Consider the following 288,358-nt stretch of genomic DNA (forward strand, 5'->3'; position numbering starts at 1 on the left):
TCAGGGGAAATCTCTCAATAGCCCATACTTCAGAGCAGAAGCAGAGGATAGTTGCTGGTTTTCATGCATTTGGATGAAAGAGGTGGAGGTGCTATTAAGGGAGAAGTTGGCATGATGTGCCATGGAGCCCAAGAGAGCAAAGACTGAATCCACTGGGTAGATGGGCAAAGATAGCCCGACACCTCTGCAATGGCTTGGAAGGAGGAAGAGCGCCAGGGGAATTTGTGGTATGGCTAAGGAGATTTTTGGCAGAATAGTGTAAGTACCAATTGGCTTCTTTTAAGGTTTTACCAGGGAGTAAATAAGTCAGTGTAATTTAGAGGAATTAAAGAAGGTGCAGGGCAGATACTCTGGCTAAAAAAAAAAAAAAAAATTCAAAGCAAAAAATGTCCTCAAAGCAAAGATAAAATGTAGGCTGCTTGCAGTTAAACATGCTCTCAGGTCAAGCTGCAATCAAGTCTGTAGCTAGAAGACAGTTTACTTGAACAAAAGTACTTCTAAGAACATTAAGTTTTATACCCTAATCCCCTGAATTGGTGTCTAAAGTACAGAGGGGCCGATCTTGAAGAGATTTCTGGGACTGGCTTTTGTATAATATGACCTAATATATATATTAACCACATAAACTTCACAGGTTTTTTTTTTTTCTTTTTGGATAAAAGAAATAGTTTGTGTCAAAGTATAACTAAAGCAGTTCTATCCAGTTGGACTAAGAGAGACAGAAAGAGTTCAAAATTAAAAGAAGCCTCTGGACCTCCAAATTTTAACAGATAGTAAAAGGCTGAAAAACTACTCTGCTGTCACCATGGGCCATTTTTTTTTGTTGAAAATTTGGGAGGGCAGAACCAAAAGCCCAGAAGCCAGAGCTAAGAGCTGTTCATTAGGGGAACTGTTTATTAGGGGACCACTCCTAGGGAGCAGTACTGCATGCAGGTAAGGAAAATCCTCTTTCTCAGAGTGCTGGGAACTAATGGCCCATACCTGCTTGGAATTCAGAATTGCTGTGGGCCAGAGGCTGTGATCTGCTTTCTGGATTCCCCCCGGCCCCTGCTTTTTGAGCATCTATTGTAGTTAGCCTCTGCCTGTCTCATCATTGTATGTTGACATGTGTGGGAAGATAACATATTTTTAGTTTCCAGGTTCCCAGAATAAGAGATGCACATCCAAAGAACCTCATCTATGAGATCCTGCACTTTGCATCTGATTCTGTAATAAGGTGAGATTTTGAGGGGTCTTGAAAGGGAGTGTGGAGAAGGCAATGGCACCCCACTCCAGTGTTCTTGCCTGGAAAATCCCATGGGCAGAGGAGCCTGGTAAGCTGCCTTCTATGGGGTCGCACAGAGTTGGACACGACTGAAGCAACTTAGCAGCAGCAGCAGCAGAGAGGGAGTGAGTGCATTTTACATACAGAAGGGGTGTTAACCACTGTGGCCAGAGGGACGACTGTGTTGAGCTCTCTGCTAAGGTGATTTCTGCCCCAGTATACATGCTCTTTTACATATAAATCCCATCAAACGGCATGCTCCATTTCCCTTTCTCTTTATGACTACCTTTGACTGACAGCAAGTGGCAAAACTGATGCTATGTCAGCCCAGGTCTAGGCCTTAAAAGACCTGGAAGCTTCTGTTTTGCTCTTGTGGGATAGAGCCTCATTTCGGAAAGCTCAGGCAACATGACTAAATGACAAGAAACCAAACGTAAAGGGATAGGTCCAGGAAGGCTCCGGCCCTTCCAGCCATCTCAACTGAGATATCAGAAAGGCTGAAGCCACCTTGGGTGTTTCAGCCTCAGCTGAACTTCCAGTGAAATGCAGGTGCATCCAGGTGATACTCCACAGAGGAGGAGGCCTACCTAGCAGCCAACTCACAGTCACCAGAAAAAATAATCCATCTTTGCTTTAAGTCAGTAAGTTGTGTGGGGTGGGTTGTCTTGTTAGGCATAAATGTCTGGAAGAAAAAAGAAGATATGACGCTGTTAGTTGCCAAGCCAATGGTCATCCACAGCTTCTTCTAGGCTGTAAACACTTTCCCCAGTCTCTCCGGAAGCTACAGCACAGGCATATTGCCCAGTTCTAGTCAATGATATTGACAGGCAGTTTATTGGGTGGGATTTTGGAAAACATTTTCTCCCCTAGTAGAAATAGGACTGCACAAATAGAAACTGCCCTTGCCATTTCTACATTTTGGGGAGATATAATGATGCAGCCATCTTGGAGCCACTAGTGAAGTCCTTATTGATACCTGGGCATAGCAAAATACAAAGTTGAAAAGCCACTGGTTTCTTTTTTGTTGTTGCTTTTTAATTGACAGTAGTTGATTTGTAACATTGTGGTAGTTTCAGGTATACAGTAATCTTTTTCAGATTTTTTTCCATTATAGGTTATTACAAGATACTGAATATAGGTCCCTGTGCTATACAATAAATGTTTGTTGTTTATCTATTTTATATATAGTAGTAAAGTGAAGAGGAACTGAAGAGCCTCTTGATGAAAGTGAAAGAGGAGAGTGAAAAATCTGGCTTAAAACTCAACATTCAAAAAACTAAGATCATGGCATCCAGTCCCATCACCTCATGGCAAATAGATGGGGAAACAATGGAAACAGTGATAGAGTTTGTTTTCTTGGGCTCCAAAATCACTGCAGATGGTGACTGCAACCATGAAATTAAAATACCTCTTGGAAGAAAAGCTATGAAAAACCTAGACAGCATATTCAAAAACAGAGACATTACTTTGCTGACAAAGGTCAGCATAGTCAAAGCTATGGTTCTTCCAGTAGTCATGTGTGGGTGTGAGGGTGGCACTATAAAGAAAGCTGAGCACCAAAGAATTGATGCTTTCAAACTGTGGTGTTGGAGAAGACTCTAGAGTCCCTTGGACTGCAAGGAGATCCAGCCAGTCCATCCTAAAGGAGATCAGTCCTGGGTGTTCATTGGAAGGACTGATGCTGAAGCTGAAACTCCAATAGTTTGGCCACCTGATGCAAAGAACTGACTCGCTGGAAAAGACCCTGATGCTGGGAAAGATTGAAGGCAGGAGAAGGGGACGACAGAAGATGAGATGGTTGGATGGCATCACCCGCTCGATGGACATGAGTTTAAGCAAGCTCCAGGAGTTGGTGATGGACAGGGAAGTCTGGCGTGCTGCAGTCCATGGGGTTGCAAAGAGTCGGACACGACTGAGTGACTGAACTGAACTGATGTAGCTGTTAATCCTATATTCGTATTCCTCATTTAGCCCTCCCATTTCCCCCTGGTAACCATAAGTTTGTGTTCTATGTCTGTGTGTCTGTTTCTGTTTTGTAATAAGTTCATTCATATTCTTTTTAGATTGCATACATAAGTGCTATACTATTTGTCTTTCTCTACCTGACTTTTTGCTTAGTATGATAATCTGTAGGTTCATCATTGCTGCTACAAATGGCATTATTTCATTCTTAAGGCTGAATAATATTCCATTGTGTATATACGCCACATCTTCTTTATCCATTCATCCGTCCACAAACATTTAGGTTGCTTCTGTGTCTTGGCTATTTTTAGGTCATTGGGGTGCATGTATGTTTTCAAATTAGAGTTTTTGCCCTTCCTGGATATATGCCCAGGAGTGGGATTGCAGGATCATATGTCAACTCTATTTTTAGTTTTTAAAGGAACCTCCATACTGTTCTTCCTAATGGCTGCACCAGTTTACATTCCCTCCAACAGTGTAGGAGAGTTCCTTTTCTACATGCCGTCCCAAGTATTTATTATTTGTAGACTTTTTGATGATGGCTATTCTGACCCATGTGAGGTGATACTTCATTGTAGTTTTGATTTGCATTTCTCTGATAATTAGTGATGTTGAGCATCTTTTCATGTGCCTTTTGTTGGGCATCTATGTGTCTTTGAAGAAATGTCTATTTAGGTCTGCCCATTTTTTGATTGGGTTGTTATTATTATTGATTTTGAGTTGTATGAACTATTTGTATATTTTGGAGATTAAGTCCTTATAATGGCATCATTTATAAATATTTTGTCATATTCTATGGGTTGTCTTTTCGTTTTGTTTATGGTTTCCTTTGCTGTGCAAAAGTTTATCAATTTGCCTAGGTCTCACTTGTTAAAAAGCCCTCAATTTCTTTTTCTTTGCTGCTTTATTTTTTAATTAAAGGACAACTGCTTTGCAGAATTTTGGTGTTTTCTGTCAAATATCAACAAGGACACCCATGTCCCCTCCCTCCCAAGCTTCCCTCCCATCTCTCTCCCCATCCCACCCTTCTAGATTGTCACAGAGCCCCTGTTTGAGTTCCCCAAGTCACACAGCAAGTTTCCACTGGCTGTCTATTCTACATATGGTATTGTAAGTTTCCACGTCACTCTCTCCACGCATCTCGCCCTCTCCCTCCTCCCCTCTCACTGTGTCCGTAGTTCTGTTCTCTATGTCTGTTTCTCCGTTGCTGCCGTGCAAATCAATTCATCAGTACCGTTTTTCTAGATTCCATATATATGCGTCACTATATGACATTTATATTTCTCTTCCTGACTTACTTCACTCGGTGTAATAGGCTCTAGGTTCATCCATCTCATTAGAACTGACTCAAATGCATTCATTCCTTTTATGGCTGAGTAGTATTCCACTGTATATATGTATCACAGCTTCTTTATCCATTCATCTGTCGATGGACATCTAAGGTTTCTTCCATGTTCTAGCTATTGTAAACAGTGCTTCAGTGAACAATGGGATACATGTGTCTTTTTCGGTTTTGGTTTCCTCAGGGTAGATGCCTAGGAGTGGGATTGCTGTGTCATATGGTGGTTTTATTCCTAGTTTTTAAAGGAATCTCCATACTGTCTTCCATAGTGGCTGTATCAATTTACATTCCTACCAGCAATGCAAGAGGGTTCCCTTTTCTCCACACTCTCTCTGCTGCTGCTGCTAAGTTGCTTCAGTCGTGTCCAACTCTGTGTGACCCCATAGACGGCTAGCATTTATTTTTTGTAGACTTTTTGATGATGTCCATTCTGACTGGTGTGAGGTGGTATCTCATTGTGGTTTTGATTTGCATTTCTCTAATAATGAGCCACCTTGAGCATCTTTTCATGTGTTTGTTAGCCATCTGTATGTCTTCTTTGGAGAAATGTCTGTTTAGGTCTTTTTTTCACTTTTTGATTGGGTTGTTTTTCTTATATTGAGTTGTATAAGCTGCTTGTATATTTTGGAAATTAATTCTTAGTTGTTTCCTTTGCTATTATTTCCAGCCACTCTGAGGGTTGTTTTTCACATTGTTTGTAGTTTCCTTTGCTGTGCAAAAGCTTTTAAGTTTAATTAGGCCCCACTTATTTATTTTTGTTTTTATTTCCATTACTCTAGGAGGTAGGTAATAGAAGACCTTGCTTTGATTTATGTCATCAAGTGTTCTGCCTATATTTTCCTCTAAGAATTTTATATTTTCTTACATTTAGGTCTTACATTTAGTTCTTTAATCCGTTTTGAGTTTATCTTTCTGTATGGCATTAGGAAGTGTTCTGACTTCATTCTTTTACACATAGCTGTCCAGTTTTTCCCAGCATCATTTATTGAAGTGGCTGTCTTTGCCCCATCATATATTCTTGCCTCCTTTGTCAAAAATAAGGTTCCCATAGGTGTGTGGGTTTATCTCTGAGCTCTCTATCTTGTTCCGTTGGTCTATATTTCTGTTTTTGTGCCAGTACCATACTGTCTTGATGACTGTAGCTTTGTAGTATAGTCTGAAGTCAGGAAGGTTGATTCCTCCAGCTCCATTCTTCTTTCTCAAGACTGAAAAAAGCCCCTGATTTCTTAATGGGCAACCCAGAACAGCTTGACTCTGGACCTTTGTTTATATGATATGTAAGATTGTATTTTGAAAACAATTTTAGCTGGATGTTCCATTACTTGTAAATGATAGACAAATGGACAAACCTTGTGGTAAAAAAGAGCATGAGTGAAGAGCAGGACCAGCAAGAAGGAACTCACTGGTTATCAAAGCATCGTCCATGTGTCAAAAACACACAGAATCACTTGTTGTGTCTGTTTAAAACACATGTTTCTGGGAATAGTTTGGTTACAGATTTAAAAACGTCAGAGCATCAGTAGGGGGTACAGACTGAGAGTTTTCATTTGAAACAAACTGAAGATTGTTACCTTCTTTGGTGGTTCAGTAGTAAAGAACCTACCTGCCAATGAAGGAGACACAGGTTTGGTCCCTGGGCCAGAAAGATTCCCCTGGACCCTGGAGAAGGAAATGGCAACCCTCTCCAGTATTCTTGCCTGGGAAATCCCATGGATAGAGGCGCCTGGCGGGCTCCAGTCCATGGGGTTGCAGAAGAGTCGAACATGACTTAGCAACTAAACAACAAAGATTCTTAAGCATATCCAAATTTGAAAAGAACAAGAGTCTGTGTTCCAAAAGAGTGCTTTTTGAGTTCAAGTATTCAAGATGTTCTACAAGGTTCAAAGTTTGTTCTTAGAATGAGAATGTTTAAGAATGTCCTGGGCAACAGAGGACACCATAGGCTGTTGGGATGAGGCTGTCATGGAAACGTGTTAAAAATGGTGATAGAAAATGGTGTAAAAATCAAAGGCAGTGAACTCAGTACCAAACTCTTTGATACCTATGGGTAAGCAGTCTAAAAGCGGTGGGCTGTTTTCAATAGTGAGAAGGGATGTTGCTGCCTCTGTATCATGCCTTTTTCACAGTTGTAATAGTGTGAGCTCTAGAGAGTGAGGATAGATTTCTGACTTAAATTGTCTGTTTTATTTGTGTATCTGGTTATATCTAATTTAAGATCGATTCTGCTACAGAATTGCTAGCAGTTACTGTGAGAATGTTACAAGTTTTCTATTTGGTGGAAGTCCAAGTGGCCTAGTAGTAAAGAACCCACCTGCCAGTGCAGGACTTAAGAGAAGTAGGTTCAATCCCTGGGTCGGGAAGATCCCCTGGAGAAGGAAATGGCAACTCGCTCCAGTATTGTTTCTTGGAGAACCCCATAGACAGAGGAGCCAGGCGGGCCACACTCCATGGCATCACAAAGAGTTGGATACGACTGAAATGACTTAGCACATTTCAAATTGCTCCAAGTTTATGAATGTTCGAACCTACCTGTTAGTTCAGTCACTCAGTTGTGTCTGACTCTTTGTGACCCTATGGACTGCAGCACACCAGACTTCCCTGTCCATCACCATGTCCATTCAGTCAGTGATGTCATCCAACCATCTCATCCTCTGTCATCCCCTTCTCCCCCTGTCTTCAATCTTTCCCAGCATCAGGGTCTTTTCCAATGAGTCAGTTCTTTGCATCAGGTGGCCAAAGTATCGGAGTTTCAGCTTCAGCATCAGTCCTTCCAATGAATATTCAGGACTGATCTCCTTTAGGATGGACTGGTTGGATCTCCTTGCAGTCCAAGGGACTCTCAAGAGGCTTCTCCAACACCACAGTTCAAAAGCATCAGTTCTTCAGTGCTCAGCTTTGTTGAGGGGCTTTCAAAACTTGAGGGAAAGGGAAAACAGGCCTATTCTTTTTTGTGTTATTTATTGTTTACCAAGAAGCTAGAGATTACACAGTCATTGTCATCCTATAATTGTTTGAGATGGGTTCTAAAACACAGCTGAGCAATTCATTTTAAGCAGAATTTCAATGTGAGTTTTAAAAAACTGGCACATGAAGAAAATGTGATATTCTAACTTGGTGGGATTATACAGGTTTTCCTGTATACTTCTTGCAGGGACATACGGCCCTCTACCTTTTAGGCAGCAGGGGCCCGAGTAGCAGGAACATTCTGACAAAATCTCCATTCAGCATGAGAGGGAAGCAGTCCCCTTGACAGTTTGACAATGTGCTCATTTAGCTCAGAAATGAATGAGAGATGGACACAGCTGAAGCTCACTTCATCCAAAATATATGTTGACTCAAAGAAATGAAATATACCTTAAAGTTTTCTTTATTTTTCTCACCACAGAGGAAACATGGATGAAGTCAAGGATTTTGATGACAGTATTTGCTTGAGATTTGGAACATTTTGGGAGGAACAGGTTTGTGATAGAAACTTATGTTTGGTTTTAGACATTGTAATTCAGATGCTTGTTCAACGGCCAATTAGCAAATATAGGCAGTTGGACATGGCATCTGAAGTTCAGGGGACTTGTTGGGGGTGACCACATCACTCGAGGAGCACTGAACAGTGTGTAAAGCCCTGGTATTGAGGCTGGTGTAGATGGATCCTGTGGACAGAACCCTGGGAGAGAATAGTCCATCAGAGGAAGAGAATGGGCCATAACCAGTTCCTTCATCCTCAAGAAAGGCAAAGCCAGTGTTTTTGGCTGTCTGGCCCAACAGAAGCTTGAAAAATGGCAACTTGCCTCTTGCAAAGGTCCTAAGAAGTAGCCACTGCCTTCAGTGAGCTTTTAAAATGCCAAGGAGTTCTAATTGTGTTGATTTCCTGACAGCTGTGAATATAAGATGCTGACTCCAGAATTGCAACTCACCCTATTGAAGGCACTAGCCTTCCCCACTAATGAGTGCTGAGCTAAGCCACCTGAAGGCTGCATGGGGTTAAGCAGCAGCTGCACTTCTACTCTGAGAAACAGCTCGCTGCCATTAGATCAAACTGAGGCTCTTCCCCGCTTTGCCTGGATGCTTGGGTATTTATTTTCAGAGCATTAAACAGTAAGAGTCTTAGCTTAACTGGCACACAGGAGCTTTGTGTCTGAAAGGGATTTGGCTAGGTCTATGTGCTCCATCCTCTGGTTTTTGAAATCCAAGTTTGAGCAGGGAACTTTGAGAAGCTCCTCCTGCTACCATTAGCTTCTGTCTGACTTTGCTGCCTGCTGAGGCCCAAGGGGAGAATGAGAAGCGACTGCCTTTCAGAAGTCACTGGTCCTAGGCACCAGCACCGTGGAGCTAGATTCGCCACTCAATGAATTTAACTTCCTCTCGCCAGCTTTTCCTCAATACAATTATTCTGATGGTATCTATTTATCTGTGTGTTTCTCTATGTGTCTATACTGGCCTGCTGATTTACTTTCCACTCTGCTCCTCCTGCGGAGAACTCGCTTTCCCCCGTCTCACCACCACAAGTTGTCACTCTCCTATTAATACACTGCTTAAAGTACTAACACTAAGCTCTGACTGAACACAGCAATCATCTGGAGAGCTTTAAAAACTCCTGAAGTCTTGTCCCATCCCCAGAGATTACAATTTCATTGTCTTTGAGTGTAGCCTGGGTATCTGGACTTTAAAAAACTCCCCAGGTAACTCTCATGTGCAGTCATGATTGAGAACCAGGAGCCAGCAGCCTCTGCGCTTTTCAAATTAACAGCAAATTTCATGAATCTCAGTTATCGTGAAATAGTGCCCCCCTCATTTCCAGGTAACGCTGTATTACAGCAGTAGCCTTTAGGAGAACAAGCCCTGATGCTTGTCATCTCTCTTCCGGGAGGATTAGGTCCAGGCAGAGACAAGGCTGCAGAGATATCTTGGGGGAAAGTGGGACCCTTAATACTTACCTTTACAGAGGCATCTTCCTTTAACCTGCAATGTGGGAGACCTGGGTTCGATCCCTGGGTCGGGAAGATCCCCTGGATAAGGAAATGGCAACCCACTCCAGTATTTTTGCCTGGAAAATCCCATGGACTGAGGAGCCTGGTAGGCTACAGTCCATTGGGTCGCAAAGAGTCGGACACGACTGAGCGAGTTCATTTTCTTCCTTTAACATTAAATTTGTTAGAACGAAATTTTGTCTATTTGAACCAGGGATTTATCTTTGGCTTTCTCTCAGGGTTTTGGGGATTGAGTTTTCTGCTGCCAGCTGCATAGAGATCAGCTAACTCCTGAGGGCATGCAAGCGCGGTTATAAAGCACGACCTCCGTATTCCAGGGGAGCCCGCGGGAAACCAGGTGGGAAAACAGAGGGCTATGTCCTTGCAATTCAAAGTGTGTTCCGAGGGTCAGCAGTATCACCTGGGAGCTTCCTAAAAACGGCGTGGGTGACCTAGTCCCAGACCAATTCAGTAAGATTCTGCATTTTAACAAGATGCCCGGGGCGGGGGCCGGGAGTACGCAAGTCCGCGTTTGAGAAGCGCAGGCCTACACTTCGGCGGGTAACTTATGCGCAAAATCTCAAGGAACTATAGGGACCAGGCGGAGGGAGCCACTTATTCCTCTTCCAGGACTGGGGTCCTTCCGTAGAGAGTCGCGGCGGCGGGAGGCTGGCGGGCCCAGCTGCCGGACTAGGTCAGGGCGGCCCCGCCTGCCCGCCCCGCCTCCCTCCCGGGTTTCTGCCCCGCGCGCGGTTGCTGTGGCAGCGCGGGACGCCGCCAGAACCCCGGCGGCCGCGGTCTCCACCTCGTCCCTCGGAGGCCTCCGCGGGACCCCTGCTCGGGCCCAGCCCGCGCTCCGCCATGCCCCGGGCGAGGCGCGGGGGCCGGGTGAGCGCCCTGGAGGGCGGCCGGGAGGAGGAGGCGCCCCCGGCGGCGGGTGCCGTGCAGTCGGCGCGGTGGGCGTCCGGGCGGCAGCCGGAGGCGGCGGCCGAGCTGATTCTGCTCCGGGGCATCTTCGAGATCGGGAGGGACAGCTGCGACGTGGTGCTGAGCGAGCGGGCCCTGAGGTGGCAGCCCATCCGGCCCGAGCGTCTCCCAGGTGCGTGGTCCTGGTCAGAAGGTCCCCGCGCCTTCTCCGCCTCCTCCCGGCCTCACACCCTGCTCCCGGCGCCGTCCCTCCGCCTCCTGCAAGCTCCTCCTCTGTCCCAGCGGGCGACCGCGTCCCCAAGCCGCCACGTCCTCCCTCCAGACCCGGGGAGGCCGAGCCGCCCCCCGGGGCCTCTGCCTGCCCGCTCCTGCCGCCTGGGTTGCCGTCCCGGGACCCACGTCACACTCCGCTCCCCTCCCCTGAGCCCCCCAAAGGGCTGCTGCTGCTGCTGCTGCTGCTGCTGCTGCTGCTGCTGCTGCTGCTGCTGCTAGGTCGCTTCAGTCGTGTCCGACTCTGCGACCCCATGGACGGCAGCCCACCAGGCTCCCCTGCCCCTGGGATTCCCCAGCCAAGAACACTGGAGTGCTGTTTTCCAAATGCGGGAAGGTCACCCACTCCTCCCCTCCACGTCCGAGTTTTGCTCAACTGCTTACGGCGACGCTGCAAGTAAAAGCGTTTCAGAGTATACTTACACGTGGGTTCCGAATCTAACTTTCGTTTTGCTGACCCCTGAAAATGTCACCTGAGCTTTTGGTCCCTCTGGACTTTTCCATCCCTCGCATTCCTTGCCATTGTCTCTAATCAAGTCCAAGTTCTAGAAGCTTTTGTTGTTTAATATGGGCTTTAGAATCATCGTGTTGTTAAGGAGTATTTGCCTTTTGACCGAAAACGATTTAGAAGGTGTTATAATTGTGTACAATATAAGTATTTAAAGACAGTTTGGAGATGATGTAGGGGAAACCTTGGGATGTAGTAAACATTTCTTCTAAATGATAACTTCGGAAATTTAAAAAGATATGCCTTCCCCTTGTTGTTTCCCTTGTTGAAAAACAAGACGCAATGTGCTTTTTACCTTAAAGACTAGAGAAACATCACTATTTTACAGTTTCTTGTACAAAAACCTAGCAAAACGGACTAGTCAGGAACTCAGAGTTCATTCTGATAGGCAGTTTCTGCTGCACTTGAGGTGCTCGCCTCAGTTCAGTCGCTCAGTCATGTCCCACTCTTTGCCACCCCATGGACTGCAGCACACCCCTGTCCATTGCCAACTCCCGGAGTTCACTCAAACTCATGTCCATTGAGTCGGTGAGGCCATCCAACCATCTCATCCCCTGTGGTCCCCTTCTCCGCCTGTCTTCAATCTTTCCCAGCATTAGGGTCCTTTCCTGTGAGTCATTTCTTCGCATCAGGTGGCCAAAGTATTGGAGTTTCAACTTCAGCATCAGTCCTTCCAATGAATATTCAGGACTGATCTCCTTTAGGATGGACTGGTTGGATCTCCTTGCAGTCCAAGGGACTCTCAAGAGTCTTCTCCAACACCACAGTTCAAAAGCATCAATTCTTCGGTGCTCAGCTTTCTTTATAGTCCAACTCTATCATCCATACATGACTACGGAAAAACCATAGCTTTGACTAGTTGGACCTTTGTTGGCAAAGTAATGTCTCTGCTTTTTAATATGCTGTCTAGGTTAGTCATGACTTTTCTTCCAAGGAGCAAGTGTCTTTTAATTTCATGGCTGCAGTCACCATCTGCAGTGATTTTGGAGCCCCCAAAAAGAAAGTCTGCCACTGTTTCCCCATCTATTTACCATGAAGTAATGGGACCAGATGCCATCATCTTACTTACTGAAACTGCCTTTGACTTTAATTTAAAATGTTTTCAGGTGTGTTGAAAAGCAAGGTGGGGTATTTTCTACATCGTTGATTTAAAAACTAGGGATATGGGCATAGAATTCTCTTTAAGTCTGTTTGAATTTGGGGGACATAGAAGTTTCCCATTAGAGCTTAAATTGGCCTACATGAGCCTTTTTAACCTACAATGAAGCTGAAATACTATAGGAATAAAGTGAGACATTGCAAAATGAGGTATTCACATCTATGTTGCAATAGTGGTGCGTGAAAAGTCAAATGATGGTGTGAAGCAGTAAAATGCTCTTTTATATACTGAGTGCTGGTGGAGGAAAAGTAGGCTGAATTAGTATTCCTCGCTGTTTAAAAGACATCCAGACAGTTATAACTCTAAAGGTTGCAAGTGTTGATCTTTAATTTTGACCTAAAACATGTTGGTTTTCTTTGCCTTCATTCAGATGTACCACCTTTTCTTTGTAACTAACACCTAGTATGTAAATATCACTTGGGGCCCCTGAATATTGGAGATCGAAACCTGAGCACCTTAGCACTTATATTTTAGGAGAAACTAATTATTAAACCATTATTTTACTTAGTAAAATAAGAGTGGGAAAAGTAAAATAAGATTAAGAGATATGTTTAAATGTGAGAAATATTCTCTGTCGTGGAATTAGCCTAGTTGGGTGTGGTGGAAGACAAGTGAAATTGATTCAGGTAACAGAGGAAAACTACAGCCATACCTGGAAGGAGGTGGTGTGGAAGGACTTTGGGGGAGATCATGTTCCTTGCTGGCCAGTGCCTGGCTGTTCCAGGAAAGGGTGGGGGTGGGGTTGGATCGCTGCTGGGCATTATCATCATAGGAGATGTTGCAAGACCCTTCAGTTTTTAAAACTCATAGTGCCTTAGTGGTTTTTTTTTTTTTTTTAATAGACTTTATTTTTAGAGCAGTTTTAGGTTCAGGGCAAAATTAAGCAGAAGGTATGTATAACCTCTGCTCCCCACAATGCATAGCCTCCCCGATTATAAGTATTTCCCACCAAGGTCGTACCTTTTCCCACCAAGGTTGTATCTTTGCTAAATCTGATGACCCTACATTGACATCATTATCATCCAGAGTCCATAGTTTACATTAGGGTTCACTCTTAGAGTTCTGCATTCTCTGGGTTTTCCCTTATTTATGACATGTAGTAGGATTCTTCAGAGAATGAGAACCATGAAAAAATACATATCTGTGTATGTGTTTATATGCACACACAGACAATACAATATGTGTGTGTATTTATATTATTTGAGATTTATTATGGGAAAATATGAAATTGATTATGGCTTCCCTGGTGGCTCAGACAGTAAAGAATCCACCTGCAAGACAGGAGACCAGGGTTCAATCCCTGGGTCAGGAAGATCCCCTGGAGAAGGGAATGGCTGCCCACTCCAGTATTCTTGCATGGAGAATTCCATGGATAGAGGAGCCTGGTGGGCTACAGTCCATGGGGTTGCAAAGAATTGAACATGATTGATTGACTCACACACGCATTGTAGGAATTGGAGATTATGGAGGCTGAGATATGCCGTTCTTTGCCATTTGCAAAGTTCAGAACCAGGAAGACTGGTTGTATAATTCAGACCAAATTGGAATCCCTGAGAACCCCGGGGAGCTGATGGTATAGCCCCCAGAGATGAGATCTACCTGGAGAAGAGGAAGGAGTGTTTTGTTTACACTCTGCATTTTGAAGAGTGCCTGACATATGAACATTTGTTCCATGAATGAATTTGTTAACTAGTCTCATGAACTTTAGCTTTGCCCATTGCTTTGTAACCTGATTACTACATTGCTACTTAATAACTTTTCATCACCTGTAGCAATATCCCCCAGCCCTTTTTTTTAAAGCATTAGAACTCTTTTTACAAAAACATTCTTTAGCTAATGTGGGCCCACTTCTCCACTGTGAGCATCATGGTCAGATGCTCAGCTGTAGGATGGAAAAGAAAGCAATCTATGACTAGGGCATGGATTGACCAGGCTGTCACATCTCTAATACAAACTGTATACACAAAAGGGCATCATCTGCGCAGAAAACTTCATCATTGCTTGCAGTGGTGCCTAAATGATCTTTCTATCGGAATCTCTAATAATGGTCATTCTATTTGTGGAATCATGCGTTTATTCATGTTAATTACCAAGTTAGCTGTCTGTGCCCTAGGGTAGTGTGAAATCCTGAAGAAATGGAAGAGGGGTCAGGTGAGGATTTTCAGGTAAAATGAGTAAGGTCAGGCATGTCTGGGTCACAAGACCCTATAGGCGGAGCAGGCTGCCTGGGTGCCTGGGACCAGGCGTAAGGTGTCAAAAATTGACAGCTCAGAAAGGGAATGTGGGCAAATGCCGTGGACCAATATGTGTGTTTTGTCATTTAGTCCTTAGCTTATCTTGTGACTGGATCAGATATTTTCAGAGTTCAGCATTTTCAAAATGATTGCTGATGGCCGGTGGGCATACTTCTACATCTCAATCAGGGACAAACTTCTGGCAATATGTACTTAACAAGTGGTAACCTTCCATTTGAAATGTTAGATGGAAGCAGAAAGTACAAGCATTTTTGTGCATCCTCAATGCAGGATCTGCGTACTGAACTGTAAGATTTGGTTTTGAGGTTTTCACATGAAGGAAAATCTACTCCTAGGGAGAGTTAGCGATTGGTAGGATTAGACTATATGAAGCTCTTTTATCTATATATATAAGTACATATATATGAAGCTCATAAGAAGTACACTTCAGAATGATCAATTTAGGGATCTCTATTGACACATTGGAAAAGACTCTGATGCTGGGAGGGATTGGGGGCAGGAGGAGAACGGGACCACCGAGGATGAGATGGCTGGGTGGCATCACTGACTCGATGGACACGAGTCTGAGTGAGCTCCGGGAGTTGGTGATGGACAGGGAGGCCTGACGTGCTGCGATTCATAGGGTCGCAAAGAGTCCGACACGACTGAGCGACTGAACTGAACTGAACTGATGACCAGAATGCCAAATGGCCACAAGTCTTTCTCTGCACCTTTATCATTTGCTAATGAGTAGCACCTTGAAGTATGAAAAACCCTACAGGATATTCTACAGGCTCTCTACTCCAGCTGTCTGCAGTTTCCCATCTGGTGAAGAAAAGGTTTCAGGAGTGGACACCAAGGGACCTAAGGTCCTGTCTGCACTCAAGGGTGTAACTGACTCAAGGCAAGTCATTTAACCCTTTTAAATGACAGTTTATTCATCTGCAAAATGAAGCATTTGCATTATATGATCTCTAAGAATCGTTAACTCTGAAGTTGCATTTTATAGAAAATATCTGTTTTTATAGGCTTTCGATGTTTGGACATGGTAATAAATCTGAGTAAGATTTCAATGATCAACTTCCTGGCATGTGTGGAGTTGTATTTTACAACAAAGCTTCATAGCCCTAATGAATTTCTAATTGAAATAACTATGTGGAAAATATGGGCCAAGTTTCTTGCTCCCCTTCCCTGGCTTCAAGGCCAGATAATGAGAGGTGGACTGGTACCTCAACACAGATTCTGTCTTTGGAAAGAAAGAAACCATTTTCTGGTAGAAAATCATGGGTCAAGGCTAGTCTTAAGCAGATTTTTCATGATGGACAAAAGGACTAGCTTAGCCTTTCTTCAACTTCATTTCCTGTACCCTCTTACTAAATTCCTGGGCAAGGATCTTACAATATGCTTGATTATTATCATATTATGTTTTAAATATTTTTAAAAATATAATGAAGGTTTCATAATGGTTTACAATTCTCTTGTTAGACTTATTACCTCACATTACATCATTTCATGTTGTGTTTTTTCAAAGGGTTCTTCCTACCATGCCCTTGAGCTCAGCTGAATTAGAGAAATAACCAGAAAATCTGAAAAGGGTGGGCTTCAAAATAAGATCTTGGAAGTGTTTCTTTTTTTGAGGGAGCTAATGATTTTCTCATGCTTTAAGTTTATATAAACATTTATTTGTTAGAAACTTTTCAAGATGACAGGTAATGTGGAAAAATGTGAAAATGAGAAAAACCTAATCAATTTTAAAACAACAAGAGTTAGTGATTACTGGGGCTTAGCAGAGCTGGGTCCATTCTAAGTATTAATCTGCCTAAGCCGTTTGGGAACAGATGTACGTGAAACAGATCCTGGGCTCTGTTGTGTACATCCAAAGTGAGACATCTGTTGGTGAACCGTTGGTCAGGAATAATGGAAGTAGGGGTTAAACCCCAAAATGACCCATTACTCACGTAAATTATTAAAGGACTAATTACTCAGTAAACCACAGTGCTTTGATTCATCAGTCTACAAATGAAAAAGAAAAAAATCTTTAAAAAAATTATTAGTGTGTTCCTAAGCTGTCAAAATTGAAGGAATTTTTAAAAGATGAGTGTGAAAAATCAAGCTTAGCAAGGAACTGCATATACCGTTTATGAAGTTTTTAAATGCTTTGACAGTCCTGTTAACCTATTGTGTAAATACGGTATAAAGCACATGTTGTAAAAATCCTTAGCTTTTTCTTAATGTACATTAGTCCACACAGAAAAACAAAATATAGAATGAATCTCTACGTATGGCTGTTCTGTTAAAATTTCTGTGCCGATAGAAGAAGGCTCTGTATCTACACTGTCCAATACAGTCACCACCAGCCCCTTGTGACTGCTGAGCACTCAAAATATGGCTACTGTGACTGAGAAACTGAATTTTAAATTTTATTTAATTTTAATAAGTTTAATAGCCACATGCAGCTAGTGATGATCAGATTTTAAAACATAGCTCTAACACACAGACATACAATAGTTGAAAACATTTATTACTTTGATTCTCAGGCATGGGTTTTCATCTTTATTTCTCTAGTAAGGTATAGTTTTCAAATAGTTAATCTCAACATAGAACTGAATTACCATCCAATCTGAGCTGCTGATTTAAAGATAGATCTCTGAGTCCAGAGAGTCCCAAGTGGCAGAACCTTTTAACAGATTTTGTGACCCCCCCCAAAACATGCTTTTCTTTGTTATTATGAATTAATTGGCTGATAAAGTTTTGTCTGTAAAAAACCATTGTCTTATTGCTCATGTCACGATTTACTTAAATCAATTGGTTTCTTACTATAAGGATTGTGGGTTTGAAACAGCCATCCTCGCCTGTGTACACTGACCCCATGGAAGTCTGCATCATGGTGTTCCTAAATACACCACAGCCACGTGGCACTATATGAAGACAAGTACTTAAGAGAAACTTCTCTTCTTTCGTGTCCCCTTCCTCTCACCCCTCCTCCATGAAGAGATATTTAGGGTCTCAACTGACACAGAAATATGCTCCTAGAACTGGTACTTGCATTGAAGGTAAGGGATGTGCAAACTGAACATGGGGCTGGACTGGATCAAGGTCAGTAAAGCAGAGAGGCTGCTTCATACGGGATCTGCCAGAGTGGGAGGACCTGAAGTGAATTGCAGGAATATGAACATGAAGGAGCTAAAGAATCAAAGGGTCGTGGCAGTAAATAGTCGGGATCTACAGATAGCTTGGGTACACGGGAAGACACTATTGCCTAGGCTGGGCACTTCTGTGCTCTCTGTAATTTGGGGAGGCGAACCATCTTTGTTCAAAGGGCCAGGAATGTAGAAGACATAATTCACTGTGTTCGAAATACTAGAATACTCATTTTGAATCTTCTCCCTAATCCTGCCTGGTTCATTACTTGACTAGGTTATTTGATTACATTTCAAACATTGACAACTCTATAAGCATCATCAAAGTCCTCAACATAGTCCTTGCCAATTCCTTCCGTGTGACTGTATTCCTGCTGAACTTTGAAAGTACTGTGCCCGTGGTGGGGGTAGTGTGTGCTGGGCAGGTGAGTTCTGGTCATGTGTGTGGTGAGCAAAGGGAAGGCACTCTTGGTAGCCATGGCTGTTTATATGCTCTTGTGCTTTCCAAAGTCAGTATGAATTGAGATAAGAGGGAAAGGGGGGAGGGAAGTGAAGTTTGAGGGAAATTAAACCTTCTGCTGACTTTTAGCCTGTAAACCAGAAGTTGAAGACCCTCAGGGTAATGGGTAACAGAATCCAGAGACAGGGAGGCAAGTGAACAAGTGGACAGGTATGGATATATTAAAACCAGTTGACACAGTGCTACGGACTTATGCTAAGCCTACAGGTAAGTCTTAAATAATGTACCAGCTGACTTTAGGGAGTTCCTATATACATTCCAAGATTTTCATCAGGAACAATGTTCTGGAAACTACCGCTGTTGCTCAGGATCCATGTCCAGTGTTTGATTGAAAATGCGTGCATGCTCAGTCGTGTCTGGCTCTTTGTGACCTATGGACTGTAGCCTGCCAGGCTTCTCTGTCCATGGGTTTCTCCAGGCAAGAATACTGGAATGGGTAGCCATTTCCTCCTCCAGGGGATCTTCCCGACCAAGGGCTCAAACCCACACCTCCTGCATTGCAGGAGGACTCTTTACTGCTGAAAATAGTGAACATTTACTCCTGTGTGAAGTGCACTGTCTTGTTTAATCTTCCCAACAAGACTGCGTAGTTCAGATAGGATTTTTATTTCTGGGACCCAGAGATGACCTTTGTTGCCCAAGGCCATGCTGGTGATGGAGTTGCTGGGATTCCAGGCCAGGCAGCCTGACTCCAGAGTCCACGCTGTACCCAGGAGGTTATGCTGCTTCCTCAGTTCAGTAGGAAAGAGTTCTCCCTAACACCTTCAAGAGTCTATGTGATGTCAGAGTAAGTGGGTAGGATCATGGTTCAAACCAAAACAACAAGCCTTACTACGACAAGAGTGTCTGATTTTTTCAGGCCTTCATGACAGTTCCACCGTAGAGAGCATATTCTGTTGCTCTCACTTATAATTCCTGAGTAAATGACCAAGTGAAAGTTTTTAAACCCAATATTTTTATTATAGAAAACATCAAGCGGTGCCATTAGGTGGTAACATCTGCATATCGGAGCTTGTTGATGTTTCCCCCTTCTGTCTGGACTCCAGCTTCTAACTTATTCAGCCTGGCATTTCTCATGATGTGCTCAGCGTATAGGTTAAACAAACAGGATGCCAGCAGACCGTCCTGTTGTACCCCTTCTCAGTCTTGAACCAATCAGTTGTTCCATACCTGCCTTAGGTAGAAGTGGCCAAATATGTGTGTTCAGTCATAGGCCTGGGGCTGCCTGAGAAGAGTGAAGTTAAGGTGGGTCCTAAAGGTACCAATAGCTGGAGGTTGTTGCAGCAGAAAAGCAAGTTTTTTCTTAAAGGGAAAAATCACAGCAGCCACTGTAACCAATTAGGTTTAATATTATCATTATGAATCAGTTATTTAAATATATTTCAATTCATAACAGTGACTCTTCTTACTAATGCTCAAATTGCCCCGATTCTGTATTTTTGGACCAGTGGGAACCACCTTACACTGATTTCTGAGGCCTTTTGACATTTTCTTAGATGTCTCTGTTCACTCCCTTGCTTTCTGAAATGTCAATATATTCTAGGCCCATCTTGAACATTTCATGCCTGTCATCAAGGATGCCTGATTTCTTAAACTGAGTTATGGTATTTAGAGATCACAATTTGAGCCCCAGGTGTGCTCATTGCTAGTACTTTCCTTATATAGTCTGATTTCCTAGGTTTTCCTGAAAGCAGAGCTACGAAGCATGATTTTTTTTTTTCCCCTAAAGAATAGATGCACTATGGAATTATGCTGGTATCTCCAGTAAAAGTTCAAGACTAAAGGTTTTTATTTCTCTCTTTGTTCCTACCCTTAAAATTCTGTATTCTAACTGCAATAATATCATTACTGCTTTGCAATAATTGTACATCACAGAATAATAATACCAGTGCTACCGTCAACAATTTAATTAATGAGAGCCAGCCATTTAAGATCATTCTGTAATAATTTTCTTTTTGTTGCTTTTAGGGACATACCACTTAGAGTACGTGCTGTACTTAGTCACTCAGTTGTGTCCAACTTTTTGTGACCCCATGGACTGTAGCCCACCAGGCTCCTCTGTCCATGGGGATTCTCTAGGCAAGAATACTGGAATGGGTTGCCATGTCCTCCTCCGGGGGTTCTACCTAACCTGGGGATTGAACCCAGGCCTCCCATATTGCAGGTAGATTCTTTACCATCTGAGCCACCAGGAAAGCCCAAGAATACTGGAGTGGGTAGCCTATCCCTTCTCCAGGGGAGCTCCCTGATCCAGGAATTGAACCAGGGTGTCCTGCATTGTAGGCAGATTTTTACCAGCTGAACTACCAGGGAAGCCCAGAGAATGTGCTATGTGTAGTCAGATTATTATGATTTTTTAAATGGCTCTATATTTTATAATCTTATTTATTTTTGGCTGTGCTGGGGCTTGTTGCTGCATGCAGATTTTCTGTTGTTGCAGCGAATGGGGGCTACTCTCTAATTGCGATGTGCGGGCTTCTCGTTGAAGTGGGTTCTCTTATTGTGGAGCATGGGCGTTAGGGCGCGTGGGCTTCAGTAGTTGCCTCATGATAAGTGGAATTTTCCTAGACCAGGGATTGAAACTGTGTCCCCATTGGCAGGCAGATTTTTAACTACTGGACCATGAGGGAAATCCGCAAATGACCAGGTTCTAAAGACAGTTGGAATCAGTCCTATCTGTGATGTTATACTTCCAACTCAATAGGCAGACTTATTTGTTTCATTTTTGCTTTTATTTTTGGGCATTGCTCTTTTTAATCTGAAATTGTAATTATGTAAAATACATGGTTCCAAAATCAAATCCACTAAGCAAGCTATATTCTGGGAAGTACAGTTTTTGTCTGTGTCCCTTCTACCCTTTTCCTTCCTTCCTATTATTGGTAAGCCTTTTAAATTTTTTGGTTTATTCCTAGATAAGCAAACATGTACATATATTCTTTTACTCACCCTACCCACCTTCTTAAGTGCATAGGAGTGTAGCATATATGCTTTTTTTCCACTTTGATTTCTTTTTGAATGACCAGTATTCCCAATATATCGCTTGATAGAGGTATGTAGAGAGAATCCTCATTTCCTTTTGTATCTGCACAGTAATCTGTTGAGTGCTTTACTTTATCAACCTTCTCTCTGTGAGGGACTTGGGTGGTTTCCAGTCATTTTTGCTATTGTGAATAGTGGTGTAATTAAAAACTTACCATGTCTTTGTTTAAAATGTATTTTTGGAATAGATTCCTACAAGTGGGACTGTTGACTCAAAGAATAAATACCTTATATACTTTTTAAATGTATGTTAAGTCACTTCAGTCATGTCTGACTCTTTGTGATGCTATGGACTCCAGGTTCCTCTGTCCATGGGATCCTCCAGGCAGGAATACTGGAATGGGTTGCCAAGCCCTCCTCCAGGGGATCATCCTCACCCAGGGATTGAACCCATGGGTTTCTTATGTCTCTTGCGTTGGCAAGTGGGTTCTTTACCACTAGCGCCACCTGATAAATCTTTTTTTTTTTTTTTTTTAATAAACTGACTTTCTAGAGCAGTTTTCATTTCACAGCAAAATTAGTGAAATGTACAGAGGTTTTCCATTTGCTTCCTGCCTACATAATTTTGGCAAATATTTCCAAGTCCCCTGAGAAAGACTGTGTTATTTTGCTTTTCTATCATCATCGTAGGAGGACACCTGTTTCTGTGTAGTTTCTTCAAAAGATATATTGTCAGACGTTGTTTTAAAAAAACAATCTGAGATAAGAAATGGTATCCCATCATACTTTTAATTTTTATTTTTCTCATAAAATCATTCAAGTTTTTAGCTTATTTCTCCTAATATTAGGGAGCAACTATCATGTGCTAGGTGTCTAATAGGTATCAGGGATGCTACAATCAATTTGTCACAATTTCTGCTTTAAAGTATTCACAATCTGCAAGGAGGCTTATCAGCAAAATAACTAGGTGATCTGTTTTATGTGCACTTGAAGTATTACTTAAAGGGCACCATAAAGAACCACGGAAGTGTAGCTAAAGGGGAGAATCATTTCGTTTGGGTGGGCAGAGGAGGACGTAGGGGAAAGCTACAGAGAGGTGTGAGGGCCTTGAAACATGGCTAGGAGTTGGCAGTACAAAAGAATAAGCAAACCTTCATAGGAAAATAACATTTTGGAAAAATTTGGCACGAATGCTTTGACCTCCACGGAAAATAAAGCCATAGCCTGTAGGGAGAGTGTATATTCATGGGGGGAGAGGACAGTGCTTTGTGTAAGTCAGTAGTTTGCATAGCACCTTGAGTATCATGCCAGGAAATTGGTGTCTTACCCTCAAGGTTGAGTAAGGGGTGGCAAAGACAAAGTGTCAGAGGATTTCAACTTTTTGTTTTTTAAAGTAGGTGAAATTTGTTTTAGGAAGACAGCCATGGGAGTAGGATGGATTATAAATAGGGGTAGGTTAGATTGAGGAGCCCATTTCAGTGGCTAGTCCACCCGCAGATCCAGGGAGGATGGCGAGGTAAGGTCAGGTGCAAAGGGATATCGGCAAAGATAGAATGTAGAGGATGTGCGGTTTGAGGGGAAAGGAAGGCACAGTGGTGATGCTGAGATTTTTAGCTTGGACAGTGGAATGCATCTAGGACACAGCTAAAGTTGCTTTCTGTTTTGCTGGTCTGAGACTTATCCCACTCGAGATGTCCTCTACCAAGCATCAGATATACTAGGGACTAGCAAAATGTCCAAACAGAAGGGAAACAGAAAGCTTGAACAAAGACATACACTGGAGAAATTGCTCCTGAAGGATTATAGATTGAACTCTGGTAAGTTTATGATCTGTGTTTTCTATGAGCCTCGGGCTCTCTTCTTTTGTGCCATTTCTTATTAGGTTGGGGCTACTTGGAAGAAAATAGTTGAAAGCTATTTTCAGAAAACATTTTCATTAAATATTGGTAAGTAAAGTTATGATCTTTGTACAACTATAATGTTTGGTATTATTGAAATATTTAAAAAATCAGTGAAATAATTTTGTCAATTTTTATATGTATAAAAACTGTTTTTCTATCATTTTAAACTAAAAAAAATCCATTTATATCATGAAATCTTTTGTTTAATACAAATAATATTTGTTCCAAATTAAACTTCTAAGCTTGGTAAATGTTACAGGCACATAATTCAAAGTAGTTTCCAGTGCCCATCTGTGCAGGAAGAATAAGATCAATAAAACTGAACAACTGTTAGCATGTACTGGTTTCCTTATATTTTAGGCATGTTTTTATGTGTTGAAAGTGTAAAGGCAAGGTAGTATATATTTTGTTCCGGTTTTCATTATACAGATGAAAACTTGTTACAGTTAAAATCTTGGTGACTATAATGCCTTTTTGAAATCCCATTCATAGCCCACTTATTTTAGATAATATTTAAATACTTTAGGGTTTCCCAAGTGGCTCAAAAGGTAAAGAATCTGCCTGCAATGCAGGAGACCTGGGTTTGATCCCTGGATTGGAAAGATCCCCTGGAGAAGGGAATGGCAATCTACGCCAGTATTCTTGCCTGGAAACTGACAGAGGTGCCTGGTGGGCTGCAGTCCATGGGGTTGAAAAGAGTTGGACATAATTGAGTGATAACATGCACACACACACACCAAATACTTTAAATAATGTGGATACATTTTTGTCATGAAATTTGATTTATAATATGTTCTTATTTTAAAAGTAGAAATATATTCTTCTTAAAAATCACTATTTCGATTTCTTTGAATTAGCATTTTTCATATTTGGGAAAAAAAATGTCTTGATACCCTAGCTTCTGAAAGGAAGACAAATCTGTCGTTTTCCAAGTTGTTTGTTTTTCGCTGGGAGCAAACCTACTCTTTTAATGAATTTCATGTCATGGAAACATCTTCTGGGGGAACCTGTGCATGTGGGCTAAATCACTTCAGTCCTGTCTGATTCTTTGTGATCCCTTGGATTCCTGCCAGGCTCCTCTGTCCATGGGATACTAAGCAAGTATTACTATTAGCTTCTAAAATAACTATCTTCATTATTTTAGGGTAAACTAAAGAAAACTCATGTTAGAGACTTGTATAAAGACTTTTGTCTTCTTATTTGGTTAATATTCTGTCTTTATGTGAATCTCAACAAAATCAGTTAAATGGAAACTCTGAAAATTCAAGACAATGTGTATCATGTTCAATTTACTGTTAAACGATATTATGCCCTGGAAGTAAACTTATAATTTTATTTTTTCACCTTAATGAAAGCACTGGTCATTATTGCTGCCACTGATGCTCTTTTGTCTGCACATACTGTTGCAACATAATGTGTTGTGCATTTGATACGGATATTACCATATTGCCATAAGGAGCTGCTATTATTTTAGACACCAATTGATTCCATGATAGTGTCAGATTTCTTTAACATATGCTTATGTTTTTGTACAAATGACCCCAAGAAACATCTGCTAGTTTTGTGGTGGTATCTACTGTTTCTTTTCCAGAAGTTGACCTGTCAGTCACTTTCTAATGTGAAATCTCCAGTATTTCATTAGAGTAGGCTCACTTTCTGGTGATGTTAATTAAAAAACATTTGGACTCAGCTTTATGACATAATTCAGAAATAAATTGAACTGCCTGTGTACATTATTTTAAAAGTCTCTTTTCATGACTGTGTCACTGATACTTTAAAGACGTGCCCTTTTAGTGGGTCTTTTAGCATCCAAAATGTGAGGTCCCAAATTGCTTTCTAATGGTTCTGAAATACGTCTTCTAATTTTACAAAAGTGTGTAGCAGTTGTGGTGTATCATTGGCCAATTCATATCCTTTGCTAATTGCTAATCTTCAATGAATGTGTAAGGGCAGACAAAGGCAAAGGAAATGAAGGTTCAATATAGTTGTGAAATCTTTCCTCTAGGAGACTGGAAAAACTTCAGAGATCATAAGCCATTGATTCTTGTACAGGTGGGACCCCTTCTTCTACTTGCCTTGGTATGACCTTGACTAAGAAACAATGGTCACAGATTCTCATTGTCTGGCATTTTCTTTCTTGCTTTCATCTCTGTTTTCTCAAATGTCTTTCTCAAGACATAGCAGCTTATTCAGAGAAAGCAATATGATCATGTATTTATGATAAACTTGGAACACAACAAAAAGAAAAACTAATTGTCTTTGAATAGCAGTATTTGTTCATGTTTGTGGAAAATATACAGATTTTCCCAACTCCATTGTATCAGAGGACGTGATTTATAAAATTTTGTATTACCTACATACTTGATCCCAACTCTAAACCTAATAAAATAAATATACATGAGGTTTAGTCCTTAATCTCACTTAGGTCAAGATAGTAGCACAAGCTTATTTTATTTTCTACTTGTCTGCTTTCTGTGCATCAGCTGTTGGACTCCTTTAGACTCTAAACATGTCATCATTTATATCTCTGTGCTCATTCAGCAGCCCTTGCTGCTCTTCAGTTCTTTCCTTATCCCTTGGGTGACTTACATCATTGGATAACCTTCTGTCCCCTGCATGTCAGCTCTTGGCTGAAACTGAGCTGAGGCCCTCGCCAGGTACCTTTGGTGCTCGACCTGCTGGGATTCAGCTTTGGCCTCAAAGCTGTCTGTGTGCCTTCCACGACAAAACTCAATTCTGTGAGGGGTGACAGGATGACTGAAAGCTTTAGTTTTGGTGATAAAACCTGAATGAGGTTGTATTGAGTGCCTAAACAGCTTTCTCTTAGGTCTGAAATAGGAGAGCTAGGAGCCTCCATGTCCCTTGAGAAAGAAGGATTTCCCTCAGCCTTCTGGGCTCAACACTGAGCCATTTAAGTGGGATTGTGGGCTGGACCCAACGAGGAGTGTAATTTCCTCGAATGGTGGTTTAGTTTTCTTCTGTGTTTGATGGGAGTAGGACCAACTAAGGGAAGTCCCCAGTGACTTTTCTTGCCTCTTGTGGGGCAGCCCATTTACTTTTCATTCATGGCTTCCTACCCTTCTACCCCTCTACCCTACGCAAGGCACTGGAGGAGCCATAGGGATGGGGGAAGGTATTCCTGAAAAGAGTTTTCAGGTACTGGGTATGTCTGGAGTCCTGTTTAAAAGACAAAGACTGTTCAGCAATTGGTGTTTTAGTACTTATCACTGCCTATCCTTTTTGTTGTTAGTACCGAAAATTTTGCGTGTATTGAATTGGTGGAGTGGAGCAGGAAACGAAATCTATTTTCATTAACTTTGCATGGTGCCTGGTGTGATATCATGGACAGGTGGGCTCATAATTGTTTACTTGATGCTCTTTTTAAGAAGTCAATTATGTCATGGGAAATTGAAGAATAGCAAAATTAATTTGTTGAAGCCTTCTATAGGAAATCTTGCATGCATGCATGTTCACTAGAGAAACATGGGGCTTTTCCCATAAAGGACAGGCTTTGTTTTGTTTTTAATAAGACACACTCTTTATAATTAAAACAAAATCCCAGTGTTAAGGGATTACTGTTTTAAATAATTGGATTGCTTTCCTTTGTTTCCCTGATCCCTATATATGAGAATAAATCTAATGGTGTCTTCGGCTAATACATATTTCCAGATTAAATAGTTCTGTTAACTACTGAATTTTAATAATGCCTCAAAGTTTACAGATGATAATATAGAAAACAGTGTAGCATCAAGAACTTATTTTAGATTTGGGAAAGGCAAAGATACAGAAACTAATTAAGAACTACAGAAGCTGGGGAAACTTTTTAAATGATATATTGATATTCACTGTAATGAACAAAAATAAGCTGTTTGCATAATTTTCTATAACCCTGCCCTCAAAATACTATGTTTAGTATCACGTATTGTTCCCTGGTGGCTCAGATGGTAAAAGAATTGCCTGAAATCTGCCAGGAAACCTGGGGTTCTATCCCTGGGTTGGGAAGATGCCCTGGAGGAGGGAATGGCTGCCTACTCCAGTATTCTTGCCTGGAAAATTCCATGGACAGAGGAGCCTGGCCAGCTACAGTCCATGGGGTTGCCAAGAGTCCGACATGACTGAGCGACGAATGCTTCACTTCATTTTTAATCTCAGACAAATGATTTCCTGAAATGGTATTTTAATGCCTGAGGATGTTTTAGCTTAAAAATGTTTACGGTTAAAATGATATAGAAGAAAAGAAAAATCTAAATGTCTAGCTGGTACTTTTAGAAAAATTCCTTGGATAAGCTCTGACGCCTTTCTTTCTCTTCTCTTTTTTGATTGCCACACTCCAGAGCTTTCTTCTGAGACTCTTAAGTCATGTGTGAGTATAGGAGCGGACAAGCATGAGGGTGAGTGCTAAGAAGGGAGGGCGTTTGCCTGAGGCAAAATCTTTCTCCATATGGGACCTTCTTAATACCCTCCCTCCGCCCCTCACATGAGAACTTGAGCTCCCAGGCCAGAGGCTGATTTGGGAGCAGCATTAGCAAGAGACGGGGTGGTAGCGGGGAGGTGAGGAGGTAGATGAAGGGCCCTTTTTCTGGTTGATCACTTCTGGGCTTTGGTGAACCTATTCTTTTCTCTTTATTTTTGGCTGTACCACACAGCATGCAGAACTTCCCAGACCAGGGATCGAACCCATGTCCCCTGTATTAGAAGCACAGAGTCCTAACCAGTGGACCGCCAGAGAAGTCCGGAACCTTTTCAAACTGACCTGTTTCTCTACTTAATCCTGAGTCAGTCTTGACCCTTAGTTTTCCAGGTATAGCCATACTGGGTCCTCCTCAGTTTAGGAGCTCAAGGAAGCAGTGCTTCTAGTTCCAGTACAGAGTTTTAAAGAACCAGTGGGAACAAAAATATGAAGAACTTTTGAGAGGTTTTCTATTTGATCCCACAGGAAGGCAGAAGGCAAAATGAAGCATATTGTAAATGATACTTTCAAGTCTTGCACACGTTTCTCAGTTACCCCCATCTGTCATTTCTGGGTTGGGTTGCATCCCTTGCTTATCCTGATTGTGGTTTAGTTGCTAGGTTGTGTTGGACTCTCTGCGACCCCCAATGACTGTAGCCTGCCAGGCTCTTCTGTCCATGGGATTTTCCAGGCAAGAATACTGGAGTGGGTTGCTATTTCCTTCTCCTTCCCAAGCCACGGATTGAACCTGGGTCTTCTGCATTGTGGGCAGACTCTTTACCAACTGAGCCATCCGTGAAGCTATCCTGATTAATTCCCACCCAAAATAGTTTAGTATCCTCCTAATATAGCTCTCGCTTCCGAGTTAATGACAACCTAAGCAGTTATTTAAAGGGTTTTCTCCCTTGGCATTCAGTATTCTTCAGTGTTCACATTTGGAAATACTGGAACATAGAAGGAAAAAAGGAAAACGATTCATTTCTCTTATTTGCTATATTTTGCTTGATGTTGTGGTGAGATACAAGGTCACACGCTCTAGAAAATTTGGAGACTCTAAAGAAGAAATTAAAACTTAAGTTAAAGAAGGATGATATATTAGTCTGTCAGGGCTGCCATAACACAACACCATAGATGAAGCAGTTTGAACAACAGAAATTGACTTTTTTCTTATGGTTCTGGAGGCTGTAAGTCCAAGATCAAGGTGATGTCAGAGCTGGTTTCTGGTGAGGCCTCACTCCCTTAGCTCTTGGATGGCCACCTTCTCATTGTGCCCTCGCGTAGTCTTTCCTAGATCGCTAATGTTTCTTTTCTTTTATTTTTATAATTAAAATTAAAAAAATTTTAATTGAAGGATGATTAACAATATAGTGTTGGTTTCTGCCATACATCCACATGGATCAGCCACGGGTATATGTGTGTCCCCTCCCTCTTGAGCCTCCTGTCTCCCATCTCATTCCGCCCCGCTTGGTTGTCATGGAGCCCAGTGTGAGTTCCCTGAGTCATACAGCACATTTCCACTGGCCGTCTATTTTACATATGTTAGTGTATATGTTTCCATGCTACGCTTCCCATTCATCCCACCCTCTCCTTCCTACACTGTCCCCCACTGTGTCTATAAGTCTGTTCTCTGTGTCTGCATCTCCGTTGCCACCCTGCAAATAGGTTCATCAGTACCATCTTTCTAAATTCCATATATATGGAATAAAATACGGTATTTTTTCCTCTTTCTGAGTTACTTCACTTTGTATAACAGGCTCTGTGTTCATCCACTTCGTTAGCACTGACTCAGATGTGTTCCATTTTATGACTAATTCTCCAGTGTACACGCAACTTTTTTATCCATTCATCTGTTGATGGACATCTAGGTTGCTTCTTTGTCCTGCTGCTGCTGCTGCTGCTGCTGATATTGTAAATAGTGCTGCGTTGAACATTGTCGTGCCTGTCTTTCTCAGTTATGGCTTTCTTGGGGTATATGCCCAGTATTGCGATTGCTGGGTCACATGGTAGTTTTTTTTCCTAGTTTTTAAGGGAGCTTCATCCTGTCTTACGTAGAAAATATGCAAGCAGCTTATGCAACTCAATAACAGAACAACAACCCAATCAAAAAGTGTGCAAAAGATCTAAACAGACGTTTCTCCAAAGAAGACATACAGATGTCTAATAAATACATGAAAAGAGGCTCAACATCAGTCATTATTAGAGAAATGCAAATCAAAAGTACAATGAGATATCACCTCACACCAGTCAGAATCAGTTCAGTGGCTCAGTCATGTCCAGCTCTTTGTGACCCCATGGACTGCAGCACGCCACATGTCTATCAAGTTGGTGATGCCATTCAATCGTCTCATCCTCTGTCATCCCTTTCTCCTCCTGTCTTCAGTCTTTCCCAGCATCAGGATCTTTTCCAGTGAGTCAGTTCTTTGCATCAAGTGGCCAAAGTATTGGAGCTTCAGCTTCAGCATCAGTCCTTCCAATGAATATTCAGGACTGATGTCCTTTAGGATTGACTGGTTGGATTTTCTTGCAGTCCAGGGGACTCTCAAGAGTCTTCTCCAACACAGCAGTTCAAAAGCATCAATCCTTCATCACTCAGCTTTCTTTATGGTCCAACTCTTACATCCATACATGACTACTAGAAAAATCAGAATGGCCATCATCAAAAAATCCCCAAATAGTTAATGCTGGAGAGGGTGTAGGGAAAAGGGAGCCCTCTTGCACTGTTGGTGGGAATGTAAATCTTCCTTTTCTTTTAAGGACACAAGTCCTATCAGACTAGATACTATTTGTCCTGTGCTCAATTGCTCAATTGTTTCCAACGCTTTGTGACTCAGTGGACTGTAGTCTGCCATGCTTCTCTGTCCATGGAATTTTCCAGGCAAGAATACTGGAATGAGTTACCATTTCCTACTTCAGGGGATCTTCCTGACCCAGGAATTGAACCCATGTCTCTTGTGTCTCAGACTGTTTGCCATTACTGCCATCTGGGAAGCCCCTAGAGAGCACCCTTATGACTTAATTTAAAGTTAATTACTCCTTAAAGCCCCAAATATAGTCACACTGGGGGGTTAGAACTTCTGCATATGAATTTTGGAGAGACAGAATTCAATCCCAAACAAAACTATTTACTATATTACTCCTTTAGCTAAATCTTCTCCAATCCTGAAAGTGGGTTTTACCTCCTCCCCCAAAATTCCTGTTAACGGTGAGGTGAGATTTTTTGGTTTGTTTCTTTTTGATTTTTAATATAATGGTTGGCTACATCAAATGATATATAACACTGAGAAATAAGAATTTTTAGAAGAATGGAGTGAGCTAAAACATATTAAAATGGTTTGGAATGATTTTTTTAAAAATTTAAGTAGGTTTCCTCAACTCTAAATCTGTGTGACTGATATCTCATCAGTCTAAATGAAGCCCAAATAACAACCTTAGTTATATAATAACAAGCTCAGATCTCAAAAATTCTGAAATACATTTGAGTACACTGAGACTCATGAATTTGCTTGTCCTAAAATTTTCTGAAAACACAATGAACTTAGAACTTCAATTTTTTTGTCTATGACTATGAATGGTGAGATATAACTGTGTCTGATTCCTCCCCCCCCCCCCCAACTTCCCATTTATTAGGGCTTATTTCAGGTTTCAGTGCTGAAATCAGTGTTCACTTTGTATCTTTCTGGTAAACCTTGCCAATAAATATTTGCATATTTGGAAGTTCTCAGGACCATCAGACTGTTGGGCAACCTTAAAAGGTCACACAGAGAAGTGATTTGGGTCGGTGGTCCTCTGCTTTATTTAAGTCGGAACAGTTCATCTCTGTGGTGCGACCAGAATCCTGACCTACATTTGAAAGGGCAGTGCTCTTTTATCTGTTATCTAAATCTGCTGTGCTATAAAAGGGTGAAGCACAGAAAAGAGGTCACCATTATTAATTTCTTTGTTGTCCTGGAGTAAAGGGATTTGTTTTTGGTTTTCATTTGTTTCTGGTTAGATAGTCTGCTTCTGAGAGATAACTGAAGTAGAAACTTCACTAGGATTCCTATATGAATTTATAGGAAACATAAATCTCAGGATTATTAAGTGATGATATTTAAAAATGATATAACTTTGGGGCTAACATTTCTCTAAATAAGGGCTAAAATGAGTTAATTTATTTGGAAATATTTAAATTAGAATTAGCTTTTACTTTTGATAAATACTGCTTTAAAAAATTTCTACTGAATCTTTAAGCTTTTAATATTTTAGCCATTCTCCTAAAGTAGGCATAGAAGCGTGTTCGTACCTTGGTTTAGTAAGCCTCTGAACATGCAAAGCAACAGATGTTATACCCAGCGTAATTATATGTATCCTGGAAACACATCTTTATAGAGTGGGATTGGTCCTTGGGAAAACAAAAATTTGGCAAACAAAGGACATTAAACTGCTGATCTCAGCAGTAATTACCTGAGAGAGATTATAATAATCTTGTATAGGTAGCAACTACATACATGTATTGGAAAAATAATGTAATTCTAAAATACATTAAAAGAAAAATGAACTTGTATCAATTTTAGCTCATCTATCCCCTTAAAGAGCAGAAATAGCCCTCATTATTTTTTAGAAAGTTCTTTAAACAACTTTTTGGAAAGTATTTCTAGAATTCCAAACCCTAATATACTAAGGCTTTTGAGAATGTGTCTTTTAAAAATATAATATCCATTGAAAATAGAGCATTTTAAACAAACGAACTTATGCCTGATCTTCAAGTATCCTAGTAACTCTGAATAAATTGCGTGCTATGAGAGTGCAGTTACTTGAACGAGTAGCCATACCAAAGCAGTGGTTTCTGTAATTTTTATCTCTTCATTCCAAGGGCATGTTAAAGCACCAATAGATATGACAAATAGATAAAAGAAATCAGAGCTCATTTAGTTTCTGTCACAGAAGGTCTAGAATCATCTGGAACTCTGAGAAGCACTGTATTAATGATTTCTTAAATAGTTACAAGGTTGTGGAGGTCCTTATAAAAATTTCTGAAGTTGATGGTGTCGGTTTTTGAGGTTTGAAGTTTTAAAATAAGAGTTTGTCAATAGTCATAGTCCAAACAGCAAGTTATCACCAAGATCATCGTTAGTCTTTGTCAAAACCATTGTTTGCCATTGGTGGGGTAGAATTGATGAAGACCTTGCATTGTGAGTGGAGCACGTTATCCCTTTCAGGATGAATACAAATTGAACTTGATAGATTTCCCACAATATTTGGGAAAATATTTGTGCCTACAATTAGAGGAGTAGTGACATGTGAGTCAGCTGCTGGTAATTTTTTCCTGTTACCATTATTTCTTTCTTCTTCCTTTATTTCTTAATTTAAAAGATTTTTAAGTTAAATAATGGGAACAGATCTTATTTTTCAATGGATAAAGCCACAAAAAACAGCATTTCATTTAGGGCCACTGTAGATGCATAATTAGGTAATTAAAAAATGTTCTGTCTTGATTATGTGATGAAAGTCTAGGTAAGTCTTCCTGTTATTTCTAATTTATCTTCCTAATATTGTCTTATGCCCTCAGTTTCTGCTTTTCTCCTAACCTATTCCATAAGATCCTTTGTAACAAGGGAGGTGTTTCCACATCTGCTTTAGGGAAGGCAGTTAGGATGCCCACTGATTTTAGGAGCTACCTTTATAAATTCAAAACAAAGCCAGAGCATTTTTGTATTCTAAGTGAGGGAAGAGGCCTACTGTAATCATTCTTTCCTAGTACCGTTCTGTTGTACATGCTAGTTTCATGGTTTATCTGGTGCAGGTATTATGTGTGGTGACTGCAAGACTGTTGGTGGGAATGCAAACTAGTACAGCCACTTTGGAGAACAGTGTGGAGATTCCTTAAAAAATTGCAAATAGAACTACTTTATGACCCAGCAATCCTACTGCTGGGCATACACACCAAGGAAACCAGAATTGAAAGAGACACATGTACCCCAATGTTCATCGCAGCACTGTTTATAATAGCCAGGACATGGAAACAACCTAGATGTCCATCATCAGATGAATGGATAGGAAAGCTGTGGTACATATACACAATGGAGTATTACTCAGCCGTTAAAAAGAATACATTTGAATCAGTTCTGATGAGATGGATGAAACTGGAGCCGATTATACAGAGTGAAGTAAGCCAGAAAGAAAAACACCAATACAGTATACTAACACATATATATGGAATTTAGAAAGATGGCAATGACAACCCTGTATGCAAGACAGCAAAAAAGACACAGATGTGTATAATGGACTTTTGGACTCAGAGGGAGAGGGAGAGGGTGGGATGATTTGGGAGAATGGCATTGTAACATGTATACTATCATGTAAGAATCAAATCGCCAGTCTATGTCTGACGCAGGATACGGCATGCTTGGGGCTGGTGCACGGTGATGACCCAGAGAGATGTTATGGTGAGAGAGGTGGGAGGGGGGTTCATGTTTGGGATCGCATGTACACCCGTGGTGGATTCATGTCAATGTATGGCAAAACCAATACAGTATTGTAAAGTAAAATAAAGTAAAAATAAAAATTAAAAAAAAAGGTAATAATAATATAATAGTAGTAAACACTTGTATGGCACATCGTATGTACCAGGAACTGTTCCCAGAATTTTACATATTAGCTCATTAACTCTTCACAACAATTCTTAGAGGTAGAGGCTATTCTAATCCCCATTTTCTAGATGAGAAAACTGAAAAGAAAGAATTCAAGTAACTTATCCAAGGTCACACAGGTAGTAAGGGGCAGAGCCTGGATTCCAGCCACTTTGCTAAGAGGCCATAGCTTTTAATTGTTTATCTCTGCTGCTTGTCTTTGGGACCTTTTTCTTAATAGAACCTCAAGTGCTGCTTTTAACTTGGGTTTTCAGAAAGACATCAAAAAATCTGCTGAAGTGTGAACCCATTCTTTGAGAGGAACCATATCTTCTCAAAGCCTAATTATAAAGCATTTAGTAAAACAACTTTAGTAACAAGGTTGTTACTTTGTAAGCCCTTCTGGTCTGTAGAACAGAGGAAAAAGATTGTGAGCTTTAAAGTCCAGTCTTCTGCCCTTGACAACTGTCTTTGATAAGCCCTTCACCTCTCTGAGGGACTGCTTGGTCTTTGTACCAAGGATGCTGTCTCGTTTAACTATCACCATAAGCTGAAGATAACTTAGAATTAGGTGAGATGGTGGAGAAGGCAGTGGCACCCCACTCAAGTACTCTTGCCTGGGAAATCCCATGGACGGAGGAGCCTGGTGGGCTGCAGTCCATGGGGTCGCTAAGAGTAGGACAGGACTGAGCAACTTCACTTTCACTTTTCACTTTCCTGCATTGGAGAAGGAAATGGCAACCCACTCCAGTGTTCTTGGCTGGAGAATCCCAGGGACGGGGGAGCCTGGTGGGCTGCCGTCTATGGGGTCGCACAGAGTCAGACATGGCTGAAGTGACTTAGCAGCAGCAGCGGCAGGTGAGATGGAGTATCTGATTTAGTTCCTAGCTTGGCAGGCATGTCATGTCACTTTTCATTCTCTGTGTTTCTGTACTATACTGCTTTCAGGAAAAACTGGCTGCTTTCTTGCATGGTGGGTGGCATGTTAATGGAATAAATGTGTAGTAAAGTAATTTAGCAAATATGTAAAGAAAAGTTTCACTGCTTAGTATTAGCTTCATACTTGCTGATAGTTGGGAGGGAGCTGAGCTTCTGAATACAATAGTTCCTATCTAGTTAGTTATTCTTAGATGCTTAATAGAAGTTAACGAAGGAAACAGTTGGAATAGAGAACTAATTTCAGGCAAATAAAAATTACAGCTTTAAAATGTTTTTTTTTTTCTGACTATACTTGTAGAAGTTCAGCTAATAAAGAAGAGTTTTTAAAAGAAAATAAAAGCACATTTTTCAGAGGAAAATTTAGTTGTAATCTCACCTTTTAATGCAAGACTGTTTTTTAAAAGATGCCTGTGGAATATGTGAATGGATCTGAATCTATGTTGAGAAGGTGCTCTGGGTAAAAAACCAGAACGACAAAACAGATGGAGTGGTTGTTTCTTAAAATCTCCGATGGGTCCCAATATCCTTTTGTAAAGGAATAATTTGGAAATAAGACTCTGGTGAAGTCCCACAAGATGACTAGCTACCTACAATGCTTCTGTTCCCCAGTGTACTGACCCTCAATGGGGAAAGACCATATCCGTCATCCTTAAATCTGTAACAGTTGGGTCAGAAAGCACCTGGCATATAGTAAGCACTTAGATTTTGGGACTAAAATTTTCTAGTGGGAGATACGTTTCTTGTCTCCACAATTTATAAAGATGATCCCTAAATAATCTTTAGAATACTAGGGGAAAATGCCAGCTATAAGAATTGTTCCTTGAAAATATCCAGTTCTTCTCATATCATCATTCTATGTGGAAAGCTCAGGGCTTCCCAGTGGCGCAGGGGTAAAGAATTGGTCTGCCAGCGCAGGAGACACTGGAGATGCAGGTTTGATCTCTGGGTTGGGAAGATCCCCTGGGGTAGATCTCCCCACTCTAGTATTCTTGCCTGAAAGATCCCATGGACCAAGGAACCTGATAGGCTACAGTCCATAGCGTCATAAAGAGGCGGACACAACTGAGCTACTCAGGCTTGATGTGGAAAGCTTGGGAAGATAAAATAGCTCCCAGCCAGTGAGGGTCCCCGTGTGCCTGGTCCTGGCTGGACACCCCTGATGTGAAGAGTGGAGATGGACGCTAGCTGCCTGCTGAAATTCAGAGGGCAGCCTTGGTAGTAGTATGATCAGGCAGCTCATCTCAGTCTCCTTTGCCCTTCTCAGACCTCTGGTAATGGTTTCACCTCTGAATCCTAAAGAATCCTTTGCTTGTTACCACGGTTATACCAGAAAGTGTGAGCAAGTATCTGGAGCTCCTTTCTGAAGTATTTTACAGACCATATTTATTTCATTAGATTCATTAGAAGTGTTGATTCTCAGTAGCATTGATAAGCCAGCAGTATGTTTGAGAGAATGGGAGAGCCCAGGCCCTTCAGAGGAGCCCTTGTTCACCAGACCAGTCCGTTCTTTACTGAAGCCACGTGGCACCTGCTGGGTCACTGACCTGAGCCAGGCCTCAGGGCTGCCGCTTCGCTCTCCTTCACGTGCCTCTCAAATCTCTTTTTTTGGTCATGTTGCTCTGCTTATTTGGTTTTCTTGATTTTTGTCTTTATATCAGTGTTCATTTCTACTTCTGCAATTTGTCTTTCATTGTTTTTCCTTTTTTCTTTTTCTCTCTAATGCCCTCCTGTTTCCCATTTTGAATAGAGACCCATCAAGAAAAATAAGAGGGAAGAGGTAAACAACAGTAAAATGAGCAGTTACAGTATTAACTTTCTGTGCTATTGAGAGTGATGGAAACATGGGTTTTTGGAGTCATACTGTCTCTTAGAATTTGAGCTTTGTCACTTCCTATATAACTGTGGGGCAAGCTATTTCAGCTCTAAGCTTATTTCTCCTTGCCCCCCACCAGTCTATAAAACAGGATATAGTATAACAACAGTTCCCAGCTTACAGTGCTGTGAGTTTGCGGTGATATAATAAATCTGAACCTCTTTGCACTAGCCTGGAATGGGATTTTTATCTATTATTAATATTTAACAACTGGGGTAGCATTTTAGCGTTGAAAGAAACTTTCAATTGTATTAAACATTTGTCATCTTCCTCTCTACAGGGTAAGTTCCTACATTTTCACCTTTGTTTCTTTCACAACTAGACTTGTGTCCAGCAAATTCGTAATCAGTACATAGTGACTGACTGCATAAGTGAACAAATCTGTTCCAATACCCTTATTTTAGGAATGAGCTATTAAGTTCAAAAGGTACTGCATTTTCCTCAAGATTGGTGACAAAACCAGAGCTAACACAGAGGTCTCCTGACTCCACACCAGGGCCCTTTCTGAGGAGACTTTGTCACTTTCTCAGTATTTATTTTGTATGGTTATTTCCTAGGAAGCTGTATAGTAGTATAAGAGAATGTGCTTTGATAATCAAACAACTGCTTAGATAAAACGCCAGCATTCTTATAAAGATCATTGGCACCTGCATACCTTCTATATCCTCATTTGTAAAGTGAGAAATTTTCTATTTTATAGAACCATCTATAAAGATTAATTGCGATAATCCATGTAGAATGTTTAGTACTATTTCATTGGTGCGCCCCACCACCAACATTTTAGTTTAGTTAGACATGTTATACATTCAGTCTTACCTTGTTTCGCCTTCTTTCTTGAATCTTCTATGATCTTGAATCTTCTGTGATCAGGCTTTTGACTCTTGTCACTCCACAGCTCACTGAGCCCTCATCTGACTTCACCTATGAACAGAGTTTGACCGCTAATCATGCAATGCTCCCTGATACAACTTTCTCTGCTCCGAGGTCACTCTTTGGGTTCCCCGCCTACCCCACTGGCCTGCTCCTTCTCAGACACTTCTCTTGGCTCTTCTCATTTTTCCACCACTATCTTCTGACCTCATTGCCCATTTTCATTCTCTCTGGTTCAGCCTCCTCTAGTTTCTGGTTTCAGATATTATCTAAATCCCCTTGACCTTCAAATGTATATCTCTAGCTTAAACCTCTTCTCAGAATTCTTGATTTATGAACCTAACTGCCTACTTAAATTTCAACTTAGAAGTCTAATAGAGTTCTCAAACTTATCTTGTGCTAAAGCAACCTCCACATTCTTTCCTGCAGCCTCCAACTATGTACCTCCTATAGATCTCAGTACATGAAGATTTCATCCTTCTAATTGTCCATGCCAAATGCTTTGGAATATGCTAGATCCCACTCTCACTCTATATCCTGTCCTTTAGCACATCCTGTTGCCTCTTTCTTTGAAATGTATCTGAAACTGAACAGGATTGCTGCCACCATCTCAGTATGAGATACTGTCATTTCTCACCTGGAGTATTTTTTAAGCCTCCTTAAACAATCTCTCTTCCTTAAACAAGGCTATCTCTAACCATGTCCTCTGTCAGTCTATTCTGTATGTATCAGGTAGAATTTTACTTTTAAAGTATATGTCAGATTACTTCTTTCTTCTGCTCAAAAACTTCCAACGACTTCACATCTTTTTCAGGCTAAAATCCAGAGTTCTTTCTATAGCCTACATACGCCTGCATGGTCTGCCTGCTTCCAACCTTTATATTCTTGTGTTTTACCCTCCCTGTTTTCTTACTAACTCCAGCCACATCTTGCTGTTTCTGGAATATGCCAAGTATGCTCTTGCCACTAGGCCTTTATACTTTTTCCTCTTGCTCAGCAACCCTGGGAACCAGCTATGTGAAAATTCAGCTATTAACCGATTTTAGAAAGCTAAGAAGCAGCATAAGTTTATGTGTATGTAATACTCACAACCAGCCTCAGGTAGCATTGAATATTCAAACATTGATATTTTTGAGTGAAACATTAAGAATATCTATGCCAAGTGGTATAAATAAAGACTTAAAATCTCATTGTCAGTTCAGGTCCAATTTTGGGACAAAATGAGGTCAGTTCGGGTTTTGTTGCCAAATGATTTACAAAAAAATAATCTTCAGAGCTTTGGGGATTTTAGAATTGCAGATGAGAGATTTTGGATCAGTAACAATACATAGCTTGCTCCCTTATTTATTTTTTCAATCTTTATTCAATGATCATTGGGTAGTCTGGGGAGATCTCTATCTAATAGGCTTTTCTCTTTTAGAGCAAGTTTGGCATGTGGAAAGTGTCCAGTTAGAAATTATTGAAAGAAATGAATCTCAAATCATTTTTCACTCAAATATGTATTGTTTAGGAGACAGTGTGACTAGTTTAAGAATAGCTGACCATTATCAAAAACAAAGCACTGTTTGATTAGTGATAGTTAAACACAGATTAGTATTTGAACTATCAGAAATATTTAATGACTGAGTCATCTGCTGACACAAAGCCCATTATCTACGTTAGTGCCTGGCAGCCTAATCAGTTGGACTCTGTTTCATTGACCTGTTATTGACTTGTCATGTAACTTTGTCGGTTTTTAGTATAACTTCATCCTCTTTTGATCATCACCTGTCTTAGAGCATTTTCATGCAACTGATCAAGGATATTGCCACTAATTAAATGTAAATAAAATAAAAATTTTTGATACTCATAATATATTTAAAGTATCATGTATAAAATTAATTGAAAATAAAAGTCCAAAACTTCCATGAAAATCACTTGAAACTCTAACACTCATTTATAACCCTTATATAAATGAAATCACTTCTCTCTGAAGAGAATGTGAGTAGTAAAGCGCTGTAATGGTATTTGTCTTAGTTTTGGTTGAGTATCCACAGAAGAAAGTTAGGTGTTAGTAGGAATTATTGTAGTACCACTTGTCCTAGTGTTTCTCCAACAAGAAGATTTTATGTCCTTTCAGAAATTAATCATTTCTCTCTTCTTTCAAGCTTTGAGACCATAATTGTATTTAAATTGCTAATCTGTTTTGAAGGATACATAATAAATTGCTTAACATTTATATTCAGTCAAATTTGTAATTTGTATAACACTTGCAGAACATTTGGAAAATTGAATATAAGAAAATGGAAGTGTTATTAGAATTGTACTGTATTTTAAAAAGTTGGCTCCCAACCTCCAGACTGAAATCCTTCCTCAGTCATGAATTTTTATTGCTTTTCTCTCATAGACTAGATAGAGCAGATGTGGTTTTATTTTTTAATCCACATTACAGGGAGAGCTTTTTTGTCTGGGTTTTATGAAAAGGATTTTATTTTTTATGGTAGTCATACTTCGGTTGCTTAAGAAAATGCTATTTTAAATAGAAGTAGTGACTTACTTGCATCCTTAAACTTTGCAAACATGCCTTAAGTAGTCGGTGTTTTTGAAGGCCTTTGTATCTGATCACCGTGGCTGATATGCAACAGTGTATTAAACGAAATAAACAGAGATGCCTCTTCTGCCGCAGAGGCACAGGTGGACGTCTTGGTGGCAAGCCGCATGCAGTGTGACACATGGCACAGCCCAACATGGGGGCAGAGAGCATGCAGCTCGGAGCAAGAGTCGCCTCATGCATACTGTGCTGTCGATCTGTGTTTTTCTGTGGAGCAGGCATCATTCAAGATGTTTACATAGTATGGTATTTGTTTTTTATTAAACGTTTCTTATCATTTCTTAAGAATAGTCAAAACCCGATCAGCACAGTCTATTTACAGGCCAGAGTTCCTCCGCCCTGCCCCTTGCTATCTATATAAATGATATTTTTGACTCTGTCCTTTATAACGTTGGCACCCTGTGCATATTGGATGTAATCAGGGCTGAAAGGAAACTTGAATCCATCTGGAAGCAATAAACTTTTCTAAAAGACTGCACAGTGTTATTTAATCCTGTGACTTCTTACTGTGAGTGAAATTAAGGTTCGATGCAGTGGTGTCACTTCGTATTGATATCAAATTTATCTTTCTAAAAAAATTACTGACAGTAGTATCATAGTGCAGTGGGGAAGATGGCTCGCTTTAATCCTACAAGCTATTTTGCTTCAATTACATGTTATATGGTGTAACTAAATATGTACTTGATCAAAAATGTTGTTTTCTCTAAAAGTTTCACATTGTCAAGTCATACATTTTTACCTTTACCTTTGACCTTTTATCATAGTACTACTTGTGGTACCTTTTATCATAGCACTAATCATGTAGTACATAATAAGAATGATTATGATGAAAGGCATGGAGAAGAAACTGTTATTTTAAAGTTCTTTAATTGAGAGCATAGCTGAATAAATACCATATGTGTAGAGTGTATATATAGAACATTAAGGTCAAACATTGAGCTTATTTTCATATCAGACTCTTTGAATCAATTTCAGGCTTTTTCAGGAAAAAAAGCAACTTCTAAGTACTACTCCAAAATAGCTTTAAAAATTTCGTTTCAAATAGGTGGTAGAAGATCATATTTTGTGTGTGTAGGAGCCTATATGGTGTCAACTGTCTAGCATTATTTGTAGTTTTTGTATGTGTGTTTATTAAAACGTAGTTTTGCTTTTTATTTTTACATTTTGCCTAAGTCCAACTGAAAATAAATGTAAAAGGATATTTGACTACATTATATTGGTAACTTCATTTTAGTATTTCTTTTGTGGATCAATTCCCACTGAATATATAGAGTTTTTGAATGCTGAAAATAACGCAGAAACCTAACAATGTTTGTCAAGTATATGCTTTTAATGGTGGAAATGAAATAAACCCCCACATCACCCATGTGCCTAGCCTATTAAAAATAAACATGAACTTTGTCTTGCAAGTTATTAAGTTGGATTTTTAATAAAACTGATCAGCTACATGAAAATATTTCACTTTTCCTTTGTCTCCACTAAGTCTAGGCCTGCAAATATTTTTAGAATATCTCAATGTGTATTTTTTGAGATGTAATTGACATGTAACATATATTAGATTTAGATGTTTAACACAATTCAATATTTGTTTATATTTTGATATGATCACCACAATGTCTAATTAACATCCATAACCAAACATAGTTACAAAATTTTAATTTTTGTGATGAGAACTTTTAAGATCCACCTTTCAAATATGCAATAGAATATTATTAATTATAGTCACCATGCTGAGTGACTGTATCACCATCCCCATGACTTATTTAAAAACTGGACATTTTTACCTTTTGACCTTCCTCACCCATTCTGCCTACCCCTTTCCCATTGCCTCCGGTAACCACCAGTCCATTCTCTGTGAGCTTGTGGGTTTTTTTTTTTTTTTTTTTTTTTAAGATTTTTAAAGATTCCACATACAAGTGAGATCATACAGTATTTGTCTTTCTTTGACATTTCACTTAGCATAATGCCCTCAAGATCCATCCAAGCTATCCCAAAGGCAAGGTTTCTTTTTTAATGGCTGAATAATATCCCACTGTGTTTTATCTGTATGAGAGACATTTTCTGTATCCATTTATACATCAATGGACACTTAGATTGTTTCCATACTTTGTCTATTGTGAATATATTTGTATTTAAGTTTACTTCTGTCTGTTCAATACAAGTAGCTTCTGGCAATTTCTTTTTATTTTCTCCCCTTGTTTCCTTCACACACACAGTGGTTCCTTGACCACAGGTGTGCCATTTCTATCATCCAGAAGGTAGACTAATGGTAAGTTCAAGTGTCCTGGAGGCTGATTAGGTGAATTTCTTCCAGTTCATTTTGGATGATCAGGATGCTAGCGTTCTGTTCCTAGCTGCCTTGGCTCCTCAGATGAACTTTCCTTTCCTGGTACTAAGACCAATCTTTATCAGGTGAAAATTATAACTTTAGTCTCTCACACAGTGGTTCTACTTCCTTGCAGCAATACAAATCTGCATGTGCTAATTTCAGATAGCCTGGATTTAGATTGGTTATTCTGAATGCTTTTTTGGCTTCTTAGGATCAAATAATGATAGTCTTAAAGGTAAAACTGAATGGGAGTGGTATTAAACTGAGCCTTTTAGTGTCTCTCAGTAGTCAAACCCTTTAGATTATTTGGAAGGTTGAGGGGAACTTCACCATGACTACTGTGAGATGATGGGGGATGGGACCTGCATAGGTAGGGCATTGATTGCTACTAATGGTGGAGGTGAAAACCGATGCATTATGACTGTCTTTGAGGTCCTCAGAAGAAAAGAGTATCAGTGAGTCAGCTTGGACTGTGAAATATAAAGGGCATTTACCAGGCAGGAAAACCCATGCACAGGCGTTGTCCTTAGATGCTGGCAATAGAAGCCATTGATGTGACTTAGTCCTGTTGCCACAGTCCAGCAAGTTCCAGGCCAAGAAAGATGAACTCCTTAACCTTTGTTTCTCTTAGGAACAGTTATCCATGGAGATTGCTCTATTAATATTAGCATTTTAATACCCACACAGAAGTGCCTGGAATGTTAGTGTTCAATCATGTTAATGAAATAAACTTTTGAATTTATTCTAAACTATTATAGTCTGATCTTTCTCTAATCCCTCCCCTGTTGTTATTTTTTTAAACCACCATTTAACTTATGTGGGAAACAATATATGTAACTTAAATTCTCAAAAGGCTTTGAAGGACCTTTGTGCCTTCATCTCTGAAGTTAGGAACCTCTGATATATGACTAGACTTCAGCTGAGTAGTACTGGGCAGTAGGAGTTCAGAGGGACTGGAAAATGATGGATGTTTCTTGGAGGAGGGGCTCCATGAGCTCTGACAGATGGTTAATGTTTGAAAAGACTAGAGTCAAGAAGGCCTTCCATTTGTTGGGAAATGAAGGAGCAAAGGTTCAGAGGTTGAAATGCATACACCATCATTAAGATATTATCTGATTGATGGTAAATACAGTCAGTAGCAAACTTTTATAGGACACCTAGCCTTGTTTGACCCCACTCTAGTACTCTTGCTTGGAAAATCCCATGGACGGAGGAGCCTGGTAGGCTACAGTCCATGGGGTCACTAAGAGTGGGCCACAACTGAGCGACTTCACTTTCACTTTTCACTTTCAGGCATTGGAAAAGGAAATGGCAGCCCACTCCAGTGTTCTTGCCTGGAGAATCCCAGCGATGGTGGAGCCTGGTGGGCTGGCATCTATGGCGTTGCACAGAGTCAGACACGACTGACCTGACTTAGCAGCAGCAGCTGCCTTGTTTGAAGCACTGAGCTGGGGTTGGACTCAGAGATTAGAGATGAGGAGGGCGGTGAAGATATTGTTGAAATGAATTACTGAGAACTAGAAAAAGGAAGACTGATCACCATACTTCTGGGGTTCATGGGGAATCTGCCCAAGGATCATTTAGTAGCATATATATGAACTATAATTCTATATGAATTGATATACATAACTGGTAATGCCAAAAAAGACTAGATTATAAGATTAGTTAGTGTTAGCCACTCAGTCATGCCTGACTGCGACCCCATGGACTGCAGCCCACCAGGCTCCTCTGTACATGAGATTTTCCAGGCAAGGATACTGGAGTGGTTTGCTATTTCCTTCTCCAGGGGATCTTCCCACTCCAGAGATCAAACCCAGGTCTCCTCCACTGCAGTCAGATTCTTTACTGACTGAGCTACAAGGGAAGCCCCATTAAGATGAATTAATTTTTTATTATTACTTTTAAAATTTATTTATTTTAATTGGAGGCTAATTACAATATTGTACTGGGTTTTGGCATACATTGACATGAATCAGCCATGGGTGTACATGTGTTTCCCATCCTGAAACCCCTCCCACCTCCCTCCCCATCCCATCCCTCTGGGTCATCCTAGTACACCAGCCCTGAGCACCTTGTCTAATGCATCAAACCTGGACTGGCTATCTGTTTCATATATGATAATATACATTTTTCAATGCTATTCTCTCAGATCATCCCCTGCCCCCCTACCTTCTCCCACAGAATCCAAAAGACTGTTCTATACATCTGTGTCTCTTTTGCTGTCTCACATATAGGGTCATTGTTACCATCTTTCTAAATTCCATATATATGCATTAGTATACTGTATTAGTGTCTTTTGTTGTGACTTACTTCATTCTGTATAATAGGCTCCAGTTTCATCCACCTCATTAGAACTAATTCAAATGTATTCTTTTTGAAGGCTGAGTAATATTCCATTGTATATATGTACCACAGCTTTCTTTTCCATTCATCTGGTGATGGACATCTAGGTTGCTTCCAGGTCCTGGCTATTATAAACAGTGCTGCGATGAACATTGGGGTACATATGTCTCTTTCAATTCTGGTTTCCTCGGTGTGTATGCCCAGCGGTGGGATTGCTGGGTCATATGGCAGTTCTTTCAGAATTTTCCACAGTTTATTGTGATCCACACAGTCAAAGGCTTTGGCATAGTCAATAAAGCAGAAATAGATGTTTTTCTGGAATTCTCTTGCTTTTTCCATGATCCAGCAGATGTTGGCAATTTGATCTCTGGTTCCTCTGCCTTTTCTAAAACCAGTTTGAACATCCGGAAGTTCACAGTTCACATACTGCTGAAGTCTGGCTTGGAGAATTTTAAGCATTATTCTACTAGCATGTGAGATGAGTGCAACTGTGCGGTAGTTTGAGCATTCTTTGGCATTGCCTTTCTTTGGGATTGGAATGAAAACTGACCTTTTCCAGTCCCATGGCTACTGCTGAGTTTTCCAAATGTGCTGGCATATAGAGTGCAGCACTTTCACAGTATCATTTTTCAGGATTTGAAATAGCTCAGCTGGAATTCCATCACCTATATGCAGGTCAGGAAGCAACAGTTAGAACTGGACATGGAACAACAGACTGGTTCCAAATAGGAAAAGGAGTACGTCAAGGCTGTATATTGTCACCCTGCTTATTTAACTTCTATGCAGAGAACATCATGAGAAACACTGGGCTGGAAGAAGCACAAGCTGGAATCAAGTTTGCCGGGAGAAATATCAGTAACCTCAGATATGCAGATGACACCACCCTTATGGCAGAAAGTGAAGAGGAACTAAAGAGCCTCTTGATGAAAGTGAAAGAGGAGAGTGAAAAAGTTGGCTTAAAGCTCAACATTCAGAAAAGGAAGATCATGGCATCCGGTCCCATCACTTCATGGGAAATAGATGGGGAAACAGTGGAAACAGTGGCAGACTTTATTTTTGGGGGCTCCAAAATCACTGCAGATGGTAACTGCAGCCATGAAATTAAAAGACACTTACTCCTTGGAAGGAAAGTTATGACCAACCTAGATAGCATATTGAAAAGCAGAGACATTACTTTGCCAACAAAGGTCCATCCAGTCAAGGCTATGGTTTTTCCTGTGGTCATGTATGGATGTGAGAGTTGGACTGTGAAGAAAGCTGAGCGCTGAAGAATTGATGCTTTTGAACTGTGGTGTTGGAGAAGACTCTTGAGAGTCTCTTGGACTGCAAGGACATACAGCCAGTCCATTCTGAAGGAGATCAGCCCTGGGTTTTCTTTGGAAGGAATGATGCTGAAGCTGAAACTCCAGTACTTTGGCCACCTCATATGAAGAGTTGACTCATTGGAGAAGACTCTGATGCTGGGAGGGATTGGGAGCAGGAGGAGAAGGGGACGACAGAGAATGAGATGGCTGGATGGCATCACCGACTCGATGGACGTGCATCTGGGTGAACTCCAGGAGTGGGTGATGGACAGGGAGGCCTGGCGTGCTGCGATTCATGGGGTCGCAAAGAGTCGGACACGGCTTAGTGACTGAACTGAACTGAACTGATGGCAGTTCTATTTCCAGTTGAAGGAATCTCCACACTGTTCTCCATAGTGGCTGTTCCAGTTTGCATTCCCACCCCCAGTGTAAGAGGGTTCCCTTTTCTCCACACCCTCTCCAGCATTTACTGTTTGTAGCCTTTTTGATAGCAACCATTCTGACTGGCGTGAGATGGTACGTCATTGTGGTTTTGATTTGCATTTCTCTGATAATGCGTGATGTTGAGCATCTTTTCATGTGTCTGTTAGCCATAAGATGAATCAAGCTCATATTTTCTGTTGGTCTCTAGAACAGTATTTATGTTGGTGCAAAAGTAATTGCAGTTTCAGACTCTGAATTTTAAGTCACTATAACTGGGTTCAGACACATCTTTATTAATCAAAATAGGAACCATTACAATCAGCACATTTTTGCCAATGAGAAATAATTTTACACCTGTAGCAAAAAAATCCATGCTTTGGGATTTGATGAAATCTTGGAAAGCATTTTCTGTGTTTTCCTGGTTAATAAAGCATTTTTACTGCAAAAAGTTGTCAAGATGCTTGAAGAAGTGGCAGTCAGTTGGCAAGAGGTCAGGTGAATATGGCAGATAAGCCAACACTTCGTAGCCCGTTCATTCAGCTTTTGAAGCGTTCAGCTTTTGAAGCTTTGGTTGTGTGACGTGCGGTCAGGAGTTGTCACAGAGAAGAACTGGGCCCTTTCTGTTGACCGGTGCTGGCTGCAGGTGTTGTAGTTTTCGGTGCATCTCATCCATTCGGTGAGCATACTTCTCAGATGTAATGGTTTAGCCAGGATTCAGAAAGCTGTGGTGGATGAATTTGGCCACAGACCACCAAACAGTGACCGTGACATTTTTTGGGTGCAAGCTTGGCTTTGGGAAGTGCTTGGGAACTTCTTCTCCGTGCGACCACTGAGCTGACTGTCACTGGTTGTTGTGTAAAATCCACTTTTTGTCACATGTCAAAATCTGATCGAGAAGTGTTTCATTGCTGTTGTGTAGAATAAGAAAAGACGGCACTTCAAAATGATGATATTTTTGATTTTCGCTCAGCTCATGAGGCACCCACTTATCAGACTTTTTCACCTTTCCAGTTTGCTTCCAGTGCCAAACAGCCATAGAATGGTCCAGGTTGAGTTCTTGGGCAACTTCTCATGCAGTTGTAAAAGGACGACTTTCCATGGTGCTCTGTTAGTCATCGTCAACTTCTGATGGGCGGCCACTACACTCCTCATCTTCAAGGCTCTCGTCTCCTTTGCAGAACTTCTTGAACCCTACTGCACTGCACAGTCATTAGCAGTTCCTGGGCCAAGTGTGTTGTTGATATAGCTAGTTGTCTCTGCTGCTTTATGACCCATTTTGAACTCAAATAAGAAAATCACACAAATTTGCTTCTTGTCTAACATCAGTTCATTAGCAAAAGACATAAATCGAGGAATGCACCTTAAAATGATGTATAACGTAACCACATTTATTTAAGAATGTATTCTGATATCAAATGGCAAAGTTCAACAGTGCAAAACTGCAGTTACTTTTAACTAACCTAAATATCATTCTCAGAGACTGCCCATTGATGAATGTTTTCCCTAAGGAGTAGAAATGTAAGTAGATGTGTAAAATGACAGGGGCAAATATATAACTAGATAATACAATCAGGTAATACACAATTCCAAGAGATGCACATGAGTCCTCTTACTGAAGTGAAAATGACAAAACCCAAACAATTGCATGATGAACTCATGCTATAGAATATGAAATTTTGAATTGCTCTTTTAGTTCACTAGGTTTCATATGTAGCAGGGATTTGTTGCACAGACAGTCTAAAAAAATTAGTGATAAAATCTTAATACGAATGCATAAATCATGACATTTTTAGGCTGCATTTTCTTAAGCTTAGGCCTGTCTTCACAATAATATAGATAGGTCCAGAGTTTCTTGAGGTTTTTTAGTCTTGGAAGCCCTTTACACTCTTAAATTGTTTAAAACCAAAAAGAGCCTTTCTGTATATATAATACCTCTGATATTTACCATGTTAGAAGTTAAACATTTAAAATATTCATTAAAAATAACAGTAATAAGTCCATTGCATTTTAACATAAATAATGTTTGGACTAAAAAAAATATTTTCCAAAACAATAGAAAAATCAGTGTCATTTTCTTGACTACAGTTTATAAGTTTTTTTTATAGAAGACACAGTGTTCCTTAATAGAAAGATTTAATAAAAGACAGCTGAGTTTTCAAGATTGCTTCTGCATTAGTTTGTTGTGAATATATTTGTTTTTGTTAAAGTATATAAGAAAAATCCAATTTCACACAGATATTTGTTTAGAACATGAAAAATATTTTAATAATGTTTTCAGGTAATTGTGGATATTCTTTGATACTACAGTACAACTTGGTAAGTGCTAATTTCTTAAATGTTAGTTACAAAGCAGAATCTGTAAACATATCAATTAAACTTCTGTAGTTGGCTATTTGAAAATTTATTGGTCTGTCTTGCACTTTGAATCTTTAATTATGCATAATTTTATAATATCCTGCATTGAATATTTGGAAAAATTGGTCTAATGAATTATGTAAAGCTTCCAAATGTTGACACATTTAATTATATAAATCTTTACACTATCAGATATATTAACATCACTGCCAATCTCAGCATAAGATTCTTTAAATATTGGGAAGATGTCAAGCTCACCGTGACAGATACAGGTTTTACAAAATTCTGATTTTTGCTTGAAAGTTAGAATTTTGTCATTGACAGCATTCTCAGTTGTTTTGCTTGAGTGACTAGCTCACTTTGCTCAATTCCCAGAAAGCATTTACCAAATACTCCTACTTGCGTATAATAGTTTGTTAGTCCCATCTTTCAAGCAAAATTGGTTTTCCGAACAAAATCGAGCTGGTCACAGTGTGAATGGTGTGAGTTCTTTTCCTGAGGAGAACTATCACTTTCATTTGTAGCTGAAATGCTTTTTTGTACAATTCCCATATCACACATAATACGTATAAAAAAGACATTACTAAAGGGTAGAGTTTTTTAAAAATTAAAGTGTTACTGCTTCATCAAGGACAGTTAAGTGATATATATTTTTTAAAACTGAGTTAAAAGTGATGAGGAATGCAACAATTATTAGTGAAATTTAGTGTCACTTCCTCGATTCATGGTAACACCAGATATTTTAACCACTATTTCCTTTTCACCATCCATGCAAATGTCATCACAGTGAAAAAGGCAAATAACATCTTTAGTATTATTATAAAAAGCATTTTGATCCTCTATACCTTCTGAGAAAACATATTGAAGGTATTTAAATGGTTGCCTTAATTTGCCAATTTTACCATTATTTATATAAAACAACATTATAAGTATGAACATTTATTAATGGTATAGATTTAGGGAAAATTTGATTTCTAAGAGTTTGCAATTTGGAACATGAGTTCCAAGAAAAGAGCTTAGATTAGAAATTTGTCAGTGACTGAAAGTTTCAATTATTATATTATACTATAGTATAATATAGTATACTATAATATATATTGTTTTCAATTATACTGTTTTCAAATATACTGATTTTATGTGGTATTTGTGATTAAACATAGACTATGTAATTTAAAATTGTTGTCACTTTGTAGCATAGACATTCAATGTTCTGAATAAAGAATTGTATATTTTTTGTCTATATTTCAAATAATCAAAACAAAGAATAATGTTTAAATTATTTGACTAATCAGTTCATTTTGGACTTTATGCAAAAGTACCTATGTATCTTTGGGTGCTTAAATTCTTGAGAGAAGTCCCTAAGCTATTTATGTGTAATAGAAATAACTAGAAATAAGTGGGAAAAAATTGCAGATGGAAATTGAACATTAATTTTTTTATTTGGTATGACAAAAATGTGACTTTTTGGTATTCTTTTACAAGATAATTCTATTTCTTGTCATTCTTGATAAGTTTATATTTAGGAACTTAAGCTTTTATGCTAACAAATGTTAAGTCAGAATTCTTGAGGATTTGTAATGCACTGTGATAGTTTTTCAGTAAATTACTTACTGGAGCAGTCCTATTTATTTAAACCCTGGTTTAACCTGATTATTAACAATTAAATTGTGTTTTCTTCTTACAATTAAAGTGTATTCAAATTTATTGGTCCCTTGCTTCACAGATTTATCTCAGTATGTGGTGTATTCAAACAGAATTTTGTATTTTTAATTAGGGGATTAGATAAGTAATTCTGAAGAGCCAAAAAAAAAAAAAATTGTTAGACATCACATTGCTTAACCATCTAATATACCATAAGTGTGTCTGCACTCTGTTGTGGGAGCTGTCTATCGGGCAGGCTTGTTTTTCGGGCAGTATTTTAAAGAGTGGACATGTGCAGGAACTGTGAGCACAATTAGCGCCAAGCAGATAAATCCAGCTCTAATCCTGTTTACGGTCTGCATCAGACAGATGTGCCAAGATTGATTTAGACAAGCCCTGGGCTTACAGTAATATTTTTAAAAGTGCCATTCACTGTTCTATTTCTGTTAAACCTTTGCTAAATATTCTTAAGTGTTGTTGGTTTTACTGTTCTTGTTAGCCACCCTAACCTACTTTAAGCAGGTCTTGCTTTGCTCTCATGGTGACAGGGTAACCTGCCAGGAGAGGTTATCTTTATTCCCTGTAATTAAATTGACTTTTCCCCCCAAGAAAATACAACAATAGGAAGTGGGTGCTGAATTAAATAAATAGCATGATATCCAATAGACATATACTTAAATCCCATGCTGGAACAGATGGTCCCCAGCATCTCTGTAAGTAATGTGAGAGGACAGTTAATGTTCTGAAACAACTAGCTATCACCAATATGATCCTAATGAACCAATAGATTTCAAATAATAAACCACATGCCACAAAGAAAAATTGCATATCATCTGTAAGGTTTTAATGCTCCTAAACTGAGGAAAATGTCTATGGATGATTTTCATGTTTTTCTAATGTTATCAAATAATTTATGGATAAAGTTTGACTTCATATTTTTTTACCAATACAGGTATGTTTTAGCATTAAAGTAAATTAGAGTTACATTTAAATTATATCTCCCAAGTATGTTAAAAAAATTTTTTTAGCTCCTCTTTTACATACTTAGGGTGTGCATGGAAATGTGGCTTTTGCATACAATTATGAAAGCATTTGCTTTTATTCATGGCAGAAACTGGTTATCCTGTTAACAGAGGTTGCTGTGTGGTGATGGAAGTGGCTATCTTACAGATGAACGATTAGGCAGAGATAAAAGACCTAAATATGTTTCAGCATTTAAAAATAAAATAGTTTATAAAACAAAAGCAGTATTTTTCTGATTCACATAGAGAATAAGAGTCTGAGTCTTTCTTAAGCTTTTATTTATAAAGAGGTATAGGTAAGCGGTTGATTTTAATAGACCCCAAAATAATGGTCTTCACTCTGAATATGGTTTCTTTTTTTCTCTTCAATCATATTTCTCGTAAATATTTGTATTTTCTAACTGTGTTGCAAAGAGTTAAGTGTTTTGGTGTGGGGGTTGAGGGGAGACAATGATCTTCTTAGATTTTCAGCTTATCCTCTCTAGAACGTTCAGCTCACTGGGGGTTAGCCTGAGGGGTCTCCACCTAGAAACCTGAGGACCCTTTGGCTTTAGCTCTCTTTCAAGTCTTGGAAGCCAGTGTCCTGCCCCACAGAGCCAGCTGGTCCACTTATATCTTAAGAACTTCAAAAACAAAACAAAGACACAGGCAAGCACCATCTAATCTGATAATGGGTAAACAATGTTTAGACAGTTCCAAGCCATTAAATAAAACCATTTTAAATTCAAGTTCACACAATTCTATTGAGTTTTATTCCTAAAGACTATATTCAGAAGAAAACAATTTTCTATGAAACTAGTTATATACACGTCTTCGCACATGTTAGGAAACAATTTTGTTTAAAATCAGGTGTATCCTGTGATTAGAGAGAACTGGGCTGATTTGCTCATGTTGTGTAAATGATTGACGTTGTAGAAATGAATAATAGACCAGAATTTCTACATAGAAAATTGGCACCTGAGAGATTCCTATAGCTGCTGAGGAAAATAGAGTGCTGAAGAACATTTGCCTATTGTTAGAAATTTGTAAAGCAAGCAAAAACTATTTTATTCACTAATCAATTATCTTTATTTTCATTTCAAATGAAAACAAAATGTTTTTGTAATGCTTCCTCTTAGCTTCCTCTTGTCACGCTGGCTAAGAGATCAGGCACATGAAAACCCCAAATGTGAATCTTTGGACAAATGTGGGAAGAGGTTAGAAATCTGAGCAGGGAAAGCAGGAAATACCATTCATAGAGTTACAGGCCTTTTCAGAGTTTTCAATTCTGTCAGCTCCTGGTTGCTACAGTCGAACCTTCCATTTCCTTGATGGTCACCATGAAGTTATGAATGAAGTACAGTTGACACTTGAACAACATATATTTGAACCATGTTTGTCCACATATATGCAAATCTCTATCAGTAGTAAATGGTGCTTGTTTGCGTTCTTGAACATGGAACCACGGATGGAAGGAACTGTGAATATGGAGGGATGGCTATAAATTATATATGGATTTTTGATGATACTGGAGGATGTACCTTTAGGGATCAAGTCTATTACTCAGTTAAGACACATGAGTGGCTTTGCTGTTTTCCTAGGGTCTAGTTAGACACAGAGCAATGGCTTGACTACTGTTTTAAGTTTGACTAGAATAAAAAACAGATCCAGAAGGTCAGATGAGTGTGTGTTTGCTTCAAGAAGGTCGTTACTTCTGTGCAGTGTTGGTAAGGGCCAGTCAAAGTACTTGGATTTAGATCTTGGATCTGGCTCCTACGAGATGTATGACTATGGACAAGTTACTTAAATGCTGTGGCCTGAATTCCTCGTTTCTAGGAAAAAGCATCTGCCTTGGGTAGTATAAGAATTAGATGAGATAATAGATATAGAGTGCTGAGGGCAATGTCTGGCATATAGCACATGCTAATTAAATATTATCTTCCCTTGCATTTTAGAAAAGGGGATTTTAAAAATTAAAATGAATAATATGATCAGGAACTATTTTAGGATGAGCAAGAAAACCATCTTTTTCAGTTGATTACAGAAATATTTCCATTGTAGGAAAATTAGAAATTCATATACGCAAACTAATTCACAATCTCACTCTCCTTCCAAGTTTTCATATGCATCATCATACATATGTGCATATAGAAGTACATTCCACATACATTATGCATTCAATAAATATATACAAAACAGTAATGGAAATATGGTACACTGTTTTAGACACTTTTCTAGTCAGATTGCTACATTTTAATGGCTGAATAGCATTATAGTATATGAATATGCTTCATTCTCCAAAACCAATAGTCTGTTAGGTCACATTTAGGTTATTTCCAAGTTTCACTCAAATAATGCTTGGGTAAGCATTCTTTTAGCTAAATTGTGCATATTATCTATTCCCTTAGGGTAAATTCCTGGAAGTAAATTGCTTGATCAAAAATATGCATATTTTAAAGCATTTTCCCTTTTCTCATTTTAAAAAACTGATAAAATATAATGCTGATTACAGAAAGGAAGGTTTATAAGTAAAAATTAATCTTATACTTCTTTATATCTCTGTTTTCATTGATAACTACTATTTGTTATGTGTTTTCTGTGTAGATTTTTTTCTCCTTTTAATGAAAGTGAGATCAGCCTCTCAGATTATTATCATTCATTTGCTTTTTATTCCACTTACTCATACCTCAACATAGATGTCTTTCCACATCAAAACACAAAGATCTAATTTTCTCATTGTGAGTTGCAGATTATGATTAAGCAGTTCTATTGAAGAACATGAATACTGCTTCAAATAGTTTTGCTATTATAAATACTGCTGCAATTAACATTTTGAAATCTTTTGATAAGTATTCCCAACTTGTTCTCCAGCAGCTCCCATTTTTGCATTCCCACCAGCACTGGGACTGGTTCCCTTTGCCCACACCATCAATGAGCGTTATTTTTGATCTTGTGCCAATCTAAAAGGCAAAAAGTGGTATCTTGTTGTTTTAATTTGCATTTCTTTGATTCCTAATTAGATTGAACTTTCTCATATGTTCATTGGTCAATTTGCATTTCTTCTTTTGTGAAATGCCTGCCTGGGTCTTTAATGTACTCTTCCACTGAAGTGTTTCTTTTCTTGATTAAATAGATTATTTAATTGTCATATGTTGCAAATATTTCTTCCCAGTTGGATTTTGTTTATGACTTTTATTTATGGGTCTTTAGGACTTTATTGGCATTAAATAACCTTTATGTTATGTATCTCAGTCTCTATCTGCCTTTATTGCCATACTATGGCTTTACTAATTTATTGTTATATAAAGTTCTTTGTAATCTAGGAATATTCGTGTATATTATGAAACAGAGATCTAGTTTTTCTTTTCTTTTTTAAAGATGAACCAGTTCTAAGTCATCTTTTATTAAATATTCTTCACTGATTTTGGATACTACCATTATCACATTTGTGACTTTTAAAATATATGCAGATATTTCTTTGGACCATTCATTTATCTATTTCTAGATGTTTTAATTATTATAACTTTACAAGATATGATCTGGCTGGTGTGTACTTCTCCTCATTACTATTAAAACATTTTTCTTCATTATTTATTCCAAGAAAATTTACAAATCATTTGATAAGGTTCCTTGCTCCTTACATCAAAGAAAATACCATTTAGATTTTGACAGGAATTGCATTATAAGTAGTAATTAATAATGAGAATACTAGCATAAAAATAATATAATCTTGGAACTTGATATGCCTTCATTTGTCTCTCACTTTATTTTGTATGGCCTTTTCTACCCAAACAAGTCCAGGATCATTTTGATAAATTTGTTCCTGGATAATAATTTGCATAGGGTCTCTTTATCCCCAATGTTCTTTCTTTCTAGATATTGATATATTTGTAACCAGCTTCCTTATTGGCTATTCCTTATTAGTTCTGATGATTTCAAATAGATTCTTTTGGGTTTTATGAATATATTGTGATACTGTCTATAAATAGCTATAGTTTCATCTCTCCCTCTACCCCTTCCACCATCAGTGTTTTTATTTAATTTTCCTTGTGTATGATAGTGACCAGGATGTTGAGAATAGTAAGAGTAATAATAGGTATTCTTGCCCTGTTTCTATAAATTCTACTAAGTTGGATCTTGGTGGTTGTTTTAGCATCTTTAAATTTGCAATTACAAGAGATTTTAAATAGGAAAAGTCATTGAATTGTTTACTGCCAAAGTAAAGTACACAAGGCAAGGAATTCAGACTATAATATAGGACTTTGAGTGAAAGAATATGTATTTCATCCTTTTCATTTTTTCCCCTCAGTGATCCTTCCCTCCCTTCCTACCCAACCCCTTTGGAGGTCTTATTTGTTATATGTTTGATTACATAAAAATTAAATTAATGTGAGGTACAAGCTTATAATGAATATTATAAGATTGTTCTCAGTTGCTCAGTTGTATCTGACTCTTTGCTACCCCATGGACTATAGCCCACCAGGCTCCTCTGTCCATGGGATTTCCCAGTCAAGAATACTGGAGTGGGTTGCTATACCCTTATCCAGGGGATCTTTCGAACCCAGGGATTGAACCCTTGTCTCCTGCATAGCAGGCAGATTCTTTACCATCTGAGCCATCAGGGAAGCAAGTTTAGGCAATATATATATACCAAAATTGGAATACCGGACCATCTTACCTGCCTCCTGAGAAACGTGTATGCAGGTCTATAAGCAACAGTTAGAACTGAACATGGAACAACAGATCAACATAGACAGCATATTAAAAAGCAGAGATATTACTTTGCCAACAAAGGTCTGTCTCGTCAAAGCTATGGTTTTTCCAGTAGTCATGTATGGACGTAAGAATTGGACCATAAAGAAAGCTGAGTGCCAAAGAATTGATGCTCTTGAACTGTGGTGTTGGAGAAGACTCTTAGCCATTTGGACTGCAAGGAGATCCAGCCAGTCAGTCCTAAAGGAAATCAGTCCTGAATATTCATTGGAAGGATTGATGCTGAAGCTCCAATACTTTGGCAACCTGATGTGAAGAACTGACTCTTGGAAAAGACCCTGATGATGGGAAAGATTGAAGGCGGGAGGAGAAGGGGACGACTTAGGATGAGATGGTTGGATGGCATCACAGACTTGACGCACATGAGTTTGAGCAAGCTCCGGGAATTGGTGATGGACAGGGAAGCCTGGCATGCTGCAGTCCATGGGGTCACAAAGAGTTGGACACAACTGAGTGACTGAACTGAAGCAAAAGATGTAATTTTATATTTTGCCTGTAGGAGGAATGTTAGGCAGTTAATAATTATCCATTCTGCACAAATATACAAATAAATTCTAAATTTACATTTGTGTAATAGTCTAATTTTATGTTAAACTAAATGTAATATTCAATAAGATTTAAATTTTAGGGGAAAAAACTTCTAAACATAATATTTTTCTCTCCAGTACAATTATTAAAAAGGAAAGCACCTTCCTATCATTTCCTCTACCTTAGTTCAAGCCTCGTAGACTGGTTTCTATTCCTCCAATGTCTCACTCATGTTTTCTAATCTTTATCCTGATGACATAATCATCTTTGCTAAACTAAATTGCAGGGTTATCGTGAAAAATGTACACCACCTTGGCATCAATGCACAATGAGCAAACTCCCGAGTGTAGCATGAAGATTTATCATGGACTCAGACTTCCTCTTGTGCACCTTGTTGGGAGTCTTCCCAACTTTGGTTCAGGTGTCCTTAGCCTTTAGAAGAAGGGGGTCCCAACGCATTCCCTGGGAAAGGTCTTGATTAAGAGAGTAAGTGTTCCAGGTGAAGCATGATATTAGGACAGTGAATAACAAAAAGTTTTAATCTTTGTTCATGATTAAAACATGTTGAATCTCTCATATATGCACACCTCTTACTATCCCACTAGATTTGAATAAAGAACCAAATTCAAATTCACTGGCAACCATTCTACAATGATGGAAAGGACCATATTTAAGTTGAAGCCAAGGTTCATGAAAGAAATACCAAAATACAATGGGCACAGCACACACTGACACATGTGCTTGTATGTGCTGCTAACTTACCTGTCGACTCTGACTCTTCCGCTGTACACAGAAATTCATCATTTGCCTTCTCATCACTGACTCGATGGACGTGCATCTGAGTGAACTCTGGGAGCTGGTGATGGACAGGGAGGCCTGGCGTGCTGCAATTCATGGGGTTGCAAAGAGTCGGAGACGACTGAGCGACTGAACTGAACTGAAGTCTGTAAAAGTGTCCAGTTCAAATTCTTTTCTTGGGTTTTCTGATAAAAATTAACATGACCCTCTGAGACACCAGAATTCTTTTATGTATATCCCAATTATATCTACTTTAAATATCTATTTTAATCCCTAATAAATAATGGCCACTCGGGAGCAGGTAGTAGAACTTCTCTCTCTTGCATTCTGCATAGTGTTTAACACAAAGCATTTAACAGAAGTTTCTTGAACTGAATGATATATAGTAATATCCATGTTAAACTGTTTTGGATACTAAATCAATGAAACAAAGTAATTCAGTGTTTTTATCCCACTTTTCATTGACTCCTAATGTGAATTTCAAACTTTTCCTTCTGCTAATCCTTGAAAATCTTCAGGGAAAGAAACACGAGGTCTGAATCATTTCTTTATCTTATAAACCACCTTCAAGGAAGCCAAAAGCCACAAAGATCAAAGATTAATTCCTTCAATATAATTTTGTTTTGATTCAGACAGAAGCTTCATTGCAGTAGATGCCTTTTCGGGTGAATGACCGTCCCACAAAGATTATTGTTATTCTTCTTTAATTTCCTTCTATTCCATTCATCAAGTCATGAGATGTAGGTTTGTAAACAGCAACAATACATAGTGAGATTCAGGTGGATCTTTTTAGATTGGCAGGACTTCATTGTTTTCTACTCACAGTAATCTCACCATTTCCTTTTTGTACATATATCTCTTTACCAAAAATATACATTTTTTTTTTCCCTTTCATGTTGCCTTCAACAGCCTATCTTAAACTCACTTCTGTTAGTGAATCCTTTTCTTTCCATGACTTTACTCTGTCCCTGTAAGGAACAGGAAGCCTCTTGTATGATACTAATTTATTATTACTGAAATGTTGCTTTGTTTTTGTTCCTAGAATTCTTCACACATTGAATATTCTCAGATTCTGAATGTCCTAGGCCTTGTGTGGCAGAGATTCTCTTCCATTTTTTTCTATCTATGGGATAATGGACCTAATTTTTCTTTTTTTCCCCTCCTCATCTCATATAGGACTTGACATAAAGCATAATCAGTAAAATTACAGATGATAAATATTTTTGAGTTTTCACAATTTATTATTCATACATACAAGAATATAAACACAGTGGTTTTGACTGGAAATTTTAATTTCTTTTCAGGTGATTCCAAGTATGATTTTCTACATAGAGAAGAATTTGTTGAACTCAAGGACATATTCTCTGTCAAACTGAAACGGCGTTGTTCAATTAAACAACAGAAAAGTGGTACTTTATTAGGAATCACTCTCTTCATATGTTTGAAAAAGGAACAAAATAAATTAAAGGATTCTACACTTGATCTTATTAATTTAAGTGAAGACCACTGTGACATATGGTTTAGACAGTTCAAGAACATTTTGGCAGGTAAGTACTCCTTATGGAAATTTTTAATGAGTCTAGTTTCCTTGATGTAGGTTATTAATCTAAACATGGTATTATATTTATCAATAACCCTTAATTATATTGAGGTTGTTTGCTTCTATTTCTAGTCTGTTAAATGTTCTTAGCATGAAAGGTGTTGAATTTAGTCACATGCTTTTTCTACATTAATTGAAATAATCATATAACTTTTTTGTTTCATTCTGTTAATATGGTGTTCTACATTGATTTTTAATAGGTTGAACCATCCTTGCATTCCAGCAATAAATCCAAAATAGTCATGGTATATAATTGTTTTAATATTTTACTGAATTTGGCTTGCTAGTATTTTGTTGAGGATTACTCAGCATTACTATTCATTAGAGATATTTGTGTGTAGTTTTTATTTTTCTGCTTTTAGTATCTTTCTGACTTTGTACTGACCTTGTAGAATGACTTAGCAAGTAACCGCTGAATGACTGCTTCCATGAAGAAGCTTTGATAATCTGAAGTAAAACAGTTCTTAAATAATATTGTTCTCTTGGGAGCTGCTTTTAAAAGGATATTTATTTTTCTATTAGTGTTTCTTTTGAGTTTATATTAGAATTTATTTTTCTTGCACCTACACATTGAAAGCAAGTGACTATATATACTGGATGACTTGAGAGTAACAGTTTTTATTAACTGAAATATAATTGATTTACAATATTGTGTTTCAGGTATATAGCAAAGTGATTTGGTTTTATATATATATGTGTGTGTGTGTTTTCCTATTGTTTTCCATTGTTGGTTATTACAGGATCCTGAATATAGTTCCCTGTGAAATATAATAAATTACTGTTTATATATGTTAGTGTGCATCTATTAATCCCGTACTCCTGATTTATCCCTCCCCCTTCCCCTTCGGTACCCATAAGTTTGTTTTCTGTGTCTCTGTGTTTCTATTTTTTAAATAAGTTGATTTGTCCAGTTTTTAGATTTCACATAATAAGTGATATCATATGGTACTTGATTTTCTCTTTCTAACTTCACTTAGTATGACAATCTCTAGGTCTGTTCATGATGCTGCAAGTGGCATTATTTCATTCTTTTTTAATGGCTGAGTAGTATTCCCTTACAAACGTATACATATATAAACATACACACATTTACATATATGTGTCTGTGTATATATGCATACATATATATGTAACTAGTAATAAAGAATCTGCCTGTCAGTGCAGGAAACTTAAGAGACTCAGATTTGATCCCTGGGTTAGGAATATCCCCTGGAGGCAGGCATGGCAACCTACTCCAATATTCTTGCCTGGAGAATCCCATGGACAGAGGAGCCTGGTGTGCTACAGTCCATAGCATCACAAAGAATTGGACATGACTGAAGTTAGGATGCACATGTACACACACACACACACACACACACACAATCCATGTCTTCCTTATTCCTTCATCTGTTAGTGGACCCTGAGGTTGGTTCTGTGTCTTGGCTATTGTGTACAGTGCCACCATGAACACTGGGGTGCATGTACCTTTTTGAATTAGAGCAGTTAGTTTTTCTGGATGTATGCCCAGGAGTAGGATTGCTGGATTAGACAGTAACTCTGTTTTTAGTTTTTCAAATGAACTTCTATACTGTTCTTCATAATGGCTGCACCAATTTACATTCCCACCAACAGTGTAGGAGGGTTTTTGTTTCAGTACACCCTCTCTAGCATATATTTGTAGAGTTTTTGATGATGGCCATTCTGACCTGTGTGAGGCGATACCTTATTATAGTTTTGATTTGTATTTCTCAAATAAGTAATGATATTGAGCATCTTTTCATTTGCCTGTTGGCTATCTGTATGTGTTTTTTGGAGAAATGTCTGTTCAGTTTTCTTGCCTATTTTTTGGAAGTATTGTTTTTTGAAATGGAGTTGTATGGACTGTTTGTACATCTTTTGCAGTTCTCTCCCAGTCTGTAGTTTGTCTTTTTGTTTTGTTTATGGTTTCCTTTGATGTGTGAAATCTCATAAGTTTGAGTAGGTCCCATTGTTTATTTTTGCTTTTATTTATTTTGCCTTGAGAGACTGACTTTAGAAAATATTGGTGTGATTTATGTCACAAAATGTTTTGCCTATGTGCTATTCTAGGAGTTTTGTGGTGTTGTGTCTTATATTTAACTCTTTAAGCCATTTTGAATTAAATTTTTATATATGGTGTAAGGGAGTGTTCTAACTTCACTGATTTATATGTGGCTGTCTAATGAGAATAACAGTTTTTTGAAGATAATTTAAATTGTCTATATTTCAGGGTAGCTTTTCCTAAAGGTAATATCCAGAAAAAGAGAATATTTTCCAGAATATTATGTCCTTATGAATTCAGTGTATCTTAAATTTTTGAGTGATATTTATACTGTACGTATTAAATAAAGTATACATGAATACACATATAAAGTTGGACTATAAGGAAAGCTGAGCACCAAATAATTGATGCTTTTGAACTGTGGTGTTGGAGAAGTGTCTTGAGAGTCCCTTGGACTGCAACACATCCAACCACTCCATCCTAAAGGAGATCAGTCCTGAATATTCATTGGAAGGACTGATGCTGAAACTGAAACTCCAATATTTTGGCCACCTGATGTGAAGAACTGACTCATTGGAAAAGACCCTGATGCTGGGAAAGATTGAAGGCAGGAGGAGAAGGGGACAACAGAGGATAAGATGGTTGAATGGTATTACTGACTCAATAGACATGGATTTAGGTGGATTCTGGGAGTTGGTAACAGGGAGGCATGGCATGCGGTAGTCCATGGAGTCGCAGAGTTGGACACAACTGAGTGACTGAACTGAACTGAACGTACAAAGCACATTAGATTGCTAAAGGTATCTAGTTAGCATATAATCAAACTGAGTTTTAGGATTTTTTTTCTCACAGACTTATAAATCTTGCTTTCTTCTTTTTTTGGCCATTTTTTTCCTGTTTCCCAGGTTGACTAGGGTAGAGGCAGCTGTTGTTGAGGCATAGCTTGGGGTAGAGATGACTCAGGACAGAGCTGGGTGCCAGACAAAGAGCAGGCACATGGTGATGTTAAGTTTTCAGGCCAGAAATCATTGATTGAGAAGACTGAGGACCCAAGTTGGTCAAGGGCAGCCAGCTGATACAGTTGTACGTATAGAAGATGGGTTGAAGTTACCTATTAAAACTATGAGACCTGTTACTAAATGGTCCCTTCAAGTGTAAGGAAACCTGGTTAAAAAAACAGGAAACTACAGAGGCCAAAGTTTGGTCCATTCTCTCTAGAAACATAAAGAATGTATATATACATATCTATTTATATAGAGAAAGACTGAGGGAGGAGATAGATATGTGTGTGTGTGTGTGTGTGTATATATATATATATATATATATACACAACACACATTTAACTAAAAGCATTCCACTTTAACAGTGGGTCTTCTACAACATTATTATTTTAAATTCATTTGAGAAGAGATAAAAAGAAGTTAAAATGAAAATGAAAACGTAATTGAATTAAATTTCCCTTACATGGTCAGGTGTTCATGGGACTTGCATGGTCTATAAAATAGGAATGGGTCATTTGTTCAGGGGAGTCAAAGCTCTTCCTTGCACTGAAGGTCTTGAAATCTTCTCCCTTAGGGCTTGTGAAGGGCTGGCTGAGTGATGTGAGAGACAACTTCCGCAATATATCTCATCCATAAAAACCAGCAGCAAGCAAGCAGGGGGCATCCCAACAAAGCCCAATTTAGTAAAAGCAATTTTATTAAAGAAGAGGAACTTGTCCAAACACACACACCCCACAAAAATACTATCCAAATGTTTGTTCAGCTTAATGAGTAATGTTTTGGTTTGATCCAGGATTAAAATCTAAGCTAATTAGAGAGATGAATAAACTGCATATTTCTTAGGCTATCATCCTTTGAAAATGCTACTTTTTGTATCATTGACTTTGATAACATTTGGAGGTAGTGAAATACATGAGATCATATTCTTTGGCATGGTCCTGGAGGACAGAGCAATTTTGCTGATGAAAAGCAAATAGATTGACTTTTGAAATCAACCAGTGCAAACACAACAGAGTTGAAATCATCCAGTAAAAATGAAGGAACTGAATCAAGGTGGTTTGAATGAATGACTGTTAACCATTTCTGCCCCTGAGCGGTCTCAGTAGGTCCGTTAGGAGAAGTCAGCTACTATCTCCAACCCCAGGAAGACAGTCCTGGGTCAGCTTCGTTGTGCAACAGATGTACTCTTAAGGCTCCAAAGCTCTCTACCAAATGCTGCATGATACTGATACTTCCTTTTTAAGGTTGCAGTCTTAGAACATTTTTCTTGATATTTTCTTCACTTTCAAAGCCAAGTAATCCAGGTGTTCATTGAAGTGCCTATTGCCTGAGAGTCAAATATTTATAACTGGATCAGGACTCTTTCTGTAAGTGGAGGTGGCCTGTGTCTTTCCTGGTCTTTCTGGGTTCAGGGTGATTGTTTACATCTTCCTGGTTCTCCTTGGTTCTGATTTCCCCAGAGTTGGATTTATTTGTGGATTATCTCTCTGTCTTACATCCATTGTCACTATGGTCTACTATGTCAGGTCTGACAGATAGTGGTTGTTGGTTTCCAGAAAAATTAATAAAAGAAAAAAAGTCACCAATCAAGGAACTGTGTTTGAAACGGACCTAACTTAAGTTTGGTGGGTAACAGAACTTTGCATCAAAAAAATATAGATGACTTACACTTGAATTTTATATATCACTATTTTAAGTCCAAAGACTTCTGTGCAAAACAGTGGATTTAAAAAAAACGTATATTTTGTTACTCCCCCCCACCAACCCCAGCTTATTCTTCTACTGAGATAAACACGAAGAAAATATTAAAACCTAAACTGGGTGACTTTTTAGTCTAATAATTATAATTTTTAGGATATTTGGATATCAATTGTTACTTTCAAGTGTGCACATTTATATTTTGAACTGGAGCAATGGATAGGATGTAATGAATTTTTGAAGAAAGAACAAATTGGCAGCACTAAAAAGAGGACAAAACAAACTGTCAATTACTTGAAGTTTTAAGATTTTGACAAAGAATGTCTAGGTTAAAAAGGATTTCTAAATACAAAAAATGTCTTAGAACTCTTTCTATTTTTATTTGAAAGAGTTAAGATCTTTTACATTTTAATTCTTTACACAGTTGAGCACAGTATCATTTTTTATTAATATAGAGAAGTCACCATAACTTTATTGACTACTAATAAATATAAGTTAATTCATCCAACACATGTTTGGGATCAGACACTGTATTCAGTAATGGAAATACAAAAAAGAGTGAGATGTAATCCTGTATAGAACATTCTTGCCCTAGGAGACAAACAGGAAAACTTGTATTGTAATGAACGTGTTAAGGACCACAATGAAGATATGAAAAAATTAATAGGATGATAACCATTGATCATTGATTCAGAGGTTTAAATCTTAAAAACATTAAGGCTGAAATGCAATCATCAATAAATCTAATATGTAGTCATTGTGGTGAAAGTCCTTTAACACGGTCTTTTCTGCTTTATTTATAGCTGTGATGTGAAGATAAACGGGCACATCTAATACAGCATGTGTGTACACTAGATACATCCATTTTTATCCAATTAGGGTGTGATCCAGTCTCTGCATATTTGGGTTTCCTGCTGCTGCTGCTTCTAGAAATGATGAATTGCAAGCTTCTCTAAACTATGAACCAACCTTTCCTCTAGCTACTATAATCTACGCTTTAAAGTGTATTCATAGGCTTTCTGACAGGTTATCATCCCATACACGAAGACAAAACAAAGTGCCCCTCAGGTGATATTTAGGACTCCTTGAAACTGAAAGATTTTCAGCAGTTGCATTGGTTGATCTTCAGTGGAGGACTTAGAATGGTGTGAAAATGAAGAAGAATATTTTTTAAAAATCTAAAGCTTTATGCTCAAGTAAGTTGGGGAATGCTAATATCATAAACAGTGAAATTGGGACACTGGTTGATTTGAGGGAAAGACATTCTGTTTTACACATTTGGCATATATGACATCTGTTGGAAATGTTCAACAGCCTGGCAGTTTGAGAGGGATGCATGAGGAGGTGAAGAAGAGCTGATGTGATGGGAATAGATGAACTATTGTAAAGAAGTAGTATAGAATTTTTTTTAAAAAAGCAGAGGGCTAAATACAGAATGTCGGGCAATACTCGTATATTAAAATAGGCAGAGAAGATAAAAGTCAGAACCACAAAATAAAAGGAATGGTTAAACAATAATGAATAGCTCTTTTATCATAGGACTGTTGAATGTTATTGTTAGACTTTGCTAATTTAGTTGTAATGGTTTTGGTTTGGCTAATTCATCTGTAATGTTTCTCACTCCGACACAGTTGACAAAGGTGATTTTAGCCCACATTTGATTGAGTTAGTTCTAATATATTTTTCCATTTCATTTCTAAATGCTAGTTTCATGAAGTAGGCAAATATGAATGAACCGCTTTGATTAAGTATATTTTGTCCTTGTAATGTAGTCTGCTCTTAGCTTCTATTTCAATAGCATTCCTCAGTTTTTAGGTATGAAAAATGAAGAAAATAGCAAAATTATGTAAATATTTGGCTTTTATTTCTAAGAGCAATTTTTCCCAGTTTCCCAAAGATGTCAGATCTGTTTTCCATGTGATAATAATTTTGATTTTCAGAGGATTCTTTCCTTAATAGTAAAAACTGGGGCTTCTAAACAATAGTTTGTTTAATATTTATTTTGTCTTGTGCAAGAAATTAAGGGTGAAACAAATTTTGGGGTTTAAAAAAAACCCAAACTATATTGTCAATTATATTATCATGAACCAGGTAGAATTTTTGTTATCAGGAGAACAGAATGATGTGACGTTTTATTTGGTTATGCTGCCAAATGATATAAGGAAAAAGAAATTGGAAATTAAGAATATAACAGTTGCCTTGAAATGAGTATTTGTTATATGTCAAAAGTATGAAGTTCAGACATTTCGTTGTGAACTGTTTGAGCTGACAGCATTTGTTTCCTTAGAGACAAATTATTTTCTGCAGACTTTATGTCTGAAGTATGGGTATTTTTCTTTGAAACACCAAAAAAAAAAAAAGATTTAAATTTTGGTTTATGAGCAGTTGAGTTGGACATTAAAATTATGCATGTCACTTAAAAAAGTTTTTTTATTTTTTTGACTTAAAATTTTTTTTGAATATTTTTATTGAAATGTTGATTTACAAAGTTGTCTTAGTTTCAGGTGTACAGCAAAGTGAATTATATATATATATGTATATATTCTTTTTTTTATAGTCTCTTCCATTATATGTTATTACAAGATATTTAGTGTAGTTCCCTTTGCTAGACAGTAGATCCTTGTTGCTTATCTTTTTTGTATATAGTAGTATGTATATTTTAATCCCCTAATCCTAATTTATCCCTATACTCCTTTAGTAAGCATAGATTTGTTCTCTATGTCTTTAAATCTATTTCTGTTTGTAAATACGTTCATTTGTATCTTTTTTTTTTTTTTTTAGATTCCACGTGTAAATGAAATATTGTTGTTTTCTGTCTGGCTTATTCATGTGTATGATAATCTCTAGATCCATCCATGCTGCTGCAGATGCCATTATTTTATTCTTTTTATGTCTGAGTAATATTCCATTCTATATGTATATATACACCACATCTTTATCCATCCATCTGTTGATGTATGTTGAGCTTGCTTTCATGTCTTGGCTATTACAGATAGTGCTGCTATGAACATTGGAGTGTGCATATCTTTTTCAATTATGGTTTTCTCTAGATGTATGTCCAGGAGTAAAGTTTCCGTATCGTATTGCCTATTTTTTTAGTGTTTTTTCAGGAAGCCCATGCTGTTTTTCATAGTGGCTATACCAATTTACATTTCTACCAACAGCGTAGGAGGGTTCCTTTTTCTCCACACTCTACCAGCGTTTGTTATTTGTACACATTTTGAGTTTGGCCATTCTGATCAGTTTGATAATTTTTCTGACGCTTTATTGTAGTTTTTATTTGCATTTCTCTAATAATTAGAGATATTGAGCATAGTTTCATGTGCCTTTTGACCATAGGTATATCTTCTTTGCACAAACGTTTTTTCAGATGTACCCATTTTTTAAAAAATGTATTTATTTTTTATTGAAGGATAATTGCTTTACAGAATTTTGCTGTTTTCTGTCAAAGCTCAACATGAATCAGCCATATCCCCACCCTTTTGAAACTCCCTCTCATATCCCTCCCCATTCTACCCCTCTAGGTTGATCCAGAACACCTGTTTGAGTTACCTGAGCCATACAAAAAATTCCCGTTGGCTATCTATTTTACATAGGGTAATGTAAGTTTCTGTGTTACTCTTTCCATACATCTCACCCTCTCCTTCCCTCTCCCCATGTTCATGAGTCTATTCTCTATGTCTATTTCTCCATCATTGCCCTGTAAATAAATTCTTCAGTACCATTTTCTAGATTCCGTATATATGCATTAGAATACAGTATCTTTCTCTTTCTGACTCGCTTCACTTGTTCATCCATCTCATTAGAATTGACTCAGATGAGATCCTTTATATGGCTAAGTAATATTCCATTGTGTATATTTGTACCACAAGTTCTTTATCCATTCATCTGTCGATGGACATCTAGGTTGCTTCCATGTTCTAGCTGTTGTAAATAGTGCTGCAGTGAACAATGGGATACATGTGTCTCTTTCAATTTTGGTTTCCTCAGGGTATATGCCTAGGAGTGGGATTGCTGGATCATATGGTGGTTTTATTCTTTGTTTTTTAAGGAATCTCCATAACATCTTCCATAGTGGCTGTATCAATTTACATTCCCACCAACAGTGCAAGAGCATTCCCTTTTCTCCACAGCCTCTCCAGCATTTGTTGTTTGTAGACTATTTGATGATGGCCATTCTGACCAGTATGAGATGATATCTCCTTGTAGTTTTGCTTTGCAATTCTCTAATAATGAGCAATTTTGAGCATCTTTTCATGTGTTTGTTAACCATCTGTATGTCTTCTTTGGAGAAATGTCTGTTTAGGTCTTTTTTCCACTTTTTGATTGGATTGTTTTTTTTTTCTAGTATTGAGTTGGATAAGCTGCTTGTATATTTTGGAAATTAATCCTTTGTCAGTTGTTTCATTTGCTATCATTTTCTCTCATTCTGAGGGTTGTCTTTTCACCTTGCTTATAGTTCCCTTTGCTGTGCAAAAGCTTTTAAGTTTAATCAGGTCCCACTTGTTTACTTTTGTTTTTATTTCTGTTACTGTAGGAGGTGGGTCATAGATGATCTTGCTTTGATTTATGTCATCGAGTGTTCTGCCTATGTTTTCCTCTAAGAGTTTGATAGTTTCGGGTCCTACATTTAGGTCTTTAATCCATTTTGAGTTTATCTTTGTGTATGGTGTTAGGAAGTTTTTAAATTTCATTATTTTACATGTAGCTGTCCAGTTTTCCCAGCACCATTTATTGAAGAGGTTGTCTTTGCCCCATTGTATGTTCTTGCCTCCTTTGTCAAAAATAAGGTACCCATATGTGCACGGGTTTATTTCTGGGCTTTTTATCTTGTTCCATTGGTCTATATTTCTGTTTTTGTGCCAGTACCATAATGTCTTGATGACTGTAGTTTTGTAGTATAACCTGAAATCAGGAAGGTTGATTCCTCCAGCTCCATTCTTCTTTCTCAAGATTGCTTTAGCTATTTAGGGTCTTTTATTTTCATATGAATTGTGAAATTTTTTGTTCTAGTTCTGTGAAAAATGCCATTGGTAAATTGATAGGTATTGCACTGAATCTGTAGATTGCATTTGGCAGTATAGTCATTTTCACAATATTGAGTCTTCCTACCCAGGAACATGGAATATCTCTCCATCTGTTTATGTCATCTTTGATTTCTTTCATCAGTGTCTTATAATTTTCTGTGTACAGTTCTTTTGTCTCCTTAGGTAGGTTTACTCCTAGATATTTAATTCTTTTTGTTGCACATGGTGAATGGGATTGATTCCTTAATTTCTCTTTCTAATTTTTCATCATTAGTATATAGACATGCAAGTGATTTCTGTGTGTTGATTTTGTATCCTGCAACTTTGCTGAATTCACTGGTTAGCTCTAGTAATTTTCTGATACTATTTTAGGTTTTTCTATGTACAGTATCATGTCATCTGCAAACTGTGAGAGCTTTACTTCTTTTCCAATTTGGATTCCTTTTATTTATTTTTCTTTTTTGATTGCTGTAGCTAGGACTTGCAGAACTATGTTGAATAATAGTGGCAAAAGTGGACACTGTTGTCTTGTTCCTGATCTTAGGGGGAATGCTTTCAGTTTTTCACCATTGAGCATAATGTTTGCTGTAGGCTTATCATATATGGCCTTTACTATGTTGAGATAGGTTCCTTCTATGCCCGTTTTTTGAAGAATTTTAATCATAAAACAGACTGCCTCCGCTGCAGAAGTTATGGCCCTATCAGTGTCTTTTTTTCGAGCCTCTTGTAACTGGCGATCAGAAGGCCTCTTTGGCCAGTCTTTCTCCATAGCTCCGCCTGTTCAGGCACTTAGAGGGCTCCCTTGCCTGGGGTCCTTCTCTGTTGTGTGGTGCATCAGACACATAGAGGGGCCCCCTGGCTGGGGTCCCACTCTGTAGATCAGTGCATCAGACACTTAAAGGAACACCCTGGGTGGGATCCTTCTATGTAGTTCAGTGCATCAGGCATTTGATGGGCCAGCCTCTCTCTTGTTCAGCTGCTGATGCTGGAGTGTGGGGAGAGAGAGCCTATGGTGATGGCTCCACCCTCAACGTGTGACTCAGCAGTATCACCTTGCTTCCATGGCTTCCTGGCTATCCTCCACTGGCATTTCCCACCACGATCTCCTCCTTTACATCCCCTCAATCAGTCTCTCTGAAGCCAACAGCAGCCCTCGCCCTGGGATTGCTCCACAAACCCTAAACTTCAGCTCCCAGCTGCTGCCCCATCCTGGAGACCAGCGTTCCTGTCCAGGGTATGTTTGGCTGCAGCAAGGACTGTCTGAATCTCAATCCATTTAAGCTGCCACAGATCAGCTGTTTCACTCGCAGGCTTAAATGTTTCTCCTCCTACTCAGACAGTTGCCCCAGTGTGGGGATCGGACCCCTGCTTCAGTTCCCCCACCCGCTGAGGGCAGGTCCAGGCCTACTAACTCTCCTGTTTTTCCCCCTAGTTCCTTTGTCCTACTGAGTTTTGTGTGGTTCTATAAATTCTTTTCCGCTGGTCAGGTCCTCCTGTTCACTCTCAGCTGGTGTGCTACATACATTTCTTTGTCTGAAGGTGTATTCCTGATTTATCTGTGGAGAGAGACGTACTCCACATCCACCTACTCCTCCGCCATCTTGTTCTCTCTTAGATGTACCCATTTTTGATTGGATTATTATTATTTTTTGATACTGAGCTGATTGTAGACTTTGGAGACTAATCCCTTGTTAGTTGCATCAATTGCAAATATTTTCTGCCATCCTGTAGGTTGTCTTTTTTTTTTAATGGTGTCCTTTGCCATGCTAAAGCTTCAAATTTTAATTAGGTCCCATTTGTGGTTTTTTTTTTTTTCATTACTCTTAGAGATAGGCTGAAAAGGATTATTATTGCTATGATTTATGTTAATGTTCTGCCTGTGTTTTCCTCTAGAAGTTTTCTTACATTTAGGCCTTTAATCTATTTTGAGTTTGTTCTTGTGTATGATGTTAGAGAATGTTCTAAAATCATTCCTTTGCATATAGCTGTCCAATTTTCCCAGAACTATTTATTGAAGAGGCTGTGTTGTCTCCATTTTATGTTCTTCCTTCCTTTGTTGTATATAGATTAATTGGCCATATGTGCATGAGTTTATTTCTGGGCTGTCTGTTTTGTTCATAGATTTTCTGTATTTCTGTTTTTGTGCCAGTGCCACACTGTTTTGATTTCTGTAGCTTTGTATTGTAATTTGAAGTCAGGAAACCTGATTCCTCTATCTCTGTTTTTTCTCAAGATTGCTTTGACCATTCACTATCTTCCATGTTTCCATACAAATTTAGTTTTTTGTTCGAGTTCCGTGAATAATGCCTTTGGTAATTTGATAGAAATTGCACTAAATCTGTAGATTGCCTTGGGTCATATGGTCACTTTGACAATATTGATTCTTCCAATCTAAGAATAAAGTATATCTTTCCATTTGTTTTTGTCATCTTCCATTTCTTTCATCAGCATCTTATTGTTTTCTGATTACCAGTCTTTGCTTCCTTAGGTAGGTTTATTCCTAGGTATTTTATTCTTTTTGATGCCATGGTAAATCAAATTATTTCCTTATTTCCCCTTCTGACCTTTTGTTAGTGATAAGAACACAACAGATTTCTATGTATTGATTTAATATCCTCCAAGTTTACCAAATTCATTGAGTTTTAGTATCTCCAGGATTTTCTGTGTATAGTATCATGTAATCTGCAAACAATGACAGTTTTGCTACTTCTTTCCAATTTTATTTCCCTTCATTTCTATTTCTTTTATGGCTGCTTGTATTTGTATTATGTATGGAGTTGCTTCTCTGTTGGGTGCTTATATATTACAGTTATGTCTTCTTGGGTTGATTCTTTGATCATTATATAGTGTCCTTCTTTCTCTCTTGTCACAATCTTTATTTTAAAGTTTACTTTGTCTGACATGAATACTGCTACTCCAGATTTCTTTTGACTTCTACTTGCACGGAATACCTTTTCCCATCCCCTCACTTTTAGTCTGTATGTCTGTCTAGATCTGAAATGGGTCTCTTGTAGACAGCATGTATATGGGTCTAGTTTTTGTATCCATTCAGCCTAAGTATTTTGATTGGAGCATTTAATCTTTTTACATTTAAGGTAATTAGTGATGCTTGTTCTTATTGCCATTTGTTGATTGTTTTGTGTTTGTTTTTGCATTTATTTTCTTCCCTTGCTCTCATTGTTTTGTGTTTTATGACTATCTATAGTATTGTGTTTGGATTCTGTTTTCTTCATGTGTATCTCTACCACAGATTTTTGGTTTGTGGTTACTGTGGAGTTTTTGGTATAGAATTCTCTGTATATGTACATAATTATTTTAAGTTGCTGATCTATTAATATCAAATGCATTTCAAATATCCTGCATTTGTGCTCTCCTCTCACAGATATTAGTTTAAATATCATATTTGTGTGTGAATGATTTCCCACCTTTTTGTATGTTTGCCTTTATTGGTGAGTTTTCCCATTCATATTTTCTTTGTTTCTAGTTGTGGGCTTTTCTGTTCTGCCTAAAGAAATTCTTATAGCGTTCGTTGTAAAGCTGGTTTGGTGGTGCTGAATACTCTGAGCTTTTGCTTATCTGTAAAGCTTTTGATTTCGCCATTGTATCTGAATGAAAGCCTTGCTGGGTAGAGTATTCTTGGTTGTAGGATTTCTGCTTTCATCACTTTGAATATACCCTGCCACTGTCTTCTGGCCTGCAGAATTTATGCTGAAAAACCAGCTAAGAACCTTATGGGGATTCCCTTGTTTGTTTTTTGTTGCTTCATTCTTGTTGCTTTTAATATTTTCTCTTGGTCTTTAATTTTTGTCGTTTTTATTAATATGTGTCTTGGCATGTTTCTCCTTGGGTTTATCCTGTGTGGAACTCTGGGCTTCCTGAACTTGGGTGACTGTTTCCTTTCCCATGTTAGAGACATTTTCAGCTATTATTTCTTCAAATATTTTCTCTGGCCCTTTATCTCTCTTTCTCTTTCTGAGACCCCTATAATGCAAATGTAGTGTCTGATGTTGTCCCAGAGGTCTCAAATTTTGTTGTTTCTTTTTATTCTTTATTCTGTTCCATGTCAGCAGTTATTACCATTCTGTTTTCCAGCTCAGTCATCTGTTTTTCTGCCTCATTTTTTCTGCTATTGACTCCTTCTAGTGTATTTTTCATTTGTTATTGTATTCTTCAACTCTCATTGGTCTTTATTTTTCTAATTCTTTGTTAAAACTTCTTGTAACTTCTCTGTGCATCCATTCTTTTCCTGAGTTCTTGAATCATATTTATAATCATTACTCTGAACTCTTTCTCAAGTAAATTGCCTATCTCCACATCACTGGTTGTTCTGGGGTTTTATCTTATTCCTTCATCTGGAACATATCCTTCTGCTGGCTCATTTTCTAAACTCATGTCTATACTTCTATTTGTATTTTTATGTATGTGCAAGTTTAGGTATGTTTCTAAACCTTGGAGAAGTCTCCCTCTTTAGGGGATGTTCTTTGTGTCGCAAAAATGTGAGGGACCAGCTTTGGTCCCAGGGTAGGTTCTGACCAGTTTGCAGACTCAGTTATGGGACTGTTAGACTATGTTATGTTAGACTGTTAGACTAGTTATGGGGCTACCAACTCTGGGACTTTTATTTCTTACTTCTGGTTTCTGACCCCTGGAGGTTGAGTCTGGTCTAGAGGCTTGTGCAGACTCTCTGTGGGAGGGGTTGGTGACTTCTCACTGTTGGATGGAGTAGGGTCTGGTGGGCAGGGCCATGTCAAGGGGTATGTCTAGAGGTGACTATGGGCTCAGGAAGTCTTTAGGCAGCCTGTCTGATGGGTGCGACTATGTTCTGACCTTGTTTTCTGTTTGTCCTGAGTGGTCCCAGTACTGGAGCCTGCAGGTTATTGGGTGGGGCCAGGTCTTGGTGCTAATGTCCCTAGCAACCCATCAAGCTTCACAAAAGCCCAGTAATGACCGACAGAGAGGCATGCCCAGGTTTTTCTTGTTTCTTTGCTCACTAGCATCAGCTCTGACTCATAGCCATGACTCCTTCAGCTGAAGGCAAGCTTGAATTAGTTCTTTAGAAACTACTGATGCTCTTTATACTTGGGATGAGTGACGAAAGACCATCTTCCCAGGGGCTTCTCACAGGCTTCTGTAACATATGTATCCTAAGGGAGGGATATATTTTGCATATAATGGATAATTATAGTTAAAAACAAGTAGTTAATGTCTTATAGAAGAATATTATATTCCTGCTTCAGTCACTAAAGATTACCTTGAGGAAAGAAATTTGGAAATATATTTATTCTCATTTTTTCTAATATGTTTCTAATTCTTTTGCTATATAATAGTTCTTTTAAGTATGCCCTTTGTGTTAAATTTCTGCTCTGGAAAAAAAAATTGGATATGTTTTATTACATTTTATCATGTGATTATATCAAAGGCTAAATAAGGTCTTCTCTAAATATTTCCAGTAAAATGTTGTTTTCATGCTGTTAAATGAATTAGTTAATATTTCTCCCTTGACTGAATTATAGAGAAGTCATTATTTTAAAAAGTTAAGTCTTAATGATAATAGCTGACATTTATTAAGCATTTACTATGTACCACTTTTGTAAGCAATTTTTATTAATTATCTCATTAAATCCTTATAATAGCATCAAGCTATAAATATTTTCTTGTGAAAAGGGGAATGGGAATGATATCGCTTATTTTATAAGCTTAGTTGTGAGGTTTGAAGGGTTAAAATAATGCATGATTTAGCAAATAGTAGAATTAAGTAAATTATTTTTATTAAAGTACTCATCTTAGTTTATACATGAGAAAACTAAGGCTTAAATAGTTTAACATTTTGCTAGTTTGAAGTTGCGCAGCTAGTATGTGGTGGAGGAGCTGGAAATGAATTTGTATCTGCATGAATCTGGAGAATGAATCCTTAGCTGATATGCTATTTCCTATCAGATCTGTTGTATGCATACTCCACACTCTTAAAGTATGATATATTTATTGTACACGATGAGACTCTTTCCTGTAAAAGGGACTTCAAACACTTGTTAGGAAGGAGCTACATTATCTTATTTGAAAATTATACCTTTCTAGACTTCTTTTCCAAATATGATGATTTGGAACTCTGGATTCTTGGAGTCTGAAGCTTACCCTTAGCACACAGGGTGAACAGTAATATTGTACCACATTTCTGAGTCCTTAAAAAAAAAATCATCCTCATAACTGTCACCATTATTAATTGAGGTCTTCCAGTACCTGGATGGAGAAGGCAATGGCACCCCACTCCAGTACTCTTGCCTGGAAAATCGCATGGACGGAGGAGCCTGGAAGGCTGCAGTCCATGGGGTTGCTGAGGGTTGGACACGACTGAGCAACTTCCCTTTCACTTTTCACTTTCATGCATTGGAGAAGGAAATGGCAACCCACTCCAGTGTTCTTGCCTGGAGAATCCCAGGGATGGGGGAGCTTGGTGGGCTGCTGTCTTTGGGGTTGCACAGAGTCGGATACGACTGAAGCAACAGCAGCAGCAGTAGCAGTAGGGCCTTGGAATGGATTAGAAATGAAGTATGAAAAAGATAACAAACAGTTCTTTTTATTATCCTAAAGGAATTTTAAAAACACATAGAAACACACTGGTTTGTGACTGATTTCCAGGTTTTATGTTATCAAAATTTCCTAAGCAAATCACAAATCTTATAAGCCTATAGGAAATATTAAAAGTTGGATCAGTCCTTCAATGAGAGTATAATGAATTGTCATTTAACAACTTTTTCACTGGAAAGAAATGAAGTAAAATGTAATAAAGCAGCATTCTCACAGTATGCATAACTAGGAAATACATAATATTTCATATGACAAATTATTATTAAGCCCCCTGGTATTCATTAGAATAACCATTAATGGTAATGAAATTGTATGGTGTTTATGTAGATATTATATGTAACTCCAGGAATTTTAATATAATCAAATATGAATATATTTGTTGCTATTTGAGACAGGTACGTGGAGTTTGCAATGGCTACATGCTGAAGCAGTGAGCATTTCAGATCAATGTATTTTATTTATCATTATTAAAGAAAACATCTTCTTAAAAACTTTTATTCTTTGAAAATACATGAAGTGTAAAATTGTGTAACTTGGGGAGGAGCATTTTCTGTTTCTACTAATTATGCACTTTACTTTTTATGAAAAGAGAAGAGATGGGCAAAGATGAAGCTGCTTGTGTGTCTTGGTTCTTGGGCTCTCTGCAGCACCTAAGCTGGGCCTTGTTCTCTCATCCCTCATCTCCTGCCCACTTGCAAATGACAAAGTTAGGAAATGCTAACTGTTTGGACTGCTCCTCATGTCCTATTTGCTCTGAGAAGTCTATTTTGTAATTCAAGGCCTGATGTTACCACCAAACTCTCTGCAAAGCTGACTGGCACAGCAAAATCAGGCTTTTAGGTTTTGTAGCAATTCTCGTGGGCTTCCCTGGTGGCTCAGACAGTACAGATCTGCCTGCAGTGACCTAGATTTGATCCCTGGATCAGGAAGCTACCCTGGAGAAGGGAATGGCTAACCACTCCAGGATTCTTTTCTGGAGAATCCCATGGACAGAGGAGCAATTCTCATACCTCTGATAAAACACACAGTCACTTACATGTTCTAAGTGTTGGCTAATGTAGATGACACTTTATTAGACTGAAAGTTCACTTGAGCTCAGAGATTTCAAAAGCATATAGAATGGAGTTTCATGTATAGTAAGTACTCTATAAATGTTTGTTATTATTATTATTTTTATTTCTAATAGTACCTGGTTCAGTCAATGCTGGTGAACTAAACTGAATATATTGCTTAGCTGGTATGTGTTAGGCATTGTCTTAGCGGTTTTCAACATAAATCAACTCACTGAATTTTTATCACAACACTTTGATTGTGGTCAAGATTTTTTTTAATCCTCACAATTAAATACAAAGAAAAACTATTAAAAGCAGCAAGGGAAAAGCAAAAAGCAACATACAAGGGAATCCCCATAAGGCTATCAGCTGATTTTTCAGTAGAGACTCTGAACAACAGGAAGGAGTGGCAAGATATATTTAAAGTGATGAAAAGGAAAAACCTACAACCAAGATTACTCTACCCAGCAAGAATCTCATTCAGATTCAATGGAGAAATCAAAAGCTTTACAAATAAGCCAAAGCTAAGAGAATTCAGCACCACCAAACCAGCTTTATGATAAATGCTATAGGAGTTTCTCTAGGCAAGAAACACAAGAGAAGAAAAAGAACCACAAAAGCAAACTGGAAACAAGAAAATGGTAATAGGAATATGCATATTGGTAATTACCTTAAATGAAGATGGATTAAATGCCCCAACCAAAAGATACAGACTATCTGGATGGATGCAAAAATAAGACCTGTGTGTATGCTGCCTACAATAGACCCACTTCAGAACTAGGGAAACCTGCAGTCTGGGTAGTCTGATGCAGGACTCAGGAGTTTTACTCCCATGGTTGAGCTTCTGTGATATAATTTTCTTCCAGTTTGTGATTTGCCCACCTGCTATGTATGGGATTTGATTTTACTATAATTGCACCCCTCCTACCATCTTGTGGCTTCTTCTTTGTCTTTGGACACAGGATATAACTTTTAGTAGGTCCCAGCGTTTTTTATCTATAGTTTTCAGTAGTTAGCTGTGATTTGGGGGCTTTTGTAAGAAGAGGTGAACTCAAGTCCTTCTGTGACTCCATCCTGTCATAGTCCCTGTTGCGTCCACTCTCTTCCTGCAGTAGCTGGGGGATGAGCCGGGGAGATGGAGTGCAAGCCAAGGGTGCTGCAGGTTGGTGTGGTGTGGGGCGGGTGGGGAGTGCAGCAAGTGAAGGAACTTGGGGCTCTTTGGGGCTGGGAGTCAGTAGCCGGCCTCGAGGGTGGCAGTGGCACTGTGACAGGTGTTCTAGGGAAAAAAATGGTGTTTTTATCGACAGCATACTGCATTTGTAAATAAACTTAGTTTGTGCATCTAAATTCAGTTTCAGGTAGCTGCTGTAGTGTTCCAAAATGGTAATGCCAAATCCCTCAGAATTGTTAGTGTTCTTAGATTGAAGTGTTACATTTTTGGAAACAAATTATTATTATCATTTATAATGTGGAGCTAATTTTATATAGGTTTCAGTTTCCTGAAACTTTTTCTAGGCCCATCTGTGCAATTTCTCATGAAATCCATTTTTAGCAAGATCCTGCTAACTAAAAGATCCCCACCCTCCATATCTGATCACTCTCAACAACTGATCAGAATTCTTATTCTCTACCATCCTTCTAGTAACATCTGATCACCTTGGCTTGTCGTCAGCAAAGAATCCTGATAGGTGGCTTTAGCCATATTACTCTTTACCTCTGACATTTCTTCTTTAGTAATTTTCTATCCACTGATCCATATCTTACTCCTTGGATATAAACTCCCAGTTTCTCATGCTGTATAGTGAAATAAGACCAGTTTTTTACTTAAGTCTCTTTCCTCCTATTTCAGTAATTCTGAATAAAATCTGTTTATATTACTTCCACTACTGTTCAGCTCAGGTTTTTCTTTGACAGCATATATTAAAGCACATAACTTTTCCAGGGATCTTCATTTTACCAAGGTACCTATGTTCTTAGAATACAGATCTTCCTGAACCAATGATGGGGGTGTATCCCAATAAATCCATCACAAGTTGAAAATATCATTAAGCCAAAAATGTATTTAATACAACTAACCTACTGAACATCATAGCTTAGTCTAGCCTACCTTAAACATGCTCAGAATAGTTACATTAGCCTGAAAAATGGAAGTCATTCAGTTGTGTCTGACTCTTTACGACCCCATAGACTGTAGCCTGCCAGGCTCCTCTGTTCATGGAATTCTCCAGGCCTGAAAACTGGAGTGGGTAGCTGTTCCTTTCTCCAGGGAATCTTCCCAACCCAGGGATTGAACCCAGGTCTCCTGCATTGCAGGCAAATTCTTTACATTAGCCTGCTGCTGTTAAGTCGCTTCAGTCGTGTCCGACTCTGTGTGACCCCATAGACGGCAGCCCACCAGGCTCCCCCGTCCCTGGGATTCTCCAGGCAAGAACATTGGAGTGGGCTGCCATTTCCTTCTCCAATGCATGAAAGTGAAAAGTGAAAGGGAAGTCACTCAGTCATGTCCGACTCTTTGTGACCCCATGGACCATAGCCTACCAGGCTCCTCCATCCATGGGATTTTCCAGGCAAGAGTACTGGAGTGGGGTGCCATCGCCTTCTCCATTGCATTAGCCTAGAGCCAGGCAAGATTATCTAACACAAGGTGTTGAAAGTGAAAGTGCTAGTTGCTCAGTCGTGTCCGACACTTTGCAACCCCATGGACTATAGCTTGTCAGGCTTCTCTGTCCATGGGATTCTCCAGGCAAGAATATAGGAGTGGGTTGTCATGTCCTTCTCTAGGGGATCTTCCCAACCCAGGGATCGAACCCAGGTCCCCTGCATTGTGGACAGATTCTTTTACCATTTGAGCTACCTGGGAAGACCAACACAAGGTGTTAGTGTTGAGTAATTCATGTAATGCATTTAATACTGTGCAGACAGTGAAAAACAGAGTTGTGTGCTTTGATTACCCTTGTAATCCTGTGGCTGCCTGGGAGATGCTACTGCGCAGTGTCATGAGAGAGTATTTTACCACACACTGGTAGCCTTGAAAAAGATAAAAAGTCAAAACTCACAGTGTAAAGAACATGTATCACTTTTGTACCATCATAAAGACAAAAATCATAAGTTGAACCATTGTTAAGTCAAGGACTGTATTAACACTATGTGATTTTTTTGTAGCCCTGAAGATAGCTGAAAACTCTCTTAAAAGTCATACCTATTTACTTATATGTGACCCAGAGATGATGCTTTGAAAAAGCTTTCTAACTGATAAAATCATTGAATTAAAAAATGTTCATGAGGAGGCAGTTCAGGGTAGCAGCCTAAGAAGATCTTGACCTTGCCTCTTCTTCTGAACAAAAGAAAATCTGTACCTGCATGTGGAATAATTTTCTCTGAAAAAGACCTGAAAGCTAGAAGAATAGCAGCTCCATAGCAGAGGGTAAAAGGGGTACATTGAGACAGAAGAGGCAGAGATAGTCTTGCCAAAATATGAACCCAGGTTCAGCAACCCACATTTGGGAGGAATATAAAAACTCTGGAACTTTTCCCCATGGAGTGAGGGGTTTGTGCCCCACATCAGGGTCACAGAGCTGGAGAGACAGGGCACCAAATCCACAGGGGAGTATGTCCAGGAGAACCACAGAGCTGTGGGGAATGGAGAACCTGCTGCATTGCTTGCATGCAGGCTCAGGTCCAGGAGAACCACAGAGCTGTGGGGAGTGGAGAACCTGCTGCATTGCTTGCATGCAGGCTCAGGTCCAGGAGAACCACAGAGCTGTGGGGAGTGGAGAACCTGCTCCATTGCTTGCATGCAGGCTCAGGTCCAGGAGAACCACAGAGCTGTGGGGAGTGGAGAACCTGCTGCATTGCTTGCATGCAGGCTCAGGTCCAGGAGAACCACAGAGTTGTGGGGAGTGGGGAACCTGCTCCATTGCTTGCATGCAGGCTCGGAGACCCCAGTGCAAAAGCATCAATTTGAAAAGTGCTTAAACCACATGTGAATACTAATCTTAAAGCATCTCCTGGAAAGGCAGGAGTCTGCTGGGACTCTCTCCGCTGCACTTGTTGAGTTCATGCAGCCCACACTGAAGATGCCCCTAGACCACCTGGCTTGGTGGCCAGGGGTGTGGGGTTGTACTTCTGGGCCCCAGGGACTATGTTGTACACAAGGTCACTCCTTCAAGGCTGGGAGAAGTAGCTGTTTTGCCTAGTGCATGGAAACAAACACAAAGAGTTAGGCAAAATGAAGAGACAGAGGAATATGTTCCAAGTGAAAGAATAAGACAAAAATCTCAGAAAAAGATCTTAATGAACTGGAGATATCAGGAATCTACCTGATAACAGAGTTCAAAGTAATGACTGAAAAGATACTCACTGAATTCAAGAAGAGAATAGATGGACACACTGAGAACTTCAACAAAGAGGTAGAAAACATTAAGTCCATAAGAACATACCAAACAGAAATGGCAGAATTGAACATAATATTTGAACTGAAAAAAAAAAGAATACACTAGAGAAATTGAACAGCAGACTGGATAAAGCAGAAGAGCCGATCAGCAAACTGAAAGACAAAGAAATGGGACTCATCCAGAAAGAGCATATGTGTGTATACACACACAGACACACATGCACATGCACATACCTTCTGGGGCAACATAAAGCAGAATAACATTTGTAGTATATGGGTCCCTGAAGGAAGAGAAAGAGAGAAAGGAGAAGAAAACTTACTTGAAGAAATATGGCAAAACATTCCAAATCTAGAGAATAAAACAGACATCAAGGTCCAAGAAGCCCAGAGAATTCCAAATAAGATGAACTTAAAGAATTCCAGAGTGAAGTAAGCCAGAAAGAAACACACCAATACAGTATACTAACGCATATGTATGGAATTTAGAAAGATGGTAACGATAACCCTGTATGCGAGACAGCAAAAGAGATACAGATGTGTAGAACAGTCTTTTGGACTCGGTGGGAGAGGGAGAGGGTGGGATGATTTGGGAGAATGGCATTGAAACATGTATAATATCATATATGAAACGAATCACCAGTCCAGGTTCAATGCATGATACAGGATGCTTGGGGCTGGTGCACTTGGGATGACCCAGAGGGATGGTACAGTGAGGGAGGAGGGAGGGGAGTGTATACCTGTGGCAGATACATGTTGATGTATGGCAAAACCAATACAATATTGTAAAGTAATTAACCTCCAATTAAAATAAATTTATATTAAAAAAAGAATTCCACAGTAAGACACAATATAATTAAAATATCAAAAGTTAAGGTGTCTTAAAAGCAGCAAGAAAACAATTTTTAACATACAAGGGAAACCCCATTAAGTCTATCAGCATATTTTCAACAGAAACTTTGCAGCTAGAAGGGTATACTGCAAAGCTATGGTAATTAAAATAGTATAGTGTTGACATCAAAACAGACACATAGATCAGTGGAACAGAATAGAGTCTAGAAGTAAACCCGCTCATAATATGGTCAACTAATTTATGACAAAGGAGGCAAGAACATGCACTGGGGAAGGGGCAGTCTCTTTAATAAATGGTGTTGAGCGACCTGGACAGCTACACACCAAAGAATGAAACTGGATCACTATTTACACCGTATACAAATATTTACTCAGCATGGAGTAAAGAATTGAAAGGAAGGCCTGAAACTATAACTATCCTAGAAGAAAACATATACAGTAAGCTCCTGGACATTGGTCTTAGTGATTTTTTTTTTTGGATCTGACTTCAAAGGCAAGGGCAACAAAAACAAAAATAGATAGGACTGCATGAAAAAATCAAGTTTCTGTACAGCGAAGGAAACCATCAACAAATACAAAGACAGCCTACTGAATGGGAGAAGATATTTGCAAATCATATATTCAATAAGGGGTTAATATCCAAAATATATAAGGAACTCACACTACTTTATAACGACAACAACAACAACAAAAACCACTTTGATTAAAAAATGGGCAGCGTATCTGAATAGACTTTTTTTTTAAAGAAGACATACAGAGGGCCAAAAGACATGTGAAAAGATGCTCAAGATCATTAGTAATCAGGAAAATGCACATCAAAACTGCAATGAGGTATCACTTCATGCCCGCTAGAATGGCTCTTGTCAAAGAACTCTCCTGCAACACTTATCCACTGTCAGTGGGATGTAAATGTTACACCCACTGTGGGCAACAATGTGAAGGTACCTTAAAAATTAAGAATGGAACTGTCACATGAACTAGCAATTCCACTTTTGGATATCTAGCCAAAGAAAACAAAGACAGTAATTTGAAAAGGTGTATGCCCCCTCCCCGTGTTCATTGTGGCATTATTTATAATAGTTAAGTTTGGAAACATCCTAAGTATCCATTCATGAATGTGTGGATAAAGAAGATGTGGGACATATACATGATAGGTTACTACTCCGTCATAAAAACAGAATGAAATCTAGCCATTTGCAAAAACATGGATGGGCCTTGAGGGTATTATGCTGTGTGCTTTACTTATATGTGGAATCTGAAAAGTCAAACAAAACCAAACCTAGACTCATAGATACAAAGAACAGGTTGGTGACATTTTATTAGAGCTCTGTTTACTAAATATGATAACTAAACATATTGCAATTAATATTTTGCAGTATATGCAAATGTTGCATCTCTGTGTTGTATACATGAAACTATAAAATCTCATCCTATAGTTAAATGAAAAAATTTAAGTTTATAAAATCATTTTCTAACATTTTCATATTTTCATGGCTTGTGAAGGATTAAATGTACAATTATTTCATCAAATTGGATTTTCATAGAGTTAGTCATATTTCAGTGCTAATTATTTAAACTAATTCTTGGTCAAGTTTTAAGCAGAACAAGGGAGTAAAAAAACTTTCCTGAAGCCAGTAACATGTACTTCTTTTAGTCTGGGTTTTGTAGTGGGGAAAGTGGTATAGTGACCAGAGTAAATAAAAATTTATTTTATCAGGATTATTATAAAAGTCTAGTAAAAATAAATGGATGATATGTTTTGTTGAATTTTCTTACTCCTCTTCCTGCTTCTTCTGGCTCTTTCTATATAGTCTTAACTCCTTTATTATTTAAGTATGAAATATTGAGGTGGTTACTCCTGGCAGCAGGTGATTCTTTCTGCTAATTGCTGCTCAGTCCATTTCAGTTATTGGAAATAACTGGAAATGTCACACCGGTGGGCTGCATGTGTATTCAGAAGTTATTGAGCTTGTTTGTTACTTTAAGTAGATTATAGGATTTAGATTGTTTTCACTGGTATGTGTAAAGATGCGCATCGGTAAGCTTTGGTTGATAATAAAGTGAAATTGATGCATTTTCATATACATCACCTAATATTATCAACTCTGAGTGCTATTGGGAAGTTGTCAGATCTTATGTGTGAAAGGTTTTTACCGTCACTCTTACATATTAACTGGGCAAAGTTTAATATTAGTAGCTCCTGAGAATTGTGGCTTTATTGCCTGTGTTTGGATTTTGTTTGCCACAATTTGGTTGCTTTTCTGTGTACAGTGATTGTGAATATAGGCAAGACTGTGACAGGGTTCTGGGCTCTTAACTTTGATGAACACGATGACGTTTCCATCGTGCTCCATTCAAAACAGCACAGATGTGAGTCTGGGAGTGGCATCCCCACTGCTCTCATGAGCCTTTGTTTGGAGAACACCCTGATTAACCCCCACCCTTCATGGTTCATTGACTCACTGATAGATCAAGTTTAAACTAGCACATATTAGCACATTTGCTACTAACAGAGGAACAGTTGGCCATTCTGTTTTACACTGCTGGTTCATTGAAAACTGGCATGCTCAAAAGGTCTACTAACTATGAATTGAGAGTTTACCAAAGGATTGAGAACCAAGTCAGTTGCATATTAATTTTGAATCATGTCTATATTTTAATCCTAGATTATCTTTTGCGGGATGCTTATACTATTGTAAAATTATGAATAAATGATTTATCACTTTCAGATTCATTTTTTCAAGGAGTTCAGGGGATTTATGTGTCTCAATACAGCTTTCATAGTAAACAGTTTGTCATAATTGAATGAAAGAAGAACAAGGCTGCGACTGCCTGATGCTTGCCATCATCTCATTCTAAAAATGTCTTCTGTAGAGTTCTTTGCAGCCAATAAGTTACAGAAATTTTTGCAGTGAACTATATTTCTGTACACAGGGCTTCCTAGATGGCTCAGTGGTAAAGAAACTGTCTGCCAGTGCAGGAGACGTGAGTTTGATCCCTGGGGGGGAGCAACCCCCTGGAGAAGGAAATGGAAACCCAGGCCAGTATTCTTGCCTAGAGAATCCCATGGACAGAGGAACCTGGCGGGCTCTTCATGGGGGATGGGTTCATGGGGTTGCAAAGAGCTGGACACCACTGAGCGACTGAGCACAGTAGCACACACATACTGATATTTCTGTATCACATGAAGATGTTTACTGATCTCTTGTTTGGGCAGGAGATCTAGAATGCATGTCTATTTTCTCACAAACACATTTTAAAATGGTCTGCTTTTTCTTTATTTGTTGTTACTGCTGTTATCTATGAATCAATCACATTTCATAAAACAGAGAACTTCTTCCTCTTTCCTACCTTCTTAACCTAGTCTTCAAAACCTCCAATTTCTTTCCTTACTGTTCTTTTTATGGAAGATATATTTTTCAGATCATTTGGCAGTGTCAGCTGGTGGATGCCTTCTTGGCTTCATTGTTAACACACCGGTGCCATCCTTGGGTTCCTGCTTCTTTGCTTTGTCCTTTCTCTTGTGAGATGCTAGAGCACAAGTGCCCTGCTGGTGCTGAGGATGGCACTCCCAGTCTAAGCCTAAGATGGAACAACTGATATTGTTTTCAAAACTGGCTAGTGCCACGGGGACTAAAGGCAGTTTCTTCCTGGCCCGTTTTCTGATTATTTAATAGCTTATGAGTTGTTTTGGAAGGCACACTGATTAATTTTCAGTTCTAAGCAAAAGGGTTAAGTATTTGTTTTCATTGTTGCTATAGATTTAATTTAGAAAAGATTTTACCCAGTTCTTAAATATAATTCTTCTGCTGGGTTTGTTTGTATATAGGAAGTAAATATGAGATAGAGATTGAATTATTTTTTAAAAGCTTAACAGCAATAAGAGGTTGTTAGTTTTTTTATGCTAAATGTTTCTTTCAGAGGATATAAGTGCCTATTGCAAAACCTACTTCTGATAAATCTTTGGTTCTTTGTGAAGTATTTGCCTTAGTCTTTTTGTTTTATTTTAGGAATTAATGTAAGTGGTTACATTGCTGGATGTATTTTATATCACAGCAATTTTAACAGAAAGGCTTTTGCTTGCATGATTGTTTTTTGCAGTGTTGATCTTTTCTTTAATACAATTGGAATTTTTTATTTATTTTTAGCTTTTGGTTTATTTTTTAAAAGAGTACACACACACACACACACACACACACACACACACACACACATAATAGGGCATCTATTGTGTGCCAAATACTATTCCAAGGGCTAGTAATATAGCAAAGCACAGAACCATGAAGTCTTTGAACTCAAGTAGCTTATTATTAACTATTATCAAGTAGTTTATTACATTCTGGGCTTCCCCAGGGGTAAAGAATCTGCCTGCAATACAGGAGATGCAGGAGGCTCGGGTTCACTCCCTGGGTTGGGAAGATCCCTGAAGGAGAAAATGGCAACCCACTCCAATATTCTTGCCTTGAAAATTCCATGGACAGAGAAACCTGGCAAGTTACAGTCCATAGGGTTGCAGTGTCAGACATGGCTAAGCGCCTGAACACACACACAGCTTATATTCTAGTGTTAGTGGAGTCTCTTAGTCTGTTTGGGATGGTATAACAAAGTACCAGAGAGAGGGTGGCTTATAAATAACAGAAATTTACTTCTCACAGTATTGGAGGCTTGAAGTCTGAGCTCAGGGTGCTGGCATGTTCAGGGTCTGATGAGAGGTCTCGTGTCTTCACAGGGCAGAAGGAAAGCTAGAGCCCTCTGGGGTCTCTTTTATAAAAGCACTGATCCCATTCATAAGGGCTCAATCCTTATCACCTAATTACCTCCCAAAGGTCTCACTTCCTAATCCCTCATGTTGGGGATTAGGATATCAACATATAAATTTTGGAGGGACACAAATATGTCATTCCTAAGAAGAGGGAATTGGAAAAATCAAATAAGTGTATTTCTGTGATGTCAAATGGGATGAAAGATTTGCTGTTGCACACAGGTGCTTAAGGGAGACTTCATGGGCTATGAAGTTTTGGAGGAAAGCTGAAAGTCATGGGAGCCATTTGGACATAGAAGTAATTCTAAGCAGAGGAAGTAGTAAGGGCAAAATGCTGGGCAAGAATGTCATTTGCAGAGTAGAGCCAGGGAGCAGAGTAATTGGAAATGAAGTCACAGAGGTGGCTGGAGGTAATGCATGAAGGACCTTGTAAGGTTTGTATGGTTTTGACTTTTCTCCTTAGAAAAATTTAAGCAGAGGAATGACATGATCTGACTTACTTTCAAAATATATATTTTGGCTGCCAAGTAGATAGTAGATTGTGTGAGCGGATGAAAGGACTGCTGCAGGAGACCAGTTAAGTAAGAATTGGTATAATCCAGGCAAGAGATGATGGCTTAAATCAGGTTAGGGGTGGGAGAGGTAGTTTGAAGTGGTCAGCCTTTTGATTTATTTTTGAAGATAGAGCTGGCTGGAGTTACTGACTTGGTGGATATTGAAAAAAGTTGAAGATGATGCTAAGATCTATTTTTTACTCTTATGAAAAAATGTCTAACATATAGGTGCCCATTATGTTTTTATATTTTCTATATTTTTGTTACCTAGATTCTGTACTTAACATTTTTCTATAGTGGCTTCAAACATTTTACTGTCAGTTTTTTAAAATTTTTATTTTATATTGGAGCATAGTATTTTTTTTTTAATTGGTGTGTAGTTGCTCTACCATGTTGTATTAGTTTCTGCTGTATGGCAGAGTGAATCAGTTATATATATATACATACATCTGCTCCTTTTTGGATTTTCTTTCTATTTAGGTCACCACAGAGCATTGAGTAGAGTGCCCTGTGCTAAACAGTAGGTTCTCATTAGTTATCTATTTAATACATAGTAGTGTATATATGGAGAAGGCAATGGCACCCCACTCCAGTACTCTTGCCTGGAAAATCCCATGGACGGGGGAGCCTGGTAGGCTGCCGTCTGTGGGGTCACAGAGTCGGACACGACTGAAGCAACTTAGCAGCAGCAGCAGCAGTGTATATATGTCAGTCCCAATCTCTCTGTCCATTCCCCTCTCTCACTTCCCCACCTTGGTATCCATTCATTTATTTTCTACGACTGTCTGTGTTTTAAAGTAAATGATAAATATCATGGGTAATTTTGATTGCTGTTGTTCATTTGCCAAGTCGTGTCTGACTGGGTTTTCCTAATTTGCTGACATATTGAATGCAGGACTTTAATAGCATCGCCTTTTAGGACTTTAAATAGCCCTGCTGGAATTCCATCACCTCCACTGGCTTTATTGGCTGCAGTGCTTCATAAGGTCCATTTGATATCACGCTCCAGAATGTCTGACTTGGAATGGGAGATGACACCATCATGGTTATCCAGCTCACTGAGATCTTTTTTGTACAGTTCTTCCATGGTAATTACACGGGGGGTATTTTCCCCAGAAATAGTTCAGTAAGCATCTCTAATAAAAATTCTAGAAATAGCAAAATATCATTATCCTACCAAATGAATGAGCAATAGTTGTGTTTATTATCATCTAATATCATATAAGCCTCATTGGAAAAGACCCTGATGCTGGGAAAGATTGAGGGCAGGAGGAGAAGGGGACGACAGAGGATGAGATGGCTGGATGGCATCATCGACTCGATGGACATGGGTTTGGGTGGACTCCGGGAGTTGGTGATGGACGGGGAGGCCTGGTTTGCTGCAGTTCATGGAGTCCCAAAGAGTTGGACATGACTGAGCGACTGAACTGAACTGAATACCTGGTCCACATTGAAATTTCTTCCACTTTCCAAAATGTCTTTTATAGCTGATTTGTACCAATCAGTGTCCAATCTAAATACATTTAAACTGTAACGCTACAACATGCCCCTCCTCATCTTTTTTATTCTCTGAGAAACTCTTAGCCCATTAAAATACAGATGATTGGTCCTTATTTTCAGAAATTTTGATTCAGTGGTTCTGGTGTGGGCCTTTCTAATGAGCTGTTGGGGGATGCCGGGCTGTCATTTTGGAGATCACAGGCTTTGAGTAGTACTGCTAGGCCCCATCTGATTGTTCTTGGGGGCATCATTTAACTTGTTCTTTTATTCCCTGTATTTACTATAGGCTGGATTTTCAATCTAAAGACTTACCTAGATTTATGTTGTAAATTTGGGGCAAGAATACTTCATAAATGATATGTGTTCATATTTTATCATCTTGGGTGGTACATAATGTCTAACTTCCCACTATTAATAAGGCCAAGGTGACTTCCCGAGGCTAAGATTGATCCCTGAATCAAGGAGGTGAAAGCTTGATCCCTCTGTCATAATGTCTCTATTTGAAACTAGTAGATAATTTGTTGAGTGATACTCAGGGACCAAGGGAATGTGTAGTCTTCAGGAAATATTTCATCTAATGATTTTAACATGTGCTGATTATCCTTGCCTGAACTGATTATTTAACTAGGAGTATATCATAGAGATTTTCTAATTCAATCATTCTTCCTGAATGAGTGCTATTCTTTTTTAAAAATGATGTTGCTTCTCCCAACTGGTATGATTTGGTTAAAGGCAAGTATAGTGCGTATTGGACTTCCCAGGTTGCTCAACTGGTGAGTAAACTGCCTGAAATTCAGGAGACCCCAGTGTGATTCCTGGATTGGGAAGTTCTCCTGGAGAAGGGATAGGCTACCCACTCTAGTATTCTTGGGCTTCCCTGGTAGCTCAGATGGTAAAGAATCCGCCTGGAATGCAGGAGACCTGGGTTGGGAAAATCCACTGGAGGAGAACATGGCCACCCACTCCAGGATTCTTTCCTGGAGAATCCCCATGGACACAGGAGCCTGGCGGGCCACAGTTCATGGGGCCGCACAGAGTGGGACACCACTGAGCGACTAAGCACGACACAGCACAGCACGTAGTGCATGTTAGAAAGGTGGGAGAAATCCTTAAGTAGTTATTCAGAGTAAAGTGAAGTTTCTGACTGGAGCAAGTGGAAGGATGAAGTTGTCATTTAATCAGAAGGGGAAGATGGTGGGCGGAAAGGTCAGGTTTGAAGGGAAAAAGCAGAATTTTAGTTTTGAAAGCGTTAAACTTGAGATGTCTAGTAAACATTTGTATTGATCAAAGTTTGGTTGACTCAAAACAAAAATACTCTAGCTATTTTAAATAGAAAGCTGTTTTGTACAGATAATGTTATTAAAAGGCTAGAGGAGAAGGTTCTAGTGCATCGACTATGCTGGTGGCCTACAGCTGTTGCTGCTTTGCTTTCCTCATTCCTCCCCCACCCCACATATTTGGCCTCGTGAGATGTCTTCTCTGACCAGTTGACTAAGGGAGATAAATGTTCAGAGACAGTTCAGAGACAGCTCTGCATGGTATGATAGAAGTGACCTCCTGAAGTGTTACAACCCCACCTGAAAGTGTTCTTAAAAGATAGTAGGGAAGAGAGATCCTTCTGGTGGTCAGAACTTTGGTTGATATAAGTTGTTATGGAGTGATGGCCAGAGAGATTAATGTCTCAATGCATGATCAGTGGTTAAGAGCTTGGCCAAATAGTTGGAAGTAAAAATTTGCAAGGTTGGTGACAGGTGTAATAAAATAAAGTATATGAATGACTTTCACAGAATAAGAACAGATGTGAGATTTATGTTTTATGTAAATGCTTACCAAGGAAAATTTATTCTAGAAGAGGAAATAACCAGATCGGCAAGATGCTCCATTCTATAGATGTTTGTCAGCATCTTTTCAGAGCACATGTAGGCTTACACAATGAACATATAAACAAAGTGGCCTTAAGACAGGAAGGGGAAAAATATAGGGATTTAGCAATAAGCACGTATATCCACTAAGGCTGAGTTGATTACCACCATTTTATTGAGTACTTTGCTTGCAAACAGATCAGCCTTGAGCCCTGGACATCCCAGAGCAACCAGTCAATCACTTGATGGGAGATTGATACATTGAATCCTCTCTTTTGTGAAAGGTCAGTGTCTTGGCCTCTTTGCTACCAGTGCTTACATTTGGTATGGATTTGGATTTATTGTCCACCGTGTTTCTGCCAGGACTACCATTGATGACTCTCTTAAATACCTTGTTCAGTGAATTTACACCTTATACAATACTGCTTTTGATCACGAGACTCATTCGCATCAAGAAAAGTAAATCAATTGGCTGAACAGTATGGAATTCACTGGTCTTACCACGTTTCCTATTTTATTATATTGTCTTCCACTTGGGAGGCTAAATCTTGTGATAGTAAAGCAGTTTTTCGTTCCATAAACAGAATACATAGGTCTGTGGACCAGTGAGTGAGTGAAGGTAAGTGTCATCTCTCTTCTCCACCTGTTTCCCAGTGATAGTATTTTTTGCTTCCGGTCTCTAGGACTTTGAACTCTGCTGATTTAGAGTTTTTAGTTTAGAAGAATACTTCCATATGGGAAAATGATAATGGTTCAACTGAACTGGACATTGAAACTACCTGGTCACATTATTGAACCATATGACTGAACCAGCAAATGAAAAAATAATAATAATGCAGTTGCTTTGCTGGCAAAGGTGATCAGTTCTGATTATCAGGGGAAATAGTGTTATTTCTGCTACTCAATAGGAGGACCACATCTGGAAACTGGCAGGCAACCTGGACTGCCACTTAGGAGCAGGATGAAATGAATAAACACATAGTCCAGGAAAGTAAAAATGGCCAAACTGACTCCAGGAGGTAGAGGAAATGTAAACAGATGAATTACAACCAAAGAAGTAGAAATTTTTTGTTACTTCTAAAAAAAAAAACCCAAAACAAAAAAACCCCACCAACTCTGACATTTTCAGATGAATATGCCCATACCTTTAAGGAATAAGAAACTTCAATATTATTTAAACTATTCTGGAGCAAAGGAAAAAAATGAAAACTCCCAGATTTTATTATAGAGCTTGCATGGAATTAATACCAACATCTGACAATGAAGTCCAAAAGAAGAAAAATATAGATTGCTTTTACTTATGAGTGTCAAGAAACCCTTAATAAAATAAGGAGAGATGGCTATGTTATGAGCATGAGAAATATGTGTGCTTTGTTCCTCAGTCGTGTCCGACTCTTTGCAACCCCATGGGCTGTAGCTTTCCAGACTCCTCTGTCCATGGGGATTCTCCAGGCAAGAATACTGGAGTGGGTTTCCATGCCCTCCTCCAGGGGATCCTCCTAACCCAGGGATCAAACCCAGCTCTCCCTCATTACAGGTGGCTTCTTTACCATCTGAGCCATATACATCTCATTTTATTTTAAATTAATTTATTTTAATTGAAGGATAATTACTTTACAATATCTTGATGATTTTCGCCATGCACCAACATGAATCAGCTATAGCTATACATGTGTCCCATCCATCCTGAGCCCTGTCCTACCTCCCTCCCCCTCTTATCCCTCCAGGTTATCACAGAACACTGGCTTTGCGTGCCTTGCATCATACTCACATTGGTTATCTATTTTACATATGGTAATGTATATGTTCCAATGCTATTCACTCAAATCATCCCACCCTCTCCTTCTCCCACTGAGTCCAAAAGTCTGTTCTTTACATCTGTGTCTCCTTTGCTGCCCTGCATGTAGGATCAGTTACCATCTTTCCAAATTCTATGTATATGCGTTAATATACAGTATTTGTCTTTCTGGCTTACTTCACTCTGTATAATAGGCTCCAGTTTCAGCCACCTCATTAGAACTGATTCAAATGTATTCTTTTTAATGGCCGAGTAATACTCCATTGTGTATATATACCACTGCTTTCTTATCCGTTCGTCTGCCAACGGACATCTAGGATGCATCCATGTCCTGGCTATTGTAAACAGTGCTGCAATGAACATTGAGACACATGTGTCTCTTTAATTCTGGTTTCCTTGGTGTGTATGCCCAGCAGTGGAATTGCTGGGTCATATGGCAGTTCTAATCCCAGTTTTTAAAGGAATCTCCACACTGTTCTCCATAGTGGCTATACCAGTTTGCATTCCCACCAACATTGTAAGAGGGTTCCCTTTTTTCCACACCCTCTCCAGCATTTATTGTTTGTAGGCTTTTTGATGACAGCTCTTCTGACTGGCATGAGATAATACCTCATTGTGGTTTTGATTTGCATTTCTCTGATAATGAGTGTACATCTCATTTTAAAGCCAACATGAAGAAATATGTGAAGGAGTCCCACTGAGCTCTGGAACTAACAAGAGTATTCTTCATCAGCACTGTTAGTCACATTCTTCTGGTGAAACCAACCAATGCAAGAAGAGTAGAGAAAAAATGAATGTGTTTGCCAGTTGGAAAGGGAAAAGTGAAATTACCATCATTTGAATGTGAAATAACTATTAGCTTGAAAAATCAAAGAGAATAAAAGGAAATCTATGATGAACAATGATAAAATTAAGTGCTAGGTGTAAAAATAAATAGTTTTGATATTTGCTGTTAATATTCGGTAAAGAGATGGGAGTTGGAAACATATTGATGGCAGTAACCAAAAAGATGAAAAACGTATACTTGTTCAGCATTCATCTGACAAACATTTAACATGGCACTGAGGGACACAGAAAACTTAAAATGGAAAAGCGTACCTTGTTTCTGTAAAGAAAGACTGGATCTCAAAAAGTGTTATTGTCCTTAAGATAATTTATATTTAATATAATCTCAATAAAATGCCAGTAGAATTTTTCATACTAGACAAACTGATTTTAAAGATCATGTGTAAAAATAGACATAGAAATTCTTAAAAATAGTAAAGAGAGACCAGCTGTACCAGCTATTAAGTCGTGTTATGAAACTATGATATTTAAAATGTTATGATACTGACATGAATCAGTATCATAACACTTAGACACTTAGATTACATTCAAACACATCCAGAAACCTAATATATAAAAAAGTGGCATTTGAAATCTGAGGGAGAAAGATGGATTATGTCATGAATGATGTTGGGAATAGATAGATAGCAATCTGGGAAAAAGTTACTGTCAGCTTTCATAAAATATGAAATTGAGACCATCAACTTATTAGAAAAATACAGGTTTTTTTTTTTTTTTGTCACAAAGGGAGTTTTTAAATATGGCACAAAACCCAGAAGCTATAAAAGAAGTGATATATTCAAATACAGGCACATAAAAATGAAAACTTTTAACAAAGAAAACAGCATAAATAAAATGAAAATCACTAAATGACACACTGGGGAAAATGTTTGTAATCCATCAACAAAAGGTTGATTTTTCTTACTGTATGGAGCACTACTATAATTAACATCTCAAAGAATACAAAGATTCTTTTTAAAGATTGGCTAATGATATAAACTGATAGCTCATGCAAAAATAAAAGCGGCTGTTAAACATTTTCAGTATTTCTCACCCTCCCCCCCCTTATAAGAGAAATGTAAATTGAAATTAGAGTGATATGCAGTTTTTTATCCTTCAGATTATCAAAGATCAAAAAAATTGAAAATACGCAAGGTTTACAAGGGTGTAAGAAAACAGACTCTCTAAGTTCCTGGTGGTGTAAATTGGTAGTAAAAATAATAGGTAAACTGAGTACTGTGTGTCATGCACTTTCCTAAGTACTTTATATTCACTTATTTAATCATCACATGTACCTTTTATGAATGGTACTCTTATTAGCCCCTATTACAGATGAGGAAACTGAAGAACAGAGAAGTTAGACAATAACCCAAAGTCACACAGTTTGGCAAATGGAGGAGCCAAGGATCAATTACTTTTACTCTAGCATTTACTTTTTTTTGGTCACAACTCTGAATTGTTTCTATGGCAAGTAATTTGGCAGTATACACTCTCAAGGGTCCATATTCTTTGATCTAGTGATTCTCCTTCTAGAGTTTTGCTCTGCAGTTTTCCGTAAACAGATGCAAAATGACCTTTATTGCAGCATTATTTGCAGTAAAGGAAGATTGGAAACAACCTGAATACCTATCCCCAGGGAACTAGTTAATTCAATTAGGTTCATACGAAGAAAACTAAGCAGCTCTAGATAAACTAAGATGCCACTCTATAGTGGTATGGAATCATCTCCAAAATATTGTAAAAGGAAAAGCAAGGCACAGAATAATAGGTGGGGATGCTGCCATCTATGTAAAAAGTCACTGAACATATACATACATTTTCATATGTGCACAGAATAGATTTTCAGTGGTGCCAGTAGTTGTCTCTCAGGAAGGGAACTGGGTAACTAATGAAATTTTGAATTCTCAGAGTACAGTGTGTGTATTTTAATCTGTACAGAAAACTACTGTGTGTGTGGTTCTCAAATACAGAGACATTTGTATTGAGGTCACTTGGTGAAGAGTGTAACCAAGTGCCTTAGACCTGGATTCAGACTCCAACACTGGATGGTTAACTCAGCAGGAAAGAGGCTTTGGAACACCTGTAGTGACTTTACTTCTTCCCTGACTTTGACTTTGACTGGAGGAAGGACAAAATCCGTAGAGCTCTATATGCTTGGGGTAAGATTCCTCCCAACACCACTGTGCTCTCCAGTCTTAACTGCTGCGCACAGCTTTTATCTTTCACACACGGTATTGCTGCCTGAAGTCCTTCATCAACCAGACTTTCATCCCTCTAAGGCCCTCTCTGTGTACCCACTAGCCTGACACCATCCCCCACTCTCTTCAACTCCAGACACCATTTTATTTTGCCCTGTGGAATGATTCTTCATGAGCAAAATCTTGGAGACAAACCAAGAGAGTTTCCAGTCTAATATGGAAGATTAACTAATAAATAGATGTAAAGTTACAATGGTATATAATAATCAAGATTGGGAAGTACATTCATTTGTGAGAATAAATGATAAGGGTGAAGTGACCTAGCTGAAGTCACCAAGCCAAGGAGGTCATGATAGGCTTTCCTGCTTTCCCCAGAAAGTGATAACTGAGGCAAGATCAAAACAAAAGAAGAGGTTAACTGAGCGAAGTGGCTATGGTGGCAGATGGTGCAGGTGGGCAGCTCGTGGGGAGAGCAGGTGCAAGGGCACTGTGGCAGAAGGCACATAGGAATTCAAGAAAATGAATGGAATAGGAGGAGGCTTGAGGAAGGAGCGTGGATGGAGAGATGGTTGGGACCTTTGCAGTTATATCTCTTAAGGACATTAAAAAGTCCTACTTTATTGGGTAGAAATCTCCATTCTGATTTCTAAATTTTGATATCAAATTGTTACCTAATTCATGTATACTTAGACTTTAGCTTCATAGACATCATATTAAGTTCATCTGAAAGAAAAAGAGAAATGAGAAAACGAATACATGATCTGGTTAAAAAAAAAATCTGCTTTGTTGACATGTATTTAAAAACCCCTTGATTGACCAGCATGCCTAAGGACATTTCTGATTAATTTAGTTTTCATTACTATTATTAACTGAGGCTTTAAATAAACTTACTTTGCTTAAATCCTTTTAGAAAGTCTTTAAAAAAAATTTAGCCCCTTTCCTGCCTTAGGTTTGTGTCACAAAGATTGGATGGACTGTAGAGCATGTACTTTTATATATTTACATTTGAAGTCTAGAAGCCTTGAGCTAGAATGTGCTTATCCTCAAGCCGAAATGACTGTTTTTCATTTCCATGAATGTTTATTCCTTCACAGTCATGATATAGGAAGAGGGAGGGGGGAAGAAAAGTGGGTTTGTATGACAGCATTTGGGCACTCCCATCTGGTGATTAGACACCTTTCTTACTGGGTCTGTTACTGCTGGAGACATGAGAGTATTCTAACAAAAATACCAGGTAAGGGGAAATTTAACTAGATCTTAGTCTGGACTGTCTGGAGGTGAGAACAAGTTTCTAGTCCTTGTCATGTTTTAATAAAAGTGAGCCTTAGATTGATCTGCTTAGCCTTTCCTCATTAAAGGACACGAATACTGCCCATGGCAGTTTTGTTTTGACCCTGATCCAGAATCACATACCTCGTTTTGTTGTTGTCTCTTCAGACTCCTTTAATCTGGAACAGTTCCCCAGCTTTTGTCTTTCATAGTCTTGGCAGCATTGAGAAGCCTAAGGCAGGTATTTTGAGAATACCCTTCCACTTGGGTTTGAGTGTTTCATCATATCAGGTCCATATTATGCACTCGAGGCAGAAGTCCCACACAGGTTGCATGTCTTGGTGCTGTGCCTGGCATACATGAGACACGTGTGTCTGTGTGTATCACTCAGAGTGTTGTTAACTTTGCTTGCTTGACTGAGGATGTGTCTGCCAGTTTTCCTCTTTATCTTCTGTAAATAGAAGGATAGGGAGGGACAGAGTTTAAGAATAAGTAAATATATCGTTCCACAACTGACTGTCATTACTGATGGTTTTAGCATCCATTGCTGATTCTTGCTTAGATCCATCATTATTATAATGGTCAAAAATATTGATTTTTTAACTCTTTAATTTTTCTATATTTATTGTTTTTTCTTCTATAAGACAGTTTTTCCTTCTTCTTTCTTTGTGTGTTTATTTAGTGTTGTTGTTTTTAAAGAAACCTGGCTCCTGGGGTTTTTTAAATTTAAATTTATTTTTTTAATTGAAGGATAATTGCTTTTAAGAATTCTGTTGTTTTCTTTCAGACCTCAGCATGAATCAGCTATAGGCATACATATATCCTCTCCCACTTGACCCTCCTTCCTGTCTTCCTCCCCACCCCACCTCTCTAGGTTAATACAGAGCCCCTGTTTGAGTTTCCTGAGAGATACAGCAAATTCCTGTTGGCTATCTATTTTACATATGGTAATATGAGTTTCCATGTTTCCCTCTCTATACATCTCATCCTCTCCCCGTGTCCATAAGTCTGTTCTCTTATGTCTGTTTCTCCATTGAAAGTGAAAGAAAGTGAAAGTGAAGTCGCTCAGTAGTGTCCAACTCTTTGCGACCCCGTGGACTGTAGCCCACCAGGTTCCTCCGTCCATGGGATTCTCCAGGCAAGAATACTGGAGTGGGCTGCCATTTGCTTCTCCAGGGGAATCTTCCCAACCCAGGGATCAAACCCAGGTCTCCCACATTGCAGGCAGACGCTTTAACCTCTGAGCCACCAGGGAAGCCCCATTGCTGCCCTGCAAATAAATTCTTCAGTACCATCTTTCTAGATTCTGTATATATGTGTTTTTCTCTTTCTCTTTCTGACTTTCCTCACTGTATAATAGGCTCTAGGTTCATCCACCTCATTAGAACTGACTCAAATGTGTTCCTTTTCATGGCTGAGTAATATTCTATTGTGTATATGTACCACAACTTCTTTATCCATTCATCTGTCATTGGACATCCAGGTTGCTTCCATGTTCTAGCTGTTGTAAATTGTGCCCCATAGTATGTATGGTATGTTACTGTCTTTATTCCATTTTATGTTGCCCCAGGTTTGGCCAGTGGGAATCCTGAGACACTGAGTCTTTTATCTGAGATTTTTGTACAAATGATATAAAAAATAGATAACAGACGGACAGAGGATAGATAACCTAGGAGTAGGAAGCCTGAGAGGTGAATCTGTTGGTGATCAGGAGAGGCTTCAGTGAAGAAGTGGTGTTTGAAGTGAGCTATGAAAAAGTGGTCGCCTTTTCACAGGGTTGGGGATGAGGCGGAGTGGAAAGGGAGCCTGAATGGAGGGAGACTGGACAGACCTGTGTTCAGCAAGTAATCCAGTGGGTCGAGATCATGAAGGGGAAGCTGGACTGAAACAGAAAACCCTCTGTGCTCAGTTTGCTTCTAGCATTTTCTGTGCAGGTCTCACACTTTGTATATTTTCTTCCTGGCCCTCCTTTAGCTGTTTGGGGGAAGGGAGAGGATGAGGTGTGAGGCAGGAGGGAATTGCAAGTGGTGGGAAACAGCAGCGTGAGCCCAGAGCCTTACTCAGATGCTACCTTCTCCAGAAGCCCTTTTACAGATCTTTAATAAGACCCTCCTCTCTGCACTCCCAGGGCACTTTGTGCCTCTGTGTTAACAGATCTGTTCTGTCCTGTACTGTTTCTGTTTGTGGATTCGTCTTCCCCCTTTGAAGCATGAGCCACATATGAATCACCTCCCCTCTTCCCTGTACTCAGTACAAATGCTCAATAAGTATTTCTTGAATCTGTGTGAAAGGAAGGAGAGAGGATAGGTTGGAGCTGGTTGGGGAAGGTTCTGGATGTCATTTTCAGGGGTTCAGGCTTGCTCCTCAGGCAGAGATAGGCCCTGGAGCTTTGAACCAGTGCAGGGCTGCTGGGAGCTAGAAGGTCTGAGGATACAATGGAAGGGGGATGCTGCAAGACGCCTGTGAGTAGCCGGAGAGAGACGGCCAGGAAGGGCAGAGGCATGGAAGCAAACAGTTATCACCACGCAAATCGCAAATCGGGGCACTCATTTGAATGTAGGAATTGATTGAAAGGGGGGGGGGAAGGAGTTTGAGGTTTCAAGACTGTATAGTTAGCAGATTGGCAGAGACCTCTCAGCAAAACAGGAGCCCAGAGCCAATTACAGAAAAACAAGGAGTTCAGCATCGTCCTGTCCGGTCCTCAGCCAAGACTCTCCCTGAATTCAAACAGTGTGATTCGTTGAACATTTTTTATTATATCAATTATGGTAAGAAAATATTGTCTCTGCTGGAGGCCCCAAAACTGACATGAGTGTAATGGGCATTTTTCTTTTGGCTTTTGTAACAGTTTCATTAAAAATGGATGCTAGTAACTGCTTTTCTAACCTTGAAGCATGGCCCAGTGAGAGCAGCTTACCACGAAAGAAATAGTCGTCAGCTTTCCTCTGGCTCCTCTGTCCCCTCCTGCCCCTTCCTAACAACAGAAAATTTGCTTTGCACCTGCTCCAACAGGGCTCTAAGTGATAAGCATCTTGCAAGCCCAGAAAATTGTAGTATCAAATCTCAGCTCCAACTGTGAGGCAGCACCATATCCCCGGATCCCGCTGAGAGACGTTGCTTTTCCAGTTCCCCAGGGAAGAGTTCTTTCCCTCCAGCCCTCTTTCAGGTTTGAACTCTGACCTAAGCCCTCTTTTTAGCTCCCAGTATGCATTGCTCTGGAGCTGGCCCTGACCTAGCCCCGAATCCTCCACCCTGAGCTCACCAGCAGGTCAGCCCTGGGGTCACTGGAATACCCAGTTCCAGTAATGAGCATATTTATCCAAGGAGAGGAAGTGGGCTTTCCTATTTGTTACAGTGTATTGCTTCCCCCGCCCCCTCCACCCAGAAACAGATGCTTAAGAAACATTGGATATATTCACTATTATTGGTGATTTGGTAAGTATACATAAAAATCATCTAATATTCACAAGGTTGTTTTCATTCACACCTTCCTTCATAGGTTAAAAATGCTTTGTTATAACTCAGGACTTAACTTTAAGAGAGATATTCCTATTTCATTGCTAGGGAATGTGAAATGTTTGAAAATAATGCTGTATTCAGGAAAGCTCTTGCCAGGATTTCAAATAAAAATAGCAAATACTAATTAAATAGGTGTATCACATTCTAACTGGCTTTAGTGTGTGGTTTAAAGGGAAAGAAAAAAGTGCTGACAGAGAGTTTATAATTTCTGTCTTCATATTTTCCTCTTAGGATTTTCAAACAGACCAAAGTCATTAAAAATACTCCTTAACCCCCAAAGCCACAAAAAGGAAGCTACTCAGGTTTATTATGAAAAGGTTGAACCACTGTTGAAGATTGCAGGAATAAAGACTGATGTAACAAGTAAGTATTTTCAGAGCATAATTTCGCCTTTAAAAAAAAAATCGTACTTGAGGAAGCAAGATAACCTTGAGTTTGTTCTTGAGTCAAATTTAGGAAACTACTTGTAATATCTAAAGCTTGTTTATGTGCTTTGATAATTTACTGCAGCCAGCTACAGGATTATAATTCAATTATTTTGTTTCAATTGTATTATTTTTTTATTAGAGTATCACTATTGTCTCTTTAGACCTTTTTCAGACTTTAAAAGTTATTAGATATCATATTTAAGGGCGCTGCACATGTTTTAGTATTTCATTGAGATGCTGGCTATTTGCACATTATCTCTGCAGTTCAGCAGTGATTGATTTTTGCTCACTTAAATGTTAGATATCTTCCATGAGATCCTTCATTAAGTGGTTTTTGTTCTGACTCTGACCCCTGCTGGTTGGGTCAAAACTCAGCACTTAACAGCTGATTTAGATGAATTTGGAGAAGCCAGCAGCTTAAAATCATTGTCTAAACAAGAGAGGAACTTAGGTTTGTTTGCAGGAAAACAGAAATTTAATAATGCTGAAGTTCATAGACAGAAGATAGTAAAATTCTTTCAGCTGTTAAAATTTGATGACCAAATTCCTTTATTGCTTGGCGGTGGTAGTTTAGTCACTAAGTTGTGTCCAGCTCTTGTGATCCCATGGACTGTAGCCTGCTAGGCTCCTCATCCATGGGATTCTCCAGGCGAGAATACTGGAGTGGGTTGCCATTTCCTTCTCCAGAGGATCTTCCCAACCCAGGAATCTAACCTGGGTCTCCTGCATTGCAGGCAGATTCTTTACCAACTATGAGCTATGAGGGAAGCCCAAAGATTTCCGTAACCAGAAATTGAACCCCAGCTGCGGCGGTGAAAGCACTGAATCCTAGCCACTAGACCACCAGGGAGCTGCTTTGATTTCTTAGAGACTCTTATTTTTCCCAAGGGGATGAGGTCAGGAGGGATGATGCTGTTGTTAATCATACCCTCAGTTTTGCTGGTTTTTCTTTTAGGTAGCCCACTCCCGTGTTCTTGCCTGGAGAATCCCAGGGACGGGGGAGCCTGGTGGGCTGCCGTCTATGGGGTCGCACAGAGTTGGACACGACTGAAGTGACTTAGCAGCAGCAGCAGCAGTTTCTATTTACACTAAACAGATAATATAAATGTGTGGTGAATTTTAATTGATGAAGAGTGTTGCATAAGCCTACTCAGGATGCAAGACTAGAATGCACTTGGAATCTCCTAGTCCCAGTTATAAGTTCCTGAGGAAGGTGCCCAGAGTGACCTGGCTTTGCTCAGCTACAACCAAGGGAGATGAGTCTCACAATGTAAATAAGGTTTAAAACCTACATCTCGTGATTTGATGGATGGGTATGCCTGTGTGCACTGTGTCCATAGTATTTTGGTATTTCTTTCATTAACCTTGGCTTCATCTTAAATATGGTCCTTTCCATCACTGTAAAATGGTTGCCAGTGAATTTGGTTCTTCTTCATTGAAACCTAGTGGGATGGGAAGAGGTGTGCATATGTGAGAGATTCAACATGTTTTAATCCTGAATGAGGATTAAAATTTTTTCTTATTAATTTGACTGTCCTAATGTATTATGTATGCTGCACCGGGAGCACTTTCTTAGGCAGCAAGACCCTTCCTAGGAGATGCAGTGGGACCCCCTTCTCCTAAAGGCTGAGGGCACCTGAAATGAAGTTGGGAAGGCTCCCAACAAGGCGCACAAGAGGAAGTCTGAGTCCAGAGTAAGGATAAATCTTTAGTGCTACAATTGGGAGTTTACTGTTTGTGCATTGATCCCGCGGTGCTGCACATTTTTTATCATGGTGTTGTAATTTAGTTTAGCAAAGATGATTACGTCATCAGGATAAAGATCAGAAAACATGAGGGAGACATTGGAGGAAAGAAAACCAGCCTACGAGGCTTGAACTAAGGTAGAGGAAATGGTAAGAATGTGCTTTCCTTTTTAATAATCGTATTGGAGAGAAAAATATTGTGTCTAGAAGCTTTTTCCCCTAGAATTTAAATGTTATCAAATATTATATTTAGTTTAACATAAAATTAGAATATTATATAAATGCAAATTTAGAATTTATTTATGTATTTGTGCAGAACGGCTAATTATTAGCTGCCTAACACACCTGCTGCAGGCAAAATTATAAAATTACATCTTTTGCTTATGAAACCATTTGGGTATGTATATTGGCTTAATATTTATATTTTTAAAATGTTTCCTATTTTATGTGAAAGACACAATAAACATGAGGCTATCTGAAAAATTTTATCCTGCCTATCACACTGTATAATTTTTTAGTTTGAATAAGGTTGTGTATTTAAAACTACCTTGTATATTGTAAAGTGCTATAGAAACATGGTCATAATGTGGCATATTTTAATTTCATAAATTATGTAATAATAAGATTCAACTCACACTTTTAAAAAGTATCTTTTTTGAAAGAGTAAAACAGTACAAATTTTCTGCATGTCCAGTGTGACCACTGTTTTAATATATGTTCTGTGCACCACTGACTCCAAATGGACTATGAATTCTGTGATAAATTCTATATGATGATGAATTCATTAAGAGAGTGCTGTATAATGAGGCATGATGTAAAACTTGTAACAAGATGTATTCATCGTAAGGGCTTCCGAGGTGGCTCAGTGGTGAAGAATCCACCTGCCAATGTGGAAGGTGCAGGTTCAGTCCCTGGGTTGGGAAGATCCCCTGGAGGAGGAAATGGCAACCAGCTCCAGTATTCTTGCCTGAAAAATTCCGTGGACAGAGGAGCCTGGTGGGCTACAGTCCATAGGGTCACAAAGAGTCAGACATGACTGCACACACACACATGGACCATATGCTCCAGCAATTCCACACTTCTGGGTATTTAGCCAAAGGAAGCAAAAACACTGACTCAAAAGATATCTGTACTCCCATATGCATTACAGCACTATTTCTTTAAAAAAATTTTATTGGAGTGTAATTGCTTTACAATGTTGTGTTAGCTTCTGCTGTACAGCAAGGTGAATCAGCTACATGGGTACATATAACCCCTCTTTTATGGATTTTCTTCTCATTTAGGTCACCGCAGAGCACTGAATAGAGTTCCCTGTGCTCCACAGTGGGTTCTCATTAGTATTTGTTTTATACATAGAAGTGGATATATGTCAGTCTCCCAGTGTATCCCACTCCCCTTCCTCCCTTGGTGTCCGTACGTTTGTTCTCGATATTGTGTGTCTGTTCATGTTTTACAAGAAGGTTCGTCTGTACCATTTTTGTATATCCCACATATAAGCATTAACATACGATATTTATTCTTCTCTTTCTGACTTTCTTCACCCTGTGTGATAGTCTCGAGGCCCATCCACATCTCTTCACATGGCACAATTTTGTTCTTTTTTATGGATAAATAATATTCCATTGTATATATGCACAACATCTTTATCCATTCCTCTGTTGATGGACACTTAGGTCACTTCCATGTTCTGGCTATTGTAAGTAGTGCTGCAGTGACCGCTGGGGCACATGTATCTTTCTGGGTATATGCCCAGGAGTGGGATTGCTGGGTCATATGGTAGTTTTATTGTTAGTTTTCTAAGGAACCTTTGTACTGTTCTCCATAGTGGCTGTATCAATTTACATTCCTACCCACAATGTGCGAGGGTTCCCTTTTCTCCACACTCTCTCCAGCATTTATTGTTTGTAGATATTTTTATGATGACCAGTGTGAGGTGACACCTCACTATAGTTTTGATGCACATGGATGGAGGAGCCTGGTGGGCTACAGTCCATGGGGTCGCAAAGAGTTGGACATGACTGAGCGACTTCACTTTCACTTTCTGTAATTAGTGATGCTGAATATCTTTTTATGTGCCTGTTGGCCATCTGTATGTCTTCTTGGAGAAATGTCTGTTTAGGTCTTTTGCCCATTTTTTGACCAAGTTTTTTGTTTTCTGGTATTAAGCTGCATGAGCTGTTTGTTATTTTGGAAATTAATCCCTTGTCACTTGCTTCATTTGCAAATATTTTGTCTCATTCTGATGGTTGTCTTTTCATCTTGTTTATAGTTCTCTTTGCTATGAAAAAGCTTTTAGGTTTAATTAGGTTCCCATTTGTATATATTTGCTTTTATTTTTCATTACATTTTATTTTCATTACAATAGCCAAGACATGTAATCAGCCTAAGTGTTCATTAATTGATGAATGGATACAGAAAATGTGTGTATATGTGTATGTGTGCGTGTGTGTGTGTGTATACACACATACACACGTACATGCCATACCGCAGAATACTTTTCAGCCATAGAGAAGAAGGAAATCTTGCCATTTGGGGAAATATAAAAGGACCCTAAGGATACTGTGGTAAGTGAAATAAGTCAAAAGCCATATGATCTCACTTATATGTGGAATATTTTTAAAAGTTCCCCCAAGCAAATAAATCAGAACATGTAGATACAGAGAACAGATTTCCAGAGGTTTGGTGGTGGGGGAGAAAGGGTTGAAGGGTGTCAAAAGGTACAGACTTCCTGTTTAAAAAAAAAAAGATTCTCACCACATTAATGATAGTATATGCATTTCATTTTGGTTAGTGCTGAAAGTCCAACTCCTTCTAAATATAGATCGGCATCTTTTGAAATAGTTGAGCTAAAGGAGCATCTCCCCTCTGCTGCTACTTTCAATGCGGTATCTTATCTAATAATCCTATCAGAAGAACTGGAAGAACCTTAAAAAAGAGTTATTTATTCCTAATAACTTGATACATGAATCAAAAAGCAAGAGTGGAAAGCCGGTCTGGCATATGATACCATTTCTTTCTCTTCCTCTCAAAGCAGAGCAGACTAAGAATTACACTGTTAAAGGAGTGAGAGGAATTCTGGACATCAGAGGATAACTCATAGAACGATGAGATTTAAAAAGTCAAGGCAGCTGAGAAATTAACCTGGGAAGAACTGTGGAGGCCATCTAGTTCAATTTCTCTCCTATGGTGGAGTACAGGAGTGTGGCATTCCTAGCAGAAGAAGTGTCACTCCTGGGGCACTCCACAGCCTGGGCCTGGGCATCATGTGGTGGAGTCAGTGCGTGCTGCTGCTGGGCTATACTGATGGGCATTCTCATCTGGAGTTCAGAGTCGCTGTGCCCCTGCACATATTAGAAAAAGGCACCTCCTTTGTCCTCACTTACTGACAGGTGCTCTTTCTTCTGGGCTGATGTAGTCCAAAGTCGCCTAGCACGTTGAATAAGAGTATTAGCTGGATTGCAAACCTGCTTGACCTTTTGCCAAATGTCTGTGGGAAATGTAAACTGCAAGAAGAACTTGTGAGCTAATGTTTGCCTCCTTGTGACTTTCCTTGCTGATGTTTATCTCTTGTGCCTGCTAACTTGCTTCAGTTCTGTCCAACTCTTTGCAACCCTGTGGATGTAGCCTGCCAGGCTCCTCTGTCCATGGGGATTCTCTAGGCAAGAATACTGCAGTGGGTTGCCATGCTCTCCTTCAGGGGAATCTTCCCGACCCAAGGATCAAACCCGTGTCTCTTATGTCTCCTGTATTGGCAGGCGGGTTCTTTACCACTAGCGCCACCGTACAAAATAAATGAAATAAGTGTGTCCCATCTTGTGTGTACAGTCTTTGAGGTATTTGAAAACAGATACCATGTACTCCCTTGATCTCATTCATTCAAGACAGGCAGTTCCATTTTCTTCAGTCAATCTTTATGGTCACACAGCTCCTAGACCTTCTTATGCTCATCGTCATTATCGTGGTCAAAGACACTTCTCTGAATGTAGCTTTGATCTCTGCCAGCTCAGGGCCCATGGGAGTGCTTTGTCACCAGATAATTTTATCTCCTGTCTGACCCTGCGCAGAGCTGTCAAGAATGTAGGGTTTATTGTCACTTTTTTCCCTCCTTCTGGGATCATGTGTTTAACTTTTGACACTTTTACCAAATTTCTTTGGATTCTTTCCCTTTGGCTCTTGATATCTCTATTTGAAGCCTTCCCTTCCATGGAGATACCTCCTATTTCTCCTGATTTCACCCAGCAGAAAGCTAGGTGATCTGATAAAACTGTTAAAAAGATGCTAGTCAGCTGAGGCATTACTCCCTCCCTATTATACCTACATGTTAACAAAAATCTGTATCGTACATGTTCACAAATCAGATCCAGCTAGAGAGAGAGAATTATGGGCGAAAAGTTCTTTTTATTATCCCTTGAATAATGATGGATATACATGACCAATCCATTTCCAATACTAGGATATCACTTAGGGAGTTGGAATTTATCCCTGCAGACAATGAATAGTCATCAGTGGAGTTTATGTAGGGAAGAGGTGTGATCAAACATATGCTTAAGAAATATCATTCTGGCTAGAGTGGGTAAATTGAGGGAGACTGGAAGGAAGGCTGATGTAGTTTGCACATTAGAAATTGTGGTGACTGGGTCTAGGGCATCGGCTTGAGGAATGTTGGAATGCAGCAGCATAATTAAAAGGCAGGAACAACTGGCTTTGGGCATAGAGTGGTTGCAGAGAGTGAAAGAAAGGGATACTCTAGAGAGAAGACATTTCCTGTCTTGGGTAGTGAGGAATGGACGATGGAACACTAGAAAGAATGATGTAATGGAGAGGCAGTGTATTTGAAGGTGAGAATGATGGCTGCTACTTTAACTTACTAAGTTTGAAGTGCCTACGAGACAGAAAAGAAAATGGCATTTCAGTATCTTACCCCATTACAGACTTTTCTCACCAAACCAAGAAACGTTTCTTTTATGTTAGAATCAAAGCTCATCTGATTTAACTTTAGCCTGTTTCCTTACCACCAATCAATATCAACCTCAGGACATGACTTTTCTCCAATATTGTCTTTCTGAAGAAGTGATATTTCAACTGAAGGTTGAGGTGTATAGGGATCCCAGCAGTGGGAACTGTGTGTTCAAAGAGTTGTAAACAATGAAAACTCCAAATTTCCTATATAAGTGAGGTGTCAGTCAGATTGTCAAAGGAATGTAGTTGAAAGAAGAGGCTAGTCGCTTTCTTGTGATACTGCAGCTGCCTGGCAGCCCATGTTGTTGTTTATTTGGAGTGATTTGAATCTGGCTCTTTCTGCTTCCAGAGCCCATAATATCCTGTATAAATACACGTTTTGATTCCTTCTACTCCTGCATGGGGCTTCCCAGGTGGTTCCATAGTAAAGAATCTGCCTGCCATTTCAGGAGACATGTGTTCGATTCCTGGGTTGGAAAGATCCCCTGGAGGAGGGCATGGCAACCCACTCCAATATCCTTGCCTGGAGAATCCCATGGACAAAGGAACCTGGTGGGCGGCAGTTTGTAAGGTCGAATAGAGTCAGACACGACTGAAGCAACTTAGCATGTGCACACATACACATTTCCCCTGCAAGATGAAAGGAAGAAATAGACTATTATTTCAGATTTTTTGGTAAGTAGAAATATCATTTAACCAGAAGATATTTTTAAGGCTAATTTTATTTTAAATGTGGAAAGCTTTACCAAAGCAATCTTTGGATTAAAACTGAGACTTGATAAACTGACTCTTAGCATAAATATTTCTTCCCTAATACCCTTAATTATTCTTAATGTGTGTTTGTAAGATACTTTATTATTTTGCTTTTAAGGTTGCAGATACTTACTGAAGTTACAGATGAATGATCAGCACACAGTCATGGATGATAACCTGTTTATTAATGTTGATATTTTATATTGTGTTTTCTTGTCACTTTCTGTTAAATAGAATTTAATAGAGAAGTTTTATTCCTGTGAATGTTAACAGCATTTGAATAAGCTGTGGGAAAATTACAATGTAATGCTGCTGGGTACAGAATGATTCTTTTAGACACCAAGACTAACAATTTTTAACAATATCTAAAAACATTGTAGGAAAAGCTTGAACCATGCTGGCACCAGGGACAGACAGGCATGAAAGATTAATGTAATCTCGCATATAATGATGCACATTCTTACACAAAAAATCCATCTGCAGTGTCATCTCAGTCAGCAGAAATCTTTGATGGGTGGATACAGCTGGGCTGTCTCTTCTGGCAGAGCTGCCCCAGAAAATGCTAAATGCGGTTGGACCGCGTGGTGCCATCTGCAGTGTGCCAGTTTATCCTGTCTTCACTGGCATTTGCAATACTGTACAGGGCATCATGACTGTAGAGACAGCGATAGGGAGTGACAGATTCATTTCCTCGGAGAATCTGGGCTCTGGTGGGCCTGCGCGCCACCCTCCTTGGCGTTGGGTCTGTTATCATTGGCGTTGGCTTGGCTTCACATTTTCACATCCAACTCCTCCTCTTTTTAGTCTAGCAGTTCCAGACACACATTCTTCTAGTATGTAAATCTTGCACTAACCTTTCAAGTAATTTATTCATGTAAGGTTGCCAAAGCGATTTAACATTGACTATCTGATGCCAGCTAATATGCCTTATTTTCAAAATACTGCTGCTCCTAGGCTTCTGATTTAAAGGAAATGTGTCTTATTTAGGGAACACTAAACTGACAGGCACCAAGATAAATTATCTAATGGGATATCCCCAAATGACTTATGTAGTTGGAATAAATATATGACCCTCTTTTACATAAAACTATAAAACACATTGGGCAAGTAACACTTAATCCTCCTTGCCATGATTAAAATGTAAATATTCAAGAATAAATCTTGCTTTACGACCTGACCATATGTTTAGCATATTATTTTGCCAAACCAAGTTAAAAAGTGTAGATCATTCATTTAAAACTTTTATGTTTTTTTTTTCTCTCTCTTCTAATATAGTAACAGAATATGAAGGGCATGCCCTGTCACTACTCAAAGAATGCGAACTACAGGGATTTGATGGGTAGGTTGTATTCTTCATCTACATATACCATAGAGCTTATGTTATTAAATAGTTTCATTAGTTTTTAGTCACATATTTGGAGCTTACAGTTTTTAACTATTTGTGATGCATGTGATTGGGCTGTATTTCATTCATATATGTGTAGTAACAGCTAATGATGGTAATGTAATATGGCACAGTCATCTACCTCAGTGGACTGTGCATAGAAACACCGAAGGAGGGGTGTGAATATAAGTATTGGGAAGTTACCGTGTGCTACCTCATACTTACTTTATGAACATATATTTGTGTCTAGAGTTCTTAATTTTTGGCTTTAACCCTGTATCTAGAAAAGCATTGATGGAAGATAATATATTGGTCATATGGCATAACTATACTATGATCCTCTTTTTCAAATTTATTGATAGTGTTAGTAGCTACCCCTGGGTTAATTTGGCTATGATTGAGTGTAAATATTTTATAAAAACAAATGCATTATTTTTAGGATGAAAAGAATGTGCTGATTTTACTTATCTTCTATAATTTAGTTGCTACCAAATAAGTGTGTTATTCATAGTAGGCATTAGAAAGTGTTGTTTGCAATACATTGCTGGCATGTGTAGAAATTTTTCACTGGCATGCAAACATTAGAAACAAGGCAAGTGACATATATTTCAATTGACATTTTAAAAATGTAGGTGAATCAATTTGCTAAAGTGCTGGATTGATGTACAAGACTAAAAGCTTATTCTTTTAGGGAAGATTTTTTGCAAGGGTGGATGTTTCAGAGTTTTAAAAGGTGGCAGGCATGTGAATTATTCGGTCACATGGTGATGTCAGTGGCGGTGGGCAGCAATAGACTCACAGTATCAGGAAGGGCATTTGGGTCTTTCAACTGTAATGGAAGGCTTTACTCCTCCTGAAAAATTATTAGAATGTGTTAGAGAGGAAAGTGATGCAATCAGATTGGAGCATTACCAAGGTCAGTTTTCAGAAAAACTTAATATTTTGGGGTGAGGAAAAATATTGGATGAAGAAGAAAGTTTGGTAAGTAAGACATAATTTTTCAAAAAGGAATTTAATCGAAGAGAGTGAATCTAGATGGCAATGGTCTATAAATATTGAGCATGAAGAATATGAGGTAGGAGGCTGCTGCAGAGCCTTATACTTAGTGCTCGACAGATTGATTAATAGGCTACATTTAGGAAATTACCTTGCAAATATACAATTTAAGAGAAGTAATTGGGGGAATCATGCCTACCAGCTACCTACCTTAATTTGCTACATGGTCCTGAACACACAGCTTGTGAATGTATAAGAGATGTTGCATTGCAAATAAGTTCTTACTTTAAAACATGGCTATGTAATAAGAATAACAGATATTGTAGGTATTACACCTTGTCTTTCCTATTAACATTATGAAGTGTTCCGGGAAATGTGTTATCTATAAATAAGGTCCATTGGTAATTAACTGTGCAAGGATCAAGAAGAATTTTGCAGAATGATGAAAAACTATAGCTTAAGTGCAACAGAATAATGTTTTCTCTTTACATGAACATACTTCTTCTTTATTCCACATGGTAGGTGGTGGTATTTTGCAGTATGGCACTACAAGATCTGTAGAACCTTTAGTTATTACCTATATTTTTTTTCACCAAATAGTTTACCTAGCCATTATGTTAATTGAGCTCCAGTGATTTCACTTTATAGCATGCCAATTAATTTAGTATTTATAATAATTTAAGATTTCTTTTGGACGTCTTCTGTTTCTAAGATCCTTTAAATAGTTCATTTGGTTTTTTGAGTCCAGTTATTTCTGCAGGAGCTAAAATGGTGGTTGGGATACCTATCTTAATAAAATGGTCATTTTAAGCCATTCTACTTAGAATTACATAGAAAGGCATATATATGAGGAGAACAGTAGAAACAGTTTCTGTAGGCACTTCCAGAGAACAATTCTCTAACAAGTAGAATTGTTTGAAAGTGGAACACACTACATTCATGAGCACCCTGTTCCTGAATCTGTTTGAGTAGTTGTAGGAGTACTTTTTGAGAAATTGATATAAAAGACTCAAGGACAGGATGAGGTAACCCCAGGATTCTTTGGTATTTTGATGGAAGAGGGGCTCAACTTGAGCCTGAGGCATCTCTGGCTGTCTCTACTGGAGCTATTGATAGGGAGTGAGAAGGAAATCACTTTAGGGATTTTAGACATAGACCAGAGATTAAGATCCTAGAGAAATTCTATGATATTCTTCAAAAGCAAAATGATTCAGTAAATAATGTTTAAGAAGATTATTAAGATTTTGAAGTTGTTTTTAATGAGTTGCATATGTTTTTATGAAGACATATCGTGACATATTCCTACTGCCAGCACAAACAGTGTATCAGTCCTCATGACAGCTGGTATGCAACTCCAGTGTGTTCCAGCAAACACTCTCAGATCCGCTGCTGGAGTCTGCAGGAGCGTCCATTTCCATGTATTCTGTGTTTTCAGTTCTGTCCGATTCTTTGCTACCCCGTGGACTGTAGCCTGCCAGGCTCCTCTGTCTGTGGAATTTTCCAGGCAAGAACACTGGAGTGGGTAGCCATTCACTTCTCCAGAGGATCTTCCTGACCCAGGGATTGAACCTAGGTGTCCTGCATGGCAGGCAGATTCTTTATCATCTGAGCCACCGAAGAAACCCTGTCAGTTTCCATATTGCCTCCTCTATACTGGGCATGAACAGGAAGTTTTGTAAAGGCAAAGAAAAGAGTAATATCGGATGCATAGACTTGAAGCAGAAACAGTTGTGTTTGTATGTGTGAAAAGGGTTAAGCTAATCTGTAACTCTTATGCAAATACACATATACTGTGTGTGCTGTCTCTTAGTCATGTCTCTTTGTGACTGCGGCCTGCCAGGCTCTTCTGTCCATGGAATTTTCCAGACAAGATGCATATACTAATATTTTATTATATGATTTCACAGCATTTTAAAACTTTAATTTGTTGAATTAGTTTTTTCCTTCATTTGAATTTATGAGAATCTAGGTATTATTTGGCTTACAATGACATTCTATCACCACTGTGATATCTGTATTAGTAAGTAAGGTTAAAAAGTATCTCTTCTCAAGAAAAAATGTAAGTGGAAAATCCAATAATAAACATTTTAATAATGATATGGGTTGACAGACAAATATACAGACACCCATTTATATTTTTTTATCACTTTTAATAAAGAGAAATGAGATATTAGCTCCCAATTGTGCTTTTCTAGATAGCAAAGCTTTACTTTTGGTCAGGCATGAAAGAGTTTATTCTGAAAACACAAGGTGTACTGCTTCCAAAGGGTTATGTTTTAGGGTAACTCTTAAGTGTGATTAAATGAACCCATTTTAAAAGTTTTTTTTTTTTTTTTTTTGCCTTTTCTTTTAATAGCTAGACTCTTTTATGTTTATATTGAGTATATTCCCTAGGTTGGGTAACTATATCTCAAGAGGATCTTAATGATCCAGTATTTGTCAACATAAGTTATTTTCTCTTATTTAATTGCACAGTGATTCTGCTGTTAAACTGATTTCCAAAATAAAAAAACTCTCCTAAGGCTATTTTCATTGGGTCTTCTATGTAAGAAAGGAGTCTAACATATCAAATAGTAGTGTAGTTTCTGAGACCAACTTGTCTTATTTCAAAATCTCATTCTATAACTTACCATGTTATGACCTTGGAACAGTTGCTTAATCTTTTTATGTCTTATTTTCCAAATCTGTGAATTGGGAGTAAAAGTGTATACTGTGTGTAGTTATTGTTCAAATTAAATAAATTAATACATGGACAGTGCTGACAATGTCTGATACATAGTAATTATTCACTGTTACTTTATTACTGTAATTATCATTTGTTTTAGTTTCAAAATATCTAACACAGAATGCCTTAAGACAACATTTCAAAGGTTTTTGTAGTAGAGCATATTCCTATACGTGCTTCTCTGGTGTCTCAGACAGTTAAGAATCTGCCTATAATGCAGGAGACCTGGATTTGATCCCTGTTTCAGAAGGATCCCCTGGAGAAGGGAATGGCAACCCACTTCAGTATTCTTGTCTGGAGAATTCCATGGACAGAGGAGTCTGGCAGGCTACAGTCCATGGAGTCACAAAGAGTTGGACACGACTGAGCAACTCACATGTGTGTCCTGAGAAAGCCTCATTTCTACTAACTCTAGCAGTTAGAGTTAAAATGTACACGGCGCTTTAACTGCATGCAGGATTCCAGGGGTCAAATGTTACCATATGATATGGAAGAGGCAAGTTGTTTGTGCTCAGTTAGATATGTTGGATGACTTTACATGAGCTTTTTAGGCCACACACTCTTGGTTGGTAGACAGGCATAAAACCAGGAGTTAAGTCCACAAAATGTTTGAAAAGGTAGAGGTCTTTAAAATCATACAGATAAGATTCAAATCAAACCTTGGCTTCCCCATATATGAAGATGAGGCTAAAGCCTATTTTACAGATTTTTAAGAATTTAATAGAATAGAGCCAATATGTTATATGACGTGAAGTTGGTGCTCAGTGGGTGTAATCACTTTTCTCTGAATCAGTGGCTGTACTGATGGCTGCTGGAATCAGTTCATACATAAAATAATATCCCCAGCCAAACATGACCTGGGTCATATCCCATATCATAGAATTTCTTCTAGTTAGGATGGACCTTGGATTGCCCAGGCTATGTGCAGCCTTAGCCCTGAACCCCACCTCGGTGCTGGGGCTGAAAGACTGAGAACACGGTGGAGGCAGCTGATGGAGACAGTGTTCTCAGCCTCAGGATCCACCAGCTTCTGGAGCTTCCTGAACTTAGGGAACCAGGAACCTCTGCTGATTATGCCTTGTAGGCTGTTCTGTTTGGCAAAAAGAATTTTTAAATATATCGAATGCTGGTTGTTAATGTTTATAAGTTAGGAGACTTATCCCCAAAGCAGGTCCTGTGGCTTCCCTAGAAAAGTCAGAAGATGTGGTCCTCTAAGCCTGCCTCCTGGATGATGCAGTGGACTGGAGCTAAGAGACTATGTCTCCTTTAGACGAGCAGACTCTTCTGCTGCAGGGCCTGGGAGGTCCTGGGGCATGGCCCCCACTCTCAATAACACAAACGCTTTCCCTTTGGGTCAGTTGATGTGATTTTGGTATTTAATGTTATTATTTTTAAATGTTTGGCTATGCTGGGTTTTTGTTCCTGCGTGCGGGCTTTTCTCTAGTTGTGGCGAGTCAGGGCTGCTCTCTAATTGCCGTGTGCAGGCTTTTCTTTGCGGTGGCTTCCCTTTTTGCAGAGCAAGGGCTCTAGGGCACAAGGGCTCAGAAACTGGGGCTCCCCGGCTTTAGAGCACAGGCTCAGTAGTTGGGGCTCACCAACTTAGTTGCTCCGTGGTGTGTGGTATCTCCCTGGGTCAGGGGTCAAACCTATGTCTCCTGCAGGTGGACTCTTCATCACTGAGCTGTCAGGGAAGCCCGTTATTTTACATCTTTTAAATACAAATGACTCTGACAAAACCTCTGACATTCTATATGACTTTCATGGATTCCCACCTCACTCCTCCTATAGCGTGCTTATGGTGAGGTCCTAAAAAAATTTTAGTACTGAGTAGAGTCAAAGGCTAGTAGCACTCATTTTAAAAGTGCAGTATCGCAGTAATATCCAAGAGGTGAAAACCAGTTCAGGTTTGCAATTGACATTTATAACTAATGATAATTAGTAGTTCCTTAAATTAAAGCTTTATATTTTACATGATTTTTATTGCTTTTCAGAGCCTTTACTGTCTTTTCAGAGCTATATTGAAAATTAGCAGGGTTTTATGCTTTGGCTTGTGTTAGTTAAATGAATTTCAATGACTTATTAACATAAAATAAAAATAATATGTTTTGGGATATTAACAAAGCAAAATTCAGGTCAGATGTGAATTAACATGTTCGAGTGTTTTAATGCCTCTTGAAAGTGAAAAGTGGAGGTGTTAGTTGCTTAATCGTGTCTGACTCTTTGTAACCTTATGCACTGTAGCCCACCAGGCTCCTCTGTCCTTGGAATTCTCCAGACAAGAATACTGGAGTGGGTAGCCATTCCCTACTCCAGGGGATCTTCCTGACCCAGGGATTGAACCTGGGTCACTTGCATTGCAGGCAGATTCTTTACCATGTGAGCCACTCAGCTGACTTTTAGACTGTATGTTTGAATATTTTTTGAGTTGAACCATAATAAAGTTCAGCTAATGTCTTCTTGTAAACTTTATCAGTGCAGTGCTAGTGTCTTCTTATCCATTGACATACATTGAGATAGTTGAAGCTATGAGTAATTATGCAAATATAATATGTAAGATTAATATTTTAAAGTCTACATTTCACAAATTATTGCCAGTTATTCTGATGTCATTCATTCTTTGACTTAATTTCTTTTCCAGTGTGGTATGTGTTGGTGGAGATGGATCTGCCAGTGAAGTAGCCCATGCTTTGCTTCTTAGAGCCCAGAAGAATGCAGGGTTGGAAACAGACAGCATCCTGACTCCTGTGGGAGCCCAGCTTCCGCTTGGTGTGATACCAGCAGGCAAGGGAGGGCCCCTGGATTTGCCAAGTGAACCCTCTCCCCCATCTCTTCCTGTATTACTCTCTAACCTAGACAGCATCATACAGAGTTAAATGCACAGACTTTGAGTATGAAAGACCCATGCTTGGCATCCAAATTATTTAATTTCTTTGAGCCTTATCTCTCTAAATAAGAGAGAGATAACACACATGATGCCCCCTTCATTATGAGGTTATTATGGTATTAAATTAGAAGTATATTTGCAGAGTTTAATGTAGTTAAGCAAACAACAAATGGGACTATTATTCTACCTTCCCATATAAAAGTTTAATGATCACACAGTTCCAGATATGAAATTTCAAAATAGGGCCACTCCAGTCAAACTGCTTATAATTCCATATGGGATAAAATGTAGTAACTCAGTTCCCATAATTGAAGTATAAATAGATAAGTTTGAGAATACCAAAAGGATTCATCCTGACTGCTGTATCTCCAGCAGCTAGAACAGAATGTGACACCATGAACACTTAATAAGGTTTACGTGAATAAATGTAAAGAAATTATAGAGCAACTGGCACTTGAACGGGACCTAAAAATAGGTAGGATCTGGCCTGAAAGATAAGAATAAGTTATTTTCTTGGCTGCAAAAATAACAAGTGGCAAGGCAAAATCCAGGAATGCGAAAGAAAAGACCACAGGGCATTTGTTGGGTGGTACTGGTGTCAAAATGGGTCTAAACTTTGGTGGTTTCTGGATGCCACAGGAAAGGGTCTGAATTGCTGTTAGGGAACAATGGGAGGTTTAGACAAGGGAGCAACCTTCTGGGAACCTGCTCTAGGAATAAGCCTGATTAGAGGAAAAGAAAGTGGACGTGAGTCAGAGAGAACAGCCAGAGCAACACCGGCATCTGGAACAGGCAACAGCATCTTTGGCAGGTTTGTTCTATTAATCAAGTCCTTCCTCCCAAATTATTATTGAAACATACAATAGTGAAAAAGGTGATATATATATTTTTAAAACATCACATATTGTCATCTCTATAAGAAGAGTGGAAACAATTACAGTTGACCCTTGATCAGTATACAGTTGGCCCTTCTTTTCTCTGCATTCTCAAATTTAAACCACTGGGAACAGTGAAGTACTCTAGTATTCACTATATAGGGCTTCCCTCGTAGCTCAGTTGGTAAAAGAATCTGCCTGCAAGGGAGGAGACTCGGGGTCGATTCCCGGATTGGGAAGATTCTCTGGAGAAGAGAATGGCAACCCACTCCATTAGTCTTGCCTGCAGAATCCAATGGACAGAGGAGCCTGGCAGGCTACAGTTCATGGAGTCAAAAGAGTCAGACATGACTTAGCGACTAAACCACCACCACCATAGTGTTTACTGGGCTTCCCTGGTGGCTCAGCAGTAAAGAATTCTCCTGCAGTGTGGGAACTGCAGGAGATGTGAGTTCCATCCTTGGGTCAGGAGGATCCCCTGGAGGAAGGCACAGCAACTCACTCCAGTATTCTTGCTTGCAGAATCCCATGAACAGAGGCGCCTGGCAGGCTATAGTCCATAAGGTCACAAAGAGTCAGGCACAGCTGAAGTGACTTAGCACAGCATGGCATAGTATTCACAACTGAAAAATATCCACATCTAAGTGAATCTTCTCACTTCAAACCCATGTTGTTCAAGGGTCAGTTGTATTGTTTCCTATGAAAATGGAAAACAATGCATATGGTTGAAAAAGAAATCAACTTTCTATCCATTGAATAATCAGAGGCATTTAGTATGGATTTTAGTATACTTGTATTATCAATCGACAAAGAACAGGGAGACATACCAGTGCTCTTTTAGAGTAAAAAGTCCTTCATAAAAACAAAATTTAAATGCAGAGGGTTATAAGGATATATCCTTATGATCATAAAACCTGTTAAGAAAAATCTGTGAAAATAAACCTTTTAGGTAGACAGTAACAAAATGCATCAATTCGAAAAGATGCTTTGGAAGCACACTTTGACCTTTCTGTGTCATTTTAGGAGTATGTCTATAATGGTGGAACTTTCCCAACCTTTTCCCTTCGGGCAGAGTGGATATGCTTAGCTCACTGTTTCTTTTCCATAGTACTTAAACCTCTGAGGTCACTCATTCAGTGCTATGCATCAAAGTGGAAGGATAGGTGTCCCCACAGGTATGCATTTGACATCAAGTGAATAGCGAGCTAGAAACAATTGTGGTTATGCTTACTTTTAAAAATACAGCTCAGATTTTATAGAGGAATAGCATTGAATTTTATTATCATCATACTTTTTAAACATATTTCTGATTTTGAGAGCATTTTCCAGATACAGTGGATATGTATTGATAGAAATGGCATTTGAATATTTTTTATTTAGAAGATCCAGCCTGTTGCCAAAACTTTGGTGGTTGTATAGAAGTTCCAGCTTATGGATTGCATCTAATAGGAGGAAATCATGTGCAGGATGTAATTAATATGAGGACTCTATGTCTGGTCAGGGCTTTGTAGAGACTGGTAACAAGAGCTAGGCAGGAAGTTTCTAAGCTGAATGCAGAAGACAGTCTGCCTTTGAACCCATTTGCCTCCTGGAGAGAGACACTCAGAGGGAGAGTGTTTAGTAAATTACTCCACTGAGCCAACAGACTAAACCGCTGAATTATGGTCAGACTCAAATGGATCAGATGTGGGGAAGCCTGTATTTGAACTACTGGCCATTAGCAGTGGTGTTTGTTGCTATGGGAACTGGTGCTAAGGAACTATACAGAGAGATTCCGATTAAAGGGATGAGGGGGAGGATAGAGAAAAAAGCCAAAGAGGACATAAAAATAAAAAAGAAATCCAGTTGATGTAAAACAAGGCTTAATCCACATACTGATGACTGGGAACCATATATTCCTATAGAATTCATAAATAAATTCATGCATTCCAATTAATTTAAGGAGAATAAAATATTGCCAAGGGACTGTTAATTTCTATGATATTTTAGGCAAAGAACCGAAGTGTAGGTGCAGTTTTCATGAGAATTTTAGATATGCTTGACTAGGAAGTCATTACATCACATTTATCTGTTTGGATGTGGGAGACATTAATGGCTTTATGAATATTCATGATGTCTGGTTAATTAAGTTAATTGTTCTGCAGAAGTGCTTGCACTTCCAAGGACAGTTTTTTTTTTCTTTTTGCCTCCGTAGCGTCTGCCTGGTTCTTGCATCACTCATGCGTTACATGATCTGCGGCTTCTGTCCTTACTCGTTGGGTGTGGCACATTTTAGCAGATTTGGGGAGGTGGCAGTGAGTAAAGTTGCTGGTAGTGTTAAGAAAAACAACTTTTCAGGCTAATTAAAATGTTTACCTCGAGGCAGAACATTTATAGCTTTTGTGAGAATGCTAAAATTACATAGTTTTTATTTATGTGAGCAGCATGTTCTTTTGGCATGTAGATATCTTTCTGGATGGATCACATTTTGTTTCAGGAAATTGTACTCTTTTAGATTATTCAAACAAAAATATGAAGCAATCTACAGCTTTATAATTTTACATCTACTTTCTTCTTCATGAACTTTCCTCTTAAATTCAGAGTGTTAAAAAAAAAGTTCTTCAGGATTAAGGTACAGAATAAGCAGAATAGAAGATGACTGAAATGGTTTTCTGACTTTTGGTCATGTCTGTTATCACTGCCAGGTTCAATGGAATGAAAGGAAAGTGGCAAAGTTGCAAAGTCTGAGAAGACATAAAAATAAAAAGCAATCTCTATCTTTCTAAGAGGATTTGTGTTTGGGCAAACTCAAGGGAATAAATGGTCTTTATTTTTCTTGAGTCATGATATGTGTCATTCTCTACTGCACACAACAACATTATGTTTTTAAATAGTCTTCCTAGAGGAATGCTCTAATGGTCTGTTCCTCCTTAACCATGGTAATGGAGGAAGTGTGTTTCATGGAGTACTGTAATCCATTGATAATCTTAAATATCTCACTCTAATTATGTAGCCTCCTCCAAAACCTTCAACATAAATCTGGTTGGGAAGTAAAATAGATTGGCTTGTTTTTGCTTCCCCCTCCCCTCACCTAGTCCAGATTAATTAGCAATTAGATGTCCAAAGGCAGCCTATAGAGGGTCAAAGGATAATTGGAAAGGCCTAGGGATGGGGGAGCCTGATGGGCTGCTGTCTATGGGGTCACACAGAGTTGGACACGACTGAAGTGACTTAGCAGCAGCAGCAGCAGCAGGTGACTGACAGCTGGCGCTGGGATTTCTTTGGAAGGAATGATGCTAAAGCTGAAGCTCCAATACTTTGGCCACCTCATGCGAAGAGTTGACTCATTGGAAAAGACTTTGATGCTGGGAGGGATTGGGGGTAGGAGGAGAAGGGGACAACAGAGGATGAGATGGCTGGATGGCATCACTGACTCGATGGATGTGAATCTGAGTGAACTCCGCGAGGTGATGGACAGGGAGGCCTGGCGTGCTGTGATTCATGGGGTCACAAAGAGTTGGACACGACTGAGTGACTGAACTGAACTGAGCTGAACTTAAAGATCCACTGAGGAACAGATTTCTGGACCGCTTTTCTCAGACCTTAGGGTGCATACAAGTCACCTGGAAAACTTGCTAAAACATGGACGTCTGGGCCCCACTCCCAGCTACTCCCTTTCCATAGGTTGGAGGTGAAACCCAGAAATTTCCCTTTTTAACAAGCTCTAGCAGGTAATGTCGGAAAAGGCAATGGCACACCACTCCAGTACTCTTGCCTGGAAAATCCTATGGACAGAGGAGCCTGGTAGGCTGCAGTCCATGGGGTTGCTAAGAGTTGGATACGACTGAGTGACTTCACTTTCACTTTTCACTTTCATGCATTGGAGAAGGAAATGGCAACCCACTCCAGTGTTATTGCCTGGAGAATCCCAGGGACGGGGGAACCTGGTGGGCTTCAGACACTACTGAAGTGACTTAGCAGCAGCAGTAGCAGCAGGTAATGTTGATACAAGTGATCCTTGAACCATAAATCCTGGAGAAGGACCTCTCCATATATTATACATAACCTGAAGATCTTATAAAATGCAGACTATGACTTGTTAGGCATGGAGTGGGGCCTCACAATCAACACTGTAATAAACACGGAGATGTGGCCATTGCTGTTTGATTATGGGACATATTTTGAGTAACAAGGGTCAGAACATAAACTACCTTTTGATGAATCAGTTAAAACCAGTTTACTAGTTGGTCAAGGTGGACATTTCTTTGCATTGGTATCATTAGAGGTCTGAAAATCTAAATGCTTAGGTAGGTACCTCAGGATTATTATTGTATTGTTTGATAATGGCTGCACTGCCTCAAGGAGAAGGCAATGGCACCCCACTCCAGTACTCTTGCCTAGAAAATCCCATGGATGGAAGAGCCTGGTAGGCTGCAGTCCATGGGGTCGTGAAGAGTCAGACATGACTGAACGACTTCCCTTTCACTTTTCACTTTAATGCATTGGAGAAGAAAATGGCAACCCACTCCAGTGTTCTTGCCTGGAGAATCCCAGGGACGGGGGAGCCTGGTGGGCTGCCGTCTATGGGGTCGCGCAGAGTCAGACACGACTGAAGTGACTTAGCAGCAGCAGCAGCAGCACTGCCTCAACTTCTTCAACTGAGAACCCAAGCATATATCCATTCAAAGTGACAAATCAAAGGGATTACATATGACCATGCAAGAAAGTTCCTGATTAGCAAAGCCAGGGGACTAGTCTTTGCCTTGATAGCTATAGTGTGTGTGCTTAATCACTTAGTCGTGTCCGACTGTTTGTGACCTGATGGACCATAGTCCGCCAGGCTCCTCTGTCCATGGGGATTCTCCAGGCAAGAATACTGGAGTGGGTTGCCGTGCTCTCCTCCAGGGGATCTTCCCAACCCAGGGATTGAACCCAGGTCTCCCACATTGCAGGTAGATTCTTTGCTGTGTGAGCCACCAGGAAAGCCTGATAGCTGTAGTACACAACACATCCATGCTAGCACAGCTCTTGGCAGTTACTGGACTTAAGTCAAGAAAAATTATAACTTCTTAATTTTAAATCCTTTTTACTCCCTGGGAATGTGCTAGCTGGTATTTTTCCCTTTGAAAGCAGACCTTTACCCCAAGATCTCAGACACATAAGTATTAAAGGGGTGTGACTTGAGAGAGCTCTTTTTCGGTGTAGGCTGGTGGGGAAAATTCATGTGGATCTTAAATTATCCTAGCAATATAGAGAAATCTGTGTCTCAATACAGATTCTCATACTGTGGCAGATACCATGGAAAGAAGTGTTTTCTTCACCTATGATGCAATATCTCAGATAATAGAAGAGCCCCCCAACTTGGTTAAGAGCTTTGTTGTTTTTCAGTTGCTAAGTTATGTCTGACTCTTTGCGACTCCACGAACTGCAGCACTCCAGGCTTCCCTGTCCTTCACCATCTCCCAGACTTTGCTCAACTCATGTCCATTGAGTTGGTGATGCCATCCAACCATCTCATCCTCTGTCACCCCTTTCTCCTCCTGCCCTCAATCTTTCCCAGCATCAGGGTCTTTTCCAATGAGTTGGTTTTTTGCATCAGGTGTTCAGAGTATTGAAGCTTCAGCATCAGTCCTTCCAATGATTACTCAGGACTGATTTCTTTTAGGATTGACTGGTTTGATCTCCTTGCTGTTCAAGGGACTCTCAAGAATCTTCTCCAGTATCACAATTTGAAAGCATCAATTCTTTGGCTCTCAGCCTTCTTTATGGTCCAGCTGTTACATCCATGCATGACTAACTGGAAAAACCATAGCTTTAACTATACTGACTTTTGTCTACAAAGTGATGTCTCTGCTTTTTAATACACTGCTTAGGTTTATCGTAGCTTTTCTTCCAAGGAGTAAGCATGGTTTAATTTCATGGCTGCAGTCACCATCTGTAGTGATTTTTGACTCAAGAAAATGAAATTTGTCACTGTTTCCACTTTTTATTTGCCATGATATGGTGGGACCAGATGCCATGATCTTAATTTTTGGAAGTCTGAATTTTAAGTCAGCTTTTTCAATCTCTTTATCCTCATTAAGGGGCTCTTCCTCGTTGCTTACTGCCTTTGAGTGGTATCCTCTGTATATCTGAAGTTGTTGATGTTTTCCCCAGCAATCTTGATTCCAGCTTGTGATTCATCCAACCCAGCATTTCGCATGATGTACTGTGCATAGAAGTTAAATAAGCACGGTGACAATACACAGCCTTGGTGTACTCCTTTCCCAATTTTGAACCAGTTCATCATTCCATGTCTGGTTCTAACTGTGGCTTCTTGACCTGCATACAGGTTTTTCAGGAGACAGATAAGGTGGTCTGGTATTCCCATCTCTTGAAGAATTTTCCACAGTTTATTGTGATCCATGCAGTCAAAGGCTTTAACATAGTCAATGAAGCAGAAGTAGGTGTTGTTTTTGGAATGCCCTTGTTTTTCCTGTGATCCAACGAATGTTGGCAATTTGATCTCTGGTTCCTCTGCCTTTTCTAAATCCAGCTGGAATTTCTCAGTTCATGTACTGCTGAAGCCTGGTTTGAAGGATTTTGAGCATTGCTTTGCACAAAGAGCTTTAGAAAGAATTTAAAGCCTATCTCTTGTACTTTACAGTGATTTTATATTTTTCCTTAGTTATTATTTAGCTTTTTTTGTGTGTTTATGTGTTTGTCTCTGCTTTCCAGAGCCATCCTTCTACTGTTGGTGCCCTTTTCGGTAAAGAAGTTAGAAGCCTGTTTATTAAAGTTGAATGGGGCAGATTTTGATATAGCTAATGCTCTTGCAGGTAGAAAATATACATTCACAATGGAAGAAGCTGTGAGCAAGTAAATACTATAAATTGTTTTCTAATTTTTAAGTTATTTAAAGATTAATAATTCAGTAGCCATCAGTGTGCATCTATGATATGAACAAAAATTTACAAACTTCCATGTAATTTTTCATTTAAACATTACATAGAGACATCTCTATAAAGTAAGAGCAAATGGTTAGTTTAAAATGTTTGCAAGAAATAGATAATTTGGACAGACTGATAATTAGAAGTGAAATAGAATCTGTAATTTAAAAAAAAACTTCCTACAAACAAAAGTCTGGGACCAGATGGCTTCACAGGCAAATTCTATCAGACATTCAAGGATAACTTACACCAATTCTTCTCAGACTCTTAAAACAAATTGAAAAGGAAGGAACACTCTTAAAGACATTCTATGAAGCCATCATCACCCTCATACCAAAACCAGACAATGACACTCCTTAAAAAAGATTCCAGGCCATTATCTTTGAATTTAGATGTAAAAATTCCCCACAAAATAGCAAATGGAACTCAACAAGACATAAAAAAGATCATATACCGCGTCCAAGTGGGATTCTGCCCAGGTTCACAAGGATGGTTCATCATACCAAATAAATCAATGTAACATGCCACATTAAGTAAGACAAATAAAAAACCACACAAAATGTTTGCTACGCTGATCATCCACATTTTACATTTGATTTGGCAGGATCTACTAATGTATTGGCACATTCTCTCCATGGAGTTTCTCATGTGATAACTGCAACTTTGCACATTATAATGGGTAAGAATTCTTCCAAAGAAGTTCATGTTTTCTGAGGAAGGTTATTTTATTTCCTCCAGACTTGCCAAGACAGCTTCTTTATCTCTCAAAGCAGAAAAATGTTTGAATAAAAACTGAAAGTGAGTTAGTCAAAGTTTCACTATTTTGACTGATGATTTTTCACAATACAGGTACTATAAAGAGTAGAAAATATAGTTTTACTGTAATCTGGATAGGAAAAAATACAATGATATTCAAGATCCCAACTTTATAACCAGGTCAAGAAAATCCATGCACAATATTAGGAATTGTTGTTTGACTATCAGAACTCTGGGACTGGTTATTAAAAGAAAAAAAAAAAGCACAAGAAAAAAAATCTCCAGCCTGTGTCCTTCCACTAGACCTTTTATTATCTCTACTGATATAAAGCATATAAGCACTAGTATATGCAAATCTGCTAAATCTGAGTTTACTTTTCATATGTAGTTCAACTTTACTTCCTTAGCAATGTTTCGTTTAAAATAGCAGTAAACTGCAAAATTTACTGCTTTCTTTTTCTTCGTTTAGGACCTGAAAAAGCTATAAATGGCAGTTGCAGCCATTGTAGGTAAAAAGAGTGGAAGAGAAAGCAGCATGTTTATTACAGTATAAAGTAGCCTGAGACTTTCTTCTTGCATGAGTAAATAAATATGCTCTTCTGTGTTTGCCATTTTGCCTGTATTTACTGACACTAATATCCGGCATAACATTCAAGGGCATATACAACCAGTCGATGTCTGTACCTTCAGCACCATGGGCAAGTTTCTTCGCTTTGGGTTCTCAGCCATGTTTGGCTTTGGTGGAAGAGCTTTGGCTGTGGCAGAAAATCATCGATGGATGTCCCCTAACCAGCGGATGGATTTTGCTATCATGAAGGCACTGGCAAAACTAAAGTAAGTCTTTTTTTCTTAAACCTCAAATTTCATATCCCAGAGTCAAAGACTGCTAAAAACAGATTTCATTACGTTGTAGGCCAGAAGAATGTGAAATATCATTTTTACCATTTAACAGCTCTCAGGATTTAGAAGAAAGGTAAGTTAAAAGCTTCACTCAAAGTAATACCAGAATCTTTATCTATTTTTAAAGCATAAAATAGTTTGATATAAACGGTATATTAGACTTGGGATATTTGGTTGTTATTCTATCATATTAGTGAAGAATATAGAATCATGGAGTGCTACAGATACTATTAGACCATGTAACTTGGCATTTGCCTTCAGAAGCAACTGTTCACTCCATCCCTCCATCTACCCATCCATTTATCCATCCATCTTCCCATTCAACAGCTATTTATTGATTATCTGATATATGCCAGACCCTTTGGACACAATGAGCCAATGAACAAGCAAACAAAATGCATAGTTTCTGCCCTCATGAGAATTTCTAGTGCAGCCTAAAAACATTTTTTGAAGTCACACAAAGGAAGTGCTATAGTCTTTAAAAAAAAGCAAAACAAAACAAAATGAAATCATTGTTACTGATAAATCAGTGAATCAAATAATGCAGTAATGGAATTGTTCACATATTTTTACGTCCTGTCTAATAGCTGTAACGTTGAGTTCTACAACCATCTCATGTTTAATAGATGCCATTTTTTGTGTGTGATGTGTTTTTGTCTCTTTTGTTTTCTTTTAGGAGGGCACAAGGATATCCCAAATCTGGTGAGTCTGAAATTACCTTCCTGAGAACTGAGCCAGGCTCTATTGACATTTTGCTGTGGTGAGGGAAAATAACTGATCCCTTCCATTACCTTTAGATTGTAATGATCAGTGGCAAATGATCCAGGGTCAGTTCTTGAATGTCAGCATTATGGCAATTCCGTGCCAGTGTGCAGTGGCACCTAGAGGCTTGGCACCTAATACCAGGTTAGTAAGCATTTTTATTGAATTGTTGATACTTTTCTATAAACTGCATTTATCTGTCAGAATAGTCAGCTAAACTCTTGGCTAGCTAGAATATGATCAAGAGGAAGTCATCTTTGACTGTACAGTATTAGAGATTCTAAGGCATTTGTCGTCAGAGTAGGCTGAGAACAACTGTTATACTGGAAAAATAATTACTCTGATGTTTTAATATCACTGAAGCTAAAATAATATTCTCTGGGTTTTACTGACATGATCTTATTGTGTTATGTATGCCCACTTCGCTCTTTTATTTGTGTTATTCACCATCCTTGAGAACATTATGTTTAATTCTGATACTTATTATGGCTGTCCCTGACTTTGAATTTAGTGCAGATGTAAACATCCTAAGCAAGAATGGCATGTATGTGTGTATGTATGATACTTTGAGTCAAAGGAAATATTTTAGTTGTATTTAGTATGAATAGTGATGCATCTGAATATACTGCCCACATTTTCATGAGACATTTTATTTATCATTTTATCCACAAGCGATAGTTATTCCATCTCGTGTACATCCTTTTCATGTAGTTGTCCATCATTGGTCTGAAAATATTTCTCTTACATTCCTGTAGAGCATAGAAGAAAGGGTGATGACTTGTGTAATATCATCACATCTGAATTTTTCCCTAAAGTGGAATAAAAGAATGACTTATGTACGTACTTTGGCAATTCATAACATCATTTTAATGATTAGTTTCAACTTCCCTGCAAAATATTTAACCTGGAGGATTAACAATTGGCAAAGGGATGATTTAGAGTGTTTTCCTTGACTAATGATAGGGAGGTGAGAAACAGGGAAACATCTAAAGTTAGAAAAGACGAGAAACTACTTAAAAACCACATGTCAGGGCCCTCATTAATTATCTGTAGTGCTGAAGCTTGCCAGGAGTGTTTTGAAGCTTGTATGGTTTAGAAATCGCGCCTGATTGTTTCCTCCCCCTACCCTCAGAAACCTTAGATAGCTGACGCCTCCCTAAGGAAGCGTCCTACGAGAAGTGAGGTCCTGGCCGGCTGACCCAAGCTGTGCTCTCTAGGCCATGACATGGTGCTGCTCTGACCCTGCCCCATCTCCATGCTCACGTCTGCTCAAGGACCTTTGGGGAGGTAGTCTCGCTCTCTGGGAAGGAGTAGGTTCATGCCTCCTTCCAGCTGCTCCAGATATTCTCCGGCTGGCCTGAAAGTCCATGGCTTACTCTCCAGGTTCAGTCAGCACTGAATGACTTTTTCAGAGAAGGGTGACTGGTTAGAGATGTCTTCTGTGGATTGTAGTCAAACATGCCATTTTTGCAAGGGCCTTTATGTAGAAGCTTTGGCTGACCAAGATACTCAAAGTTTATCTTCTGAATGATTCAGGGAAATTGAGTTTCAACTTTCAGCTTCATTTTTTCACAAGAAAGTATAATTTACTTTAAGATACATCAGCGCAAGTTGCTGATAGGAACTAATATTTTTGTATTCGAATTTTGCTAAGATTAAATGCAGTAATATATGGAAATATTGAGAAGGGTGCTAGGCACATAACATGTGTTTCCACTATTAATAAGTATTGAAAGGTAGACACATGAAAACTAAAGAATTAAAATCAAGAACACACAAAACACTCATGTTTTGGTATCATTGAATATTTATTTCCAGTTGGGAAGGGGTGACATGATGGGTAAAAGAAATACTAGACCCTGAATGAAGGGCTCTGGTTCCAGTGATCATTTTCGTTTTTCTGTCTTTGAACCAATCATTTAAAGTTGGGGACATCTTTTCATTCGACGTAAGTTGAGTGAATGGCTGGATAATCTCCAGGGTCCTTTACAGCTCTAACCTGAGGTTCCATAAGATTTAAAGAGCTCTTTTTAATGTTGTTGTTGTTATTCTTGGACTAACTTTATATTTTCACTGAAATTCAGCCTAGGAGTCATTTGCACATATTTCTGCAAACTGCCTTCTAAAGCTAGATGAGTCTGTGAGTAGCTTTTTGGCACTAAATCACACCTCTAAATTTGCAGCCTCTTATATTGAACCAAAGAGTTATGCAAGATTAAAATGTGCAGTCATTTAACTGAACATGTATGGTAGCATTTTGTTCACTCCACTTCATCCATCCAAGGGCCGCTTTGATTTATCTGGTTTCCTGTCACTTAGACCTGCCCTTAAATAAATGTTTAAATCAAACGTTAGATTTTTAAAGCTGTTGAACTAGTTGTTACACCATTTGTACTGATTAACTATTTTACAACACATCTTTAAAAAACAAAACAAAACATGGTTTTACATTCACTCCCTAAGTAAGTACATTTCAAATTGTCTTGATATGTGAATAGGATGCATGATGATTCAGTTTTTTTAAAAGCCCTTAATGTCAGTGCTTGGTGAGAAGGAAGTCGGTTGTCTAATAAAACTAATCTGAAAGGCTGTTTCATTTTAAGGAGAATGCAACAAAATATGGTTTAAGAATTTTAGGTAAATAGAATGCTGTTTATCTGACTTGCCTACAACTTCTAGTAAAGATTATTTGTTAGAAAGAATGATACAGAGTAATTTCTGATGTAATCTCTTAATAAACATTTTGATGTCAAATACAAATATTTAATTTCAGATTAAATAATGGAAGCATGGCTCTTATAACTGCACGAAACACTTCACGACCGGAATTTATAAAACACCTGAAAAGATATGCGAGTATTAAAAACCAGGTACAGTAAAGCATTTGGATTACTTATGTGCAAAGCAATTAATCATGGGGAGTGAGATGCTGTCATAATTGACACCAAGTCCTGCCTTGTAAGAAGGCTTTATTTTCTTCTGAATACATTAATTTTTTTTTTTCAGTTTGTGCATTCTTCAAATTTTGAAAAGTACCCACCAGTATTAATACAGATTGGCCTTTTTTGAGTTGTGGGTCGGTGGTTATATATATTTTATGTGTGTGTGTGCACAAAGAGAAAGTAGAAAATGTAGTGTGAAACCCAAGTAAAGTGGTAGGTGTTGCAAGAAGGCATCAGAGGTCAGACACACTGAAACCATACTCACAGAAATCTAGTCAATCTAGTCACACTAGGACCAAAGCCTCGTCTAACTCAATGAAACTAAGCCATGCCCGTGGGGCAACCCAAGACAGGCGGGTCATGGTGGAGAGGTCTGACAGAATGTGGTTCACTGGAGAAGGGAATGGCAAACCACTTCAGTATTCTTGCCTTGAGAACCCCACAAACAGTAGGAAAAGGCAAAATGATAGGATACTGAAAGAGGAACTCCCCAGGTCAGTAGGTGCCCAATATGCTACTGGAGGTCAGTGGAGAAATAACTCCAGAAAGAATGAAGGGATGGAGCCAGAACAAAAACAATACCCAGCTATGGATGTGACTAGTGATAGAAGCAAGGTTCGATGCTGTAAAGAGCAATGTTGCATAGGAACCTGGAATGTCAAGTCTATGAATCAAGGCAAATTGGAAGTGGTCAAACAGGAGATGGCAAGAGTGAACGTCGACATTCTAGGAATCAGTGAACTAAAATGGACTGGAATGGGTGAATTTAACTCAGATGACCATTACATCTACTACTGCAGGCAGGAATCCCTCAGAAGAAATGGAGTAGCCATCATGGTCAACAGAAGAGTCCGAAATGCAGTACTTGGATGCAATCTCAAAAATGACAGAATGATCTCTGTTTGTTTCCAAGGCAAACCATTCAATAGCACAGTTATCCAAGTCTAGGCCCCAACCAGTAAAACTGAAGAAGCTGAAGTTGAACGGTTCTATGAAGACCTACAAGACCTTTTAGAACTAATACCCCAAAAGATGTCCTTTTCATTATAGGGGACTGGAATGCAAAAGTAGGAAGTCAAGAAACACCTGGAGTAACAGGCAAATTTGGCCTTGGAATGCAGAATGAAGCAGGGCAAAGACTAATAGAGTTTTGCCAAGAAAATGCACTGGTCATAGGAAACACCCTCTTCCAACAACACAAGAGAAGACTCTACACATGGACATCACCAGATGGTCAACACCGAAATCAGATTGATTATATTCTCTGCAGCCAAAGATGGAGAAGCTCTATACAGTCAACAAAAACAAGACCAAGATCTGACTGTGGCTCAGATCATGAACTCCCTATTACCAAATTCAGACTTAAATTGAAGAAAGCAGGGAAAACCGTTAGACCATTCAGGTATGACTTAGATCAAATCCCTTATGATTATAGAGTGGAAGTGAGAAATAGATTTAAGGGTCTAGATCTGATAGATAGAGTACCTGATGAACTATGGAATGAGGTTCGTGACATAGTACAGGAGACAGGGATCAAGACCATCCCCGTGGAAAAGAAATGCAAAAAAGCTAAATGGCTGTCTGGGGAGGCCTTACAAATAGCTGTGAAAAGAAGAGAAGTGAAAAGCAAAGGAGAAAAGGAAAGATATAAGCATCTAAATGCAGAGTTCCAAAGAATAGCAAGAAGAGATAAGAAAGCCTTCTTCAGCAATCAGTGCAAAGAAATAGAGGAAAACAACAGAATGGGAAAGACTAGAGATCTCTTCAAGAAAATTAGAGATACCAAGGGAATATTTCATGCAAAGATGGGCTCAATAAAGGACAGAAACGGTATGGACCTAACAGAAGCAGAAGATATTAAGAAGAGATGGCAAGAATACACAGAAGAACTATACAAAAAGGATCTTCATGACGCGGATAATCACGATGGTGTGATCACTCATCTAGAGCCAGACATCTTGGAATGTGAAGTCAAGTGGGCCTTAGAAAGCATCACTATGAACAAAGCTAGTGGAGGTGATGGAATTCCAGTAGAGAGATTTCAAATCCTGAAAGATGATGCTGTGAAAGTGCTGCACTGAATATGCCAGCAAATTTGTAAAACTCATCAGTGGCCACAGGACTGGAAAAGGTCAGTTTTCATTCCAATCCCAAAGAAAGGCAATGCCAAAGAATGCTCAAACTACCACACAATTGCACTCATCTCACACGCTAGTAAAGTAATGCTCAAAATTCTCAAAGTAAGGCTAAAAATGCTCAAAGCCAGGCTTCAGCAATACATGAACCGTGAAATTCCTGATGTTCAAGCTGGTTTTAGAAAAGGCAGAGGAACCAGAGATCAAATTGCCAACATCCGCTGGATCATGAAAAAAGCAAAAGAGTTCCAGAAAAACATCTATTTCTGCTTTCTTGACTATGCCAAAGCCTTTGACTGTGTGGATCCCAATAAACTGTGGAAAATTCTGAGAGAGATGGGAATACCAGACCACCTAACCTGCCTCTTGAGAAATCTGTATGCAGGCCAGGAAGCAACAGTTAGAACTGGACATGGAACAACAGACTGGTTCCAAATAGGAAAAGGAGTACGTCAAGGCTGTATATTGTCACCCTGCTTATTTAACTTCTATGCAGAGTACATCATGAGAAACGCTGGACTTGAAGAAACACAAGCTGGAATCAAGATTGCTGGGAGAAATATCAATAACCTCAGATATGCAGATGACACCACCCTTATGGCAGAAAGTGAAGAGGAACTAAAAAGCCTCTCGATGAAAGTAAAAGAGGAGAGTGAAAAAGTTGGCTTAAAGCTCAACATTCAGAAAATGAAGATCATGGCATCCAGTCCCATCACTCCATAGGAAACAGATGGGGAAACAGTGGAAACAGTGTCAGACTTTTTTTTTGGGCTCCAAAATCACTGCAGATGGTAACTGCAGCCATGAAATTAAAAGACACTTACTCCTTGCAAGAAAAGTTATGACCAACCTAGATAGCATATTCAAAAGCAGAGACATTACTTTGCCGACTAAGGTCCGTCTAGTCAAGGCTATGGTTTTTCCACTAGTCATGTATGGATGTGAGTGTTGAACTGTGAAGAAGGCTGAGTGCCAAATAACTGATGCTTTTGCACTGTGGTGTTGGAGAAGACTCTTGAGAGTCCCTTGGACTGCAAGGAGATCCAACCAGTCCATTCTGAAGGAGATCAGCCCTGGGATTTCTTTGGAACGAATGATGCTAGAGCTGAAACTTCAGTACTTTGGCCACCTCATGTGAAGAGTTGACTCATTGGAAAAGACTCTGATGCTGGGAGGGATTGGGGGCAGGAGGAGAAGGGGATGACAGAGGATGAGATGGCTGGATGGCATCACGGACTCGATGAACGTGAGTCTGAGTGAACTCCAGGAGTTGGTGATGGACAGGGAGGCCTGGTGTGCTGTGATTCATGGGGTCACAAAGAGTCGGACACGACTGAGCGACTGAACTGAACTGAACTGAACTGAACTGAACTGAGTGTTATATTGAAATGTGGAGTAAATTAAGGATAAAATTATATTCAGCTGTTCTTCAGAATGAAGAGAAGTGAAACCTGAGATTTTTAATCTTCTTGATTTTATGACATCAGACTCCCTCTAAAGTTATGACCTTTGGATTTTCCTTTCATTTGTTCAAGATCTGCCTACTTACATTGATTGAAATACATTTGCAGAAATATACTTTAGAATACACCGCTTTTATATAGCTGTTATTCTAAACGTAGGTGTGTGTGGTATTTGTAGAGATAGGGAAAATTATTATATTTCCACTTAAGAGATTCATTTTAAAAAGAAGCAATACCTATTGTAAGCCATATTCCTTTGGCAGTTACTTTAAGTCAGTTATTAGGAAACTGATCCATAAATATACGAATTTCTGAAATTATGAATCTTGAAGTACATAGTAGGCGTGTAAAACCATATGGTCTCACACCTTCTTATTGGTATGAAATTGTGCCTGGCTGTAGTTGGGTGAGAACAGGTGGGAGGAGGAGAGTAGATTTAGCTGGTGACCAGCACTAAATCTTGCTTACATAGGTAGTCACTGCAAGGCTCCCATTTTTGCTTCTTTATAGTTTTAAACTTTCTCGGGGAGGCCTCAGGAAGTTTTGGTTCTCTTCTGCCTACCACATTATTCGATCAATGTTTGTTGAGCAACCAACTGAATGAAATGTTTAGGAAATTATAACAATTAGATATAGTCCTATTTTCCTTAAATATAAATCTCTAAGGAAGACAAAGTGGTCAAAAGCAGATATAATGTACGTTGTGAGACTAACTAATAACTTTATGGATGTATTTGGGAAATAGTGATTTCTTGATTTTTAAAGGAATGTATTCCTTTTCAAATGTTGCTAATTTTGTTTGCAACTTTATTATTTTTCTTAATCCCAAAGCAATACATTTCCATTGCTTTTTTCCTAAATCAGAAAATAGAAGCAAAATAGCAATATAAAAAGCACTCAAAATTCTATATTCCAAGAGATAATGAATGTCATTACCTTGGTATAAACTTTTTCTATTAAATAATTCTGAGAATTTAAAGGAGTAATGACCTTAAGATACTTTCCTTGAGAAACTGGTATTTCTTTAGGGATGCATGATTGCACAAACTACTTATGGAAGTTCTCTTTTGGAATGGCTACTGGGCAAATGTCTTAGGTAATTTTTCTTTAATCCTTTTTTTCAATATGAAAGTAGCTTTCTTCTGACTTTAAAAGTAACAGATGCTTACTATAAAAATATGAACATAGTAGTAAATATAATTCTATATCTATAGGAAAATAACTTTTTCAAAAGGAGACCATGTGATGCAAATATAACATTTTTTCTCATGTACTTGACCAGTCATATCTTGCTTGTGATACAAGAAACTATTGCCTGTGTGTGTGTTTCATTAGATTTAACTCGTTGGCTTAGCTCTTTCCAAAAATTCAAGTCCATGCTATTGTTCTGTAATGTTTTTCAAAGAAATTCTAAAATGTCTTGTTTAATGATATAGAGTAAGAATAATGTGATTGATTCTCAAGGTGACTGCTTTCATTTGTTAAAAAATTGTAGATGTACATATATACATATACATGTGTATATAGTCTCTTCATGCTGATATGTTCAAAACTGTAAGTCTCTTCATGCTGATATGTTCAAAAGTGTAAGTCTATATAAATTATGTAAGATTATAAAGACAAGATAAATATAAAATGGTATTATCTACTGTCTGGTAGCAGTTCTGGTATCCAGGAAGGGAAATGCAGCACTTGAGCCCAGAGAGAGCAACAGTCTAGGTCTCTGAACCATCTTCACCAGGTTGGACTGAATGTCCATGTATGCCAACAGTTATAGAACGTATTGAAAACTGTTATTTGTAGGTGACACATCTTGCCTTTCCCATCTCTGGGTAAAATAGATAGAAGGTAAAAATTACTCAAGTTCTTTCAGCTCCATCCTGTAGCTGACCTCTGTTCATACAATTCTGCATTCACTTTGACCCTCATTTTTGGTAGCGAGTTTAAAACCCTTAAGAGCTGGTGCTTCCCCAGGGATTTGTTTGTAGCATTATCTTTTCATGATACCTTTTCCTGGGTGACCTCATTGCCTTCCATTGCTTGAACCACTCTCTGAACTTTGCACACTACCAAGGGTTCTGTCCTCCCTTGTGATCTGCAGGATCACTGTGCCTTTCAGTGTGCTGAGGTTATAGAACTCCCAGGCATCTTGAATCGAGCACATCCACTGCTTACCTTATTGCCCTCTCCCCTGATGGTGTTCCATGTTTCCCTACACAGGGCAATGGCACCACTCTCTGCCCATCCTGGAGTTACTCTGGACCCCTCTCCCTCATTTCTTACAACCAGTCCACCAATTAATCCCTTCTTGCTTACAATAGCCTCCTCCTGGTCTTTCTTTTCTCTGGTCTTATCTTCCACACTTCCTTCTAGACAGATTTTTCTAAAATACAGATATGATTTATCCCTTTTCTAATTCTTCAATCTTACTGTCATCAAGATGACACTGAACGTTCTCATTGAAGAACACGTGGTCCCTTGTATTCTAGCCCTTCCCTGTGTCTCAGCCTCACCTATTGCCATCCTCCACCAGATTTCCCATGTTTTGGGCATTGTGTTAGTTTTCTAGGGCTGCCGTTAACAGATACCACAGGGAGTATCGGTGTGGTTTCTCCCAAGGCCTGTCTCTGTGGACAGTCACTGACTTTTCCCTCTTGTATATGCCTGCCTCCTTTGCCAAACATTAACTGTCTATAGGTGTGTGGGCTTATTTCTGGGTGCTCTATTCAGTTCCATTGATCTCTGTGTCTATTTTGGTGCCAATACCACCGCACAGTTTTAATTCTTGCAGCTTTGTAGTATTGTCTGAAGTCTAGAGGGTTAGGCCTCCTGCTTTGTTGCTTTTCTTCAAGATTGCTTTGGCAATCCTGAGTCTTTGATGGTTCCATATACATTTTAGGTTCATTTGCTCAAGTTCTGTGAAAAGTGTCGTGTGTAATTTGATAGGGATCACATTAAATTTATAGATTGCTTTGGGTAGTATGGCTAAGAAAGAATGAAATAGGAAGCTGATGTCTCATCATTCAAGAGTGGTCAGAAAGCAACCCTAATTATCTTGCAACTTGTGTCTATCCTTAAAGTGAGGGTGAGGCAGGCAAACACTGGCAAAAATAACACAGGATAGACTTACTTTCTCTTTTCACCTTCATAAGTTAAACTTTTCGTAATAAAATCCCAAATGTGAAACTTATTCTAGATTTTGTTTACATCAGCTAAACTAGCTGACAATAATTAATTCAGTGGATTATATAAATCCTCTATAAAAATAGACTAGTATTAAATATTTACTCTTTAATTAGAAATTACTGTATACAGTTTCCTAGACATGTACTATTTGTAAGAAAATAATTTTGCCAGCTGCTAGATCTAAATGAACTTGCAAAGCTTCAGAAAAGGCTTCATCCAAAGAAACTGATACTGATAGATTTCAAAGCTATAAAAACATCAGCATGAACACTGATGTTTAGTTGCAAGTGAGAGTGCAGTGAACTTTACTAATTTGCATTACAGTTAGGTATAAAGGAAGTACCAAGGTTATTTGCGTTAATTTTTTTTTAGTTCAATTTTCCATTTGTTGATACTTACACTGTTGAAGAAGTAAAAGTTTGCCCAAGGAATAACAGCAGTGGACACAATCCAGAGGAAGATCATGGACCACGTGAAACTGCTTCAGGAAACTGTTTCCCTTGGAATGTAGATGGTGACTTAATGCAAGTTGCATCAGAGGTCCATGTTAGGTAAGTAAGTATTCACCATCTTATATGTCTGTCAGACATGGAACTGATAGTTATAAGAAGGAAGTTTCCATTTATACCATTGAAGCAGGCAGCTGGCTAGATAGTAAATCAGGAACAGGTAAAAAGACACATGTGCAATTTTAATAAAAAGTATAACTTTTTATTTATTCACCAGTTGTTATGTACAACCATTTTCTTTGGTTATGAGTCTCTATGTTGGTGTTCCAAATTACCATTCTTCATAAACTATACAGATAATGTATGTCTGAAAATTCCACTTTGAATTTTTAAAAATAGATTAAGATCTTATACCTGATGAAGTCACTTGAATAGCAGATGGTTACAATTTTAAATTTCCTTTTACCCACAACAAATACTTGTGTTCAGCAGTTTGCTTTTATCATCTTTCCAAAGCATACTTTACATAAGAACAATTTTACATATTATTTATTAGCAAGAGCAGCTGGTTATAAACAGGCAAACTCATTTTCCATAAGTACTATGACTCTGTGAGTGGAAGTGTGCAGGGCTCCCTGAGCGGCCTGCTAGATGTGAGCTTTCTACAGCCACAATTTACTGGGCTTTACAGGAATTAGTGCTACTGATTTATCAGGCCCTGCATGTTTTCTAGATGGCAGCTCTGCCATGAATATGTGTTTGTTGGTTATCATTAGATTTGAATTTGGTAGTATGCACTGCATTCAATAGGTGTTATGTATGAAAAATAACAGAATGATAGGTTAATGAAATAATCAGTCATGTTTATTATATTCTTTACAGAGTACACCCAAGACTTATCAATCTTTATGGAAGAAGCATGGAAGAAATGAATGATTCCAAAGTAACATGTAGTTGTTTATAAGAGGAATGTGGAAACTAGAATTTTAATATGAAAATATATATTATATTTTAATTAATCAGATATTTTAATAAGGAAAAATATCTATTTTGAAAAGGAATTAAAATTGCTATTTTTGAGGTTACTAAAATTAGCTTCTAAACTTAAAAAAATAAGACATGAAATATATACAAAACAACTGAAATTTTGGTTTTTGGAGAGTATTTATTGGAATGGAAAATAAACATCTCTGGTATTTGAAATTTAAACAAGATATATCAATATTTAACATAGGTTAATTCCAAAGTGAAATAATTTGGATTCTTTCTTCCTGGATTTGAGTCCATCAATTCTGATGTTAAATTTCGATAGCCTGGTACCAACAGATCAGAGTTCATGTAAGAATGTTCTGATATCCTGATGAGGTAAGTATTCCAGCAAGATTATATTTCAAAATTACACATTTAGGAAATCATATAACCAGAAATAGTACTATTTTTTTTCCCTCAAAATCTCTAATATGTAGACTACTTGGCAAAAACAAAAAAGATGGATTAAAGTTATAGCACCAATTTTATGACGGTCTCTGAAAACTGAAAACTCAAAGTGATTGGAGTTTGAAGTCCATTATACACAAAGTATATAAAATATATAAGTATGCAAAATATATAAGGAGTCATAACCTGGCCCCATAGGGAGCTGTGTTCCTCTTGCTCCTGAAAGCCCTGCTGTCTGACGATTCTAGCATGTTGTTTGCACTGTACTCAGTGCTACCTGAAATGCTGTTATTTCTAGTAGGAAAGAAGCAGATTTAAATTTCCTCAGGGATCATCCTTGAGAAAGCAGCTTTAAATTTGGATTTGATTTTCTATCAATGAGCCTAGATATTTTCTTGAAAGAACTACTTTAAAAATTTTAACTTCTATTGGTTACACACCAAGTTAAGAAGGTTTCATGTTCACTGGGTCTTGCTGCTGAAATGCCTTCACCGACTGCTGTGCATTTCTCCTTTTCCAGCCACCAATATGTGAACAGATAGCAGAAATGAAGCAGTCTGAAGAAGACAGCTGTTGGCAGGGACCTCATATGAAGAAATCCTTTTCCATAACAGTAAAGACTGGCCCCTAACTTATCATGTCCCATGACAGATTTTGAAAATTTGGCCACAACCTTCATATCAAGTTATATGTAGGAATAAATCAGATGAAATTATGTTCTGCAGTTATCAGCATTTAGTTCATAAGTAAGAATAAATATTACAAAAAAAGACTATTTGAAAATAAAGAGACATTTAAAGATAAATTATTTTAGACCCAGAAAGAAACTACTTCATTATAAAAGTATGTAAGATCAACAAAAAACTTAAAATATTTCACTTATCACTAAAACATGGAAATTTTCATGTCATATTTTTATCCAAGCTAAATCTACATTTTTCAATTTACAGTTAAATTTGTGAATTTTGTTTTCTAGTTCCATGCAGAAGAGAATGCCCTTATAGTACTGGTGAAAGTACATTTCATACTTACACTTGAGAAAAGAATAACATCCAAACAAGAATTTATCTAATTTGCTGAATTTTGACAGTCTGCATTTTAAACAGTATCTAATTTATATGAAATATTTGTCCCCAATATCATCTTTGGAAGGCTCTGATTTTTAAAAAATTAGTGAGGTACAGTTTTCATATTTTACATATATCAGTGTATGTATATTTCAAATATCAGCTAAAGTGCAACATTCAATCTGTTTTAGAATATAAATTAGAATTCTAAGTATTGTTTTTATAAACAAAAAAATTTGACTAAAGATGGATTTTTAAAATTTACTCTTCAGTACCTTTACCTTGATAAAATTGGGTTATAGAAAGACTTATTGGATTTACACCTATATAAATATATGTTCTTTTAGAAACTTATTATGTATATATATGTACAAAAAGAAAAAAATACATGGCTGTATAAACAATAATTATCCAGAAATCACCCCTTTAAGCTCAAACCAGTGTATAAGTTCAGTCTGAAGTTTGCTCATCAGGCCATAATATTCATAGACTGGTTGCTGATCAAAGCTCATAGGAAATAGATTACAAATCAGTGTCTTTAAAGATATCTGCTTTAAAATGATAGTGGTTCTTTTCTATTCATTAGAAAATTTGGTGACAGCGTGTTGAAAAATTCTGCTAAATATTTCTAGAGAACATATTCCAAACAATTCTCAAAGAGCTATTAGGAATGAGTCATTGCCTACTGGGTGGAATTAATTTTACCAAAGCAAACACATATGGTGAATAGTATTTCTTTCAAAGGAATAATACTACAAGTCTAAGTCTTCTCCAGATGAGTTGTTTACTTCCTCCACATAATTTTAATTCTAATGCACTTTCAAGATATCTTCCAGGGATTACTTCTCTTGAGTAAGTTGATGCTTTAGTGTTTTTATATCCATTTTAGAGCTGCAAGATTATCGTCTGAGAGAAAATAACTCCAAAGTTAATACTGTAATATATCCAAAGATAATGCAGTTGAAAAGTCCAAGCAATGATGAAGACATAATATGTCACGTGGTCATTATTAAAAGAAGTACATGAAGTCTGAGCAGAATTCATGGTTTCTTGTAAACAATATCTAAAATTTTTGTTTAATATATTGTAACCTGAGTTGTTCTGTTAACTTGAAATAAGTCTTCACTCATCTTTATCACTTTTACTGTTAATGTAACTCCAACTATCTCTTCTGTTTTCTTCTTGTAGGATAGATTTGTACTGTCTTTTGAAGAAGCCAGCCTGAAAATAACATTGTATAATCACTGCTGTATAGTTATGAACATATTAAATGTCTAAACAGTCAATGACAATGGTAGTCAGTAAAAATTAGTTTGGGAGATACAGCCTTGTTTTGTTGTTACTATAGGGTTTCTCGGTGCTGCTTGCACACGCTCCAAAATTGAAATTCAGCATATAAATGTGCAGTGCTTTCCAAATGCTTTTTCAGAAAGTCTTTCAAAACTTCTGTTATATTGAATATTCATTGAAAATCAGTTATCTTTAAGAAAGCATATTTTTCTAGAAAGACTTTGGTACTGAAGTTAAGAGACACATGTGATCAGTACTATTAAATATCAGTCCACTTAGGAATTTAAAACTAACATTAAAAATACTGAAATACTTAAATCTAGTAATGTGGGAGTCACAAGTTGGCTTTGAGAAAACTCAAGAATAGAATTTTGAGTGGTTCAACATTGGTAATTATTAAAGGCTTACCTTCCACATAACATAAGAAATGAGGAAAAGTAAAATAAGTCCCAGGAGCAAGCTACTTGAAATAATCATTATAGTGAAATGGCGTCTGGGTCTTTGATGATGTAGTCCTTCGAGGAGAACCTACATAAATTAACCAAAAGAAGGAACCACCATTTTAAAAACTTGCCTCTATTTCCTTTGAAGCCCCTCTATTTTCCCCAACAGTATTTAGAATATTCCTTCCCATTCTCTTTCTGTTCTAACACAACCATAGGAAACATGGGTAAATGTTTGAGAAACAGGAAGTGTAATGTGCCGTGTCTGTGGTTCTCCCTCCAATTCATTCCACCAAAATCACCTGAAAGAGCTGTGTCATTCCTTCCTGCCAGCTGTAGAAAATGCCACTCCCCAATAAAGTATTTTAGGCTCTCTGTGGTTTTCCTGACCAAACACCCTAGCAATATTTTTTCCCCATAATCCTTATGTTTCAGTTAAAAAGGTAATCTTACATGTGCAACATTCTCATCCTTCTTTAATTCAATAACTTTGGGATTTGGCTCCGGAAAAGCTGTTGCTCTTATTTCAAACTTCAGCGCTCTAGTCTCATCCTGTTTAAAGAAAAGAGACATAGTTTTATTTCATGAAAACATATACCAGGTAATGGTCATGAGAAACTAAAAGTTTTCACAAGTTATCTTCTCCAACTTATTTCACCATTTGTATTTAATTGCAATGCAATGCTTCCTTTAGTTCCAAAGGCATGTCCTTTGTATTAATTAATATTTAAATATTATTTGATAGTTATTAGTATATTTTTTCCTTAGGGAAGACTTTGTTTGATAAACATTTCCTCAAATTAATTTTCTTTGGGCTTTTCTTACAGTATTTGGTATACTATCTGTATTTGATCAGGTGTGATCAAATACAGATAGCAAACCAAATGCTATAATGAAAAAATCTGGTACAAATATTTATAGCATTCAAAAATAAAATCACTGGATGAACTCAGTTTTACTATCTAACAGAGAGAGGGACTTCATAACCAAGAATTCAGGGCTTAGACGTCTGTAAATGGGCTTCACAAACTCTAAGGCCCTTTGAAGTTTTATTCAAAATTGAGATTTGTGTGTGTGTGTGTGTGTTCATTAGGGTAGATGAGAATATATTCTTTGATCAAATTCTTATAGAAGTCTATGACCTGCAAAAGTTAAAACTACGGTGTAAAGGTTATTTAACATTTTGGAGAGAACATGTAGAATTTTAGAGCTAAAAATAAATTATGTACTTTATCTGGAGCAGTGCTTTTCAACAGGGATGATTCTGTACCCTGGAGGATGGTCATTTACATCTGGGGACATTTCCGGCCAGCAGGCATGGGGACGGGGCGCTGCTAGCATTTAGTGGGTGGAAGCCAGCTATTCTGATAAGTATCCTACTAGCACAGGACAGCCCCTGACAACAAAGAAATATTTTGTCCAGAATGCCACTGGGGCCCGCTGGTGAGAAAACTGGACCCTGCGAGTATGAAGGCAGACTGCAGAAGTCTAAATGACTCACAACTGAAGTGGAGAGCTCATGTTTCCCTGTCTGATGTGTCTTCCTCCTAACCACCTTGTGGTAATTTCAACTTCTCCTCTTAACAGAACATGATACCTGTCATTTCCTTTGGCTTATTATGTGCTATGTACTAAATTCTTTATAAAGATCATCTAATCTGAACAACTCTGAGAAAGATCTATTACTCATATTGATCAGATAAGAAAATTTTATCTCAAAGTACTTCTCATACACACTCCTTTCCAGGAAGAAGTCTAACATGTATTTAGTTAATTTTTAATTCAAGCCTTCAAAGTTCACGTCCTTAAAAGTGTGTTTCTGTTCTTGTATGTTTGTGTTTTGTTAAATTTTGATGTTTTAGATTTTATGGAAGTCTTAATTTTTAGTAAATGTATACTATATACAATAGTAGGTCTTTAAGCATAATTTGTAAATAACTCTAAGGATATATGAAATGTTAAGGCAGCTAACTAACTTGAGTGACAGTCATAGTTGGACATGCTTTGTAAAATCTCTTAATTATAGTCTATTTTATAGCCCACGTTATCTGTTTAGTTACTAAAACCATGTCATTTAGACAGTGTATTTTGAAGTGATAAATAGGAACAGTTTTAGAATTTCATTCCAGATTTTACAGTCATTCATACCTTCTTAATTTGTTGAATGCCTCCTTACCATCCTACCTGCATAAGATGGTTGTGTTTGTAAGATCTGTCTGAAATCTTATCCACAAAATTGTCACTGTATCACAGACTTACCATTTCTAAAATGGATGGCCGACCTTCCAACTGAATGTGAACACTGGCTTCTTTTCCACTGTCCATTTTCCCAAAATGGCATGAGATATCTAAGCAATACGGATCAGCTTTCATGCAGTACTTAAAAAGAATACAAAAGAGCCATGTTAAAATTTAAACATTTTTTAAAAGATGGCTAAAATATTTTACATGGAATTCAAGATCTGCTCCCATTACTGGCATTTGCAAAAATTTATCTTGCTATAAACATGGAATTAAGGATATGCTTTCATTAGTGGCACTTAAAAATTATCTTGCTTCAAAGAAAACAAATATTTATAATAAATTATAACAAAACAAGTATTTGAACTGTATCATGTTTCATTATTTTTATGAAAATATTCTGGGATAGAAAAAGACATGAGAGTATTTGCTTAGCTACATTTTCTATGATCAAACTTGGATCATTTGGAGGCTTTCCTTGTCCCCCCTTCCCCCCACATATATTCACTAAAATGAAAAAAAGTGGAAATTTCATGCAACCAGAGGTTGTTCAGCTGAGGACAACATCTTGACCAACCCCCTAAAGGATCTGGTACAATGTCTGGTTGGCATGAATTGAGCACTTAAATAAATAATGACTAGTATGGTATCAGTTCAGTTCAGTTCAGTTCAGTTGCTCAGTCATGTCTGACTCTTTGCGACCCCAGGAATCGCAACACGCCAGGCCTCCCTGTCCATCACCAACTCCCAGAGTTCACTCACAGTTGCGTCCATCGAGTCAGTGATGCCATCCAACCATCTCATCCTCAGTCGTCCCCTTCTCCTCCTGCCCCCAATCCCTCCCATCATCAAAGTCTTCTCCAATGAGTCAACTCTTCGCATGAGGTGGCCAAAGTACTGGAGTTTCAGCTTTAGCATCATTCCTTCCAAAGAAATCCCCGGGTTGATCTCCTTTAGAATGGACTGGTTGGATCTCCTTGCAGTCCCAGGGACTCTCAAGAATCTTCTCCAACACCACAGTTCAAAAGCATCAATTCTTCGGCGCTCAGCCTTCTTCACAGTCCAACTCTCACATCCATACATGACCACAGGAAAAACCATAGCCTTGACTAGACGGAGGGAGAAGGCAATGGCAACCCACTCCAGTACTTTTGCCTGGAAAATCCCATGGATGGAGGAGCCTGGCAGGCTGCAGTCAATGGGGTCGCACAGAGTCGGACACGACTGAGTGACTTCACTTTCACCTTTCACTTTCATGCACTGGAGAAGGAAATGGCAACCCACTCCAGTGTTCTTGCCTGCAGAATCCCAGGGACGGCAGACCCTGGTGGGCTGGCATTTATGGGGTTGCACAGAGTAGGACACGACTGAAGCGACTTAGCAGCAGCAGTATATAGTATATATTTAATCCTGGGTGTATCTCAACTCTCCAATCATGCCTGCTCCTCACACACAAGAACATTACCTGACTTGGCTTCTCTCCTATACTCAACTGACACTTCAAACCTCTTGGTCCATGATTTTAAGTGTTTCAGTCCTGGACGTTGAAAAGCAAAACACTGAAACTTACCAGAAGCCTCTTATCAGTCTTTGACAGAAATCTGAATATATCTTTAAGGGTCTCCATTGTGCCTTTTTGCTGGTCTAATGCACACTTTCTTTGATAATTCTTAAAATGGCATTCTCCAGCAGTAGTCTACAAAGAGAGAGAGCAAGAAAACTCATCCAGTATTGGAAAGGACAATAGCTACATGGCTTTTAAAACTTACCTTTCAAAGCTTACCTTTTAAGAAATATATCAAATACTTCTAAAATTATGTGAAAATATTTTTTGACAGATTTGGGAGAGGTTAAATCTTTGTGGTTAAAAAAATGCAACAAAACTTAGAAAAATTTTAGAGGCTTGATTGATCAAAGGGCCTTAACCTTAAAAAAATTAGGGCAGTATGAAAACTGAACATTAGCATAAAACTGAACATTTCTTTGGCTTCAGACACACAGTAAAGTGTTACAGCAGCCTGCCCTACCATCTCAATCTGGAATTCAGGTAGGATTTTTAAGGATTACCTCTCAAATCTATTGAGTGGATTTATTTGCTGATTGCTTGTCTTAAAACTGGGAAGGTGAAAATAATTCAGATAGAATCAACATAAGAATATTGATTCTTAGTAGTTATTTGATAATAAGAGGCTGAAGTACTGATTTTTCAACATTGGTCTCAAGCTTTATGGAGAATCCGATCAAAGAAAATCTACCAAAAGATAGAGCATAATTTTGTTATCGTCACATGTAGAGATTCCACTGTAATCACACAGTTCTAATGCAATAATCAAAGTGTACACAATAAATGCATGGTGAATTCATAGCTGAAACCAAATGTGACTGAAGTAAGGTAACAAAGCTCCATTTTAGCAATATGACTTAGAATAAAGGAAGGAACTGCATTTTTACCTGGACATCCAAAACGTTGAACAGCTTATCGGTTCGGGGACTAAAAGAATTTGGTATCATTATTTCCACACTAATATTTGGAGCCATGCTTTGGCCGGTGTTGATGACCTGATAAGCAAAAAGTTTTAAACACTCAAAAAACACATTTTATAAAAGTACAGATACCAATGAGCTTCTCAGGTGAACCTGTGTATTTCATGCAACATTTATAAGGGTGGAGGTTTATAGAATATCCACTATCAGAACTTTAAAATGTTTGCTAATAATACAACTAGTTAGTATTCCTAGCCCTTTCCTTTTGGTGATTAGAACAAAATGTTTGCACTGATGGTTTATTGCAGAAATAGTCTGAAGAAAAAGACATCAATAATATACAGTTCAGGGGGTTAGGGTCACTGACCCTCAGTGCAGTTGAAACTCCAAGTACAACTTATAGTCAGCCCTCTGTATACCTGATTTCTCTGTAGTCACAGATTCAACCAACCAATGGTTGGTTCTAAACTACAGAATTTACTATTGAAAAAAATCCACATCTAAGTGGACCAGTGCAGTTCAAACCTCTGTTGTTCAAAACTGTACCTGGCACATTACTGACCTAAAAAAACGTGATCAATTGTCCTTATAACTACTCCATGAGGTGGGCTAACATTTTATTATTCACCGACTCAGGAAGATGCTAAGAGGGATTAATGTGGTATCCAAGATCACAGTCAAAAAATGGTAAGAAGTGGGACTGAAACCTAGGTATTCTAATTCTAAATAATATGTTGTTTTCATAAAGTCATTCTGTGCTGAGAGAATAATCATCAGCAATGAGTAAAAATATATTTAAGTTCAGGGTAATTATAATGTGGAAGAACTCAGAAAATTAGAAAAGGGTAGGTTATTAGGTTTTAGAAAAAATAAAACAGGTTTTTAATATGCATAAAGGGAAGATAGTTCTTAATAAATGATAAATATCTTGATTCCTAATCATGTTAAATATAAATATATATATTTTAGTTTGATAATATTTGATACCATAAATATCATATAAATACAGATATCAAATTCTTGATAAATGATAAAACAATTTATCATTGTCATTGATAAATCTGGGGATTGAAGAAAATTGAGCCAAAATACTCAGTGATCAATGCAAAGAAATAGAAGAAAATAATAGAATGGGAAAGATTAGAGATCTCTTTAAGAAAATTAGAGACAACATGGGAACATTTCATGCAAAAATGGGCCCAATAAAGGACAGAAACAGTATGGAACTAACAGAAGCAGAAGATATTAAGAAGAGGTGGCAAGAATACACAGAAGAACTATACAAAAAAGATCTTCATGACCCAGATAACCATGATGGTGTGATCATTCACCTAGAGCCAGACATCCTGGCAAAGTCAAGTGGGCCTTAGAAAGCATCACTGTGAACAAAGCTAGTGGAGGTGATGGAATTCCAGTTGAACTATATCAAGACCTAAAAGATGATGCTGTGAAAGTGCTGCCCTCAATATGCCAGCAAATCGGAAAACTCAGCAGTGGCCACAGGACTGGAAAAGGCCAGTTTTCATTCTAATCCCAAAGAAAGGCAATACCAAAGAATGTTCAAACTACCACACAATTGCACTCATCTCACATGCTAGCAAAGTAATTCCCAAAATTCTCCAAGCCAGGCTTCAACAGTATGTGAACCATGAACTTCCAGATGTTTAAGCTGGATTTAGAAAAGGCAGAGGAACCAGAGATCAAATTTCCAACATCCATTGGATCAAAAAGCAAGAGAGTTCCAGAAAAACATCTGCTTTATTGACTATGACATGGAACAACAGACTGATTCCAAATAGGAAAAGGAGTAAGTCAAGGCTGTATATTGTCACCCTGCTTATTTAACTTATATGCAAAGTACATCATGAGAAACGCTGGGCTGGAGGAAGTACAAGCTGGAATCAAGACTGCTGGGAGAAACATCAATAACCTCAGATATGCAGATGACACCACCCTTAAGGCAGAAAGTGAAGAGCTAATGAGCCTCTTGATGAAAGTGAAAGAGGAGAGTGAAAAAGTTGGCTTAAAGCTCAACATTCAGAAAACTAAGATCATGGCATCCAGTCCCATCACTTCACTTCCCCAAATAGATGGGGAAACAGTGGCTGACTTTATTTTGGGGGTGCTCCAAAAATCACTGCAGATGGTGATTGCAGCCATGAAATTAAAAGACACTTACTCCTTGGAAGGAAAGTTATGACCAATCTAGACAGCATATTAAAAAGCAGAGACATTACTTTATCAACAAAGGTCCAACTAGTCAGGCTATGCTTTTTCCAGTGGTCATGTATGGATGTGAGAGTTGGACTATAAAGAAAACTGAGCGCAGAAGAATTGATGCTTTTGAACTGTGGTATTGGAGAAGACTCTTGAGAGTCCCTTGGACTGGAGATCCAACCAGTCAGTCCTAAAGGAGATCAGTCCTATGTGTTCATTGGAAGGACTGATGTTAAAGCTGAAACTCCAATATTTTGGCCACCTGATGCAAAGAGCTGACTCATTTGAAAAGACCTTGATGTTGGGAAAGATTGAAGGCAGGAGGAGAAGGGGATGACTGAGGATGAGATGGTTGTGTGGCATCACTGACTCAATGGATATGAGTTTGGGTAAACTCCAGGAGTTGGTGATGGACAGGGATGCCTGGTGTGCTGCAGTTCATAGGGTCGCAGAGTCAGACATGACTGAGTGACTAAACTGAACTGAAAGCCTTTGACTGTGTGGATCACAATAAACTGTGGAAAATTCTTCAAGAGATGGTAGTACCAGACCACCTGACCTACCTCCTGAGAAATCTGTATGCAGGTCAAGAAGCAACAGTTAGAATTGGACATGGAACAACAGACTGGTTCCAAATCGGGAAAGGAGTACATCAAGACTGTATATTGTCACCCTGCTTATTTAACTTATATGCAGAGTACATCAGGTGAAATGCCAGGCTGGATGAAGCACAAACAGGAATCAAGATTGCTAGGAGAAATATCAATAAGCTCATATAAGCAGATGATACCACCCTTATGGCAAAAAGCAAAAAACTAAAGAGCCTCCTGAGGAAAGTGAAACAAGAGAGTGAAAAGTTGGCTTAAACTCAGTGAGAGACTTTATTTTCTTGGGCTCCAAAATCACTGCAGATGGTGATTGCAGCCATGAAATTAAAAGACGCTTGCTCCTTGGAAGAAAAGCTATGACCAACCTAGACAGCATACTAAAAAGCAGAGACATTACTTTGACAGCAAAGGTCCATCTAGTCAAGGCTATGGTTTTTCCAGTAGTTATGTATGGATGTGAGAGTTGGACTATAAAGAAAGCTGAGCACCAAAGAATGGATGCTTTTAAACTGTGGTGTTGGAGAAGACTCTTGAGAATCCCTTGGACTGCAAGGAGATCAAACCAGTCAATCCTAAAGGAAATCAGTCCTGAATAGTCATTGGAAAGACTGATGTCACTGAAGCTGAAACTCCAATACTCTGGCCACCTGATGTGAAGAACTGACTCATTGGAAATGACACCGATGCTGGGAAAGATTGAAGGCAGGAGGAGAAGGGGATGACAGAGGATGAGATGGTTCTATGGCATCACCAACTCGGTGATGGATTTGAGTAAGCTCCAACAGTTGGTGATGGACAGGGAAGCCTGGTGTGCTACAGTCTGTGGGGTCACAAAGAGTCCAACACGACTGAGCAACTGAACTGAACTGCCTCCTGAAAACTATAAAACCAACACAGTAAGTTAGGAAAGAGATGTGCTATAATATCTAAATGAAACACCATGGCTCAGAGTCTTGCAATGATATTCTGAATGCAGACACGTAGATTAAGCGGGAGTATGCCTGGCTTTGGGACAGGTGGTAACTGCCAGTCTTGGAAGTACAGGGCGGCTGTAAAAGGCAGTGTCAGCCATGGGGCCCAGCACTACCCAGACCTTTAGACAAGGTCTTCCTGATGCCAGCAAATCACCAAGCTCTCCTGAAGTATACTTTATTTGTGTTCATCTAATAACATTTAGACTTCTGAGAACACCTTCATGCTTGAACAATTCATCAAGCCTAGAGACTGAAAGCATCTCTAGGCCCAGTCCCTCCATTGTAATTTAACTAGAAAATACTTTTTAACTATTATTTGTAAATAAATAGGCCTTCTAGAGTCCAACTCAATTTCTGTTTATCAGAACACAGACCCCCATTGGACTGTGACAGGAGCATTCTTGGGGACTTAAAAGTAGAAGACTACATTTTCCCAATACTAGTGTATTCTAGTATAACAATACAATAACTTGAGTACAGACTCAAGAGCATTCTGAGGTCACCCTTCTTCCACAGATTTGGGGCAGAGGCCCAGGAGTTTGTGTTTTGGATAAACATCTCAAGTGATTCTGATACACATTTTAAAAAGCACTGCCTTACAATTATCATAATGTGCCTAATCCAGGACTCACTCACATTCTATAGATTGTTATATAGCTCTGAGAATGTCTGAGTAGTACTTTTGATTGAAAAAATATTTTTTTGGATATTGTCTCCAATTATTTGCTCACTATCAACATCCATGCTGTAACAAAAATTTCAGTTTGACAGTAAAAAAATTGTTAATGAATTTATAGCTTATATATTAGTATGTTAATACTTATGGATGATGATCATATTTTCTACTTTTAAAAAGATTTACTAAATGATACATCACTTGTCACAGAGGCATATGCCAATGGCCTGTAAGGCTGACCAAGTGGACATTGAGTGGAGATGCGGAGGTAAAATCTTCGCTTGGTAATGTTAGGATTTGTATAAAGCTTGGACCAGGTTTCACTGATTGGCGCCAAAAGATGCCTTCCTCTTGACCTATTTTGATTTCTGCATGTATCTCAAGCATATTCAGCTCCTCCCATAACTTTGCCTATTTCAAGCATCACCTCTGTTCCCACTTGGACTATAAGGAGCGTGGGCTCAGTAACAGGGACAGGACGAATGGGAGAGAAGGGGCCCATGAAGCGAGGGCATGAGCCTTGAGGCAGCTCTCTCCCCGCCCCCAGCCATCTGTGGCCTCCCAGACCTGAGGGACATCACACGCATATGACGTCCTCTGGAGCAGTGCCTCAGTAACAGTTCGTTCACAACATGAATACAAAATATGAACACAGTCATCTTACGTGGAAAGTAAAGTTCATTTTCTCTGTCATGCACATTTCAAACTCATCTTCCTCCTTGGATCCATACATAAATGAAGCTGGACTTACAAACCTGGCAGAAAAGAATTCAGATTTAATTCAACTGTCTTATTTGATGAGGTACTTGAAAAACCTTTCTCTATAGTCTGAATATACCATATCTCTTAAATATGACATAATTCAGAGTACAGACTCTTCTAAGTACCAAGGAGTACTTTTGATAAAGGTAAGAACACTTTCTTGTTAAGATAAGAATTTTTGTGAAAATGTAATGAATTTCCCAGGTGACACTACTGGAAAGCTGTGGGCTCTAGTTTGGGTGAAAATTTCTCTTCCCACCAATATCCTCTACTTCATTCCCAACACTGCCAGCTCACTCTAGTGACCGTTCCATCTCTCTCAGCCCTCAAATGATTCATGCAAACTTGAAAAATATGAGATAAATTATTAGCTTTGCCCTCAGGCTCCAATATCCACTTATACTTCAATGTATCTGACAGATTTTTGAATTACTTCTCACCATCCACCAATTCCTGCTGGCTATTTGTAATGAACCCCAAGTGTAGGGAACAATTCAAACACCAATAAGTAGGGCAAGTTTTTGTTAAAATACAAGGTTGTCACTCTTTTACCTGAGATAAGAAATATGCATGGTTGTAATGAAGTTCAAGGAATTTTTCTAGGGAAATGCCGATTCCCCAGGTTGTGAATATTTGGCAGTGCAATGACACCCCACTCCAGTACTCTTGCCTGGAAAATCCCATGGACGGAGGAGCCTGGTAGGCTGCAGTCCATGGGGTCGCGAAGAGTCGGACACGAGTGAGCGACTTCACTTTGACTTTTCACTTTCATGCATTGGAGAAGGAAATGGCAACCCACTCCAGTATTCTTGCCTAGAGAATCTCAGGGATGGGGGAGCCTGGTGAGCTGCCGTCTATGGGGTTGCACAGAGTCGGACACGACTGAAGCGGCTTAGCAGCAGCGTGAGGTAATATGGGCTTCTTGGTGGCTCAGCAGTAAAGAATCTGCTTGCAGCACAGGAGCTGTAGGAGACGTGGGTTCGAACCCTGGGTCGGGAAGGTCCCCTGGAGGAGGGCATGACAACCCACTCCAGTGTTCTTGCCTGGAGAATCCCATGGACAGAGGAGCCTGGCAGGTTACAGTCCATGGGGTCGCAAAGAGTTGGACATGATACAAGCGACTTAGCGGACATGATACAAGCGACTTAGCACACACGCATGAGGTAATATGTTAGAGGCTCTTTTTTACAGCAGAGAGAGATATCCAAATGCTGCAGATTTAGGCAGCTTCATAGCTGCAGAGCGTTCGTTGTTCAAAATAACAAGATGTGTTTAATTGAAAACCAGGACGACACACTCATCGTAACAAAATCAAGGAGGCGAAATACACATTCGAATCCGAGAAAGAGGGCATCGGCTTCTCTCTGCTCCTCAGTCCCGCCTTCAAAGGGCTTCCTTTTCCCCCTGCTCGTTTTATCTAACTGGAGACCCAGTTCCATGGCTTTATTGTTATATACCTGTGTGCCAGCATTATGGCTGGTTAAAAATGACTGGAGGTGATTTACATTTAGAGCAACTAGAAAAGCCCGTCTCTTCATTCTGCATCTTGTATCATCTATTGCTTTAAGAATGTTGCTTTAAACTAAGATTAACCGGCTTAATAATTTCCAGTAAAATCATGAAAGATTTTCTCAATGCTATTTTAAAAATTCTTTCTCCTCACATCTCCTTCCTGAATCAGAGAAGGGTCCACTCCAAGGATTACTAAGGTTGTGAGGAGTCAGTGAATGCTGGCCCTGGGGCTGTAGGGGAGGAACTCTGTAACTCACAGCTGTAGAGAGTGGACAAGGGAGCCAGCTCTCCTGTATCAGTTCAGCTGCCACACAGGTAGGTGCAGGGCTGGGACAAGAGTGACGTGGCCAAGCTTTCACTGCTCTAAACCTCACACTTGCCGTGGCCACTGGGCATAGCCATACAAAGTGCACGCCAGCACTCTGGGGCCCTGGCCTGTGCAGTGTATAGCTGAAAAGGCCGAATGTGGCCTGCTAGAGGTTTGGTGGACTCTTCCAGGAAGAAGTCTCCTCCCCCAGGACATTAATATAAGGTGGTCTCAGTGATGACTACAGAGTGAGTTAAAATCACAAACAGCTAAGCAATGGGCTGCAACACCAAGGGTAACTGTTAAGAGAAACAGCACATGCTCTTTTCATAAGAAACCTTAAACCTGTTTTTGACCAATAATTTAAGAAGCAACAGAACTCAAAATCGGCTCAGAATTGTACGGGAGGCTTTCATGTCTACTCACCCATGAACTGTTAGCATGACTTCATACTTAAGAGGTATTGTCACAGTCACCTTATTACGCTTGACATCGCCGGTTTCCCCTTCATTTTCACTACAGAAGCAAACAGAAGAGACTCTTAGAATCCAGTCAGCACAAAAATTCTCATCAGAGAGAACTAATTACACCCATGTATACCTAATGTACTTGGAGGCTGGTTTAAAATATGCTCTTTGAAGAGTCAGAATAAAAGTAGATGTAACAGTAAAAAAAATTTATGCCACAGCTGGCAGAAACTCGCTGTCATTGTCTACACTGCTATTTTGCTATTTATCTCTATGCTATAAAGCTTTAGGTTAGAAGGTTTTTTTGTTTTAACTGATCACATAAGAGAAGTTTGCTCCTGCAGATAATGGAACATAATCCATGGTTCCCTAAAGTGACCCCCATTTCTCTCCCCCAAAGTGAGGGGTTCATCTAACACAGTTGTTTTTTCCTAGTGAAAAGTACCAGGCGGCATGTACTGTGATGTTGAGATCCTCTTCTGCTCTGCTGAGTGAGCTGGCATCCAGAAGAAAACTAACATCTGTCTGAAAAACACAGACAGGGAACGCCCATTTTAAAAATAATAAAAAACATTTTTTTTTTTACAATCTGAATTTTAGTTTTTCTTATTGTTTAAAAAATGTGAAATGCATTTGAGATGCTGTTCTAGAAGCACAGGCTAGCCCTCGAGACAGCTGCGGGGAAGCTGTGGGGTCTGTAGCAATGTTAAAGCGGCAGCATTCCCTCAAGTGACGCGCACAGACAAAGCCTCCTCTGAATGTAAAGAGCAGCAGGTCCAGAACGACAAAAACTCGAGATAGATGCTTTAACAACTTGTGTGTGGACTCTTGCCAGAAACACCTTTTTGTGTAGCAGAGGTAACATGCCTGGCAGATAGAATCACCTGGGGTGGGCTAGGGGGGAGTGTTGGGAAAGTGTGAGACTGGGGAGCAGAATTCTGATTGAACATTCACATGCCCATCCTGACATAAACAGGTGCCCTCCCTTTAAAAATTTTTTTTAAACAGTGAACATTGCCAAGAATATAAAAATCTCAAAGATCTCAAACCCAGTTAGTTTTGGTTTGACTTCACTTAACTACTTACTTAGTAAATAATAACAACAAATTATTTGCATGCAGCACAGATACAGAAAACAGAAAATACTTTATATTCATGTGAGTAGCAAAAACTATAAGGGCTCACCTTTGACAGATGATCTACATATATATAACCAACCCTGCAGTCAAGTCTCACTATGCCGGAGCCGTCTGTCACTTCACAGTTTATTTGTTTCTCTTCCTGAAAGGAAAAACGATACAACTGGTTTAGGTAGAAGGGGGCAAGAAGTCTGTCACATATGTTTAAGGATGGTTTTTGAAAAGAAAATCATCCTCAGAGAATGTACTTTCTTGGAAGACCATTTTCTATTTAATTTTGGAATAAATCAGGAGGAATTAAATTACATAAACGTGTGTATAAGAATATAGTTAGTCTAAATTCACATAATAATTCCTGGACTTACAGCTTTCAGCCGTGTTTCTTTGTTCACTATTTAACTCAGGGTTCCTTGAAAAATTATTAAGCAAGGAATTCATAAGGTCTGCATTTCATTGGCCCTCTTCTGTCTGGGATGTGAGAATGTGATAAAGGTATTTACTTACAAACACTGTAATCACGATGATACATATATTCAAATGTTTGGGGAAATACACACTTATGTACACTCATAGGTTCATGTTTCCCTCAGTAGCTGAGTTTTGCTCTCACTACTGCAGGTAGGCCCCCAAGGCTCTAGTGGAGGTGGGCAGTAGATATCTGTGAGAGGTCAGAAGACTTTCTAAATGCCATTAGTGTGAAGAAAGTCTCTGGATGAGAGATGGGTAAATTTTCTAAGAGACAGAGAACTATCCAAGAAGAAAGTGATTGAAACATTGCTCTTTCAAATTCAACATTACTAATACCTCATTGATGGGTTTAAGCACTCGTGACTAAGGCACAATGGTAAAAAGGAAAAAGAAAATCTTTCCAGATGCTCCAAACTCCTTCAGGAAAAGAGAAACTTGCATGCAACTGGATGACACGGGGATTTTGGAATCTGACACTGGTCCTAGCATTTTGGAAGTTCTGTGGGACTGAGACAGTGTATGTGAACCTAAAAGGCAGAGCAGTATCTCCAGGAGCCCAGCATGGAAGGCCAGTATTGTCCATGTCCAGACCCCAACCATGAGGAGCAGCATCATAGCCCCAGGTGAGGATGTACCAGGGAGGAGAGCAATGGCACCTGGCAGCTTGCTTGCATAACTGGACAGTATCTTCTGCCCCATAGTAGCATTTGGAAGCAGGAAGCTGACTCTCCTGCTCTCAGTCATATCCCAAGAAACTTGCCATTTTGTTTAGGGGCACAGAGAAAGTAACAACACTGGAAACCTGAGTGCTAAGTGTGAATATTAAGACTCAAACCTCAAATATTTATACCTCAAAGTGATAGTCATTCATACCATTTAAATTCTTTAAAAAATGAAGTAAAAGATGTAGCATCATGCTATTATAGCTTTTGATACTTGTTGTTGTTCAGTCACTCAGTAATGTCTGACTCTTTGCAGCCCCATGGACTGCAGCATATCAGGCCTCCCCACCCCTCACCATCTCCCAAAGTTTGCCCAAGTTCATGTCCATTGCATCGGTGATGCCATCCAGCCACCTCAGCCTCTGACGCCCTTTCCTTCTTCTCCCCTCAGTCTTTCCTAGCATCAGGGACTTTTCCAATGAGTCATCTGTTTGCATCAGATGACCAAAAATATGTTTGATATTTACCAGATCTAAAATCTTAATGAAGTAAAGACCGGTGGGGAGCTTGATATGCAGAGTTGTCTCATACGCATCATCTCCAGCATTAAATAAAGACACGTTCAACATCAATGTCTTCATACTTCCAACAGCAAGATAGGTTTTATTTTCATGTGGTCTAAAAATGAAGTAATGTTATTTAGTTTTTGTTTGGGAACTAAAAATCCATCTCTTCATTTATTTATCCTGAACATAAAATATTAACTTGGAAATACAACCATAGGAGATGACCCCATGCAAGCAGATGTAAATCTATGTTAAAAAGAACTCAATTTCCCAGTTTCAGATGAATTTAATTAGTTATTACACAAGAAAAGTTTTAAAATTTAGTTATAATTAAACTAGACTGCTTTTTGTTTTTCTGTTTAATTTCCTGCTTCTATCATCTTACATATTTTCCACATTATTTCAAAATATTTTCCTAAAAGATTTTTTTTTCATTTTCTTTCTTGATCCTTAAATAGACACTGAATTAGCTGTTTCCCAAGCCACAGGCAGACATGGGGAAAACTGAGGAAGAAGAACAGACTATTTCCACCAAAATAGAGGCTGCTCTGGTGGATGTGAGCACAACACTGGGAAGGGGCTGCTGTGGCCAGCAAACGGGTCCCACTAACATCTGTCGGATTAGAATTAATTTCTTAAGGCAGACTGGTCACCTCTACTAATAAATGGGCCAAATTTAAAAAAAAAAAAAAACTGCAAAAATGCTTCAGCATCCTGTGAATCGGAACAAGAACACTGCCGCACATCCAAATGGACAGGTGAGTGCCGGTTCTGGCTTGAGTGTCAATGTTGAGAGTTCTCAGAAGTTCTTCCAGTTGATCGTCATTGCTAAGCCCCTTCACCCAGCATTGCATCCTCCTAATGAAAGTGGTTTCTCCCTCTCCAACTATCCCGCACACTTGGCAACCCTATAAACCGGGATGTTCACACTGTCTGGTTTTGCTCACAACTAGAATAAGTTCTCTTGGAGAAACGTTCTGGGTCATGATTATCACTATTTTCTCCAAGGCTAGCAACACAATTAGTGTTCAGAGTATATGTGTGGCACATAAGTGCAGTAACCTTAAAAACGGTTGAGTAACACTAAAGAAAGTTCGGAAAGTGAGGAAGTATTGGGTAACTGACTGTTAAAATTTCATAACTGTATACATTCTATGACATTACAGCCATGCTTATCTGCTTTGTGATGGAATACAAACTCCAAATGTTTCATTAAGATAAAGTAAACATCTAATACTTCCACGTTCATGTGCTCTGTGCCCCACCCACACAACCTCATGTTTTAGCGACAACACAGCTATTGAGCTGGCCAATAAATTGATGGCAACATTGATACTGGAAAGAGTACAGTTTTTAAGAAGCAAAATATTATTAACCTCAGGATGTACAAACAAAATTATAATTTTTGGACACATCTCCCTACTTTTATACCTCTAGTAATATATCTTTAAGAAATCAGACATTTCACCTAATTCCTAAAAGTTCTTCCCCTCTTATCCTAATTGTTTTAAATTTTCTTATCAAGGTAGAACATACATAAGGAAAAATGCACACAACCTAAATGGAGCACTCAGTACATTTTTATGAACTGAATACATGTGTGAAAGCATCACCTAGATTGAGAAAAACGTATTGCCAACATCAAAGAAACACCTTTGTGCCCCCTTCCAATGACTGCCACCACCCACTATCTTGCTTTTAATAGTTTAGACTGGCTTTGCTCAGTTTTATACTTCATATAAACAGAGTCACTATGTAATCTTTCAGTATCTGACATTTCTGTATTCAAAATTTTGTTCTTAAGATTAATCTATATTGATGCATAGAGTTGTAAAGTGTTTCTTCTAACTAGTGTGCATATTAATGTTTATAAATATGCTATATTTTATTTATCTTTTCAACTATCATTGGGAATTTGACAATTCCAGTTTGGAGCCTCTATAGTTTTCCAGTAAACATATATATGTAATTTATGCGGCGTCCATCAGTCTGTCTATCTATGAGCAGACCCCTAACCCAGGACTAATTCCTGAAAAAAAAAATCTCTAAATCAGGCTGACAACCAGTTGAAATTTTACTAACAAGTTACATTTAGAAAATACACCAGTCCAGGTTCGATGCATGAAACAGGATGCTTGGGGCTAGTGCTCTGGGATGACCCAGAGGGATGGGATGGGGAGGGCAGTGGGAGAGGGGTTCAGGACGGGGAACACATGTACACCCGTGGTGGATTCATGTCAATGTATGGCAAAAACCACTACAATATTGTATAGTAATTAGCCTCCAAAAAAAATAAATAAAGTGGGGAAAAAAAGAAAATATAGTATAAATAACTATGTTTAAATAATAAAAAATTAAAATGTCCTACAGGATTCTCATATAAAAAGCAAGCATACCATAGAGTAGGGGTTCAAAAACTGCTGCCTGAAGGCCAAATTTGGACTGCTGCCCAGTCATGCAAATAAAGGTTTATTGGAACATAGCCATGCCCACTCATCTGTAGCCACTTTTGCACTCTGACAGCAGAGTTGAGCAGTTGATACAGATCTCTGTCCCACAAAGCCTAAAATATTTACTGTCTGTCCCTTCATGTAAAAAGTTTGCTGGCTCTGTCATTGAGCAGCCTGACTGAGGAGCATAATTATTTCAAAATAAGCATACCACATATTACTGTATTTAAAATCTGTATTATTTTGCCAGTAACAGAAGCTTCATTATTTCAGATGGCACTGGATGCTGTCTTAGAGGAAATGACCCCCTAGACCTCATAATTCCTTGTCTGATAGTAATGACATTGAGGAGAAAGGAATTAAAATGTTCCTAGGCAGCATTTCTAGCTCTGACCCCTGGGTCTGAGAAGTTGCATATTTCTGGGAGGATGAATGATAACTAATAAGGCAGTAACTCTTCTAAACCCCAGGCACATTTCAGGGTAGAAGAATCTGACTCAGTGACAGTGTGCTCTTTCTCCCAACATGTGAGGGGATGGCTGTGACTTGCTCATTCTTGTGCTGTAAACCTTTGTGTTACATTAGCACTCATGGCTTGTGCACAAACACCGCTGTCCCACAACCCCTCTACTTCTCCAGAACCAAAGTACAACTAAAGGAACCGAAGAGGTTCCAAAAGTAAACTTCAGCTTGACATTAAAGTTTAATTAAGACTTGTAGAAGAGCTGCCTAGAAATAGACATTTATAAAATATTCTGGCTTGTAACCAAAGCGTTAGTCACTGAACACCTTTGGGAAAGAAGTTGGCACTTAGACAAGCAACAGAAGGTGAAAGCACTGCATAAACAGCTAGGTTCCAAGACAACAGCAAATTAAAGAGAAACACACACTGTTCACATTTCAGCAGCGAGGCTCCTGGTCTATTTCCCTTTTTTAAGCTATTTTGCTGCAGTATCATGGTTACAATTCTACTCTTGTGTATATGTGTGTACATATATATACGTGTATATATATACATGTACACACACATATGTATGCATATATCTTACTGTACCTCGAATCATTAACAAGGGGCCGGCAGAAGGAGGCCCACCAGCTTTTTATGTGAGACGAAATAAAGGGCCAGGTGCACATCTGGAAGCGCGACAAGGCTGAACCAGAGCTTTTCCTGGGAATCGTAGTCCATTCTTCATTAAAACATGCGTAATGCAGACTTGAAATTTACAAAGAAGCCTAGAATCCTCGTAATTTAAGCAGATCAAGATGCTGTACACATACAGAATCATAACTTAATAAGGGGAAAATAGAAAAATGATGTATTTCAGCACCAGGCTCTATGTTTTTCCTGAATGAATGCTTCCTAAGTCTTAATATAATGAATGCACTTTGCCTCTATAAGATGAATGACTGCTTCATAGCTAACATGTTTTTAATCAAGATGCTAGAACAAAATATAACATGAATTAATATGTACCCATGTCAATGTACATGAGTCATTTATTTGACAAAACCTAACCTGCAGAAAGTGGCCTACAGGGCCAAGTAAATATGTCTCCTCTTTTGTCTTTATTACTGACTTTGGGAAAAAATTAAGCACTGGAAAATTTTCATCTACTGGGAAATATCAGTTACCTGACATTTAAGAAGATTTTACTGAATAAAGACAAACTCATTGAGAGCCCAAGGCAGCTAGCAGAGGAATATGACTGGAAGACCGAACTAGTAATTAGAATGTTTAGTGTATAAAGCATACAATTCCTCTTCCCCAAACTCGGCGACATCAGTGAGGCATATATTCCTAATATCAGCATTGTAAAAATGGACAGTGTTGTTAGACTTACTCTTTTGGGGCTAAAAGAACAGTGCAGTTACACACTGTTCACTGTCTGGCTTCCCTGGAGGCTCAGCAGTAAAGAAGCCACCTGGAATGCAGGAGACTCAGGAGACTTGGGTTTGATCCCTGGGTCGAGAAGATCCCCTGAAGAAGGAAATGTCAAGCTGCTCCAATATTCTTGCCTGGAAAATCCCATGGACAGAGGAGCCTGGCAGCCTACAGGCTTGTGTGGAAGATCCCCTGAAGAAGGAGATGCCAAGCTGCTCCAATATTCTTGCCTGGAGAATCCCATGGACAGAGGAGCCTGGCAGGCTATAGTCTTGTGTCACAAAGAGTTGGACATGACTGAACAATTGAGTGCACATGTGTGTGTGTGCGTGTGCACACACACAGTCTATCCAACAGTGATCTCCATTCTTATCTGCTAACAGAACCCTGGATTATTCAAGCAATAGGGAGTGTCCCCTTGATACTGCAGAAGCTAAGGTCCTTGTTTGGTGTCAGGGAGTGAATTTTGACTAATCTAAGATCATGATGCCTCTGTCCTCCTTCAGCCAGGAGAGATTCAGTGGGAAGCATGTGACACAGTCTGGTTCATCAGGATAACAAGTCTGCTCAGACACTTCCCTTCCTCGAAAGCCAGCCTCAAGAGGACACGGAACTTTGCTTCCTCCCCTTTCTGTTTATTGGGAAGCTTGATGCTGTGACAGCCATCTGATAACCACAAGGGAAAAGCCAAGAGAACTGGAAAGATAGACATGAACCATGAATGTCCAGATTTTGGTAGTTTTGCACTGAACCTATCCACCTTCTCCAGACTGCTGATTCTGCAAAATTATTAAACGCCTCTATGCATTAAGTTCAGGAGAAGGCAATGGCAACCCACTCCAGTACTCTTGCCTGGAAAATCCCATGGACGGAGGAGCCTGGTGGGCTGCAGTCCATGGGGTCGCACAGAGTCGGACACGACTGAAGCGACTTAGCAGCAGAATGAGCATGCATTAAGTTAGTGTTAGTCTAATATTCTGTTACAGTTAAAAGCATTCCTAACCAAAAGTGGGGACTTCTGGTCAGGAAACACCTCCAGCTCTTACCCTGGAAGCATGATGGAGGCACAGAAGAGAGGTAGTGTCAGATCAGCCATCTCTATGAAAGACTCGATTTTCAGCTGCTGGTGTGATGGCTGATACCTGCTACTCTGTTTGTAAATTCTACTTGGAATGTTGATAAAGATATTTGGTCATCTTCATTTCTCAGTGTAAGTCCATTTGAATGGGATTTACTGACCTGAGAGTTTAGAGATTCAGGAGGAAACCTCAACTTCATGGAAACATGAAATGGAGTGCATCAGCACTATTGAGCTTGCTGCTGACAGTCAGTTATTGCAGTCGTCAGGAACTCATGTCTTTGATGGAGTAAATACATTCACCTGAAGCAGGTTTGTACCTCTGAGACACAGACATGCCATCAGGGCCAATGGAGTTATAGTTGGGAGAAGGCATAGAACATATGATTGCAATTTGCCTACCATGACTGAGAAGGCAGGTAGGACTCATGTGTGAAAGGCAGATTTCTGTCTCATAGAGTACAATTTATTAAAATGCAACCACTGATAGCCTTCTTAATAATGAATATCTCTGGCCTGGTCCCCATGGATACTGATTTGGATGGTCAGGGCCTAGGAGCCTGCATTTATATCAAGCATCCCAGCTGATTCTCATGAAGGTGACTCTAAGACCACATCTTGAGAAACAGTGTCTTACCATACAATCATAAGGGACTTCATATTTTGACTATAATAAGAAACATTATTATTTCAAGTTAAAATACAAAGTAGGCAAAGTAACTTCTTATTATGAGAAATATGTTATGAAGAAAAACCGATAATTAAATTAATGATTTAATATCTTAATTCAGGAAGATATATTTTAATGCTTCAGGAAATTAGCCTTCTTCACAAGTTCCTATAAATTTCAACTTTTTTTTTCATGGGCCTGAGGAATTGCAATGAAAGATGATGAGGTGACAGTGGGGGTGTCTGATTTAAAGAGATGAAAACACCACTTAATTATATCTTAGATAATCTCTCCCACACAAAATTATTCTTCTTATCAAAGGCTCATGACAGAGAGCAAAAGTACCAGAAGACTAAGCATTTTAGGAAGAAAATAAATACATGAATGGGAAGGTTATAAATTATTCATCTAACATTTCAACAAAGGCACCACAATTACATGCTGAATTATGAAGCAGTTAGTGGTTGCTGTTTTAGGACTATCTAAGCAGCCAATCTGGATAATTTAAGTATAGAGTTCAATTATCAATCAAATAGGTTAGGGCTTCTTGGCCCTCAACTGTGGATGCTCAAGGCTATCCTGGCATTGCCTAAGTGAAAAGAATTAATTTATTCTCTGCCATATGTCATCCCACCCCAGCAGGGTACTCAACACTGTTTGTCAACCTTTTTACTCATTCCTGGTTGACTCTCCATCCCGTTTATTACAGTTATTTTGAATCTTTTCCCGTTCCCTTCACAAGGTCCCAAACCCATCCTCAAAGCCCTCACTTTGCATTTATAAACTCAGTTTTTATTCTGGCCATCCATGAGTTCTCTGTACTTGCCCTCCTACCACATTAAAATTTCTTAATGTCAGCATCTGTTCACAGTTTCTTAGCTCAAGATAAAGAAAAATCTTAACTGCCTTCTAAGCCTAACCCTTCTACCTGCATCTGATCCCCATGCTCTTTCCTTTAGGACCTTGCTGCATTCTCAGCAAACGTCCATTTGTCACCTAGAGCATTCCAGGCACTGTATTTCGCATTAGGGACACAAAGATGAAAATATAGACCCTTGAAGCAGCCTATAGGATAGTGTGGAGATGGACAATAATAGTGGTGAGTGCAGGTGCAATGGGGGCAGGACCACAGGAGGACTCAGGTTTTTGTAGCCAGAGACAAAGGGGGAGGGTGCTTTACCTAGGAAACAGCTGAGATTCATAAGATAAATAAGGGCTAACCACATAGGTAGGTCGAAGTGAAAGGATACAGAGGCTCAGGAGAGGATGCTATGGCCAAGGAACCATAAATATTCTGCAATCAGTGGGAAAAAGTTCAGTGGAATTGCTAAGAAAGAGCACTAACGACTTCAGATTTTAAGATGATAATGAACTACTAAAGCCCTGCTATCACAAGGGTAAGTGAGAAAACTCACTCTGGAAACATCTTGGTAGAGGAATTCGAATAGTGCAAAGTCAGACACCAGTATCCCAGAAAGCGGTTAAGCCCATTGATTCAGGCAGGATATCGAGTGCCTGGTTCAAAGCAATAGTCGTAGAGATAGAGTAGTATGATGGATAAAAAGTATATCTGGTGGCAGTATTATAAGGCTGGGTAATTTATTTGATGTCAGGGATAAGAAAGAGAGAAGGGTGCAGGCTGAACTCCAGGTTGTTGGCCTCGGTAACTAACGGTTGTGTCATTGGTGGATAGTGACTAGACACCCAGCAGTTCATGTGTGATAGGCATTGCATGAGTGGGCGTGTAGCTCAGAGGCATGGATCTGGCATAAGCAGTAGAGGCAGGCCAGGGGAGGTCATAGTTGTGAGTAAGATTATCCAGGGAAAATATGGGAGCGTGAGAAAGAGCCAGCAAAGCCAAAATCAGTGATCCTCCAGCACAACTGAAAAGGCAGGGCCAGAGAAGTAGCAAGACAGAATGGGAGTAGGATGGCATCATGGAAATGAAAGCAAAAAACATTGATAAAAGAATGTGAACAGTTGCCAAACCCTTCACAGGAGAATTCAAGTAGGATCTGAAAGTGTCCCCTGGATTTAAGTAGACTCTCTGTTCAATTTATTATTTTCCCTGCCTTTGATCCTCACATTTGCTTATATCATCCCATGATTAAATAAATAACCTTGGATAAATACATAAATATTCCCTTAATCACTGATGCTATCATTATACTACAACTGCTCAGACATTTCTATGTTAAAATTTGCTGGTGACTTTCTATTTTTCCCCCACCAGTCACATTTTAAGTGCCAACTTCCATGACCTTTCCTCATTCATTATGGTTTCCGATCTCTATAAAATTACAGTATTAAGTCTCTCTTTTTACATTTTCCATTGGCTAGCGCACCATGAACTTGATTTTCCTCTTGGTTCTATGAAGTTACTTTTACAGTCTCCTGGAGTAACTCCTTATTTTTTTTAAGCTTTTTAAATGAAATTTATCCCCCCTTGCCAAGATTTGATCCTTAGTTCTCTTCTCTGTGAAACTTCCATTTTGACCCCAGGCATTTTCCCAGGTCACTAATGTATAGAGGACCCCCAAACACAATCCTGAACTACATTTTCCAGTGGAGAGCTACATATAGAAATCTCACCAAACTCAGAATACCCCAGTTTAAACCTGGTTCCTTTATATCCCTACCTCCCCAAAAGAGTCTCCCATTTTCCTGCCCTGTCAGTGACACCTCCTTGCCTCTCTCACTTTTCATATACAACTAGCTCTTAACCTGAAGTATAGATCTCCGATCTTCATTTTTACATTTTCCCTTCCACATGCAGAATAATGTCAATAGAAAGGACATAATATGATGTAAAATTACAATGGTTTCTTTTGCAAACATTTATCCAGTTTGCACTATGTACACTATTCTAAGCATGTTATATGTATTTTCTTTTTTTCTGTTTCCCTTCTATGAATTTAGAAAAGCAAAATGGTTTATTTCCTTTCAAATGTGTCACATAAATTCGAGATTTTGTGCATCAGTCTGAACTTGTGCATCAGACTTCTCTGGTGGCTCAGATAGTAAAGAATCCGCCTACAATGCAAGAGACGTGGGTTCAAACTCTGGGTCAGAAAGATCCCCTGGAGAAGGGAATGGCTACCCACTCCAATAATCTTGCCTGGAGACTTTCACAGAGAGGAGCCTTGTGGGCTACAGTCAATGGGGTTGCAGAGTCAGACATGACTGAGCAACAAACACTTTCACTTCTCTGAACTATGTAAACAGTTTTTGGATGATAAAATGCTAAGCATTATGTAATAAAGGTTAGCTCATTTTGCCACTAAAATTCTATTAACAGGCACTTTAAAATGTCTGAAAAATAAATACAATTATATTAATGATAATCTAAAACACACTTAAATCCTGAAATACCTGAGTTATCAATAAAAAGATTAAAATTATGCCTGAGAAAACCATAGTGCTCACACATTCTTTCAATAAGTGGTCACCTTTGAACATATGCTTATATGACTGCTATATAGATCACGTAGCCTCTTTCAGCATAATGCTTCTCTTTTCCAGCTCTTTAAATGTTGTTAACCCCCAATGATCAGTTCTTAGTCCTTTATTCTTTAGAACCCACATGCACATATAAAGTACCCCATCCTGATGAATAACAGAGAGCAAAGTACACTTACTTCAAAAATCCAATTTTTGCAGAAACCTGTAAATCAGCAGTACAGTTTTCATGGGCACAAAATCTGGCAAAGTTTATCTGGAAATAAAATGACAATATTTTTTATTTTATTTAAAATCAGTAGGCCAATTTCCACGTTTTTTAAAGAATAACTTATCCATAATACATGAGAAAAAATTAATATAGCAAATTGATAACTTTCAAAGTGTTCAATTTGAGAATTAGAAGGTTCAGATAACAATTTCAGGGCTAAAGGAATCAAGTTCTTTCAACTGTGTTAAGTAAAAAAAATATCTCTTTCATAGTATTGTATAAAAAGAAGTTTAATCAAACTGTGATAGTAATCTCTATAAGAGTTTAAAACTTATACTGCCAAGACTTTTTCACTGAATTCCTCTTGATTTTCTGGTGCTGCCATGGGATCCTGCTTATTATGCATAAGCATGACACAGTTTTCACAGGTGGTAGAACAGTGGCTTTATATTTGTTGAAAATAATAAAATGTAGAAATTTTACTGTGAAGATACAGTGAATGAAAACAAATGATATAGCTTATCAAAAGATTCCAGAATTTATTTAATTCCGAGCATTTTAATAGGACCCAGAGATACTGTAAGGTACACAGGAAGCCCTTAGGTATAAGCTGGACAAAGAAATACAGACATAAAAGATATAAAAAGAAAGAAAGCAGAGAGGGGCAGGTGAAAGGGGGAGAGAGACAGAAAAGAGAGAAGTCTAGAGAGTCAGAGGAGGGGCCAGGCCCATGAAATGGAAAGAGAGTGGGGCACTGTCAAATGGCACGTCAGCACAGAGACTGCCTGGACCAGGAGAGCGGAGGGAGGTATACAGGGAAAACCGTTCTCTAGATGACTTAAATATAACTCTTTTCTACTACTCCTATTTGTAAAGCAGGTTGTTCAAAGAATCAAAATGTAGCTCATTTTAATATAACTACAAGTTGCTAAGAGTTGAGCTTATGTACTTTAACTATTGAGATGTTCATTATTAAAGGCATTTAAAGGTAGTTGATATTGAAAGCTAAAGTTCAACAAAAGAGTGAAAAAAATGACTTCTATAAATATTTTCATACAAGGGTATAGAGAAAATTTGCTCTTAAGTTATCATCTTTATTTGATTTAGCACAGAGAGCAGACAGTGCTGATTCTAAGCTCAAATATCTTAAAGTGACTTAGGGGCAATTTTGCCTGGACAGGATATGACCTAGACCTTTAAATGTCCTTTTCATCTTTTGCATTCTGTGTGCTCTAAGTGAATGTTTTAATGAGTACTTCTACCACAGCCCCAAACATCCTTTGACTCTGTCTTTTCGTTGTTGGATAGTAAAAGTCTGAACTGGATTCCTGGGAATAAACTGTCAGTGAAACTGATATATTTTGGCATACATTTTAAAAAGCAGTTCACTGGTTAGAGTGCAGGATCAATCTCAAAATGCATTTAGATCCTGAGATGTGGTTGAAAAGCAGATAGTTAAGTTAAAAAGAGAAACTGTTGTGTAATTAAATACACATGTTTATGAATGAGTAAAATCTGACTAATAAGACGTGAGGGAATCTGTGGGCAAGGTGAGCGAGAGGGAGACAAAATGAAAAAGGAGACAGAAAATGAGAAAGGTAAGCTGAGCATACATGAAGACCTGAATAACTTGTGAATGCTCTTCACTTCCATTAGAAGTCCTTGCTAGAAATATACTTTCTTCACTGACAAGGTATGGAGGACAGAAAATTAACATTTTATGTATATATGGGAAATCACTGCTATGATTAAATGCATAGTTAAAAGTATTCAATTCAATATCCTAAAGGGAAAATAAAAAAGAATGGAAAACAAGACATACCATAAATCTTTTTTATAAAAAAATAAAAATTTAAAAAGAATTCATATAGTTCACTTCTGCATAACTATATAATATTAAAAAATTTCTTTAGTTGTATGTCACGTAATGTTTCAAATAAAGAAAAATATTCCTACTGTTTTCTCAATGATGTCTTTTTCTTTCTTCTGCTGAAGAATTGGCTGAAGTGGAGGGAATTCCTCTATACTTCGTTTACTGACGACATGATGTCCCAGGTGGTAAGTGGCTTCAATCTGAATTGGGGTGAGGATGTCCCGTACATCCTTCTAAAGAAATTGAAAACCATATGAATTAATAATAAAAATAAGCCTGTAAACTAAAAAACATATATAAGCCCCTCCTTTCCTACACAAGGTCAAACACATGTGGAAGTGAAAAAAAAAATCCTTTCTTTTTAAGCTATATTGTTAAAAAATTGAACTGTACATTTTCACTCATATCAAAGGCATTCATGTTTATTAGGAAAAAGATGAAGTTATTAAAAAGAAAAACCAGAACTATCTAATAGTTATAGAGGTGTGCATTTCAGCATATTTTCTTCCATGCTATTTTCTATGCATACAATTTTCTTATTAGTAGTTGTTACAGTATTTCTATATTTATTGTCCTTTCACATTTCACAAAGAAAGAGTTCTTGGATTTATCAATTATACAGGAATTGTAATCCAACCCATTTGGAATCCATTTTCCTCTGTATGACAGTTTAATACCTGACTAATTTTTATACAACATTTATCATTCTTAATCTTACTTATATGTGATCAAAAAGTCTGAGTGATTAGAATTTTAAATGGTACTGTCTTCTGCCCCCAAAGAAACAACTTGTGAGTTTATTCCCCTGATTGTCAATTCATATATTTTAATCTTTATTTCTACATGCAGGGATTATTTTTCTCTCTTTTAAAAACACTTTCCCATGAACTTAAAATTTATATCATCTTTTCCATTCCCCTCTGTTAAATGGGAATACACTACATTACTATCAAAATTATCTGCTGACATACACACACACATTAAAATAACTTGAAATAAATAAAATAATTAAATAAGAAAGTAAGTTCAAAAGCATTTGTCATTCAATTAAGGAAATGCTTCCCTAAATAGTAAAGATGTTCAAGAATCCCAGGTCTGTGAAAAAAAAATATGGAAGTCAGGTAAGATTAAAAAAAAAAAATGGCATTCCTTAGAAAGCAATTCTCTGAGCCCTGCCTAGATGGATATAAAAATTTCAATATATACTGAACAAAGCAGACTCATTTATTTTTCTTCCTGTCTTGCTATGAAAAACCTAGATAGCGTATTAAAAAGCAGGGATGACATTTTGTTGACAAAGGTCTATACAGTCAAAGTGAAAAGTGAAAGTCGCTCAGCCATGTCCAACACTTTGTGACGCTATGGACTATACAGCCTGTGGAATCCTCCAGGCCAGAATACTGGAGTGGGTAGCCTGTCCCTTCTCCAGGGCATCTTCCCAACCCAGGGATCAAACCCAGGTCTCCCACATTGCAGGAGGATTCTTTACCAGCTGAGCCACCAGGGCAGCCCCTATGTAGTCAAAGCTATGGTTCTTCCAGTAGCCATGTATGATTGTGAGAGTTGGACCATAAAGGAGGCTGAGCGCCGAAGAATTGATGCTTTCAAACTATGGTGCTGAAGAAGACTTTTGAGAGTTCCTTGGACTGCAAGGAGATCCAACCAGTCCATCCTAAAGGAAATCAACCCTGAAGATTCATTGGAAGGACTGATGCTGAAGCTGAAGCTCTAATACTTTGGCCACCTGATGCAAACAGCCAACTCATTGGAAAAGACCTTGATGCTGGAAAAGACTGAGGGCAGGATAACAAGGGGTCAATAGAGGATAAGATGTTTGGATGGCATCGACGACTCAATGGACATGAATCTAAGGAAATTCCGGGAGATAGTGAAGCACAAAGAAGCCTGGTGTGTTGCAATCCATGGGGTCGCTAATAGTCAGACATGACTTAGTGACTGAACAGTAACAAGAAGCATGGACAAATAAGAGTCCACTATAAAGTAATCGATGAGAATTTATACCAGAATTCAGTTGACCATTTAAACTACAAGAAATAAGAAATGTCGATGGCAAATCTATAGAAAAAGTATCTGATGCACAAAAGAATTAAAAATAGATATAATCTCAGGGTTTGAGAAGGAAGCTCACAATCAGACGGTGCTGTCCACCCACATAGGAACTGGGCTTCCCAGGTGGTGCTAGTGGTAAAGAGCCTGCCTGCCAATGCAGAAGACATAAGAGAAGCAGGTTCAATCCCTGGGTCAGGATCCCCTGGAGGAGGGCATGGCAGTCCACTCCAGTATCCTTGCCTGGAGAATCCCACGGACAGAGGGGCCTGGTGGGCTACAGTCCACAGGGTTGCAAAGAGTTGGAGACGACTGAAGTGACTCAGCATGCACATCGGAGCTATGCAGTTTTTCTTTTCTTTTCTTTTGGTATTATAATTGGTACTATACTCAGAAAAAATCACACTCATTGTCTTTCACACTAAAAACTTAAATGTAAAGCTTGGCTTGACTTTAGTTTTCATATACCCATTTCAATCTATCACTTCAGTTCAGTCGCTCAGTCGTGTCCGACTCTTTGCGACCCCATGAACCACCACACGCCAGGCCTCCCTGTCCATCACCAACTCCCGGAGTCTACCCAAACTCATGTCCATTGAGTCAGTGATACCATCCAACCATCTCATCCTCTGTCATCCCCTTCTCTTCCCGCCTTCAATCTTTCCCAACTATAGTTCTTGTTAAAAAAATAGATTCAGCAAAGTCCCTCTTGACCATTAAAAGAACTCAAGTGTTTTCACTAGGACTAGACATATTAATTTTAACTATAATTGAGTTATATTTATGAGGTTTATATTTACACTTAGTTCCTTAGTAGATCCATGACATTGTAACTGACAAATATCCTAGTGAATAATGTCAGTGGATTTCTATTTATTTACAGACAATTCAGAGTTGCAGTATAGCTTAAACATTTCTGTCTAAACGCTGATTTCCAAAGCTCATAAATTAATAACCCCTAATGAATAGAAAAAATACCTATCATAAAGATTATAGCTATGCTGCTTACATCTGTATTAATTTTTGATATAAGTTAGCTAATAAATATGACACATCACATAAAATTCTACACCTATTCTATGTCTTTATGTAATTAAAAAAGGGTGTAATTGTTTCTTCTCATCATTAACAACATACATATATATATACGGATAAAATCAAGTGGTCTGAAGGTAGAGTACTAGGGTTCAAACCTCAGGTCCCTCACTTGTTATCTATGTAACCTTAGACAGATTATGTAATCTATGGATCAATTACCTCATCTGAAAATGGTTGGTAATAATGGTGATTATGACACCTACACTTTATTGCTGTGAGGATTCAGTGGCATAATGTATGTTAAACACTTAGCTCAATGCTTGGTATGTATTAGATCTCAAAAGATGTTAAATATGATTATTATGTGCATATATTACTTCAAAATGTAGCCATATAAGCCAACCAAGGAATTACAGAACGTTAGTTTCTTATAATAAATTCTGGTGACTATTTGGAAGGAGTGAGAAAAAATAAAATCTGTCTATTGCCAACTAATGAACACTAAATAGAAAATGAGCTACATTTTCTACTAATACAAGTATTGCTTAGTTGATAAGTCATAGACAACATTTTTGCGACCCCATGGGCTGTAGCTGGAGAAGGCAATGGCACCCCACTCCAGTACTCTTGCCTGGAAAATCCCATGGATGGAGGAGCCTGGTAGGCTGCAGTCCATGGGTCGCTAAGAGTCGGACATAACTGAGCAACTTCACTTTCACTTTTCACTTTCATGCATTGGAGAAGGAAATGGCAACCCACTCCAGTGTTCTTGCCTGGAGAATCCCAGGGATGGGGGAGCCTGGTGGGCTGCCGTCTATGGGGTCGCACAGAGTCGGACACGACTGAAGCGACTTAGCAGCAGCAGCAGCAGCAGCAGCATGGGCTGTAGCCCACCAGGCTCCTCTATCCTTAGGATTTCCCAGGCAAGAATACTGGAATGGCTTGCCATTTCCTTCTCCCAGGTATCTTCCCGACCCATGGATCAAACCATGTCTCCTGCACTGGCAGGTGGATTCTTTACTGCTGAGCCACTAGGGAGGCAATTAGACTTGTACTAATAAAGTGGTACCTGGAAGAGGTGCAGCATGATTCAAAGCACTCAAGACCCTCACGGCTTTCCCATTCTCACACACGGAGATGTTTTTATTAGATTACTCGGTAAGTGATCATCTCAACCTGAAACCTTGACCATACAGGAATGCTGCAAATCAAGGTCCAAATCCCAAGTTACTGACTTGTGAAAATGGAACAGCTTGAAGCCCTGAGTACTACAATAGCAAACTTGATTAAATTATTCCCTAGGTGTAGGAGCTAGACAGCCACTGATTGTCCCTCCACATGTCCACTGTTTTAATTCTTCTCAACAAGCTTGCTTTGACCACATCACATGTTATCTAATTCATACTAATTTTCCACAAGGTCTTCTCTACATCTGGTGTATATTACTTTCATTATCCTAATTAGCTATTAATTATGCTTTGCTCACAATATATAAAATGTACGTGCGCTCTTACAAGAACTGTATTTGACAGATATTCACACTTACTTAACTTTAACAGCTCCACCTAAGGACAGAAGCTATAATATCAAGAATGTCTTAAAGTGACTAATTAATATATAAGAGGGAAAAAGTAGATTTGCTTGAAATTTTTAATTTAGATGGGCATGTGCTATCTATATTAAAAATAATGAAGATTCCATGCCACATTTTTATGGACAATTACATAAAAATAGGACACTCACAAGCATGCAAATTAGCACATGCCAGAAATTACACAAAGTCTGCCTTATTGTCTGGTTTCACAGAAGTTTGTAGTATGGCCAACTTGAGAATGGAGCTATAGGTTCATGTCCTCCTACTGTGTTTATGCAGTGAAGGAATTTATTTAAGGGGTGGAGCCAGAAATATTTACAAAATATTACTGAATGAAAAATGATGTTGAGGTATAAATAAACATGTGAAGATATCTATTCATGGTTCTACTCTGTAGAAGGCAGGATCTAGGGCCCCAAACTGAAAGTCAGTGTCTATGGCACAGTTTATAACCCATAAGTCTACACATGTGGTGGGGGGATGAACATTCTGATACACACAGACACAAGTGCAAAACAGGGAGAGACACTAATCTACGCTTGAAAGGGCATGGGAAAATGCTCACATAGAAGAACTTTACATAAGGAATGCGATCAGATGTGTGTTTTTGAAATGCTGCTCTGGTGCCAATGTGGGGAATGAGTTGGTCTGGGAGAAGGGAACACTAGGGCACAGATTGGAATCAGAGCCAGGAAGGCCATGTGTAATTATAACCATTTCATCTGCTAAGTATGTTTCAGAGGGTGAACTGTCAAATACCTGGGACTAAACCTTCCAGAGAAAAGATAACATCCCCAAGACGGGTACTCTAACCGTTATACCTGTAGACTATTCTCAGATTTGTTTCCTCACAGAAGTATTTAAAAAGCACGGAGAATGTGTCATCAATAAATTTCTTAAATATTATTCAATTAAGGGCCTTGTGTAATGAGCTGTGCTAACTCTAAGAATACAAACATGGCAAGGATAATATCTTCAAAGACCTTGAATTTAACAAAGAATTAATATATGTTGGAATAATCAACCTACGTCTAGGATACCATAATATCAGTATAGTTATATAGTTTGCTTGCACTTAGATTTTCAGCAGAAAGTCCATGGTGTGTTGAGGTTAAAATATAACTACTTTGGAGCAAATGGTACTTCATTAAACTATATATAACTTTGTATAGCTTAAAAATATAAGCAAACAAAGTACAAATAAATATATTTACTAAGCAAATGCACATTCATTTTTTTGAAGTTATTACTCAAAATGATGGGTTTTAGAAGTCACCCAAAGACTCATGTAACAAAATAAAATTCCTTTATTTCAGAAACCTAGGATTCAGAGAAAGCAAAGAAAGAATAAACTATAGTCTACTAAATACACTGCTGCTGCTGCTGCTAAGTCGCTTCAGTCGTGTCCAACTCTGTGCGACCCCATAGACGGCAGCCCACCAGGCTCCCCCGTCCCTGGGATTCTCCAGGCATGAACACTGGAGTGGGTTGCCATTTCCTTCTCCAATGCATGAAAGTGAAAGTGAAAGTGAAGTCGCTCAGTGGTGTCTGACCCTTAGAGACCCCATGGACTGGAGCCTACCAGGCCCCTCAATCCATGGGATTTTCTAGGCAAGAGTACTGGAGTGGGGTGCCATTGCCTTCTCCAAACTAAATACACAGGCAGGTTGATTCCATGCTTGTTATAGAACCTGTTAAGGCCACTAAGCTCATTGGATCATTTGTTCTCTTTCCAAACATCAGTGAGTGTTTTGATGCAGAGATTCCATCAAGATCAATTAAGAAATATCATCTCTAAGAACCTTAAGGTAAGTCTCACTAGCATGGCTGCTCCAACATTTCTAAAAAATTGTTGGCAATTATTGATTAGATTTTGTTAAATCAAAATAGCCTCCAAATTATCCCCTGTCCTAAGCTCTTTTCCTAAGAACTCACTAAGACCAAATCAAGTTGTATTTATGAAGGCAACAAAGACAAAGATTAATTTTCATATGCTTACGTGAATGAGGGAACATTTTCATAAAGGGAAAAGTGATATCTAATATAATTCTGATAGATAAAACACTGTAAGTCATAAAAATTAACCATTCTTTTCTATCATAGCAACCTTTGATTAACTCCCAACTCTAAATTGTAGTTTCTTCTTTCATAACATCTAATAATTTTAAGGCTCTAATAGCAAAAATTAAAGCTTGGCATAATTATGAGTGCAGTCGCTCAGTCGTGTCCGACTCTTTGCGACCCCATGGACTGTAGCCTACCAAGCTCCTCTGTCCATGGGATTTTCCAGGCAATAGTACTGGAGTGGATTGCCATTTCCAACTAAAAAAGGGAGTTCTATAAGGAAAAAATAATAATTTCTACCTTCCTATTTTCTGAAGAACACATTTTGACCATTCACATAAAACAATCTTATGTAATACCTGTTTTAATTATGAGTAGATTAAGTAGACTTGAGAAATCTGATGTGCTTACCAACCAGATAAAAAACCATATAGTCTCAGAAAAATAACATACCAACAAATTTATATTCCAGTGATGTGATAATTATTAATTGTTAAAAATGTCTACCACATTCCAAGAAGATCTAATACATGAAACTAAAATGTTTGATTGAAAGAGAAGGATGTAATAAAAGTGAAGATTTTTGAGAAGATTTGGAATTTTTAAAATAGCCAAATTTTCTACCATCAAAGACTGTAACGAGTTTTTAAAATATAAGTAGGGTTAAAAACTTTCATTTACGTGAGATCACCAATGGATTGTGTGAAAGAATAAGAACAAAATTCAATCATTTCCTCACCCTCAGATCCCAGTGCCTCTTACATGTTGTAAAACTGGTGGGATCTTTCTGGCTCACTGTCTTTAATACTCAAGTCCAGCAATTTGCTGATCCCACTGGGACCTCCAATTCAGCTTTCTCCCCCTGTTCCTTACCCAGCCTCTTAATGTCCTGCCTCCTCTCCTTACCTTGCTTTATCTTCATGGACAACGATATAACCCCTCACTTGCTTACTCGTCAACTCTCTCTTTTCTCCTTTGTGTCACTCTTTTAGCAGACCACAACCACGGTTGACTCTCATCTACTCCCACCTATCAGGCTGAATGTGGCTGGAAAGAACCACAGCCCTACTGACTCATCTCACTTTCTGGTGCAAGAGAGAGCCTAATGCCATCTCAGGACCCTACTACTCCCTCTCACTCTCTCACACTCTGAGAAGACTATTTCACATCTTCTTCCCGAACTCGAAACACCAGCTCTTCCATTCTAACTGAAGCTAATGACTTTGCTTCTTACTTCATTGAGAAGATTAAAGCAATCAGAAGAGAACCTCCAGTCCTCCCACACACACGTGCCCAACATCTACACAGAAACAAAGGAGCTATGCCTGTGCCTCCCTAGAATCAATCCTTCATTTGTACAATCAAATCCCACTGCTTTTGCCTTGAGAACTTTGGTCCGACTATTCTTTCATCTATTTCCTAAATGTGTCACTCTGGTAGAACATACCCATCAGCATAAAAACATGCTATCCCTCTTATCTTAAAAGAAAAAAAAAAGTCACTCTACTTCTGTCGGCTACTGACTCCCAGCCCCTTTTCTTCAGTCCCCTTTGGAGCAAGAATCTGTGAAAGAATAAACTACTCTCTGTCTCCTCCCCCTACTGTTCCTCTGAAACGCTGTTGTTGTGATCACAAACAGCTTGTACATTGCCAAACCCAATGGTGAGTTCTTAGTCTTCATCTTATCTGACTAAGCGAAAGCACTGAAAACACCATCAAGCCCTCCTCTTTACCCTGCTTTATTCACTTCACTTCCAGGACGCCAGGAGCTCTTGATTTCTTTCCTTACGGATTGGTCCTTCTCACCGCCATTGTAAGCCTTCTCTCTCAGTCTCTCCATGTTGTAGTGCCCAGAGGACAGACCTTGCCTCTTCTCTCTTCTTGTCATGATCTCAACCACCTCATATGACTTTAAACCTCATTTGTATGCCAAAGAGGCATTGTATTTCCGGTTCCAGAGCATTCTCCAACTCCAGATGAGTATATTTAAATGCTGAATTGCTCTATACACTTAAAAGTAAAACTGCTCCAGCTCAGCAGGTCCACAACTGAACGTCAACATGTTCCACCTGAGAGTTGTTTTCCCTGCCATGTTGATGAAAACAGTATTCTTCTAGTGGCTTCGGCTAACAACCTTGGAATCATTTTGGAGCCTTTCTTTCTCGAATGTTAGACATCCAATCTTTCAGTAAATTGTGCAGGCTCTGTCGTCCCCTGTTTCTCACCATATCCACTACCGCCATCTTCACTGGAGCCATCATCTCTCAGCTGACTTACTGAAGTATCCTCTCTTCCTGTGTCAATCTGTGGCTGCCTAGGCTCGACATAGCAATTAGGAAGCAGTTCGAGTATTCCTTATTATCACTCAGTTATATCATGTCGCCTCTCTTGCTCCAAACTCTACAATAGATCTCATTGTATTTGGAGAAAGAAAATCACAGGTCTTATGTGATCTGACCTTTTTTTCTACTACTCTCCCCCTTGCTCTCTTTTCCAAAGCCATCCTTGCCTCCCCATGATTCTCTAAAACAACCAGGCATGTTCTTGTCTTGAGGTTTTTGTTTTTACCTAATTCTTCTTTCTGTACTATTCTCCTCCTGGATGGGGGATTCTCAAAGCATAGTTTCCAAGCTGGCAGCATCACCATCACCTGCACCCTTTATAGAAATGGAAACTCTCAGGCCTCACTGGAGATTTACTGAATCAAGAACTCTAGGTGGGGCACAGCAATCTGTGGTGTTAACCAGCTTCCCAGGTGATGCTGTTGGAAGCCAAAGTTGAGGACCATTGCCCCAGGTATCTACATTGCCCCTGGTAACTTCCTTGCTTCCTTCAAGTCTTTGCTCAAATGTCACTTTCTGAATGAAACTCACTCTGAGCACCTTATTTAAAACTGCACCCTTACTCCTTCCCCAGCACTCTGTTATCTCCTGTGCTCTGTCTGTCTTCCTTTCTTTTTTCCATTACCCATATGGTGGCTCAGATGGTAAAGAATCTGCCAGCAATGCAGGAGACCCTGGGTCAGGAAAATCCCCTGGAGAGACGAACGGTTACTCCAGTATTCTTGCCTACAGAATTCCATGGACAGAGGAGCCTGGTGGGCTAGCGTCCATGGGGTGGCAAAGAGTTGGAAGAGACTGTGCAACTAACACTCTTATCTTCCTCTAAAATACTATAAAATTTACAAAAAATTTACATTTTGTTACCCTGTTGTTTATCTCACCACACTACACTATAAGCTCTATAAAGGTAGTAACCTTTTTTATGTTTCAGTCATTGACATATATAAAAGTCTCAAACAGAACCTGACACCACATAGGTACTCAATATCTATTAAATTAATTGGAAGGAGAAGTAGAGCTTAATTGGTTTAGCCAACAGAACCTATACAAAGGAAGCATGCCCAACTTGCAGGCGGGTCGTCCTCTGAGAGGTGGGGGCTGTGGGCCTGAGAACATAATTAACAAGTATCACCTTATTTAACTGTATCGGGTGCTGAGGTAGAGTGCATATGTATAACACACCCCTGACACTGGACACGTTTTACAGAACAAAGGAGCAGTTCAGTTAATGTTTCTGAAAGCCTTGGATACCATGCTGGTGAGGGTAGGAAATGCACACATTAAATCTTCATCTCTTCCCAAATTAACAGCTAGAAGTCCTTGACAAAACTCAAGGTTAGGACAGCTGCTTCTGTAGTTTTTACACCTACCCTTTGGATTTGTTGCAAGGGAGGGTGTTGGAGTAGCCTTCTGACTTTCTATGTAATAGGTTTAAAACATCCCAAACAAAAGCAAGGTAAGTTAGAAAGGAAAAACAACATCGGAAGAAGCAATCAGTTTTTAATAGACAGTCCCACTATGTACCAATCCCAGAGCTAAATGCTACTTTTGACGGTCATTATGGCCCAAAGTCAGGGCTGTAACCTGCTGTTGTCGCTACCGTGGTAACACAACAAGTATAGATGCAACTAACACAGAAACCTCTGCTCAATTGTCATTTTGGGTACAAGCTTATTCTGAGGAATGTGCACAGTTTTGATGGACCCTCAGTCATAGGAACAATACCAAGAAATAGGACCAATAAATCAGATCAATTTACTGGCATTCATACAAGTTCAACACAATATATTTATCAATGTCTAATTCTGGTCCTTTTATTATCTTTAAAATGGCCTCAATGTTCGTCTCTAAAATTGGTTAACTGGAATAAAATTAACTGTGTAGAATTTTTTAAAAAACCTTTCTAATCCCCACCATATCAGTTATGGTTACTCTAATATCATCCTATATTTTTGACTCTCGACCATTTAATAGCTTTACCCTAGTACAATAATAAAAATTGTTAAGGGAAATGAGGAAAGAGCATAAGGATTATTGCTCTTAACATTTAATAGTCCTGTTGCTTGTTTGCATTTGCTTGCAATAAGTATCTAAGGGAAAATTAAGGGCTAAGCTGAGGCTACTATTTGAAAGCCCAGAAAGGGCTCCCGGGAATAGTTTGGCTTTTTTGTGACAATAGATTTTCTGATGAAGCACACCATTCCCTAATGAAAAAGGCCTGGCACTGCTTCGTACGATAAAATGTGACCAATGCAAGGAACGTGATGATCAGTTTGGGAATGAGTGTTTTAATAAAAGAAACATGAAATCGGCTATGCTTTGGCAGAATACACACCAAACGATCACGAGAGCCATCATCCTGGCCCACAGATGATCCCCACCATGCGACAACCGTGTGAGCTCCCACTGACATCACCAACAGCGCTGGCCCAGAGACAAAGGCACAATCCAAAAGCAGCCACATTTGATTCTGCTTCTTAAAGTCACATGAAAAGCAAACCAACTTCCAAAGCCTCCCCCTAGCCCCCAATATCTACCAGGCATAGGTTTGGGGCTCAGCAGAGCTACTCGATATTTACATTTTTAGGCAAGCATGTAAACAGAGATGGGGCAGTAACAAGTGAGGATAGGAAAAGGCAAATCTGTAAAAACAGAGATGCACTAAATGTGATAAGTATGAAGCAAAGAGGCAGCAGTAAGTAAGAGTTTGAATTGTCCAGGTCACAGGAGTGTCTAACATCTAGACTACAGAGGAGTAGATTAGGTAGTTCAGGAGGCATTAACACTTTTCACTATGTTTTATAAAACATACCAATGCAATAAGAATTAAATGTATTGATAATACTGAAGGCTACATGGCTGTTAATGAAAACAAGTTTACGTTACCCGCATAAATGCTCGATGTGTTTTGCAGCTAGTTGCTTTGCTCTGTACTTTCATGCTTCTTGTAATCACATCATAAGTTCCATTGGAAGAAAAGTAAAATCTCGATGGAGACTCTGCCTTTCGGTTCACATCCAGGCTCATGTTATAAAGCAAAACTGCAGAAATGTAGAGAGAATCGCAATGAATATAATTATATACAGGTATTTATTTTCTTTTTCTTTGAAGTGATAATAGTCGCAGTTATATAGGATACTGGGAACATATTAAATTGTCTTTACTAAAGAACTTTCTAAAAACTAACCTGAAATATGAAAGAGGAAACAATTTTAAATGTATATTCAAAAATTATTTATACAAATTAAAAAAAAAGAATTATAAACTTTGAAAATTAACATCTTTGGTTATTTGCTTAATCCTCCCATATATAAACTGGAGAAGGAAATGGCAACCCACTCCAGTATTCTTGCCTGAAAAATGCTATGGACAGAGGACCCTGGAGGGTTATAGCCCATGAGGCTCTCCAAGGGTCAGACACGACTTAGCAATTAAACCAATACCACCACCATATATCAACATTTGAAAACTACAATACCAAAGTTGTTACTAATAATAAAAGTTCTGAGTGAAGTTTCAGCCTTGTTTGAGTCCTCTTGTCATTAGAACATCTGACTGAGGAAGAACAGGCAAGAGTACTGCAGGCAGATGTCACCTGGAGTCATTTTATCTTGTGCGGCTACAGAACTAATTTCATGTATGATTTGCGGCTGCTGCTGCTTTGTCGCTCAATTGTGTCTGACTCTTTGTGATCCCATGAACTGTAGCTGCCAGGCTCCTCTGTCCATGGAATTTCCCAAGCAGGGATACTGGAGTGGGTTGCCATTTCCTTCTCCAGGGGATCTTATGACCCCCAGGAGTCCAACCTGGTCTCCTGCTTGGCAGGTGGATTCTTTACTACTGAGCTACCAGAGAAGCCCTTCAAGTATGGTTTAGGTTCATTTATTTTCATTTGTTTCCAACTTGAGGGGTTTCTATCTTTCTTGTCTTTTTTTAATATAGAGTGAACAGATGATGTAAGAGTCAAACCTATATAACAGTTGACTCTGACATCTCCTTGCCAGTCCTAGACCCTGAGTATTTCTCTTCCTTATCTTTATTGGTTTCTGGCTTGATTTTCCAGTGTTGATTTGGGCAAAAACAAATGTAGTCAGACATTCTCTCGATAAATATTCTGGCAGTTTGATAAGAATTTGTTTCAAATCTGACACGTAAATGATCATCTGCTAAAGAAGATCGCCAATAAACAAAAAGAAAAATTTATAACAACCATAAAATTCTAAGACTGATCTTATTAGGAAAGAAAGATCTATTTCTTAGTTTTAAAGGGTTCTTTGTCAGAGTGGTAGCTGTCAGAGGTGAGGGGTGCAGGATGGGAAATACAGGTGAAGAAGATCAAAAGATAACAAAGTTCCACATAAGTCCTGGGGATGTAATGTATGGCATGGTGAAAGTAAAAGTCGCTCAGTCATGTCCCGACTCTCTGCGACCCCATGGACTCTACTGTTCATGGAATTCTCTAGGCCAGAATACTCGAGTGGGTAGTCTTTCCCTTCTCCAGGGGAATCTTCCCAACCCAGGGATCAAACCCAGGTCTCCCACATTGCAGGTGGATTCCTTACCAGCTGCGCCACAAGGGAAGCCCAAGAACACTGGAGTGGGTAGCCTATCCCTTCTCCAGTGGGTCTTCCTGACCCAGGAATTGAACCAGAGTCTCCTGCATTGCAGGTGGATTCTTTACCAACTGAGCTATCAGGGAGCTGCAGTTAATTATACTGTATTGCACATTTGAAAGATGCTAAGAGACTAGACCTTAAAATTTCTCATCACAAGAAAAATATTTACAATTATGTATGATGAGGGATGATTGTTTTGGTGACTCTTTCACAATATACACAAATATTGAATCATCATGTTGTATACCTGAAACTAATATAATGTATGCCAATTATACCTCAATGTAAAAAATTGAAAAATAAAAAAGTTTCCTTGCAAAACAAGCTACATGTAATAGTCTTCTGGGATGTTATTCATTAAACAGGAGCAATAATTCATAAGTGATATTTGAAATAATTTATATAATTCCTCAAGCATTCATTTATACTTTAGGAGTAACTTATTCTTCTGGAAGGATTTTATCTACTTACTTCAAGGGAACATAAATATAAAATCTACATCACTCCTACAGACTTCAAATGAATCTCTCATCATTCTTTTTATTTAGAAAATAAAGTTCATCTTCAGAACTACAATAACCAAGATTCAGTGCCTTAGAGACAGAGTTGCAATTGAAATTGCCATCTACAAATTCATCACCCTGAGCTCAGACAAGAAGTACATGAAAGAAGGGAAATAAAAATCCACTTGCAGTAAGGGCAAAATGTCCTGGTTTTACTGAATATGTTTACCGTGTGAATTATTTCTCCCAAGGAGTCATTTTACAACAACTATAAAGTGTGCTTCTGCAACAATGCTGTGATTATTTATGATTTTCATATATTTGTTTTCAACCATTTAAAGAAGTATTTGGTCACAATGGAATTGGTAGTACAACAAACACTGATTTTCCATAAAGGAAAATATATTTAACGTGTATCTCTCAGATAATCCATCAGCTTGCCTGCGTCACTGTGTCACTAGGGTCGTGTTCTCAAATGGCTACTTCATCAATCAATAATCAGATGGAGGTTCTTTTCACTGTCCTATCACTGAATCTTTAATGAAGACTTTTGCAGAGCATTATTAAACATGAATCTGATCTATATCTGTAAGAAAAGAATCTAAGAAAGAATGAATGTATGTATAACTGAATCACTTTGCCGTACCCCTAAAACTAAAAACATTGCAAATCAACTATACTTGAATAAAATTAAAGTTAAAAAAATGAATCTGATCTAAAGTAGAAAATATCAGGCTCATCCTATACTTCTTATTACAGGCTAATGCAGACTGAGGCCTCTGTCACATATCTAAAGCTTGGTTCAGTATTTGCTTCCGTTCATGATGTTCAGAGGACAGCGTGCAGTGTCAAGGGTATGAACAACTCTTGATAGATCTTGTGGGGTACAGGAAATTTATGAATTTTTAACATCAAAATGGTAAACTCTTTTATGTTTCTCTCCTACCATGGGCCAGTTTCATTAGTAGTTATCCTAACATTAGCTTAAATATAATATAATCAGGAACATTAACTTGCTAGGAAAAAAATAATGCTTATGAAGTGACATATATAAGATTTGAGATTAACCACAATGTTGGATGAACCATATCAAAGCTAGTTTTTCAGGACTTCCCTGGTGGTATAGTGGATAAGAATCTGCCTGCCAAAATACTCTTTGACATAAATCACAGCAAAATCCTCTATGACCCACCTCCTAGTGTAATGAAAATAAAAACAAAAATAAACAAATGGAACCTAATTAAGCTTGAAAGCTTTTGCATAAGAAAGGAAACTATAAGCAAGGTAAAAAGACAACCCTCAGAATGGGAGAAAATAATAGAAATGAAACAGTTGACAAAGGATTAATTTCTAAAATATACAAACAGCTCATGTAGCTCAATACCAGAAAAATAAACAATGCAGTCAAAAAAATGGCAGAAGACTAACCAGATATTTCTTCAAAGAAGACATACCAATGGCTAATAAACGCATGAAAAGATGCTCAGCATTGCCCATTATTAGAGAAATGCATATCAAAATTACAATGAGATATCATCTCACAACAGTCAGAATGATCATCATCAAAAAGTCCACAGGCAATAAATGCTGGAGAAGGTGTGGAGAAAAGGGAACCCTCTTGTACTGTTGGGAATACAAACTGATACAGCCACTATGGAGAACAGTGTGGAGAGTCCTTAAGAAACTAGGAATAAAACTACCATGTGACTCAGCAATCCCACTACTGGGACTATACCCTGAGGAAGTCTTAACTGAAAAAGACACATGTACCCCAATGTTTATTGCAGCGCTATTTACAATAGCCAGGAGATGGAACCAACCTAGATGTTCATCAAAAGATGAGTGGATAAAGAAGTTGTGGTACATAGACAAAAGGAATATTACTCAGCAATAAAAAGGAATGCATTTAAGTCAGTTCTAATGAGGTGGATGAACCTAAAGCCTATTATACAGAGAGAAGTAAATCAGAAAGAGAAAGGTAAATATCATATAATAACACATATATATGGGATCTAGAGAGATGGTACTGATGATCCTATTTACACGGCAGCAAAAGGAGATGCAGATATAAAGGACAGACTTTTGGACACAACAGGAGAAGGAGAGGGTGGGATGATTTGAGAGAATAGCACTGAAACATATACATTTCCATATGTAAAATAGCTAGCCAGTGGGAATTTGCTGTATGATGCAGGGAGCCCAAAGCCGGTGCTCTGTGACAACCTAGAGAGGTGGGATGAGGGGAGAGGTGGGAGGGAGGTACAGAGGGCGGGGACATATGTAAACCTATGGCTGATTCATGCTGACCTATGGCAGAAGTCATCACAATATTGTAAAGTAATCATCCTCCAATTAAAAAAAAAAAGAATCTGCTTGCCAGTGTAAGGGACATAGGTTCAATCCCTGGTCTAGGAAGATTCCAGAGAAGGCAATGGCAATCCGTTCCAGTACTCTTGCCTGGAAAATCCCATGGATGGAGGAGCCTGGTGGGCTGCAGTCCATGGGGTCGTGAAGAGTTGGACATGACTGAGTGACTTCACTTTCACTTTTCACTTTCATGCATTGGAGAAGGAAATGGCAACCCACTCCAGTGTTCTTACCTGGGGAACCCCAGGGGCTGCTGTCTCTGGGGTCACACAGAGTCAGACACGACTGAAGCGACTTGGCAGCAGCAGGAAGATTCTACATGCAAATAAGCCCTCGAGCCACAACTCCCGAGCCCACGTGCTGCAACTGCCAAGCCTGTGTTATGTGGGGCCCACAAGCCACAACTGCCAAGCCTGTGTACCGCAAGTCCTGAAGCCCTAGAACCTGTGCTCCACAACAAGAGGAGTCACTGCAACGAGAAGCCCATGCACTGAAACGAAGAGTGGCCCCCACTCTGCAAGTAGAGAAAGCCTGCACAAAGCAACAACGACCCAGCACAGTCAAAAATCAATAAAATTATATATATAAGCTACTTTCTCCAGAGCGGATAACTGAGAGCTGTCTATGTACAGGCATGTGGGCGTGGTCTTAGGAACCAATCGTCATAGTAAATCCTGAAGAGATGTGTGTTATTTATCAAAATTAGAACCAGGATTCAGGCTTTCAGATAAGCTTCTTCAATTACCCAAACAGGGTAGAATAAGAGGAAAAGAAAATTCTTCCTCTCAGTCCTTCCAACTTAAGCCAGCTCAAGACTTGAGTAAGCCTAGTAAAACAGGAGGAGCTATGGTGATGCTTTTTTTCTTTTAAAGAGATCTTACAGATTAAGCTCAGTTAGTTCACCTTAAATAATACAGCAAGTAATATTTTTGTTCTACTTCTTGCCACAATATTTAAACAACTTATCCAACTCATTGGCTGGAACAAAGCAAGAATCTGAAAGGTGATGAAGAAAGGCTGCTCTCTCCTGCCCTAAAAACCACTCCATGGTGAAATATGGAAAAGCCTCAAAAGATGATCATGAGATTTATGAGGGAAGTGCACATTCTGCCAGGCATTAATTCTGTAAGGGCGCCCTTACCAATATAACCCGGAACCTCTTTGCCCTTATATGAGAAACAGAGTGTCAGATCCATGCACACAGAGGGCAATCCATTTTCAATACAGTCAAAATTTGTTCTATTTACTGACTCGGGATGGTTCAAAGAAGCTTCAACAATCACTACAGGTCTTGTCCTAAGAAGGAAATAAAATTAGCAATATTAATTGCACAATTATTTTTCATTAAGGTGAAAAATACATTTGCATTGTCAGTTTCCACTGATCAAGTAATTTCATGAAACTGCTTAATAGCATATATATATATATTCACACTCAATTATACTTTCATGTATGAATCAAAATAAATTTTTATTAAAATCTCTAAAAATACTGACTTAGATGATTTAAGTATATATCCAGGTAAGATGGGAAAAGTATCCTAAAGTTCAATAATTAAATTTCAGAGTACCAAAAAGAGTGTTATGAGGTCACCATCGTGCTGATTTTAAAAACTGCCTCCCATCATTTACAATTAAGCCCAATTGTCATTAAGCGGTGAAATCTATCAACCTTACCTTAGCAACACAGCAGAATCAGACCGAAAAGCACCAACTGCTACATCTGGAGGAAGAAAAAAATAGCACAGATTAATGATCATCATTAGTCAAAGAGAATTACTTTCAGCCATTAATACTTAACTACATATCACCTTGTGACTATATCAAAATACTATTTACAGAAAATTAATTAGAAAAGATACGCTTACATCTTAAGTTTCATTTCACATGTGTCTGAATCTGCTCATTTACAATGACATTCATCCCTTTATCATATAATATAAACATAAACATTATGATATAAACATATGATATAAAGACAGCCTTACTAAGGGAAAATTCAATTTTTGGACTACAAACACTTGCTGAGATATCTTCTTTCAAATTATATACTAAAAAATTCTCTTCTTTTCATCATATGTTTGATTTATTCTCCTGAATGCTTTTAACTTTTTTGAAAACAAGGAATAAAATATTAAGTAACTAACAGTGCATAAGCTTAGTAATTATTTGATTATTTCTGACCTGTGTGTGAATTCAAAAGAGTACTAAAAATGAAGGAAAAAACTCACTAGTAAATCAACCCTTTTTTCTACCAGTTGTACGTACTTCACCGTAAAGCAGCACCCACATAAATTTTATACTTACCTAGATATCCATTGTTATCTGCATCAATTTGTCCAGATATAGACTGTCCAAACATACTTAATGATTTACTGATTTGACGTCCTTCAATTCTCTGAAAAAAATAGTAAAATTGACTGGGAATCAGGGTTTAAACATCTAATATCCCAGAGAAACAATGATTTAGTTAAATAATGAGCCCTGACACATTATTAACAAATGCATTGTAGTTAAGGCAAATACATGTGTCTGGGAGAAAGAGTAGTCTCTAGCTTGAAGTGGAGAACTGACATCTATTTTGTGACATGAAAACACCTGCTTCCTTTACCTTGTGAGCGAAGGGAAAATTATGTAGGAAAGATCTCCTAAAATACTCCTGACACTCTCTCCTCAGGCTTTTTTCAGACTCTGTGCTTATTTCCCTGAGCAACATGAGGAATCAAACTGATAATAAGAAAATAAGACATTTATGATCACTTAGTGGAGCCTACTTCTTAGATTTATAATAACCATCTTGTTCAGACAGGTTGGTTTCTAGTATTTAACAAGGACAACTCAAGCCAGATATGTGCTTGCTATCCCACGTGTCTAATCTCCTGTCAAGACGTTGATTAACAAGTATCAGAGTTGTTCAAGAGAATTAGTATTCTTTAATAGACAAGTATATCTCTCTCATGTTATATAGAGGATCATTTACCCACTTTGCCTAATAAAAAATAACAGTATTAGCTAAAGTTTCCATACGAGTATCTTTGGAAAAATTTCTCTTCTCTGCATGTGCGTGTAGTTTTTTTTCTATGCAATGAAATGTCCTGATTTTTCAAAATATGAAATTAAAGTCAGAGTTAGGTCAGGAAACCTTAATAAAGTGCTCTCATCTTACTACTTTGCACTGAAAGGAACACAGAGTTTCATTTGAGTCTGTGCTCTTCTTGTACAACCTCTATGGAAGATGGGGCTTTAAGCCATGAAGCGAGATAGTTAACCAAATCCACATGGGCTTACTTGGAAGAGTAAGGGTATTACCTCAGAACATAAATCTGACGACATGCAGAGAGAAATCTGGAATAGGTTAAAGCAAAAGTAGAATGGAAGTGAACCAGAACTCTTGTTTATGGAAATAAAATTATTTTGTAGAGTTATTAATGACCTTAAAAATGAGACCATCTACTGTTATTATAAGAAAATGGTGAAACAGTATTAAGTATTTGAAAGGGCAAGTTAAGAAAAATAAGTGCACGTTAAGACTGGAAGTTTTAAGAAGGATTTTATTACCAATGTTTCTTTTGAAAATAGAATAGTATTATCCCACCTGTGAGAAGGTTGTTGAGATCCCATCTACTCGGCCATTGTAAATATAAATTGCACCTTGCAAGTCATCTTCCTGTGGGGCTCCAATAGCAACATCTATTCAAGAATTTAAATGGCAGAAAATAAACTCTTAATGCAAAGAATGAGACTCTGAAAACTAGCCTTCATGCTCTTTACTTAATATCACATAGGAAAACTCCTCATCAAAAAACAATATTTTCACTGGACAGAAAAAAATATATACAACTCTATCACTGTCATAACAATGTACAGGATTGTACAGTCAAGTCTGTGTCAGGAAATTAGAGTCTTATGGTCTTAGAGGAGGCTAAGAGAATGGTTAAGGACATGGGTCCTACAGCCAGACCATCAGGGCCTGACCCCAGCACTATCCAGTGCCCAGCTGTGCTTGATGCTTGTTCAGTCGCTGACCCCATGGGCTGCAGCACTCCAGGCTTCCCTGTCCTTCACTGGGCCCGATTCTTTTTTCCCTTTGGCCATGCTGTATGGCATGTGGGATCTCAGCCCCCTGACCAGGGATCAAACCTGCACCCTCTGTGTTGGAAGGCAGATTCTTAATCGCTGGACTGCCAGGGAAGTTCCTGGGCCCATTTCTTAACCTCTCTGTATGTTAGTTTTCTCACTTCAGCACAGGATCATGAGAGAACTCACCTTGGTGCAGAAGGATGTAACTCATGTGAAGTGCTTGGAGCAGTGTGTAGCATATAATCAGTTATTATCATCTCTAAATAATATAAACCACAAGAACCTTTATTTTGAGTTCTAGGTTTTACTTATTTGCAAAGTGACTTCTAAATTAATTCCTGTTCCAGTGAAGGAGTTATGTTTTCATATAAGACCAAGAGAAAATGGAAACCGAGTAACATGGTTGCTTAAGTACTATAAATACAAAGTACACAGGAGGAAAAAAAAAGTTTGTAAGAACATTTCATTGTCTTTACCAAATATTATGCCAATTTATTTGGGTATATTCATCTATTTTTAGAGTGATTTTTTTCTCATTACTTTCATAGAAACTAAAATATAGAAAGTTTGCTTTCATGATATTATTTATCACTATTTATCAGATCTAAAAGTTTTTCAACAACTACAGTTGTAATATTGCACTGCTTTTTCAATAGGAATAAAACTCTGTGCCACATGCTGCCCAATTTTAAAAATACAAAAGCTTTTCTATTTTAATCTAAAATTAAATAGTAGACACACCTTAAGCCTGTTTTGCTTAGACATACCAAGGCTAGCCTCTTTTAACTTGTGCAAAGTATTTCAAATTTTTAGGTACAAAATATATCCATTCATTTATTCATTCAGTGGAAAACTACTGAGCGCCTACTGCACACCAGATATTTGTCAGACTATCTACAGGACCCCACTGGTCAGTATCACAGAAAGGAACTGATAGTCTAGTGGGCAAGCTGCTGCTGCTGCTGCTAAGTCACTTCAGTCATGTCCGACTCTGTGCGACCCCATAGTCGGCAGCTTCCCCGTCCCTGGGATTCTCCAGGCAAGAACACCGGAGTGGGTTGCCATTTCCTTCTCCAATGCATGAAAGTGAAAAGTGAAAGCGAAGCCGCTCAGTCGTGTCCGACTCTTCACGACCCCATGGACTGCAGCCTACCAGGCTCCTCCATCCATGGGATTTTCCAGGCAAGAGTACTGGAGTGGGGTGCCATTGCCTTCTCCCTAGCAAGGAAGAACAGCAAGTAAAAAGAATAACATGGCATGCAGGGAAAAGGTGGTGAAAATCAGGGAAGACTTCTCATATGAACATGATGATCAAAGTGAGATTATAGTAGGTTAGAGCCAGGTGAAAAAAGGCAATGTTTGGACAGAGGACACAGCCTGTGCCATCGCAGGGGAGCGAGAGGCAGCATGGCACATGGGAGATTGACAGTCTGGAATAGCTGGAGCCATTTCTGTGCAGACTGAATAAATCAAGCAACGTAACAGGGAGGGAGAGGAAGAAGGAGAGAGAGAGAGGGAGACAAAGGTGAGTGAGGAAAGAGTGAGGGAGGAAGCATCCTGTAGCCACTGCATGCGATCCCACTTAGCAATGTCATTCATGGAGGGGGGCAGGTTATACTTCAACCATGTGGCTACTCCTGAGTATCTATTAACAGAATTTTGTACTTTGATTCTTGATGATAGTATAGGAAAAGATAGCAAGTTGGGTTACGAAGCTGATACTACAAGAATTCTGTTTATCAGTTACTAGCACAAGTGATCTATATTAATAAAAATACCTTAAAACAATACAAATGAACCTTTTCAGCTGAACTATTAAGCCAGCCCAGATCAATTTAATGCCAAGCAGAAGATATTTAAGTATATTCAGATGCTGGCTTATATATAGATCCAAACTCTTCCTTCCTAAGATGAAACTTGGATCTCTTATATAATGTCCTAAAGTTCTATCTATCATTATAGAAATAAGGAGAATACATTATTAATAATAAAATGTTTTGCCATGCCTGTGCAACTCAGCTGGGACATAACCTAGAGAATAAACATGGAGATATTTGACAACTTCTTTTACTTCTCATTTGAACATTTATTACACTGTTAGTATAAACCATAACAATTATCATTAGTATGACCATAATAATCTTAACATCAGCTAGCAATTATGTGCTGTTTACAAGGCCGCTTTATGTGCTACAGGCTTACCATACAAAATTCATGTTATTCTCACATAACCCACTATAACTCGTGTATCTTTCTCAATAGCACTGTCAAATACTTTTTGATCCTCACTTTTTACAGATAAAGAAATTGAGGTACAGAATAAAACTCGCTAAAGGTTACAGAGCCAGGATGTGGTAGTGTATGAAAGTGTTGGTCACTCAGCTGTGTCTGACTCTTGGTATCCCCATGGACTATAGCCTGCTGGGCTCCTCTTGTTCATGGAATTCTCCAGGAAAGAATACCGGAGTGGGTTGTCATTCCCTTCTTCAGGGAATCTTCCTGATCCAGATCAAACTCAGGTCTCCTGCATTGCAGGCAGATTCTCTACCTATGTAAACCATCAGGGAAGCCTGGATGTGATAGGATGCGGTGAAGCGGGATTTAAATCCTGCAGTATGGCTCCAGAACCTGTACTCTCCATCACCACGCTCTATAAAATCATTAACATAGAGTTATGACCAACACCCTCCCCTCCGAGCACTTGTCCCTCTACTGTGTGAAAGAAATGTTCAATATATGACTTGACAATATATAAGAATTTCAGGACCACATAAATTGATACAGCATATAGTTCACAGTTGTAGAACTTTATTATGGTTCAGCTCAAAAAACATATTCAAAGATACAGTCTAAAAGTCAGATGAGCTGCTCAGGTGCTAAAGAATCTGCCTGCAACGCAGGAGACTCGGGGTCAATCCCTGGGTCGGGAAGATCCCCTGGAGGAGAGAATGGCAATCCACTCCAGTATTCTTGCCTGGAGAATCCCATAGGCAGAGGAGGCTGGCAGGCTACAGCCCATGGGATCACAAAGAGTGGGACACAACTGCGTAACACTTTCACTTTCCAGGCTCAACTTGGAAAACATACACTGGAAATAAGTGGTCCTGCCAGAACCATTTTATGGCTAAAATGCTATCTGTCTGTCTGTCTGATCATATTGGTTGAATAGGTTTGTCTATTACCTATTCTGTGAAAGGATTATGCTGGACTCTTGCCAAATTGATCGATTATCATCTGAGAAAATAGCTTGTTTTGCTTTTCTAAGGACACAGGAAATATATTCTAATATATTCTAATTTTTTCCTTTTGAAGAAAAAAAAAGTGATGCCGTGAATGCCAAAATAACTGAGGTTGACTATGTAAAGCATTACAAAGCTGTGCACAGTAAAAGGACATGAAGTTTATCTGCATCTAAGACTGGAGGTGGAAGGAAAACAAACAGGTAGAGTTTTCCTCTCTTTTCTACACAATCCCACATACTCTGCCGTGAACATGAAGTGACTTCACTCATATCCCAGAAAAATAAACTAAGTTAGAAGATGGGGAAAAAGAATAGGGAATCACATAATGAAAAAATAAAAGACAGATGCCTTGCTGGCTCACCCAGGCAGATGTGGTAGGATGGAATTAAAGACCTCAGTGAAGAGCTAGAACACAATAAGCCTACTTCCAAGCCAACATGGTCTTGGCTAGCATCTAAAATGCGGAAAACACATGCCCATGGGCAAAACAGAAATGCTCTCCAGTCATAAAAAAGAAGGAAATTCCGTCATTTGTAACAACATGGATGGGCCTTGAGGGCATTATGCTAAGTAACTCAGACAGACAAAGACAAATTCTGTGTAATCTCACTTACATGTGGAATTAGGGGGAAAAAAAACCACATAGAAACAGAGGTCAGATTGTTGTTCGTCAGAGAGTGGGATAACTGGGTAAAGGCGGTCAAAAAATACAAACTGCCAATTAGAAGATCAGTTAAGGCAATGGCAACCCACTCCAGTACTCTTGCCTGGAAAATCTCATGAACAGAGGAGCCTGGTAGGCTGCAGTCCCTGGGGTCGCTGCGAGTCGGACACGACTGAGCGACTTCCCTTTCACTTTTCACTTTCATGCACTGGAGAAGGAAATGGCAACCCACTCCAGTGTTCTTGCCTGGAGAATCCCAGGGACGGGGGAGCCTGATGGGTTGCCATCTATGGGGTCGCACAGAGTTGGACACGACTGAAGCGACTCAGCAGCAGCAGTAAGTCTTGGGTATATACAGCATGGTGACTGTAGCTGAAAATATTGTATATTTGGGAGGTGCTAAGAGAGTTGATCTTCAAAGTTCTCATCACAAGGAAAAAAACTTGCAACTATGTGAGGTGATGCTGCTGCTAAGTTGCTTCAGTCATGTCCGACTCTGTGCAACCCCATAGATAGCAGGCCACCAGGCTCCTCCGTCCCTGGGATTCTCTAGGCAAGAATACTGAAGCCAGTTGCCATTGCCTTCTCCAATGCATGCATGCATGCTAAGTTGCTTCAGTCGTGTCCGACTCTATGCGACCCCATAGATAGCAGCTCACCAGGCTCCTCTGTCCACAGGATTCTCTAGGCAAGAATACTGGAGTGGGTTGCCATTTCCTTCTCCAATGTGAGGTGATAGATGGTAACTAAACACTGTGGTAAGAATTTTGCAATACACATATATCAAATCATTATGTTGTATACATTAAGCTTATTCAATGTTACATGCAATTATAACTCAATAAAACTCAAAGAAAAAACTGAATTAGTAAAAGATATATGATATTATAAACATGCACTAAAATGAATCAGAATTAATGTGGCCACTGGATGTAAATATGTTGTGAACTATATATGAAATCATAAATAGCACAAAATATGCTGGAATACTGAAAACATTCAGTTGAATAACAGTCTTCTGCATACAGATATTACCTTTAGAAGATGTGCGCTGAGGACTCCAAGACACAAAGTGCTGTATGAAACCCAGGGTTCTCATATTCACTCAAATACTGCATCGTGCCCTGAAGATTTCCTCTAAATTTCCCCTTTCTAAGTCTCCTGGACATCACATTTTCTGCCTGTCCTTCACATAACTAGAAAATTGTCTTGGATTTTCCCAAGTACTGGAGTGACTTTGATAAGGGAACCTGCCTACTATCCATCCTATTTTTATAACTCAATCTGTTTATAAGAATAATTCAAGTTCATCACTGACATTTAGATACTACAAAAAAAATCATTCCTCATGTGCACATACACAAATATGTTCAATCAAAATAGTGAATATTCTTCTTCAGATCTGTCAATTAAAACAGGATGTGGAAGGAATTTTTTCATGTCTTAATCTGATATTCCATTTGAATGTAAAACTAAACAAAGTGTGCCACTATTTCCTTCATTTACATTCATTATGGCATATACTCTATGCTGGCATGATACACTGACAAAAAAATAAGTCCTCAATAGATAACACAGAACTGATGATTAATTGTAAAATGTAATATCCATCTTAATATTTTATAGATATTTTAATGTAAAATTTTATGTGTAATCATAACTACAAAGATATATACACATACTTTTATCTCCTTTTGTTTTAAAAATAGTAAAATCCAGAAATGGCATCTGTAGGCCAAATTATACTATTTCACATTCAAGAGGGCTCATTGGAAGCATATTTTCAATAACCAACCAGCATTCTCCTTGTAGAATACCATATTTTAAATATTTAAAGTAGAATGAAGCATTTAGGCAAAACAAGGTACAGAGTAAGCCTTTACAGCACTTCCTCAATTATGTCCAGTATACAAGGAAGTTTTGACCTACTTCTACCAGATACCAATTGCCAAAAACCATTTTCAGAAGATAATTCTGAGCCTTGAATATATCAAATACTTATTTGCTGAACTCTAGAAATTATACACTCTCCTTTGAAACCCATTCATTATTTTAGGCACAGTTTTAATGGACTTAGTTAACCACTCAGAACTAGATTGAAGTCAGCACATTTTCAGAGAGAAGGCTGGGAGAGACAGCTCCTTCGGCAGCAGGACTGATACTTCGAGAACAGCCACATTGCTGAAAAGGCCACTCAGCCCATTGCTGAAATGCATCTCTATCAGGTGGCAAATAGCCCCTGTCTTCAAGTCTGCCAGTTTCTCCCTTCCAAACACTCAGGATTCTCTCCTGGGATCCCCAACCCCCCACCATCAGCCCCCCTATCCCCACAACAGGACAACCAGAACAAGGAAAGCCTGGCTCAGTAAGGGGCTTTCAGAGCCAGGCTAAAGCTCTGCAGCCAGCCTCTGCTGGGTTTTTATCAGTGTCTTACTACACTGATAGTTAAATATATGATCCAATGAGTCTATGATACACATTTTCTTCCACATTTTCACATTTCTAAAATCAGCATTCTTCTTAAAATAGAAAAATAGTGAGTCTCAGTTTAAGAGGCACCATTTTTTAGGGGCACATAAAATAATGACTTAAAACAACTTATAATCAATGGTGCCTTGTGCTGTGTGCTAGGTTGCTTCTGTCATGTCCGACTCTTTGAGACCCTATGGACTGTAGCCCTCCAGACTCCTCTGTCCATGGGACTCTCCAGGCAAGAATAGTGGAGTGGGTTTCCTCTTCCTTCTCCAGGGGATCTTCCCAACCCAGGGACTGAACCTGTATCTCTTAACATCTCCTGCACTGGCAGGTGGGTTCTTTACCACTAGCACCAATGGTGCCTTAGAATCAATGAAATGAGGTATGTTCAATATCACTCTTTGTTGAAGGGATAGTTTTCAACTGAGAATAAATCGGGTATAACATTAAAGAAAAAAAAAAAACTTAGCATACCAGTCTGCCTCCATTTTCTATAGAAAGGCAAACAACTCCAATTATATTCTCTCCCATGTCCCATTTTTAAAAGTGGAAATCAAGTACCAAATTAAATAATTTTAATTACCTTCAAAGCCATCATTATCAATGTCGCCAAGATTGACTATAGATTCCCCGAATCTTGCAGCGTATTTGTCACTTCCAATGAGCTCTGTCTCCATTTCGTTCATTACTGCTCCCTAGATAGAAACAGGGAGAAAGGTGTCATTATAACACTCCCTGACAACTTGACACATGATTTACTATTGTAATTGGATATGGATTTTTTTTCTTAATGCTTCAAACAGGTTGGACAAACTAGTCTGAGCTTTAGTATACACATCTCAGTTCAATTCAATAAATATTTATCAAGTATGTCAACACATATAATATAATGATTAGAGCTCAGAGGACAGAAAAAAAATGTCAAACTCATGATCCCTAGCTTTGAAAATCCAATAAATTATTTTGATAATTCAATTGAGCAAATATTTAGTGAGTTCCTAATAAAGGCAATACACTGTACAAAGGATGACTGAGTGAAGAGGACAGGGCAATGAGTGTGTAAGACACTCCCTTCCCTGAAGAAGCCCCCAGTCAGGGGAAGGCGTAGCACAAGCATGTAAATGACTAAGAGGTACTGCTTTGCAACATCAGCAAGCAAGGAGAGCGTCCTAACCGTGAGAGCCAGCAGAGGTTTCATGAAGGAGGTGGTGGTCAAGGCGGCACTAAAGAATGGGCAAAGTTTTGATACTTAGGGAAACTGACCAGCAAAATACAAATTGCAAAGAACTTGGTTACCTTGGCTTAGTTGGCTAATAAGCAATATGTGCAAATGAATAAGACAAAAGAGTAAGACTGGAGTTTTACAGGGTGGGACTTTGAATGCCAGGAGAAATTTACTCTCAAGTTAGCAAACTAGACAGAGGTACTGAAAGTTTCTGAGTTGAGGAGTGACGTGACTGACTGGCCTTGGGAATATTTTTCCAGCAGCATTGTAGTAGAAGTTGGTCAACTGCTGTCTCTGATTTTGGAAAGTGAGTTATTAGACACGAAATAATGTTTCAGTAGATTTCCCTGGTGGCTCAGTAGGTAAAGAATCTGCCTGCTAAATGCAGGGGACACAAAAGACCTGGGTTTGATCCCTGGATCAGGAAGATTTATTGGAGAAGGAAATGGCAACCCACGTCAATATTTTTGCCTGGGAATCCCATAGACAGAGGAGCATGTAGGGCTATAGTTCATGGGGTTGCAAGAGTCAGACATGGCTTAATGACTAAACCACCACCACCACAATGTTTTAGGAGGAGTTGTTGCAATAACAGCTGCCAGATCTCTTTCCAAACTCTGATCATGTCACTCCCTTGTATTAAAAACAAACAACAACAACAACAACAACAACAACAACAAAAACCCACGCACAACTCATCATAGATCTTTTAACTTCTCAAACAATTCTGCTCATCATTTCCATAGCACACACATATTCTTCCCTTGTGAAGTGCCCTTCACCTTTTATTTTCCTGCTAAAAAAATTTGATTCTTGTTCTGCTCATATAAAAATGCCTAATTTAAAGAGCAGAAGGCATTAGAGACTCCAGAGAGGATGAGGAGATAAGACAACACAAGGGCACTGAGTTTCAGGGGGAGAGTTTAAAGAAGTGGTGATCACTCTTCTTCAAGTATTCTCCAGTCACAGAACGGTCACCAAGAGTTCACTCAGGACCCCTGAGAGCTCTTTCAGCAGAAGTAGAAGCCAGCATTCATTCAAGTATCATTCTTTCTTCAGTTCACTCAAAAACAATTACTGAGCACCTAACTTGTCCAGGATTCTTTCAAGCCCCGAGGAAATAGTAAATAAAACAGACGATCCCTCTGCACACAGTGTCTACACTCCAGTAAAAGAACAGACAGACAATAGTAAAGTGAAAGTGAAGTCGCTCAGTCATGTCCGACTCTTTGCAACTTCATGGTCTGTAGCCCACCAGGTTCCTCCGTCCATGGGATTTTCCAGGCAAGAATACTGGAGTGGGGTGCCATTTCCTTCTCCAGGAGATCTTCCCAGCCCAGGGACTGCACCCAGGTCTCCTGCATTGTAGGCAGACGCTTTACAATCTGAGCCACCAGGGAAGTCCAGACAATAGTAAACCACACCAATAAACAGCAATAACCTCAGATATGCACATGACACCACCCTTATGGCAGAAAGTGAAGAGGAACTAAAGAGTCTCTTCATGAGAGTGAAAGAGGAGAGTGAAAAAGCTGGCTTAAAACTCAACATTCAAAAAACGAAGATCAAGACATCCAGTTCCATCACTTCATGGCAAATAGATGGGGAAATAATGCAAATAGTGACAGACTTTATTTTCTTGGGCTTGAAAATCATTGCAGATGGTAAATTTAGCCATGAAATTAAAAGACTATTGCTCCTTGGGAGAAAAGCTATGACAAACCCAGACAGCATATTAAAAAGCAGAGATGTTACTTTGCTGACAAAGGTCCATCTAGTCAAAGCTACGGTTTTTCCAGTAGTCATGTATGGAAGTGAAAGTTAGAGCATAAAGAAAGCTGAGTGCTGAAGAACTGATGTTTTTGAGCTGCGGTGTTGGAGAAGACTCTTGAGAGTCCCTTGGACTGCAAGGAGATCCAAACCAGTCAATCCTAAAGGAGATCAGTCCTAAATATTCATTGGAAGGACTGATGCTGAAGCTGAAACTCCAATACTTTGGCCATCTGATGTGGAGAACTGACTCATTAGAAAAGACCCTGATGCTGAGAAAGACTGAAGACAGGAGGAGAAGGGAGGAGCAGAGGATGAGATGGTTGAACGGCATCACCGACTTGATGGACATGAGTTTTGAGCAAGTTCCAGGAGTTGATGATGGACAGGGAAGCCTGGTGTGCTGCATTCCATGGAGTTGCAAAGAGTCAGACATGACTGAGCAACTGAACTGAACCACACTGAATGTCAAGTAGTAGTTATTGTCTTTTCACAGTTAGGAACAAGAAGTTGGAAGGCAACAAAGGAAGAATAACTTATAGCAGAGGTCTTAAAAGTGGAAATCCATGATGAAATTAAGCGCAGTGTTCAATACCTCTATTGATTGGTGTAGAAGTGAGGAGTGAACAAGAGGGTAGTCTAATGGAAGAATTCCTCCCTTGCCCTCTAAACAAAGGCACTTCACTTTTATCTGGTTTTCATATTGGAATTGCTGAAGATTTCAATGGGAAAAACGGTTCTTTATTGCCTTATATTAGGTATCTATACCACTGTTTAAACTGTTCTCAAAAACTTTAGTTGTAAAAAGAAATAAAAGTATGTAAAATGAGGATGAGGCTTCTATTATTAGGGAGACCATTCACTGATAGGAGAATGTGAAATATCTATATAAGAAAAAGTAACTCCTGATTTCACTACTAATGAGATGACAAATGATCACTTCACAGATGATGCTGTTTTACTATTAAATTTAGGTTTATGCCAGTGCATAAATGATTTTCCTGCTCTATATTTGGAATTTTAAGGATCTCTCAGCTTTATAAGACTATTTTCTCTCTTAAAGTGCAGGGAGTTTAGTATAGTGCTTAATATGTATGCTTATTAAATGCTCTGAAATGACTGATTAAACAAAATACCTTCCAGAAACAGATTTTATCCTGTTAAATCCCAAATAAAAATACCGTGACTTAAGAAATGAACCAATTTTCTCACAAACCTGTTATTGCTCTTAAATCAAAGATATAGGCCAAGAAGACCCCATTAAGGCCCTATCAATTCTTTCTTTTGATTTGATGCCAAGAAGACAGACTGGCAAGATAAGGTCAGTAGAGTGCCCTAAATTGAATTGTCAAGTGGTAAAATTCTACTCCAAAATACCCCTAGAATTGAAAACTCAATCATAAGCAAGTAAACACTTATTTCTACAACTACTACATCTGCTTTGGAATAAACTACATCTGTTTTACATTCTTACCAGGAATATAATCTATATGAATTGTGCGAATTAATATCTTATCAGAACACATCTTGCTTTCAACTGTTTTCAAATCAAGAAATTAAAAACAGTCCATACTTTATCTTCTATGTCTAGTAGTGCTTTATAATTACCAAATTATATGGGGACATTCCCCATCAAACTAATAGGACATCCACATTTTTAGGGCCATATAAAATCATTCTTTCAAATTAGAGTTGCACAATGCAACTGGAAGAAACTGCAACTCCCTGGGTGAACACATACAAGCTGTGTACAGAGAAACTCCAGATAATTGATCTCATACTTTCAAGATATCAAAATGGGGCAACAGCCCATTCATCATGACATCCCATTTCATTTTTAAAGCATCAGTGTAATATCACAATTTTTACTTTTATCAGTAGAGTAAGCCTAAAAAAATTTATAGTCTCTTTTTTTGGACTCAGAGGGAGAGGGAGAGGGTGGGATGATTTTGGAGAATGGCATTCTATCATGTATACTATCATGTAAGAATTGAATCGCCAGTCCATGTCTGGCGCAGGACACAGCATGCTTGGCGTTGGTGCATGGGGATGACCCACTGAGATGTTATGGGGAGGGAGGTGGGAGGGGGTTCATGTTTGGGAACACATGTAAGAATTAAAGATTTTAAAATTAAAAAAATAAATAAATAAATCTAAAAAAATTAAAAAAAATTTATAGTCTCAGAACTTTGGAGTAAGTAGAGCAACAGTTATGATCAAAATCCCATAAACAGCTTCCAATCTGCATGCAGCCAGACTTACAGAACCAGAGTTGATGTACACAAACACTCTTCCTTCTTCCCTGATGGTGCTCTGCATGGGAGCTCCCACGAGTAGGTCTGAGAAGCCATCTGCGTTGAGGTCCACGGCACAGATAGATGCTCCAAAATAAGACCCAAGCTGCTCCAAGGCAAACCAGATCCAGTCATTGAGAAAAAAGCAAGAGTTACTCACCAAAGCCCTCAGTGATACCAAAGTTAGAGACATATTACCTTTTTACCTTTCATTTCATGTAAGATATTTAGTTCTTTTGCATCAATGCTGAATATGTAAGCCTGCAATGGGAAAAAGAATTAGGAAAGATTAGATGTTTCTCACATTAAAAACATTTCATTCAAAACATTAATTTTCATAACTTGTAATTGCTCAAATATATTTTTAAAAATTTCATTTCAGAGTGATACAAAAGGTTTAGGGAACCAAGCTCTCAGGAACAATCCTACTGTTCCTTCAGAGAGAACACAGAAAATGTTGTTTGTCTCAATTTTCAAAGTAAGGTTCATGTAATAATGTAACAAAAACTAGAATGCGAAGGAACGTTTTGTTCTTTCTAGTCTTACCACAACTGTACCAGGAATGTAGCTGCCTCAATTTCTCTTCAGCTATAAACTTGTTAACCATAAATGTATTCCTTGGAATCTTGAGAAAATTCTATCTCAGAAACAGTTACTCATAAGAAAGAGCCTTGTTTAACTTGTGTAATCTTCCTGAAAGCTTTTCTGCTCAATTTTATCTAAAAGCCACATGACTTTCACCAATCTTACCACTAAATGTACAGTGCTCATCATTTCCAGCTTCACTGCTGAGAAATTTTGCAGTTTGTCTTTTAACTTCTTATTCTCTCATGCAATCTATTTGAACCATTTTGAAGGAATAAATTTTAAAAATGTAATTCTTACTTTACCAATCTGTTCGTGTTGAGGGGCTCCTCCAACGACCTCAGTACTGTGCTGACTGAGAAAATGACCAGCTCCAACTGAATAGCCTTCAAGAAAATGGATGGAGGTGTGAGAATCATCATTCGGAATGGGTGAAATTCATTGTCATAAATCTACTTACAGAATTAATCATAAATCCATTTGGAATTAAATTTTAAGACTGAATTCAAAATGACTACACTAAATAGAGTCAGACACAACTTAGCAACTAAACTACCACCAATATGGCTTATATTTTTACATCTTAGAAACTGAAGCTAGCACCTTTAAATATGCTTTGTGAGTTTCTGCAGTAGCAGGACATGCTAGTTTCTAAGATTACAGCAGAAACTTTAGTGTAAAATATACTATTTTGAACTTCATGTAAAAAAATCTTCCTAAACTTCAACTTTTCTTGCCCTGAAACCTTTCTATTATGATAAAATTGTATGACTATAGAAAAGGTAAAATATTCTTATTTTATTATGTGATAAAAGACATAAACTGTTAAATTTTTCATAATGCTTCAGCATATCCTTCACCCTTCAACAAGTAAATGCTGAATTGTAAATGAACTTCCTCTGTTTTAAAATAAATTCTTTCTGCTTGAAGAGGGGGAAAATCTTGGTTTTTCTTATTATAATTATTTCTGAGTATAGGCTGTTTACATTTAAGGCAGGTTTAAACAAATCTGTATATCCTAAGAAGCTATAGGAAAAGCATTCCTTTTATTATGACAAGGGAATTAATGACAGAAAAAGATCTTAACTTTCTATAAAAATAAGGACTATAGATCATTCTACTGCTGACTTATTAAATAATAATAAGAAGAAGGATAAAAATAGTTATGCTCTGGGGAATATTCTAAGAGCTTCTAAGGCCAAGGTCAATGAGCTGTTTTTGGACGCATACTCTTCACAGTACTACCCATCTGTCCACAATGCTCTCAGTCGCATTGACTTTCAGCTGGTCCTTAAGGAAACTATATTTACTCACCCACATGATTAAATGAGTTATTCATGTAGAATATTTACAAAAGCTCCCAGGAGATGGCAGGCATTCAATAGATGCTACCTTTATAATAACAAGTTGACTGCATAAAAATATAAGCTTACAAGTGATTTACTGCAAGAGAATAAATTAAACCAGGAGTTCCAACCTAAGAATTATATATGGATGATAATAGTTACATATGTAAAATATTAAGTTAACTAAAGTTTCATAGATTATAGCCTTAAAGAGGCAGTTTCTGAAATGGCTTTTTAGTTACTACTGGCCATTTTGGTCTTTTGAGGATATAATTTCCCTTATTTATAATTACTAGTATCTGTAAGGTAGAGATCATTCAAGTCTGTCGATTTTTACAGTACCTAAATAACTTCCAAATTTTACTTGGTTGTGTTTGTCTAAGAAAGCCTTGTATTTATTTGTAGTCATATTGTATACAAAAAGAGAGCCAGTCCAATAGAATGATCCTGGAGCTCCCATCACAATTAAATCCTGTAAGAAAAAGAAAATATATCATCATTTAAAAGTTTAATCTCGCCACCCGAAACCTCCTCCAGATATACACGTTAAATAGTGACAAAAATAATTTTCATAAATTTCTGAAATATAAGCATTTAATGGGTTTAAAAGCATACCCCCAAAAGCCAGAGAAGCTAGTTAGTGAATTTTCATCTAAAATGAGAATCTCAGAGAAGAAATGCTGAAACTCTCACTTCACACTCATTACCGGACTTTACAATCAAAGGCAGAATCATTGAACACTAGAGTAAGCTGTGGGGAAAAAGGCAATATGGTTTCTATTAAAGTAAATCATATCTGAGTAATTCATTAGCGCTCATTACAGAGATAATCATGTGCTGCCAAAGAGTAAAAAATGGACTTAATTTATTTCAATTTGCAAAAAGTCAATGACTAAGTTCCTTAATAATGTTAGCTGGGAAAAATATAACTCAAAAGAAACTGGGACATATTTGATGATAATCGTAGGAATTTAGAAAAAGGAAACAGAGGAAAGATTGGAATGAGTAGACATATTTGTCTGGTGAAATATGAAAACTTTCAGCAATTAAATCTATTTGACATTTCTGAATTTCCTAAATGATCCAAACTTTGAAAAAAGAGGTCAATTTAAACATAAAGCAAGGAAGAAAGCATTATTTTTCCATACTAGGCAAAATTTATGGAAATTATTAACCTAAAATTTGATACAGCCTTGCTACATAGATTTAGAAAGCATTCGTAACTTCATAAGGGGTTACTCAGAGAAAGTGGGAGGTTTAGGAGTTGAGTAAAACTGTATATGTGATAGTGTTAGAAAGAAAATAATAGTTTGGGAACATATCTTATTTAAGAGGATATTATCAAGTTCTTAAATCTCCCAATTCTCATACTTCTAATGAAAAAGATTAACGTATATGCTCTGCCCCAATTAGTAACTAAAAATAATATACTTAGATATTTTCAGTGCTTAAATTAACAAATGACTATGGCTATTTTTTGATTTCTGTTAAATTCTTAATGAAAGTAACTTTCTTTAGTGTAGACTTTTAATTGGTCTTGGGTGACACAGCCATCTAAATATTACTATTTTATCAATACATGTGCTGAATATCAAGTGGTAAAAATTAAGTTGTAATATACTCATATTTAAGAGATATATTATCTGACTATTATTCAATCTTTATTTCAAAACATAATATCAGTCTTCTAAGTCTTCAGAAGAATTAAAATTCTATATGTAAACATCTATAGCAACTATTTTTGGACTATTACCTCTGTGTAAAAACTAGATATTCCAGCTTGACATGACGCAAAAGTCTCTCCAAATTGTTTCACAAAATCTAAAATAAAATAGAAAAACAACTAAGATTTCATTTTAAAATAAAGACAAAATCTGCATAATTTTGTTTATATATAAATCCTTATAAGTATGCCTTTAAGATCTCTTTTACAATAGTATTATTTTAAAAATTAGTAAGTAGTAAAATTTAATGTCACAAATCTCTTCCATGTTGATCTTCAAAATATCCCTATGAAATAGCAATAGAGATATCTATGCAGTCTCTTTCTCAGGGGAAGAAAAGCAACATACAAAAAGTTGTCAGGGGAGCATCTAAGAGGTAGGATTTATGGCTTCCAGTTCAGGCTTCCATTTAAAATAAGCCTCCTAGATCTTGCCCAGCTGAAAATAACAAAGTCAAGGTTTGCATGGAGATGGAGGGTCTCTTCTCACAAATCCCCCATGAATGTGTGCTTTGTGAAACTTACTATGGGCACAAAGCTTGCTTTTCCTGAAGAACTGACATAAGTAAACAGAGGACCACATCTTTGTTTCGCTTTTGCTAACCAGAAATGCTGAATAAATTGCTAAGTCATTTATAATTACCACTCCTTGTCATGCTTTTTAATTCCTTTTTCTATTTTCCCTGCTCCTATATATTTTTTAAGTTTAATTTTTAGTTGTCTTAGGTTTCTGCCATCATGTTTTTTTTCCCCCCCCATAGGATGTGGCTAAGTGTGTGTGTATGTATATATATATATAAGTATATATATATATTTGTAGAAGTGCACATTGTCATCCATGGACATCATCAACCCTTGCATAAAGTTACCCAGAAAACACATGAAAAAATGTACTGGACCAAAATCGACACCAAAGGAGGCACCAGCCATTTAATGAAGGAACCAGCCAGTGGCAGGACAAGACCTGCAGCACCTGAAGCATTCAAGTGCATCATCTCACACGGTTAGAACAGTCAGAAGTGGTTGCTGGGTCAGTTAAAAGCGCCAGACATGGGGCCAGCTAGATGGGGACGGATGCTGCAGTTGAAGGGTATCTTTAGCTTGCACCTGTACTAGATTGTCAAAATAGATTTTTTCAGCCTATACAGCTAATTCCTATCATCGTACTTTTGTGCACTTGATTTTGAAGGAAACTGAGATCAGCAAGGGGAAAGGCCTCATCTGGACTGGAGCTTATGACTCAGGCTGGCCAGTATGCATTATAGAGAGACTGAAGACCTCAAATGACCATGAGGGCCTCCACACTCAATCAGAGAGAAATGTCCCAACTGTGAAATATTTTAAAATGTTAACCATAAACTATTATGAAACATGGGACAATAGCTAGAGGAAGTTTTACTGCAACTAAGAAATTAAAATCCACCTTTTATCTTCTTGGCATTCAAAGACAAATTAGGAACACAGATGATATGACCTCTGCTATGATGTCAAATTCCAGGCATGAAAGAGGCCAGTATTAATAGAATCAATGCAATTTGGCTACACGCTCCAAATTTTGTCAAGTTAATAGAAATTTCCTTTGGACACTGAGGTAATCATTTTGGTTAAAAAAAAACTGGAAACTGCCATTCACGTATATTCTTTCTAAAGACACATTTTCAGAATTTTAGTTCTGTTGCAGGTATCATTTCTTCAGTGTTCTGTTGACATTCAACTCCAACTGCTTGTCTCAGTTTATGTCCTGGCTCTGTATGCACTAATGCTACCTATGACCTAAAATTTTTATGGGAAAGACCTTTCAAACTTACATTAGCAATTTCTTGCAGTTTCAAAGAAAATAAGTGAATTCAAGGGGTGGGGTGGGGGGGAGACATAGTGAGTGGAAAAGATCTGCCCACATTTATATTTAAAATTTTTCTAAATCTTGTTGGAAGTTAAAGATAAAGCAAGAAACAATTTTCTTCCTTCTAATCAGATTTTTCAATCTATTTCATAATTTTCCTGAGTTGAAAATATATTTAATGTTAAAATGGAAAATTATCAACTAGATGCTAGAACTATTCAAATGAATAGTTTGCAGAATTCCTGGCTCCAAAAAACCACAGTTGCTGTTCAGTCGCTCAGTCGTGTCTGACTCTTTGTGACACCCATGGACTGTAGCACACCAGGCTTCCCTGTCATTTACTATCTCACAGTTCATTTTTGAAAATTGAAACTGCAATTGGATTAGCAAAAAAAGAAAAAAGGAAATAATAATATGAGACATTAAAGAGAACATAGCTATTTTCAAAGATCCTCCCACCGCTAACCAAGCATCCAAAATTGAAAAAAAAAAATTTAAAGGCATTCACATATTTATCTTGATCCAGTTAATATCAAAACCATGCCTTACCTTGATAGCATGGAGCTATTCTTTTACTCAGTTCTGTTCGTAAATCAGAAGGCATTCCATAGCAAACACCCGTGGGGAGCTTAGACTCAGTCCTTATGTAAAATATATTTTTCCATCTATGCCCACAAGTCTGAATAAAACATAAAAGTAGACCAAATGATGTGAAAGTCTCACCCAGGGTATCTGGTTTCACGATGTGATCAGGGAACTATCCCAACAACCTACCACAATGGAGCCGTTTTCTCCAGGCTGTCTGGAAAGCGTGACCCCCAGCCATTGATTATCTCTTTCTTCCAAGCAAGTCTTTCCACAAGGATCTCCAAAAGGGCTACCTACAGCATTGGAAAATAATTTTATCAGCAGTTATCTTGAAAACAATGTTATTCTGCAAGAACAGAGAAAACAAGCATGCATGCTTATCCCCAGTGTTTTTTCCTCCAGCTTCTGTGGAATACCGTCTTTCCCTGCTTCCCTGTCATCATATATTTGGTGCACATTGTGGGGGTAACCATGAGTTACTCTGTGCTAACATAATTGCTCTCTCACTGTGATTTTTGTTTGTAGAAAAGACCTCTGATTGGTAATACCAAGAAGAGATGGCCTTGATATAGGAGATAGCTTACCAGCATGACGAAGAGAGGGGAAGCCAGTTTAAACCAACATGGGCTGTGCAAGTTTAACTGCGTTATGTAATGCTTGGCAAAGAATGTGCACCTTTGTTTTGATCATTTATCTAGCAACGCAGGCAACATTACCAGAGCACTTTCTAAAATGTTTCATGTATTGAGACACTAAGAATAGAAGGACCACAATATGCTCCTCAACATTTAAGTCACAGTTTGTTGAAGCTGGAAGATGGTGACTGTGGGAAGCGGCTGTATATAATTAACATACTAATAATGCCTACCATTTTAAACAAACTGCCCTATGGTTTACAGTTAGTGGAACTGCGATGTTTTCAACAAAGAAAAAAGACTTTGAAAAACTGGATTATCTTAGTATAGAAAAAAACTTCAGAAGGCACTTTGACAAAGACATGAATAGCCAGAAAGCCAAAAATAAAATATTACACATAAGCAATACTTCTAAAACGTACAAAAAAAAAAAAAAAGTGATATTCCCAGTGACTTTTTCCTTATTTTGTTAAAATGACTTCTTTGCTTTATGGCTGGGATCCCATATTAACTGTGATTTCAAGTAAGTGGTTTTGGGGGAGAATAAGATGCGGCATATTAAGATTCCTTTTGCTGCGTATTTCCACACACTTCACATGCAACGTGATAGGTCCATTCCACTTGAACTTACTTCTAAAGGCAGATAAATACATTTGCATCAATTTGACTGGATAAAGACATGGAACTTGAGTTTTTAAACTTAATTTTAGTACCAAATTTCATTCATTGATAGGTGCCATACTCTAAATCATTAGGCACCTATCACCTTAACCCCTAGATAAAGCTTCCTGGGCAAACTCAGAATACTTACACAGATAATGTAGTATTGGAAAGTGAAATTATTTGCAGTAAGTCTCCTGGGTAAGAGAGAATTTAAGGGGTGTAGAAAGATATTTGTGTATACATTGTATACATTTGTTCATTCTCTACCATGAAGTTCAGGACAAACCAACCCTCTGACATAGCTTAACTGAAAAAGATTCTTAGCCCCTTCTCTGGAGATTGATTTCATAGGTCTAAGGGAGGCCCTGACTACCCAGGTGTTTTTCATGATCTGGAACACCATTACTGTGCTATGTGGATCATCTTTTTTTGGCCGAGTTTCTTGCAGAATAGTAATGGCAACTCCCACCTCCTGGTAGTGCCTGCCAACAGCGTGAGACAGAAGACGACGACTAAAGATAGGTCTGGAAAAACAAGGCTGGGCTTCATTAGCAATGGCTACTTGGAATGGGCTTCCCAGGGGGCTCAGTAACAGAGAGTCTCCCAGCCAATGCAGGAGACATGGGTTCAACCCCTGGGTCAGGAAGATCTCCTGGAGGAGGAAATGGCAACCCACTCCATTATTCTTGCCTGGGAAATTCCCTGGTCAGAGGAGCCTGGTGGGCTACAGTCCATAGGGTTGCAAAAGAGTCAGAGGTGACTTAGGAACTAAACAACAACTTGAAATGGAAAGGAGCCTAAACCTTGATCAAGGATGGAAGCATACGGTTTCTCTATTCAAGTTAATAAAGAAAAGAAGGGACAGGGGGAGGGAAGGAGAGAAAGACAATTATATTGTAGCATCGAGTGGGTCAAGTCTAACAAAGAAAGTTGTTACTACGGCTACATTATGTCCATGTAATTGAAAGGAAGTGAAAGAAAAACAAACAAGACATTTTAATCTTCATTATGATACAAATGTTTGACTTTTTACTAAAACTTCTATTTTTTTAAATTAATGTCAAAAATAGATGATAAATGGTGGATTCATCTACTAGAAGCTGTGGTGGCAAGCACACAGAACTGTACAAAAAAGTTCCTAATGACCTGGATAACCATGATGATGTGAAAACTCACCTAGAGCCAGACATTCTGGAGTATGAAGTCAAGCGGGCCTTAGGAAGCATTACTATAAACAAAGCTAGTGGAGGTGGTGGAATTCCAGCTGAGCTATTTCAAATTCTGAAACATGACACTGTTGAATTGCTGCACTTATGCCAGCAAATTTAGAAAACTCAGCAGTGGCCACAGGACTGGAAAAAGTCTGTTTTCACCCCAATCCCAAAGACGAACAAAACCAAAGAAAGCTCAAACTGCCACACAATTGTGCTCATTTCAGCAAGGAAATGCTCAAAATTCTTCAAATTAGACTTCAACAGTACATGAACCAAGAACTTCCAGATGTACCAGCTGGATTTAGAAAAGTCAGAGGAACCAGAAATCAAATTGCCAACATCTGTTGGATCAAAGAAAAAGCAAGAGAATTCCAAAAAAACATCTCCATCTACTTCATTGACAACAGCGAAAGCTTTTGACTGTGTGGATCACAACAAACTGTGGAAGATTCTTAAAGAGATGGAAATACTAGACCACCTTACCTGCCTCCTGAGAAACCTGTATGCAGGTCAAGGAGCAACAGTTAGAACTCTACATGGAAAAATGGACTGATTCCAAATTGGGAAAGGAGTATGTCAAGACTATATATTGTCACCCTGCTTATTTAACTTACATGCAGAGTACATCATGCAAAATTCTGGGCTGGATGAAGCCCAAGCTAGACTCAAGATTTCTGGGAGAAATATCAATAACTTCAGATATGCAGATGACACCCTAATGGCAGAAAGCAAAGAGGAAATAAAGAGCCTCTTGATGAAGTTGAAAGAGGAGAGTGAAAAAGCTGGGTTAAAACTTAACATTCAAAGAACTAAGATCATAGCATCCAGTCCCATCACTTCATGGCAAACACATGGGGAAAAAATGGAAACAGTGACAGACTTTATTTTCTTGGGCTCCAAAATCACTGCAGATGGTGAATGCAGTCATGAATTTAAAAGACGCTTGTTCCTTGGGAGAAAAGCTATGACAAAACTAGACAGCATATTAAAAAGCAGGGACATCACTTTTCCAACAAAGTTCCATACAGTCAAAGCTATGGTTTTCCAGTAGTCATGTATGGATGATAGAGTTGGACTATAAAGAAAGCTGAGCACCAAAGAATTGATGCTTTTGAGCTGCAGTGTTAGAGAAGACTCTTGAGAGTCCTTTGGACTGCAAGGAGATCCAACCAGTCCATCCTAAAGGAGATCAGTTCTGGGTGTTCATTGGAAGGACTGATGCTGAAGCTGAAACTCCAATACTTTGGCTACCTGATGCGAAGAGCTGACTCATTTGTAAAGACCCTGATGCTGGGAAAGATTGAAGGTGGGAGGAGAAGGGGATAACAGAATGAGATGGTTGAATGGCATCACCGACTCAATGGAGATGAGTTTGGATAAACTCTGGGAGTTGTTGAGGGACAGGGAAGCCTGGTGTGCTGTGTTTCATGGGGTTGCAAAGAGTTGGACACGACTGAGTGACTGAACTGAACTGAACTTTGAGACCCTACGGACTGCAGCATGCCAGGCTTCCCTGTCCATCACCAACTCCTGGAGCTTGATCAAAATCCTGTCCATCAAGTTGATGAGGCCATCCAACCATCTGATCCTCTGTTGTCCCCTTCTCCTCCTGCCTTCAATCTTTCCCAGCATCAGGGTCTTTACAAATGAGTCAGCTCTTCGCATCAGGTAGCCAAAGTATTGGAGTTTCAGCTTCAGCATCAGTCCTTCCAATGAACACCCAGGACTGATCTTTAGGATGGACTGGTTGGATCTCCTTGCAGTCCAAGGGACTCTCAAGAGTCTTCTCCAACACCACAGTTCAAAGGCATCAATTCTTCGGTGCTCAGCTTTTTTTATGGTCCAACTCTCACATCCATACATGACCACTGGAAAAAACATAGCCTTGACTAGATGGACCTTTGTGGACCAAGTAATGTCTCTGCTTTTTAATATGTTGTCTAGGTTGGTCATAACTTTCCTTCCAAGGAGCAAGTGTCTTTTAATTTCATGGCTGCAATCACCATCTGCTGTGATTTTGGAGCCCCCCAAAATAAAGTCTGACAGTTTCCACTGTTTCTCCATCTATTTGCCATGAAGTGATGGGACCAGATGCCATGATCTTAGTTTTCTGAATGTTGAGCTTTAAGCCAACTTTTTCACTCTCCTCTTTCACTTTCATCAAGAGGCTCTTTAGTTCTTCTTCGCTTTCTGCCATAAGGGTGGTGTCATCTGCATATCTGAGGTTATTGATATTTCTCCCGGCAATCTTGACTCCAGCTTGTGCTTCTTCCAGCCCGGTGTTTCTCATGATGTACTCTGCATATAAGGTAAATAAGCAGAGTGACAATATACAGCCTTGACGTACTCCTTTCCTGATTTGGAACCAGTCTGTTGCATGTCCAGTTCTAACTGTTGCTTCCTGACCTGCAACAGTTTTCTCAAGAGGCAGGTCAGGTGGTATGGTATTCCCATCTCTTTCAGAATTGTCCACAGTTTATTGTGATCCACACAGTCAAAGGCTTTGGCATAGTCAATAAAGCAGAAATAGATGTTTTTCTGGAACTCTTTTGCTTTTTCAATGATCCAGTAAAGAGGTGGACACAAATGACTGACTGAACTGATGTACTGATGTGAAAGCTGGACCATAAAGAAAGCTGGGCATTGTAGAACTGAGGTTTTTGAACTGTGGTTCTGGAGAAGACTCTTGAGATTCCCTTGAATAGTAAAGAGACCAAACCAGTCAATCCTAAAGGAAATCAACCTTGACTATTCATTGGAGGGACTGGTGTTGAGGGCTTCCCTTGTGGCTCAGATGGTAAAGAATCTGCCTGCAATGTGGGAGAGCCGGGTTTGATCCCTGGGTTGAGAAGATCTCCTGGAGAAGGTAATAGCAACCCACTCCAATATTCTTGCCTGGAGAATTCCAGGGACAGCGGAGCCTGGTAAGCTACAGTCCATGGGGTGGCAAAGAGTCAGACACCACTGAGCGACTAACACACACACACACAAACACACTCCAATATTTTGGCAACCTGATGCAAACAGCTGACTCATTGGAAAATACCTTGATGCTGGGAAAGACTGAGGGCAGGAGTCGAGGGGAATAACAGAGGATGAAATTGTTGGATGGTATCATGGACTCCATAGACATGAATCTGAGCAAACTCCAGGAGATAATGAAGGACAGGGAAGCCTGGCGTGCTTCAGTCCATGGAGTTGCAAAGAGTCGGACATAATTGGGCAACTGAACAACAACATCCCAAAAGACACTCCAATGAAGTATCTTCTCTGAAAATACCAAAGTCTTTCTAAAATTAGTCAACATTCAGTTTATGTGCAGGAGGAAATTAGAGAACAGAGGTCACAAACAATATATTATCTCTTTATAATATATTGATGCTATAATATATTTATACTACTTTAAAATGCAGTATGTTTAATGAACACTTTCATTAAGATTACGGCCAATATTTAGACACAAGTTTCCCGTTCTAGAGATGCCACCACAAAGTTTACAAACATATAGTAATATGTATGCAATAAACATAGAATAGTTTAGAACCACGAAATGCCATGTAAATAGCATGAAAATGGCCCCAGAGTTTTTTTGATTAATATATTCAATTGGAGGACCATCACTTCACCAGTGTGGTGGCCCCTGCCACACACCCACACGCATCAACCATGGGCACACATGTATTCCCCATCCTGAACCCCTCTCCCAACTCCTTCCCTGTCCCATCCTTTTGGGTTGTCCCCGGGCACTGGGTTTGAGTGCCCGGCTTCATGCATCGAACTTACACTGGAAAAGACCCCAAAGTTTTTATACAGGAAACTAGTGAATCATCATCTGTTTCTCAGCTGAGTTCTCTTCCTTGTTGATTTTAAAATAGAGACTAGAGAAACTCCTATCTCAGTAACTGTTTTCCAGGTCCACAGATTACTCCCCTTTGCATCCTTTCTGCTTTAGTTTTAGCGCTCAGGTGACATCACAGTGTCATCACTGCAAGGACTCTCATTCTTATGAGTCACACACTTAGATAATTCTAGAAGATGAACAAACACACAGACTCCTGCTTACATAAGTTTCTTCCCTCTACTTCCTAACACTGCTTCTGTCACAGGCAGCACCCAACAGCAACAATAATCTTGAGCTGCTTTCAGCACTGGTAACAAGGCAAAATCAGCTGGAAGAACAGCTTATAAATCTCCACCACTGAGCTGGGTCTCTTCTTAATTTTGAGCAACTTTCCCCCTCTGCTTCTGCAGTGCTTGCAGAATCTTGGCAGAGGGGTCAGACCACATCGCCAGCCTATGCTCTGCGTCTCTCCAGAGCTTTCCCTTCACCTCTGTGCTCTGGAGGCCACGCCTTTTCACGTGGTTCTCAGCTCCGATTGGACATCAAGATCAGCTGGGGGAGTTTTGAGCAGATACTGACACCTGGTCCAGATTTGATGCGCCCAGTTTGAGATCCAGAATTTTGCACACAGTTCCCCAGGTAACGGCAGCATGCAGCTGGACTTATGAGCAACTGCTCTGCAAAACGCATGCTTTGCCATTTCCTCTGTTAGGCAATATTTGAAAAGGAGCTACTCCGTTTAGAAAATGATAATAATATCTTCTTGCCCTCCTTGGTTTCAACAAAACATTGAAATAGCATATCAAATGTTAAGCCAACTCTTTTCATGTGGAAATACAGTATTTATAATTTGATCAGAAATGGTGATGGTGAGAAAGTTAATTCTCAGGAATTTCCCTGACAGAACAACATAGATAAATGCAGGTGATCTTTATATTTTATCCAAATGTCATGCTGAAATGACTTATAATCTGGTTTTCAATTCAGCTCATACAGTACTGATCTAAACTCTTAGTAAATCGAATCAGCTTCATAATTAAAAAAATGTACTTTACATGGTTTAACATAAATGAGGTTGGTAGAAATTAATATGTGATAATTTTTCATGCTTTTATACAAGTAGAATGACTAATTCTGAGCACAGTTGAATGCATTTTCCCAGTAGACATTAAAAAAAAAACCACATGAAAACCATACACCTTATTCTAAAAATTAAGTCCATCTTTCTCTTTTGTATTTTTCCTCTTTCAATTTGTATTTGGGAAAGCAAATATGAAGATGTATGCTTACTATTTGGTTTTCATTTCCACTTACTGATTTTGTTTTAGTATGTACATGAGTGTATAAATATGAATAAGTAGTGATTTTGATAGATGGATACAAAGGATATCAGTACAAAGCCAATTAGGAACATTTTTTGCCATTCCCTCCACTTTTTTTTTTCTTCTGTTTCTCATGTCATCTATTTTAGTGCCATTGTTTCAAGTGACAAAATATGACAGAGACTATGGGAGACTAGATATTAGCTCTTGAGTGTCACTTGATGGGGGAAGATTGACTATTTCATTGACTGGCATTTCCACAGCACAGAACAGGGCCTTACATGCAGTAGGCAGGAACGGAATGTTTGCTGAGGGAGGGAATTCTAATACCCACTTTTTCCACCACAAAATGTTCCACTAGAGGGTACTAGAGGTTGGACTCTTGAGAGACCCTTGGACAGCAATGAGATCAAATCAGTCAATCCTAAAGGAAATCAACCCTGAATATTCACTGGAAGGACTGAGGCTGAAGCTCTAATACTTTGGCCACCTGATTTGAAGAGCCAACTCATTAGAAAAGACCCTGATGCTGGGAAAAGACTGAAAGCAGGAGAAGGGAGCAGCAGAAGATGAGATGGTTAGATAGCATCACTGACTCAATGGACATGGATCTGAGCAAACTCCGGGAGATAGTAAACGACAAGGGAGCCTGGCGTGCTGCAGTCCATGGGGTCACAAAGAGCCAGACACAACTTAGCAACTGAAGAACAACAGAGGATACAACTGGAAAATTTTCACCATTCAAGGATCTAAACTTTGGAGAGGTCTTCTTTCTTCCTACTATTCTCCCCTACTTCTCTTCCAAAACACTAGTCCCGTAAGTTTTAAGATAGTAACAGATGGTCTGAAGGAAAACAATGTTTGCAGGTTTGAAGATCTTTACAAAGTGCGATATGTGAATAGGATGGTTTAGGACTGAGAATTAGGTGGGCCTCCAGAGATGGCTGTCTCAGAGGGATTCTGCAAGGGCTGTGGGCAGTAAATGAGGGGTATGTGAAGGGCTTGGGCCAGAGCCCGGCAGAGAAAGCAGGCAAACATGAGTTGATATTGACATTATTATTTTAAGGATTAAGCTAAAGATATGTTAAGGTACACATATGTCATGGCATATACCCTTCTCCATAACATATTTGTGGCATATCACTGTCAGCGACCAACCTAGACAGCATATGAAAAAGCAGAGACTTTACTTTGCCAACAAAGGTCTGTCTAGTCAAGGCTATCGTTTTTCCAGTGGTCATGTATGGATGTGAGAGTTGGACTATAAAGAAAGCTGAGTGACAAAGAATTGATGCTTTTGAACTGTGGTGCTGGAAAAGACTCTTGAGAGTCCCTTGGACTGCAAGGAGATCCAACCAGTCCATCCTAAAGGAGATCAGTCCTGGGTGTTCATTGGAAGGACTGATGTTGAAGCTGAAACTCCAATACTTTGGCCACCTGATGCAAAGAGCTGACTCACTGGAAAAGACCCTGATGCTGAGAAAGATTGAGGGCGGGAGGAGATGGGGACAACAGAGGATGAGATGGTTGGATGGCATCACCGACTCAATGGACAGGGGTTTGGGTGAACTCTGGGAGTTGGTGATGGACAGGGAGGCCTGGCGTGCTGCGGTTCATGGGGTCGCAAAGAGTCGGACACGACTGAGCGACTGAACTGAACTGTCAGGGAGCGCTTACCATACACATTCAATTCATTTAATTCTCACAGCAGCAACGGAGGACTGTGCTAACAATCTCATTTCACATGTAGAGAAATAGAATCTTAAAGAAGTAAAGATATCTGCCCAAATTCATGTGGTTAGTAAATGGAAAAGATCAGAATCAAGTATAAGAAATTTTAGAATGAAAGACTGCCATTGGCAGCAACATGGATGGATCTCGAGATTATCATATCAAGGGAAGTAAATCAGACAAAAATATATCAAGTATATGGAGAATCTAAAATATGATATTAATGAATGTATTTACAAAACAAAAATAGACTTACAGACATAGAAAACAAACTCATAGTTACCCAAGAGAAAAAGGTGGAGAAGGGTAAATTAAGAGATTGGGATCAGCAGATCCAGATACAAACTACTATACATGAAAGAGACCAACAATAAGGTCCTACGGTACAGCACAAGATATTATATTCGATATCTTGCACTAAAACATAATGGAAAAGAATTTTAAAAAACTTTTAGTAATTGAAGACCTCAAAGTAGTTACTTTCCACGAATCTGGAGTATATACAATAGAACTGTACAATTATTTCAAATGTATGAATTATCTGAATAGATTTCACTTTCTAATCTTTTCTGCCAGCTGAAAATGTGTAAAGTTTCTAGCCAACTTTCTAGGGCTCATGGAAAATGTCACTTTCTTGGTCCCTATCTTACCCTGATCTTTTCCTCAGTTTAGATCAATTCTCAATACTTTGGCATTTCCACTGAGGAATGAGCAAGAGGTAAGACCAGACTCAAAGGTCTTCCTGTAGCCTTTTGACAGCTTGAGTGACACATTGTGGGTAGGGCAGCTTGGGACTTTTGGATGCAATGACAAGTGTTTATCTGCCTGTGTCACTGGCTTAATCAGTTCAGACGTTCGATGGGGGCTCTCAGTCTGGTCTTCTGGATACTAAGACAACACACATATTGGTCTGATCTTTCAAAACATGACATAATTTTCAAGTTTTAGAAAAATAGTGAAAGACCTTACTTCCATCAATTACCTTTTTTAACATGAAGTTCTAGTCTATTGAAAGATTAGTCCTATATATTTCAAACTCTTCCACCCTAAATTTTTCTCAGATAATCCTGACAAACAAATGACTCTTCTTCTACGTTCTATAAAGCGTCATTCATTCAATATTTCTGTATTTGTAGAAGCAACAATTACTGAGTGAAACAGAATACAGAAAAGACATATGGGATTAAAAGCAAACATTCCAATTCAAATATGACCAGAATACAAGGCCTACCATTGGAGGGCTATAAAAATTACAGAAATTGTATGCTGTGCATACAAGACTTTCTGGCACCTAGTAGGTGTTCAATAAATGAGTGGTAAAGGCTTCCACTCCCTAGTGTACCCACATTGCATTGATGTGGACACACCAGCAGAGGGAGCTCATGGTGCTGTGAGGTTGGATCAGCAGCATTCCTTAAGCTCCGTAAGCCAAAGGGCCCCTTGTTTTTATTTCTTACTGCTAAGTCGCTTCAGTCGTGTCCGACTCTGTGCGTCCCCATAGACGGCAGCCTACCAGGCTCCCCCTTCCCTGGGATTCTCCAGGCAAGAACACTGGAGTGGGTTGCCATTTCCTTCTCCAATGCATGAAAGTGAAAAGTGAAAGTGAAGTCACTCTGTCGTGCCCCACTCTTAGCGACCCCATGGACTGCAGCCTACTAGGCTCCTCCATCCATGGGATTTTCCAGGCAAGAGTACTGGAGTGGGGAGTCATTGCCTTCTCCGTTTTATTTCTTATCAAACACTAATTATTACTAAACCCACTAGATTATGATTATTATATTAAACTGTGTATTTTCCCACACATCTAACAAAATGTGGTGGTGATGTTTTTAAAAGGTAACAGTGATGTTCATGAATTTAACAGCTAAAACAATAATTGAGTAATGGAAAGTAAACCACTCCAGTTCTAGAGGAGATGTGGGACATGAAAGTACTAAACTTCCAAGATCATTTCCACCAATGCATCTAGTGGCACTCAAGGATCGAAACATCAAATTAATATCAAAATTAGAAACAATTCTTGATGTATCTTTAAGTGTCATGCTCTTAGACTTTGTAATACAAATCTGATAATTATGGATAATCATGCTCAGTTTATATAAGAACAGTTCTTATAATCAGAGGCCTGAAAAAACCAGCTATTCCAGTCTTCTCGTCATTTTATTTTAATTATAGTTTTTATTTTATAATTTTATTTATTTTACTTTGTTGTATTTAGGAAGAGTTCCACACAGAGGTGAATGCATTCAGGCAGCAGAGTCAAGCCTGATGGTTGCAATGGTATAAATCTGGGTTGATCCTGAGTCATCACTAGACTTCTGAACCCTAGAAAACCATTCTGCTTGTGAGCCTGAATCTAAGATAAGGGTTTCCCTTCAAGTGCCTTGGGTCCAAACTTCTTCACATTCCTATAGAAAACCTATACAAGTCTTTTTACTAAGTAGAACAGAAAAATGTACGGCAACTGATATATCCTTCGAGCATAATATAAAGAAGGAATGTTGTCTTATAATAACTATTAAAATAACACTTATTAAATGTTTCCCATGTAATAGGCACACTTTTAACATATGTGAACATATATATTTAGTCATTTAATTTTTCTTATATCCCTTAAAGGTGGGTATTATTATCATTATCCCAATTTAATAGATGGAGAAGCTGAAAGAAAGGGAGAATAAGCACCTTGCCCAAAGTCACTAAACCTATAAGTGGAGAAGGAAAGAGTCAAGCCCACACTGTCATCCACTACCCGATACTACTTTACAGTGATTTGCTATGAGTACTTCACCATTAATCCACGAATGAATCCAAGTTTTGGCACTATTAATAATCCTATTCTAATTCTATTTCATTATAACTTATATTTTAACATCCAACGTTAGCAAATAAGGAAAAACAACTCTCTGTTTCCATGGTTTTCAGTTAATCTCTTAGACTTAAGGAGTCATTTGAAAGAGCATCACTAATATGCAAGTACCATTTCATTTGAAAAAGTATCACTAATATTATAGATACTGTTGGTCTTTGAAACAAAAACAGTATAAAAATGTGAACAGAAAAGCACTCCAGGGAAAGCTGCCCTCACTTAATGCTCACTGGTCAATACTGACGTTCTGAGCTTGGTTTTGGAATTCACAGGGTAGGATGGAGGAGGAGGTCAGGATGATAATAAAGCTCAAAAATACGAGAAAAGTAAAAATCAGTCAGGGAGTCCATGGCATCATTCTGTACCAGTCAGTGTAGGATCAGACCGAGATGAGGGTTCCTGACAACAGAGGACAACTTTTCATTCAAAGTTTAAAGGGGGGGGATAAGATGTTGCAGAGACAATGCAACAATGATTTTCAGACAAAATAATGATGTTCTAATAAATACTAAAAAATGGTCCCAAGAGAACAGAGAATAGCACTGAGGTTAGGTAGACCTAGAATGATTTCACAGAGGGTAGATACTGACAAGAGACTTCTACCTAGAATATAATTTGAAAAGGACACGTCTAATCCACTTCACGAAATATTTCCAGCAAAAGAGATTTGACAACTATGTCTATACTCTTACTATATCTGAAAAATTCATTGTGAATTACAGTATTTCATAGAAATTATATGAAAGAGATGACTAATTATTTGTTTAAAATCCTTAGGGATAAACTGAGGACATCAGAACCAACACACGGCATTACTGAACCCAGTCTTGTCCCCTGCAAGTCCACTTCCATGTTCTAATTTGATATTGCCAACTACTCCTAATATTAAAATTCCACCAATTTTAAAGACAGTCCATTCTAGACTTCCTATCTCAGGAGTGTGTATTCTTTAGACTGTCCAGCGTAAGTGGGCAGAGTCTGGAATGCAAGGCTGGCCTAGACCTCTGGGAACAATGCTGAGCTAAGTCACTTCAGTTGTGTCCGACTCTGTGCGACCCCATAGACGGCAGCCCACCAGGCTCCCCATCCCTGGGATTGCTGAAACACACAGCAAATCCCAGAAGACCCCACCCAAATCTGAGAAGTGTACCCATCTATTTCACATTCATTGAGACTCTACTATGTGCTCATCAAAACTGGCCAGAACTGACTCAATTACTCATGTCTGTTGTTCCAAAATACTTTCATTATCCAGCTTCTTCTCCCTATTGTACATATCTATCATTACGCTTGCGACGTTTCTCATAAGTGCTTATCTGTTTACCTGTTATTCCTGTAACTGAGTTCTTTGAAGGCGTTAGCCATGTTGGCCAACTTTCTACTCCAAGTACCAACATAAGTAATGGATAACATTTATTTAATAAATGAAGGAAGAACCCAAGGAAGAACTCTTCCTTTAATAAAGGAAGAGTTGATATCTGGCACCAATATTTTCTCACTCCTCACCCCTCTGAAGTCTGGCATTACCACTAAAACAGGTCTTTCCAAGGTTGTTAACAAACCAATTCTTTCTAAATCCAAAGAATCCTCCTAGGCTCTTACCTAGCTTGACCTCTTGACCTCTTTTGATATGCCAACCACTCATCTCTTCTCAAAATCTCCTATTCTTCAACTTCCATAATGCCATATTGACCTGATTCCCTGGCTACCCCTTCGGCTTTTCCTCCTCAGTCTTATTTTTCTGGCTCTTTTTCTTTATCCAATGGTTCTTAACCATGGATGAACACTGGAGTTATCTGGGGGCCTCTGGAAACTCCCAATGCCCTACTAAGGATTCTTCACACAACTCCAATGTGTGTGGGTGAAGCTTTTCCACACCACCACCAGCAAATTCTCTGATACTAGGCGAGGGTCCTGAAATCCAACTTGTAATTATAATATTATCTACTTGGAGATAATGTCAGATCCCACCAATTAAGGGTTCAGTTCTGCAAGCTCCTTGAAAAGGTCTGAGTATTAATTTTTTAAATTTAACTCCAGAAGCAAAAGAAACAAAAGCAAAAATAAATGAGACTACATCATACTACAAAGTTTCTGCACAGTAAAGGAAACCATCAACAAAATGAAAAAGCAACCTACTGAATGAGAGAAAATATGGAGCAGAACGATATAAAAACATGCCCAGCATCGCTGATCATCAGGGAAATGCAAATCAAAATCACAAGGAGCTATCACCTCACACCCGTTAGAATGGCTATTATCAAAAAGACAAGAGATAACCAATGTTAGTGAGGGTGTGGAGAAAAAGGCCGCGCATTGTTGGTGGGAATGTAAATTGGGGCAGCCACTATGGAAACAGCATGGAGGTTCCTCAAAAAATTAAAAATAGAACTACCATAGTTCTAACAATTCCGACAATGCTTTTGAGTACATATCCAAAGAAAAGGAAAACACAACTAAAAATAGCATAATGTACCCCCCCCATATTTACTGTAGTATTATCTGTAATAGCCAAGATGGGAAATAACCTAAGTGTTCAATGAAGAGTGAGCGGATGAAGAACTGCAGTATATATATATATATATATATATGCAATGTGCAATGGGGTATTATTCAACCATAGAAAAGAATGTAATCTTGTCTGCAACAACATGACTGAACCCTGATGACATGCTAAGTGAACTAAGTCAGAGAAAGATAAATGCTCTATGATTTCGCTTATATGTGGAATCCAAAAAAAAAAAATGCTCAGAGAGAGAACAGATATGTGGCTGCCAGAGGTGGAGTCAGGGAGGGAGAAATGGGTGAAGGAAACCAAAGGGTTAAAAAAAAGAAAAAAGTAAATACAGTACATTACTGAACAACACTAAAAAATACCTTACTATCACCCAGCAATTTGTGATTATCTTCTATAGGACTCAGACGGTAAAGCGTCTGTCTACAATGCGGGAGACCCAGATTCGAGCCCTGGGTTGGGAAGATCCCCTGGAGAAGGAAATGGCAATCCACTCCAGTACTATTGCGTAGAAAATCCCATGGACAGAGAAGCCTGGTAGGCCCCAGTCTATGGGGTCGCAAAGAGTCGGACACAACTGAGCCACTTCACTTCACTTCACTTCACTTCACTTCACTTCACTTCTATAGGACTAGGAAATTTAGGCACCTTTAATAAATTCACATAAAACTTCCTCAATGGGTAATGGAACTTTTAGAAGAAACCTGAAAGGTAAAAATGCACTGGGAGTATGTTTAATAGTTGATTTCACAATACATAAAATATTTTTAAAAGACTACTTTCTTTCCATATCACCCCCCAGCACACGTTTCAGATGTCAGTCTCAAGTGCACTGGCTATTGAAGTTTCCATCAATGTTTTCCTTTGGTTTGATTAATTTGCAAGTGTGGTTCACAGAACTCAAGAGAACCATTTTACTCACTAGATTATCAGTTTATGATAAAAGCAGTAACTGAGGAACAGCTGGATGGAAGAGACACACAGGGCAAGACATGGGAAACACGAAGGGAGCTCCCAGGCCCTCTCCGAATGCACCACTAGTCCTAAAGCCCCATATGTTCACAAGTCCTGTCCTTTTGGGCTTTTATAGAGGTTTCATTGAATAGCCATGAGTGATTAAATCATTGGCCATTGGCAACTGGTTCAGCCTCCAGCCCCTCTTCTCCTGCTGGTGTCAGGGGGATAGGTATGAAAGTTCCAATCCTCTGATTATACAGTGTGCTCTACTGGCAACTAGTCACATCCTTTGGTCCTAAAGTCACCTCATTAACCTAACAAAAGACATATCTATCACTCTAGAAAACTCCAAGGGTTCTAGGATCAGTTCGGTTCAATCGCTCAGTCATGTCCTATTCTTTGCGACCCCATGAATCGCAGCATGCCAGGCCTTTCTCTCCATCACCATCTCCCAGAGTTCACTCAGACTCACGTCCATCGAGTCAGTGATGCCACCCAGCCATCTCATCCTCGGTCGTCCCCTTCTCCTCCTGCCCCCAATCCCTCCCAGCATCAAAGTCTTTTCCAATGAGTCAACTCTTCGCATGAGGTAGCCAAAGTACTGGAGTTTCAGCTTTAGCATCATTCCTTCCAAAGAAATCCTAGGGCTAATCTCCTTCAGAATGGACTGGTTGGATCTCCTTGCAGTCCAAGGGACTCTCAAGAGTCTTCTCCAACACCACAGTTCAAAAGCATCAATTCTTCGGCGATCAGCCTTCTTCACAGTCCAACTCTCACATCCATACATGACTACTGGAAAAACCATAGCCTTGACTAGACGGACCTTAGTCGGCAAACTAATGTCTCTGCTTTCGAATATGCTATCTAGGATGGTCATAACTTTTCTTGCAAGGAGTAAGCGTCTTTTGATTTCATGGCTGCAGTCACCATCTGCAGTGATTTTGGAGCCCGAAAAAATAAAATCTGACACTGTTTCCACTGTTTCCCCATCTATTTCCCATGAAGTGATGGGACCAGATGCCATGATCTTCGTTTTCTGAATGTTGAGCTTTAAGCCAACTTTTTCAGTCTCCTCTTTCACTTTCATCAAGAGGCTTTTTAGTTCCTCTTCACTTTCTGCCATAAGGGTGGTGTCATCTGCATATCTGAGGTTATTGATATTTCTTCCGGCAATCTTGATTCCAGCTTGTGTTTCTTCCAGCCCAGCATTTCTCATGATGTACTCTGCATATAAGTTAAATAAGCAGGGTGACAATATACAGCCTTGACGTACTCCTTTTCTTATTTGAAACCAGTCTGTTGTTCCATGTCAGTTCTAACTGTTGCTTCCTGACCTGCACACAGATTTCTCAAGAGGTAGGTCAGGTGGTCTGGTATTCCCACCTCTTTCAGAATTTTCCACAGTTTATTGTGATCCACACAGTCAAAGGCTTTGGCATAGTCAATAAAGCAGAAAGAGATGTTTTTCTGGAACTCTCTTGCTTTTTCGATGATCCAGCGGATGTTAGCAATTTGATCTCTGGCTCCTCCGCCTTTTCTAAAACCAGCTTGAACATCAGGAATTTCACAGTTCATGTATTGCTGAAGCCTGGCTTTGAGCATTTTGAGCATTACTTTACTAGCGTGTGAGATGAGTGCAATTGTTCAGTAGTTTGAGCATTCTTTGGCATTGCCTTTCTTTGGAATTGGAATGAAAACTGACCTTTTCCAGTCCTGTGGCCACTGCTGAGTTTTCCAAATTTGCTGGCATATTGAGTGCAGCACTTTCACAGCATCATCTTTCAGGATTTGAAACAGCTCAACTGGAATTCCATCACCTCCACTTTCTTTGTTCCCAGTGATGCTTCTAAGGCCCACTTGACTTCACATTCCAGGATGTCTGGCTCTATATGAGTGATCACACCATCATGATTATCTGGGTCATGAAGATTTTTCTGTACAGTTCTTCTGTGTATTCTTGCCACCTCTTCTTAATATCTTCTACTCTGTTAGGTCCATACCATTTCTGTCCTTTATCGAGCCCATCTTTGCATGAAATGTTCCCTTGGTATCTCTAATTTTCTTGAAGATATCTCTAGTCTTTCCCATTCTGTTCTTTTCCTCTATTTCTTTGCATTGATCGCCTAGGAAGGCTTTCTTATCTCTTCTTGCTATTCTCTGGAACTCTGCATTCAGATGCTTATATCTTTCCTTTTCTCCTTTGCTTTTTGCTTATTTTCTTTTCACAGCTATTTGTAAGGCCTCCCCAGACAGCCATTTTGCTTTTTTGCATTTCTTTTCCATGGCAATGGTCATTAACCTAACAAAAGACATATTTATCACTCTAGAAAACTCCAAGGGTTCTAGGATCACTGTGCCAGAAATGGGGTTGAAGACCAAATATATATTCTTACTTTAAATCACAATATCTAACCTAGCTAGACCCACTCCCAGAGAGTTTATTAGTTTAGGAGAAGGCCACCGGCACTGGGCTTCTTAAAGCTTGGCAGAAGAAGCTAGGTTGCAGCTAGAGTTGACCAATATTGTTCAAGCTGCTTCTCAAATGGCAGGAGTCCTATGGGATCTCTTCTGGGTCCAGTGATCCATTTAACCTAGAATGTTCCTAGGTTAAACTCATTAACTTCCATGGCTTTGATTGCCATTTCTATGCCAATTACCTTCAACTCTGAACTGCCTATATAGACCTCTCCTGCCCGCCAGGCCCATACATCCAACTGATTACCAGGTATCTATTTTTACATCTCACGGGACATAGCACCATCATCTGCCCAACAGCCCAAGTCAGAACCTTGGGTAACATCTTTGAAATCTTCTTCCTGTTCATCTCTCTCATTTACTAATTACAAAGTCCAGGTCACAGAGACCCGCTCTGCAGACAAACAGCAGATTTCACCACTGACTAAATCAACGGCCAGGACAGACATGGTGGACCTCCTGCAGATCTTGCCAGCTCTTGTCCCACACGTATTAGTGTTCACTGATACCTGGGTTCTGCCATACTCCCTTTTCCCTGTCCTTGAGGAGCCCAGGAACCAGCCTAACAGCCAGCCCAGGCCTCTGTGGCTACCCTGGTGTGAGAGGCTAGCCAACTGAGCTCCTCCTTGTACCCACCAAAGCCAAAGTACATGACGCCTGCCTCCACCCCAGCGGCTGATGTCACCCTCAGCCCACGCTCAAGGTTTGGCCATGCAGCTGTGAGCCTGCAGGTCACCAGCCTGCTGCCCATCATCCCGCTTCACTGCTGTGCACACATCCGGGAAGAGCACACTAACAGCCGGGGCCCCTGTAGTTTCCTGTGGGTCTGCATCAGACCCTGCCTCTGTCACTGCTCAGCACTACCATGCCTGCTGGAGCCAACACCTCCCTCTGTGCATCTGTGCCCCCCAGCCCAACACCCAGCCCCAGCCTCCACTGCACTGTGCACACGCGGAGGAAGAGTGTGTGACCGCAAAAGAGCATGCTGACAGCCAGTGCTTCTGCAGCTGCCGGAGAATTCACCAAGCTGTAACACAATAATCCCTGCTCGCCTCTCTAATCTACACCGCTTCACATGCCACAGTTCAACTGCATGCTCTTTTCTTTCCATCCAAAGATATCGCCCTCTCAAAGACCTCAGGGTGCTCAAACACACTTTGGTCTGTCCAGCACCCTTTCCCATAACCTCTTCCTCTGAGATAACTGATTTTTTCCCTCAGTTTTCCACTAGAATTCCTTAGGAAGACATCACCTTATTCTCTTAACTAGATTAGATTGTTTCACCATACTTTCCTATAATAACCCAACCTATAGACTGCTTCCCTGGTGGCTCAGAGGTTAAAGCATCTGCCTGGAATGCAGGAGACCTGGGTTCGATCCCTGGGTTGGGAAGATACCCTGGAGAAGGAAATGGCACCCCACTCCAGTACTCTTGCCTGGAAAATCCCATGGACGGAGGAGCCTGGTAGGCTGCAGTCCATGGGGTCGCAAAGAGTCGGACACGACTGAGCGACTAAACTATAGACTGCAAACCGCTTGAGGCAAGGGCCGTGTTTCTTTTGTGAGCCCAGGTTCCAGCACTTAGGCATCCCTCAGGAAATGACCAAATGAACCAATGACCCACACGCACAATGGATCACCATACTTGGCCCAAGAACTGTGACCAAGGGGAGATATTTTTTAGCCATTAGAAATATTACCCAGTGGTCAAGTAAACTTTTGGCAATAAATGAAATGCATTTTAGAAAACCTCATCTCTCAAACCAGGTGAAAACCATTCTTTTCGAGGTGGAGTCTGGGAAATTATTGGAAATCAGGAAACTTAATTCTTTTAATATGATAGTTTATGAATCTCTCTGTCTTAATGTTTTGCATAATTAGCATAACAAACCTCTGTTCAATGATGATTTTTCAAAATGACCAGTCTGTGTCAACATCAGCTCCATAAGCTACAATTTAAAGAGTATTGCAAATAAGAAAGAAAAGTTATCAAGAACATATTTGATGTTTCAACAGTGAGTGGTTTGTCTTTTAATGTTAAGCTAATAATTCCTACAAATCAGGCAGAAGTGAGAATGAAGTAATCATTAGTCAAATGACACAGATGCTAATTAACTTAACCTCTTCCAAAGAGGTTATATAATTTCCAGAAAGAAATCTGAAGGGAAATAATGATGACTAACTTGTAATAAACCATTGTTCTCTCTAGTAAGAAAAAGAGGGACAAGAAGGGAGCTTCAAGGTCTGGTAATTATACAACACTGATCTAGAAAAGTGAAAATCCTATTTATTTTACATATAGACATTGGGAAAGCACTTGCTAAAAAGTCAGTGTTATTTTACATAGGGAAGTTATGTTTTTCTAAAACAGTGCTCTCCAATAGAAACATAATGTAAGTTACATATGAAATAATTTTTACACTAGTCACATTAAAAAGTAACAAGGAATAAGCAAACTTAATGTTAATATTTCCTTTAACCTAATGCATCTAAAATATTCTCATTTAAATATTAATTGATATTAACTTCAAACTATTTATTTCAACATATGGTCAATACCTAAAAAATCAAGAGATTTTATATATATATATATATATACATGTATGAATTTTTTGGTACTAAGTCTTCAATACCCAGATGTAATCTGTATTATAGGACCTCTCACTACAAATTAGCCACATTTCATGTACTCAATAGCCATGTGTAGCTTGTGGCTACTATATTAGACAATAATTATATAATTTTATGTATTTTATATACATTTCATGTATATTATACGACAAAATTATAACCTTTATTATCCAGACAAGTGTGCATTTGTTCAAGTCTGTATGTGCATATAAACACACATGTATAATGCTATTAGTAGCTATCAGTATAAAGCTATTGGCAGCCAAGTTATAAGTAATGAAAGATCTAGAGAGTATGTCTTTTGAAAGATGAAATAAAGGCAATCTTTTTAATACAATTTTACAGTCATTTATATATTTTATTATCTTCTCCCTTCAAATATTGGTGACCATGAATGGACTATCATTAAATACATAAACAAAGTCATTACTTGTAATGCCTTAATTTAGCAACCGTGTTCAAAGTTTCCTTTTAAAAAAACCTAGCCAGGATGCAGAGCACCTGGGTAGAAAACCAGCTGAAACTGGATATCACTATGGCCTCCCCAGACACAGAGTCTTCACGGACAAGTTTTGATTCAGACCTCCTATAGGCAGACTACCTTTCTCTGGTTCACAGAGGGCAGTACCAAGGAAGTGAGCAGGAAAATACCTCTTAGGTAGGCAGGGAGGTGGAAGGAGCCTGTCTGCACGCAGGAAGAGATACGTCTCTTCTACAGTCAATTCACTTCACTAAAAGGGGTACCTGACTCTCAACATTTCATCCCCTGAACATTCAAGATAAACAGGCATTTGCTACTCACTTCTGATTACGACTACACTGAACATGCCACAATATGGGACAATATTATGGACAACAGAGAAGGGGGGTTAGGAGGTAGGGAGAAGGGTATTGACATCCTCTTTTGAAGGAAGGAATCTATCTGAATGAAACTTTGAAAATCTTAGACCTGAAGACTAGTCCATGTATACAGCACTTTGAATTGTATAGCAGATGAGCATTATTTTAAGGGATCTTTCAACTTCATCTCCTTGATAGCAAATCAGGACATGAATGAAAGAAAACATCCTATGACATGGATATCATAGCTCAATATTTAGTTATTATAAGATATTTTTGGTTGAGCCAACAAAAAAATGTTTTTTCACTGTGTTTCAACTGTTATCTTTTCATTTATATATTTAACTTTTGGTTTCATCTATTAATTGTATTTATAACCTAACCATGCCTATAACAGATAACATGCAGATATAGATTTAAGTAGAAAACAAAGATAATAAACTAATATATTTTTAATATAAATTTATTTATTTTAATTGGAGGCTAATTACTTTACAATATTCTTACACTGTTGGTGGGAATGCAAACTAGTACAGCCACTATGGAGAACAGTGTGGAGATTCCTTACAAAACTAGAAATAGAACTGCCTTATGACCCAGCAATCCCACTGCTGGGCATACACACCAAAGAAACCAGAATTGAAAGAGACACATGTACCGCAATGTTCATCGCAGCACTGCTTATAATAAACTAATATTTTTTGAATATCAGTTAAATGTAAGATAGTGAGCTAAGCATTGTCCATATTTTTGAGACAGGACAACTAAAACCATCTTATACAGATGATTGTGTGTGTGTATTTTTTCCTTGACAATTCTTCATAAAGAGTAATACGTAATCTACAAACCTGAGAATTTTAAAAAGCCTTTAGTTACCAATTTATTGTTTCTAGTGTTCACTTTCTAGACATTATCCTCAATCCCTTATTTTACAGCTTCAAGTTACTTCTGAGATTGCTCTGAATTGAAACATATAATTTCTTCATATAAGGAAGATGCATTGTTTAAAATGTTATATGAGAAGTAATTTCAGTCAACTCTTTTGCAAATGTTCAAAGATGTGCAAATGTTCTAATACTATAGCCATCTGTGTTTCCACCAGTTGACTGACTAGAAATCTTGTCGTCTGCCTTTCACCTCCGTAAATACCTTTTTTATTGATCAAAAATCTTACAGTTGAAAATATCCCTTTGACTTATCATTTCTAGTTAATTCTCTTATTCACCAATCAGGTTGGTAACAATCAAGCTTTCACTTTGCTTTATTCATTTATCCACCCAATAAATCTTTATTTAATGCATGCTTGCTGGACATCTACCAGGCACACATTTCTCCATGGATATTTCTGTAGTCACTTCCTATGTTCCATGTGTCCAGAGAATTTAGGCTTTCCTACAATTTTGACAGATTATTTTTTATTATCCTAAATTTTAATACAATATTGTGACCAGATCTTTCCAGTTAAATACAGACATCTAGAAATAGATCCGGTGCCATTCCAGACAGGAAGTAGGGGATAAATACCAGTGGTTGTAATGTCATGAATCAGGAAACTATGACAGGACAGCAAAATAAAACATTTCCCTCCCGAGACCTTGTCAAGATCCTCTGGCAGATCAAAGCTGTCTGCTCTGCTCCCTAATTCTTCATCCCTCAAGTCTCTTAGGAAAAGACAATTATGCTTTGCAGAGTTATTCCAAATGCATAGGTCTGTGAATGTGTTATGCTTTCCTAGTCTGCCTTTTGGAATGGAAGATGCTTAATAAGAGAGTGGGACTTACTCTATGCAGTGCAGACCACTCCTAAACTCTTATAAATGCTCTCTGAGTCAAAAATAAAATTCCATTATGTGCATATTGTATTTGAATTTACTGTCAATGAAGGGAAGAAGTATTCCAGTTTGAGAAAAAGCAAAGACTACTATGTAAAAAAAGGGGAGAGGGTATTAAAGATGCAGTGATTAACTTATCCCCAAAACCCATGGATAATAAAGATAAATAGAAAAAAGATACTAAGTATAACCATTTATTCACCATTCACAGGTAACTCACCAGCTCAGCAGACACTATGTCGGACTCTTCAGTGAATTTTATTTGCATTGAAGATGTATACGTGACTGGAAATGGCTTGGACTTCGGACCCAAGCAGGCCTTTTCCAGTAGTCATGTATGGATGTGAGAGTTGGAGTATAAAGAAAGCTGAGCACGGAAGAATTGATGCTTTTGAACTGTGGTGTTGGAGAAGACTCTTGAGAGTCCCTTGGACAGCAAGAAGATCAAACCAGTGAATCCTAAAGGAAATCAGTTCTGAATATTCTTTGGAAGGACTGATGCTGAAGCTGAAACTCCAATACTTTGGCCACCTGATGTGAAGAACTGACTCACTGGAAAAGACCCTGATCCTGGGAAAGATTGTAGGCTGGAGGAAAAGGGGACAACAGAGGATGAAATGGTTGGATGGCCTCACCAACTGGATGGACATGAGTGTGAGCAAGCTCCAGGAGTTGGTAATAGACAGGGAAGCCTGGTGCGCTGCAGTCCATGGGATCACAAAGAGTTGGACACGACTGAGTGACTGAACTGAACTGAGGCCTGACTTTGACTTGCAGTCCCATCTTCCACTCACTAGCTGAGTAACTTTAGAAAATGTCCTTGCAACACTCTGAACCACATGTAAAGAGTCCTCACATGTAAAGCAAGAACAATGCCACCAATGGCCCAGTGTTGTTTTCTGGAAAAGAAGCAACATATAGGGCAGTTCCTAACAATGTTTGAAGCAATATAGGGTCTGAATTAATATTAGTTCCCCTTTCTTCCCCCATGTGTCTGTGCAAAGCAAATTTGCTGTTGACTTTGAAACATGAATTTTCTTCAGAATGCATTTTTCAAATTGTCACAAATCTAAGAAGAGACATTAAGAAATCAAGAGTCTTTGAAGAGAAAAATTAATAATTATACATTAAACCTCATTTTATTAATACTTCTATTAACAGTGGAGATGCCAATTTTTTCTTGTGCTCTCCTTTTATATTTCATATCTTAAGTAAAACTAGATTATTTTCTTTTTAAGTCCTTAGGCTAAATGACAGGGTATGGGATCAATCCCAGCTGCTATTCCTGATCTGCCCCTTAGCCTGTTCTTTAACAAGGTTGATAGGTCAAAGATGGAAATAAAATTCTCAAGTCTTGGCTTCGCTGGATCCCGTCATTAATGTGCTGAGAGATTTTAAGATGTGTTTTAAGATGGAAATAAAATTCTCAAGTCTTGGCTTCACTGGATCCTGTCATTAATGTGCTGAGAGATTTTAAGATGTGTTTTACACATAGGGGTGGGGACAGGAGGAGGGAGAGAGAGAGAGGTGAAGAGAAGGCCTAAGGAGGTGTAAGAAATTTTCCTTCTACGTAGTTTTGTCAGAATACTACAATCACTGTCATAAGCAAAAGGGAGAAAAACACTGACAGAAAGGAGACCTCTTTTATGTTAAGAAGGGAACGTGGTGTTGAGTTAACAGTGAAAATCATCCCCTTTAAATGAGAATAGGCAATACGAGTTTTTTCCAGGACTTGTCCGCAGTGGAGTCCACAGGAGTGGGGTGAGGGCTTACTAGCTCCCGTCCCCAGATCCCACTCACCTAGCTGGAGCTGTTCACAGGTCCTGGCTGGATTCTTCCCAATCTTGCATCTGTAAATAGCCCCAGGTTTGACCACTGAAGTGTTGGAGAGCCAGTTGGCAGTGGGCGCCCCGACTACGAGCCTAAGAAGAGAAACGCGCACGTGGGTGCGGATGTTAGCCTCGCTGCCCACTAAACCCCGGGTCTCCCCAGAGGCAGCCGGGCCGCTCCCGCCGCCTCTTCCTCCGCCCACCACCCCAGCACTCAACCCGCCACCCCAAACTTCAGGGCCTGGCGCCAGAACGCACCCCGGCTGCTGCCACCCCAAGATGAGTTCGTTTCCCAAGCGCTTCTCCAGCGAGCTGGGTTCCCGCCTGCCTTCTCTAGAGGGAGGAAAGTTTGAATCAGGCAGGGAATCCCTGAGGCGCTTTTTGCTAGCTGCTCGGAGATGCCAAAGGCTCCCGCGTCCGATCCTACTCACCATCGGTTCTCCCCGTGGCTGTGCAGCACCACCGAGTAGCCAAACAGGGTGTTGGGGGGTCCCTTGTAGAGCAGCGCACTCTCCGTGTCCACGTTGTAGGAGCGCCCGGTCGGGACTCCCGAGCACAACAGAAACATCACCGCCTCCCAGACGGCGGCCCCTCGGGGGCCCGGCCCTCGCCTCGCTTCCACAGCCATGAGCTCTCGGAGCGGAACATTCAACACTCAACCGCCTCTCCGTCCCAAAGCTGCGCGGGACGCGACGGCTGGCCGAGGGGAAGGGCGCCCCGAGAGAAGAGGCTCAGCGTGTCCGGCGCCGGCGGGCGGGAGGGAAGAAGAGAGGGAGGAGGGCAGGGACCAAGAGAGGGAGGGGAAGTCGGGCTGCGGCGGGCGGGGCAATCCGAGGTGGCAAGGGATGCGACGCGCGCGCCGATCCCCACGCCGGTTTCTGCGGCCCGGAGGTGCGGTGATCGTGAGCCCCGGGGCGCGGGCCTCTGGGTGGGGTGCCGGGCGTGGTGCGGAGTCGCAGGACCCAGCGCTGACCCACGCGTGACTGTAGGGGGCGCTAGGGGACCTTGGCTGCGCAGCGCGCGCCCAGGCCGGGCCTCCCGGCACTGCAGGAGTTGAGCTGGACGGGGCCAGGGCTTCGCCTTAACCGCGGTTGGGGCCTCAATCCTACCGACCGCGCGCGCCCACTATGAGCGTTGAGGCTCCTGCACGGTGTGGCCCAGAGGCCAGCCACAAACCTGGGCACCGCATGGACTGCGAAGGAACTGCCCTGAACCTTCGTTGCTAATTCAGCACTACACCTGGTTTGGGGGGTGGGGGGTTAATAAGCAACCACTAGAAAAACTAACCAGGGAGCCACACACACACGCAGAACACTCCCTGAAGGCGCCCAAGATACCTTTTGGTGAAAAAGACGTTATGGTATTTAAGACTTCCACTTCCTTCCTCCCTTTACTTCCTCTTTAGTCCGGGCTGCTTGCTTGGAGCAGCGGCTCTAGCTGAAAGGCAGGGAGGGGCAGAAGGTTTAGGCTGTGGCTCTGTTCAAGGGCCAGGTTGGGGTAAGGAAACACTCACTTGCCTCATTTCGACTGAATCTGATGCTTCCCCTCCTTTCCACACATCCGATCAGTTCCACCGGATACACGAGCCATCGGGGCTTAGGTCAAGACAGACACCATGATGAATCTCAGAAAATGTGCTGGGGAACCGCAGCACACCACACTAAACTGGGCTTGACTCGTTCTGAAACCTCAGGTGTACCTCAGGTTTCTTTCTAGTGCAGCTGGATAGCCATAGATGATTAGGGTGGTATTTGCAGGAGATGCAGGTCAAGATATTATTTGGGTTTCCCTGGTGGCTCAGATGGTAAATAGTTAGCCCTGCAATGCAGGAGACCAGGGGTTGATCCCTGGGTCGGGAAGATCCCCTAGAGAGGGGAATGGAAAGTAAAAACAAAAGAAGAAAAAGCTTTCTTTATATAGTATGTGTGTGTGCGCATTAAAACCGTATTGAAATAGTACCTCTCAAGTTGTAAAAGTAGACACATGATTAAAATACTTGTTCATTTATTTAGCATATTAATTGAGCAGGCATTTTGCCAGGCCCACAGGATGCCATAGGGAACAAGGCAGGGCAAGTTTTCAGGAAAAATTTCGGCTAGGTGGTGGTAGACAGACAAATGTTTATTGACTGGAGAAAGTTCTGGATGTTTTAGGGACACTTAGAGTAGAAGGAGAAGCACAGTAGTTAGGCTAACCACTCTGAGAGAAAAGATGAAGGGCAGCAGGGCCAGGTAGAAGAATGGGAAGAGATGGCCTTTGCTGGAGTGGTTAGCGGCCCCCACACAGGATAGTGTCATATGAGGCTGACTAGGGAGGTGGGGATACACTGTGAACCTCCAAAACCAGTTTAAGAATTTATAAATCTGTGCTGGAGCTAGTGGGCAGCTGTTGGAGGACTGGTCTTGGTCAGCTGTGAGTTTCAGAAGTGTGAAGAAAATGCTGAAGACAGAAAGCCTAACTTTGCAGGCTTCTGCAGTAGTGAGTGGTGAGATAAGAGTGGCCTGAACTAGGAAGAAACAGAAAAGAGAGTTTCAAGAGATAGCTGAGGATAGAACCCAACAGAATTTGGTGACTGGGGCTTCCCTAATGCTCAGTGGTAAAGAACCCACCTGCCAATGCAGGAGACAAGGGTTTGGGTTCAATTCCTGGATCTGGAAGATTCCCTAGAGAAAGGAATAGCTATCCACTCCAGTATTCTTGCCTGGGAAATCCCATGGACAGAGGAGCTTGGCAGGCTATCTGTAGTCCATGGGGTTGCAAAGCGTCGGACACAATTTAGCAACTAAATAACAACAGAAATAGGTGACAGTATTGGTAAATATGAATGTGGGGCTGAGACGAAGGAGTCAGGATGCCCAAGTTTCAAGTTTGGGATCTGGGAATATGATGCTAATTCACAGAGAAAAACACTGGGGGAATAAGGTTATGCATGTGTGTGTGTGTGTGTGTGTGTGTGTGTGTGAGAGAGAGAGAGAGAGAGAGAGAGAGAGAGAGAGAGAGAGAGAGAGAGAGAGAGAGAGAGAGACTGTATAGCTGGGGGGCAATGGTAGATTAAATTTTAGACAGGTGGAGTTTGAGATATTGTGGAGTGTTAGTATATTCTAGCCAAACCCAACCCAATTATTTTTACTCTTCTGTCAACAGATAAAACAAGGGGACTAGTAATCCTCTCTTATTATTTTCAATAAGGTAATTAAAAGGCAAATAATGGTGAGTGATAAATCTATTGTAAGCATGAAATGAAATGGCTTCCAGCAAAGTAGCTTTAAGGGCCCATGGTAAATGGTCCTGCTGTTTTTCCACTCAGGGCATATTTGTTTCTGGGTAGACTGACATGCCAATTTCAACCCAGTTCTACAATTAGCTCATCATTCTGAAATAAGCAATACCTCTAGCTTGCTGCCACAGAATTTCTAGTTGAGACCTAAAGAAGTGTTAGCTGCTCAGTCATGTCTGACTCTTTGCGACCCCATGGACTGTGTAACCCCCCAGGCTCCTCTGTCCATAAGATTTTCCAGGCAAGAATACTGGAGTGGGTTGCCATGCCCTCTTCCAGAGGATCTTCTGACTCAGGGATCAAACCAAGGTCTCCGGCATTGCAGGCAGATTCACAAAGTTTCTTGTTGGACTGGGAAGCAGGTATATCAAAGGTCCTTCTACTCATATCCTCCTGGCGCCAGGAGCATTGGAGCCACTGATATGAACTCTGACCTCTTTCTTTCCCTTCTTTCACCAAAATCTTATGCAGTGAAATTCACTCAACACAATTGTTTCACAGGGTAATTAAGAGTAGTGGCCAGTAGAGCATTTGATGGGACAGGAACTTATTTCTATGATGGTGATTATGGTTATGATTTCATGACATTTTCAGAAACAGCCATATATGACCTTGTCCACTATGGTAGCCCCAAGTTTTTTTCCTACAAGGCTTGGAGAACAGTTTACTTTTCCTAAATCAGGAGGAATAAAGGGTATTTAGCACTGCTGTGACAGAGTCTGAAGATACTGCTATCTCCCCAGTCAGCAGTTTTGCTGGCAAGTGAGAGAATCAGGTGAGGGGTGGGGAGCGTGCAGGCAGGATAAGAGAAGGACTTTTTTTAAACTGCTCATGCCTATCCCACACTCTCAAATGAACTGAAATACTCAGTCATCCAATCAATGTGTTATTGATTAATATGCTTCAAGTGCCCACTGTGTGCTAAAAGATGTGTTAAGGTCTCAAATAAGCGTAAAAGATAAAATACAAGTGATTTTTACCCCTGGTAAGAAATCCTCCCCAGTAGAGAAGATTCCTATATGGGCTCACCCAGTTTCTCAGCTGTTACCAAGAGTAAGTATTTCTCCTTCTTGAAAGACTCTCTTCTCACGACACTTTTTCGAGCTCTTTCCCTCCTTCTCTCTGACCACTTTTGAGTTTCCTTTGCTGGCTTTTTTCTCTCTGCCCTACGTGTTGCGAAGCCCCTGGGCTCCATTCTGAGCCCTCTTTCCCTCCTTCTTCTTTAAGAGCTCTATCCCATTTCCTATATCTTTAAATACCAGCTAAATAATCCCACTAAATACCATCAAGATTCCCAAATTCATGTCTCCAGCCTAGACCTCTCTCTCAGCTCCAGACTCGTATGTCTTACTGCCTACTTGACGGCTCTGCTTGGATGTCTAATGGGCACGGTACATGTAACTATTTAACACTGAACTGTAAACCATATTTCAACTATTTCTCTACCCGGTCTTTCATGAAAACAGTATCTGCGCAGCAGTTCAGACCAGAAACACGGAAAGGAATTCTTGAATCCTCCTTCTCTTCTTCTATTCCCTACATTTAATCCATCAGTAATTAAGTCCTATTATCAACCTTCAGAAAGTATCTCCAGCTCATCTGTTTGATGAGCTTCTTCTGTCCTGCTTTTACCCTCTTCCAAGTATGGTAATCTCATCTGAGCTGTTCTATAACCATAGACCTGATCTCCCTATTTGCCCCTCCCCAACATCATCAATTTTCTACACAGAAACTAAAGTGAAAATTTAATCTAAATCAAAGCATGCATGCTACTCCCTTGCTTAGTGAAAGTGAAGTCACTCAGTCGTGTCCAACTCTTTGTGACCCCATGGACTGTAGCCTATCAGGCTCTTCCGTCCATGGGATTTTCGAGGTAAGAGTGCTGGAGTGGATTGCCATTTCCTTCTCCAGGGGATCTTCCCGACCCAGGATTCGAACCCAGGTCTCCCGCATTGCAGGCAGACGCTTTACCATTTGAGCCACCAGGGAAGCTAGTTTCCCACCCTCTTCTAGTACAAACCACATTTAACAAGGCCTCCAAGGACTGGCTGCAGATCTAATCTCTGACTCCACTGCCAGCTCACTGGGTCACAGGCCCCAGGTTCACTTTCTTCACCCACATGAGTAGGTGAAGAAATCCTTAATTTCCTTAAGTGCATTAAGGTTCTTTTTTTTTTTTCCACCCTCTGGGCCTTTACCCATATCATTCCCTCTGCCTGGACACACAACCTCTGACTTTTCATATGCTTCCTTTCTTTCTTCAATCTCAGCTAAAAGGTCTCCTTCTCACAGGCAATTTTCCTGCTCACCCACTTAAAATAGGTTACCACATGGCAGACCATGCTGTTAGTTCTCTTCAGAGCTCTTTAGTTTATAATCACAGATGCCTTTCTGTTTTCACTTTGTCTTTCTCTCTAGAGCACAAAAGCAGAACATGCGTGTTGTGTTGTGACGCAGTTCACCTGACCTGCTGCCTAACAAACAGCAGGTGTACAATCAGAATTGTTTTGAATGGCTCTTAATATGATTTGGACTTCTTACATCCTTATGGTAATAAACAGAGACATCTCATATCCAGATTTCTCTCATCTCATATCCAGATGAGATAAATCTGGATATTCACAAGTTTTTGTTCATGAATTATTTTACACAAAATGGTGTCATTTGGCAGACTCAAAGATCACTATAAAACATGGGCCCTGCTCTCAATCAAATGATAATTTATTAGGAGAGAGATGCTACAATTTAGAACCAGAGGATAGAGTCCAATGTGAATGTCGTATATCTGGGGGAAAGAAGGGAGAGCTGGTGGGTAACAAATGATGTAGATATAAAGAGCAGCATTGGGACCTTAGTTTGGGTAGCGTGTAGGACAGGCAAAATGAAAGAACTGATAGACTGGGAAAAAATTGACACAAAATGTTAGGTGCAGTTCATATGAGGAAGTAAAATCTGATGCATGTTTTTAGGCCAGAAAATGGTAGCATCAAGAAAAAATAAACGAAAGAAAAAGAGCAACCAGAAAAAGAATTGAAACAGGGAAGGAGAGGAGAATGTGTTCAGATAATGCTGGCTGGGTTCTAGAGATAGGTCTGAGGGACATGTCTGACAAGTAATTTTTTAAAAACTTTTTCTTTAATAGGTATTTTTAAATCAATAAAGTAAAGCTTGTAACATGTAAAACAATTAGTGATGCATGAAGAAAATGTTTGCCATCTCTTCCTGCCTCCCTCTAACCCAGTCTTCTAAAGTGCTACCTTTCTCCCAATACAATGACTGCCCCCAAGTGCTTATCTCAAGGTCTGCTCCTGGAGGATCTGAACTAAGACATAGGAGATTTTTTTCCCACAGTAATAAGGGTCCCAACATGAAACAAGAAGCTCTTTTGTCCTGATATGTAATAATAGTCCAAATATCCTGATGCTTAAATATAAATATCAGTGATCAGATTGTTTAAAAAAAAATGGAATAATGTTCTCTTCATTATACAGGTCCTGAAGTCTGTTGAGAAACTGTGGAAAACATACCTCAGAATCCCCACCCTGGAATGTTTATCCAAGGACTCACCCTCCACTGGTGGAGGGCTAACCTCGCCATATTTACGGGTTGCACCTGTTTGCAGATAAGCACACTTCCAGGTGCCAAAGGAGTCCTCAGGAGGAGGTGAAGGACACAGGCGTCAGCAGGGACGCTGCCAGCCTTCTGAAATTGCAGTGTGTTGGGGGATGCTCTGGGAGCTCAGCTGGCCCAATGGGCGGGGCTTCAATGATGTTGGCCACAACTGCCAATCAAAACCTTATATGATCTGTTGGTGTTACTCAAACTTGGTTTTTAATCTCTTAAGCTTTCTCTGGTTGGTTGGAGAAAACAAGTGAATGTGAGTGAAGCACTTTAATATAGTATTTAACACATAATCAATACAAAAAAATATATAGCCTTTTCTCCATCCTTCTCTTTTAACATCATCATTAATGATGCAATCTATATAGAAATAAATTGTCATTGTTCAGTCACTCAGTCATGTCTGATTCTTTGCTACCCCATGGACTGTAGCATGCTAGGCTTCCCTGTCCTTCACTGTCTCCTAGAGATGGCTCAAACTTATGTCCATTGAGTGGACGATGCCATCCAAACATCTCATCTTCTGTCACCCCCACTTCTCCTTCTGCCCTCAGTATTTCAACGACCAATAGAAATAAATTCAATTACCAATAGAAATTAACTATGTATAGAAATCTGAGTTCAGTGTCAATGACTCATGTGGAAGCTTGTCTAAGTGAATAAGTGGCATTTTCTATCTCTACTTGCTTCTGTTTCTTCACTCATCCAACAAATATTTATTGAACACCTATTATGTGTAACTAAGAGATGCTTGGACTGCAAGGAGAGCCAACCAGGCCATTCTGAAGGAGATCAGCCCTGGGATTTCTTTGGAAGGAATGCTGCTAAAGCTGAAACTCCAGTACTTTGGCTACCTCATGCAAAGAGTTGACTCACTGGAAGAGACTCTGATGCTGGGAGGGATTGGGGGCAGGAGGAGAAGGGGACGACCGAGGATGAGATGGCTGGATGGCATCACGGACTCGATGGACATGAGTCTGAGTGAACTCCGGGAGTTGGTGATGGACAGGGAGGCCTGGCATGCTGCAATTCATGGGGTCGTAAAGAGTCGGACACGACTGAGCGACTGAACTGAACGGAACTGAAGAGATGCTATGCATACCACGGCAGACAGATTTGGGATCTTTATCCCGTTGATACTTTTATCCCCTTGACACCTTTCAATACATCAACATACATAAGCAGATATATATATATTTTTCTATAGCTATGAATATGTAATTTCGCTCTTAGTGACCCCTAATGGCTCCTCCCCCAACTCAACTCAATTAAATTAGAATTTCTTGCCTGGGGCTTAATATATTCCATGTTTGGTCTCAAAATAACTTTCTTCTAGCCCATCCCAAACATAGCCTATTTTTCCTTCCCTCTGGGAATGTCTCATATCCCCTTTAGGAAATTAACAGATCAAGAAATAACCACTTGAGCCAATAGGTACCAAATGCCGCACAAAGTGGTGTCTAACAGAGAAATCCAACAGACAAGCTTCTTCTGACTGGATTGTTTGGGGCAAATTTTCTGAAGTAGAGGGACAATTTTGAGAAATTTTCATTTATACCAAGTCTTTTTACAACTCCTGAAACTATTGATACTTTATAACTTCTTAAACTAGGTCTATTTCATGCTTCAGTTCAGAAGAAGAAACAATTGCTTCTCTTGTTACAGGGTATAAAGGACCTGGTATAAAACCATTCTCCCCTCAGAGCACATAGTTATTATGTGACAACATTTTATCTCATGAGAAATCTGATCTGGAAGATTGGATTTGTGCAGTGGAATGATTTAACAACTGATCCATGAAAGATATCAAAGGTTCACAAGACACACAGATAGTTTACAGCATCACTCTCTTCTATTGTCAGAGGTCAGAGTCCATGTAAATTCGCTCTACAGCCGGGTCTTATCCAAAGCCTTTCATACGCATGACCTCATCTTGAAAAGCCGAGTTCCTAAGCATTTTAGAAAGAGCCATGGTGAATAAACAGTGTAAAATTGGTTAATCATGGGTAACGTTTTATCACACAACAAACATTTATGTACACATGTCCCAAGTACTCACTCTGCAGACACTAAAGAAGTAGAAGTTGAAGATGTGCTCTTATTCTTGAACAGCTGACAATCTATTTAAGCAGACAGCCTGCACAAACTTCAAACCAGAAAACAATTTCAAAGCAATGTACAAAATATGCTGTGAATATAGCAAAAGTTATATAATGCAATAGTGGTGCTTTCAGGAGAGCAAAATGTTTGGCTGTATGACTAAGGGAAATAAACTTTGTTTAATCTTACATTTATCTTTCTTTTGCCTTTTTTTTTTTTAAATCAGAGCAAACTAGAAGGAGACAGATTAGTCTTGGTAGACTAGATAAAAGAGGAAAGAGAACATTAGACACTAAAATATCATCAGTAAATAGGAGGCATGTAAACAGTGGAAAGAGGCTACACGGCTTTGTAAGGACAATGGTACAAAATAAGAGAAATAATTTAATGCAGCAAAGTTTCCTGAATTGTTTAAAATCCCAGAGAAACATTGGGAGAGTAATTCTAATTTGAATTAGTAAAATACAATGAATAACACTAGAGATACAAAATTTCAGTTTTATCTCATATCTATGCATTGGAAGTCCAGAAGGCAGCTTGGATATCCTATTTTGGGTACATACTGAAAAGCTTTGTTTATAACAGTTGTACAGTATATTGACCCAGTAAAGTAAATTTCCTCTGTTTATAGAAACTTGAAAAACTATTTTGGTTTTAAAACCACATGTTGTTCATAAGGAACTCGTTAGAACTGTGGATGAAAGTGAAAAAAAAATCAATTTTAGACTCATCTTTTTTATTACTGTCCAAAATATTGGTAGTGCTAATTTAACACAAAAATAATTTCAGCTCTATCTCATATCTATGTATCTCAAGTATATATATACACACATATGCACACATATGTACACACACACATATATATATATATATATTTGGTGGATCATAGAGCTATTTCTTACCCTTTTCATTGCTTCACATAAAAATCAGCAGACTTTTTAAAAACCAGCTTTAGAAACCATACAGGGATTTATGAGACAGGAAACTGTTCATGGAACTGCCCTTGTATATTTTACAGCTTCTTTGTTATTGAAATGAAAGGGTCCAATTAAATTGTCACTAAAGTTATTTCCACTCCCCAAATGTTATTGTCTTAAGTTACCATATACAACCAGAGAATCCTGTTCTTTCGGAGCCTGCAGTAGGAATCAAAAAGCCACACACAGACAGATAAACAGATAAAGGGCATTCAGTTCAGTTGCTAACTCTATTCAAGAAGGTGAAATAAGTAAGCACAAGGAGAAAAATATGCATCTTGAATAAATGCCAACATTTGCCTCTCTATATCAATAATTGTGTATCTTATCTATCATTTATATTATCATTTGCTGGCTTAATTAGGCATATGCAAATAGAAAATTTTAACTCCTATATATGTGTCTTTTGATAAATGGCCAAAAAGTAAATTGTACTTGTGTGTGTCTTTACAAATTTACAAAGTACATTTTCCCAGTGACACTAAAGTAAAGTAGATATCAGTAAAGCTTGTATGGTGCAAAAGGAAATAATACAGAATGCAACATGGTAGCTAAGACTATATAAATATATATATATATATATATATATATATATATATATATATATATATATATATAAATTTAAAAAGTATAAACACCATGGAGATATGATTTTTATCAGAGGCCTTATCTGGAATTTCTTCTTAGCAAGTAAGATCACTATGGCAAAACTCAGAGACAAAATGTCAAAAGATATCCAGGCAGATCACAGACAGACCTCAGGGACAGGGAGAGCCGCAAAGACCGAACATTCCTAGAATAGTACAAATCTGGTTAAAATAATTTTGCAGAGTAACTGAAGAACACTGGGACCTTTGTTAATGGAGACTGAGGTTTGAGTGAAAAACTGAGAAGCCTCTGTATTTAGAATAAATTGTCTTAATTAAAGGAAGTGCCAGCCCAGGTCCCCTTAAAGTGATACAAGTACTAACTAGGGCATGGAAGAAAAGGGTGTGCAGGAACCAGGTCAAGAGAATAGATAAGAAACAGTACTGACCGCACTGGCAATGATTTTCTTGCCTACAAGTGGGTAAAGATGATCACTGATTCTTCAGGGGGGACAGAATGAAAATTACTACCCAAAGTCTAACCAAGCTGAACTTTAAAAACTCAGTAGCACTGTCAGTTACTTGTAGCCCACATTACTCTATAAGTTTAGTCAATCCCAGTTGATGTATTATTACTAGCACAAAGTACTGAGATATCAGCTTTAATTATATCTAAATCATCCTGACTTAAAATAGCAGCCCAAACTCAGTTACCCAGAGTACGTACTAGTTAGTTAGGAGGTAATGCTATTTCCCCAAGGTTTAGTCCTAGCTACTGAAGTACTTTATACTATAGGTTTACATACTCTAAGTTTATTGATCCTCAGAAGAAAATACTGTTAGGTAGGATGATTTATTTCATTTAGAGATGAGGCAATGCTTTCCAAAGTGTTAAGCACTTGCTCAAGGTGAGTGACTACAGCCCTGATTCTTTCATATCCCCTTATAAGGAGACTGGACTGGCTTATCTAGAAAGACAGCTATCAGAGTGGGTGCCAGGGCTTGGGTCTCTGGAAACAGAACTTAAAGCTCAAGTTCTAGAAAGCAAGTGAGTGCATTCAAACAAAGCACAGAAGTGGGGAAAGAAAACAAAGCTAAGGTCCAGGCAGCAGGCAGGCTCTCAGAAGAAGAGCAGATCCTCATCGTCCTGGGCAATCTCTGTGCACAGAACAGTGGCATCCGTGGCTTGTCTAGACCGCCTTCAATGTCACAAAGACATAGAGCTTGCCTGGGAAGAGTGTTACAGTACCAAGTAACTGAAATAGGTGGCGCTAGTTATAAAGAACACACCAGCCAGTTCAGGAGACATAAGAGACACAGGTTCGATCCCTGGGTCAGGAAGATCCCCTGGCGAAGGGCATGGCAACCCACTCCAGTATTCTTGCCTGGAGAATCCCATGGACGGAGGAGCCTGGTGAGCTACAATCCATGGGGCTGTAAAGAGTTGGACATGACTGAGCATGCACACATAATAGGGGGGTAATAATTACTGCCAATGATTAGGAGGGGGCTATATTAACATTTAACTGAATGTCAGTGAGTTAACAGGATCAAGACTGCACTCCAAGGCCATTCATTAGGGGCAGCGGACATGGGTGAGTGGCAGAGCTGTGGGCCCTGAAGTAGACACAGAAAGGTATGGGTGGAAAAGATCCAAATCTAATCACACTGCTCTTTTATAGCTGTCACTTCTACAGACTTCACGCTTTATTCAGACATGGAAAAAGTTACTACATGGCTTTCAGCCGTTAAGTGATTTTCAAAGTGTTCATAAACCTTTATGAAAACCAATTCAGTTTCCAACTGGTAACAGTTTAGGAAATGGGCAAAAACACTTTCATAGCTCCACTGAAAAAAAATTTTCAATGAGTCAAATGAAATTTTAGTGGCTTGACTGAAATGAATCCTTGTTTTGGGATCAGTGTCCATATTGACAGCACTTGCCATCAAAGCATTTTTAAGCAACTTTGAGTCTCTCAGTTTATAGAGTAAAAACCTTAGAGCAGAATGAGGGTGAGGCAGGATAAACCTTTTCCACTGCCCTCCTGACAGACTCTTGCCTTAAACCACACTACCATCAGACTATTTTTTTATTTTAAGTCAGGTTAACTGTCTTTAAAAAGCCCTGGATTTCATAACTTCATTAGATAATTTTTTACAAATACAACTTCTAAATGGCTTTTCAATTCTATTTGGGGGAACTCCTTGTTTTTCATAGTAGAGAACTCAGCTAAATGAGGTAAGCAATGTACACAGGCTAGGGATATTTTTTGAAGTGAGATGATAGTATGACTTGTAAACAACATTAGAAGGTCTCCCACGTGGGAACTGAAGTGAAAAGAGAAATATTTGTCGGAGGGTTGTTGTTGTTCAGTCAGTAAGCCATGTCTGACTCTGCGACCTCATGGACTGCAGCACACCAGGCTTCCCTGTCCTTCATCATCTGCCTGTGTTTGCTCAAACTCATGCCTATTGAGTCAGTGATGCCAATCTCATTCTTTGTCGCCCCCTTCTCCTGCCTTCAATCTTTCCCAGTATCAGGGTTTTTTCCAATGAGTCGGTTCTTTGCATCAAGTAGCCAAAGTATTGGAGCTTCAGCTTCGATATCAGTTCTTCCAATGAATATTCAGGGTTGATTTCCTGTAGGACTGACTGGTTTGATCTTGCTGTTGAAGGGACTCTCAAGAATCTTCTCCAGCACCACAATTTGAAAGCATAAATTCTTTGGTGTTCAACCTTTACGGTTCAACTTTCACATCCATACATGACTACTGGAAAAACCATAGCTTTGTCTATATGGACCTTTGTCAGCAAAGTGATGTGTCTGCTTTTTCATACACTGTCTGGATTTGTCATAGCTTTCCTTCCAGGGAGCAAGCGTCTTTTAATTTCATGGTCGCAGTCACCATCTGCCGTGATTTTAGAGCCCAAGAAAATAAAGTCTGTCACTGTTTCCACTGTTTCCTTTTCTATTGCCCCATGAAGTGATGGGACTGGATGCCATGATCTTAGTTTTTTGAATATTGAGTTTTAAGCCAGTGTTTTCCCTCTCTTCTTTCACCGTCATCAAGAGGCTCTTTAGTTCCTCTTTGCTTTCTGCCATTAGAGTGGTAAAGAAAGAAAGAAAGTGAAGTCACTCAGTCAAGTCCCACTCTTTGCGATGCCAGGGACTATAGTCTGCCTGGCTCCTCCATCCATAGGATCTCCCAGGCAAGAATACTGGAGTGGGTTGCCATTTCCTTCTCCAAGGGACCTTCCCCCACCCAGGGATCGATTCAGTGTCTCCCGCATGGAGGGCAAACTCTTTACCCTATGAGTGACCAGGGCAGCCCAAAGACAAAATCCTTCATTGCTTGTGTGCTGTGTGTGCTTAGCCACACAAATCTTAGTTTTCTGAATGTTGAGTTTTAAGCCAGTGTTTTCAGTTTCTTCTTTCACCTTCATCAAGAGGCTCTTTAGTTCCTCTTTGCTTTCTGTCATTAGAGTGGTATCACCTGCATATCTGAGGTTGTTATTTCTCCTGGCAATCTTAATTCCAGCTTGTGATTCATCTGGCCCAGCATTTCTCATGATGTACTCTGCATATGAGTTAAACAAGCAGGGTGACAATAAACAACCTTGAGATAGTCCTTTCCCAATTTGGAATCAGTCCATTGTCCATGTCTGGTTCTAACTGTTGCTTCTAGACATGCATACAGGTTTCTCAGGAGACAGGTAAGTGAAGTCGCTCAGTCGTGCCCGACTCTTTGTGATCCCGTGGATAGTAGCCTGCATCAAGCTCTTCCATCCATGGGATTTTCAAGGCAAGAGTACTGGAGTGGATTGCCATTTCCTTCTCCAGGGAATCTTCCCACCCAGGTCTCTCACATTGTAGACAGACGTTTTACCATCTGAGCCACCAGGGAGACAGGTAAGGTAGTCGGTATTCCCATCTCTTGAAGAATTTTCCGCAGTTTGTTCTGATCCACACAGTCAAAGGCTTTAGCTAGTTAATGAAACAAAAGTAGATGTTTTTCTGGAATTTCCTTGCTTCCTCTATGACCCAGTGAATGTTGCCAATTTGATCTCTGGTTCTTCTGCCTCTTTGAAACCCACCTTGTACATCTGGAAGTTCTTGGTTCACGTACTGCTGAGGCATAGCTTGAAGGATTTTGAGCATTACCTTGCTAGCATGTGAAATGAGTGCAACTATAGGGTAATTTGAACATTCTTTGGCATTGACATTCTTTGGGATTGGGATGAAAACTGACCTTTTCCAGTTTGACAGCACCATCTTTTAGGATTTGAAATAGCTCAGCTGGAATTCCATCACCTCTGCTAGAGTTGTTCACAGTAATGCTTCCTAAGGCCCACTTGGCTTCACATTCCAGGATGTCTGGCTTTAGGTGAGTGATCACACCATCGTGATTATCTGGGTCATGAAGATATCTTTTGTGCAGTTCTTCTCTGTATTCTTGCACCTCTTCCTAATCTCTTCTGCTTCTGATAGGTCCTTATGTTTTCTGTCCTTTATCATGCTCATCCTTGCATGAAATTTTCCCTTTATATCTCTGTCTGAGGGTAAGCCTCCTTATTTTTTTATGTCCCTTCACATTTGTAACTCAGATGTCTGTTCACAGAAAAATTTTGCCCTCTTCTCTTGGAACCTCCCTGACCAGTCGTCATTGTCCATTTTTTTAGGAGATCTGCTTCCTCACAGATTTCCCCCAGCACAAGAATGATGTTAATATCCTTCCTTCACTCCACATGCCCAATGCTGTCCTGTCTATTGGAGGTGTCTCATGACCTGGAGTGGTCATGATAAACTTTAGGCATCCACAAGTAAACAATAGACAATTCCCTGTTTTCCTTGAGTCCATTCCATGCCTACATATTCATATTTTCTCTCAGTAAATATTTATTGACACCTGCTCTATGCCAGCACTGTGCTTAGAGCTACAAATATTAATGCAAACATAAATTAAGATAGGGTCCCACAGAAATAGAGATGCAGACAAAGAGAGTGGGCTTGTGGAGAGGGTGGGACAGATCCAGAGAGTAGCATTGACATGTGGCTCAGATGGCAAAGAATCCACCTGCAATGCAGACCTGGATTCGATCCCTAGGTTGGAAAAATCCCCTGGAGGAGGGCAAGGCAACGCACTCCAGTATCCTTGCCTGGAGAATCCCCATGGACAGAGAGCCCGGTGGGCTACAGTCCATGGGGTCACAAAGAATCAGACACGACTGAGCAACTAGCATTGACATCTATATACTACCGTGTGTGAAACAGACAGCTAGTGGGAAGCTGATGTATAACAAAGGCAGCTCAGTTCAGTGCTCTGAGATGACCTAGAGGGGTGGGGTGGAAGGGTGCGAGGGAGGGAGGCTCACGATGGAGGGGACATGTTGTTGTTCAGTAACCCAGTCGTGTCTGACTCTTTGCGACTTCCTGGACAGCAGCACGCCAGGCTTCCCTGTCCCTCACCATCTCCCAGAGTTTGCCCAAGTCCATGTTCATTGCATCAGTGATGCCATCCAGCCATCTCATCCTCTGATGCCCTCTTCTTCGTCTGCCCTCAATCTTTCCCAGCATCAGGGACTTTTCCAATGAGTCAGCTATTTGCATCAGATAACCAAATTACTAGAGCTTTAGCATCAGTACTCTTCCAGTGAATATTCAGGATTCATCTCCCTTAAGATTGACTGGTTTGATCTCCTTGCCATCCAAGGGATTGTCAGGAGTCTTGTCCAGCACCATAGTTGGAAGGCATCAGTTCTTTGGCATTCTGCCTTCTTTACGGTCCAGATATCACAAGCGCACATGACCACTGGGAAGACCATAGCCTTGATTATATGGACCTTTGTCAGCAGAGTGATGTCTCTGCTTTTCAACACACTGTCTAGGTTTGTCATTGCTTTCCTGCCAAGAAGTAATCGTCTTCTGATTTCGTGGCTGCAGTCACCATCCACAGTGATTTTGGAGCCCAAGAAGAGGAAATCTGTCACTGCTTCCACATTTTCCCCTCTATTTGATGCAGTGATGGGACCAGATGCCATGATCTTAGTTTTTTTAATATTCAGTCTTAAGCTGGCTCTTTCCCTCCCCTCCTTCACCCTCATCAAGCAGCTCTTTAGCTCCTCTTGGCGCTTAAATTCCTCTCCCCTACCCCAAAGGGGAGGGGACATATGAATACTTAAAGCTGATTCATATTGTTGTACAGCAGAAATTAATACAACATTGTAAAGCAATTATTCTCCAATTAAAAAAATTACTTAAAAAGAAGACAGATCCCACACTGCAGGAAATTACAATATACATATGCGATTCAGATGAAATGAAAAAAGAACTATACTTTTTAAAGCACAATATTCCTTGTAGGAACAAAGATAGCTTTATCATCTGAAGGGGGGCATCTACACTGACTCTTTCAATATGACTAGCTGCTTACTGGATAGGCTGGTGGAGGGAGCATTAGGACTGCCGTCAATCACATTTTAAGGAAACATTAGGAAACAAAATCCAAAAACTTTTCATTTAGGAAAAGTTAGGCATGTGGCACACACCAGGGAATGGTAGGAAGACATGAAGAAGAGGTAGGCAGCGTTTAGACACAGGAAACTCTTGGGCCATGCTAAGGAGTATGAGTTTTTAACCACATTCAGAAAAATAGTTTATGCAACATCCTTACATGCCTAGGGATACTGGAGTCACAGGAAATCAGACTCAGACAGTTTAGTGAAATGACAGATGCATTAACATAGGAGAGAAATGCCGAGTCTGAATTAAATCTTAACAGGCTAAAGAGGAAGAGATGTAATGAGGGCAAGGGAAACACTGAGTATATCACAGTTCTGGGGTGACTGGGTGTCACCACGCACTGTGACAGAGTGTGAAGGAGGGAGCCTTTTGGATGGGAAGATAATCACAGCAGGGTGTTGTGCTGAATTTGGCTTTTCTGAGAGACATCCAAGTGACTATATTCCAGAGACAATTAGTGAGGCAATTTTGGGACTCAAGAGAGATGCCTATTCTAAAGATATTATTTTGGTAGGATCATTAACATACGGGGGCTTCCCAGGTGGTTCAGTGCTAAAGAATTTGACTGTCAACGCAGAAGACATGGGTTCGATCCCTGGGTCAGGAAGATCCTCTGGAGCAGGGCATGGCAACCCATTCCAGTATTCTTGCCTGGAGAATCCCATGGACAGAGGAGCCTGGTGGGCTACAGTCATGTAGGGGTGGCAAAGAGTTGGACACAACTGAGTGACTGAACATACCCACATGTTGACACAGAGATGTATGATGGAGAGAACTGTAAAGAGAATAAAATGGAGCTTTGAGAAAACCTTGAAGGATACAAAGTTCAGGGTCACACAGATGAAAAGCAAGCTTCAACAGGTCTATGAAGGAATCATCTGAGAGGCAAGAGAAACAGGGAAATGTCACGTCCGTCAGATGACCAACAGGACAGCTCTCTCTGATGTTGCTTTTTCCACATGCTGGTTTCTTCATTTCCTACCCACTTTTTCTGCCATGTTCTATCTCCCCTGTTACTACCAGATAGCAAGCCCTTTCTCAGGCCTGAAGCTTATCAGCCTTAGTCCTAACTTTTATTTCCATATCTGTTCCTCTAAGGGTGGCAGCTAAAGATGACCACTGCCCACAAACAACTTCACTGACCCAAATTCCAGTTACCTCAGTCTCTTCAAATTTAGAAGGAGATGGCTCTTTGAAGGAGATGATGGACATACACGTCTTAGTGCCTGCAAACCTCCCTTGGAAAACACAGCTGTACTGGAACAGAAGGGGAAGCAAAAGAGACTAAGCAGGAAAGCTGAGTCCTGGACTCAGCAGGGGAGGAATGAAGCAGCTAGGGCCGTGGCTGTTCTTCAGTATGAGGAGGGCACGGCAACCCACTCCAGTATTCTTGCCTGGAGAATTCCACAGACAGAAAACCTGGTGGGCTACAGTCCATGGGGTCGTAAATAGTCAGAAATGACTGAGTGACTAACAGCAGTTCTTTAGTACAACACACCAGGCCCTGTTGTCAGATGCCAAATCTTCCTAGTAGCACTGTGGAATGGTCCCAAGCTGAGGGGTTAGTGTGGAATTGCATTGTTGGATTTTAAGGGTCAGGCTCTGAGAAGATCAGGGGTCCCTGACATTTTAAGTGAGCTCACGGGACTCAGGTAGTTTGGTGAAGTGTTTGAGAGTGGGCTGAGGTCTGAATAAACTTGGGGATTCTAGGGAAACATGGTTCAGAAATTTGGTTCAGAATCTAGGGTGGAAGGATTTCAGTGAGGCCATATACTTCCAATAAAGTGGGGGTTTTATTCTGGGAAACTCAGTGGTTAAAAATGTGGCTGTTTGAATTTTTGCTAATGGATGAACTTGGAGCCCAATTTCTTTCTCTGTTTTTTTTTTCCATTTTCTCTCTCTCTCTCTCTCTCTCTCTCTCTCTCTCACACACACACACACACACACACACAGCTTGTAAGCTTATGTCCCACTAAAGTAAGACTAGATGGATGTGAATTAGCTCTATTCAACATTTGTATGTAAGACATGCACAAAATGTGGCATGTCGATTGTACTCTAAACATCGTCCTCAGTCTGTTGTCATGTACGCATTTTAAGTGGCTGCATAGGGAAGGGGCTGGGCGGTACTCCCAGTGTTAGGTTGTCTGGGAACCTACTGATCAATCCAGGTGGTGGCAGAACAATCCTCAACGACCGTAGAACACCTGGAGAATGTCTTCTAAGACAGAGCTTCTTAAACTTGAATGCTATGCATCATCACTCAGAAATCTTGTTAAAATGCAAATTCTGATTGAAAGCTGGTCTGGGGTAGGGCCTAAGATTCTGCGTTTCTCACAGGTTCCCAGGTGATGCCATAACTGCTAGCCTATAGATGACACTTTGAGTAGTAAGGTTTTAAGAGAATATTCTTGGTTGAGTTTTATTACACAGTTATGCCAGCAGAGTATAAAATCTGTCAGTATTGCCAGCTCAGAAAATTAGAACCAAGCAGCTAAGTGTAAATCGCTCTTCTCTGTCAACATCTTGTGGTTGAAAAATTAAATTAGACTATGTAATGAAAATCTATTTTGACATTTAGTTAGAAGCTATATTAATCCTCTTTTATGATGAGATAAAGTTCTGAAGGCTGCTATCTTTTACTAACAGATTCAGTGAATTATAGTTAGAAATCCCATCTCTCTCTATAACTGTCTGTAAATTATCATGGTGAAATTCCTAGTGTAGTTCAGATTCTTTATTTAAATTAAATGCTTTTTTCAAACTAACAGAATGATTTGTAAAGAAATCTTTTAGCTATTTCCTGTCTTCCTTCCTCCCCTCTTACCCTTTCTCCTATCACATCTTTCTTCCTTCCTTCCTTCCCTCTCTGAAAGGAAAATACCAGGTTCCATAATAGCTTAAGTTCATAATGAGTCTATTTAATAAGGACAGGGAACCCAGAAAGCAATTTTCTGACTATATTCTTATTGAAATTTTAATTTGGATGAGCCTTCTAATTCTTAAGAATGAATATGATTTCTGAGAATCTAAACCTTAACATCAAACATCTACACTGATAGATTCTCCTAAACAGTTGATATATTTTTATCTCAAAAGACTTCAACAGTTAAATCTTCAGGTGTTTTCAGCCTGCTGTGGGCTGGGCACATCAATGATGTACTATGATTATGAAGAATATTTAAATTCTAAAAATTCACCCCTTAGTCTGACATTACCATAATGATGTTCTGAAGAAGACTAATTCTGTGAACCAGATTATTATTCCCCATAGGGGAATTCTGTGGTTACACGAACTTTGTAAAATGTGCATTCTTCAACTTTTACTTAGACACCTACAAAGCACATAAATATTTGAAAAATACTGAGAATCAACCTATTGTACTCTATTACAATGTTTCTCAAATTTATTTGTTCATGGAGTACACTTTGAGAAATGTTTCCCCTTTCCATTTTTAATCTTTTTCCAGATTTTTGGAAATTTTTGGCTTGAAGAAGACATGGATAGAATGCCATTCCTTACCTCATCCATTAAAAAAGAAGCCTTCACAGAGAGTTAGCTGAGTTTCTCTGAAGCCTTTTTGGAAAACCAGGACCTTCTGGGCTGTGTCAGGCAAGGGGATGTCTACCAAGAGGGGAAGGAATGGTGGGGATATGGGTAGAGCAGTCATGATCCATCACCTGGCTGGCACACCGAATGAATGTCAGAATGCTGTCAGCAAGGAATGAAAGTGAGGATGGCTTCTGGGAAGAAAACTAGCATAGCCTAGGGAAGATTTTGTGTTTTTTTAATGTGTTTACCACCTCTGCTCTCTTCATACTGGTTTAAGCCACCATCTTTTCTCATTTCTCTAAAAGCCTTTTTACTGGCGCCTCTGTGCTTGTCCCCTTTACCATCAATTCTTCACATAACTGTCAGAGTGATCATTTAAAAACGTAAATCAAGTCATGTGACTTCCCTGCTCAAGCCCTTCCAAGGGGTTTCCATTTCATTTAGCCCAGTGAAATCAGCTCCTTGGTCACAGCAAAAAGGCCTTGTGGATTTCTGCAACCTCACCTCATGCTTTATTCAGTTCATTCCAGCCCTGGCCTTTTTTCTGTTCCACCAAAATGCTACACTATTTTTAAATGTTGTGGCCTTGGTACTTTCTATCTTCTGGCCATACATTTCTTTCTTCAGATATTCACATGACTTGTTCCCTTATTCCTTGCCATGTTACCTCCTCAGGGAGACCCTCCCTGATCAGGCTAAGACATCTGCTTTATTTTTCTGATAAACTTTTTTTTGTCCCGTACTGTTTCACTTATCTCTTTTCTGCTGCCTCCACTTGAGCTGCTTGTGTCTATCTCTGTATGCTCAGCACTTGAAACAGTACATCACATATTGTACTGAAAATCTTTCTGAAGTGCAACAGTAAAGTCCATAAAGTTCAATGAGAAAATCATCATAATCAGTTAAAAGAGAAAGCAGTGGACTTCAGGACTTCCCTGGTGGTTCAGTGGTAAAGAATCCACCTGCCAATGCAGAGGTAAAAGATGTCAACAAGGACTTTGCTATTCAGAGTTTTCACTGTGATCTTCAAATGCTTTCTATTACTCTGTACTGTTCTTTACAAACAACCCACTGCTTTCTCTCTTTTTACATATATTTATTTATTTATTTGGCTGTGCCGGGTCTTCGTTGCTGCACGGGTGTTTTCTCTAGTTGCGGCAAGCAGGGCTTCTTATTGAGGTGGCTTCTCTTGTTATGGAGCATGGGCTCTAATGCGTGTGGGCTTCAGTAGTTACAGAACATGGGCTCAACAGCTGTGGCTTCTGGGCTCTCGAGCACTGGCTCAATAGTAGTGACACATTGGCTTAGCTGCTTCACGGCAGGTGAGATCTTCCCAGACCAGGGATCGAAACTGGGTCTCCTGCATTGGCAGGTGGATTTAAGATTAGCACTGTTTCTTAGAGACTATCATAGACTGAAATGGACAAATGCAAACAAACAAAAAACCACCTCTGAATTAGGCAAAATCTAAGCTGTCTTCTACGTATTAGGTTTTAAATTCTAGTTTTCCACTTAGCCAAAATTGACCCTTCCCTTATATTAAAATTGTGTTTCAAAGACCCTTCCTTGAAAGAAAAACCAAAAGCCATCTTCTGGGAGACTTCTCTGGTGGTCCAGTGGTGGACAGTCTACCCACTGATGCAAGGGACAAGGGTTTGATCCCTGGTCTGGGAAAATTCCACATTCCTCTGAGTAACTAAGTCTGTGTGCAACAATGGCTGAGCCCATGAACCCTAGAGCCTGTGACTGGCAAGAGGAGCCACCACAATGAGATGCCCACGCAGAGCAGCTAGAGAAGTAGACTCCATTCTGCACAACCAGAGAAAGCTCGTGCACAGCAACAAAAACTGCTGCTGCTAAGTCGCTTCAGTCATGTCCGACTCTGTGCGACCCCATAGACGGCAGCCCACCAGGCTCCCCCGTTCCCCTGGGATTCTCCAGGCAAGAACACTGGAATGGGTTGCCATTTCCTTCTCCAATGCATGAAAGTGAAAAGTGAAAGTGAAGTCGCTCAGTCGTGTCCAACCCTCAGCGACCCCACAGACTACAGCCTACCAGACTCCTCCGTCCATGGGGTTTTCCAGGCAAGAGTACTGGAGTGGAGTGCCATTGCCTTCTCCGAACAAAAACCTAGGGCAACCAAAAAAAAATCTTCTAAGACATTAAAATTCAAGTCTAGATTATTCATAAATGTAACAGATAATTTTATCTGGGCAATGCATTGATTCACACACACAGAAACCAAATTAATTTTCCTTATATGCAAGAGCATTTTGAGTATAGATAGCTGATGTTTGTCAGACCTTAATGTGTTCAAACCAGTATTTTTAAAGCTTATGACTTATCTATTGTATCTTGTTTCTTACAGTATATATTAAATTTCAGGAGCAAAATTTATATTAGAAGTTAGATTGAAAATCTGGAACTGATTAAAGACATTCACTTTTAACTTTATGGCCTTAGTCCCAGAAATTTTATATTAGCAGTGTAAAGCAATCCAAGCTAATAGAAAAATTGGATTAAAATTAATATAAGGTTATTTTTCAAAAGGCTTTATAGTTATGTCAATGACCTGATGATAAATGTTCAAGTAAAATTTGCACCATGAAGACTGCTTTATACAGAGTGACAGCATTCTGGATGCACCAGAGACTGCATTTGAACAGCAGTGAGAGACGTACCGTCAGCCGGGGCTGACTGTAAGGAGGCTATGGCAGGGACTGCAAGCTGATCATCAAACTTCACTCTCCCCAAAGTATTATGGCTAAGTTGGACATCTGGCCACCAAGCCAGGGACTATCATTTCTGGCATTTCCACCCCTCCCCAAATCCTTACCGCTAAACACGACTCTGACTTTGTTCTCACCAGGGGAAAGTCAGTGGAAGCTCTGCATGCCTCTTCCAGTCCCAGGACTTAAAGCAGTGTGCAAATTATCCTTTGGGCATTTTCTCACTCAAAAAACTAGAACAAATTCTATTTAAAGGAACTGTCTTTAGAAAGCATTCCTTGTAAGGTAGGGGAAACACCCTAGATGATAGTGGAGAAAGGAGATGGAAGAAGCCTGGATCTCTGAAGTGCAGAGCACAGAAGCCTGCCTACTTGGCCCAGACTGATACGTGAGCAGGACATGAAAATCATTTTTGAATTCTTCTATTGTTAAAACTCCCTGGGATAACATTAGAACAGCTTAGCCTTTCAGTTCAGTCGCTCAGTCATGTCCGAATCTTTGCGACCCCGTGGACCACAGCACCAGGCTTCCTATCACCAACTCCCAGAGGATACTGAAACTCATGTCCATCAAGTTGGTGATGCCATCCAACCATCTCATCCTCTGTCATTCCCTTCTCCTCCTGCCTTCAATCTTTCCCAGCATCATGGTCTTTTCAAATCAGGAGTTTCAGCTTCAGTGACATCAGTCCTTCCAATGAATATTCAGGACTGATTTCCTTTAGGATAGACTGGTTGGATTTCCTTGCAGTTCAAGGGACTCTCAAGAGTATTCTCCAACACCACAGTTCAAAAGCATCAATTCTTCAGTGCTCAGCTTTCTTTATGGTTCAACTCTCATATCCGTACATGACTATTGGAAAAACCATAGCTTTGACTAGACAGACCTTTGCTGGCAAAGTAATGTTTCTGCTTTGTAATATGCTGTCTAGGTTGCTCATAGCTTTTCTTCCAAGGAGGAAGTGTCTTTTAATTTCATGGCTGCACTCACCATCTACAGTGATTTTGGAGCCCCCCCTCAAAATAAAATCTGTCACTCTTTCCATTGTTTCCCCCTCTATTTGCCATGAAGTGATGGGACTGGATGCCATGATCTTCGTTTTCTGACTATTGAGTTTTAAGCCAGTGTATTCACTCTCCTTTTTCACTTTCATCAAGAGGTTCTTTAGTTCTTCACTTTCTGCTATAAGGGTGATGTCATCTGCGTATGTGAGGTCATTGATATTTCTCCCAGCAATCTTGGTTCCAGCTTGTGCTTCATCCAGCCCGGCACTTCACATGACGTACTCTGCATATAAGTTAAATAAGCAGGGTGACAATATACAGCCATGATTTAATCCTTTAAAAATTTAGAACTAGTCTCTTTTTCCATGTCCAGTTCTAACTGTTGCTTCTTGACCTGCATACAGATCTCAGGAGGCAGTTCAGGTGGTCTGGTATTCCCATTGTTTTTAAGAGTTTTCCACAGCTTGTTGTGATCCACACAGTAAAAGGCTTTGGCGTAGTCAATAAAGCAGAAGTAGATGTTTTTCTGGAACTCTCTTGCTTTTTCAATGATCCAACAGATGTTGGCAATTTGATCTCTGGTTCCTCTGCCTTTTCTAAATCCAGCTTGAACATCTGGAAGTTCTCAGTTCACATACTGCTGAAGCCTGGCTTGGAGAATTTTGAGCATTAGTTTGCTAGCATGTGAGATAAGAGCAACTGTGCATTAGTTCGAACATTCTTTGCCATTGCCTTTCTTTGGGATTGGAATGAAAATTGACCTTTTGCTGTCCTGTGGCCAGTGATGAGTTTTCCAAATTTGCTGGCATACTGAGTGCAGCACTTTCACAACATCATCTTTTAGGACTTGAAATAGCTCAACTGGAATTCCATCACCTGCACTACTGTTGCTACTAGTGATTGCTTCTTAAGGCCCGCTTGACTTCACATTGCAGGATGTCTGGCTCTCGGTGAGTGATCACACCATCGTGGTTATCTGGATCATGAAGATCTTTTTTGTATAGTTCTTCTGTGTATTCTTGGCACCTCTTCTTAATATCTTCTGCTTCTGTTAGGTTCATACTATTTCTGTCCTTTATCGAGCCCATCTTTGTATGAAATGTTCCCTTGGTATCTCTGATTTTCTTGAAGGTATCTCTAGTCTTTCCCATTCCGTTGTTTTCCTCTATTTCTTTGCACTGATCACTGAGGAAGCCTTTCTTATCTCTCCTTGCTATTCTTTGGAACTCTGCATTCAAATTTAAAAAGCCATCCTTGGTGCCTATTCCCTTTCAGGTTCTGCTTTGTCCTCATGTTGTCCTGTCATTCACCCAGACCCCAGAGGCTGCCTGTATCTGTGTTCTATTCTAGGTTCTTTCCTTCATGTTCTCAACTTGTTCGGACTCTAAGAAGTCATGTTACATTTGTTTTTAGCCCCATCTGATGCTTGCAAATAATTCAGATTCACTCAGTCAATTTTTGGAAGCCTACAGGCCATTACTTCTCTGAAAGGTTCTTATTTTTCTTGAGAGTTGTGGCTTAATCAAAATTAAAGGATTTTTTTTTCCTTGGCAGAGGTTCAACCAGAAGCCTACAGGGTATTTCAATATCTGTCCAGTTAATTTGTATAATGCTAGATCTCCCCTCTTGTATGAAAAGTAAAGAACCTTTGCCTCAGATTCTCAGGCTAGAGTCAGGTTCAGCCTGCTCTCTCAAGACAGGAAGAGAGCTGAACAGGAGGCCAGGCCCATTCTCTCATCTCTTTTTCACCATTTCTCTAGGAAGCTATAAGTAAGAGATCATCCCAGTTGTTAATCTGAGAAACAGGCTTAATTAATAAATTATATCACAATGTTATGAACTGCATAAGCATCAATGACTACCTGCTATTTCTAAGCAGACTTAACCAATGAGATTGTGTGGCTCAAATTATATTTTAGAGGTTTCCATTTTCTCATCTCAATGAATCAGACATTCAAAGTTTCCAAGTACTGCTTTAGATCCTCCAACTTCATCAGTCTTTGTGAGGCTAAACGTGAAAGAATGTGTAGACAGCATTGATCAAAGGAAGTCCACCTTCCCTTGGGCACCTTTACTGGAACTTGGAGAATAACAGGTACTCATTTACCTGTCAGTCTTTACAGTGCTTTTCAAAAGCTGAGTGCTACTCTTCAGTGAGATATGACATAAGTTATTGGGTCAAAATCAGTATACAATTTTATTTATCCTTTCAAAGAACCAGGTTTTGGCTTTGTTGATTTTTGCTATGGTCTCTTTTGTTTCTTTTGCATATATTTCTGCCCTAATTTTTAAGATTTTTTTTTTCCTGCTACTAACCTGGGGGTTCTCCATTTCTTCCTTTTCTAGTTGCTTTAGGTGTAGAGTTAGGTTATTTATTTGACTTTTTTCTTGTTTTTTGAGGTATGCCTGTATTGCTATGAACTTTCCCCTTAGCACTGCTGCTAAGTTGCTTCAGTTGTGTCCGACTCTGTGTGACCCCATAGACAGCAGCCCACCAGGCTGCCCCATCCCTGGGGTTCTCCAGACAAGAACACTGGAGTGGGTCGCCATTTCCTTCTCCAATGCATGAAAGTGAAAAGTGAAAGTGAAGTCGCTCAGTCGTGTCCTACCCTCAGCGACCCCATGGACTGCAGCCTACCAGGCTCCTCCATCCATGGGATTTTCCAGGCAAGAGTACTGGAGTGGGGTGCCATTGCCTTCTCCAGAACTTTCCCTTAGCACTGCTTTTATAGTGTCCCACAGGTTTTGGGTTGTTGTGTTTTCATTTTCATTCATTTTTATGCATATTTTGATTTCTTTTTTGATTTCTTCTGTGATTTGTTGGTTATTCTGAAACTTGTTGTTCAGCCTCCATATGTTGCCATTTTTAATACTTTTTCTCCTGTAATTGAGATCTAATCTTACTGCATTATGGTCAGAAAAGATGATTGGAATGATTTCAATTTTTTTGAATTTATCAAGGCTAGATTTATGGCCCAGGATGTGATCTATCCTGGAGAAGGTTCTGTGAACACTTGAGAAAAGGGTGAAATTCATTGTTTTGGGGTGAAATGTCCTATAGATATCAACTAGGTCTAACTGGTCTATTGTATCATTTAAAGTTTGTGTTTCTTTGTTAATTTTCTGTTTAGTTGATCTATCCATAGGTGTGAGTGGGGTATTAAAGTCTCCCACTATTATTGTGTTATTGTTAATTTCCCCTTTCATACTTGCTAGCATTTGTCTTACAAATTGCGGTGCTCCTATGTTGGGTACATGTATATTTATAATTGTTTTATCTTCTTGGATTTATCCTTTGGTCATTATGTAGTGTCCTTCTTTGTCTCTTTTCACAGCCTTTGTTTTAAAGTCTATTTTATCTGATATGAGTATTGCTACTCCTGCTTTCTTTTGGTCACTATTTGCATGGAATTTAGCCAGACTCATCAAGAAACAAAGGGAGAAAAATCAAATCAATAAAATTAGAAATGAAAATGGAGCAATCACAACAGACAACACAGAAATACAAAGGATCATAAGAGACTATTATCAGCAATTATATACCAACAAAATGGACAACATGGAAGAAATGGACAAATTCTTAGAAAAGTACAACTTTCCAAAACTGAACCAGGAAGAAATAGAAAATCTTAACAGACCCATCACAAGCATGGAAATTGAAACCATAATCAGAAATCTTCCAGGAAACAAAAGCCCACGTCCAGACGGTTTCACAGCTGAATTTTACCAAAAATTTAGAGAAGAGCTAACACCTATCCTACTCAAACTCTTCCAGAAAATTGCAGAGGAAGGTAAACTTCCAAACTCATTCTATGAGGGCATCATCACCCTAATACCAAAACCTGACAAAGATGTCACAAAAAGAAAACTACAGGCCAATATCACTGATGAACATAGATACAGAAATCCTTAACAAAATCCTAGCAATCAGAATCCAACAACACATTTAAAAGATCATACATCATGACCAAGTGGGCTTTATCCCAGGGATATAAGGATTCTTCAATATCCACAAATCAATCAATGTAATTTACCACATTAACAAATTGAAAAATAAAAGCCATATGATTATCTCAATAGATGCAGAGAAAGCCTTTGACAAAATTCAACATCCATTTATGATAAAAACTCTCCAGAAAGCAGGAATAGAAGGAACATACCTCAACATAATAAAAGCTATATATGACAAACCCACAGCAAACATTATCCTCAATGGTGAAAAACTGAAAGCATTTCCCCAAAGTCAGGAACAAGACAAGGGTGCCCACTTTCACTGCTACTATTCAACATAGTTCTGAAAGTTTTAGCCACAGCAATCAGAGCAGAAAAAGAAATAAAAGGAATCCAAATTAGGAAAGAAGAAGTAAAACTCTCACTGTTTGCAGATGACATGATCCTCTACATAGAAAATCCTAAAGACTCCACCAGAAAATTACTAGAGCTAATCAATGAATATAGTAAAGTTGCAGGATATAAAATCAACACACAGAAATCCCTTGCATTCCCATACACGAATAATGAGAAAGTAGAAAAAGAAATTAAGGAAACAATTCCATTCACTATTGCAATGAAAAGAATAAAATACTTAGGAATATATCTACCTAAAGAAACTAAAGACCTATATATAGAAAACTATAAAACACTGGTGAAAGAAATCAAAGAGGACACTAATAGATGGAGAAATATACCATGTTCATGGATTGGAAGAATCAATATCATGAAAATAAGTATACTACCCAAAGCAATCTACAGATTCAATGCAATCCCTATCAAGCTACCAATGGTATTTTTCACAGAGCTAGAACAAATAATTTCACAATTTGTATGGAAATTAAAAAAAAAAAACCTCGAATAGCCAAAGCAATCTTGAGAAAGAAGAATGGAACTGAAGGAATCAACCGGCCTGACTTCAGGCTCTACTACAAAGCCACAGTCATCAGGACAGTATGGTACTGGCACAAAGACAGAAATATAGATCAATGAAACAAAATAGAAAGTCCAGAGATAAATCCACACACCTATGGACACCTTACCTTCAACAAAGGAGGCAACAATATACAATGGATTAAAAACAATCTCTTTAACAAGTAGTGCTGGGAAAACTGGTCAACCACTTGTAAAAGAATGAAACTAGAACACTTTCTAACACCATATAGAAAAATAAACTCAAAATGGATTAAAGATCTAAATGTAAGACCAGAAACTATAAAACTCCTAGAGGAGAACATAGGCAAAACACTCTCTGACATAAATCATAGCAGGATCCTCTATGACCCACCTCCCAGAATACTGGAAATAAAAGCAAAAATAAACAAATGGGATCTAATTAAACTTAAAAGCTTCTGCACAACAAAGGAAACTATAAGCAAGGTGAAAAGACAGCCTTTGGAATGGGAGAAAATAATAGTAAATGAAGCAACTGACAAACAACTAATCTCAAAAATATACAAGCAACTCCTGCAGCTCAATTCCAGAAAAATAAACGACCCAATCAAAAAATGGGCCACCCGTGGTGGATTCATGTCAATGTATAACAAAACCAATAAAGTATTGTAAAGTAAAATAAAGTAAAAATAAAAATTAAAAAAAAAAGGGGCCAAAGAACTAAATAGACATTTCTCCAAAGAAGACATACAGATGGCTAACAAACACATGAAATTATGCTCAACATCACTTATTATCAGAGAAATGCAAATCAAGACCACAATGAGGTACCATTTCACACCAGTCAGAATGGCTGTGATCCAAAAGTCTACAAGCAATAAATGCTGGAGAGGGTGTGAAGAATAGGAAACCCTCGTACACTGTTGGCGGGAATGCAAACTAGTACAGCCACTATGGAGAACAGTGTGGAGATTCCTTAAAAAACTGGAAATAGAACTGCCTCGTGACCCAGCAATCCCACTGCTGGGCATACACACCGAGGAAACCAGAATTGAAATGTTCATTGCAGCTCTGTTTATAATAGCCAGGACATGGAAGCAACCTAGATGTCCATCAGCAGATGAATGGATGAGAAAGCAGTGGTACATATACACAATGGAGTATTACTCAGCCATTAAAAAGAATACATTTGAATCAGTTCTAATGAGGTGGATGAAACTGGAGCCTATTATACAGAGTGAAGTAAGCCAGAAAGAAAAACACCAATACAGCATACTAACACATATATATGGAATTTAGAAAGATGGTAACGATAACCCTGTATGCAAGACAGCAAAAGAGACATAAATGTATAGAACAGAGTTTTGGACTCTGCGGGAGAGGGAGAGGGTGGGATGATTTGGGAGAATGGCATTGAAACATGTATAATACCATGTAAGAAATGAATCGCCAGTCTAGGTTTGATGCAGGATACAGGATGCTTGGGGCTGGTGCACTGGGATGACCCAGAGAGATGGTATGGGGAGGGAGGTGGGTGGGGGGTTCAGGATTGGGAACTCATGTACACCCATGGCAGATTCATGTTGATGTATGGCAAAACCAATACAGTATTGTAAAGTAAAATAAAGGTAAAAAAAAATCAATATATTAAAAAATGATGAATAGAATATTAAAATATTCCTTTTGCTATAGTTCCCATAAGTATTGTTTTGTGAAATTTAGTTTCAATTGTATATAAATAGGAAGATGTACGTATGTGCATGTTCACTAGTGTGTACTGTGTTGTGATGCAAAACTGTGTTTCTTACACTCATTAACAGAGTTTTGAAAAGGCCTAATGCAGCCTGTTATTTCATTTTGGAAACAGGATGGCTCCCCTTCATGGGTGCCTGCCTATGGCATGAGTGTTGTTGAATGGAGTCTCCTGACTTGATGCTTGATGCTGAAAGTGCTTCCATACCACAAAACTGTAAACTACACATCTCTGCACCAGGCGGTCAGCTCCAGGGCTATCCCTTTGCAAAACTATTTAATTCTCTCTGATTCTGGAAGAATCAATTTCCAAATCCCAACAATGCCCTGGTTTACTAAAGAATAATGTCAGAAAAGAAAAGTAAATGACCTCACAATATCTATATATCTATAAATACATGGAATAAATTTCTGGCCTCTAATCTTAAACTCCCTTAATCATGGACAATATTATGTTGTACCTCCTCAATGGACCATGCAGTTCTTTACCAAGAAGCTCTGATATACAGTTGAACAATGAAGATGATGAATTATTTACTGCAATTTAAAAAAAAGAGAGATTGTGAAAAAAGAAAAAGAATCCCCTGGCAGCCCAGTGGTTAGGATTCCACACTTTCACTGAAGAGGGCCCAGGTTTGATCCCTGGTCATGGAACTAGGATTCCAAAAGCCACAGAGCACAGCCAAAAGTAAAATTAAGAATAAATTTAAAAAATAAAAGGAATTTAGGCAATGAATTAATCTGTAGATTCTGCTATAGATTTCCTTTTGAGGAAACAATGTTAGGGAAACATTTTTATTATAATTGTAAAAAAGTACTATTTAGTACTAAGAACTCAAATATCTTAAAGTAAATTGAATACCACATTTAAATTTTTGATTTTTATGTATATAATTATATTTCAGATGAAATTACTTAGAGCTAGATGCATTTGTTTAATTACTGTACATATTTAAAAGTATAAAATATTTGCCAAAACACTCAAAAACATAAATCATGGGAAAGGAGAAATTTCTGACTGATTGTCTTAGTTAGAAATACTGACACACTAGTTTATCTTATGAATGATCACATCCAGTAGCTTAACTAATAACGTGCACCATTGTCTCTTATATAGTGAAAAGAAAATCTGAGTACAAAACCTGTCTGAGCAATGAAAGATGAAAATGTTAATACTGTTATGAAAAATGGCTTGACTTTTTAACTCTAAAATATTCTGTTTTTCAGAAATCAACCTTCTAAAAATAATCTTTAAACACACTAATTTGCTCAAAAGTACCAATTTAAAAAATGAAAAAAGATAAAATATCAAAACTCTTGTCTTAAGAATAGCTTATAATAATTTTATTCCAATGTGATGCTCTTTCTGCTTCAATCAAGAACTCACTATTGTATATTTGAAAGCTTTATGAAACTGTTTTACTTTTTACCTATATAATACTAATGAAAAGTGGTATTAAAATAATTTATAGGCTTATGTATCTATGGAAACTTCACTATAAAATAAATTATTTGGGGTTGACACACAGTTTCTGTGAGCAGAGAAATATATTTGAAAATATGCAAAACAATTAGAAGGGCTAAGAAAATAAAGAGTATTTTTCAGGGTTCTCTAATATATAACATGTGACTCAGGTTGGGCCTCGGGTGCAATTTATCTTTTTTGCAGGATCCTTTGAGGGGAGGGAAAGGCGAGAAAGGAGAACAGCTTGGTAAGGAAATGAAGAATGCATTGCTTGGTGCTGTTTGGAATGCTGTAATTGCCACACAAAGGCCACCCCGCAGCTCAGCTTGACCTTTGATGTGAAAACTACAGATGGCTTTTTCTGTGAATAAAGCAGCATCTCTAGACAGCAACACTTGGGTCCTACTGGCTTATGGAGTTAACAGCTTTCTCCTTTTTCTGAGGACACTTTCCTCCTAGTAAACTTGGAATCACATGAGGTTTTAGAGCTTTGTCTTATGCCTCCTTTGCATTGCACAAAGCAGGTTTAATGCATTGGCCTCCCAACCCAGTAAATCACTAAAACAGCAGGGGGTTAGATGGGTGGGCACATAGAAGGATTTCCAAAACTATAGTTTTTTTTTTTTTTTTTTCTGTCCCTTCAAAAAAAATCCCTTAAGCTGCCTTTGAACTTTGAAAGGTAGTTTTTGTATTAGCCTTTTCTTGTCATTTGTAAGATGTGAACAGTGCCAGTGCTATACCCAGGAGCTGTAAGCTTATTGTACATAATCATTTTGTGGAAAATATTCTGTGGCCTCCTAAATAGGTACACATGAAGTCATTTGACCCTCTAGAAAATGCTATCTTTAACAATTTGACATTGGACTGAGTCCCAGGTATTCAAGGATTCAAGAAATTCCAACAGCCAGTCTAAGGAGGGATTTGGCAAACAGACATGTTCTATGGACAGACCTGTCTCAGTGTATCAGGAAAGGGATGGCACACTCAGCAGCGTAAACATTTAATCAAGGGACTACTCAACAGTGTGAGGGCAGGCTTACAAGTAGGTAAAAAAGAGTGATGGAGCACTTTCCTCGTGGCGCAGTGGATAGGATTCTGCCTGTAGATGCAGGGGACACAGGCTTGATCCCTAGTCCAGGAAGATTCCACACGCTGTGGTGCAATGAAGCCTGTATCCCACAGCTACTGAGTCCGCCTGCTGCAACTACTGAAGCCCTCGCACCTAGAGGTTGTGCTCTGCAATAAGAGAAGCCCCCGTAACAAGAAGCACACACACCACAACAAAGAGTAGCCCCCACTCCTTACAGCTACGAGAGAAAGCCAGCAGAAAGCAAAAAGACCAAGTGCAGCCAAAGAAAAAAAAAGTCGTAGAGTGCCAGCATCACCACCAGACCTGAAGGCCAAGGTGAGGAAGCAGTTACTGGGCCCCAGAGAGCTGGGGCACTCCAGTTGACAGAGAGCTATTCCACTGGAGCATCTTCCCCCCGAGGAGCCAAGCTGCTAACAGCCCACCAACTGCTATGGAAGAAAACCCCCAGCTTCTTCCCCTCAATCTCCTCCATGCCTGTGTCTCTGTTATAAAGCTTACAAACTTTCCAAAGAGGAAATGAGTCCCTCTGAAGTCATATGTCATGCTTGAAATGAGGTTTTTTTAGAGGTCAGTTCTCTTCTCAGATCATGTAAGTTCTCCCGAATATAAAAAAAAAAAAAAAAAAAAACCAAAACCTAAAAGAGAAATTTATACTCTATTCTTTCAACATCTGAATAATTTTGTGGAACATACTTCATGTTTATTGGGAAAAACATCCCTCATTTGTTCTCTAGTTTTCATACCAAACACATATGCAAATATTTGGAAAAGAAATCATATGATTCATGTCTTTCTCCTGTCATTGTGCTCCATAGATGTAGAGAGCAGTTTATTCCCCCCTTTGAAGCGTGATATGGGGTTGAGAGTGTAGCTTCTTTGGAAATGAGTGAGCTCTGCCTGTTACCCTACTACTCATAGTTTTGCTTACTCACCTTCTCTAGGCTTTATTTACCCAGCTTGGTCTTACCGTCAAATAGGAATTTTGTGATTTTGGTAAGTGTCTAATACACATCTACATCTCAGTGGTAGCCAGCTGTTAAGTAAGGCTCTTCTTGTTTGGGTTTTAGCTGAGGCCTGAGCCAGAGGTGACAAGCTGCCATCTCACATCTGAGGTGTTAACTGACCCTACAGCTGGACTTAGGAGGGGCTCTGGCTCTCCTCAGCTAGCCGCCCAATTCCAGCTGACAAAGCTTGGAAAGCTCAAGAGACAAGAAGGGGTTTCCTGGAGGATTCTTTGGAGAGAGAGAGGCACCAGAGCGCTTGTGGTTCTTTGTGGTGAGAGAGGGTCAAGAAGCCTATTTTTGTTTCCTCTAGTCAAGTGAGAGGGGCTTCGAAGAGGCCACACAGAGACTCTTGGAGGTGGTCTCTGGAACTGTGGCATCACAGTGGACTGCAGTCCTGCCTGAGCCTGCTGAGGACTGGGTCTCAGCTAAAGTGACCCACGGTGATGGAGGGGAGCAACGCTTTCAGAGAAACAGCATGGCCCACAGACAGGGGCCCAGATGGGCATCGCCTATAAGAGCTGCCTGGGTTGTTTTTGGGAGGTTGTTCCCAACAAGTCTTTGGAGGGTCATGGAGGCCTCATGGGAAAGAGCCTGGATATGACTTGCTAGATACTCAGAGACCAAGAAGTAGAGGAATGTAAAGGAGCCATCTTTAGTCATGAGGGATCTCAGAAGAGCCCAAGAAAATACTCATAAGAGAAAAGAGTCACTTTAAACATCTGCCAAATGCATGTTGGGAAGTACAGTATACTAAAGGGTAAGAGAGGTGCATAATATCCAGGTTTGGATTATCAGAGGCTTCTCAAGGGAAGTGACATTTATGCTGTGGCTTGAGGGCAGAGCAGGAATTACCCAGGTAGAAAGTGGGCAAGTGCTACCCAAAGAAGAAGGCAAAGATTGTGTGAAGGACCAGAGGTGAGATTGAGCATGGCCTGTTAAGGTAACTGGAAGAAATGCTGCTCTGTTGGAATTTAATATAGTGATGCCTACAAGAAGAAATGATACATTTAGAAAGCCAAGATAAAAAAATGTAGACTTTATTCTAAGAAAAAATGTGGAGCTATTGGAAACTGTTAAAGAAGGAAAATATAACAAGCAGATTTGTCATAGAAACTACACTCTGGCTGAAGGTACAGAATGTGCTGAGAACGGATGCAGAGGAGGAAGGAAGATGCTATGCTGATTCCAGAACCCAGAAGTGAGTTTACAGTGGCCTAGACGTGGGTGGTGCAGTGACAAAAAAATCTGCCTGCCAATGCAAGAGGCCCAAGAGACGCAGATTCAATCCCTGGGTCAGGAAGGTTCCCTAGAGAAGGGAATATCAACCCACTCCAGTATTCTTGCCTGGGAAATCCCATGGAGAGAGGAGCCTGGCGGGCTATAGTTCGTGGGGTCATAAAGAGTCGGACACAACAGCACACACATGGCATGGAGACTTGAGTAGTGGCAGTGGGGATGAATGTAATGAAATTGGACAGTGCTTAAGATAAAAATGAAAGGGATTCTTATTAGCTGTAAAAGTGATGTCAGGTTGAAAACCAGTTTTGTTTTTTTTTTTTCCCCCCTTTGGAAAATTGCAAGAATGATTGTTTCGTTTATTAAAGTAAGAAATATGAACGGGATTTTATCTAGAGGTGTCTTTGAGACTTCTAAGTGAAGCAGGACTATAGACAGATGAGGAAGTGAGCCTGAAACTCAAGATAAAGATGTGGGCCCAAAATGTAGACCTGAGAAACATGAAGACGGTGACAAGCAACAGGAATAGATGAGGCCACTGCAGGGCAATTAGAGGAAAAGCAACCTTTGAGGAGCCATGGCCTTGAAGAGAACCAGCATTTGAAAAAGGCATAGAAGGTGCAAAAGAAGGTGAGGAAGAAGACAGATAATGGTGGCATCTAAGGGCCACAAAAAAGGAGCTTCCAGAAGAGGCCAACATTGTTAAGGGCCATTAAGAGCCTAAGTAAGATAAAGCTGCTAAGCTGCACAACAGGTTCGGCACCAAGGTTGCACTGGTTTTCTTCTCTGTGTACCCAGCCTTCTTCATCTTGCTCCATGGCCAGGAGGCTGACCAGTATGAACCACCCCAACAAACTGTATCTTACCTTGGGCTGTTTGCATTAGAACAATGGTGAGCAGTGACACGATAAGGAGGGAAAATGGGGGAAGAGATATTTCCCCTCAGCTTCTTTGTAACTTTGCTTTCGTTGACCTAAGGTCACGGTTCCTTTTGGCAGTTCTCTACTCACCTGTCTTGGGCTGGGCTGGGAAAGAGCTTTCTGCATTTATTAGTTCTGAGGTATCAGGCTATCCCTTGAGTGTTCACTGTACTCTACCTATGAGTTTTTATCATCTTTTTATATTACATCCTCTTCAAATTATCCCAGCCTAAACGTCCCATCTCTTTTCCGGTGGAATCTTGATTGACACAGTGGTCATTAGAGACTTTGGTGAGAGGCCTTTCAGTGGTATGGTGAAGGCAAAAACCAGATTACAGATGGATCCAAGAGTGAATGGGAGGCGAGGAAAAGGAAATGGTAAGGAGAGTAGTATTTTTAGCTCAAGGCTCTTCTAATAGCATGTCACCTTGACTTTGTGTGCATGCTCAGTTGGGTCTGACTCTTTGTGACCCCAACATGGACTGTAGGTTGTCAGGCTCCTCTGTCCATGGAATTTTCCATGCAAGAATGCTAGAAGGGGTTCCATGTCCTACTCCACGGGATCTTCCCAATCCAGGGATCAAATCTGCATCTCTTGCATTGGCAGGTGGAGTCTTTACCACTGTGCCACCTGGTCTTTCTAAAAGCTTAGCTATGGAAATGGCAACCCACTCCAGTGTTCTTGCCTGGAGAATCCCAGGGATGGGGGAGCCTGGTGGGCTGCCGTCTATGGGGTCGCAGAGTCGGACACGACTGAAGTGACTTCAGCAGCAGCAGCAGCAGCAGCTATTAAAGGGTGCAGAAAAAAGGCATAGGGACCACAGAGAAACACCCAGAGAGATTTTATGTATTTTTTTCTTGACTTTATTGCCGGGAGCCAGCATGAGGAATCCCGCCCATGGCAAAGGTCATGAGGAAGGAAGCCTGACAAAACGCAAGGGCGTGATCAGGTTCAGGGGTTCCCCCTGGAATTTCCTGAGCATCCACCCCAAAAAAACAGAGTCTGCCTGCTTTACTGCGTTATGCTTTCCACCTACCCTTCTGGCATTAACAGGGGGCTGTCCCCCTACCACCTTTTTCGGGAAAAATTTAATTTAGAGCTTTTAGATAATAAATCTCCTGGGCGTAATAAGAGTGTTTCAATCCAAAAACCCCTCTTATGGCTTTCTAGCCTGCCTGCCAGACTCTTACAGTTGCGCATGTGATTGTTTGTGCCTCTTTAAGGCACAGGAAGCTTAAAACATCCTAGGGGCTTCCAAGGAGTCAAAATCTTTAGAATAGGACAGATTAAAGGTTTCATTTGTTGAGCCAATACTTGCTGCCAAATTTTCATATCTTTTGTTTGTAGATATAGTTGGTATATAGAAAAACAGGTAGTAGATCTGGCATTAGCAACATTAGATCTTTGAGTTAAGTAGTTTCTTTGTTCTTAAGAAACTGCACCTTTGTTCTATAGGAATGTAACTTTATTTAGTACTTTGAGGGTGATGTAGAGTAAAGAAGAAACACATTTAGGGAAAAGGAGTTTTCTGGTTGATAGACATTTATCTAGGAAGAGAGCCATAAAAATGTTAACAGGCCTCTTGGCCAGATACCTTTTGTATATGGGAAGGTATGCAAAAAGAAAGCCTGGTCTCAATGAGGATCAGGACTGCTGCCCCTGCATAACTCTGCATATTCCATTAATTATGTACAACTTGGGGTATATCAGCTGATTTTGAAAATAAAGTCTTGAGTCTTGCACCGATGCTGGGTTCTCCCATGTTGTTCTTCTCTCCCCTTTTCCGGCTGAATTCCCATCTGAAGTGCGGAGGCTTGCCAAGTCTGCTTACTTGCCCTGGCTTCTAAGATCCACGCGAGAGGGGGGAGCCCAAGGTGGTGCACCCTCCGCTATTCAAGTGGATGCCAGCGGCCTAACGTAGATGGTGCAAACCTCTTGTCTTGAGGTTTTATTAGTTTTCTGCATAAACCAAGTTATTCAGCCTCTTTTTCTCCACCAATATTTCCTACTACACTATCCGTTTCTAATCTCTCTATATATCTGTAGTTAAATAAGTTTTTTCCTAGGATGCCAACTCCATCCCCGCTTCGAATTTCCTGGATCCACCGGGGCTGGACCCCGACACTTTATCACGTCATTATTTGTGAGTATAAGTCATTATAAGAAGAGACTTTGTGGTTACAGTGAAAAAGAAGCACTGGAGCATGTTCCCCTAAGGTGGTAGGAAGTAATAGGACTTCCCTGCAATAGAAGGGTGAGTCTGAGGCAGAAGGGACCCTGCTGCCTAGTTACACGAGGGAGGGAGGAGCATATGCCTGGCACAAAGGGAAGTCTGTAATAGGAATGGGCGACCGAAGCTAATCTACCTTGATGGCTTCTCTTTTCCTTGCGAAGTTGAAAGCAAGGTATTCAATAAAAGTGAAAATGATAGGGTTGCAGATTTAAAAAGAAAAGAGAACTATAAATATTTTAGAATAAAACATGATAGTCAGAACTCTTTTGAGAAGTCAGTTGAGTCTGAAAATCACACATTTAGGCTCACATAACCTATAAGTTTGTTTGAATGTTTCTGGGGGCACTGAATAGTGTGGGTTCTTTCAGAAAAAGCGAAGAATTAGACTGGGCCTAGGCTGGTTTTCCCATGTACTCAGATTGAAGGGCCAGGAGAAGAAGACTGAGGAAATAGGAAGCAAGTATTTGAAATAATGGAGCATAGCATTTAATCTGAATAGGGAAAGAATATAGTAAAAGAGAGAAGGGAATCATCACGAGACTAAGTGTCCCTGAAAGACTGAAGTCAGACATGGTGGAGCTAATAGAATGGGATTGGTGAGCAGAGAGCTGAATGCCTGAACTTAGTATTTCAGCAGAACCCTTCTGAATACTGACAAGGTCTTGGGGGAAGCCATGACGGTGAGTGGCTGATGTGGAGAAAAGATGAAGGTCTTTGGCCATTAGGCTTGATGGGTGATCCATGGGATAGATGGCTGCCATTCCTAAGATAATATCTTGTTTGCAAAACCTGAGTTTGATTGGTTCTCAAGCACATTATTTCTATTTCAAGCATATTATTTATAATTAATGCCTCATATGCCATTTATCAAATTGATATAAATCCCAAATATACATAGTAATATTTAAATGTGAGAGGGTTATTCTTTACAATTCAACTCCAGTTTTTAAAGCCCAGTCATGTAAATCCTTTACTTAAACATATTAACTTTTAAAAAGGGAAAACAGGTGGGTTTCTTAAACCAGGCTGCCCAGAAAAGTTCCTCATTTGGTTTTCAAATTATAAAGCACAGAAGGAAGGTTTGGTTTGAAGCTTAATTTACCAAAGCTATACAGGATTAGTTTTTCTACGTGCAATCCAGTATTTGACAGTTGTTAAATATTTGCTTTAACCATGAATTTATTTTGAGTACAACACAATTGCACCTCCTATCTCTGCACAACTCTTTTAGGAACTGCCATACACTCATAATATTTAACTAGAACAATGAATGATTTAAAAATAGAAAATGCACAAATTACTGTATTCCCTTGGAAGCACATAAGCTCTGACAGAAAGTGGAATAAAGTGATTGTATAAAGAGCTTCAACATAATTTTTTTAAAAAACCTTTTATTTTTATTAGCTTTAAATATATTTAGCTCTTCAGTGGAGTCTCCTTGGAATACACACTCAAAATCCAGTACTATGTATCAAGCCTATGATAATGGGCCTTAACTCTTTTCTCTTTGAGATCATAGCTAGCTTCCCAGGTGGCCACTAATGGCAAAGAACCTGCCTGCCAATGCAGGAGATGTGAGTTCAGTCCCTGGGATGGGAAGATCCTCTGGAGGAGGAAATGGCAACCAACTCCTGTATTCTTACCTAGAAAGTCCAATGGACAGCAGAACCTTGTGGGCTAAGGTCCATGGGGTTACAAAGAGTCAAACACGACTGAAGCAACTGAGCACATGATAATTATATAATAATGATCATACAAATTCACATCTTTTAAACTTATAGACACACACATATTCATATATTTGGCACTGTGTGTATGTTACCCATATACGTATATGTGTATCTATCTTTCAGTCTTGTTCTAGATCTAGATATATTAATATATCTATATCTAGGTATGACCTTCCCAGGTGGCTCAGTGGTAAAGAACCTATCTGCCAAGCAGGAGACATGGGTTGGATTCTGGGGCAGGGAAGATTTCCCTGGATTCTTGCCTGGGAAATCTCATGGTCAGAGGAACCATCTGGATCTTAGCATAAGAAGGTAACACTATTACACTCAATGAAAAGTTGTGATGGATCATTTTAAACTGGAAGCACCCTATTACTCAGTTTTTTATGTGACCAAAGAGTAACTTTGGATGATGGAGTAAGGATATGTTGGGTCTTTGGCAGAAAATAAAGATACTGTGTATCTTGGTGCCAAGAAAACAGATATGTTCAATTGAATGAACATGAACTTGGTCTCATTAAATTCATGACATAAATCATTGTGACAACCATTCAGTCACTCATGAAACATTTATTGAAGGTTCACTCTGTGTTAATCCCTGAAGATAAAGTGAATAAGATATGGGATTTGCCTAATATGGATTGGGTTTGTAACTGATCTAGTTTACTTAATGTTTTATATTTTATCTGTGGAAATGATATATATTCATCCTGGAAATGTTTTTTACAAACCAATATATGCCAATTTTTAAAAAAAATTTCATAGTGTTTAGTTATAAATCACACTGAATCTCATACATCACTCCTATTTACTTTATGAAAACAGTGCCTTTCTATATTGTCCTTTTTATGACCCAAGGCATATTTTATTTATTAATTATATTTTTCAAAGTTATACAGATTATTACTGAACTTCATAACATTTCTTTTGATACTAGGAAAAAAGAAGATTTGTAATCACCAACAAATACTGAAATATGAATGCAAAAATTCTCCATGTCTATGTTTATGAGCTGAATTTTAGAAGAATTAGAAGAAAAATGTGGATATTCCACTATGAGATTTTGCCGTGATTCATACATTTTTTCCACTCAACCATTACAGTCTGCAGATGTTACACATGCAGTGCTTGAGACCAAACCCTGAGTATTAAGCAACTGAAACTATTCATGCATAATTACTGCTTTGTTACCTTTCATAACCTGTAACAATTTTCTACTCATCAATAATCTTCTGCAATGACAGATCTTCTGACCATATCGAGATGAATTAGAGGAGCCAGAATATAATATTCATATATTAATGTCAATGATTAAAGCACTAGTTTAAATTATAGTTTCTTTTTTGTTGTTTGGCTTGAGCCACCACACAGCATGAGGGACCTTAGTTTCCTGACTAGGGATGGAACCTGCACACCCCGCAGTGGAAGTGTGGAGTCTTAGCCACTGGACTGCCAGGGAAGCTCGATTATAGTTTATTTGTTTAGGGAATATTTGAATATGTCAGAACTGCCAATAATCTTATTTATTATGCTAATTAGTTAAATTCTGACTTTTTAATTCTAATCACATGTATTTCAAATACCAAAGATTTGATTATTCATTTACATATTTATTACGAACATTTGACAGCATCCTCAGAAATTAAGTAATGTCTGTACTACTTCAATGCTAGTCACTGGGTATAAAGTGGTAAGTAAAATAGAGGCCAGACACTCACAGAGTTTCTAGTCTGAGGCTGTATTATTTGGCGTTTGGTGCTTGTTAGAAGGATAGATGTCTGGACCTTAGTTCAGAAGATATGGGATATGGACTAGGAAATTGCTGTTAAAAAAACCATCCCAGGGGACTGTGAAGCACATTCTCAAGTCTCATTTTGATGAATAGTCTTTTTGAGCCAGTCTTTTCAAATGTTTACCAGATCATCATTCTTCTACTTAAAACCATCCAACAGCTGCCTGTTGAGTTTAAAAACCTTCCTAACTTCTTAGCACAGCCCCTGCCTTCCTCCTTTAACCTCCTTTGTCCAAGATTTTCCTAACTGGTGAAGCTGATTTACTGGCTTGCTCTGCCCCGAAAGTAAGCAACTTCATACTGTGCTTGGGGCCTTTAAGCCTTGCTCTTCCCTCTGCTTGGAATCCACATCCTCCATATTTTCAGACCTTGCCTCAAACACCCACCGCTGTGTGCACTTTCCTAGTCCACTCTTACCCTGGGATTCTCTAACCAAATGCTGCGCACAATTACCTATTAAGATAAACCCAACCAATGTGTGAAATAATGGATTTATAGGACTCACTCCAGATGTCATCAAACTTCAAGCCCAGGAATCTGCAGTTTTTACAAGGCACCTGGGTGAGTCTTATTATCAGGCAAGTCTGGAAAACTGCACTATCAAATATTCTAATTCTTTTCACAGACACTATCGCCATCAGATGACACCACTCTAATGGCAGAAAGTAAAGAGGAAATGAAGACCCTTTTGACCAAGATGAAAGAAGAGGGTGAAAGAGCTAGCTTAAAACTTAACATTCAAAAGACTAAGATCATGGCATCCAGTCCCATCACTTCATGGCAAGTAGAAGGGGAAAAAGTGGAAATGGTGACAGACTATTTTCTTGGGCTCCAAAATCCCTGAGGACAGTGACTGCAGCTGTGAAATTAAAAGATGCTTGCTCTCTGGAAGAAAAGTTATGACCAACCTAGACAGCATATTCAAAAACAGACATCACTTTGCCGACAAAAGTCCATACAGTCAAAGCTATGGTTTTTCCAGGAGTCATGTATGGATGTGAGAGTTTGACCATAAAAAGGCTGAGCACTGAAGAACTGATGCTTTAGAACAGCAGTGCTGGAGAAGATTCTTGAGAGTCCCTTGAACAGCAAGGAGATTAAACCAGTCAATCCTAAAGGAGATCAAATAAATCCATCCTAAAGGAAATCAACCCTGAATATTCACTGGAAGGACTGATGCTGAACCTGACACTATAGGCACCTGATGAGAAGCACTGACTCATTGGAAAAGACCCTGATGCTGGGAAAGACTGAAGGTAGGAGGAGAAGGGGATGACAGAGGACAAGATGGTTGAATGGCATCACTGATTCAATGGACATGAGTTTAAGCAGACTCCAGGAGGTTATGAAGGACAGGGAAGCCTGGCATGATACAGTCCATGGGGTCACAGAGTCAGACACGACTGAGTGACCCACCAACAAATGGCTGTCAGAAAGAAGCTTTGTCTGGGTGAGAGTAGGAACTTCAGGTTATTCCATTCTCTGTTCTCAGGACTTGAACATGGTCTGGCACTTTGTGGAAATGGCTCAATCACTGTTTCTTGACTGAATGGATAAAATACAGATCTGGGGAATCTCCTCATCTGGTATTTAAATGGAAGCAATTGGCACTATTTTTAGGGTTTAGCTATTGTTGTTAAAGATGTAATTTAATTTTTAAAGGTTGATGTCAAGTGATTTCAACCTTCTTTGAAGATTGAAGTATCAGAGTTTAATACCAAAATAAAAATCTGAAATTTTTATTGTTCTTCCAATGGCTATGTTATTTCTATAGTGACTTCTAATGAAACAAAATTTTAGATTTGATGGCTATTCAAACTGAAGTGATCACTGACATCTAACTGAAGTAGCAGAATACCTAAGTAGTTATATTTTTAGGCTGAATTATAGAAGTTAAAAAATGAGAACTACATGATAGCTAGATTATAGTTAACTGCAAAGGAAAAAGAAATCTCTACTCATGGAAACTGGTTTAGAAGATTTCTATAACAGGATGTTTTTGTCTATGATAGCCAAGTAACCCCTTTAAAAACTTTCATCTGGTTATTTATGACTCATAGTCATAAGGCCCCAAAGGCGAGCTCCTCTAAATCAAAGAAGATTATCAGTGGAACAAACAAGTTTTTCTCAGTGTGACCGTGCATTGCATATATGCCCTTAATTGATGGAACACCATGAACATGCCTGCAAGAGGGAGGCGGGGAACAGGCAAGCATTTTTGATAGTTGGTATACCCTAAGTACAATGCAAAACACATGTTGCTTTGCATGCTGTCTTAGTCAAATATTCAATATCCTTAATTATCATTTAGAAGAATCTCTCAGGTCCCATAAGGGACCATAACTTCTGAATTCCCTTGGGTTAATCATATCAAAGATGCTCAATAATTATTTGCTAGTTAATGAAAGTTTTCACTGATTAAACAAAGTACTTTCTCTGAGTTAAATAAAAAACATTTCCCTACTATGTTTACTCCCTACCTCAATACTAATAAGCCTACAGTGACATTTGATAAAGCTTTCAAATTTCCTATAGAACCTGATTAAGGCAAAACAAGTAAACAAACACAAGCAAAACAAAACTAAATGCACACAGAATTCAAACAGCTCAGCTGTATTATTAAAATTCATGATTTTCAGCAATGGATTTGTTTTCTCTCTGCTTTTTTCTCAGAAAAGATGATGATGTTAGTTTGAAAGATATGATTTACTCATCAAAATTTTGTACCAATATAATATCTCTTTTAAATTGAATCTTAAAGCTCTCTTAGACACTTTGGATCTAGCTTCTTTTTAATAATCTCTGTAGAAATTCAAGACTTGCTTGTTAAATGTGAAAGAGGAAATAGTAACATACATTAATAAACAGGCACATAAAATATCAGTATATGATTTCAGATTAGATGAAAAATAATCTTGGCCCTACACAGATTGAGTGGCGCCTATGCATTTAAGGAGGAACGTGGTAAATGACTAAGAGGTTTGAGAGCATAGATTTTGGAGTCAGAAAGTTTTCTGCTTTATCACAACTGATTTTCTGCTATCATCTTGGGAAGAAGCTTAATTTTCTTAAGCCTCAGTTTCCTAATTTATAAAATTGGGATATTACTTAATTGAAGATTTTCTGAAAATTAAATTAGATATTGTTTATTAAACTTCTCAGGCAGGGCCTGGTAAACAAAAAAGTTTCAAGAAATTGGTGCTATAATTTAAATTAGTTTAAAATTCTATAAATTCTCCATCTTCATTTTGGGAAAGAAGTTTATACATATTACATAAATTGACTAGAAATATATATAGATACCAGCTTTATATGTGACCATTTAACTATATATATCTGTATATGAAGTTCATATGGAAATGAATGTATATACAGCTCTAGATAATTTTGTATATGTCTTTTTTTGATAACAAGTTTATTAAAACTGAAATTTATTTTAGGGCTAAGACTTAACATTTTCCCTCTAAAATCTCAAATAACTTTGGATGATTTTCTACAATTATTTATAATGTGATAAAATGTTATTTACCAATATTATTATTCCACAATTTACATGCTACATATATTATTTTGTATATATAAAAATACATTTAAAAATAAGAAGACTATAATAGACTAATAAAATAAGACTTAATCTGTATAAATAGGTTGAAACTTAGAGGTATGGTAAGACAGTGGTTATATTGAAAACAGAACATGACCAAACAAAAAGAATTTTTGAGAAAATGATGAAGAGTTGTTAGATTTTTAATCAGCTATTTCTTTTATCAGCCTTTGCTTCTGAGGTTTCTACTTGTTCGTGCTTATAGTTAAAACCATGTCTGCTTAGTGGATATTCATATTACTGTTCACACAAACTGCATATCACTGGTGGAAGGGAATGGAAGTTATATTTTCCTAGTCTTTACCTATTTCAATCAATCAACATTTATTAAATATTCATTCACAAATATACTAACCATATGCCAAATTGCTGAAGCTCCAATACTTTGGCCACCTGATGCAAAGAGTCTGGAAAAGACCCTGATGCTGGGAAAGATTGAAGGCAGGAGGAGAAGGGGGCAACAGAGGATGAGATGGTTGTATGGCATCACCGACTCACTGGGCATAAGTTTGAGCAAGTTCAGGGAGATGTGAGGGACACGAAAGCCTGGCTGCTGCAGTCTATGAGGTCACAAAGAGTCAGACAAGACTGAGCAACTGAACAACACTATGCCAAATACTGCTCTAGCCAACCATGAAAAGATAGAAAAAGTCCTTAGCCTTTTTAAGTTTATATTCTAATCAAAGGAGATGCACACTGTGGAAGCAAGGAAATGAGCAGACTAGGTGAAAATCCAATAGTGATGTAACCATTTTTATTGAATGAATGAATTCTGTTGCTCTATTCACAATGTGGGTGATCTGTATTTCTCAAGGTGGCCACTTAAATGCTCTCTCTCAGTTACTAAGAGTCTAGAAGCCCATTCCTCTTAGGATCACTTTTCCCCTACACATAGCCCTTTCTGGTAGGACTTAAATGGGCTCTTGGCTGAGACTTTCTCATGTGCCTATCATCTGGTCAAGAGCTAGCACTCATGTGTCCTCTGTCACGGTAAATTCTGGGAGTCTAGACTATTCTCGGGCTTCCCTGGTAGCTCAGCTGGTAAAGAATCCACCTGCAAGGAAGGAGACCCCGGTTGAATTACTGGGTTGGGGAGATCCCCTGAAGAAGGGATAGAGTACCCACTCCAGTATTCTTGGGCTTCCTGGTGACTCAGATGATAAAGAATCTGCCTGCAAAGCGGGAGACCTGGGTTTGATCCCTGGGTTGGGAAGATCCCCTGGAGTGGGGCATGGCAACCCACTCCAGTATTCTTTCCTGGAGAATCCCCATGGACAGAGGAGAGAATCCCTGTGGACAGAGGAGCATGGTAGGCTGCAGTCCCTGGGTTGACAAAGAGTCAGACATGACTGAGAAACTAAGCTCAGCACAGACCATTCTCAACTCAGCATTTTGTTCCTGCTTGTCTGTTAGAGCAGCCAGTCTTCTACCTTTAGACTTTTCTGGTGTGAGTCTGCATCCCACAGTTTAAGGGGGCAAAGGTCAAGATCACTGCATGGTCTTATTAAACTCTGCCCCAGGCAAAGAGGCGGATAACCGCGCCCCCTTTCCTCTTTCCTCTTTACCGTATAGATCTTGGGGAAGCAGTTTGCAGCACACCAGCAATTCTCTCTGAAAACAATATATTCTAATCTCCAGTATTTCCTCCTCCAGTTTTATAGACTGTAAGTTGGTAATCAACCAAGAGTTGTGAAACCAAGCTGTCCACCCCCTTGAAAAGTCCTGTGTAGGTAGCCTGGCACCTCACTTCAGAATACTGGAGTATTTTTCACCTCTCTTTTTTGAACTCATGTAAAACTTAGGTAAAGAGTCCCAGGTTAAAGTCTTATAACTATAAATAGTGCTCTGCAGAAGATTAAAGCAAGGTTATGTGATAGAATTGGTGGATAGCTTCTTCAGAGTGGATGGTTCAGGAAGGTTTTGGACAGAAATGGATGAACCATGAAAAGATCAGAGAAAAGGTAGCATTTTGAACAGAGAGAAGAGCTGGTAACAAAGATCCTAAGGCAGGAAAAAATGACTTGAGAATGGTCACAGAAGAGAAAGAAGGAGAGTGTGGGTGGAGTGTGTGGATGAGAGGGAGAGATGGAGTCAGAGAAGTGGTCAGGGGTCAGGACTTCTGTGATTTATAATCCAGGAAAAGAAGGATTTTTAGTTGATGGATTGGGAGCAAGAGAAAAAGAGGAATCAAAGATAACTCCTCAATATCACCAACTGAATCCATGCTAGTCTTCATAAAAACAAAGGAAAAATAAAAAAGTCAGGTTGACAACTTATGGCAACTGGATTATCAGGTTCAAATGTTCACTTTTTGAAGAGTAAATGTTTTATTCAGTTCTTCAAAGAATTTAAATTCATGCCATTTCCTGGGTTTCTTCCTTTGCTACCATAACAGCTATTCTGGTTAAGAGTTTTGCCTTACTGTGTGCTTGAATTTCAGCCTTCATTGAGAAGATAAGGGGTTACAGAGTCCTCTGTGCTTTAAAAGGGACTTCCCTGGTGGCTCAGAGGTTAAAGCGTCTGCCTGCAATGTGGGAGACCTGGGTTTGATCCCTGGGTCGGGAAGATCACCTGGAGAAGGAAATGGCAACCCACTCCAGTATTCTTGCCTGGAGAATCCCATGGGCGGAGAATCCCATGGGCAGAGGAGCCAGGTGGGCTACAGTCCACGGGGTCACAAAGAATCGGTCACGACTGAGCGACTTCACTTTCACTTTCACTTTCTGCGCTTTAAAATGACTGGAAATTGTGTAATCATCAACAAATAACTCCAAGAGAGAAATAAGGAAATTCATTCTAGAATCCTAAGACTTGGGAGCTCAGACAAGGGCTGTGAACATTCTCACCTTGTGACAGTAAGCATCAGTAAAAGGATTACAAACATATATTCACAAATGTATAATCACAATAATGTGATCTGTAGGCAAGGTGATGGAGGAAAGCGATGGAGATAAAGGAACTGAGTTAAATTTACAGTAAGAAATGAAATTGTGATGCGTAAAGAGGAAGTTATAAGATTTCATGACTTCAAGACAGAATCTTTGTTTTCTCCTAGTCTGTCAGTAAGCAGCCAAATGAGGAACTTGGAAAGTTCATGGGACCTGAAGAAGAGATGGAGAGCAAAAATATTAGATGTGAAAACACTAACATGGTTTAGGGCATGGTTTTTAAGAGCATGGACTACAGACCTAAACTGCCTAGGTTAAGGCTGATTTCTAAGAAGTTGTATGACCAGCAAGTTACTCTCTCCTTTGTGCCTCAATTTCTTAACCTGTGAACGAGAATAATGCTCCAGATTTCCTAGAATTGTGGTGTGTATATGGAGTATTTAGAATACGGCCTGCAATGTATGAGCAGGATTAAACATAGGTAATTAGGGATTCCTGGGATAATACTGAGATGGTTTCCCTAGGAACACTTGCAAAAATGAGACAGGTGGAATACAGTTCCATTTTCTTTGATAGATGTTATCAGTATAGGCAACCTGTATAGATGATTTATATAGAATCAGCATTTCTGAGATGAATTCCATCAGAAATGAGGCTCACACATGGTAGTGGACGATAAAAGCCTCAAATAGGATTATGTTAGCCTAGGAACACAGGGATAGACAGAAAGAGACGGATCTGCAAAGTGAGGAGGTCTTGGATAGACCAGTGAAAGCCCAGCTGGAGAGGACCCACGGGTTGGAACAAAGAGGAATCAAATGGACAGGTTCACGGCAAGGAGAAGAGAAAGATGAAATCATTCAAAATGTAGATGATAAGGCAGTGACTACATTAAATAAATACATAAGTAGGTAGATAGCTAGATAAAAGATTTAATTCTTTTAAGAGCTGCTGCTAAGTGAAATGAATCCTTTTTGGCTACAGATGCAAATATGGGAGAAAAAGAGAAATGATGTGTTGAAACTAACAGATTGCTCACTTCAAAAAGATGAAATGTGTTATAGCGTCACCCACTGAGAGAGAAACCAGACCCTGGGGAAGTCACTTCTATCGGTTCTCGAAAACATTCATTGAGATTCGAAGGGTTAATGTGGAAAAGGGTGTTATTAGTGACAGGAGGCTTTGGTACTCTTCCTAGTACCCAAGGCACAGACCAAACATGCTGCTCCAAGCATAAGGCTATGATAGTAAAATTGAAAGAAATGACTAAGTTGTGTCTGCCACATCTTTGTGTGCTCAGTTTAAACGGATTCAAGTGAAAAATCCTGGCTGATCAGCTTTCACAGCTGCTTTGCTATGGGGAGCAGCTGCCGCTGGTGCTAAGTGAAATACTCACATGGGATGCCAACAGGCAGAGTGTAATTCAGGGCAGGGTACAGACAGGAGACTCGAGGGCAGAAAGTGGTAAGTGCAGTGGGAAATGGTATTTCACATTTCCGCACTGATACCTTTCTAATTTAATGATTAGTTTTTGAATTGAATTATAAGTGACATATATTAGTTTCAGGGATACAACACGATGATTTGATATATGTAGATACTGAAATAAGTCTAATTTACATTGTTGTTATATATAGCTACAGAAATTTTCTTTCTTGTAATGAAAACTTTTAAGATGTATTCTTTAACAATTTCAAATATGCAATACAGTATTCTTAACTAGTCACCAGGTTATACATTAAATCACCATGACATTCATTTTATATCTCGACTTTTTTACCTTTTGACTCTCTTCACCCATTCTGATCACCCTTTATCCATCCTCTCCCTCTGGAAAGCACCTATCTGTTCTCACCTATCAAAGAGCTTGGCTTTGTTTGATTTAAGGTTCCACAAATAAGAGTGATCATACAATATCTCTCTTCCTCTCTATGGCTTATTCCACATAGCATAATATCCTCAAGGTTGAAAGGATACCTTTTTTAAAAGCCAAGAATAGGGAAGCAGAGATGATGGAACTTTTCTGAAAGCACTTTGCCAACAAGTAACAAGACACATCACGCTTGCCTAACTTTCTGCTTGCTTCCACGGGGGTCTGGGTTTTCAGGATTATTTAAGTTCTACCATGGAGTCAGGTATAGGTAAAGCAATGTCATACATACAACTACATTAAGCAAAATAGGACTCAAAATTTAACCAAGGATAAGACAGAACTACAGGAAGGAGCCAGAGAAAGGTTGGCCAATGTTGAAATCATCACTATGAGGCTCTCCGTTGTTATCCAGATGACTGATAGTTTCAAGATATCTGGATTTCCCTCCCAGGCACTTGCAGCCAGAACTGGGTTTAGGAGTGGAGACAAATTTAAAAGATAAAGGGGAACAGGGTAATAGTGGACATGGAATGAGCTACTGTGTGTCTAGGGAGGCTGAATGTTCAGTAAGAACAGGAAAAGAGATAAGGAAAGATCAAAACATCATATCTGAGCTGCAGGGGGAGAGAAAAATCCAGCATCAGAAGTGATGGATGTGTCATTGGGAGGAAGGGCAAAGGCAGAAGAATGGGAGGGCTGGTGATGGATGGCCTGATGAATGAGGGAGCCTGGAAATGTCTTCAGGGTCAAGGGAAGGGGAGAGAGCGTCCTGGAACAGCTAGAGCTAAACCTATGACTGAAGGAAGTTCCTAAAGCATATACCCTGGTTTGGGATTTGTCTTCAGCAAACTCAGACCAGGAAGACAGCCAGGAGAGAGCTTTTGAGGATTCCTAAGATAGCAAGATCAAGAGGCAAAGATAAGGTGAAAAATAAAGATGGCATCTTATTCTTTTAAAAATTGTATCCTTGGATTTAAATTTGGGCTTACTGAACTACAAAGAATTTTAAAAGTTAGCAAAGCCTTCAAAACTTTAGTGGGTATCATCTAGATTTTCTCTACCTCTCCACAAACAATTATATAAGGGGTAATTTAAAATATACATTTAGAACAGATTTGTATATTAATATATTATAGGAGACGACGTGGTCAGCAGGAAACGTTTTCTCTTTACTGGAGCACCTTTAGCTTTACAAGACATTCCAATTTCTTTTTTAAAAGGCTCCAGAGGAAATATAGGCTACTGTGCAAAATGAGTGAAGATAAAATGAGTCTGAAACGTAGGAGTAAAGGGGTGGACATGGAGTGTACACCCTGGAGTACTGTAACCCAGGACTTGTCTAGGTCTCCAATTTTGTTTCACATAGGACCTGGGCAGCCTGGGGCCAGATCTCCCTATCAGGGGAAGGAGAGAAAAGTGAAATGGAATACAGGAAAGTTGAAATCAATAAACTGATTTTAAAAACCTCCTGTTTTGCTTAGACTGATGCAATGTCAAAGACTCGGTCTCCTAAGCATTAAGAACAGTTTCTGCACAATGCCATTCCTTAGGCATAATACAAAACCCAGCATTGAATCCAGTCACTACCCTCTGATTTTTTGATCTGCTAAGTCGCTTCAGTCGTGTCCGACTCTGTGCAACCCCATAGACGGCAGCCCACCAGGCTCCCCCGTCTCTGGGATTCTCCAGGCAAGAACACTGGAGTGGGGTGCCATTGCCTTCTCTTTGATCTAGTAATACATAATTAATCCCAGAGTCCTCAAATCAAAATATGCAACATGATTTATGAATATTAAATTTTAAGACATTAGCAAATACCATCAGAAATCTGTGGAAAAAAATTAAACCCCTGTGAAATGTATTATCTTGGTAATCTGGAAAAACAAGATGCTCTGATAGTAAGACCCACATACTGTTTACTCAAGATATCATTGTGACACAGGTTAAGAAGACTTTCCATAAAAACTCAGTATCAAGCTGCAAAAAAAAAAAAGGATTACCAAGCTCAGCTGTGTTTAGACACTGACTTACTGACCTCCTGAAGGGATTTTTTTCATAGAGAAGACTTAGATGACCAGGGAATTACCGTTCATGTTAATTTAGTGGGTGCATAGATGTTTTCTTCAAGCAAGTACCTCATTTAACACAACAGGAGAGGATGCTATTTTCTCTCAAAGTTCCAGAATATAAGCTTACTTACTAGAGAGAGGAGACTAAATAAAAGATTGTTAAAGATATACGAAACATTTTAGAAAGACTTTGCTCAAAATGAATACTATGAATCAGAACGGTTACATGTCAGATTTTTTTCTTACTATCATTCACTATATTGTCCTTTTATATCAAATTTTGTTGATAAGTACATCAACTTTTGTTGGGTCTGTGGATACTAGTATTTCATAATGCCTACCAGTTTATTTTTATCTTTTTTCCCCCAACACTCCCATGTACACAATGTAGGTATCTTCCATTCTAGAGAGAATTACTTAGAGCTGTGCTTCTCAGACTATGCACATTGAAGGATCAGCTTTTTTGATGTTTTTTTATTCTCAATCTATTGTAAATCAATTCTATCATACATCAATGAAAATGAATTACTAACAAAATGAAATTAATACAACAAAATTGTATAAACGTGTCACATTTTTATTATTAAACTTTGTACTAATATTTTCCTGTTAAGTGACTATAAAGATTTTAAATGCTGACTCCAAATGTTTTCATTTATCTCATTAGAGACTAGTATGTGAAGAGTTGACTCACTGGAAAAGACTCAGATGCTGGGAGGGATTGGGGGCAGGAGGAGAAGGGGACGACAGAGGATGAGATGGCTGGATGGCATCACGGACTCGACGGACGTGAGTCTGAGTGAACTCCGGGAGATGGTGATGGACAGGGAGGCCTGGCGTGCTGCGATTCATGGGGTTGCAAAGAGCTGGACACGACTGAGCGACTGAACTGAACTGAACTGAACTGTTTTTATATCGGCACTGGTGTCCATGATTCACAATTTGAGTCACACTGATTTGGAGAGTTCAGATTAACCAAACTATCAGGATCACCCATCGTACAGAGTCACTGAGTCACAGGGATCCTACTCTATGTAGTAGCTACGGACATAAGCAATAGCTGTTATTTACACAGCATGTTTTTCCTTCCTGAAGTGTTTGCATGTTCACACTTCCGTTTGTCTTCAGGACAGACTATGTGGTAGGCAGATGAAAGTTCATCACTTTATCAGCAAGAGGCCAACATATCTTAATCATGGGAGTGCATGTAGTTAAATGCACATGTTTTAGCCTACTATTTTCTAATACTATACTATAAAAATCTGAATAGAACACACCTTATGAAAACCACACAGGTAACCGAATTACTTATCTTTTCATTCAATTAAAAAACTTTTACTAAGTGCTCATAAGTGCCATGTGCTGTGCTTCGCCTCATACGTGAGTAATCTGAGAAAGAGAATGTTTCTTTCATTCGAAGCGGGCACATGGTATAGACAATCAGTAAGTTTAGTGCAAGGCCTGGTGAGATAGAGGCACTGAATAAGTACTAAACCAAGTGCTGTAGGAAGTGAGAGGAGACGCAGGTTATTTTCACCGGGAGAAAGTAGCCCCGGGGCTTGGTCTCGATGTAGAGTAGTGTAGTTGCTGGCACTGCTGAACTGGACTTTTGATGAAGAAGTAGCAGAACATGAACAAAGTCACAGAAGCAGGAAAAACAAGGAGAATCTGGAAACCGGTTCATCCTAGTTCAGACTCTGGGTATGTAAGGATGACTTCTGGGGAACAAAGCTGGAAAAGAAGACGTGTGCTAAATCATGGAAAGGTGAGCCAGGAAGGTGAGGAGTCTGGGTCCCTTTTCATTCTTGCAGGTATGAGTGCCTTGCTGAACGGAGTCCCTCTGCTCTCAACCCTGCTCACTTTGATTTACAACTTACACAGTCCCCAGAAGGCAATCTTAATGACACAAAGATTAGCATAAGATAGATATTACAGAAGATATGTTGGGGAAAAACATAAAAAAAGAGAGAATTACATCGCACAATACACAAAACTTAACAAAAGTCCTGATTAAACATTTATATCCTTTTCAAATATACACCAGATTTCTTACTGGCTATCAAGATAACATATCTTTTAACTTCCTCTTCTCTCAGACCCACTAAAATCTCTTTTCTTTTTATATCTTATATCTCCATATTCCTCATCCCATTCAATAAACAAGAGACTATCATTATTTATTTCCCTTCAAATCTTTATAAGTGAAGTGAAGTCACTCAGTCGTGTCCAACTCTTTGCGACCCCATAGACTGGGGCCTACCAGGCTCCTCTGTCCATGGGATTTTCTAGGCAATAGTACTGGAGTGGATTGCCATTTCCTTCTCCAGGGGATCTTCCCAACCCAGGGCTCGAACTCCGGTCTCCCACATTGTAGACAGACGCTTTACCATCTGAGCCACCAGGGAAGTCCTCAAATCTTTATAGGGAAAGTCTAAATAACATTAAGGTCTCTTTTTCTTTTTCTCTTTCTCTAACTTGAATGCAGACACACAGATACTTATTAGATGATCGTCGGCACTGAAATAGTTATGTGCTTTAACATCGGAGGTCAGTGGCGAGCAGAGGAAGCTGCCTGAGCGTGAAGAAGCGAAGAGAAATAAGATGACAGAAAACACGATGCTTGAGAGAAAGAATAACACTTGAGCGTGGCCTTCAGGCCCACTTTTAGCTCCAAATCTACTTGGATTCTTTTTCTTAGATATATATACACAATGATCCTTTATAGCCTTACAATACACCTCTATTTAATTTAGCTACATGACCTATTTTATTATGAAGATGTGCCACGCTGGTTGTAAAGGAAGAGAAAAGTTCATTAATCACCTTTAAAACAAACACTCAGGTTACACACAGCGTAACGGAGATCAGGTACTAACTGTGAGAAAAATAATCTAGGCTGATCTTTCTCTCCCTTGTCTTAGTGAAGCAGAGGCTGGACAAGCGGAGGTTTTCTGTTTGTGTTTTTGGCCACACTGCACACTGTGTAGGGAGAAGGCAATGGCATCCCACTCCAGTGCTCTTGCCTGGAAATCCCATGGACGAAGGAGCCTGGTGGGCTGCAGTCCATGCCGTCGCTAAGAGTCGGACACGACTGAGCCACTTCACTTTCATGCGTTGGAGAAGGAAATGGCAACCCACTCCAGTGTTTTGTTTTTTTTTTTTAAATTTTATTTTTTTACTTTACAATACTGTATTGGTTTTGCCATACATTGACATGAATCCACCACAGGTGTACATGAGTTCCCAACCCTGAACCCCCCTCCCACCACCCTCGCCATATCATCTCTCTGGGTCATCTCAGTGCACCAGCCCCAAGCATCCTGTATCCTGTATCGAACCTAGACTAGCGATTCATTTCTTACATGATAGTAGACATGTTTCAATGCCATTCTCCCAAATCATCCCACCCTCTCCCTTTCCCACAGAGTCCAAAAATCTGTTCTTTACATCTGTGTCTCTTTTGTTGTCCCGCATATAGGGTTATCATTACCATCTTTCTAAATTCCATATATATGTGTTAGTATACTGTATTGGTGTTTTTCTTTCTGGCTTACTTCACTCTGTATAATCGGCTCCAGTTTCATCCAACTCATTAGAACTGATTCAAATGTATTCTTTTTAATGGCTGAGTAATACTCCATAGTATATATGTACCACAGCTTCCTTATCCATTCATCAGCAAAAAATGGACCAAAGAACTAAATAGACATTTCTCCAAAGAAGACATACAGATGGCTAACAAACACGTGAAAAGATGCTCAACATCACTCATTATCAGAGAAATGCAAATCAAGACCACAGTGAGGTACCATTTCACACTAGTCAGAATGGCTGCGATCCAAAAGTCCACAAGCAATAAATGCTGGAGAGGGTGTGGAGAAAAGGGAACCCTCTTACACTTTTGGTGGGAATGCAAACTAGTACAGCCATTAAGGAGAAGAGTGTGGAGATTCGTTAAAAAACTGGAAATAGAACTGCCTTGTGACCCA

The 288,358-nt window shown here is 39.1% G+C and overlaps 2 protein-coding genes and 1 non-coding gene across 4 annotated transcripts; 2 read left to right on the top strand and 1 right to left on the bottom strand.

Moving 5' to 3' along the window:
- The first annotated feature begins 10,393 nt into the window (after positions 1-10,393).
- Positions 10,394-139,248, top strand: CERKL (ceramide kinase like). The gene is made up of 14 exons (XM_068968448.1): positions 10,394-10,631; positions 59,300-59,542; positions 100,721-100,852; positions 109,650-109,713; positions 116,118-116,260; positions 124,751-124,825; positions 125,559-125,736; positions 125,816-125,875; positions 126,479-126,504; positions 126,600-126,708; positions 129,338-129,434; positions 136,663-136,841; positions 137,622-137,682; positions 139,153-139,248. Exons 1-14 carry the CDS (start codon positions 10,394-10,396, stop codon positions 139,246-139,248), a joined length of 1,701 nt encoding a protein of 566 aa, XP_068824549.1.
- A 1,117-nt stretch (positions 139,249-140,365) lies between these two features.
- ITGA4 (integrin subunit alpha 4) lies at positions 140,366-232,088 on the bottom strand. Of its 2 annotated transcripts, XM_068969172.1 has the most exons (28): positions 231,892-232,088; positions 231,432-231,553; positions 206,294-206,400; positions 206,069-206,198; positions 203,707-203,774; positions 202,296-202,425; positions 200,908-200,993; positions 200,221-200,283; positions 199,991-200,128; positions 195,317-195,428; positions 187,868-187,962; positions 186,580-186,670; positions 185,950-185,995; positions 185,415-185,569; positions 179,674-179,828; positions 167,766-167,915; positions 165,778-165,854; positions 156,021-156,171; positions 154,410-154,505; positions 153,670-153,749; positions 153,184-153,273; positions 150,841-150,931; positions 145,669-145,776; positions 144,788-144,913; positions 143,236-143,355; positions 141,430-141,528; positions 140,942-141,061; positions 140,366-140,464 (listed from the first exon to the last, which is right to left on the bottom strand). In XM_068969172.1, exons 1-28 carry the CDS (start codon positions 232,086-232,088, stop codon positions 140,366-140,368), a joined length of 3,102 nt encoding a protein of 1,033 aa, XP_068825273.1. The 2 variants fall into 2 exon arrangements, with proteins under 2 accessions (XP_068825273.1, XP_068825274.1); XM_068969173.1 differs by lacking the exons at positions 140,366-140,464; positions 140,942-141,061; positions 141,430-141,528; ... (19 more) ...; positions 202,296-202,425; positions 203,707-203,774 and adding an exon at positions 205,411-205,442.
- Positions 225,650-225,721, top strand: TRNAS-GGA (transfer RNA serine (anticodon GGA)). The gene has a single exon. It is a non-coding gene; the product is annotated as a tRNA-Ser (tRNA).
- Positions 232,089-288,358: the final 56,270 nt, after the last annotated feature.

The sequence above is a fragment of the Capricornis sumatraensis genome, chromosome 3, assembly GCF_032405125.1.
Source record: "Capricornis sumatraensis isolate serow.1 chromosome 3, serow.2, whole genome shotgun sequence".
NCBI classification, from domain to species: Eukaryota; Metazoa; Chordata; class Mammalia; order Artiodactyla; family Bovidae; genus Capricornis; species Capricornis sumatraensis.

Bases quoted from the DNA above. Each gene is read 5' to 3' on its own strand.
- CERKL (XM_068968448.1), top strand. From the start codon at position 10,394: ATGCCCCGGGCGAGGCGCGGGGGCCGGGTGAGCGCCCTGGAGGGCGGC. The intron at 59,543-100,720 runs GTAAGTACTCCT...TTTTCCTCTTAG, and splicing joins GTTCAAGAACATTTTGGCAG to GATTTTCAAACAGACCAAAG. The intron at 116,261-124,750 runs GCAAGGGAGGGC...TTGATTTGGCAG, and splicing joins GCTTGGTGTGATACCAGCAG to GATCTACTAATGTATTGGCA.
- ITGA4 (XM_068969172.1), bottom strand. From the start codon at position 232,088: ATGGCTGTGGAAGCGAGGCGAGGGCCGGGCCCCCGAGGGGCCGCCGTC. The intron at 179,829-185,414 runs GTAAGGGCGCCC...ACATTTCTGCAG, and splicing joins AGAGGTTCCGGGTTATATTG to TTTTGCTTTATAACATGAGC. The intron at 154,506-156,020 runs GTAAATATCAAA...TTTTCCTTTCAG, and splicing joins TCATTAAGATTTTAGATCTG to GAAGAGAAACAAATAAACTG.